We start from the raw sequence: 263,037 nt of genomic DNA, 5'->3' as shown, positions 1-263,037 counted from the left end.
TGTCATGGTCAGACCACTCATCCCTCCGGCTGGACTTCCCTGGCGCTATCCCCCACCGCGAGGAGGCGGAACCAGACCCTATAAACTGGTACCGCCCCAGGCACCTGATGGAATCTGATAGATTCCAGACGGAGCTTGGGCCAATTCCTGTAGCCTTGTCCCGCTCCCGCTCCGAGGACCTAGTGACCGCCTGGAATAGGGCGACGACTGGGGCCTTGGACCGGGTTGCGCCTTTGCGACCTCTCCTGCGGCATCGACCCACCCGGGCTCCTTGGTTTACTGAGGAGCTTAGGGTGATGAAGCGCCACAGGAGACGTCTAGAGAGCAGGTGGAGGTCCTCACGCTCCGAATCTGACCGAACACAGGTAAGAGCCTATTTGCGGACTTACCTTGTGGCAATAAGAGCGGCCAAACGTAGACATTGTGCTGCTCTTATTGCGTCCGCGGATAACCGCCCTGCCGCCCTGTTTAGGGTGACTCGCTCCCTTCTATCGCAGAGGGTGCGGGAGACACCCTTACAGGGTAGAGCAGAGGAGTTTGGGGAATATCTCCAGGACAAAATCGATCAGATCCGGAGCGGGTGGACCTCCGTCAGTGGACCAGACGAGCCGCCAACAGCGAGTCTTGAGAGACCACTCTGGGAGGAGTTTGACTCTGTTGCCCCCGAGGATTTGGACAGGTTGCGTGGACGGCTGCGACCCACCACTTGTTTAACGGACCCGTGCCCCTCCTGGCTGGTACTGGCAGCCTGGGAGGTGACACGAGGCTGGCTCCTGGGCCTGGTGAGCGCATCATTGGGTGAGGGTTACTTACCAACCGCCTTGAAAGAGGCGGTGGTGAGACCCTTGCTCAAGGGGCCTTCACTCGACCCAATGGAGCTAGCTAACTATCGTCCAGTCTCCAACCTTCCCTTCGTGGCGAAGGTTGTTGAGAATGTGGTGGCGCAGCAGCTCCCGCGACACCTAGACGAATCCGATTATCTAGACCCACGCCAGTCCGGCTTCCGACCCGGGCACAGCACCGAGACAGCCTTGGTCGCGTTGGTTGATGATCTCTGGAGGGCCAGAGATAGGGGTTGCTCCTCTATCCTGGTCCTATTAGACCTCTCGGCGGCTTTTGATACCATCGACCATGGTATCCTATTGCGCCGGTTGGAGGGGATGGGAGTCGGAGGCACCGTTTTGCGGTGGTTCGGCTCCTACCTCTCTGACCGGAAGCAATGTGTGTTGACAGGGGGACAGAGGTCGTCCCTGAGGCCACTCACTTGTGGGGTGCCACAGGGGTCGGTCCTCTCGCCTCTCCTGTTCAACGCATATGTGAAGCCGCTGGGGGAGATCATCCGTGGTTTTGGGGTTGAATACCACCTCTACGCTGATGATACTCAGCTGTATATTTCAACCCCAAACCACCCCAACGAGGCTGTCGAAGTGATGTCCCGGTGTTTGGAGGCCGTCGGGGTCTGGATGGGGGACAACAGACTCAAACTCAACCCCTCCAAGACCGAGTGGCTGTGGTTGCCGGCACCTCGGTTCAGCCAGCTGACTCCATCGCTGGCCATAGGGGGCGAACAGTTGTCCCCTGTGGAGCGGGCGCGCAATTTGGGTGTCCTCCTTGATGCCCGGCTGTCAATGGAGGACCATGTGACAGCCGTGGCAAGGGGGGCATTCCACCAGGTTCGCCTGGTGCGCCAATTGCGCCCCCTACTGGACCGGAGTGCCCTGCGCACGGTCACTCATGCGCTGGTGACGTCTCGCCTGGACTACTGCAATGCCCTCTACATGGGGCTTCCCTTGGGACGCATCCGGAGACTGCAGCTAGTTCAGAACGCAGCCGCGCGGGTTATTATGGGAAGTACTCGTTACTCCCACGTAACACCTCTCCTGCGCGAGCTGCACTGGCTACCTGTAGCCTTTCGGGTGCGTTTCAAGGTATTGATTACCATCTTTAAAGCGCTCCATGGCAGAGGACCTAGTTATCTGCAGGATCGCATCCTACCACACACGTCCCTGCGACCTATCCGCTCACACAGGGAGGGGCTCCTCCTGGTGCCGTCTGCTAGGCAATGCCAGCGGGCGACACCTAGGAGTAGATCCTTCTCTGTGATGGGCCCAACCCTCTGGAATGACCTCCCCCCAGACATTCGAACCACCACCGACCTCCGCTCCTTCCGGCAAAAGTTAAAGACTCACCTATTTCAATCAGCTGGCCTGGCACTGTCTTAGTTTTACCTCCCGGGATTTATTTATTTTAATTGGGTTTTAAGGGTTTTATAGGCTTTTAACGTATTATATTTATTATTCGATTACAGTCTCATAACCTCCTTCACCAGTATTAATTTAATTGTTTATGTATGTATTTTATAATGTATTTTAGTGACTGTACACCGCCCCGAGTCCTCTCCGGGAGAGGGGGCGGTCTATAAGTGTGAATAATAAATAAATAAAATAAATTGTTGGGAAGGATAGCAGCAGTAAAAATGAATGTTTTGCCTAAGTTTCTCTTTCTCTTTCAAATGATACCAATACTTTAAAAAGATGCAAATTTGGAAGAATGGCAGAAAGGTATTAATAACTTTGTCTGGGCGGGGAAGAAACCAAGAGTAAAACTTAAAATAATGCAAGATATATGGGAAAGAGGAGGTTTGAAAATGCCCAATTTAAAATTATACTATGAAGCAGTAGTTTTATCAACAATTAGTGTTTGGATTAATCTAACAGAGGATAGAATACTGAATATTGAGGGATATGATTTGGTATATGGTTGGCACGCTTATTTAATATATGATAAGAAGGTGGATAAGATTTTTAAAAGCCATATATTAAGGAATGCCCTATTGCGTGTCTGGAAAAAATACCAATATAATAAGATACCTTATCAATATATGATAAGATACCTATATGGGTTGTGAAGGAGGGAGAGTTCCCCCCTCCTGAATTAATGAGGTGTGAATCATCGGCTTTCCAAGTAGCATATTTCCAGATAAGCAGAAAATAAAACCTGAGAACATATTCTAATAAACAGCTTTTAATATGGAATAAAATAAAATACAAATCTTACTATCTAAATCTTACATTTTGGCAAGAGCTATATTGCCCACCTCCTTCGGCAGGCGAATGGAAGATCAGAAGAAAAGTAAAAGAATGTGTGATGTATTATGAGACATGCTCATTAATCATTGTCAGATAAGAAACAATCCATTCTACTGTATAACTCAGAATATAAGCTCAAATTGACAAACAAATTAATGCAGTGACATGGGTAGTACCCAGACACGCGATAGAGAATATAAGTATAGAACAAAAACAGGATGTAATTACATATAGAGAACTTCTTAATATAGAGAGGCGTGTACTACAGTTAAAGCCTTTGAACATATTAAGAGAAGAAAGGGTAATTCAAACCTGGTTCCAGTATGGACAGTTACAAGCTACATGGAAAAAAGATCAGACAATTGGTATCACGCAAAATGAGGATAGTTTGGTAAAACAAATTAGGGACCAGAGTCAAATGCATATAAAAAGGTTGTATAATATACTGATAGAAATAGATTCTGAAACGGAGTTAGTTAAAGACTGTATGATAAAATGGGCACAAAATTTTGAAGAGCCAATAATAATGGAAACATGGGAAAAGATTTGGGTAAGAAATGTAAAATTTACGCAAGCTCAGAATTTGAGAGAGAATTTTTATAAGATGTTGTATAGATGGCATTTAGATCCCAAAAAAATATCTTGTATGTATCCGAATTTACAACCTAAATGTTGGAGATGTGATTGTGCTGATGCTACCTATTACCATATATGGTGGACTTGCAAAAAAGTCAAAGCATTTTGGATAAAAATATGGTGGGTTATTCAAAATATACTTTAAAAAATGATAAAGTTCACCCCCCCCCCAGTTGTTTTTGTTAGGTATAATTACAGACTGTACAGCTATAGAGACAAATTTGAAGTTAATGATGGCAGCAAGATTGTTGGTGGCGCAGTACTGGAAGAGGAAAGAATTGCCTACTATTCAAGAATGGACGCTAAAAGTAGTAAATCTAGCAGAGATGGCCAAAATTACAGCATATTTGAAGGACCATTCGGATGAGAAATATAAGTTGGAATGGAGAAGATGGATTGACTATATTCAAAATAAATATCGGACTAAAAAATTTCAATTAGCTTATGAGTGAAGGCACAAAGAATGTTACAATTTACCTAAAGTTAGCTTAACAAAAGGGGAATTAAAGCACAAGAGGAGGTAGGATGTTAAAATCAGTTAGCTTATGTTAGCATATGATTGTTAAATGTTTTATACCCTGTATTTTGCTCTGGGAGGTTGGGGGGAGGGAGGGTCGGAGGGTGGGAAGGGGAAGGGGTAATATTTGTAAAATTTGTTAAAACCTTTAATAAAAAAAAGGAGGGCCTGGATCGCAAACTACTTCATGAATGCATCTATGGAGGAGTCCCTGATCGAATCCACGAGTGGTATTTGATGGCAGTGGCAATGGACCTTGAATTTAAATGGTAGAAGAAGCATGGAGCCACAGAGCAAAAGCCAAGAGAAGTACCAACTTGGCAGGTGACCAACTCCTGGACAAGCCGTAGACCCCTCTAGCGGAGCCTCGGGACTGCCCATCGTGCTTCCACTGTGGCCAGCAAGGGAATCAAATGGCCGAGTGTCTAGCCCAGGGGTCTGCAACCTTAAACATTCAAAGAGCCATTTGGACCGGTTTCCCACAGAAAAGAAAACACCAGGAGCCACAAAACCTGGGTGAGCATGGCCAACTTGACATCACTCACTCCCACCCAATCACACGATTCTCTCTCTCTCTCTCCCCCTGAAGTGCTGGGTGGTGGGAATCTGACATCCAAACATCGACGAGCCCAGGAGCAGCTCACCGCACACTGACATCCAGGAAGCAAGAGCGAGCCACCGCTGCTGCTCCGCATCGTAATGGGCTCCAGAAGGAGGGGACCTCATCTCCTCCATTGTGAAGTGCGCTAAATTTCACATGGTGCTGTGAGAGCAGCGGGCAGGCGATGGAGGCAGCAACAGCAAATGCATCGCGATGAAGCCAGAATGCTGTTTCAGCAAGAGCAGAGGTGCCGCATGGGGCTCTGGAGCCGCAGGTTGCTGGCACCCAGTCTAGCCTCAGCCCCCCAGACAAAGGGGAAACCACCAGAAACCGCCAAGTCGAAGAAGCCCCAACAAAAGGCAAGAGGGGGAAGCTCTCCAAGCCATTGAGGTCTCTCCTCCTCCTAATGAGGGAGAACTCTGCCCCGGGACACTCATCAGCCTGCTCCCTACAACAGCAAAGATGAGGCCGAGGATGACCCGATGGTAAGTTAGGTCATCTGCCACTTCACCATCCCCATGAGACTCATAGTGCCAAAATCCAGGGTCCAGGGGGCTTTGGATGCCTTAATAGACTCAGGCTGCACCCACTGCCTAATCAGTTTCCAGATGGTTCTGAAACTGGGCATCAGAGCTAAGGGGGCGCCCTTGCAGGGCAGAGCAGAGGAGTTTGGGGAATATCTGCAGGACAAAGTTGCTCAGATCCGGAGCGGATGGGCCCCCTTCAGTGGACCGGACAGGCCGTCAACAGTGAGTCTTGTGAGCCCACTCTGGGAGGAGTTTGATTCTGTTGCCCCCGAGGATTTGGACAGGTTGCGTGGACGGCTGCGACACACCACATGTTTAATGGACCCGTGTCCCTCCTGGTTGGTACTGGCATCTTGGGAGGTGACTCGAGGCTGGCTTCTGGGCCTGGTGAATGCCTCATTGGGTGAGGGATCCTTACCAACTGCCTTGAAGGAGGCGGTGGTGAGGCCCTTACTTAAGAGGCCTTCGCTCGACCCAACGGAGCTAGCTAGTTATCGTCCAGTCTCCAACCTTCCCTTTCTAGCGAAGGTTGTCGAGAATGTGGTGGCGCAGCAGTTTCCACGACACCTTGACGAATCCGATTATCTAGACTCACGCCAGTCCGGCTTCCGACCCGGGCACAGCACGGAGACAGCCTTGGTCGCGTTGGTCGATGATCTCTGGAGGGCCAGAGATAGAGGTAGTTCCTCTATCCTGGTCCTATTAGACCTCTCGGCGGCTTTTGATACCATCGACCATGGTATCCTATTGCACCGGTTGGAGGGGATAGGAGTCGGAGGTACCGTTTTGCGGTGGTTCGGCTCCTACCTCTCCGACCGGAAGCAATGTGTGTTGACAGGGGGGCAGAGGTCGACCCTGAGGCCACTCACTTGTGGGGTGCCACAGGGGTCGGTCCTCTCGCCTCTCCTGTTCAACACATATGTGAAGCCGCTGGGTGAGATCATCCGTGGTTTTGGGGTTGAGTACCACCTGTACGCTGATGATACTCAGCTGTACATTTCAACCCCAAACCACCCCAACGAGGCTGTCGAAGTGATGTCCCGGTGTTTGGAAGCCGTCGGGGTCTGGATGGGGGACAACAGACTCAAACTCAACCCCTCCAAGACTGAGTGGCTGTGGCTACCGGCACCTCGGTTCAGCCAGCTGACCCCATCGCTGGCCATAGGGGGCGAACAATTGCCCCCTGTGGAACGGGCGCGCAATTTGGGCGTCCTCCTTGATGCCCGGCTGTCAATGGATGACCATGTGGCAGCTGTGGCAAGGGGGGCGTTCCACCAGGTTCGCCTGGTGCGCCAATTGCACCCCCTACTGGACCGGGATGCCCTACGCATGGTCACTCATGCACTGGTGACGTCCCGCCTGGACTACTGCAACGCTCTCTACATGGGGCTGCCCTTGGGACGCGCCCGGAGACTGCAGTTAGTTCAGAACGCAGCCGCACGGGCTGTGATGGGGAGTACAAGGTACTCCCACGTAACACCTCTCCTGCGCGAGCTGCACTGGCTACCTGTGGTTTTTCGGGTGCGTTTCAAGGTCCTGATTACCATCTTTAAAGCGCTCCATGGCACAGGACCTAGTTACTTGCGGGATCGCATCCTCCCACACACATCCCTGCGGCCAATTCGCTCACACAGGGAGGGGCTTCTCCTGGTGCCGTCCACTAGGCAATGCCAGCGGGCGACACCAAGGAGTAGGGCCTTCTCTGTGATGGGCCCAACCCTCTGGAATGACCTCCCCCCCGACATCAGAACCACTACTGACCTCCGCTCCTTCCGGCAAAAATTGAAGACTCACCTGTTCCGATTAGCGGGCCTGGCATAATTACAACTGTTATCTCCTGATAGACGTACTATTAACTGGTTATTTTAGGGGTATTGTTTTTAATTTAATTTGTGTGTTTCTTAGGGGTTTTAAAATTATATTTATATATATTGGCTAACTGTACAGTTCCTTTTAACTCTATTTTAATTTCCTCCATATTTAACTGTACATATTTAATTTTTCTATTTATTGTATTCTGATGTGTTCTTTGCATGGACTGTACACCGCCCCGAGTCCCTTTTGGGAGAGGGGGCGGTCTAGAAGCACAAATAATAAATAAATAAATAAATAAATAAATAAATAAATAAAAGTTACCCTGGCCCATGAGGATTGAGCAGGTCAACAGATCACTGATAGGGGGAGTCCCTGCCATGCTCTGGCAAATCATCCATTTTGTAGTGGCACCAAAAATAGTGGAGGCCATAATTCTGGGACTGTCCTGTCTGGACAAATGGAGCCCCACCATCTAGTGGGAAGAGAAAGTTAAGGCTAGGAGAGGTCCCCTTCTTCCTCCCAGCAAACCTGAGGGGGGAGCTGTCCATTGGCTAAGAGACACTAAATGATGCAAGAAACTGAAGACTGTGTTGAAGCAGCTGCCAGGAGTCCTCCGGGAATGCTGGGACCTAGAAGTTTTCAGTGAGGTGGAATGCAATGCGCTACCCTCTCACCGGTCTATTGACTGCACAATCAAGATCCTGCCTGGCACCAAACTACCCAAGACAAAGTTATACTCTATGAACCCTAGAGATATGAAAGAAGTAAGGGAATACATTGATAAGAACTTGGCCAGAGGGTTCATACAGCCGGAGAAGTCACACGTAGCCACGCCAGTGTTATTTAAAGAGAAAGATGGGACAATGAGATTATGCATGGACTTTAGAGGGATTAATGCCGTATGTGCCGAAAATATGTACCCTCTCCCCTTAATGAAGGACATGCTGGCCCACTTGGCAAAGGAAAAAATATTTACCAAATTAGATCTGTGGGAGGCATACTACCAGGTGAGGATTAAAAAGGGGGACAAGCACAGGATTCACCCCATTCCAAATAACCACAGGGATGGAATTTGTCCCTATGCCTGAGTTTTCCCAGGAGCCACCCTCCTCGGTTGCTCTAGCTGAATGGATGGACTCCCTGAGAAAAGCCTGGGAGAACATGAAATGGGCCCTCCATAAATCACCCCCCAACCGCTGTTCCAAGTAGGGGACAAGGTTTACCTGTCCACCAAACACTCAAGATTGAAACTACCCTGCAAGAAGCAAGGACTGAAATTCCTAGGGCCTTTTCCCATTGTAAAAATCATTAATCCAGTTACAGTGGAGCTGAAACTTCCCCGCTTATTAGGGAAAGTGCATCCAGTCTTTCATAGCACTCTGCTGAAGCCAGTAATGAGATCCCAGCTGAAATCGGTAGGCCAGGTAGCCCCAAACCTGATCATGGTGCAGGGAGAGACCCATTACGGGGTGAAACAAATTTTAAACCCTGGATTATATAAAGGGAAGCTGCAGTGTTTAGTGCTATGGAAAGGATACCTGCTCTCAGAAGCTACCTGGGTGAAGAGCACAGATGTGAGGGCAGAGCATTAACTAAGAAATTCCATGACAAGTACCCACAAAAACCCAAGGAACCTCTGGGGGAGGGAAGGGTGGTTGAATAAGAGCTAATCTATTTCTGTTTGTCTTTCGAGGAACTTCTCTTCAAATAAGGGGGGAGGTCAACTCTGAATCTAACCTACCTGAAGCCATTTTGTGCTGCTTCATAGTTGCTACACAATATGGTGGAAGAATGAGGGGGAAATAGTATTGTAGATTTTGATTGGACAATGTGACATGTGACACCCAGAGAGGGAAACTTTTGCTGTTTTAATTACATGTTAACCACAGGAAACTTAGAATTGGTTTTCACTAGCTATGCCAATTTGATGTATCCAATAAACATGTTATCTGAGGAATGTTCCCACCTTGGAGTTCTGATTTCTTTGGATGCATTAATCGGAATGCTGACATTAAGCAAATAAATAAATCATATTATTTAGTGATCACAAAAGGGAATTTTGAAGTAGCTAACTTGAGTCCAAAATCCTGCGCCTGCCATTGATTGAGATTAATTTCCACATGATCTGCTAAATTGCGCATAGAACTGAAGCCTCCTCCTAAGTGTCCTACCTAGGCCAAGGGGCCTTAACATTTTTGTGCCATGGACTCAGAAAAATGTATTAAAATGTGTAGCATAAAATACATATAGATTGCCAGAAAAAGGAAACTACTTGTTCTTGAGCACATTTAAAGTCGAAATGATGTCCCAGTGTTTGGAAGCCGTCGGGGTCTGGATGGGGGACAACAGACTCAAGCTCAACCCCTCCAAGACGGAGTGGCTGTGGTTACTGGCACCTCGGTTCAACCAGTTGACACCATCACTGGCCATAGGGGGCGAGCAATTGCCCCCTGTGGAACGGGCACGCAATTTGGGCATCCTCCTAGATGCCCGGCTGTCGATGGACGACCATGTGGCAGCCGTGGCAAGGGGGGCGTTCCATCAGGTTCGCCTGGTGCACCAATTGCGCCCCCTACTGGACCAGGATGCCCTACGCACGGTCACTCATGCGCTGGTGACGTCTCGTCTGGACTGCTGCAATGCCCTCTACATGGGGCTTCCCCTGGGACGCGCCCGAAGACTATAGCTAGTTCAGAATGCAGCCGCGCGGGCCATCACGGGGAGTACCAGGTACTCCCACATTACACCCTTCCTGCGCGAGCTGCACTGGCTGCCTGTGGTTTTTCGGGTGTGTTTCAAGGTGTTGATCACCATCTTTAAAGCGCTCCATGGCACAGGACCTAGCTACCTGCGGGATCGCATCCTACCGCACACATCCCTGCGACCAATTCGCTCTCACAGGGAGGGACTCCTCCGGGTGCCGTCCACCAAGCAATGCCAACGGGCGGCGCCTAGGAGTAGAGCCTTCTCTGTGATGGGCCCAACCCTCTGGAATGACCTCCCCCCCGACATCAGAACTACCACCGACTTCCGCTCCTTCCGACAAAAACTAAAGACTCACCTGTTTCGATTAGCCGGCCTGGCCCACTCATAGTTTTATCTTACCTCCTGGCAGATATTTAATTGGGGAATTTCATGGGTAATTATTTTAAATTCAATTTTTGGGGGTATTTTTAGGGGTTGTTTTTAAATACTGCTTTTAATACTTTACTTGAAGGTACAGTTTTATATAGCCTCCTCCATTTATTTATGTATTTATGTATTTATGTATTTATTTATATGCATCCTATTTGTGTTTTAGCCTGACTGTACACCGCCCCGAGTCCCTTTTGGGAGAGGGGGCGGTCTAGAAATACGAAATAAAGTAAAGTAAGTAAAGTAAAGTGTCATTTTTGACTCCTAGTGACCACTGAGATTTTCTTCATGGTGATCTAAATTAATCAATTTAATTCATAGCAAGTAATAGCTTTTCTAGGTTATAATAATTTTAATTTATTATATCAGCCACCCAGAGTCCCTGTGATGAGGTGGGTCACACATAAATTTAATAAATAGATGAGAGATAGCTGGATGGATGGATGGATGGATAGATATGGAGGGAAGGAGGGATGGGATGGGAGAGATATGAGAGATGGTGAGAGGTGTACTGAAATTTACAAACAATTTAGAAATCCAGAGGACATAAACTACTTTGTTGCCTACATACATTATTGATCAGAAAGCTGCACTCATATTTGTCATTTTTTTTTCTCCCTAGGGAAATTCACCGATCTCCTGAAGTTCACCAGCTGCTGCTGGAGAAGAAGACATGTTGTGACCAGGAACATGGAAGCAAAAGAGGTTGCCCTTCAGCTGAGACGACAATGTATAAACCTGTCCATTAGTAAATCTAAATCTGCCAACTTCTAGACAAATCCTACCGTTGCCATTTCTCAGCTCAGCACTGGAATGCCTTGCAAAGGAGGCCAGGCGAGCCTCCATCCTGTGTAGGGGGGGGGGCAATGAAAAGGGTTGCCTCTCATCACCCCCACCCCCAAGACCTGGATGGCTCCTACACCCAAACACTGGCACTCAGCGAGGCCTGGCCCCCCGGGGGAGGGAGGGGGGAGGGGGGGAGGTCTGCCTAGTCTGAATTGTTCTCTTCTTGACTTTGTCTTTATTGAGCCGGCCTCCCGTGTTTAAGGCTTTATGCTGGATTGTAACTGCCCAGAGTTGTCCTGGAACTGGGTGGCTTATCATTTTTGCTTATCATGTTCCTGTGAAAGGGCCAACCTCCCTCCCTCCCTCCCTCCCTCCGCCTGCCCCAATCCCCCTACCCCTCATGTGGATTTCCATTGCTCATCTTTTCCACCCCCCACCCGCACCCCCTCTGGCTTCCTCCCCTTTCTTCCTGCAGGGGCGTCTTCCTTTCCCTGGGAATTCAGCCAGGCTCCGTGCTGAGGCGGGTGTGGCCGGTTCATGTGTGTGAGTGAAGCTGTGGGAGCCAAAGGCTGGTGCTCTCGGGAGGACCCGTCTCCTCGGAATCTTGTTGCAGGTCCCTCAGGTCAGGATAAGGGAGACAAGGCTCTCTAACCATCAGCCGGAGGAGCCTTTCTGCTTATCCTTCTCTCTGAGAGGAAAACATAACTCAGGTTGCAGGAAACGCTAATGACAGACACAATGGCTCTTATCAATGCCTAAATTTAGGACCCAGAAAACAGGCGGAATATCTTGGAAACTTTTCCTGTTTACCTGGCACTGCGCTGGGAAAGACAGGGCTGTCCCGGGCTGCTCATTCCAAAAAGAGTCAGGATTCTCTGGCCAGAAAGGGAAAAACACAAGGGCAACTTGCACATCTAACAGACCCTCTAGAGCTGCCAGCTGGCTGCTGAAGTGGGCACCACTTTCCACTTGGAGGACTTGGAAAGATACTTTGGAAGGGCCAAAGAATGAAAGACTTTTATGCCAGGGAGGGAGGGAGGGAGGGAGGGAGGGAGGGAGGGAGGAAGGAAGGAAGGAAGGAAGGAAGGAAGGAAGGAAGGAAGGAAGGAAGGAAGGAAGGAAGGAAGGAAGGAAGGAAGGAAGGGACTCACCTCCTGGTGGTGCAACAAAACCCTTCTCTCACTGTCATTACAAGCAGCTCCATTCCACTGATACAAATTCTGGCATGTCCCACTTTGCGATGGTGTTCTCACCCCCTTGCCACAGTCATCCAGAGAGCACATCAGTTCATCTCTGGACAGAGCACAGGCGACGGGAAAAATGCTCAGCGGCAGAGAAGATCTGCAACTCAAGGCTGAACTGTCAAGTTCTTGGTATTCTCGTATCCTTGTAAATGTTTTGCCAACAGGGTAGCCAAGGATGATGTGACCTACTTTGTTAGTGAAACACCTGCATGAAATTAAGAGAACACCAAGAAGGCACTAAAGCTACCGAGGGCCATAACCTCCTGTATGTTCTAGAGAAGGTGAAACTCTTCTCAGAATGCGAGGACGGGGCCTCTACTGAGGCCAACTGGAGGATCTGGAAGAGAGGAAGGGAAGCTTCACGTCGCATTTCGTGGCCATGTGAATTTGAAGGGCCCGAGGACTCTGAGCTCCTCAGTGGGGCAGCAGCTGCTAAAGCATTTTGGACCTCCTCTGCTTGAAGACTTCTAGTGAGCGTATTGATCCTGAGGAAGTGTGGTGATCCTGGGTGATCCTGGGAGCTCTGCTTCCTGTGGTCTAGATCCCTGTATGAACGGAACCTACCAACTCTTACTTGAGGAACTAACCTCTAATCCAGCTATATAGGACAAATATGACCTGCCGTATAATTTTGAAGATTGGAAGACTCCCAAGAGCTGGATTTCATGAGAGCTTAGACTAGCTTGCTCTCATCAGTGACTTAGGGTTACACAGAGTGTCATCGCCCAGCTGACACTGTTGGACCCCTGATCCCCTCGGTCCTTCCTGAGTGGCTGCTGCCTGTCCTGTGGGAGGGGGGAGAGGTTGTGCCCTCGGATTCTGCCCTCAGGGCATCCCACCCACCCAGGGCCCCACCACTTCCCTCCTTGGTCCCCCCCTCCCCATGAAGCTGCTGAGGAGTCTCAGTTGAGAGTTGCAGATCCCGCCCACTTTGGGGAAAGTAGGGCCGGAGTAATCACGGCAGTGCTTGGGATGGGCAGGGCACCCTCTGAGGAGGCCAACCAGGATTCTATCAAGCTCCTAGGGTTTCTTTTGACAATTTCAGAGTGTTGGAATGGAAAGCGGGCTAAAACCGGATTGAAACTACAGCTGCTCCGGGGTCTTCTCCAAGTATAAGGAGGGCTGGGTTTGTCATTGGGTTCAAAGTTTGAGCCAACAGCTCAGCTACCGCTGGCCTTCACGGGCGGAGAGCAACCAGCCAGGTGGAGCAGGGACCGGGCTACCTTTCTTCTTCTCCTCCGCCGCCCCTTCCCAGCGCGCCCCTTCTGGGGCCTGCCTATCTCTGCCTCGGCCAAGTGGGGAGGCACAGTGGCCATGGGTAGCGAGGTGGCCATGGGTAGCTGAAGCCCCAAGACCATTCAAGGCAGGCCGCCTGCCCCGGTCACCCACAGAAGCACTGGAGGCCAGGGGTGAAATACTACCGGTTCTGCCCAGTTCTCTGGAACCAGTAGATAACAAATGCTTCCGGTTCCCCGAACCAGTAGTAAAAAATGTTTTTAAAAAGTGAAAACAAAGGTTCCCACGGTCAAATGGCACAGCTGATTCTCACAGCTGATGAACTTTTTAAAAAGCATTTTTACTACCTAACCTTGCCCAACTGGTAGTAAAAAAATTGCTTTAAAAAGAAGAAGAAAATGGTTCATCAGCTGTGCTGGTGGATGTCTGAACTTTTTTTCTTTTTTCTTTTGCTTTTTAAAAGCATTTTTTGCTACCTATTAGCCCTAACCGTGACTCTGTGAGGTTCCTGCTTGTTACAGGAGTCCAGCTGCTTCTGCATTGTGTGTGATTCAGTTGTGTAGGAGTCAGTTTTGTAGCTCTTGTGTGTGAAATGTGAAAGTTGGTTTTTGAGCTCTTTGTTGCTGTGAGGTTTCTGCTTGTTGTAGGGGCCATTTTGTGTGAGGTCCAGCTGCTTTTGCATTGTGAGTCAGTTGTGTAGCTTTTGTGTTATTTTTGTGTAAAGTGTGATAGTTGGTTTTTGAGCTCACCCAGTCACATGACCAAGCCACACCCACAGAACCAGTAGGGAAAATTTTTAGATTTCACCACTGGCAGGGGGTCTCTGTGGGGGGGGGGGGGGATCCTGCTCCCTGTGGCCAGGTGACTGGGCCCGGGCCAAGCATGGGGGAAGATGTTCCCCCTCCCCTGGTCTTTTAGGTGAAGGTGGGCCCAAAATGGCAACATCTACCACAAACACGAGAAGGCCAAGGGCAGGGGGGGTACCTGGAGACGGGCTGGGCTGGAAGAAAGAGCCTTAAAGGTTCCGGGAGAAACCTAGCAGCAAGGCGCAGCCCAGCTCTCTCCGTTTTCTCCTTCAGGCGCCATCTGCTCTCTTGCTTTGAAATCTCTGCTTTACTTTCAGGCCGCATTTTACCAACCCGCGGCATCGGACAGAAATATCTCAATATATACCAAATAGTATCAAATAGCTATGACTGTTACCACATAACTACCTCGAGATGGGCGGCAAACCAATATAATAAATGTATTAGAAGTCCCGCCGGCCCCATAGTCAGAATTCAGTAATTTATGAAGTTCAGTCCGAACTTAGCATCGTCTCTTTGTTTGATGACAGCCAATGACCAGCAAGAGGAGATCAGTTACGCCCTGCTGCGCTCTCCCCCCCCCCCCCCCGTTAACAAACAGGGCACAAACCCCGCCCTCTCCCCCTCTTTCCGCACAGGGAGGAGATCAAAAGCTTTATGGATTTGCAAAACCACTTGAGCCAAAGAGGATTTTCAGCCACATGAATAACCCACTGGCCGAAATGCTGAATGAAGCTTGTTTAACCTGTACCAGTTGGGACTTCCTGGTTTTTCTTTTGAAGACTTTTCCCTTCTCATCCAAGAAGCTTCTTCAGCTCTGAGTAGATGGTGGGGAGTGGAAGTATTTATACTCCTTGCAGACAGCTGGTGATTTGCATCCTTTTTAGAGAGTCGTTGAGGCCACTTGGAGGTTTACCTGTGTCCTTGGGGTCGCCTGAGTGGTGCAAATGGGGGTGGAGCTTTCTTGGAACCGTTGAAAGGACTGTGTTGTAGACTGGTGGTAGATGTCGTCGTATGCCTCCCCGTTCTTGAGAGAAGGCAGCTCAATTTGAAGAAGACGAAGAAGCTTCTTGGATGAGAAGTGAAATGTCTTCAAAAGAAAAACCAGAAAGTCCAGTCGCCTCTTGAAAAAGCTGGGATTTTGGGATTCCCAAACAGAGGGGGCTCCTGGCCCAGGACCTCTTGGGGACCAATCACCCTCCTGATCCCCAGGAGCAATGCTTTTCAGGCTTTATTCCTATGGTGCCCAGTGAACATACATATTCATACGTGTTCAGTCACGCTCCTGGTGTACATGGCTACAGCTCTACCACTTTCTGCAGCAAGGGAACGTGCAAAGGGTCTGGCCAGGGGATAGACGACCCAAGTCCTCCCTGCCTCCCAGCTAGGAGCAAAAGGGGTTGTTGAGAGGATGGGGGTCTTGGAGCCCTCTTACATTCAATGGAGACTGTCATTTGGACAAGGGAGGGGAGGTCAAAAGCTGGCCCCTCCTTGCCAAGGGAAGTCTCCATCAGAGCATGCCCAGGCCTTAAGAGGGGCAGACCGGCCCCCTCACCTAGTGCCACATGGGGGGTGGGGGAGGTCAATCGGGGGGGGGGGTGAGGAAGGAGAGTCCATAGGTTGGACATCCACCCCAGAGTGGGGGGGGGAGCGTGCCACCTGTAATTTCTAGGTTTTCTGTGGAGACTGCCAATCGACTACCTCATTTCTTTGCCAACTGAGCTCCTCAAACACCATCAAGCGAGAGTCACCTCACAGGTGAAAAAGGCCGTGGAGATGAAGTCAGATAAAATCAGAGGGCACCCAACTGCAGAGTCTGAACCACCCCCAGGCGTGAGGGGGCCATTGGCGCTTTGTCCTGGGTCCTCCTATGCCTGGCAAAGGCTGCAGGGCATCCTCTGACTCTCCCCCATGAGGTGACTGAGGGGCAGGAAGGCCAGCCCTTTCCACTGGGGCTGCAGGTGGGTCTCCCCTCTGGGGCCTATAGACGACGGAGTGTATAACCTCCTGGGGGCTGCAAAGGATCAATAACGGGATGGATGAGGCTGCCCCACTCTCAGAGCTGGGGAGGGAATCATGGCTGGGTCCATCCTGGGGTGGTGGTGGTGGACTGGAGCAGCTTAGTCCAGCATCCCACCTTTGGCAATTTTCCTCAGAAGGCAAAAGTCCAGAAGGCAAAAGTCCAGAAGAGCCAAGTATGAAAGTTGAAACGATAGAAGCTTAAACTGTACATTAAACTCTAAAAACTGGGGGGGGGGGGGGAGAGAGACATGCACTAAACTCTTAAAAGCCGTGGGGGGAAGTGGTCCCAGGGCCAATTGCTAGAATCACAAGCGGGACCTTGCAAGAACCATCCTTCAAAGGGCTTAAAAGGGGAAGCAGCAGCCAGATTGTGGAGCAGAACATGAGATGGGTTTCTAGTTTGCTATTGTGCAAGATGTTGTGAGAATACAACCAAAAGCGCCCACTGAACGCAGGCATTTGTGCTCTGGACAGGCAACATACAGCAGCTAACCAGGCATCCAAACCACAAGCAGGTGGTTGCCTATTTACAGGTAAGAGCCTATTTACGGACCTACCTTGTGGCATTGAGAGCGGCCAAACGTAGACATTGTGCCGCTCTTATTGCGTCCGCGGATAACCGCCCTGCCGCCCTGTTTAGGGTGACCCGCTCTCTCCTGTCACAGGGGACGCGGGGGGCACCCTTGCAGGGTAGAGCAGAGGAGTTTGGGGAATATCTGCAGGACAAAGTCGCTCAGATCCGGAGCGGATGGGCCCCCTCCAGTGGGCCGGATGAGCCGTCAACAGTGAGTCTTGTGAGACCATTCTGGGAGGAGTTTGACTCTGTTGCCCCCGAGGATTTGGACAGATTGCGTGGACGGCTGCAACCCACCACATGTTTAATGGACCCGTGTCCCTCCTGGCTGGTACTGGCATCCTGGGAGGTGACACGAGGCTGGCTTCTGGGCCTGGTGAACGCCTCATTGGGTGAGGGATCCTTACCAACTGCCTTGAAAGAGGCGGTGGTGAGGCCCTTACTCAAGAGGCCTTCACTGGACCCAATGGAGCTGGCTAATTATCGTCCAGTCTCCAACCTTCCCTTTTTAGCGAAGGTTGTTGAGAATGTGGTGGCACAGCAATTTCCATGACACCTTGACGAATCCGAATATCTAGACCCACGCCAGTCCGGCTTCCGACCCGGGCACAGCACAGAGACAGCCTTGGTCGCGCTGGTTAATGATCTCTGGAGGGCCAGAGATAGAGGTTGTTCCTCTATCCTGGTCCTATTAGACCTCTCAGTGGCTTTTGATACCATCGACCATGGTATCCTATTGCGCCGGCTGGAGGGGATGGGAGTCGGAGGCACCGTTTTACGGTGGTTCGGCTCCTACCTCTCCGACCGGTCGCAATGTGTGTTGACAGGGGGGCAGAGGTCGACCCTGAGGTCACTCACTTGTGGGGTGCCGCAGGGGTCGGTCCTCTCACCCCTCCTGTTCAACGCATATGTGAAGCCACTGGGGGAGATCATCCATGGTTTTGGGGTTGAATACCATCTGTACGCTGATGATACTCAGCTGTACGTTTCAACCCCTAATCACCCCAGCGAGGCTGTCGAAGTGATGTCCCGGTGTTTGGAAGCCGTCGGGGTCTGGATGGGGGACAACAGACTCAAACTCAACCCCTCCAAGACTGAGTGGCTGTGGCTACCGGCACCTCGGTTCAGTCAGCTGACTCCAACGCTGGCCATAGGGGGCGAACAACTGCCCCCTGTGGAACGGGCGCGCAATTTGGGCGTCCTCCTAGATGCCCGGCTGTCAATGGACGACCATGTGGCAGCCGTGGCAAGGGGGGCGTTCCACCAGGTTCGCCTGGTGCGCCAATCGCGCCCCCTTCTGGACCGGGATGCCCTACGCACGGTCATTCATGCACTGGTGACGTCTCGCCTGGACTACTGTAATGCTCTCTACATGGGGCTTCCCTTGGGACGCGCACGAAGACTGCAGCTAGTCCAGAACGCAGCCATGCGGGCAGTCATGGGGAGTACTAGGTACTCCCACGTAACACCGCTCCTGCGCGAGCTGCACTGGCTACCTGTGGTCTTTCGGGTGCGTTTCAAGGTTTTGACCACCATCTTTAAAGCGCTCCATGGCATAGGGCCTAGTTACCTGCGGGTTCGCATCCTCCCACACACATCCCTGCGGCCAATTCGCTCTCACAGGGAGGGGCTTCTCCTGGTGCCGGCCACTAGGCAATGCCAACGGGTGACACCAAGGAGTAGGGCCTTCTCTGTGATGGGCCCAACCCTCTGGAATGACCTCCCCCCCGACATTAGAACCACCACTGACTTCCGCTCCTTCCGGCAGAAACTGAAGACACACCTGTTCCGACTGGCTGGCCTGGCATAATTTTTAACGTCTACCTCCTGGCATATATATTTCCTACTGGTTTTCTAGGGGACTTAATTTTATAGGACACTGGGGTTTTAAATTCTGTATATTTTAAATTATCTACTTAGCAATTACAGTTCTGTCTATTTTTATCCTCCTCTTATTTATATATTTATATATCTATCCACTTAATAATTTTAATTGTTTAAATTTTATAGTTATTTATGATGTTTTTGATATGGACTGTACACCACCCCGAGTCCCTTTTGGGAGAGGGGGCGGTCTATAAGCGCTAAGAAATAAATAAATAAATAATAAGCCCTCCAACCTGGCCTGAGCCTTCCAGCCTGGAGATCAGCTGCACCCATTTTTAACTGAGGGGGGGGGCTCTATGGAGGTGGTGCAGCCCCCACCCTCTCCTTGCCAGGGGCCTTATTGGGGGAAGGGGAAAAGATGGAGAACTGTACTGGTGGCACTATTTCCTACAACTCTTTGCTCTGGTTGCTATTTTGATTATTATGAATTCTGATTCTGTATTGCTTTTACTAGGCAAATTCTATACGCTGCCTAACAGTTCCAGTGGCAGACAAATTTCAAGAAGAAATGACAACTGTCCAGTTGTGAAGATGCAGAAGTGAAAAACGGACTTATTATAAAAAAACGTCTTGGAATACAATACAATACAATACAATAGTAGAGTTGGAAGGGACCTTGGAGGTCTTCTAGTCCAACCCCCTGCCTAGGCAGGAAACCCTATACCGTTTCAGACAAATAGCTATCCAACATCTTCTTAAAGACTTCCAGTGTTGGGGCATTCACAACTTCTGGAGGCAAGCTGTTCCACTGATTAATTGTTCTCACTGTCAGGAAATTCCTCCTCAGTTCTAAATTGCTTCTCTCCTTGATTAGTTTCCACCCATTGCTTCTTGTTCTACCCTCAGGTGCTTTGGAGAATAGTTTGACTCCCTCTTCTTTGTGGCAACCTCTGAGATATTGGAATAATGCTATCATGTCTCCCCTAGTCCTTCTTTCTCTTAAGCTAAACATACCCAGTTCCTGCAACCGTTCTTCATATGTTTTAGTCTCCAGTCCCCTAATCATCTTTGTTGCTCTTCTCTGCACTCTTTCTAGAGTCTCCACATCTTTTTTACATCGTGGCGACCAGAACTGAATGCAGTATTCCAAGTGTGGCCTTACCAAGGCATTATAAAGTGGTATTAACACTTCACGTGATCTTGATTCTATCCCTCTGTTGATGCAGCCTAGAACTGTGTTGGCTTTTTTGGCAGCTGCTGCACACTGCTGGCTCATATTTAAATGGTTGTCCACTAGGACTCCAAGATCCCTTTCACAGTTACTACTACTGAGTATGGTATCACCTATACTGTACCTGTGCATTCCGTTTTTGTTGCCTAAATGTAGAACCTTACTCTTTTCACCATTGAATTTCATTTTATTAGATAGTGCCCAATGTTCAAGTTTGTCAAGATCCTTCTGTATCTTAAGCCTATCTTCTGGAGTGTTGGCTATTCCTGCCAGCTTGGTATCATCTGCAAATTTGATGAGTTCCCCATTTATTCCCTCATCCAAATCATTGATGAAGATGTTGAAGAGTACTGGGCCTAAAACAGAGCCTTGGGGTACTCCACTGCATACTTCCCTCCATGTAGATGCAGTTCCATTGAGAACTACACGTTGAGTGCGGTTGGTCAGCCAGTTACCAATCCGTCTGGTGGTGATGCTGTCTAACCCACATTCTTCTACTTTATCTAGTAGTAGGTTATGGTCTACCTTATCAAAAGCCTTACTGAAGTCCAAGTAAACTATATCAACGGCATTCCTCTGGTCCACTAATTTTGTCACATTATCAAAGAATGCAATAAGATTAGTCTGGCATGATCTGTTTTTGACAAATCCATGTTGGCTTTTGGCTATTACTTTGTTTGCTTCTAGGTGTTCGCAAATTCGTTGCTTGATTATTTTTTCCAGAATCTTTCCTGGTATTGAGGTTAGGCTGATAGGTCTGTAGTTTCCTGGATCTAATTTTTTCCCTTTTTTGAAGATGGGAACCACATCAGCTCTTTTCCAGTCCTCTGGTAGTTCCCCGGTGTTCCAGGATCTCTGAAAGATATAATTCAGTGGTTCTGAGATCTCGTCTGCTAGTTCCTTCAGAACTCTGGGGTGTAATCCATCCGGTCCTGGTGATTTGAACTCATCTAGGGTAGACAGGTGCTCACTTACCATTTTCTTCCCTATTTCAATTTGTGTTCCTAATTTTGTGGTGCTGCTTTTGATAGGTTGGACTGTTTTATCCCTTTGTGTAAAGACAGATGCAAAACATGAGTTAAATAGTTCTGCTTTCTCCCTGTTGCTTGTCACCTTCTTGCCACTTTCTCCTAGCAATGGACCAATTGTTTCCTTAACTTTTTTCTTGTTTTTAACATGTTGGAAGAAGCTTTTTTTGTTAATTTTTACTTTTGTGGCAAGCCTTTCTTCATTGTGAGCCTTAGCTTTCCTCACTTCATCTTTACAGGCTCGGGCTATTTGCTGATATTCTGCCTTAGTTATGTCCCCCTCCTTCCACTTTTTATACTTACTTTTTTTGTCTTTCAGTTTGTCAGATAGTTGTTTATGCAGCCATGCTGGTTTCCTTTGGGAGCTGTTGTTTTTCTTCTTCATTGGTATTGTGTTAGACTGGGCTTTTCTAATCTCATTTTTCAAAATTTCCCAAGCTTCTTGAGTTGTTTTCCCCTCGAGGATTCTCATCCATGGAATTTTTCCCAAGCTCTCTCTAAGTTTATTGAAATTAGCTTTCTTAAAGTCCAAGACTCTAGTTTGACTTTGTTCTACTACTTGTGTTTGGATAATGTTGAATTCCAATATTGCATGGTCACTTGCCCCCAGGGTTCCTATGGCTTCAACACCTTCTATCATTTCCTCTCTGTTAGTGAGAATTAAGTCCAGTATGGCTGATCCCCTTGTTTCCTTCTCTACTTTTTGGAAAACAAAGTTGTCTGCTAGGTTTGTTAGGAACCTGTTGGATCTTCCACTTGGTGCAGAGTTTGTTTCCCAGTTGATGTCAGGGTAGTTAAAATCTCCCATTACTATTGTGGTGTGCTTCCTACATACCTTAGTTAGCTGACTAGCAAAAAGTTCATCTTCTTCCTCTGCTTGGTTGGGTGGCCTGTAGTATAGACCTATGGCAATGTCATTTCCCCCACAACCTTTAATATTGACCCAAATGCATTCAAGATAGTTCTCATTATTGTTGTGCTCTATTTCTGTAGAGACATAGTTATTTCTTATATATAGTGCAACTCCACCTCCTCTTTTATTTGGTCTATTTCTTTTAAATAATTTAAATCCTTCTAGCTGTATGTTCCATTTGTCAGTTTCATCCCACCAAGTTTCTGTAATGGCAATAATATCATATCTGCCCTCTTTTACTTGAATTTCTAATTCTCCCTGTTTATTCCTCATACTCTGTGCATTGGTATATAGACATTTGAGTCCATTTTGATTGACCTTGTGTTTACTGTCTACATAACCTGTATTATGCCTGACTGCCCCTATTTTCTTGCCACTTGTGTGATTCATGCACATGGTATGACAATCACTATTACATGCTTGGTTTTGCTTGACAGCAGGAGTGATAATCTTACCCACACACACATCTATGTTACATGCATTTATAACCCTATGAATTTTAGTTTGCTGGGGACAGAGATGTTCTGTATCTATTAATTCTCTGTCCCCGCTCTTCAGTTTAAATGTTTATCAAGAAAATCTGTGAATTTAATGCCAAGTAACTCAGTTCCTTTCTTGGATGGGTGCAACCCATCTCTTTTGTACAGTTTTTCATTGGACCAGCTACAGGCTTCATGACTAATAAAACCAAAGCCTTCCCTTTTACACCACTCCTTTAGCCAAACATTAAACTCTGCTACACGCTGGCCCTTCCCTTTTTGTTCCTTATATACAGGTAAAACCTCTGAAAAGATAAGCCTACAACCTATACTATTAAGTTCATACCCCAAGTTCTGGAATAGCAGGCAATTGCAAATTAAACAGTGTGAAGGGACTGCAAAAGGTGGGAAGGCCTCAATCAAGGGAAAGCTTCCAAACTTTGGGATGCAACACATTGTTGATGCCTCAGAAGACCCTTTCAAGGAGCGGGAGATTGCCAATCCCTCCCCCGCCCCCCAGGGGGGCCTGGGCTTCAGCGTGGGTGTGTGTGTGAGAGAGAGAGGAGCCACTTTCTTTGAGACATCATCACAGCCTCCTTGCTAGCACGGGTGTCAGATGACATGTCACGCATACTTCTTCCCGGAGAAGATCCACCCATCGGGGACACAGGTGCCAGGAACAGCAAGGCTGCATTATAGCAGGACATCGCCGATCATGATGGTGGGGGAATGGGAGCAGGTTGGCTATACAGAGCTTTAACTGTGAGAAGAAAACATTTGGATTCCTGGACCATGGTCTGTACTACCTCCAAGATGGGCTTTTGGCAAGGGATGGGTTGAACTAATATTGAGGGGGGAGGGTGACCAATCTTTAGGACCTCGAAGAAAGCAAGGCAAGAAATGAAGTAAGGAGGGATGGGAAGGAAGGCAAACTCAAACACCAAATAGAAGACATAGCAAGCAAACCCAGAGTCAGACATAAAGATCTCAAGTGCCTATATACAAATGTGTTGTGGCCCAGCCGGTGCCAGTGCCGCTGCCACCAGACTCCGACAGCGAGGTGTCCTCTGAGTCGGCTCAAGAGGAGGTGGGGGACCCTGGACAGGGTTCCGACGCTGAGCAGGGTGCAGAGAGGCTGGTTGGCCACCAGGGGGCGCCTGAGGCATGGAGCAGTGGTGAAAGCCAAAGGAAGGGGGCTCCTGATGTCATGCCTTGGAGCAGTGGGGAGGAGTCACAGGACAGTGAGTCAGACAGCAGTGAGCTATTAGATGCTCGTTACCGACGTGCTACCCGGCGTAAGGAGCAATTGAGCAATTACCGGAGGTAATGGCTCTCAGCTGCTGATCATTAGACTCCTCTCCAGACTATAAAGGGACTGCTTGTGGACACACCCTTTGCAGGAATCAACTGATCATTGGAGTTGGAGAAGCTCAGATCTGTGTCGTACTTTGGCAGGCTGGATTGCTGCTAAAGGTTTTACCTGGATTACTGTCAATCTGTTCCCTGGACCTTGGCTGCTAAGGTGATTATCTGGAGCTTGGTAGCTGGATTGCTGCCAAGGGGTGTCGCTGTAGCTGGATTGCTGCCCAGAGTGCTATCTTGACCTTGGCAGGCTGGATTGCTGCCAAGGTGGAACCTGTATGTCAATAAACATCTTTGAAGAGACTTTGTGTCGGAGTGTCTTGGTATACAAGAGGAGGGGGTCAGAACACAAATGTATATAGGGGAACAAACAGGGTGAACCTGAACTATTAATACACAAAGGTAGATACGACATAATTGGAATAACATGAACTTGGTGGAACAAAATCCATGACTGGAACATACTGATAGAAGGATACAAACTCTTCAAAAAAAAAACCAGACCCCATAAAAAAGGAGGTGGAATGCACTGTATGCAAAGGACCACTATATTGGTACAGAATTGCATAAAAGCAAAAACAAAAACCACCTAGAATGGATATGCGTCAACATAAAAGAAAAAAAGAATGACATGGCCATAGGTGTATACTGTAGGCAACCCAATCAAGCAGAAAAATAGATATCCTTTTTGCCAACCAACTAACAAACATACATAGGAAACACACTGTCACTGCGTTAATTGGTTTGCTTAGCTGTGCTGAAATTTATTGCGCGTGCTCCAGTTCTTATCTGCAAGTGATTTAATGCGCCTGCTCATTCACATTCCTTAACTTTCTCTTCTGATCTTCTGTTCGCCTGCGAAGGACGCAGGCACATAACTCTGCAGAGATGTAATTAATTTAGATAGCAAGTTTTGGTATTTTTATTTTCCTTTATATTAAAATGTTTTTATTAGATCTTGCTTCGGGTTTTATTTTTGCTTGTCTTCAGAAGTATGCTGCTAGGAGAAGCCACGGTCCACGCTTCTTTAATTAAGGGTGGCAACTCCCCCTTAACACCTACGCTCCAAGGATGCCAAGATGCTACATCTGCAACCGTATGGGACATGACACCCGGGATTGTCCCCAACGAGTTCCAGCTCCCGTCACATACCAGCCCAGAGGAACAGACTCCAGAGGCAGAGGTAGAGGCGGAAGACAAGGTCGTCGTGGTCCAAGGCGTGATCCACAAGCTCCACTTGCCACATTGGCCTTAACCAACAATCCACAACCTGATCCAGAGTACGACAGACATCTTTTGTGGACTTTGGACAGTGGAGCAGCTTTACACGGTACTTACAAGGAACTTTTCACAGAGATGTACGAGCCAGAATCTGAATTTCGAGAATTGTACTCCTTCTCCAACCACCCTTGTAAGGTCATGGGAAAAGGAACTGTTTACGTTGAAGAGCTCGATACATTCATCCCTGATGTTTATTACATACCTTCAGCAACCAGCAATTTGCTTAGTCAGTGTCACTTGTCTAGAGTGTTAAAGTTCCAGGTTCACCACCTCGAGAAAGCAAGTTGGAGATATTGTTGCTGAAACCATGCTGATTGGTGGTGTTTATTACTTAAAGCCAAGAGCACAGGCAAGTATGCAAACTCCAAAAAGGGAAAGCACAGGCCCAGAGAGAATTGGTTCAGAGAGAGATCCTGTTGCTACTCCAAAGGCTCCTAAAGCCAACAAACAGAAAATAAGGAAGCAGGTTGCTCAGAGCAAGCCTCAGGTTCCTCATAAAACTGTTAATATTGAAAATTCACTAACTGGTAAACCTTTGCATTCCAGGTGTATCCACAAGTGGCATAGAGGATTGGGGCACGCCAGTTTCCGTGTTCTTAGAAAAATGCCGGAGTTCGCAAAAGGTTTGGCTCTAAAGGGGTGTAAGGTGTTTTTGGATTGTGCAGTTTGCAGGAAAGCTAAATCCAAAGCAGCAGCCATTCCCAAACACACTACACGCCTGTCAACACGCATTTTTGATTTGCTACACACTGACATAGTGGGTCCTTTTCCACCAACAATTGGTGGTAAAAAGTATTTTCTAACAATTGTTGATAATCATTCTAGATATGGATTTGTAAATCCTATGAAAGAGAAATCTGAGACCTTTCAGATCTTTAAAGACTTTGCAGCTTTTGTTTCTACCCAATATCAAGTTCGCATCGCCAGAATCCAGAGTGACTGTGGTGCTGAATTCATGTCTCAGCGTTTCTAGGACTGGATGCGTAAGAATGGAATTCTTCATCAGACATCCGCTCCATATACACCGGCTCATAACGGAGTCGCAGAACGAAGACAACGGGGTCTACAAACCATGATGCGTCGTCTCCTAGAAGATGCCAATCTCAGTAACATATACTGGGGTGAAGCTATCAAATATGCAAATTACATTGTCAACCGTACTTGGAGCAGTGTAATAAATCAGACTCCTTTCTTCATGATGTATGGCTACAAGCCCGATCTCAAGAACCTCCACATTTTTGGTTCATACGCTATGGTGAACATTCCCTTAGTTCAAAGAAGAAAAGGAGGTACAGTAGCAAAGAGACTGAGATTTATGGGTATTGATGATAATTCAAAATGGAGCAAATTTATTGACCCTAAACATGTAATTGTGATTTCACAATCTGCTAATTTTGAGGAAGATATTGACTGGTCCAGGATTCATTCCAATGATCCTGGAGTTTATTTTCCTAGAGATGATGTTGCAGATGCCACACAGCCTGATGACCGAGATTCACAGGCAGATATTCCTTCTACCAGTTCTTCACAACCTGATGTTCCTTGTTTGCAAGCCGCAGATGCTGATGCTAGTGACGAAAGTGAGGACGAGGATGAAGAAGAAGAATGGACTGTTGTTCCGAGACGTTCCAAGAGGGTCACAAAAGGAATCCCTCCACAACGATATTCATGGCAACTGACAAAAACACCCTTGCCTTTGATTTGCAATGTTACACTTCCTCCTGATACATTCACACAAATCAAGCAGCTTCCTGATTCAGAGCAAGAGAAATGGTATGAACCAATGCAGGATGAAATGGACAGTTTAAAGAAACTTAATGTATTTACACCTGCAAAACCTCCAGCAAACAAAAAAATCATTGGCACTCGATGGGTCTACAGAATCAAGAAGAAACCGAGTGGTGAGTCATTGTACAAAGCCAGACTTGTAGCTCAGGGTTTTGCTCAACGTTATCCTGAGGACTACACAAACACCTACTCACCAACAGTCAGAACTGAGAGTGTAAAAATTACTTTAACCACTGCAACTATTCTTCTTATTATTATTATTATTTCTTGGATTTCTAAACCGCCCCCTCTCCCAAAAAGGGACTCGGGGTTTAGAAGTTTTCCAGTTTGATGTGGACACGGCTTATCTACATGCTGACCTAGATGAAGAGATCTACGTGAGAGGACCTCCAGGATTCCGACAGCAAGAAGGGGATACCTGGTTCCTAAACAAAAGTCTTTATGGTCTGAAACAGTCAGGTTTAATGTGGTAGTTATGTCTTACTGACAAACTAAATTCAATGGGCTTTATTAAGTCCGAAACTGATGAATGCGTGTTCACAAAAAGATCTAACAATGCATATGAGATAATTCTTGTTTATGTTGATGATATTGTTTATATTGGTCCAAATAAGAAAATGAGTGAGATTTTTGCTAAAAGTTTGCAGAGATACTTCACATTGAAATCTTTAGGTCATATTAGCACTTACTTAGGTGTTCAGATTGACAAAACACAGAAGGGGTTTAGTCTTTCAGAAGAGGAGAAAATTGACCACATTCTGCATCATTGCAACATGAAGGATGCAAACACAACAAAGACACCCATGCAAACAGATTTTCACAACTTAACACATGAACCAAGTCCTGAGTTCGAGGACCAAACACTTTATCGTTCAGTCATTGGGTCACTGTTGTACATTAGTAGTTGGACCAGACCCGACATTGCACTTAGTATTAATCTCTTATCACGACTCATAGGTAAGGCAACACAATTTCATTGGACATGCGTTAAGTTATTGAAATACCTGAAACACACTAAACACATGAAGTTATTGCTAGAACCAACACATACTGATTATGCAGAATTATGCTGTTATGCAGGTTCTGATTGGGCAAGTGATAAGAAATCACGCAAAAGTACTTCAAATTACATGATGTTCCTGAATGGATTTCCTGTTTACTGGCAAGTGAGAAAACAGAATTTTGTTTCGTGTTCATCTACTGAAGCTGAATATGCTTGTGTTTCGGATGCATGTAATTCTCTAACATGGTTTGATGCTTTGATCGCAGATATCTGGACATGTCCGATTCGACCAATCACCGTGATGGAAGATAATGAATCGGTGGTTTATATTTCTGAGTCACATTTCACAGGTTCTAGGTCCAGACACATTGACATTCGTTATCAAAACACAAAGCAATTAGTTAAACAAGGTTCAGCCACAGGCCCAGGGTAGGGGCGGTGGGGTAGCGATAATCATCCGGGAAGATTTGGCTCCAAGAGAATTCACTGTGTCGCAGGCATCTGGTTGTGAGTCTCTGGGCGTGAAATGGGGCCCAGGGAGTCAGTTGGGTCTGTTGATAGTATACCTGGCTCCCCGCCATACATCAACGGCCCTGCCCGGACTCCTCGAGCTGATCGCGGAGATGGCGGTTGAGACCCCCAAGTTATTAGTGATGGGGGATTTCAATCTGCCGTCGACGGAAGAGGCATCCGAGGCAGCCCGGGAATTCATGGCTTCCATGACAGCCATGGATCTGACTCAAGTAGTTCGGGACCCCACACACGAAAGAGGCCACATACTGGATCTTGTGTTTGTCTCCGACCAGTGGACGAGTGATCTGGGAAGAGGGAATTTAGTCATCACGCCCTTGTCATGGTCAGATCACTCACTTCTCCAACTGGACTTCCCTGGCGCTAACCCCCGCTGCGGGGAGGCGGAACCAGTTGGTCCCAGATGGTTCCGCCCCAGGCGTCTGATGGAACCAGATAGGTTCCAGGCGGAGCTTGGGCCACCTCCTGCAGACCTGTCCCGCTCCCGGGCAGAGGACCTGGTGGCCGCGTGGAACAGTGCGGCCGCCGGGGCCTTGGACCGGGTTGCGCCTTTGCGGCCTCTCCGATGGCAACGATAGACTCGGGCTCCCTGGTTTAACGGGGAGCTAAGGGCGATGAAACGCCACAGGAGACGCCTAGAGAACAAGTGGAGATCCTCCCGCTCCGAATCCGATCGAACACAGGTAAGAGCCTACTTAAGGACCTACCTTGTGGCAATAAGGGTGGCCAAACGTCAATATTGTGCCACCCTTATAGCGTCCGCAGAGAACCGCTCTGCCGCCCTGTTTCGGGTGACCCGCTCCCTGCTGTCGCAGGGACAACGGGACCCCCCATTGCAGGGCAGGGCAGAGGAGTTTGGGGAATACCTGCAGGATAAAATTGATCAGATCCGGAGGGGGTGGACCCACTCCAGTGCTCCAGGGGGGGCGTCCGAGGCTAGTCTTGAGATCCCACGCTGGGAGGAGTTTGACCCTGTTGTCACCGAAGATTTGGACGGGTTGCGCGGGCGACTGCGAGCCACCACATGTTTATTGGACCCGTGCCCCTCCTGGTTGGTACTGGCTTCCTGGGAGGGTTCACGTGGCTGGCTACTGGGACTGGTGAACGCTTCGTTGGGTGAGGGCCTTTTACCAACCGCCTTGAAAGAGGCGGTGGTGAGACCCCTGCTCAAGAAGCCTTCTCTGGACCCAATGGAGCTAGCAAATTATCGTCCTGTCTCCAACCTTCCTTTTTTAGCGAAGGTTGTTGAGAGTGTGGTGGCTCAGCAGTTCCCGCGTCACCTGGAGGAAGATGATTATCTAGACCCGCGCCAGTCCGGCTTCCGACCCGGTCACAGCCCGGAGACGGCCTTGGTCGCGTTGGTGGATGATCTCTGGAGGGCAAAGGATGGGGGTTGTTCCTCCATCCTTGTCCTATTAGACCTCTCGGCGGCTTTCGATACCATCGACCATGGTATCCTATTGCGCTGTCTGGAGGGGTTGGGGATCGGGGGCACCGTATTGCGGTGGTTCCGCTCCTACCTCTCTGGCGGACGCAATGTGTGTTGACAGGGGAGCAGAGGTCGACCCCGAGGCCCCTCACTTGTGGGGTCCCACAGGGGTCGATCCTCTCGCCTCTCCTGTTCAACACATATATGAAACCGCTGGGCGAGATCATCCGTGGTTTGGGGGTGAGATATCATCTGTACGCTGATGACACTCAGCTGTATTTTTCCACCCCAAACCACCCCAAGTGATGTCCCGTTGTCTGGAAGCCGTGCGGGTCTGGATGGGTGACAACAGGCTCAAGCTCAACCCCTCCAAGACAGAGTGGCTGTGGCTTCCGGCACCCCGGTACAACCAGCACATTCCATCGCTGGCCATCGGGGATGAACAATTAGCCCCGGTGGAACGGGCACGCAATTTGGGCGTCCTCCTTGATGCCCGGCTGGCTATGGAAGATCATGTGGCAGCCGTGGCGAGGGGGACATTCCACCAGGTTCGCCTGGTGCGCCAATTGCGACCCCTTTTGGACCAGGAGGCCCTGCACACAGTCACTCACGCGCTGGTGACGTCTCACCTGGACTACTGTAATGCTCTCTACATGGGGCTCCCCTTGAGGTGCACCCGGAGACTGCAGTTGGTCCAGAATGCAGCCGCGCGGGTAATTATGGGGAGCTCGAGGTTCTCCCATATAACACCGCTCCTGCGTGAGCTGCACTGGCTTCCTGTGGCCTACCGGGTGCGCTTCAAGGTGTTAGTTACCATCTTCAAAGCGCTCCATGGCACAGGGCCTAGTTACCTGCGGGATCGTGTCCTGTCCCATACATCCCTGCGACCCATTCGCTCACACAGAGAGGGTCTCCTCCGGGTGCCGTCCTCTAGAGATTGTCAGAGGGCGGTGCCCAGGAGTAGGTCCTTCTCTGTGGCGGGCCCTACCCTTTGGAACGACCTCCCCCCAGACATTAGAACAACAACTGATCTCCGCTCCTTCCGCAGTAAACTGAAGACCCACCTGTTTCGGCTAGCCGGCCTGGCATAATTCGACAACTTTTCCACCCCTAGGTCATTTTTAATTGTCAATTTTAGTTTTTAAACTATTAATGTTATTTATTGTAATTATTTATTTATTTTTACCTCCTCTGTATGACACTGTGCTAACTGTTGCTTGTGTACGTCGCCCCGAGTCCCTGTGGGGAGAGGGGGTGACTAATAAGTTTAAATAAATAAATAAATAAATAAATAAATAAATAAATAAATAAATAAATAAAGGTTTTGTTAAATTGCAATATGTATCTACACATGATCAAATTGCTGACATGCTCAACAAACCGCTTCCAGCAGCTCAACACGAGTATCTACGGAAGAAGATGTGCCTTATTTGATGACTTGATGACATCAGCCCAACTGACAAAAGAAGGGGTGTCACTGCATTTATTGGTTTGCCAGCTTGTGCTTATATTCTGAGTTATACAGCAGACTGAACTATTTCTTATCTGCAAATGATTTACTCCACATGTAAATTATGACATTATGTCACACATTCCTTCCTTTACTTTCTCTTCTGATCTTCCGTTCGCCTGCCAAGAAGGTGGTAGGCACACAGCTCTTGCCAAAATGTAATTAATTTAGATAGCAAGTTTTTGTATTTTTATTTTCTTTTATATTAAAATGTTTTTATTAGATCTTGCTTCGGGTTTTATTTTCGCTTATTTTCAAAAGTATGCTACCAGGAAAAGCCACGGTCCACGCTTCGTTAATTCAGGGTGGAACTCCCCCCCCCCCCGACACACACTACAATAGTAATAGGGGACTTCAATAACCTTGATATCAAGTGGAAAACTAATTCTGCACCAAGTGAGAAATCAAATAGGTTCCTAACCAACCTACCTGACAACTTTGTCATCCAAACGGAAGAGTAGGGAACTAGAGGGACAGCCATACTGGTCTTAAAATTCTTACAAACAGAGAATAAGTGATAGAGGGAATTGAAACTGTAGGAACCTTGGGAGAGTGACCACGTCATACTTGAATTCAACATAATGTAAACATAAGCAATAGGACATAATGATACCAGAGTCTTAGATTTTGAAAGAGCTGATTTTAATAAACTCAAGAGAACTTGGGAAAGATTCCTTGGATGAAAATCCTAAAGGGGAAAACAACTCAAGAACCTTGGAAAACTCTGAAAAATATGATCATAAAAGCCCAGACCAGCACAATACCAACGAGAAAGAAAAACAAGAAATCCAAGAAGACACCAGCATGGTTGCACAAAGATATCTCTGACAAATTGAAAGAGAAAAAGTACAAGTACAAAAAATGGAAAGAGGGACACATAACTAAGGCAGGATATTAGTAGATAGCCAGAATCTGCAAAGACGAAGTCAGGAAAGCAAGGGCTCAGAACGAACAAAGACTTGCAACAAAAGTCAAAGATAATAAAAAAAAAGTTTCTTTCAACATATAAACAAGAAGAAAAAAAAAATCAAGGAAACAGTTGGTCCACTAAAGAGAGAAGAAGGCAAGGAAGCAACAAGAGAGAAAGCAGAGCTGCTTAACTCATTATTTGCATCAGTCTTCACACAAAAAGAAACTACAGCCCAACCTACCAGAAACAACTGTAAAAAAAAAAACTGGAAATAAAAGTTAAAATAAGCAAAAAAACAGTAAGAGAACACCTGTTTGATCTTGATGAATACAAACCACCAGGACCTGATGGATTACATCCCAGAATTCTAAAGGAACTGGCAGATGTCATCTCAGAACCACTGCACCACATCTTTCAAAAAATCCTGGAACACCGGGGAACTACCAGAGGAATAGAAAAGAGCTGATGCGGTTCCCATCTTCAAAAAAGAGAAAAAAAGAGACCCAGGAAACTACAGACCAATCAGCCTAACATCAATACTGGAAATGACAATAAAAAAACAGATCTATCAACACCTAGAAACAAGTAAAGTAATAACTAGCAACCAGCATGGGTTTGTTAAAAACAGATCATGCCAAACCAATCATTTCATTCTTCAACAGTGACTAAATTAGTAGACCAGCGGAATACTGTGGACATAATATACTTAGACTTCAGTAAGGCATTCAATGAAGTGGGCCACAACCTACTTCTTCGTAAACTAGAAAATAGTGGGATAGATAGCATCACCATCAGATGGATTCACAACTGGCTGACAAACTGTACTCAATGAGTGGTCCTTAATGGGTCCAAGTCTACATGGAGAGAGAAGTGAGCAGTGGGGTAACACAAGGTTCCGCTTTAGGCCCAGTAATCTTCAATATCCTCATAAACAACTTAGATGAGGGAATAGGAGAGCAATTTACCAAATTTGCAGATGATACTAAGCTGGCAGGCATAGTTAACACCCTACAAAATGAAATTCAATGTAGAGAAAAGTAAAGTCCTACACTTAGGTAAGAAAAACCAAAAGTACACATATAAACTGGGTGAAACCAGGCTTTATAGCAGTGACTGTGGGAAGGATTTTTGAGTCTTAGTGGAGAACCAGCTAAAAGCCAATGCAATCCTAAATTGCATTAAGAGGGATACAATCAAGTTCAAGTGAGGTACTAATACCACTCTATAAAGCCCTAGTGAAATCATACTTAGAGTATGCATCCAGTTTTGGTCACCACACTATAGAAAAGATGTTGAGACTCTAGAAAAAGTGCAGAAAAGAGCAACTAGGATGATTAGGAGACTGGAGATTAAAACATATGAAGAAGGGTTACAGGAACTGGGCATGGCTAGTCTAGTGAAGAGAAGGATCAGGGGAGACATGATAGCATGTTCCAATATTTAAGGGACTGCCACATTGATGAGGGGGTCAAGCTATTCTCCAAAGCACTTGAAGGCCAGAGAAGGAATAATGGATGGAAACTGAACAAGGAGAGATTCAACCTAGAAATAAGGAGGAACTTTTTGACAGTGAGAACAATCAACCAATGGAGCAGAAGTTGCCTTCAGAAGTTGGGGGGGCTTCATCACTTGAGACTTTCAAGAAGAGATTGGACTGCCATTTGTCAGAAATGATGTAGGGTCTCCCGCTTGAGCAGGGGGTTGGACCAGATGACCTATATTAAGGTCCTTTCCAACTCTTTTAACCTGTTTAAAAAAATCTGTTAAAATCTGTTAAGATCTGTTTTACTTTACTTCAGTTTACTTTTACAGGGCTTGAAGGGCTTACCTTCCTCCCAGTTTTCTCACCTCCTGCTGAGGCAGCCACATTTACCAGCTTATTATTTGCCCCTCTCTACAATGGATGGGCCTGGGAGGGACTGGAAGCAAGGAGCTTCCTAAAGGAGTGTCTGTTTTTTTCTCCAGAAGGGAAGTAGCTTCCCCTGGCACCTTCCTTGCTGGTCAGGTTAATGCCATCCCTCCAGAGCAGGAGGCAAGACGGAAGGGGCCATCCAGGAAGGGATACCACCCCCCACCCCCACCCCGATTCGAAATAGTGCAGGGAAAACCAGTCCAGGATGCTTGGGAAACTCTTGAAGACGAGACTATAAAGCCCCAAACAGAAACAAGGGACACACCTGATGAGACCAGCATGGTTGCAGAAACAGCTCTCTGACCAAAAGGACAAATATAAAATTTGGAAAGAGGAGTTTCTAACCAGTTTGCAAAGACCAAGTCAGGAATGATAAGACTCCGAAAGAGCAACAAATGCCAAAAATAAGCTTTTTTTTTCAACGCATAAGCACCAAGAGGAAAGTCAATGAAATGATTGGTCCACCTGAAGATGGCCAGAAGATGACAGGTAACAAGAAAAAAAGAACTACTACTTAATTTCAGACTTTACATCTGTTTTTACACAAAAGGAAAAAAAGCAGTCCAATCTATCAAAAGCAGCACCATGCGAGACAGAAAAAGATAGGTGAGGATTTACCAAGAGAGTAGTCGTCTGCTTTTGGCAAGTATTTCCATTTCAGGTTTTTGAAGGAGCCGGCAGATGTGATTTCAGAACCACTGAACCGAATCTCTCAGAGCCCCAGAGGGGGCAGAGGGGAACCCCCAGTGGGCTGGAAAAGAGCTGATGTGGCTCCACCCTCCAAAAAGGGTAAAAAGGAGATCTAGGAAACTACAAGCCAAAAAGCTTGACATCAATACCTGGGAAAATCCTGGGAAACATATAGCAATCAAGCAGAGGGTTTGTGAGCACTCAGAAATGAATAAGGTGATTCCTGGAAGCCACCGTGTGTTTGTTAAAAGCAGCTTATACCAAATAAACATTACTGCTTTCTTTGATAAAGTGACTAAATTAGCAGATAGGTGAATGCTGTGAATATCACATACTTGGACTTCAGCAAGGCATTTGACAAAGTAGAATGCAGCCTACTTCTTGGTAAGATGGAACAACAGGGGACAGATGGCATCACCACCATGGTTTGGTCAGTGGCTGACCAACTGCACTCAGTGTGTTGTTCCCAGTGGAGCCGAGTCTACACGGAGGGAAGCGTGCAGTGGGGAACTGTCAGGCCAGTACTCTTCAATATCTTCATAAATGTTTCAGCTGAGGGGACAGGGGGGGAACTCATCAACTTTGCAGAAAACAGTAGGTGTGGGGGAATTGTTAACACTTTGGAAGAGGCTCAAAATTCAGAAGCCTCTTCACAGTCTTGAGCATTGGGCCCAATCCACTAAGACGCACATCAGGGGTGAGAAAAGGAAAAAGAAGATGCCCAGATAGAGGATAGGCAATTCCTGGCTCAACCGTGTTGAGTGCCTGTGAGAGAGATCTCGGTGTGTTACCATTTGAGCTGCAGCTCTCAAAAAAGCCCCAACTAAAAAAGCCCAAATGCCCATGAAGCCAGAGGCCTGCAGCAGGACGAGACCCACCTGCGCCTGGCTCCAAAGCCAAGATGCCCTAAGGTGCTGCTGGGTCGGGCTCTCCTGCCTGCACCCAGGCTTTGGAGGAAGGTGCGGGGTCCTGGGCCATTTCAAGACAAATGGTCAAAGAATAACAGCCTCTCCATTTTCTACAATAAAATGTATTTCAGTTCTAAAAGGTTTACAATTTCAGAAAAGTCCTACAATCCCAGGTTTCAAATAAGTGCCAGCAGCGACTCCTTAGCGTTGCAGTGAAGCGCACAGATCCTAAGAGGCACTTGGAAAACGGGGCAGCAACCGTCAGAAGGAAACCGGCGCCCCTGCTGGGAAACTGGCTCCGTCCCGGCTCTTTTGTGCCAAAGGGAGGCAGGGCCCTTCAGACGTGCGGCAAGCTGAGCCACGCTGCTCCAGAGGCCGAAGCTGGGGTGCATCACGATGCACATGGAGGTGCCGAAGGAGGCTCAGAAATCACAGGGCGGCCTCTCGCCAGGAAGGCGTTCTGCACTGCCGGCCCCAGACCAGACCTCCTGCTGCTCGGCTGACTTCGGGCTTGGCTGGACCTGGAAAGGGAGAGACGCCCGTTCGAACGCAATGCCCCCCACCACGCAGCCCAGAAAGAAGGAAAAGATGGAAGGTGCCCCCACAGGGTTCGGGTGGGGGGATTCCCCCTGTCATGGGGCTGAGAACTCTTGTAGAGTTAACCCAGGCCAGACCCTGAAGATGGTGGTGGGGAGCTGGGTTAGTTCTGTCTCTCGAGAAGAGCTTCTGGACAAGCCCCCACCCCCCCAAGCACAAGAGCCGTTTGCTGTGGCAGGAGTCTTCCGGCACCCCAGAGACAACCCTCCCCCTACTCCTTTCAGGAGCAGGGAGGATGAGGAAGGAGCAGGCCTCACCTGGACCAGCTGGCTAAGGCCCACAAGGGACCGCAGCGCGTTGCTGTAGTACCCCAGGAGGAATTCTCCCCCCGCTTTGGGGAGGCCCTCGGCCCCGAGATAAACCTGCAAGCAAGGAAGCCGCCATCAGCTTTCAGCGGGAGCAGAAAAGCAGCCAAGCAGAAGGAAGTCCCGGGAGCTGCCCTTCACCTGCTTGGCCCTGTCCTCGGAGGAAATTTCATTGTCCTGCACCCACACGTAGCTGACGTAGTCGTTCACATGTCGGAAGGACACCTGCCAGGAGAGAGGAAGAGCTGCACAGGCCCACCTGCCAGCACAGGTGGGGGGCTCCCAGTGGAAGGGAGCGCATGTCCAGACAAGCCATCCCTTCAGGAGGCTGAGTGAGAAGCAGCCGCCAGGGCCAGGCGAGCCCCACAAGGGACCGTTCTCCCCGGAGCCCATCATTGGGAAGAGGGTCTTTCCTGGCAGCCGGCTTCTTGCAAGACCAGGGTTTGTGTGTGTGTGTGTGTGTGTGTGTGTGTTGCAGCCTCTCTGGAGGCGGCTGGTAAAACAGCCTCTATCTGGCCTCAGAAGAGCCCTGATGCCTGGGCAGCAGAGCAGGGCCGGGCCTGAGCACCGGCCTAAGCAACCTCCCCTCCGCACCCCTTGTGCCAATTACCCTGTAGAGGCCAATCCAGTCCCAGGCGCTGCTGGCGAATTCTGGAGCGGTGACGTAGCTGACCGTGGCGTCCTGCTCAGCACTCCAGGTGCCCACCGGGCAGAGCACCACCAGGGGCTCCACCTGCAAGGGCTGCACCTGCAGGAACAAAGCCGCCCAACCCACGGTGAGAAAAACCAGGGAGCGCCCCCACCTGCACCCCGGACCCCAGCCGGGCTCTGTCCCTTCTCTTGAGGGGCAGCCCCCTTGGCACCCAGCCTGCTTCACACTCGGGGTCACGAAGGCCCTGCTGTCAGGCTAAGAGGCCCACCCTGGGATTTAATCTGGGTTTCAGCTTCCTAACAGGCTTCAGCTTCAGCATGGTTTGGGGGGGGGGGGGGCTACAATTCCTCTCTCCAACCAGAGGCTCGTCCAGAGGAGGGCCATCTTTGGCCAGTTGACACCAGCCCTCCTTACCTCCCCTTCCGTTCCATAGGGGAGCTGGATCTGGGGATTGTACTTACTCTGCTACGGCCAAGTTTTAGTGTCGGAGTTTTTTTTTTTCCTGTTGAAGGGGGCTGCTTCTCGATAAAGGTACGTAAGGAAGAATCTCCAGAGACAGGAATGTTGCCAACAACCCACCGAGGCCCTAGGGGACATACCTGCGGGGGAGGGGATTGACAGGCAGCCCTGGGGCCATTGTCAGGGCTTGCCCTCATGCAGGGTCTGTGCCCAAGCAAGGCTGGCTTACTCAAATTCAACCTGGTTAAGCAAGCCACAGCTTGGCCTGAAGTGCGCATGGAGCCCCCAGCTTGGACATGCAGGGTGCTGTTCCTAGCCGGAGGCTTCAACAGGTGCCCCTTGAAGACCCTGCAGCAATCAGAGAACCGGTGGCATCGGCCGAGTGAAGGGCAGGATGTCCTGCTTCACTTTAGAAGCCAGTGGCAGCAATGCCCAAAGCCGGTGGGAAGAGAGGGCTGCCTCGGGATGCCAGGCTTCTGCAGTGGGTGCCAAGGGGACAGACAGGCAGCCGGAATCACCATCTCTCCAGAGAGAAGCAGCTGCCCTCGGGGAGCCAGGATACTACCTTTAGCTCAAAGGTGCCAGTGACCGGCTTGTGATCACTGATGTTGTAGTCCATGTGGCTGGTGTAGCTGCCCAGGGACAGGGAGACCCCTCCCTCCCTGGGTGCCTCCTTCGGCTCAGAGCACGGAAGACATTTCACTCTCCAAAGGATCCGATCGGTCCAAGCGGGCTTCCGTCTCTTCTCACTGCAGAAACAAAAAAGGGGGAGGGGAGGGGAGGAGAGTGGTGGCAAGGATAGAGCCCAGCTGGCCTCCCCAAGGCAGCCCCAAGCGGCCATGCGCGCACGCACACACACACGCACACACGCACACCAAGCAGAAGGAGAAGTGGGCTGGAGGCCTCCAGCCACTTTGCCTTCAGAGCTGCATTCAGTGACTAAACCTGGGCAGCTTTTTATCCGAAGCCCCCTCACCCACCCCTGGGCAAGAGCGCTGCTGGTGCATAAAAAGCCCCCTCCTCCCCCAACAGCTCAGAAGCACTTTGGCCACAGTTGTGGCAATTCTGGATCCAGAAAAGGGCTCCTTCTGAAGGAAGCTGCTGCGTTTTTCCAGCCGGTCAGTGCTCAGGTGGCGGAACGCCTGGTTGAGTACCCTGGGCTGGATGTGCAGCCGTGTGAGCATGTGTGACCAAACACCTGCGTTAACTTTATAGCTGCTGCTGCTGCTGTTGCTACTTTAAATGCTTTCTGGGTCCTGCTTTTTGCAGTTGTTTTGGGCTCCTCCCGGCAGTTCTTTGTGGCCGCTGTCCCTGGGGATCTACCCCCGCAGCCCAAAGAGAGCGAGGGGAGGGCCGTGCTGTCCTGTATGCCTCAGGAGGCTCAGAAGCCAATTAACACGCCAGGACCATCACCCCAGCAACAAGCAAGTCAGAAGAGGCAACTGTGTGAAAGTCAGCAGACTCACACGGCCCAATGTGGGGAATTCCAAAATTCCCCACATTGGGGGTGTGGGTGTTTAGTTAGACCCAAGCAGCGCCTCCTCGGCTCTGCAAATAGAGAGAAGGGGAGAGGGGCAGCCAGGCTTTGCCAACCAAGACACCCACCCACACACCCACCACGTCCTGCTTCTGCTGGGCCACTGGGAAGCCCTGGTGATTTCTCTGGCTTATTTCTCTGCCTAGCCAAAGGCCAGAGTTACCTGGTGTCGTATTCATCCGAGTGCAGGTCAAACTTGTAGGTGGGTTTGAACTTCAGGGGACCTTCCGAGAACTCCTGGAGGAAGAACATCTTCTTCCTGGCCATGTTTAACTGGGGATGGGAAGCAAGAGCCGTTCGGTGCTGCAGGCCAAGCACAGGAGCCATGGCAAAGAGCCCCACCCCACCCCACCAGCGCCCTTCATTTCCCAGGACAGGGAGAAATCCTGGCAAGTAGCGGCTCCATCGGAAAAAGGAGAAGAAGGAAAAAAAGGGGGGGGGAGGGGGGGAATGATGATACCAGATGGGGACTGGCCAGAGAGGAAGTAAAACTAGCCGCTCCTCCCCACTCAGAGGTTGAGGGGGGCCCTGGGAATCCCGAGGGGAGTGGGGGCTACCTGATCCTTCTCCCAGAGGAGATTGAAGCGACTGCTGCTGATCGATTCTCGGATAAAGTGCAGCCCATAGTCCTCGATCCGGAAGTTCAGATCGCCAAACCAAAAGAGGAGCCTGAAAGGAGGCAGATAGATATAATAATAATATATTATTATTATTATTATTATAAATATATTATTATTATTATTATTATTAGATAGGAGCGGGGAAGGGAGGGCCCCTTCCACGCCCACCTTGGCTTTGGCCCCCAGCCTCTCCTTCCCTCCCCAGGGAATGATTTCACCTAAGCAGGCGGTCAGAGCGACAAGGCCCTTGGGCACCAGAACCCTTCCTTCCGAAAGGCTGGTGGCAGTCACCAAGGCGGATTTCAGAAGGGCATTAATCTCCCCTGGCAATTCCCCCTTTCGCTCAGGCAGGCAGCTCCCCCTTCATCCCATCGAGGGCAACACCCTCCTCTATAAAAAACTCGATTCTGCGCAGCAACGCCCCCCCCCCCTTCCCGCCGCGTGAGTGATTTCCAAGCCAGTAGACCAGGCCCTCCCAGTCAGGCCCCCAGCAATGCTATGGGCAGTCCTCAGATCTGGCCAGAACTATTTGGAAACCATTCTGAGTTGGCTTAGGGTGAAAATGCAGATAAAAAGCACCTGGAATAACAGGGATCACATCGTATAAAGCGAAATGTGAGGCCCACTTTGGAATCGTTCTGTTCGGTTTTTCAAAACTGTCCCTTTCTCTTAACCTCCGCAGCCGACGGCTACCTGAGGGCAGCTCTGGAGGGCAACCAAGTGACAGGGGATGTCCACCCTTTCTGGACCTCTTGGAAACACCTCTCCTTTCTAACTCTCACCCATTTCATTCCTGCTTTATCTGTGCCAGCTCTACCCTCTCCCCCGTCCCCTCTGCTGTTCCTTGGCATCCCCCCATGAGACCAAGGGGGCCGGGCACCATTCACAAGAAGAGCAGCTGAACAGCCATGGTGGGGGGGGGGCATGCTGGGCCAGGCAGCAGGACCCTCTGGGGAGGCCACTCACTCGTGGTCCAGGGCGGAGGGGAAGGTCTTCTCTTCAAAGTGCTGCATCTCCAGGATGTGCTCAAAGTCGTCCAGGCGCTGCTTGGCGTTCTCCTGGTGGGCTGGCAGGTGGCAGTTCAGGAAGCAGACCGAGTGGCCGTAGAGCGACAGGCGGATGGAGACCCCTCCCTTGTTGCCCTACGAGACAAGACGCTGCGGTTGCCTCTACACTCCCGGACTCCCTGGGGCACACGAGGGGCATGCTTTTGACATTCTGCCAGATTAAAGGCCTGCCTTCAGGATGGACAAACTCACAAAGAAATAAATTGCAAAATACAGGGAGTTCTCAACTTACAACCATTCATTTAATGACCTTCAAATTTTGCATTGAAAAAAGTGACTTGGGAGCAGTTATCATGCTTGTGACCATTGCAGCATCTCCATGTGAACAAATTTTGGGAGCTTGGCAACCTTGGCAACCAGCAGGTTCTTACGACAGTTGCAGCATCCCCCCCCCCCCAATTTCGTAAAATGTGGTGCAATTCATTTAACAACTGCCTTGTTTTGGCCTTTAGTTGTAAGTCAAGGACTACCTGTACATCAGAAGCAAGGACGCGACCACTAGATTGCTGTGGCGTTTCTTCATCCCTTTGTTGACAGCTGCCCAGTGGCCAATAATCTGGATTCACACGTCAGGTTGGGTCGCACCCCGTTCGCCGGAGGGTGGGTGTTCCGGGGGTTCCCCAGGAGGAGATGCTCCCCAACACCCACGGGTTCCAGCAGGAAGGGCTTTTACTGGCTGCCCAGTAGAGGCAAGCCTGGCCCGGTCTCTGAACCGGCCTGCCTCAGTGAATTTCAGAAGCTTCTGCTTTTAAATTTCACACCGTTTGTGTCAGTATGACTTGCTTTGGTGCCTTGAAGCAGGAAACATGTATTCTCAATCAATGAAACGTGGAACTCCCTACCTGAGGATCTCCATCGCTAGAGGTTTTACTGGGGCTTGAAAGCTGTCAGCGAGTTCTTTATTAGCCAGCTTTGTGGGTTTTCCTTTTGCAATTAGCGTTACAAATTAAATGCTGGTTATTGCGTGTTAGTTCTTATCACGGTGTGAAGTTTGTCATTTTGCCTGCCTCCATTAGAAAGATGGAAACGTGCAAAAAAAACATTCAGGCAAAAATCGAAGGTGTGCGTGTGTGCATGGAGGCTTGGCCACAGCAGAATTCGGCCTCTCTGCTTTTCCTGCATCTACTGTACCTGCGGTTTTAACCGACCGGAGGCCTGGCAAGGTCCCTGTGAAGCAGCTCACCCAGTAGCCGTGCAGGCCGGTGCGGGTAAACTGGCTCCGCACACCCCGGATGAAGGGCAGGTGGGCTTGCTTGGAGAAGAGGAGCAGGAGGATGCCCTGCATGCGGATGGAAGACACCTGAGAGCAGAAGGGAACGGTCCTGAGCCACGCAGGCAGGCGCTTCTTCCACTGACCACCGGCTGCCACACTCTGCTGCCAGCAAATGTCTAATTCTGGTGATGCCCAGATATTAAGCCCCTTCACCCTCCAGCTTTGTGGTAAAAGGAACCCACAGAAACCCACAGCACCCGCCTACGCTCCCAGGCACAAGGCTTCTCAGGCCTCCAGAGCAGGACGGGCTGTGGATTCAAAACCGCCATTTAGGGGCTACACAACCCCCCTCCACCCCACGGGAGCGTTTCAGACCGAGCCGCCTCAGGCCGAAGGGACCCTGGGGGCCCCTCCGGCTCTGCTCTCCAGCAGCCCCCCCCCCAGCCCCACTGGCGAAGCGGCGGCTCCTGTGCTTGGGGACGAGAGGCACCCGGGGGCCCTGTCGAAGCCTGGAAGGGGCCCCGCCGCTTACCCGGACGTAGCCCAGCGGGGCGAGCGCTGCCGTCAGGGAGGCCGTCCAGGGGTCCTCGAAAGCCAGGTCGGAGAGGAAGCTCAGGATCCGGCAGTTCACCTCCTGTAAGCTGAGCAGCGAAGGCGCCCGTCACGCGCCCGCCCCACGGCGACACCCCGAGCGCCGCCGCCGCCGCCACCCTACGGGGTGCGGGTGGGTGGGAAGCAGCACAGGAGGAGGCGGCTGAGCCCCCGGCCGAACCCCACCCCCACCCGCCCCCGCCGTTTCCCGGGACCGGGGAGCCGCCGTGGGGCTGCGCACCGACCCGATGGCGTAGAGGTCCACGGGCGGCTCCGGGGCGCCGAGGCCAAGTAGGGCGGCCACCTCCCCGGGGGGTTGCGCGGTGCCCACGTTCCAGGTGACCAGGTGCAGCCTGCGGGAGAGACAGACGGACGTCAGCCCGGTGGCGGCGGCGGGGCGGGCGGGGCGAGCGGGCGGGCGGGGAGCAGCTGCTCACCGGAGCCGCGGAGCCGCCTCCGCCGCTTCCATCTCCTCCGAGCGGGGGAAGCAGGATGAGAGCGGCGGGCAGCGCCGGCCCGGTTCCTCGCCCGCCTGCGACGTCACGCGCGCCGATTGGCTGCCGGGACGCAGGCGCAGATTTACGGCAGTCCCGCCTCCGCCCTCTCGCGCCCCGCCTGCCCCGGGAGCTTGGCGCCTGCGCATGGCGGCCGAGGGGGGGGAGGGCGGCCCCGGGAGTCCGGTTGGGGCGCCGGTTCCGCCTTTGGAGGGTCCTCGGTGGTGGCCCCTCGGGCAGGGAAGAGGCCGGGGGTCCACGGAAGGTGGGCCCCGAGGAGAGCCCGGACGACCGTGGGAGAGGGGTGGCCCGACGCCTCCTCCGCGCTTTCCCCGAGAGGGACCCGGTTTGGACCGACCACCCGGTCAGTCCGAGATCCGGCCTCCCTCCGCCTGTCCGGTGGCTCCGTGCGCGGCCCCACCCAAGGTGCACCGCGTGCCCAGCCAACCCGTCCTCGCTTACTGACCGTTCATCATCCAATGACCTGTGAACGCGGCCGCAGCGCCGTCCTTCCAGTCAGTGCCGGCTGTCCCATGTGCTTTGGAGGGCGGATCGGAGAGATGGCGAGGCTTTTCCACCACAGCGGCCTCCAACCGCCGGTTCGCCCGCCGGAACCGGCCCGTGCAAGCCAAGCTTCCTCTGTGCACGGGCGGGATCTGGGTTGGCCCCCACCCCGGGGCCAGAAAGGTGGGGGCAGTGGCGGATTAAGGCTCCCTGGTGCACTGGCAAGTCTTGGTGTACCTCCTGTACAAACGAAGCCAAGCTTCACTGGGTTTTTTCTTTCTTTCTCAAGTTTGTGGTGCCCCCTTTGGGCCCGTTGCCCTGAGCAGGGGCTTAGTCTGCTTAAGGGTTAATAGTACACTCCTGGGTGGGGGCGGGGGGGCACTGTCTGTGCGGTATCCATCAAGGGGGAGGGGGAGCCATGGGTGGCATTTAGCACCTTTGGACCCTTTGCCTCCAGCCCCTCTGCTCTGTTGGGACGGGGGAAGAGGGAGCAAACGTCTATTTGGTCACCACAATAGGAACAAACATGTTGAGACCCCAGAAAGAGCAAGATGATTAGGGGATGACTGGAGGCTAAAACGTATGAAGTGCTGTTGCAGGAATTGGGTCTGTCTAGTAGTTTAACAAAAAGGACTAGGGGGTGACAGGATAGCATCTTCCAGTATTTGAGCAGCTGCCACACAAAGGGGGAGGGGGGGCAACCTATTCTACAAAGTGCCTGAAGGCAGGACAGGAAGCAACAGATGGAAGTTAATCAAGAGAGAAGCAACATGGGACTAAGGAGACATTTGACAGTGAGAACCATTATTTAGTGGAACAAGTTGCCTCCAGTAGTTGTGAATGCTCCCAACGCTGGAGGCTTTTAAGAAGAGATTGGACAGCCATTTGTCTGAAACGGTATAGGTCTCCTGCTTGATCAGGGGATGGACTAGAAGGCCTCCAAGGTCCCTTCCAACTTGTTATTCGGATGTGTAAATGAATCAGCACCTCTCTTGAAATCTCTCCAGTGCCTCTGCTCTGCAGTGGAGAAGGGTCAGGAAAAGGAGAGATTGCCTGTAGAAATTACTTGCTCCCTGTTCTGCAAAACCGAGAATGGAGAGGAAGAGGTTTTAAGAGAATAAGCTGTGTGTGTGTGTAGCATTCCCACCAATCCCTCAAGCTGTGGCTTTCAGTATGAGCAAGCCGGCACTTGGGCGACCCAAAGGCGGGGTGGGGAGTAGCTAACAGGCTTTTACGTAAGTTGTGGAATTTATTTGTCTCCTCCCAGCAGGAAAGCACAGTTGCAGTCATCTGATTTCCCACTTAGTAGCTGCTTCAGTTAGTGGCAGAATTGCCACACTTAATTAGGATCATTAACTGAGGACTACCTACATGACTTCTCAGCTGTCACTGTAATTGATTAATGGAAATTAATCTAAGAAAGATGGCGTAAGGAAAAGATTGAATTTTCCATTTCCCAGAGTCACACGGAATAAAAGCTCAGCCAGGATGCTCTTCTATGATTTTATTAAGAGTTATTTCCAATAGGCCTGTATTGGAAGATTGGGAGACCAAAAAAGGCACAACTCACAGTAAAGGAACAATGGAGATCATCTAACCTATCCTACAGAGCGGATGCCGGAGAAACAAGTAGCACGGGGAACCCAGCTGGACCAGTCAGGGAGTCCTTGCAGGTTCGGCAGAAAAGAAACAGAAAATCGAGCATGCTGAAAGGGGGAGGGGGGCGTGTTTACCCACCGGAGCGTTGACCGTCACAACGCAAAGCAAGCGGAACCTGCTGTTTGTGTCTCTGCCCTTGGCTCGTAGCTCCTGCCACAAGCCCCCTTCAGGGCCGAGGAACCCACTGGAGCAGCTGCATTGCCCTCCATCACCACTTGCTCTCCTTGGCAGGAAACAAGGGGGGGGGGCAGTCATCACTGCCAATGGGGAACAGGGGGCTCTACAGGAGCCTCAGCTGCAGCTGGGGTGGGGCGCACTGGGTCAACTCCAATGTAGGGGGGGTTCCTGCACTTGTCTTGCTCTTGCTGCTAAGCAAGGAAGTTATGTTTTCATAAGAATTCTTGTCTTTTCCTACTAGAGTCGTTTTAATTCTCTCCCCCATCCTCAAAATGTCACCATCTGTTCCGAGATCCACTGCCACCCGCCAGAACGCCTCAGAGTTAAACCCAAATCTTTTAAGCAGGAGTGGGAACAGTACCGTGTTTGAGCAGATCCTCTTAGCCACACAATAATTCCCTGTGTTTTGGAGGAGAGAGGATTACTCGGCACCCATGTGCCTCAGAGGAGAGGGAGGACTAGTGGGACACAGCCGGATCCCAGAGGGCTTGGCCTGGGCGGCCGGGGACATTCCAGCCCCGCTTTAATTCTGCCTCCTGTGCCCAGGAACTGCCAACTTCCTGAAAAGCCCTCTCGGCTCAACACAAAGCCACGGGGGCCCTGCCCAAGGAGACCCTTTCGGCCACAGCAGAACAGGCTTGCTTATTGCACTTAAGGCAAGAAACGAAATTGGCTGGCAAGGAATGGGGGAGAGCCTCTGTCTTCTCCAAAGCCCACTCTAACCTCCCCACCTGCCCAACATTGCTGCAGAGGGGGAGGCAGAGATCCAGGGACGGAATCCCCCCACCCCCGTGGTGGGCATTCCCTCCTCCTTGCTCATGCGATTGCCTGAAGGGGGGGGGAGTCTAGCGCCAGGGCTCGGGAACCTCCTCCAGAAGCACAAGCCCCAATTCAGGCAACCCTGGAAAAGAGGAGCTGAATGCGGTTTGGTCAGATGAGTGAGACCCTCCCCACTCTCAGAGTGGAGAGGGGCTTCCACTGCTGTTCCTGAGCTCCAGGACGCACAGCCCCAAAGAAGCAGCGGCGGCGGCGGCGGCCTCAGGCCAGGGGTGGGGTAAGGAGAGGAGACCACAAGGTGATTGGGGAAACCGTGTGCCAGCAGCCACACCTGCGCCGAGGGGCCCAGAGATGCACCCAAGACAAGAATATTCTTTACATAGAAAAAAGGCTTCCGGATCCCAGCATTTGTGGCACTGAGCTCCCGTCTCCACAAGCGCAGCGGCATCCCAGGATTCGGAAGAGGGGGGAAAAAAAGACAGGGACCGAGGAACTCTTAAATCACCACATCACGAAACGACTTCAACAAAACCTGCCACTTGGAAATCAAAGAGTCACATGAGAACCGGTGCCTGCCCCTCCCTGGGGGGGGGGGGGGCAAAGGGGGTGGTCACAGAAGCAGCTGTCCTGAAGGGCCGCCTCTTCCCCGGGCACTGCCGCCCAGGACCAAAGGATTTGCTCACTAGGTTAAGGGCAACTAGAATTAGCAAGGGGGGCAGAAGTTGCCGGCCGATTGGAGGAAGAGGGCTTGAATGTCCGGAGACGGTCCGCTGGTCAAGAGGGTGGAGTTCCTGGGCCTTCGCGGAGACTCTCGTAAACTGGAGGAAGAGAGAAGGAATGAGAAGGGACCAGGGGCTGAAAGGCCGGCCGAGTGGCACCGCCAGGCAGCTGTGGGCTGCTGCTGCTGCTTGAAACCTCTTGGTCCCTGCCTGGTTCTGACTCCTTGCCAGCCCCCCACTCGGCCTTACGGCCTCTCTCCCTCCCCAGCAGCGGATCCCCCCTGTCAAGTTATTTTTCCAAATCTTGGGTCCGATTCGATGAGGGAGGCAGCTCTATTAGCCCCCCCCCCCCCCCCCCCAGGGGCAGCTCCTCTTTCCGAACCTGGGAGCAAGTGCAGGGCACCACTAGCCACATACCATGGGGTCAAGGAATCCATGCTACTCGTCTGCAGCTGACATGCCCTTCAGAGGGTCTCTCTCTCTCATCTGCAGCAGAGAAAAGGCCAGTCACCTCCAGGATTTGGAAAGGGGGTGAGAGAGAGAAAGAAAACCAGGCCCAGGCAGGAAGCGCTCACCTCATCCAGCTGCCTCTTCGTCTCGTCCTCCATCCGGCGAATGTCCTCCATTGTCAGGCCAACCCATCTGTCAAGCCAGCAGAAAAGCTGCCGGTGGAAATTCGTAAAAAGCCGCCTCTCTTGCTGCAAGAAAGTGGGAAAAACCCCTGAAGCTGGAAAGCCTGGCTGGAAGGAAGTCCCTGCACAGCCACACACAGCGGGGGCCGGGGGGGGGGGGCTCACTCCTCCCATAAACCGCTTCTTCCTCCCGAAGGGGCCCAGGCGCACTGCAGCCCCTGCACAAATGCCACTGGGGAACTGCCATTAGCTCCTGCCCTAAACTCTGCTCACCTTCTGGATAAAGTTCTCAATTTTGTTTTGCAGACCCCACCACTTGAACTTGACCGTGACCAGCTTGTAAGCACACATGTATGGGCATTCGGCCTGCTTGCCCAGCTCCTTCTGAAAAGACAAAAGAGGCCACTGGCCACCACTCAGGACGGCTGCCCTCCTCCTCCTCCTCCTCCCAAGATCTGCCCGGGCTGTCCGGAGGGCAGTCTTGGGGGGGGCCCTGGGCCCTCTCCCCTCCAGCTCTGCTCGGCCCCTGGCACTCTCCGAGTGGAGCCCCGGAGCCACCCCAGGCAAGCGAGAGGCGCTCCCTACCTTCCAGTTGGGGCCCAGAGGGCCACGGCCAGTCTTGACCGATTTAAATTTTGCTGGGTCTTCTTCTGGCTTGTAGTCCTGCGTGAGACGAGAGAGGAACAGGGAGGTTACGGAAAGGGAAGAGACCCACCCTCCTTCCCGGCACTTGCCTGGATGGACCTTCTCCACCCAGCCCTCCAGCCTGGTGGGGCTGCGGGCTCCATGCCAGTAAAGCCACTTGAACCAGGGCAGAGGCCTTCTAATCCACCCCCACCCCCCCGGCTCCACAGAAGGCCCACAACCACCTGGATTTCAAGCCAGCAGAGATGCCCCTCACAACTCCAGTCTTGCCACTGCGGACGAGTGGCTTCCAAGGGCACCTCAGAGACTCTAGGCTCCCAGGTGGCTCCTGGGTGGCCCCAACCCCCCCTAGACCTGTCTGCCCTCCTACCCTGGAAAGCACATGGCTCCGGTCCCCAATGTCTATGTAAACGGCCTCCACGTTCTTCCACTCCTCAGGATCCAGTTTATGGACCTGCAGGAAGAAGGAGGGGCAGGTTTCAGTCTACCTCTGAGGCCCTCCTCAGCTGCGGCTTTCAGGACAGCCTTGAAAGTGAATTTATGGGGTGGGGGGAGCAGTTGCAAAAGAATTCCTCTGGAAAATCATGCAAGAACAAATTGCTATGGAGGATGATACAGTCAACATTTCAAAAAGGTCAGTTATTAGAAAGAACAGGAAGCTCCTGTTCGTATTGTATTGTGTAAATGTGGTGTATGTGGTGTACGTCTAAGCTTTGTGTGTGTGTATTTTACATGTTTGTAAATAAAATTTAAAACTAAAAAAAAAAAAAAGTCAGCCGGGTGTCATCCGGCCCCTTTCCTCCTTGCAAAGCAAAAAGCAAAAAGAACAGGGAACTCATGAGGGCACTAGACAACCCGTCCCCCTCCTCCATCTCCTGTTCCTGCCAGAAAAGCCCCTGGGGAGGGTCCCTAGTGTAGTTGCAACCAAAAGACAGACCCACCCCCCGCCTCAAAGTCCCTGCCCAGAACACACTTACATTCTCCTGCATGCCCATATCGGCTTTGTGCCAGGTTTCAATTTTGATCAGGAAGTCATCCTTCATGTACTCATTCTAGTGAGGAGAGGAGAAAGTTGTCTCCGCTGGGAAGGAGAGGCCAGGCCTGCAACCGCCTCTAGATGCCCCGGATCTCCCCCTCCCTCCCTCCCTCCCTCCTTCCCTCCGTAGAGCGCTTCAGGAGGGGAGAAAGCACCTCTCTGGCTTGAGAGCAGGAATGGGGCACCGGACCCAGCTGCAGAAACCTTCCTCTAGAGGGAATCCCCCCCCCCCGCCCCCAGCAAAGAAGTGGCAAGAGCAGGGCTGCCAGGCAGGCACACCCAGTGGAGGGAGTGGGTGGGTGGGTCTCTTCCAGCTCTAAGAAGAGATGAGCTGGGGGCTGCAGCCGGCAGAGAGCTGGCAGGGTCCAAGGAGCCCCAGAGCCTGGAGGAAAGTGGGGAGCAGCGACAGGAAAGTCTTGGCCAATTCACGGAAGGAAATGAGGGTGAATCAAAGAAGCCGGCCTCACAGGCGGATCAAAAGGACCTTCCCCGGGAACTGCCCCTCGCCCCAGAGCACCCTGGATAGGCCCCCAAGAGTCCCCGCAGGTGGTGAGATGGGCTGGCTGATAAGAAGTCAGTAAACAACTTTAGTGGAAGCTCCCTCCAGACCCCAAAGGGAGACCCTGCCTCCCCCAGACCATGAAAGGGACCTGGCACCGCTGGCCCTGCCCCTGAGGCCAGCAGGTCCCTGGCAGTCCAGCCACTTACCCAGCAGGGCTGGAAGCTCTACTTACTGTTATAACTGCTCCAAACCCGAGACATGGAAAGAAAGACAGAGCTTTAATCAGGGATGCAGCCATGGCTCCTGGCTTGCCCCCCAATAGCCCCACTCATCAGTGGGAAGGGCCCGGCCTAGCCAGAGCCCCCGCCTCCTCCTCTTCCTGCAGCAGGGAGCTGTGCCACTTTCCTCCCCTCCCCCGCAGCTTGAGCACCCCATGGGATGGGGGACTGCCAGGGAGCGGCTCGCACAAGGATGCCTATTTTAAGGCCAGCCTCCACCAGCCCTACACAGGGTAGGCACAACTGAGGTGCTACCAATTGGTTGACAATGCACTATCCAATGCTGCCACACACACACACACACACACACACACACACACACACACACAAACTCAAAATCTGGGCATTTTCACTAGACATGCTGCGGTTGCTGCCTGGGAGCCCAGCCCCACAGCCCCCCCCTCCCCCCGTCGGGTTTAGATTCATTCCCCCTCCCCTCTTGAGAAAATAGGCAACGCCAGCAGGTAAGCAGTCCCCCCTACACACACACACACACACACACACACACAAACCGTGGAAAAGCCTGGCCCTCTCCATAGCCCTGGCCCTCCCTCCCTCCTTCCTAACTCCTGGGTAACTCAACCCAGGTAACCCAACCCACGACTGTGCAGTAACTGGACGCCCTGGTGCCAGGATCCATGATTGATGAGGGGAAGGTGGCAAGTCCTGTAACTGGCTGCCACCCCCTGCTTCTCGCAGGAGAGGACCCCAGTCGTACTAGCAGAAATACCCCCCCCCCTTTTCAGGGCTCAGACAAAGCAGCCACATAGGGGCCCTGCATCCCAGGAGGTGCAGGCAGCCTGGACCTCTCAAAGGCCCAGGACACCCTGCAAAGCAGGGTCGGAGGCCAAGAGTCCAGTGAGCAGCAGGGCAGCAGATTCCAAGCAGCCCTGGACACAGCCTCCATCCCCTGCAGCAGCTCCTGGTGAAAGGTGGCCTGTAGTTTGCTAATCCAGGAGGTCAGCCCTCCCAGACTCGACCTGCGCCCAAGACTCAGCTCTCACTATCCAGAACGTGTGACCTCAAGCAGCCCAAGCAAGCCAGGCAGCACAGAGGAAGAGGAAAGGCCAGGGCCAGGGCCCAGCCCCAACGGCAGGGAAGGCTCTGTGGGGAAGTGGGGCCACCGGCTCAGAAGGGCTGAGCTGAGGGGCTTCTGCAGGGCAGCCGGGCCCACACCCAGGAGCTGCTTCTGGGCTGCCCAGGAGGACAGAGGCCGGCAGCTGCTCCGGGGAGGGAACGGCCAGGCTTCCCTCTGAAATGGTGCCGTTCCCCTGGCGGAGGTTTTCCTCCCTCCCCAAGTGGGCAGAAGAGCAGCTGAGCCGTGGAAATTCTCTGAAGCAGCTCAGAGCATCGGGCAGACCCGCCTGGGGAACCTCCCTAACACCCGTCCCACCTCCCACCAAAGGAAAAGGGGGCCTGGCATCCCCAAGAGCCCCAGAAAAGCCCCCCAAAGTCCAGCAAGGCAGCCCCCCTGGCAGAACTCACCGGTCCGGCAGAAAGGGTAGGCGTTCCAGGCCTTCTCGTGAATGTCCAGGGCACCCTCAGGGGCCAGCATCCTGACGAAGGGAGGGACTTTGCTGCAGGACAAAGGAGAGGTCAGGGCGCAGGACCAGCAGGAGGTCCCGTCGACGGGACCCGCCCACTCTTCTTCCTGCTGCCGGCGACTGTGGTGGTGAGGGGTTCAAGACTAAGCAAGGTTTCTGGAAGCAGAGGGGTTTTTTTTCCCCAGCTCCTCCCCAACAGGCAGGCAACCTGGATGCCACCCATCACCCCTCTGCCTGTCCCAGTGTCACCGGACCAAAAGGGTTTCCTAGGGACAGAGCCCCAGCCCCTTCCCCCTTGACTATAAACCAGCAGGCCCTCTCCGTAGGAACCGGGAGAGAAGCTGGGACCCATCAGTGGCAGAGGTGGGCAGGCCTAGCGGTCACCGCTTGGGAGGTTTGCTGGAAGCAGAGGAAAGGCCTGGGGGAATCCCTCAGGACAAAGACTCCTCCTTCCAACAGGAGAAAGTATCTGCAGCTCAGGGCTGACCTGCACGGTCCTCTCTGAGCAGGTGGTTCGCTTGCAGCCGTTTCATTACCCAACTAGGGAACATCATCAATGCCCGGGGGGGGGGGGAGAAGGTGGGGGTGCCTGTGCTTGCTCTGCCAGGGTTGGTTTTGTTTTTTGCTTTTTTGAGATGGGTCAATTTCCTCCTTATTAATTCCTTGCTTTTTCCCTGACGGTTTGTCTGGTGTGGATTTTTGTTTCTCTGAATGCTGGAGCGGATGGTATTTTTAGTTCCTTCCTGTTTTTTTTTTGGGGGGGGGGTCTCTTTTGAATGTTAGGTAAATGGGGTTTATCCTCTGTGAGCATTGATGGCTGATTTGTTTAAATGCCAAGCAGCCAGGAATCTCCAGGCTTTTTTGGGGATTTGGCTCTTTTTGTACCCCTGGCCTTTTCCTGGGGGAGGGAGGGAGATCCTCCCGGGCCACCTACCTCTGCAAGTGGTATATCTTGTGCGTGAATTGCCCCCGCTCCCCGTCTCGCTCGTAGGGCTCGTTCACCAGCACTTCCACCCCTTCGCCCCCGCCAGTTTCATTCTTGCTGGCCTCAGCAACGGAGTACAGCTGCCCCACCTGGTACTGGAGGAGGAAAAACACAGCAGAGTTAGTGGCTTCCAAACAGGAGGGATGGGCACAGAGCGAGCCACCAAGCAGGCCGGGAACCCGACGCTCATATCCGAGGTGTGGGAGGAAGCAAAGCACAGGCGGGGCACCAGGGCAGGATCCTGCAGTTCTGGGCCTGCAAACGAATGCCACGCTGCTGGGGGCACTGGGAGGTCCGCCTGAGCTGATTCTGCACCCCCTTTGCAGAGCCTTGGCATCTTCAGCCTGCCAGCCCTGCCCGAGAGCCCCAAGGCCAGCCGGAGGGCATCGGGGCTTAAGGAAGAGCAGAGGTTTCCATGGGAACCGCCTGTCCAGCGCATCCCCTCCCCCTCCCCCTCCGCAAGGTACAATTCAGGCCTGAAGAGGACAGGCTGCTGATCACCCCCCCCACCCCCATTTGTTTTGGCCCCACCAGAACGAGGAGGAGCTCAGGGACCTCACGGCAACGCCTGACCCTCCGGGGGATCCCAAGTGCCGTTTCCAGGGGGAGAAGGAATTGCTGCCTCTGCTCTTTGGCCCGCGGTCCCAACAGACCAGCCCCCTTCCCTTCCTGCACGGAGGCCCCAGAGGGAGAGGCAAGTCCCTCTGGCAAAAGCCCCCTCCTCCCCTATCCATGCTATCCTCAGGAGGACACAGGAGCCCAGAGGGCAGCTGAGCAGACACCCCCACACACTGTGCCCAAACGGGGCCTAATTCAACGACCAGCCCAGCCAATCTCTCCCGCAGCCCCTTGCATGGTGCGCCCGAGAGGCACCTCCAGAAGGGCAGCCTCAACTCTGCATCTGTCAGGAATGCCAGAGCAGGAATGCTCTGCCCGTAAGGCTTTCCAGCCTGCCTGTAGTACTGCCCTGCTGATAGGGGCTTCGGAGGCAGGCCCCACCCTGGCACCCATCCGGACAGCCTCAAGCAGAGCAGAGGAGCCAGGGAGCCTCCTGCGACAGTGGCTTCCACACCCAGGGAGCCTTCCATTGGAGGGACGCTGGCGGACTTCCTCCAATGGCAGCCACGGATTATGGACACTGTAGTCAACACATATTTGAAGGCTGTGGTTGGGCACCTCAGGACACAATCTAGAGGAAGAATGGCAAGGTTTATGTGATGAGAAGCTTGATCCTAGGCGACTGCACAAACACGGAGGAGGAGGAGTGCAAAGGATGGCTAGACAAGAGCATAAGCGCAGCCCTACGGGATGAGGCCGGAGCCCAGCGTTTCGTTTCTCACATACACCGCTCACGGCGGCTCCCTTGGCATTGGGAGGCCTGCTGCTCCAGCCCGCAGTACGCAGCCAGACATGGGACAACTCTGTGGCGATGGCTGGGAGGGCACTGTCAATCAAAGGTTTACAACACAGAGTTGCAGGGTGGTCTGAGAGGGGACCCAAGAAGTGCAGGTGGAAAGACAGTCCATGTCTCCCCATCAGGGAGGCTCAATTAGGAACAACTGCAGGGCCAGGGCAGGCTAGTATGGATGGGATACAGAAGTGGACCCGCTGAAAAGCTACCTATAAAAGTTGGTTTATTCCTTTGTTTCTACGTTAACTGGCGTCCTAATTATGGTATCTCACCTGCATTCTGCCCAGCTTGGATGCCTGATAGACTTGAAGAGCCAAAATCAGAGAAAGGGGTTTTTTTTGGGAGGGGGGGGATGAGGCAGAACAAAATAACAGTAACAAAAAGACTTCCTCGAGGCGGGTGCATGGCCCGGTCCTCCAGGAATTATATAACCGCTTTTGTAGGCATTCCAGTGAGAGGTTATCCTCAGATCATGCGCTAATGAATTTCTTGAGTTTACTGGCCACTTTCTTTGACAATAGTGCTTGAGAAAAAGTAAGAGAGTCCCAAAAAGGAACAGTAATGCTTTTGCAGGAAACCAATTTTGATATGATAAGTGTGTTTCACACAAACTTTCTTGCAATCTTGTTCCTAACTATTAAAAAGTTCAAGAAAGTAAACAACCAACAGAAGGGGTTGTACAATTCTTGCAAAGTGACAGTAACATCACCATCACCCCAAATAAAAAATAAACTTGGGCAGAGAGTTGTCATGCATGAAAGCCGATCACACTTCTGAGCCCAAGAAGGGCTCACAGGCAAATGGAACTTGCCCTTTCTACAAGCGAATTAGGAATTGCTTGAAGAACTCACCCGCCCTCTCTCCTCATAGTTCCACTACTGCATCTAAGGCAGCCTTCCTTGCCCACAAAGACAGAAGCTGCCAGGGTTGATTTGCAAAAGGCAAGCCCCCAAATGTGGCTAGATGTCTTGGAAAGGGGGGGGGGAGGAAGGGGGGGAGGGAATATTAGTCTCCATATATTTTTCCTGAGCTTTAGCAATAGCCACAACTTTGACCAAGATGGAAAGAAGAAGCAGAGGAAGAAAAGGTTTTGTCAATGGGCTGAGGGCACTCCTCCCCCCCCCCCAAACCGACCAAGGGGTCCATCCCACTCCCACTGTGTTGCTGCTGCTGCTGGAGGGCTGGGTTCATGTTGTTGTTTTTTTAAGGTTGTTAAGCCCACCGCCCTCCCCTGTGCGAGAGTCGGGTGGCCACATACATTTCTTTAGAAAGTAAAAGGAAAGCAGAGGGAAGAAGCGGAAGGCAAGAAAGACCTACCTCCTCCACCGACACAGGCAAAACGACGCGGCTGCAAGAGAGCAGAAGAAACGCAGTTAGGCAGCAGCCTCGCTCGCCGCAAGAGGGGCAACCCGACACCGTCGGGAGCAACCCAGAGATCCGCAGCCGAGTTACCTTCGCCCGGCTCCCAACCCCGCCGACCCCCACCCCGCAACGGGAACGGGTGAATGGCGCAAGCCCCTCCAGGGCATCGGCTCAGGGATCCCACTAGCCCCCCCCCCCCAAGACTCCGCGGGGCTCGCCGGGGCACAGCGGCTGTGTGTGTGGAGTTTGGAGGGGGGAGCTGCACCGACCCACAAGGCCGCCAGCCAGGGAGGGAGGGAGGCAGGCAGGCGGGGGAGGAAGCTGCTCCAGGCCAGCCCGGTCGGCGCTGCCAACCTTCGGAGGAGCCCGAGGGAGGGACGCAAGCTGCACGGGCGAGCTCTTCGCGGAGACCTCGTTCCCCAGAGCCCCCCCAACCGGCAACATCCCCCTTCCCGGGACCCTCGTGCGCGCGCGACGGAGGATCCTTCTCCCCCCCCCACCTGCCCCACGGAGGTCACGCGGGGGAGCCGGGAGGGGAAGGCCAAGGAGGGAGCAGCTGGAACGGGAAGCCCCGGGTGCCCAAGACCGAGCGCCCCCCTGGCCAATCCCGCCCCGTCACGCAGGAGCCGGAGGGGCGCCGCGTCTCCCGGGAAGGCCGGGGAGGCGGCGGGACCTTCAGGGGTCCTTGGCCGGGGAGCCCCGCCCGCTTCCCGCTTCCTCTCTCGGCGCCCGGCTGCCGTCAGGCAGAGGGGGGGGGCGCCCCTGCGGGCCCGGAAAGGGAGCCGCCAGCCCCCCCCCCCGAACACCACCCCGCTCGCGCCCCCCCCCGAACTCCCCACTCGCCCGCCCGCTCGCTCACTATTCTTTGATGAGCACCATGGCGAGCGCTGCTCCGCTGGCTCCGGCGCGGCCCCGCCGCCCGCCCGCCCGCCCGCCCGCCCTCCGCTCGGCTGTCCGTCGCCCTGCGGTCCCTCCGTCCCCGGAGCCGCGCTCGGGGTTCCGGCGGGGAAGGGGAGGCGGGCGCACCGGGCGGCGTTCCTCGGCAACAGCCCTGCGTCACCGCGCGGCGTCCGACGCACGACGTCACGCGCGCGGAGGGGGCGGCGCAGTCCTGGCTCCCCTTGGCCGGCGGCGGGAGGCGAAAGAAAGGGCCGTGCGAGCGCCCCCACGCGGCCGGCTGTGGAAGCGACGCCCGTGGAACGGGAAGTGCCGCACTGCCGGGCGAGCGCCCTGCGAGGCCATCGGTGTGTCCGACGGCCCGGCTGGGATGCAAACTCTGTATTGCAACCCGATGAGGCGCCGAAGGAGAGCGCCAGGCGCAAGCGACACCCGGATGAAAACGCCACGGAACCGCCGCAGAGGGTGCCGGCGGGGGCGCCTGTCGAGGGTCCCTGGGGAGGACGGCCCCACTCCTGCAAGGGAGCGGGGGGAAGGGGCGGAGGCGCCCGAGAAAAGACCTTGCAGAGCTCCTTTGGCGTGGGGGGGGGGAAGGAAGGGGTTTGGGGAGGGCCACGTTGGCCGGTCTAAGGCCCGGACAGAAGCCGCTTTGAAGGTCAGAGTCCCGGGAAGGGAAAGTCTATGAAGAATGGACTCACGGCGGGGGAGGGGAGGAAGGCCGACCTGCAAGATCTCCCTGCGGAGCTCGGTGCTTTTGTCCCCCTCGCAAGACCACCGTCGTGATAGGTGTCTGGGAGTCCTTATTGACCACAAGGCGAATAGGAGCCAGCATTGCCACAACTGCTAAAAAGTTACCTTGAGCGGCAGTAACGGGAATGCAGAGTGCTGACCCCAGACCGAGCCCTCCCCTCCCCTCCCCCCTTGGGTTTTCTTAGAGGAGCCCTCCGTCCACTTGTGGGTGCTGACGTTCAAAAAGGTAGGCGTCCAGGGGGTAGCTTCAGGGTGGAACGGGTGCAGAGTACAGAATAACAGAGTGGCAAGGGACCTTGGAGTTCTTCTAGTCTAACCCTCTGCTCAAGCAGGAATCTCTATGCCATATAGCCATCCCACGTCTTCTTAAAATCCTCTAGTGATGGAGCATCCAACAGCAGTAACTGCAAGAAGGCCCTAGGAATCCTAGTGGACTACCACATGAGCCAGCATTATGCTGCAGCCGCCAAAAAAGCTAATACAGTCCTAGGCTGCAACAACAGAGGGAATAGTAGAGGCAGAGGGGGCTGCTGCCAAAGGGGCAGGGAAAGCTCCTCTGAGCCCGGAACACCCTCGGCCACCTTCCACCTACCTCAGCAACAGGGGTGCTGAGCAGAGACTGGGAGGATTGGACCCTGCAAAAAGACTATGGTAGGTGGGGGCCTGCTTTCTCCCCTCCTCCAGAAAGCCAGCCGGAGGGAACTGTCAGCTGAGCCTCTGTCCAGGGCTTAGACCTCAGGGCTTCATCTTGCCTGCCTCTCCTGGGGTCTGCTACAGAAGCTGCCCCAGAGGGCCAGCCCAGACCCACTCACTGCTCACACTTGTGCTTCTCAGGCCTTCGGTTTCACCTAAGTGAGCTGGCAGAGCACCGGGAGGCATCTAACCCCAGGTGGACAAGAGACGCAGCAGAGACCAGGTGGGCACAGAGCAGGTGCCAACTGCTGGGCTAGGCAGCGCAGGATGAGACAGCTGCCTGAACCTTCTTCTAGCATCCCTTGTCCCCTTTTGCTCCATCGAGGCCCTGGACAGAAGCTTGCAGAAGGGCTCTAACTATTGGGCCCTGAGGCTTCCCCTTTGTCTTAGTGCCTTCGGGTTGCATCCAGATTGCCACAAGTCACCTCCAATGTGGTTGGCCAGCAGCCCCTTTGGATCTGGCAAGAGCAGGGATCCCAGGGAGCTGCGTTCCCATCGCTTGCTCCTCCCAGCCATCAGCGTCAGGCACTCATGTGACAGCTGCAGCAATGGGTCAGCCAGAGCCCCCCGTAGCCATGCCGCCCAGCCTCCTGGCGCTCTTGGCTGAAGGCACCGGGAGCATCACCCAAATTTGGTGGCAGTGCCAGATTAAATGCTGCACCCTCTGGTTTTGTCGGCCCATTAGTGTGCCCCTATTAGAGCGAAATGCCGATGAGGGTGGCTGTTCACTTCCCTGTGGCCTCCTTTTCCTCTACCTGGCTACGGATTCCACACCTTCAGCCTCCCTCCTGGCCCAACCAGGGTTTGCTGCCTCACTGGCACTTGGCACAGGCTTCAAGGGCACTTGCTTGTCCTTGGCTCAGCCTTTGTGGGAGATGCGAGAAGAGATGTGGGATAATTGCTTTCTTCCACATGCCCTCTGTGAAGAACTAGCTGTGCCACGGCTTGACCTGGCAGCTGATCTGGAAGCTGCCAACCCCAGGACAGTGTTGGGCCAGTCCGTTCTTCCCTCTGCATGCAGAAGGCTGCAGTTGAGCCAAGAGGGAGCCGGCAGTTTCTTCCTCTTCCTTTCGGAGGGAAGTGGGGCAGACAAGCCCCAGGCCTCAGCTGGCACACAGAGGGCAGCCCTGGAAAGGGCCCGAGGAAGATGTGGGCCACCAGTCCTAGCTCCATGGCCAGCCCCAGAGCCATTCCAGCCAAAGGCAGCCCACTGGCCTCCGCGGGGAAGACGTTGACCAAACTCTCCACCAGGGCAGCCTCCTTTGCTGCTCAGAGGAAAAAAATATGAAGGCCAAGCAAAGCAGTGTTTTGGGTTGGTTTTTTTTTTTTTTTTTTTTGATGTTGAGAGACAAGACAGTGCAATCCGCCCGTGGCATCTTAGCCACCCCTCCCCTGCTCCAATGGCTGCTGCATTTGAACCAGTGCCCTGCCTGTGAGGATTCCTGCCACCAGAGGGCGGCAGTTGCTGCGCCAGGCACCAGGAGGCTGAACCTGCCTTTGGCAGAGCTAGACCTGGGCAGGGCAGGACCCAGTGCACCTCAGCCCAGCTCATGATTTCGGGTGCCTCCTTGCCTAAGTCTGCCAGGCCCCCTAATAGTTGAGGGTCAATTCCCGCTGTAGATGTCGGTGCGAGCCTGTGCAAAGCTGCCCCTCTTTGGTCATGCCCCCCAAAGTCCAAAGGGCGGGGGGGGGGAAGCAAGACACTGTGCAACCCCCAGATTTTGTCAAGCTAGTCCTCAATCCTGCAGAGAAGGTGGGGGCCACGTTCCCCCCAGAACAGGAGCAAAATGCAGGCAAACCGGATGCTCTCCTTGCTCCTCCTCCGCCAGCAGCTGCAGAAGCCAGAGGGACCAGCAGGGTCCTGCAAGGTGACCCTCAGGGGAGGGGCTGGAAGCCATCACCCGCGATGGGAGAGCAGGCAGATGGGGAGGGAGGCTGGAGTCTGTGTCCTGCACAGACACAAACCAAGCCGTTGTCTGGGTGAGTTTGTGCGTCATGCAGGTGTGTGCCACGAAGGGCTATGTCACCAGAACGGGGGTGGGGGGGTAGGGGAGCATTCCCTTTGCAAAGCAACCAAGACCCGTATGAAGTTAGGCGTCTCTGAGGCCAGCACCAGAGACTGTGGGCAGGGGAGGCCACAGCAGGGTGGTTGCCACAGCAGAGGCATGGTGGCGTGGCTTTTGAATCCAAAGCAAGACCCGGGAGAGGGGAGCTGTGCTGGGGGGCTTCTCTGGGGCCCCAGGGCGGGGGGGGAGCCCTCCCCCAGCCAGTCCAAATGCGTCTCTAGACAAAGGCCTCCTCGCTGGGCGTGCCGTTGATCTTGAGGAAGAGCTGGGCATCGTCGTGCTTCTGCTGCTTCTCCCGTTCCAGGCGCCGCCTGTAGCAGATGAGGTAGACCGGCAGGCAGAAGCCAAGCATGCTCACCCCCAGCAGCCCCACGTTCACCTGGCAGGAGAGACGGTGAGGGTGGTGAGGGCGGTTGGCGAGGGATGGCTCTCCACAGGGTGGCCTGGAGGGACGGCTCAGTCCGCAGCTGCCTCCTCTGCTTGAAGGGTCCCCCTGCCCTTCCCCCCCCCCCGCACCGAGTCCCTCAAGTACCCTGGAGCTCTGGCTCCTGTTGACCCAGAGTGCCAAGCACGCCACCTGTGGTGCCCAGGCCAGGCACAACTCTCTCCAGAGGGGGCAGCCACCCAGGACGAGAGGCCAGGGCCTTGGCTACGCTTGCTCAGTTTCAACAGCCCTTCGTTACCAGAGGGCCGAGCTCGTTGACTACACAGAGCCTGCGAATCCAGGAGGTCGGATGCTTTGGAGTGCCCCCACCAGGACACCCTCCTTTTCTGGACCTCTGTCCGAAGGGGAGAGGGGCACATTTGTGTTGCCCCCTTGAACTGACTACCGCCCCACCCTCAATGGGCAAGAAAACGAGCGGGCGATAGAGGCTGCCAGGTCAGATCTGCACCAAAGGGCCCTGAGATGTTTTGCCAAACAAAGACGGAGGCGGCTGCCAAGCGAGCCTGGAGCTGCCCTTCCCTCCCTCACGTGCCCAAGACAGACAGCGGCTGTGCGGCTCCATCCAGCCCTCCTCAGTGCACAAACAAAGCCCACGTGGTCACTGGGAGCCAGTCCAGGAGGCCTCTGACACCCAGACCGTGACCAGGCAGACTCTGGGGTTTGTGTGTGTGTGTGGCTGGCTGGCTTCCACCGCAAGGCCAAGAGGCTCCAGGTGTGGGGCAGAGGGTGCTGTTGGTGGGCTTCCTCCCCGGCACTGCCAGGCAACAGACGAGACCCTCCAGGGAGACTCCTTTTTGGGAGCCCAAACACCCGAAGTATCTCCCTCGGGGATGTGTGCTTTGGCGGGCTGGCACGTACTTTCCCCCCACCTCCAGGGGAAGCTCTAAGGCCCCAGACTGGGCCGCCTCGGCCCAGTGCCCACGTTCACCTCCTGGGCTCCTTAGCTGACGGACCAGCTCCCCAGAGACTAGGAAGCTTTGCCCCAGGGATGCACAGTCCTTTTGGGGTGCAGCCCCTCCTGAGCCCCAGGAGCCAGAACTGGCTGTGGAGGGAGACCCTGCCAGGCACGACTTGTTCCCCCTTCCCTTCTCGCGGGCACCAAGGCTGCCGGTCCAGGGCATCCTTGAACGGCCAGAACCCCCAGCCAAAGCAACACCACTTACCCAGAGAGGGTCTCCTTTCAGGGGGCCCATCATGGCCAGGAAAAGGGGCTGCTGCAGGAGGGCAAAGAGGGCGCTGACGAGAGATTGCAGCCCAGTCAAGCTGCCAAACTGGGTGGAAGGATACCTGGGGAGGGAAGGGGCAAGTGACCCACATTTCTTGGGGGGGTGGGAGGCCGGGCTGAATGACAGTGGAGGATCGGGTCTCTCTCTGCAAACAAGGAAGCGGCTGGGCCAAGGGACAGCTCCGGCCCTTCCTGGAGGAGGAACACCGACCCCCCCTCCCGAGTTATGAAGTGCTGAAGGCTGACGTAGAGCAGGAGCCTGGGAGGCAGATAAGCCCGTCTCGGCCTCTCCCGGTTGAGCAACCCTTGGAATTGCACCCAACGCCCTCTGTGACCCACGACCCGAAACGTCCCGTCCAAAACACCGGACGTCTGAGCAGGGCAAAAACATGTGAGTCAGCCCTGGCAAATGGATCTCGTGTGTGTGTGTGTGTGTGTGTGTGTGTGTGTGTGTGAGAGAGAGAGAGAGAGAGAGAGAGAGAGAGAGAGAGAGAGAGAGAGAGAGAGAGAGAGAGAGAGAGAGAGAGAGAGAGAGAGAGAGAGAGAGAGAGAGATAGATGAAGGAAGGAAGGAAAGGAAGAAAGCTGGTCAGGGCAGGGTGCAGATGGCCCCTGGGGGGCAGGGGCAGAGGGGCTCCCTCAGCATCTTTCAGCTGCCTTCCTTGGGGCACTGAGAGTTTGGGGCAGAGGACCAGCTGGGAATGAGGAAGTTGTTTTGCTCCCCAAGGAACGTAGCCTGGCCCCAGCTGACCTCGGCCTCCATCAGATACTCGGGAGGCATGTGGGGGCGGGCAACACCCACTCTGGAGCAACACCCAGAGGTGCCGGCCAATATCCAGAGGCAAAACCACGCAGCAGGGAACCCAAGGAGGAGGAAAACATGACCCAGAAATGGGGGTGACCCACTTTGCGATGGGCAGCCAAGGAGTGGGTGCTGGACTTACACAGCAGCATAGAGACCCCCGACCGCCGAGTGGATGAAGCCTCTGACGATGGTGTGCAGGATGAAGGAAAGGATCTGGAAGGGAGAGCGGGGAGGCTGCCTTCAGAGCCCAGAGACCCCCGCAGGACCCCTGCCCTCTAAGGCCTTGAGTGGAGCTGGGACACATCCCCCCGTGGAGGCGGAGGGGGGGGTGTCCCCCAGCACAGGGCCAAGCCAGCCCGCCTTTTCCCCCAGCAGGCCCAGCTGCCCCTTTGCCCACGTGCCCCTCCTTCACCTGCAAAGGCAAGTTGGGGATCAGGCAAGTGACCCCAAAGCCCACCAGCAACAGGTTGGTGAAAGCAAAAGCCCGGGTAGCGTTGCAGACCTTCTGGATCTGGCGGTCCCGAGGCCTCTTCTTCTTCTCCTCACCCCTGCAGGCGGGCGGGAGGAAGGGTCTCACAGGCTGCTGCCTCCCCTCGAGCCCCCTCCCCCAGGGCCCAGGAGGGCTCCGTCCCTGCCCTTTGCTCCGGTGCCTGCTGATCCTTTTCTTCCTTCCAAGGGCCGGAGGCCACCCGTCCGTGACAAACAAGGCCTCCCCATGACGACACTGCGGTTCCTGGCCCAGTGACCCAGTTGCCTCATGGCCTCCCCACCCAGGCAGGGCCCTTCCCTGCGGCAGGCAGCACTCCTGCTCCCCACGGCATGAGCTGCCAAGGGTGTGTGGGAAGCGGCACCCCTTTCCTAAGCTTCAGAGGGGGAAGGAATGCGGGTTGGGCACGCAGCTGGCAGGGAGAGACTCCGCAGCTGCCCCCACCCACTGGACCACATACGGGGGGCTGTCCTCTCCCTTGTCCGCCTCCTCAGGGCCGTCGTCGCACTCCTTCAGCTTCCAGTCCATGATGTAGCCGATCACTGGTGCCGTCATGAGGCAGAGCAGCTGCAGGACTCCAAAGATGGAACCGTAAAGCTCCACTGGAAGACAAGAGGGCAGGCCCCGTCAGGGAGGAGAACCCCCACACACACACACCCGAGCCCCCCTTGCAGGAGGCTGAGCACAGGGCACCGGACCCTGCCACAAACCCAACCTGTCCGGCCTCTGCTAGGTGCCCCTGGCCTTTGCCCCAGGGCAGAGCTGCGCAGGCCAATGGATGCGGCAAGAGAGGGCATTGCCCCCTACCTGGCTGTGGGTGACCCAAGCCAGATCTCTGGAGAAGCAGAGCCAGAGCCAGGAAGCAGGGAGGGCTGGGGCCGCCTCCCCAGATCACACTAGGCCCTGAGCCCACAGCCGGGCACCCCCGAGGCCTCCGAAGGCTCTGCCCCGTGAGGACCTGGGAGAGCCAGGCACCGGAGCAGGCCCTCCCTGGCCCAATACCACCGCTCTCTCCTCCCTCCTCCCCTCCGGGAAAGCTCCGGGGCCGATTCTTCTGCTTCAAGGGATTCCAGATTTAACAGGCCCAAACTGGCTGTCGCTACGCAAGAGGCGCGCATGGTTTCAGCCTGTTGTGCAAAAGACACGGTGGTGGTGGTGGTGGTGGAGCTGCTCCTCCTAGTGCAAACCTCTCCCTTCCTCCTGGCTTCCTGCCAGCAGCTATAAATAGGGGCCTGACACAGAGTCTGCGGCCTTCTCCCTCTCCCTGTTGTTGCTCTTCTGCTCTTCAGGGGGCAAACAGGCCCCCTTTGACCCACTGGCTGAGCTGCCCACCCACCCACCCACCCACCCCCGCCCTCGGCAGCAGACGGATTCCCCAGGGAGCAGACGAGCGTACCCAGGGCTGCAGGGCATGGCAACACGGCTGCAAGGAGCACAAGAGCCACAGCGCCTGCCTGCATGCCTGCCTGCCTCTGCCAAACAGCCTCTGCCATGGAGGGACGGGGGGCATCTGGTTCCCAGCAGCAGCGCAGGGCCATCTGAGCGAGAGGGACCCTCAGGGAATTCCCTGCCCACCTGGCTTTCTTTCAGGCGGAAGGGGGCACCAATGTGCTGTGGCTGCCTGGAGGCCTTCCGGGCCCTTCTGTTCTGCCTCCCTCGCCTTCTCTAACTGGGGCCCGCCAGGCAGCCAGGCTTCTGCATCCCCCACCAGGGTGGCCACCGGGATGTCTTGAGGAGTGAAGCCCAGGAAGGGCTCCGCTCAGGATTTGGGCCGTCAGCTGATTCAGGCCCAGCCTGGCTGGCTCAGAGAAGCACGTGGCTGGAGCTCTTAGCCGCCGCCGGTGGGTGCACGAAGGACCAGCAGCCAGAAAGCAAGCTTTGCGAGGTAGTCCAAATGGGAAGCAGACCCAGGTGAACGAATGCAGTGCCCCACTCCTGTTTGTCCTCCAGAAAACTAGGGAGCGTCCCCTTCTGACGCGCTCCCCCCCACCTTTGCAGAACGAGCTGCCTCTGATCAGACGTTGCCAGGGGGGGGGCTCTTCTGCTCTCCCACGGCCAGCCCCACAGATCCCTGGGGTCCCTGAGGCGGCCCCCCGAGTGCTGGGGGGGGGGTGTCAGCCAGATGGGAGCCAGGCTCCCCCAGGCCCTGACATGGGTCTCCTGTGGGCACGAGAGGGCCCCCACCTGTCTCCATCTTGCCCTCCACCAGGAACTCCAAGATGTTGTTCATGGCCCCCATGTAGAAGATGAGGCGGAGCTGCGTGACGCACATGGTGAGCAGGCTGAGGAGCAGGATGGGGCTGAAGACGCTGTTCATGAAGGACGGGGAAGCTGCGGGGCGGGGGGTGCGCGGGGAGAAAGAAGAAGATCCGTCAGGCTTTCCCCTGGCACATCTGCACAATCCAGAATCCCAACACCCGTTGGCCGGCTGGCCATTTCTCCTGGGCCCAGAGCGCCAGCACAGCCTCACTTTGGCCGGGCCCCAGGGCCACCCTGCAAGATGGCTGCCATGGGCCGGGGAGAGGCACCTCCACCCACTTCAGACAAGTTTTGGGCCGCGTACTTTCAGGGGCCCTTCGGGAAGGTAACCCCCCAGGTGTAGCGTTTTCAACCCAAAAGTCTGTTCCTGTGTAAAACCAGAAGGGAAAGGTCTCCTTGCAGCCCCTCCCTCCCTTCTAGGCCCACCGAGGGCAGGGAAAGTCTCCTGCACAGGAAAGGACCTCTTGCCCGTCCCAAGATGACCGTCTACCGGGGGGGGGGGGTAGTCAATGGAGGCCCCCCCCCCTCTGCAAAAGCCGTGCCGCAGCAGGGGCCTGCCAACCTGCCCATCCAACTGGCACGACAGCAGCTCCTGGCAGAGGGAGGGTCCGGCCATGCCCCCTCCTCCTCATGCTCCTTACCTGCGCTGTCTGCCTCACACTTCACCTCCAGGTCAACTGTGGAGAAGCAGAGCTTGCTGCTGTCCTGCATGGCCGTGGCCTCCTTGTTGCCCTTCATGGAGCTGCCCACACTCAGGCGCCGGCCGACCGTGGTCACCTGCTTGTAGAACTGCTTCCCGGTGATCTTGTGGTCAAAGCCCAGCCAGCTGAACTTGATCTTCACCCTGGGTAGCAGAGAGAGGAGCACGTCCTGCTCGCTCTCAGGTGGGCACATCTGGCCTTGCCAAGGAACCTCCCTCTTAAGGGGCATCCCCAGCTGTGGGACGCGAGGGAGGCCACAGCCTGGGGGAGGGGGGGAATCAACGACTGCAAAGAGACGCAGCCAGCTGGCCGGGAAACCAGGCCTGGCACCCGTTCCCCAGGAGGGCCCAGCCGGACCACCAGTTCCTGGGCAGTGGGGGAAAAGGAGGGGCCGCCTGGCACAGCCCCGCCCAAGGGCCCCTTCGACTCACGTGTAGTCCATGTCTTCAGGGCCTGGGAAGGGCTCCAGGGGCCAATTAAAGAAGCAGTTGAAGAAGACGAGGCCCGCACAGCCGGCCCAAACCAGCAGGATGAGGATGAAGGAGACGCCCAGGTCGTAGATCACCTGGGGAGTAGGGGAAGCAGGTGGGAAGAAGCGCCTGGCCCAGCCATTAGGGGTCAGCCCCAGGGGCCACTTCTCCAGGATAAGCCTAAGCTGGGCCCTCCCATTGAGACGGCCACGGCCTTTAAGTTAAGGACAGGCGTGCACGTAGGGGCCAGATGTGGCTTAAGCAGAGTCAGGGGGTCATTTTGGGGTGCCCAATTCCTCTGGCATCCAAAGGCCTCTCTGAGGAGCCCCTGGAGGGCTTCTGAAGCTCCCCCTGAAGCTCTTGAGGTGGGAGCGGAACGTGGCGACGTGCCTCGATCCCCCTCCTTGGATGGGCTCCGACTGCCAGCCCGAGCACTGCAACATGACCCCCGTGAAAACAAGGGGGCGGCCCTTCAGCCAGCCGTCCTCCGAGAGGCCCTGCAGACCAGCTGAAACCCATCCACCGAGCTGCCTTGCCTGTGCCAGGGGAGATCTGCCCAGCCAGCGCGTAAGGCAGGCTGAGGACCTCAGCTCAGAGCCAGCCATGGTCCCAAAACACCCCCGCACCCCCAATGCCCTTCCCAGCTCCTGGGGGCCTGAGCTGCTGCCTGGCCACTCCCCCAAAGGGTAAGAAAGGCCTTCCTTCTCCCCCCCTCCTTCTCCCATCACAAGGGGGGAGGGCCTGTGCCCAGGGCCAACTTTTCCTACACACAGCTTCCCTTTCCTGGACATACCACATGGCTTCCACAAAATAGGGCAGAAATGGGTTGCCATTCGCTACACAACTTTCAGTAAACATGCCAGAGGAGGAGTGTGTGTGTGTGTGTGTGTGTGTGCCTGTGTGCATGCTGGCAGGTGTGTGTTGGCCTGGCTCAACTTTGATCTAACCATATCGCTCCTGACGGGTTTTTAACTGGGTATTTTAATTATATTTAATTATCTAGGGGTTTTTAAATACTGTATTTTAATTGTTTTTATTTATCAGCCGACCTCCTCCTTGTGTGTGTCTCGGTATATGTCTCTGTTATATGTTTGTTTTGTCCACATATTTATTTCATATGTTTCATTGTACGCCGCCCCGAGTCCTTCGGGAGAGGGTGCGGCTAAGAAATAAATATATTATTATTATTGTTAAATTCCATCAGGCATTTGGCTTTCCCTTGTCCTTCCTGTGCTCCTTCCTGCCGCTTGACGGGGTGCAGATCTCGGGGGTGGGGTGGGGGGTGGGGGGTGGGGGAGGGCTAGATCTGGGCCCTTGCTGCCTCTGGCCTCAGGTGGGGCATCCATTCCACATCGGGGGAGGGGGACTCAGGGCTGCTACTGCTCAATGAGCAGATAGCAGCTGTGGCCAACTGTGCTTTGCACAGTTGCACCCGTTCCTAGATTGGGGGTGGGTGGGCTTTGGGGAGTCTTGTCCTGGTCGCCTGACTACTGCAATGGGTCCCACAGGGAGCTGCCTTGAGACTTGGTCCAGAAGAGCGGTGGGTGGGCATGCCTCGGCAGGTGAGCAGTTTGCTTCTGGGTAGGATTTAAGCAGCCGGTTATGACCTCAGGCAGAGAGCAGGGATGATGACGTCCACGGAGAGAGGCCGGGTCAAGCAGGGGGAAAACGGGAGGATGCCGTTAGAGCCCCCCCCCCTCGCGAAAGGCAGCTGCAGCCTTCCTGTGGAGCTGACTCTCCGTCTGGTCCCACTGGTGGGGCTGACGCGGGGCCTGGTTATTTGAGGTGCTGCCCATCTCCAGTGGCGCCTGCCTGGCCAACTCAGACCGAAGAGATGGACATGTTGTGGGATCCACCTTTGGGATGCCTTCTCTGGTGCAGGCCCTGCCCTCTGTAAAGCCCCCTCCCCCCTGAGACCCGGGCGGCTCCCACCCTGAGGGCACCCTGTAAATCCTTGCGTGGGGGGGGGGGGTTCCCTGGGTGGGTATCTGACCTGCTTTCCCCTTGGCCGCCCCGTTCCTCTTGTGGGCTCCTGGGTGGTCTTACCATTGTGCCAACTGGACTCTGGCACCATCTCAGTTGCATAAAGAAATGCATAAACTCCAGTCCCACAGGCGGTTTGTGACCCCTGGGGGGGGGGGATGTTTTCTACTCCCCCAAGGGGAAAGAGTGGAACTGGGTTCCCTTTCCCAGCCTGCACTGCCCCACTCCCTGCCACTTACCTTGATCCCAGGAAACGTCACTGCCGAGGAAGCGTAGGAGCCGATCATGAGGGCAATGAAGGTGGAGCGCAGATCCCCGAACATGTTGGGCAGCTGGGAAGGGAGGGAGGCAGGAGGGAAGGTGTAAGGGCAAAAGAACCAGCCTCTTTGTTCACCAGCAAGAGCAGGGGAAGCTGGTGGGGGGGGGGGCGGGGAGGGGGGGGCGGTGGAGAAGACTCTAGAGCCACAACTTGGGAAGGGGAGGGGTCACACCTTTGGCAAGGCTGGGCTGGAGGGCGTGCGGAGGGAAGGCTTGGGAAACGGCCCCCCAATGAGCTGAGGCACAACTAAGGAAAGAGTGAGGGAGTTCGCCCCAATGCCAGGCAAGGGGACCCTCCTGGCCCTCACTCAGCTCAGGCGGACGTGCACAGGGATTCCAAGAGCCCGGTCAAAGCTGCGTCCATCACAGCAGGCACTCCCCCCACTGTACGCATTCAGGAAGGGTTCCCATCTGGCAAAGGAGCCCCCTCCCCCAAACCCCCTCCAGGATGGGTGCTGAGGGGGCAGACACGAAACCAATCTGGGGCAAACCCGGTGCCCATGAAAGGTGGCGCAAGGGCTCGCCCTGTGCCCACCAGGGAAGTTGGCACTTACTGTGAGAGACGTAAAGGTCATGCACATCCCTCCAAAGCCGTTCAGCGATAGCGAGATGAAGATCAGCACCGACAGGGCTGGGGCAGAGGCAGAAAGCGCTCAAAGGCCGCCCTGCCAGTCCAGGAGCCCAGGATGGGTGCGCAGGAGGGACGGCTGGCATGGTGCCCTGCCCGTTCCCCAGCCCCCCACCGAGCAAGGCTCCCTGGCTCTCCCCCCCGAGAAGCCAGCCCCCCCCCCGCCCCACCTCTTCCCCAGAGCGCCCTCGGTGACACTCACAGTCCGGGTTGCTGGCCCCATAGGCGATCATCACACAGGAGACCGCAAAGCAGGCACTGCAAAGGCACACAGGGAGGCCCCTCAGTCCCCTGGATCGCATCCCCGGGCCCCTTGAACCCACGACGGGCCTCTCCCTCCCTGGCACGTGGATCAAGTGGCTCTCCCTCTCTGGTAAGAGAGGACCTGCCCGGAGACTGGGAGTGGAGGGAAGCTCTCCCGGGGGCAGAGGGCTGCAGACGGCTGTGCTTCGGCCCCGAGAGTCCCCTCTGGCTTACCTGCCCAGCAGCCTCAGCTTGCGTGGCCCGTACTTGTCCATGACAATGCCCAGGGGCAAGGTGATGGCGCTCAGCAGGAAGGAGCCCACGGTGAAGGCCAGGTTTAGCATCTCGTCCTGCTCCTTGCAGATCAGCCAGCCATTCATGCGGGGCATTTCCGGCTCTGGGGCTGCTGTCCCGTTCTCGGGCACCAAGGCCGCCCCTGTGGAATTCTCTGCAGGAAAAAGAAGGGCATTGCAAGAGGGCCACTCAGGAGGCTTGACTTCCCCCCAGCTCTGCCCCACACAGGAGGCCTCTCTTTGGCCTGAAGTCACCTCCTCATCAAGCAGACTTTTTGAAAACTTTTAAGATTATTTCAATTTTAACCAAGACAGACTAATATGTTTCAAAGCATCTTTATTTCAAAGGGACCCAAATGGGCCCAGAAGCTTTCCTGGAGTGGGGGCCCATTGCACCTCCAAGGCTCATGCCCAGAGAAAAGGCCTGGCTGAGCCGTGAGGGGAGATGCCAGTGCCAGTAGGTGTGCAAGCCCCCCCCCCCCGGGCTAGGCATGCAAGAGTTCCCCCTTCCCAACCTTGGGGTTCAAGAGCCTGGGGAGCCCTCGGGTGCCATGGAGGAAGAGGGCAAGGCCTCCCGAGTTTCCTGCTCTTTAATTATAATGCACTGTGTGGCCGCACACTCACAGCTGACCAAGCCACCCTTTTTTACAACATCAATTTGAACAATGCACCCATCGATTTAAGAAAGTAAAAACAGGCAGTAAATAATGATAAAACCATAAAACCCTGTTATCGGAACAGCCATCGTGTGTGAGTAATATAAAACCTCCATTAAGAAGGCCAATTGATAGAAATGGATGTCACGTTCAACACTGCAAAACTGGGTACATGTTGTCCTTGCAAACAGTGGAAAGTCCCTGCACTGGTACACCCCCACCCCCACCCCCAAAAAAGACGCGCCACCCCACCCCCACCCCCGATTTCAGCCAAGGTCCCTCCCTTCCGGGGGCACCTCCAAGAAGAGGCCTTGGGCAGAAGAGCAGAGTTGCCGGACAGCCAAGGTTCCCCCCAAACTCAAAGGGGCAGCAGCCTGCCCAAGAGACCCTGTCAGGCCCCAGGGGACAGGGCCACACCAGGGGAGACCAAATGGGCCTGTTTCTGCAGCCGGCCTTTGCATGCCGTGCCAGGAAGGCCTTTCAAGCCTTGGAGAGCCAAAGGTGCCAGCTGAGAGAGCCAGGGAGGCGCACGGGCTGCAGGGTTCGGGCCAGGGCCAGGGAGCTCGCCCTCTTCATGCAGGGAGGTCTACAACCCAGAGTGGGCCACAAGGATAGAAGGGCACAACTCCTTCCAAGGAAAGGACAAGGCCAAGGAGGAAGAGCACGGTCGCTCTGTGCGAAGGAGGCCCACATGAGTGCTGGGTCTAGATTCTGGCATGTGTGGGTCCTGTCCAAAGCCAACGTCCTGTCCTTCTGCCCTGCCTTTCTGCTAAGAGGCGGCCAGGTCAAGCCGAGGTCTCAATCTGGGCCAGATTTCAGCAGGTTCTGGGAAGGGGCTTGAAATTACTGGGCATCTGGCGGCACAACCGCTTCCTCTGGCTATGGCCCTTTCCCTTTCTAGGGACAAAGTCGCCCCAAGGGAGAGGAGAGTCCAGCCGTGGGGAATGGTGGCTGCAGAGGGAAACGCTGTGGGACGTTTGGGAGGAAGCGGGCATGCAGTCTTGGATTTTCAAGAGAGCCCCTCCGTAGCCGAGAGAGCATTCACACATGCCTATTCAGCCACCAGAGAGCCAGCCTCGAAAAAACAGCTGCTGGTGTCAGCAGAGCTGTGAGTACACAAGGGGCCCCTGACTGTGCCAAGAGCTGAAAGGGAAGGCAGGGATCAGGGCGAAGGGCCAAAGAGATCCATCACCAGGAGCCAATAACTGCAGAAAGCTGGTCAGAGGAACTCCCCCGCAGGGTGAGGCTGGCCTGCCAGGGCCACTGAGCGCCCACGGGGGCCCTGGAGGCTTCAGCAGCACCAGAGGGAGGGAGAGGGACAGGTGGGCATCTGCTGGCAGTGGGAGGCATCCAGGGGGCAAGTCAAGGCCAGAAGGCCAAGTCCTTGGCCACCCCTTGGCTTCCTCCCTGGAGGGGGCAGGCTCCAGACAGGCCAAGTGACTGAGGCAGCCAAGTGGGCACCTGGCCGATAGAGACTCTCCTCTCCAAAGCAAGGAAGGGGCACTTGGGGCTCCGCACCCCAGCTAGCCTGGCCTCCCAGGAGCGAAGGGCTGCGCAACCTTGGGCAGCCAATCCATCTGGCCAGCCGGCTCAGCCCTCAGTGGCTTCCATGGTCACCCCTCGCCTGCCCTCCACCAGAGGAGGGCTGAAGCCAGCTGCGGCTGGTTGATGCTGGATGGCCTCCCCACCCCCTACCCCCAACCGCGAGACCACTTCCACAGGTGGCTCTGGAGAAACATTAACTAACCTGCCATAGGCACACGGGCGAAGCAGGCAGGGCCATGGGGGTGGGGGAAGGGGAGGCCAGCAGGGAAGCCAAGCGAAGGGACGGTTGCAGTCGCTGAGCCCAGGAGTCTGTGGGAGAGGTGGACAGGCGGACAGCAGGAGGGCACACCTGTGCTGGGGTCTGGCAAGAGGGAGGCCTCCCACCACCTGCCAGGTTGCCCCCTCCCCGCCCAGTGTTTTAAACCCCAGCAACGGCTTTACCACAAACAAGGCTGTGTTTGTGGTGGAAACACCTTTGGGCTGGCAGGGACAGGAGTCTCTCTGGCTGCCCTTGAGGCACTTCGGCCTGCCAGCTGCCTTCCCTGGAGGGAAGGGCATAGATGGTGCCCTATCTATGCTGGAGACCCAGAGGGCCTTAGGCCAACATGGGGCCCACACCCATAGCCACCCCAGCCAGCCTCCAAAGTTGGCCTTAAGATCCCGGGGGAGGAGCCAGGTGGTTCTGTCTTCCTCCTTCCAAGGCACTGGGGAGTAGGGGGAGCCCCATTGCCCAGGGAGGGCTGGTTCTTCTCTCCCCAATGCAACCCCAAGAGAAAAGCCCCCACCCCAGTCACTAGGCTCTCCCCCCCCCGGGGGACCGGCATGATGTGAACCAACGTGGAAATGGCAGAAGGAATTCACAAGGAATTGCCTGGAATGGTTCACGGGCGGTGCCCTTGGCCCTGCCCGCCCTTTGGCCCAGCGCCCCTCCAGGGCCTGCGGAGCACAGCCTGCTCACACATGGGGGGCGGGGGGTGAGGGAGGGGGCGCAGCAAGGGCAGGTTCCAGGGCCTGAGCTGTGCAGAAAAGCCAAGAAAGGGCCTTAAGGTGCTTTGTGGAGACAGAGCAGGGGGCCAGGGGCACAAGGCACTGCCCGAGGGTCACCTGAGGAGGGAGGTTAAAACCAGGGGAAGCCCTGAGCCCAGCTTCTCCCTATCAGGCCCCGCCCCTTCCATTCTCCCTTCACCAACTGGTAGGTCCGTCCTGGATTCTCCGATGGGAGGGCAGCCAAATCCCACTGCCCCATTTCCGATTCCTCTTCGGGCAGAACCACCATTTCCTCCCAGGAGGAAGCAAGTCGGGCCACCCGCCATCCACATCATTGGTTGCTCAACGCCAGGGACCACCCTCCCCCATTGTGCGGTGGCACCAGAGTCGCAGGTAAAGCACGCCCTAGGGCTAAGCCCCAGCATGCCCCAACGGAGCTCCTTTGAGCCATGGCCATTCCCCTCCCCACCCCCTTACAAGATGGCTGCCCCGAGGTGAGGTCAGGTCAGCCGAGACCAGCAACACTGACTCGCTTTCGGCAGTCCAGGAAGGAAAGGGAGGGAGCAGGCAGGGCCCACAGCGGTTCTCCCCCCCCCCCTCCAGCCTTCAGCCGCTTGCCACCTCCAAGGGGAATGGCTGTCGTTGCCGGCAGCTGCAGGGACCCTGAGCGGATGCGGGGAGGCAACTCAGCACTTCAGCCGGAAAACGCCAGCTCAACAGGCAGGGCTGCTGAGTTGGAGTGGAGCAAAGTTGCCGCAAGGAGTCCCTGATCCGGCTGCAGCCGGCCACCGGGCACACCCTGATCTCCCTCTCTCCCCCTCCCTCTCCCTCTCACACACACACACACTGTGCCCCTCCTATGAGGAAGAGGAGGGTCACCAAAGTGTAGCGGAGAGGCAGAGCCCCCCCCCCACCAGTTGGGTCCCTGGCAGAGAGGGAGAAGCTGAGAAGGAGACGCTTCTTGCTAATCCCCACCCCACAAGATAGGGTGGGTGGGTGGGTGGGTGGAGGCTGTTTTGCTTGTCGGCAATAGAAGGAAGTCCTCTGATGGGAGGCTCAGGGCTGCTCCACGGAGAAAGGAAGAAGGGGGACAGCAGCCGAGGCCCTCCTCCTTCCCTTGCAAGGGAGAGCAGCCTAGCTTCCCGCTCCCTTCTGAAAACTCCGTTGCTCACTCTGGACAGGCTTGAGAAAAGAGTGGGGGGGGCTCTGCTTTGCTGCTTGGGTGGCCTTGATTGGGGGCTAAGCAGAGGCGTGGAGTCTGTGGAGTTTCCCTGGGTTGCACTCTGGGTTAAACTGTGGTACACGGGAATACGCAATGACCCAGGCATGGCTGCGGAAAGGGCACGGCGGCCTTAGCTGGTACTGAGGGCAGCTGCCTTTGGCTCTCACCTGTGGGTCTTCCTCCCTCCCCGCCCCCAGCCCCAATGCTGCCAGGGACCCAGCTCATTCCCCATCAGTCCAGGGAACAAGTCCCCAACTGCCCTCTCCTGCCAGCCTAGAATCAGCTGGTTCTGCAGGATCTTATCGCCTTCCCTCTTGGATGAAATCTCTGCCACGACAGCTTCTTATCAAGGCCTCAGCTTGTTCAGACCCTGTAAAAGATTGACGGGGTCCAAAGGGCAAGGCTGATCGGGGAGGGGTGGGCAAGGAGGAATGGAGACAGAGGCAAGATCTTCCCCCCCTCCCCAACTCTGCCAGGTGTGGCTGATATCTTTGGAACAGATGGCCAAGACTTCCAAGAAGGAAAAGGATTTATGGGGAGGGTCCAAAGGCTGTCCTGGCCCTTCCCAGTCCAAAAGCCAAGTGCCCGGGATCACCTAGAAGCAGCCAAGACCATGGCGGGCAGGAAGAAGAGACGGGCTCCAGGCCCCCCTCCTGAAAAAGCAGACCCCTCCCATCATGATTGCAAGAGATGCCCCTCCTCAGAGCCCCTTCCCCATTAAGCGGCTAGAGATGGCACAGATAGGCCAGATTGCGGCCAGGAGGGGTTGGCTTGACCAGGAGACCACCCGTGGAGCCCCTGTAGCCAAGGCCTGGTGCTCAGGAGGGCTGGGCCAAGGTGCTTCTTACCTGGGAGGGGACACAGGTAGGAGTAGAAGCCCTCCGACTTGAGCATGATCAGGAGGGATCCCCAGCCCAAGAGGACGGCGGAGAAGAAGAGGTTCTCTACGACGGCCGTGCAGGCCATCCACCAGCGACGCCGGTGGGCCGTGGCGAGAGTGGGAGCCATGATGGTGGGCAGCAACAGGCGGGGGGCTCTTCTTTACCAGGAGGGTCTTCCAATCTGTTGGCATACAAGGCGCTTTCGTGAGCCCCTTTTTCCTTCGCGGGCTCCCTTCTTCTCCAGTCACTGCTGCCTCCTCCCGTAGCTCCAGCAATCCCCCCTGGCCACCCCCCTGAACATTCTAGAAGACGCAGCTTAAAAAAACATAATATGCCCCAGGGCAGAAAAGGAACTCAGAGATCACCTAGTCGCTCCTACAAATCCCCCAGCAGGTGGTCTTCCAGTCTCTGCTTAAATGCTCCCAGCAAAGCAAAGTCCCGCCTCCCCCAAGCAACCAGGCCAGTTCTTGGACCCCTCTGCTAGGAAATTCATCCTGGCATCCACCGAGTCCTACTGCCCTGCTGCCTAACTCCCATTTACAATACAATGCAATAGTAGAGTTGGAAGGGACCTTGGAGGTCTTCTAGTCCAACCCCCTGCCTAGGCAGGAAACCCTGCACCATTTCAGACAAATGGCTATCCAACATCTTCTTAAAGACTTCCAGTGTTGGGGCATTCACAACTTCTGGAGGCAAGCTGTTCCACTGATTAATTGTTCTAACTGTCAGGAAATTTCTCCTCAGTTCTAAGTTGCTTCTCTCCTTGATTAGTTTCCACCCATTGCTTCTTGTTCTACCCATTGCTTCTTGTTCCACCCATTGCTTCTATCTATTTCTTCTCCAAGAGCCCCAAAATGTTTGTGCTCAGAGGCCATTGATGAGGGAAGAGATCCAGTCAGCTCTCTGCCAGCAGAGGGTCCCTGCAAAGGGATCTCTGAAGGGCCCAGCGGGTGCTGGGAGGAGGTAATCTCATCTGGCAGAGATTGGATCAAGCAGCAGCAAGATAAGGGCCCAAACTCTTGATTCATTTTGTCCGAACTTCTCCAAAGCACTGGATAAACTTATCAGCCTTGGGATAAGAGGATGAGGTCAGCATGACAGGTCAGTAACGTGGCTCAAGCAGAGGAAGGGGGGGCCAAGGGCCTGGACAATGGAGGGAAATCTGAATGATACAGAGGCAGCCAATGGCCGGGCGGGCGGGGTGGGTGGTGGGGAGGCTTAGTGGTGCCAAAGCATTCAAGAGAGCAAAAGAAAAGATGGCCAGACTGTCTCAGGGGACAAAGAGGGAAGCCCCTGGGAAGAACAACCCCAAAGTGATCTGCTCCGGGGGTGGGGGTGGGGGTGAGAAATTCCCCAATGGGCTGGCCTGCTCTTCACAGCTAGCAGCAGCTTTGGCGGAGAGGGGGAAGAATGAAATAGGGAGGGGTTGTCTGGGAATGGGTGAAGCACCCCTCAAATAGCTGCCTGGCTGGCCTACTTAGAAGAAAAGCAGAAGTGGGGGAGTCCCAGAGGGACCCGAAACAGGGAAGCAGGAAAGGAACCGAGACTTAACTGACCCGAACCTCCTGCTAGAGGCCTCTGGGCAGCTTGAGCTGGAAATTGCAAAGGCCCCTCGCCCTGCAACTGCCCCACAAGGAGTGGGGTACCAAAGCTGGGAGAATGGCAGCATAAGAGGGGCTCCAGGGGGGGGGGGCACTAGGAGAAGGGCAGAAGGGGAATGACGGGCTCCATCATAGGACTGCTTGGACACAATCCATCAACCGACCCTCCCGATTTAGAGGTCTTGTTCCTAAATACCCAAGGCCTGGAAACCTTGGGGTGGGGGCTCAGGGGGGCTCCATAAGACAACTTAGGATGGAAGTGGGCTAGCAAGGACCTCGCCGCTCTCCAGCGGCTGACCTCGCACTGGAGGGGGCTGGGAAACCGCACAGAGCCCCTCGCCAAAGATCAGGCCAGTTGGGGCAGGAGGGGGGCTCTGTAAACCAACACATTCGGGGGTGGGAGTTCACCCGCTTTAGATCTCTGCTTGCCCCCGGGATGGGGTGTGTGTAGAGAATAAGAGCGCGAAGTTCGAGGGGTTCCCTCCGAGCCTCCCAGGCGAGCGCAAGGAGAAGGCGGCGACGGCAACCGGGGCAACGGGAGTCCCGGAGGCCGGCTAGGATAGGCGTGGGGAGCAGAGGCCCTACAGAGATTCGCCTTCCCCGCGTAGGGAAGCCAAGCAACTCCCTCCCGAACTCGCCCCACAGCAGGGCCGGCGGGCGCCCCGTACGCTCACCTGGCTGCCCGGCTGGATCCGGCCGGCGCTGCACGGCTGCGAACGCGGTGGCGACGCTTCTCTTGCTCCGTGCCCGGCGCAGCGCCGCCTCTTTTATACCTCGAAGCTGAGAGGGGGAGCGAGGCGGCGCTGATTGGCCCTGGCGCCTTGCCAGCCCGCCGCGTCTCGGCCAATCGGGCAGCGCGCCGCCAAGCTAAGGTGGCGAGGTGGGCAAGAGGGCGTCGAGCGGGGGTCTCCCGCCGAGGGGCGCGCGCGGTGAGGGGGCCCGAGGCGGCGCTCCTTCCCGCTGGAGCCCGCGGAACGGCTGGCCACGCGGAGCTCCCTCGGCGATCCTCAACAGGCCGGCGTCGCTTCTTTTCTCCCGGCGTAACTCTTGAGTCCCAGCCTTCATACCCGCTCCGGATCGTGGCCGGCGCCGGGCGCGTATGCGGCCTTCGCCCGGGAGGCCACTGCTTTGGAGGCCGCCAGTGAACTGAAGCTCCGCGGAGCCGCTGAGCCAGAATCGCATCGGGCGCCAGACGGTTCCGACCGAGTCCCGAGCGTCGTCTTTGGTCCCCGCCCGGCGTCGCGGAGCTCCCATTCCCGGAAGAAGGGCAAGAAGCCCCCGTGGGGGGCAAGGAAAGAGCTTCTCCCGGGCGCCCCTTTCCGCGCCCACCGGCGTCCCCCAGGACGACCCTTTCCCCGCAGTTGCCGCCGCCTGAAAGAGACGGGCCGAGGGTAGAAGGGCGTCGGGCGTCCCTTGGAGGAAGAGGCTCCCGCGGTCGCCTGTCTATCCATGGAGGCTACCGGGGCTTTGCCGCTGCTCCTTCAGGGGTCTCTGAGCAAAGGTCTCCATCCGGACGGGGCTTGTGGCCTCCGGCCCGCAAGGAGAGCTGCCCTCAGATCCGCCCCTCGCTGCCCCACTCTTACGGGCGATCGCGGTAAACAAAGAGCTCCTCTTTCCCGGCTGGGCTGAGGAACAAGGCCAGCCGGTCCATCCCTTCGCAGGGAATCTTCGGCTCAGCCATGTTCTCAGCCCGAGCGGCTGGTTCCAGGAGGTCACCACTCTGCCCCGGGCTTGGCCACTTGGTTGCCTCGCCCGCCTGTGCTTCAGTCTGACAGGGGGACCAACCAAGTCGTCCCCCCACCCAATGCTCACAGTCCCACCAGACTCCGAGGTAACGGCCCTTGGGAGGGGGGGGGGGTTCCGTAGGGCAGGCCTGGCCCAACTGCCCCATCTGACCCCCACGGTCCCTTTGATTCAGTTGGACCGTGGGGGCATTACTTCTCACACTGACCCCCTGCCCGTGGGGTAGTTGCCATTGCAAAGCCAGGCAACAAATCACAACTCCCCTCTGGTGTGTTCATTCAAACCCCCTTGAAAGATTACAGGACCCACCTGAAGCTGTGATAACACCCAGAGGCAAAACCACCACCACCCCTTTGGAGAACCCAGCAGGGGTGAGGACCTTTCCGCCAAAGAGGGGAGGTGGGCCGGGGTGCAAAGGCTGGTCTGAACAAAGCTCAGATCTGGCTTTTCAATCAGGGACCCTCCTGACCCCCAAGTGCTGGGGGGGGGGGGGGCTGAAACGCAGGTCTTAGGCGGGCATCCCGATACGTTCATTTGTGCTTTGGCAGAAGTAACTGGCCTGCTTCATGCCAGTCGGGGTTCAGTGTGTCTTATGGCCCAGAAGACTGCACAAAGTAATCCAAGGTTTAGTGAACCATAACCCACTGCCGGTTGCCACAGTCCAACAAGGGAACAGGCCAGGAAGAAGCAACTGGGGTTTAGTAAAGCTAGAATCATTTTAATCCCAATCCAGATTGAGTCCATACAGTGAATACAGTCTTAACTCCCGTTCATTCTTTTGATGAATGTTTCGTTGAGGTTCCGCTGGCTCTTCCGGGTCTCCGCTTGCCAAGGGAGGTTTCGGTGCCCCTTCAGCCTCTACAGATACAGCTTCTGCCCAAGACCGCCCCCTGCTGCTCACCACTGGCAGCTCCCCAGACCCTTTCAAGGCTGGGTATCCACAAGAAAAAGAGCCCAACTGTCGGCAGCAGGGGTGGCAGGTGCCCGCAATTCCAGGCTAATTGTCTTATCAGGGCAATGCAGCGACTGAGAGATACCCAAAGCAGCACCTATCCAGATGCCAGACTGTTGCCACAGACTTTTCTGAGCAGAAGGGCTCCGTGGGGCATCAGGCAACCACAGGGAAGCCTCCAAAAGGACTGAAGGTTAGGGGCCCAATCCCTTCTAGGGCACGGCAGGATTGGCCTCCTCCACGCGGGATCCCTTGAAGCTTCGCTTCCCCTCCCTTGTTTCTGGGAGGGTGCTGGACACAACTAGGCTCCTGGGGCAAACCCAGGGGCAGGGGGGCGTTTGCTTCCCTGAGTGTGCCCCTACAGGAGGGGGTCACGGCTCCAGGCTGCCACTGCTCCCTCCACCCTCCACCTGCTTGTCAGGAGCCAGCGGGCCTTGAGCTTCAGCCATGCTGGGCTCCTTCTCTGGGACCAGCTTCCTCGAGGTGCCCTTCCCAGCATCCAGCGCCTTCTTCCAAGGCAGCTTCTGCAGACTTCTTGGCCATGCAGCCTCCTCCTGCCCATTCCCCTGATGCCATTGGGCAACTGGAGGGGGGTCTTCGCTGCCACTTCTGGCTTGGCCCGTGGTCACATAAATGGTGGTGATGCTGGGCTCATGGACACCAGCTTCTGCAGCGGCTGCCCCCTGGGGCTCCACGCTCTGCACCAGGTGCTGGGAGCCGTCAGCCCAGCTCCTGTGGCTGCTGGAATGGTGGCCTCCAGGGGGGCGGCCACTATCGTCCCAGGGAGGTAGTGCCACTTCCTCGTAGCAGCTTCTGCCCAGGGTGTGGCATGAGGCCCCCGTGGGGTGGTCAACCTCCAGAGGAGGAGCTCCTTGGACTGAGCTCTCAGAGGCTGTTGGCTTCCGGGCAGGGCTGAGGTTGTCTCGGGGGGCCCTGGGGCTCTGAGGGCCAAAGTGGGTTCCTTCTGCAAAGGAGACGGAGGGCCGCTTGCCCTTGGCGATGCTGGAGGTGCGAGGGATGGTGAAGGGTGAGGGGTACAACGTTGCTGTCCTGGGGAGAAGGCTGCCCTCTGGCAAGGCTGAAAGGGCAGAGAAGGGGGTTTAAAAAAAAGAAGACTGGGCTGGGTTCACCTTACCAGGACACTAACACAATACAGTCTCTGCACCCCAAGCAGGTGTGATGGGACAAGGGGTACAGTGGAGCAGGCCCCCTGGGGGCCTCCTCCCACCATACCAGGAGGTCATGGCACCAGCTGAGTCTCACCTGCGCATTACGTGCAAGCAGCGCCTTCCCTTCAGGGCTAAGCCAAGGCAATAGCAGCCCTTCCCCTCCACTACCCACCACCAGGAGGAAGAAGGGGGCTGATTTCCACCTATGCTCCACAACACCAGGAGGCAGGACGAGAAGCAACAGATGGAAACTAACCAAGGAGAGAACCAGGAGGAATTTCCTGACTGCGAGAACAATGAACCAGTGGAACTGCTTCCCTCCAGAAGTTGTGGGTGCCCCAACAACTTCTCCAACATGGAGGCTTTTAAGAAAAGACTGGACAGCCATTTGTCTGAAATGGTATAGGGCCTCCTGCTTGTGCAGGGGGTTGGGCTAGAAGGCCTCCAAGGTCCCTTCCAACTCTGTCATTCTGTTCGCAGGCTCCCTTCCACCCAAGGGGTCAGCAGAAAAATCTGAGTGGGACACTCGCTGATTGCTAAAACTGCTTTCCTCTAGTTTGGCACTACGATCTTTTGGCACTCTGGGGAAGCGGTGATGGCAATATTGATGTAGGCTTACTGGGGAGGGGACCCTGCCTCTCCCCCCACTCACACTCCTACCTTCACTGGGAGGGAGAGCAGACTGAGGCCCTTGGCGGCCCCCTGTTTCTTCATTGACTCCCTCGGAGGAGGAACCAAAGGAGGTGTCCGAGGGCCAGGCAGCAGATGTTTGTTCGATGAAACTGGGGTTGAAGGGGACCTCTGGGTCTCGATGGGCGACTGGGGGAGGACAAGCATCAGAGCACGGCTATCAGGCCCAGCCCTTCCCACCACAGGCACTGCCCCTCAGCTGCTGGGACAGAAGGCAAGCAGGGGCAGGGGGCACAGAAAGGCAGGCCCCTTTGTGTTGGCGCTCCTTGGGGGTAGATCCTCACCTATCACCCGTGGAAGCTTTGAGCCCCCTGGTGAGAAGCAGGGCAAGCTGGAAGGGAGGCTGGGCCACCTGGCCATTAGGCGGTGCTTCGCTGGAAGGAAGAGATCCTGCTCGGCCCCTGGTGCCCTAGGAAAGAGGGGGAGCTCAGACCGGGAAGACCCCCTTTTTCCCTCTCTGGGCCTTCTCTGGCTGGTCAGGTCTGCTCAAACCATCTGGATGGACCCAGCCAAAGGGAGTCGGTTCTGGCTGGGGGGTGGGGGTGGGGGGCGGCTCTCACCTGACCACAGAGGCTGCCGCACGGCAGTGATGGTGGTGGCAACAGCAGCAGCAGCAGCAGAGGCCCAGCAGGAGCAGAAGGGGGCCCAGGATGCCTGCGAGGAGGGCCTCCTGGCCTTGGACCTCTGGGAGAGGGAGGAAGGAGTCAGCGAGGAAAGCCCCCTCCCGGGGGGCACCTCAGGCCAGGGAAGGCAGACTCACCCCACGGGCAGTCTCCGGAGACAGGGTGGCACCGTCCCCCTGCACAGGGGCAGGCCGCAGAGCAGTTGGGGCCATGGAAGGTTTCCGGGCAGGTCTGGTTGCAGCTGCAAAGGAGGCAGAGAGAAAATGGGACGGGACTGGGGAAAACAGGGCATCACTGCAGCCATCCCACCTCCTTACCTGCTTCCCCAGTAGCCAGGCTGGCAGAGGCAGGTCCCAGAGGCAGGATCACAGCTCCCGTGGAAACAGTCGGGGCAAGAGGACTGGCAGCTCTCCCCGAAGAAGCCGGGGGGGCAGGGGGCCTCACACCTGCATCAAAGCCATGGAGGGCTTGAGGGGCAGAAGCGAGAATAGGACGTGGCCCCCTCTGGGGCAGGAGAGGATTCCCCACTGGCCGCCTCCCTCCCACAGCTCTGCAAAGCTGCCCTTGCTTGCTTCCCTCCCTGTTTCTGGCAGCCGGAAAGACCCCAGCTGCTGCTGGTGCAGAGGGCCTGAGCTCAAGAGCCCCACCTGGCCCCCATGAATCCTGCCTCGCAGTTCCGGCATCGTCCTGTCTGCGGATGGCAAGCCTCTCCTTGGAAACAGTGGTGGGGGCACAGCTGGGTGCAGTTCTCTCCATACAGCCCCGAAGGGCACGGCTGCCTGCAGTGGGTCCCGTTCCAGCCGGGGTCACAGGCCCGGCAGGCCCCCTCCGTGGGGGAGCAGGGCTCTCGGTTCCTGCAGTGGCCGCAGCTGCAGTGGCAGGAGAGAAAGGGCGCAGGCGAGTGGGCACCCTGGCAGTCCAGCACTCAGCTTCTCGGCTCTTCCCTTGGCCTCTCAGTGGGCAAAGGGCACTCCCAGAGTCACAGGCTCCTCACCTATGAGCACACTGGGGTCCATAGGTCCCCTCAGGGCAGGGCTCTGTGCAGGTGGGGCCCCTGAAGCCAGCATCACAGGTGCAGCGTCCATCCTGAGGGGTGCACAGGCCATGCACACACTGGCAAAAGTGTTGGCAGGCCGCCCCCCACCATCCTGCCATACATTCGCATCGGCCAGACTCCTGGGCGCAAGGCGATCCGTTGCAGCTGCAGAGAGAGGCGCATCGCCTGCCCCACCAGCCCCGATGGCAGAGGCAGCGGCCGGTGGCCGGGTCACAGTGGGAGCCCAAGAGATTGCACTGGCACTGCCTTCGACAGTCAGGGGCCCACCAGCCTGGATCACACCGGCAGCTGCCTGTGACGGGGTCGCAGTGGCCTCGCTGCCCACACAGGCAGGCCAACTGGCAGAGCGGCCCCCACCAGCCCTGGTGGCAGCTGCACTCTCCACTGGATGGATGGCACCTGCCATAGGGGTGGCAGCGGCAATTCTGCTTGCAGTCTGGACCCCAGAACTGCTCCGGACACCCTGAAAGAGAAGCACAGGTCATCTCAAAGCCTGGACCACACCCTTTCGCCCACTGCAGGACTGGCCAGAAACAGGGTCTGCACCAGGAGCCCAGTGTTCAGGGACCCCAGTGCCCTTCCAGGTGCCAACCTTGGGAGCGCTTTGCTGCTCAGGCAGGCAGAGGGGATCAGGAGGGAAGCCAGCTCACGGCCAGGGCGGGGAAGGCAGGGCTCCTTCGGGATGGTGTCAGGAGTCCCTGTTTTTTTTATTCTTTTTATTTTTTATTTTATTCTTAATTTTTTAAATAAAAATTTAAAAAAAACAAGAAAAAGGAGTCCCTGGTGGTCCCAGCACGGAGCTGGTGGGAGAGGGGTTCTCCAACTGGCCGGGAAAGACACGGAAAAACTGGTGAATCCGGGGTCGCCTAACGGCCCCCTCAGAATTGGGGGAACGGTTTCTTGGCTACCCCAACTGGGCGGTACTCACGGGCGCTGCAGTTGGCCCCGAAGAAGCCCGGCCGGCAGCGGCAGACAGCCGGGCGAACGCAGATCTCCCGCTCCTGGCAGGCGTCGGCGCCCAAGCAGAGGGCTGTGAGGAAAGCGGGGGGAGGGGACCGAAGGGGGCGCAAAGCATCAGCACAGCCGCCGCCGTTGTCAGTCCGCAGGGGCCCATCCTGCAGCTCTGCCCCGCCTTCGGCGTTCCCCGGGGCAGAAGGAACCGCGTCCGGCCTGGGCCCCTGCCTGGCCCTTGCCCTCCGTCCCAGTCCTGGCGGTGGGTGTGCAAGCAGGAGGCCCCTCGCACGGAGAGCCACTCACCCAGGGGGCACTCGGGCCCCACTTGCTTCCATCCCGGGCAGCAGACGAGGGTGGGCGGCAGACTGGCGGGAGAGAGACCGCCCTTAGCCAGAGCGAGCGGGAATCCAACCTTGCTCACAGCTGCTCCCGGACCCCCACACGCTCCCGGACCGGGCCGTCCTCGGCGGAGCCACCCGCCTCCTCCCTTCAGATGCTGCGGAACCCTTCCGAGTCACCCGGAGCCAAGCGCTGCCGGGCCCGCGAGCCGAGCAGGATCGTGCAGGGCGCTCCTAGGCGAAGAGGCACTCCGGGACTCTTGGCCGGAAAGTTAACGAGGCTCAAACGGCCCCAACAAGCACCGGGAGGCCACCGCCGTGCTGCCGCCTAAAGTCCCAGCTTTCCCGGCCGGTCCGAGCACGGGAAGTCTGCTGGGGCCTCGGGCGAAGAATGGGCGGAAAGGGAAAGCGCGGCCGAGGGCCGGGAGAGAGTCGCAGACGGCAGACGAAGGCCCAAAGGAGGCCCCTCCAGAAGCCCCTCCGGGCCCTGGAGCGAGCGGAAGCCCCCGACCCCGTCGGAGCTGTCCTGCCCGGCAGAGCGAAGCACACAGGCGACCGGCGGAGAGAAGCGGGGCAGGGCGGCTCTCTCCCCCTCTTACCTATCTTCCGCCGCGCACACGTGCCTTCCCCCGAGCTCCAGCTCCGGGGAGCCGCGTCCGGGCTCCGGCAGGCCGAGCAGCAGCAGCAGGAGCAGCGCCGGAGGCGGCGGCGGCGGCGGCGGCGGAGGAGGAACCCAGCGGCGCTCCATCGTCCCGGGGGCCCGGCTGGGAGAAGTAAGCGGCCGCGACCCTCAGCGCAGAAGCGCCTCCCGCCCATTTCCTGCGGCTCTTCCTGAGGAAGCCGGCCGGGCAGAGGAGGAAGGGGGCCAAGGAGCATCGTCGCCGGAGAGGTTTGGCAGTATCTCGGCCCCCAGCCTCTCGGGCCCCTCCCGGACTCTCGGGCGGCTGGAGAGACCCGCAGGGAAGCTCTCGGAGGCCCCTGCACAAGGCAACCTCCCGCCCAGCCGAGCGGGTGTGTGTGTGTGTGGGTACTTTTTTGTCTCATGGCAGAACTGCCGGCTGGGACCGTCCCCCTCCCAGCATTCACAGTCCCCAAAGGCTTTAAGCCACAGTGTCCAGGGATGCCGAGACACCCCCCCACTGAACCCAGATTGGCCGGATAGGCTGGAGTCCAAGGGAGCAGGGGCAGCAACTGTCAAAAACCCAGAAGAGAACTTGATTTGGTTTCAAGCTAAAGAACTTTGTGTGCTTGTTCTTCAGATGCCCCCTTCCACGGCTCCCCCCCCCCCAGGGAAAGGGGAGGGAGGGGCACCAGGAGTTGGGTCTCGAGTAGGTGTTCCTGGGGGCTCTCAGCTTGTCCCCACTACCTTTCCCCCCAGAAGGAAGGGGTGCTTTATCCATGGTTAAGATTTGCATGAAAGGCTAGTTTTGAGTGGCATATGGAAATTGGTGGGAGGGTGGCATCTTGGTGGGGTAGGACATCCTGCCCTGCCGCCTACCTCTGCTTCAGAAATGGGGGGGGCAGATTTCTGCTTCCTCCCAAGGAGGCTCTTCATTTCCACTTGCACGTTTTCCATTTTATTGTCCTTGTTGTTTTGGTGTTAAATGTTAAGGTTGCACACTAGCTGGCCATCCTGGAAGACTGCAGGCACAGGACAGGGTACAACTCTTGCTCCAGGCAGTTCCAAGAAGGCGCAACCTTGTGTGGAGGGGGGGCCAGGTAGCAGGTGCCCAGGACGGAGGTCAGGCAGCCAGTTCTGGGCACAGTGCTCGCAGGGCAGGTTCTGGCTGCCCTCTGCACAGGGAGCAACCTCATTGGAGGGGGCAAGGGGTCTGGGAGGGCAAGGCCCCAGGCTTCTGGCAAAGCCGGGTCAGCGATTCCCCAAAGCATCTCTCCTGGGGCCCAGAAGGGCAGAGCTGCCAGTCCAGCAGAGTGTCCCGGCTCAAGTAAATGGGGAAGTTGGGCCTGGGGAAGAGGCGCTGCCGGGGGGGCTTTCTTCCCTCTGCTCTTCTCCTGGGCCCACATCTTCTGCGTTGATGATCTCCCAGGTTCCAGGCCTGCTTTCCTGGGGGCTGGGCTGGGAGGTTCTGCGATACCACTGGTTGAAACTGGGAGGGGAGAGACACATAGGAGACGCCTGAGGACAGAAAGCAAGAACATTTCTCTGGCCATTGCTCTGCCCACTGGTGCCCCTGCGGTTCTCGGCAGAAGAGCTGCTGGAGCAGGGATTGGCTTTGCTGTGGGGAAAGCTACACACTGAGCAGAGATACGGTCAACACCCCCACCCCCCTCCCCAGGCTCCTTGGCGTCCCAAGCAACTTAGGAAGCCTTGTCTAGTGGGAAAGTTGCTGGCAGGAGATGGTGAGTTCCAGTCCCTCCTGAGGCACAAAAGGCAGCTGGGTGATGGGGCCAGTCACCCTCTCTCAGCCCAGCCTGCCTCACAGTGTGGTTGTTTGGGAGGGGGGGGAATAAGAGGAGGAAGGGGTGCAGAATTCACCACTTTGAGTTACTCATAAACAAACATAAATGCAAAAGGGTGGCACTCTCACTGGGGAACTCAGAGCTCCTTTGATCTCAATCCAGAGCTCCTGAGGCTGGGAGGAGATAAAAGGAGCCTGGCATTTATTGGGGGGTCATGCAGAATTTAGGGAGTTCACCAAGGGCCAAAATGCTCCCCTCCCCAGAGTCTGGCTAATGAGAGGAGGTTAACCTTGAAACTCCCCCCCCCCGGGCCTTTAGGCTGGACTGGAAAAGAAACACCACCCAACTTCCCTGCTTCGGCCATACGCCAAAAGCTGCAACTTCCCTGGGAGGGGTTCCCAGAAAGGCCCCCCAGGGGCGGTGGTCTGCTTACTTCCCCTTGTCCCCAGAGAGATGTCTCAGGACCTCGGCAGGATTCCCTCCCAACCCAGCAACTGTCCCCCTTCTGTCCAGCCAGACTCACAAGCTCTTGATCCTGGACTCGGGCAGGCGGCTATCGGTGCAGTCAGGGCCAGGAGAGCCTATTGGCCACCCCTCCCCTTCCTCCTCCTCCTCCTCCGCCTCTTCCTCTTCCTCTTCCTCCCTGAAATAGAGCAGAACAGAGCAGGCATTGCAGACACCTCCTCCGTGAGTTAGTGTGAGTGTGAGTGCGGGTGTGCATGAACAGAAACTGAAATGCCCCGGGGGGGGAGGGGGGGTTTCCCTTGGAGTGCTGCCACTGCTAGAACTTCTGGACCCTCTGATTAGATGAACGGCTACAGTTCGCATCTTTCTCCCTTTAGTTTTGCACCCTCGTTAATGAATCTCTTCCTAAAACTTCCTAAGCTGCTTTTCTTCTATTTCCCTTCCTGAACCGCAGGAAAAGAAATTATGGCACTTACAAACTACTGAAGGATGCACACATCTGACGAAGCAGCCTCTTTCCATGGAAGTGTGTTACCACGCCAGGTTACTTCTAAGTGCCGTAAGAACCAAGTTGGAGAAACTATCTGAGTAGACCCACTTCTGCTTAGTTTAATCCGATTGGCTGCCTCCGCCCTCCCTACGCTCTTTTGGAGGACCTGCCTTGGGTGGCTGCAGAACAAACACGGCCCCACCTTCCCCTCAATGCAGGGAGCTACAGAACAACAGCCTCACCTCTGTACCTGCCAAGGGTTTGGAGCCGGTCATAAAGAGATGGTTTATAAAGGTGAGTCAGCCCAAGGGCCAAACGTCAGGGGCAGCCATTCTTCCTTCTTTCTCAGGCCAAATGCCCTCTCTTCAGCCTGAGTGGGGGCGGGGGGGATTAATAAATCCCCTTTCCACTCCCCAGGTGTACAAGAGACCAGGTCCTATTTGCTTCTGATCTGTCCAGGCCAAAGGGAGCTGGACTGCCAGATTCTTTGTGGCTAGTGGGTTGTTGGAGACCACACATTTGCCAGAGAGGAAGGGAGTGAGAAAGAGAGGGAGATGAATGATGCCTGGGAAGGACAAATCTGGCCTGAGGCTGACAAGAGACCCACCTGCCCGCTGACGACTCCTCTGTGCCCAGCATCTTGGCCCAGATCTTCTTGCGCTGCTTCTTGATGGCAGATTTCACTGCATGCAGGAGGAGGGCAGGGACTCGCTCCCCATTAAGCAGCTCCCTGTAGGCAGATGCAGCAGCTCAGACTCAGGAGTGGTAAGGGGGGGGGAGGGAGAAGGAAATAACTGCGAGGGGATCCAGGTGTCCTAGTGGACAACCATTTCAATATGAGCCAGCCGTGTGCGACAGCTGCCCCAAAAGGCCAACGGAGTCCTAGACGGCATCAACCGGGGATGGAATCACGTGAAGCCTTGATCCTGCTTTGTAAGGAGGCCTTGGCAGGGCTACACCTGGGATATTGCATCCCATTTTGGTCACAGGATAAACATGAGCCGAGAACGTGAAGCAGCGGCAAAAGGAGCCGCTGCTCTCCTCTCCCTTCTGCACTGGTCAGCTTGCACGTATAATACGCCGAACAGATCTGGGCACCATATTTTAGGGAGCTGGGTAGAAAAAGACAACGAACAGTAGCAGAATAACAGATTTGGATGGGACCTTGGAGATCTTCTAATCCAACCCCTCTCAAGCAGGAAACCCTAGACCCGTGATGGCAAACCTATGGCACGCATACCACAGGTGGCACTTGGAGCCATTTGTCAAGGCACGCGAGCCTTGCCCTGTCAGCACATGCGTGCTGGCCAGCTGACTTCGGCCTTCTTTTGAGGCCATTTTTCACCCTCCAGAGGCTTCAGGAGCTTCACTGAAGCCTCCGGAGCACGGAAAGCTGGCCCTACGGGCAAACCGCTTCTCTGAAGGCTCCGGAGGGCAAAAAATGACACTATGAGCAAACCGGAAGTGACTTCCTGAATTTCCGGTTTGCCCGTAGGGCTGGTTTTTCGCGTTCTGGAGACTTCATGGAATATCCTGAAGCCTCGGAGGGGGGGGGAGGCTGTTTTCACCCTCACCAGGCTCCTATAAAGCCTCTGGAGCCTGGGGAGGGTGAAAAAAGCAGTCCAAATATGGGGGGGAGCGCATGCGCACTGGGGTCGTGTGCAAAGCATTATGGGTGTGGCATGCCTGCGCATGACCCCCCTGCACTCCCCCTGCTTTTGGCATGTGAGCCAGAAAAGGTTTGCCATCACTGCCCTAGACAATTTCAGACAAGTGGGTGTCCAGTCTCTTCCTTAAAGCCTCCAGCAAACCGGATGGGCTTGACTAGAGAGGCAGTTGGGGACCCCTGGAAGGACAGATTTATTGAGATTTATTTATTTCAATAAATACCCAACTCCATGGTGTCCAAGACTGACTGACTATATAAAAAAAACAAAAAACAAATACAAATGCAGTAAGATAAATACAAACACAAGAAGGGAAGTTACAAAATGGCAACCTGAACAAGCGACATCAGAAGGTGTGTACACAGTGTGGTCACTAAGAGTCAACGCAACCATGAGGTCAGATCACCAGTCAAATGAATCGAACAGCCAAGTCCCCAAGCCAGAAGGCTAGAAGTCCCCAGGGGGAAACCCTGGGTGCGAAATAGGCAGCCTGTGTGGTCCCTCGTAGATGATGGTGGATGATAGATGCTGGTTTACTGCACTTTGAGCAATGTCAGATGGTGGTTTTTTTAATACTGTTTTTATACAATAGGGGGTACATATTTAGTTCTTTTTATATTTTAATTACTGTGAGTCATATATTTTATTTTTCAATTCATTTATTAAATTTATCTCCCCTCCCCCCAATCTCACCAGTAAGGTGACACTGGGTGACTATTTCAGATGGATGGCTACATAAACTGAATAATTTAAGTATATAACAAAGCAAGCAAATGAAGAGGGCTGAAATATTCCTTAGGTCCTGGAAAGCAAGATACTATTCAAAGCGACCCAGGCAAATTTTCCCCTGAGACATAAGAAGGAGCAGCGATTAAGCTCAATCGGCTTAATTGCAAAAACTCTCTTATCATAGTCTTATCTCTGTGAAGTAGAGCTCCAGTTTTCCTGGGAAGTTTGTTTCCTAGTTTGGCTTACCCCAAACTCCCCCCCCCCCAGAAGCCTCTGGGTCTACTAACATCCTGGTGCTGCTCCAGATCTGTGGAGTTCCTTGGTTCATTTCTCATGCCATTAATAGACAGCAACAGAGAGCAAGTGTCACCTCTGCAAAGACACTAAAGAAGCAGTGGATCACCTGGTTAGCTGCTGCCAGAAGATCACACAGACTATAAGCAACAGCATGGCAAAGTGGCAACATTGAGGCATTGGAAGATCTGCAAAAAATACCACTCGCTTGCAAGCAAGAACCAGTGTGAGCACAAAATAGAGAAAGTCATAGAACATGAAGAAACTAAAGTGCTCTGGGATTTTAGTATTCAAACAGACAGGCACCTGCCACATAACACTCCAAACTTAACAACTGTTGGTAAGAAAAACAAAAACTTTGGTTATTGGACGTTGCAGTACCTGGAGACAGCAGAAGAGAAGAGGAAGAACTAGAGAAGATACAAAACACAAAGACCTGCAAATTGAAGTAAAACGACTGAAAGGCTTCCGGTGGCACCATCGGATTTGGAGGACGCTCCCTAGGGAATGCCAGCCCCGTGACTGAGTATAAGCTGCTAGAACAGCGTAAATCAGCTGACTGGTGACTTGAAAACTCCCCCCTCGGGAAAAGAGGGTGAGGTGAGCAGCCGGGCAAGGGTAGAGCTCCCCGGGATCCCCAGGAGCAATTCTGGGGCGTGAAGGGTGAGAGCTCCCCAGAAGCCCGACAGAGCTCCTCATCCGGGACGCTTCTGCCTTCGCAGAAACGAAACGTCACGACCACCCCTGCTGTCAATGTTTCAATCTACATTTGAATGATATGCAGGCAGAGCAAAACAGGAGTGAATATAACCGCAAGTACAAACCTTAATTCCGATGTAATATACTTCCTTCTGTGAAGATAAAGGGACCTAAAAGGAAGATGCGCCTGAATAACAAAGGGTGTGATGAAAGTGAAACTTAAAAAGGACAGCACTTGTTAAGTGCCTGCTAATGTTGTTAAAAGACTCAAGAGCTTAAGATCAAAGAAAACAGTATTAGTTAACAAATCTGGGGGAATAGGTGGAGTTTTTGGATTTAATAAACTGGCTGTTGAAAAGATTGATTGAATATTTGGAAATGGCTTCAAAACAAACAAAACTAAGCATTTCCAAGAGCGCTGGAAGCTCCCCAGCCCAGACACAGAAATTGCAATCTTTATTACCCCCAGTAGAAACACAAACTCTGACACTTGAGGCTCTTCAAAATGCATTAAAGGACCAAGCCATTGTTTTGGAAGGAAACATTTCAAATGCTTTTAAAGACGTGTCTGATGAAATGTCTGGAATTAAGGATTTAATCCAAACCCATAATCAACAGATAAGAGAGGACATAGTAGATGCATTTAAGGGCTTACTTGGTTATGTAACATCTCTGGATGAGAAGGTGGAAGAAATCAATCAGTCTAATATCAAGTTGGAGAATAAAGTTGAGGAGGCACAAAGTAAAATCGATAAGTCAGAGGCAGAGGTTACAATGATACAATACAGAACGATGGAATTTGCTCTAAGAATAAGAGGTATGAAAGAACATAACCAAGAAGATCTGAGAGATATTTTTGCAGAAGCTTTTGCTCAATTAACTGGTGAACCAAAGGTAGAATGTGCTTGGCAAATTGACAAAATTTACCATGTTAATTCATGGATTGCTAGACAGAGACAACTACCAAGAGATATTGTAATTTATTTTGTCACCAGGAAAATTAGGAAAGGAATATTGCAATCAATTTACAAAAATAAGTTACAAGTGGCAGGTCAAGATGTGATAGTATTGAAGGAAATTCCCCCAAAAATGTTGAGTTCCAGGAAGGATTACGCATTTCTAGTGGACGAACTTAGAAATCGCCAGATACAGTATTGAGGGGAGGCGCCAGCCGGATTGGTGGTGAACTACCTAGGAGAAAGATATTGTCTTAACTCAGTTTGAAAGGCAAGAGATTTTTATAGCAATGTATTAAAGGCTGGATACCCTCCATCTCCAGGATCTAGAGGAAGAAAAGAAGCAGGGGAGACCAAACAGCAAGATATTCAGGCACAAGCGGGAGCTGCTCAAGCTCTGGACTTACCTGAGGAGACAGAAGAAATTATGGAACAAAGACAAACTCGAGCGGCCACTAAACGCAAAGAGCAAGAATTAAAGATGCAGCAAGCCCAGACAATAATCCAAGAAATTACAAATACAAACACAGAAGCTGTGGGGGGAGCAAGACCAAAGGTGAAATCCCAGCAAGATTTCCAGGTAGCTCTTAGAAAGCTTCAGGGAGCTGAAGATGACAATTAAATTTCTAACCTGGAATGTTAATGGTTTAAATTCACCACAAAAAAGGAAAAAAAATATTTCACTATCTGAAACAATTTAAAAATAATGTAATTTGTCTGCAAGAAACACATATTAGAACACAGGATCAGAAATACTTGATGAACGCAAGATTGGGATTATACTTTGTGGCATCTGCTCCAGAGAAGAAAAATGATATAGTTATATACTTAAGAAAAGATTTAAAGGCTGAATTAATTGAAGCAGATCCTCAAGGAAGATATATTGCAATGGAACTACTAATAGAAGGAAAGAAAACACTCTTAACAGGAGTATATGCTCCCAATCAACAACAAGAAAATTTTTACAAGTTGCTTCATACTAAATTAACACAATGGGTTTATAGATCGTTGCTTTGACACCATCAAAGACAAGAAGAAATACTCAAACACGAACAAGATTGCCTAAATGCCTAAATCCTTTTTCGATCTGATGGATGATATGGAACTGAGAGATATCTGGAGAGAACGGAATGTTAAAGAATGGGACTTTACATTTTTTTTCCCGATAGGCATCAATCCTTTTCCAGAATTGACTTCATACTAATTACAAATGATTTCCTTTCTAGGGTGAAGAAGTATTGGTATCATTCTTTCAAATGATACCAATACTTAAAAAAGACGCAAATCTGGAAGAATGGCAGAAAGGTATTAACAACTTTATTTGGGCAGGAAAGAAACCGAGAATAAAACTTAAAATAATGCAAGATATACGCGAAAGAGGAGGCTTAAAAATGCCCAACTTAAAATTATACTATGAAGCAGCAGTTTTAACAACAATTAGCGATTGGATTATTAACCTAACAGAGGATAGAATATTGAATATTGAAGGTTATGATCTGATATATGGCTGGCATGCTTATCTAATATATGAACCTAACGACGGCAGCAAGATTGTTGGTGGCGCAATATTGGAAGAAGGAAGAGTTGCCCACTATCTAAGAATAGACGTTAAAAGTAGTAAACTTAGCAGAGATAGCCAAAATTTCAGCATATCTGAAGGACCACTCAGATGAGAAGTACAAGCTGGACTGGAGAAGATGGATTGACTATATTCAAAACAAATACCGGACTAAAAAATTTCAGTTAGCTTATGAATGAAGGCATAAGGAATGCTACAATTTATTCAAAGCTAGTTTAATAAAGGGGGAGTTAAAGCACAAGAATAGTAACATGTTAAAATTAGTTAGTTTATGTTAGCGTATGGTTGTTAAATGTTTATACCCTGTATTTTGCTCTGGGAGGTCGGGGGGAGGGAGGGAAGTGGGGTAGGGATGGGGGAAGAGGGAAGGGTAAGGGGGGTAATAATTGTAAAACTTATTAAAAATTTTAAGAATAAAAAAAAAAAAGAATGGACGCTAAAAGTAGTAAATCTAGCAGAGATGGCCAAAATCACAGCATATTTGGACCATTCAGATGAGAAATATAAGTTGGAATGGAGAAGATGGATTGACTATATTCAAAATAAATATCAGATTAAAAATTTTCAATTAGCTTATGAGTGAAGGCACAAGGAATGTTACAATTTATCTAAAGTTAGTTCAACAAAAGGGGAATTAAAGCACAAGAGGAGGTAGGATGTTAAAGTCAGTTAGTTTATGTTAGCGTATGATTGTTAAATGTTTATACCCTGTATTTTGCTCTGGGAGGTTGGTGGGAGGGAGGGTTGGAGTGGGGGGTAGGGTTGGGGGTGGAGGGAGGGAAGGGGGAGGGGAAACATTTGGAAAATTATTAAAACTTTTAATTAAAAAAAAAGAAGTAAAACGACTGTGGCAAAAGAAAGCAAAGGTGGCACCAATAGTGGTAGGCGCCTTGGGTGCAATCTGAAAACATCTGGAGCACCACGTGATCACCATCGGCATGGAAAAAATCCCCATTGGTCAATTGCAAAAGGCAGATTTCCTGGGAACAGCTCACTTCCTGCGACAATACCTTTAAGACCATCAAACAACCACACCTGCCCATTCCAGGTCCTGGAGAAGGATTGGATAGGTGGATAAAAATGCCAGACCCAGCAGTGGACTGTGCGACCAACAATAATTTAAATAATGCAACCTCTTGACTGCAGAGGATGAAGTCAAGCAATTAGAAGTTTCAGCTGTCCTTGGGAGATAGAACATCAATAAATAAAATCAAACTTTTTTAAAAAGAGAAATTCAATAACTCTTTTTATGTTAGGTATTAAAATGTAAAAATTCCCAGTTGGAAGAAAGAGTTAGGATTAGGGTAACCCGATCATAATAACACAATGTTTCTGTATAAGATTTTTTTAAAATGATGCAATGATTTAATTAGCTCAGATGCAATGAGCTCAGAAATGAAACTGCTTGTAAATTATATTTTAGCTCAAAAGAAGTTAATGAAAGTAGTTTTATGGGATGCAAAAAGTTAGGAATTGTAAAAAAAAGTTGATTACATAGAATTTCCTACCTGTAGAGCCAATGTTCAAAATTCAAGTGCAGTTTTCTGGCTAAATATTTTAAGCCCATTTTTAAAGAAAATTAGATTCCTGAAGCAAATGTCATTTGCTTGTTTCCTAAGCTTTTTAAAAGCTTCTTATATTGGAGGCTCAGGGGAACTATGTTAATTATTTCCCCTCGCCCAGGGGCATAGCTTCTTTCACTCTTTCCTCTAACTTCAAACCAACTTGGTTTTTTGGAGACTACCTAAACTAGGGGTGACATGATAGCAATATTCCAATGTCAAAGGGCTGCCACAAAGAAGAGGGGGGTCCACCTATTCGCCAAAGCACTAGAAGACAGGACAAGAAGAGGCTGTCGAAGTGATGTCCCGATGTTTGGAAGCCGTCGGGGTCTGGATGGGGGACAACAGACTCAAACTCAACCCCTCCAAGACCGAGTGGCTGTGGCTACCGGCACCTCGGTTCAGCCAGCTGATTCCATCACTGGCCATAGGGGGCGAACAACTGCCCCCTGTGGAACGGGCGCGCAATTTGGGCGTCCTCCTAGATGCCCGGCTGTCAATGGATGATCATGTGGCAGCCGTGGCAAGGGGGGCGTTCCACCAGGTTCGCCTGGTGCGCCAATTGCGCCCCCTTCTGGACCGTGATGCCCTACGCACAGTCACTCATGCACTGGTGACGTCTCGCCTGGACTACTGTAACGCTCTCTACATGGGGCTTCCCTTGGGACGCGCCCGAAGACTGCAGCTAGTCCAGAACGCAGCCGCGCGGGTAGTCATGGGGAGTACTAGGTACTCCCACGTAACACCTCTCCTGCGCGAGCTGCACTGGCTGCCTGTAGTCTTTCGGGTGCGTTTCAAGGTTCTGATTACCATCTTTAAAGCGCTCCATGGCATAGGGCCTAGTTACCTGCGGGATCGCATCCTCCCACATACATCCCTGCGGCCAATTCGCTCTCACAGGGAGGGCCTTCTCCTGGTGCCGTCCATGAGGCAATGCCAACGGGCGACACCGAGGAGTAGGGCCTTCTCTGTGATGGGCCCAACCCTCTGGAATGACCTCCCCCCCGACATTAGAACCACTACTGACCTCCGCTCCTTCCGACAGAAATTGAAGACACACCTGTTCCGACTGGCTGGTCTGGCATAATTTATAACGTCTACCTCCTGGCATACACATTCTTACTGGTTTTTAGAGGGATAGTTTTTTAAATTTAACCTGATATGACATTGGGATTTTAAATTTTGTACATTTCGATTTATTTATTTAGCTGTACAGTTTGGCATATTTTATCCTCCTCTCATATACGTATTTATGTAATTATTACTATGTTTTAATTTGTTGTATTTTGATACGGACTGTACACCGCCCCGAGTCCCTTTCGGGAGAGGGGGCGGTATATAAACGCTAATAAATAATAATAATAATAATAATAATAATAATAATAATAATAAATAAATAAATAAAGAAGCAACAGATGGAAACTAATCAAGGAGAGAAGCAACCAGAAACTAAGGAGGTGCTCCAACACTGGAGGCTTTTAAGAAGAGACTGGACGGCCACTTGTCTGAAATGATATAGAGTATCATGCTTAAGCAGGAGATTGGACTAGAAGAAGTAACTGTGAGAGGGATCTTGGAGTTCTAGTGGACAACCATTTAAATATGAGCCAGCAGTGTGCAGCAGCTGCCAAAAAAGCCAACACAGTCCTAGGCTGCATCAACAGAGGGATAGAATCAAGATCACGTGAAGGGTTAATACCACTTTATAATGCCTTGGTAAGGCCACACTTGGAATCCTGCATTCAGTTCTGGTCGCCACGATGTAAAAAAGATGTGGAGACTCTAGAAAGAGTGCAGAGAAGAGCAACGAAGATGATTAGGGGACTGGAGACTAAAACATATGAAGAACGGTTGCAGGAACTAGGTATGTCTAGCTTAAAAGAAAGAAGGACTAGGGGAGACATGATAGCAGTGTTCCAATATCTCAGGGGTTGCCACAAAGAAGAGGGAGTCAAACTATTCTCCAAGGCACCTGAGGGTAGAACAAGAAGCAATGGGTGGAAACTAATCAAGGAGAGAAGCAACTTAGAACTGAGGAGAAACTTCCTGACAGTTAGAACAATTAATCAGTGGAACAGCTTGCCTCCAGAAGTTGTGAATGCCCCAACACTGGAAGTCTTTAAGAAGATGTTGGATAGCCATTTGTCTGGAACGGTATAGGGTTTCCTGCCTAGGCAGGGGGTTGGACTAGAAGATCTCCAAGGACCCTTCCAACTCTACTATTGTATTGTATCTCCCAGGTCCCTTCCAACTGTTTTATTCTGTTATTCTGTCTCCAGGTGAGTCGGTAGTCTTGGCCTCCGGCTCCCTGGGCAGGTGAGCAAGGCCAAACCTCATGGGGAAGGAGCCAAGGGGCCGTGCCTGGGACCAGCTCCAGACACCACAGAAGGAGCCTGGCAAACTGGAGAAACTTCCTGGGGAAAAGAAAACCATGAGGAGACATGGCAGCCACCTTCAAGCACCAAAGGGCCACCAGGTAGATGACCAGGTGGAATTTTCCAGGCTGGTTGCAGAAGGCAAGGAAGAAATTAGGGTTTAAATTAGGAGTGTTTTGGTGGGAAGGGCTTCCGAACACTAAGTGCTCTTTAAACAGCTTGGGGGCTGGAGGTGTTTAAAGAGAGGCTGCACAGGTGTCCCTTGGGGAGGGGCAATGGAGGACTCCTGCACTGGAAGAGACCACCACCCGCTTCCTTTGGGTGGGCTGGGGGCTCGGTCATCCTAAGGAAGGCAAAAAACCTTTTCCAATGGGGGAAAAGTAAAAGAAAAGGACAGCAGCACTGCAGGATAAGGCGAAGAACCACGGATTTTGTGGTCTTCAGAAGAACTTATTCTTTCTTTTATTTCAACAGCCACCCATCCCAACCATCCGCTCTCCAGGGCCAGAAGCTTTCTGACGGGGACAAGCTGACTCTTGGCAGGAGGAGACTCCGAAGAAGAGGGACAGTCCTGGGGTTGGTAGCACCCTGTATTTTCTGCAGGGCTGGACACACACACACACACACGGCCCATAGAGAGACCCCTGCAGCAGCTACTCTGTCAGAAAGCGAACTTGGGCCTCCCTGCCAAAATCAGTCCAGCTCTCCTGCAGCAAAGGCAGTTGTGGGGCTGCCATCGGTCCATCAGGAGAGAAGTTCCCCCCACCTCATACCCAGGGAGACCGACTGACCGCTGGTAGTAGGCCAACTCCTCCTCCACCAAGAAGAGGCTGGTCTTGAGCTCGTTGCGTTCTTGAAGGATCTGTTCCAGCTCTTCCTTCGAGAAGCTGCGCTGGCCTGGGGGGTGTTCTGGGGAGACTGTAGCCCCTCCCACACACCCCTCCTCCCGTTCCTAAGGAAAGATGGGGGACGTTTACATTGCCTTGCTCTGTGAGCCACCTAGGTCAGTCCGAAGTCATGCCTAAAATAATGAATAAAAGGAAGCTGGTGGATGGCCACCTGCTTGTGGGCACCACCTCCCCCTTTCGCCTGGAAAGTGCCCAGGCTGGACTCGGGGTGCCATCAGCCTCATGCTCCTCAGTGGGATGCCCCTCCAGCGCTTCCCCCCCCCATCCCAAGACTACTTGGAGCCCAGCTTAGAAGGACAAAAGGTGCTGCAGGGAGGCACTGCGATGACCTTGGAGAAGCCATCCAGAAGGCCTCAAGTGGGGCAGAAGCTCAACAAGGCCAGGCAGGCAGGCAGGCAGGCAGCCTTAGAAAAAGGCTCAACTGGCCCTCCCTGACTCCCTGGAGTCTTCCTGTGGAGTCGGTTTCTAATCTGGTCTACCTCATAAGGTTGGCAGCACCCACTGTAGTAGTCCACAGGGCTCTTGTTCATCCAGAGGGAGGAGGGGTCGAGGAGGCCACGGCCCCTCCAGGTTGCCCTGGCCCGGAGCCCTCTTTGCCTTCCCTCCATGCTCTTGCTCTGTCCCTCTCACCGTGGGGGTGCCAGTCCTGGTGGGCTCTGCTGCTCTGCCACACCTTTCTGCTTCCCAGAGGGCCTCCGCCTCCGCCTTCCTCTCCAGGGCGCTCCTGAGCTGGACCTGCACCACAGCCAGCTTCCGGCGCAGGTTCTCATTCATGGTCATGAAGCGGTTGAGCTGCTCCTGCAGCTGCGGAGACAGACCCACAACGGCCCTCAGCAACTGGGGGAGGTGGGAGGCCCCCCACCCTTGGTTTCCCCTCCAGCCGGACCCACTGGCACTCACAGCCTCTGTGTCGGAGGCCTTCCGCTGGATCTCGTGGTCCTGGGCACGGATCTTGTCCCGCTGACGGTCCACCACCTTCTTCAGCTGTAGCATCAGCTCCCGCTCTTGGCGCCCAGGGCCATCTGGGGTAGGACAGAAACCGGCTTCGTGGCATCCCTTTGGCTTTGCCATCGCTTGGCTGAGCTTTGGGCCGAAGGAACCTTGCAAGGCTGATGCCCACTGGCAGCACCCAAGGGCAGAAGCCGCCACGCATGCAGGAAGTAAGCAGCAAAGGGAGACCTTGAAGGAGGTGCCTCCTCGCCTCCCCCACTCAACCCAGCTGCAACAGGCAGAATGCCCACGGACATCGGATGCCCTGGCAGCATCTCCTGCTCCTCTGGCACAAGGGGGCTCCGAGGGACAATGCCAGGGACCCACCCCACTCTTCAGCTACTTTTCCAATCAAGTTACCCTACAGCATTCATGGGTGCATTTACATTTGTCTGTCTGTCTGCTTCTTTATGTCCTTCAGACCTGTAAGCTCCCAATGACGCTGTGTAGCTCACACAAACCAAACAGAGAAATTGTAATAAAACCAATTAAACAGAAGATGGAAGACAAAAGATGGCAAGGACTAATAAAACCAACTGATCAGGTCTGCACAGAAAGCCAAATGGTAAATCTGCAGTTGGAATTCACATCACCTGCTAAATCCAAACCAAGCAAAGCACTTGACAGTCTCTGAGCTTCAGCCATTGAGCTGGCTGAGGCGAGTTTAACCCCTCCCTTGGGAAGAGTCAGCCAAAGAAGGAGGCCCCTCTCCTCCCACCCTGCCAGGGAGTGGCATCCTGAAAGGCAGCAGCGCCAGTCTGTGTTGGGCACCCAACCAAGGTCACGCCTGCCTTTCCTCTCCGGATGCCCAGATTTCACTACTGGCTGAGCTGCAACTCATGATGCATAGCTGGAGATTTCGGGTGATGAAGGAAGCCTCCCTCTGCTTCTCTCCAGTCCAGCCTTGCTCTGGATTCTCTCCTGGCCCATCTAGCCACAGAGCCCGGAGCAGGAACGCACAAGGGAGACCAGGAGGCTGCCGCCCTACCCAGGCAGGACACCCCTGGGCTAATGACTTAAGCAATCAGGCTAGATTTGCGGAACACCCTGCCCCCTCCAGAGAAAGCCTGTTGTGTAAATGCAACTGCTCTCTCCCCTTCACAAGCACACCCTCCCGGGGAATCGCTCACTGCAGCCTTCCAAGCTAAGTGAGGCCTGTTAAAGGGCACCCCATGCCCACCCCGCCGCACCCTGGCCGGCGCTTCACAGCACCAAAACAAGGAAGTCAACCAACCGGCCGCTGGAGTTCCCGCAGCTCAAAGTTCAAGCGAGGGGGAAGCAGCAGGTGGATGCGCAGAGACTCTGGCAGAATCGACAAGGCAGCGGTCAGCGCTTGGCTTTCCAGCAAAGCCCCCCCCCGCCTTACCTTCCTGGGCTTGGCCCCCCGCAAGGCGGCTCAAGGCGCGCTGCTGCTCCTCTTCCAGCTGGGCCAGCCGGCTCTGGAGGCGCCGCTCCCGCTGCAGGGCTTCGGCCAGCCGCTGCTCCGCCACCTGCCAAGGGAAGAAGCGCACCGCTCGCTTCGACCTGCGCCAAGCGCTCCGCGGCCGGCGGCGCAGGGGAGGCGCGGGCCAGCCGGGGTGGGAACGCACTCTCGGCCCCCCCTATCTCCCGCCCCCCCTCCGCCCAAGCCGCCACCGGGGAGGTGCCCGGCCGCGGGGAAACGCCGGAGCCTTCCCGGCCGGGGAGCGCGCTGGCCTTCGCACCTGCTGCGAACCCTCTACGGCGGCACCGGGCGCTTCCTCGTCCGACGGCGCTCCCAGCAGCAGTTCGGGAGCCCCGGCGAGCCCGCCTGCCGCCAGCGTCTCCAGGAGCTCCAGGAGCCGCACCACTTGCGGGACCAGCCCGGCCAGGGCGGCCGTCCCGAAGTCCTCCGACAGCCGCTGCAGTTCTGAGCCCAGCGCGGCCGCCAGGCGGTACACGTAGGCCGCCTCCATCCGTCCCGCCGCCGCGCTCCGGCCCCGGCGGCGCTACCCAGCGCTCCCCAACGCCGACTGCGCTCGGGCGGCAGAAGAGGCGGCGCCGCTCCGCCTTCCACCTCCTCGCTCGCCCCGCCTCGCTCGCTCGGGCCGGAGAGAAGGCGCCCCTGGCAGGACTCGGCCGTTCTGCGCGGGATGTCCCGAAGCTGCCTCCAGCCGCTGTCCTGGCGCGCGGAAGGCGGGTGGCGCTGAAGGCGATTTCCCGCGCCAGAAGCAGCGCAAGGGTCTCGGAAGTGGCGGGCGGGATGGCCGGCCTGCGTGTGTCGCCGCTTTCCCTTTCGAGAGGAAGCGAAAGTGGTCGTTTTCTTCAGGGAGGGGCTCCAGCCAGATATCCCCCCCCCCAACAGTCCTCGCGCAGGCTGGTTGGGCTCAGTATCGTTCCCATGCCCTGCCAGCCTCATGGTGGGGAGACTCACCCTGGTTCTCTCCCCCCACCCTTCCTGCCCTCCCCCAGAACTGAGCGGAGTCTTTTTACAGTATACAAATTTTTATTAAACAACTGAAAGTTCAGGTGGACACTATACAGAAACACTTCTTCTTCTTCTTCACACAAGCCCAATGGGGGGAGGGGGGAGGGCAGCTGCCAGTCTAGGCATAGAGATCCTCCCGGTCCGCTGAGTAGACCTCCCCCTCCTGCAGGAGGGCAAAGTTGAGGAAGTGGGAGGGGCGATGGACCTCGTGGTAGAACTCCTTCGGGTTGGCCAGCTGCAGCTCGTACTTCATGTTGGGGTCATGCCGGACGCCTGCAAGGGAAGAGTCCTGCTCCAGACCCCGAAACAGCCAGGGACCCTCGTGGGGGGGGGGGGAGCAGAGGGGGCAACGGAAGCAGTGCTCCCCCCACTCCTTACCCTGCTTCTGCCATTCCTTGGCCCCCATCAAGGGCAACAGGCTGGCTGTGACCCGCAGGACCAGTGGAGGTGGGGGGGGGGGGAGGTCTCTGCCGCTCACCCATGAAGTTGTAGTTCCAGGAGCTCTGGGCCGGCACCATGAAGAAGCCCAGGAAGCGGTCCGAGAGCAGCATCTGCACCCGCTCGTAGTGGGAGGGCAGGTAGCCCTTGGGGTTGTTGCCCTTATCCGTGTTCTGCCGGCCCCACTCGTAGCCACTGGGGGTCAGTTTGTAGGCCGTCAAGGTGCAGGAGCCCGGAGTGAAGCTGTGGGAGGAGGGGCCGGTCAGCGAAGGGGGCCCACCGGCTCCTCCCCCAGCCGACGAGCGAGCGAGCGCCCGGACTGACCTGCAGGTGATGATGATGGTCTTCTCCCCGTCCCAGGAGGGGTTCTCGGCCATGACTTTGGCATGGGTGGTCACATCTTGTGGGGAGAGCTGGGGAGACTCGTTGGGTTGGGTGTGAATCCACCCCAGGGGCTCCATTTCCTACGTTGGGGGGAGAAGCCGGGGGTGGGGGTGGTGTCAAGCAGGGTTAACCGCAGGGAGGCCCCGCCCACCTCCCTCCCCAGGGGGTTTGCCGCAAGACAGCACCCCAAAAGGATGACTCACCTTCAGGTACTCGTGCTGGGGCAGCTGGCCGGGGAGGTGAACGGTCTGATGGGTTCCCCACTGGGGCACCATCACAATACACCGGATCTCCTTCACCTGGGGGTTGTCTGGGGGACTCACCCCATAGAGGTATCCTGCAATCTGGGGGAACAGAGGCCGGGTCACCCGGGCACTGGCAGCCGAGGCTCTGGGCAAAGGCAAGCGGGGCCACGAGGAGCACTCAGCTGAAACTCCTGGGACGTGAAGGGAAGGGACAAAGATATCCGGGGGTGGGTGGGGGGCGCTCTTTGTGGCCCCCTCAGAGAGGCCCTGGGGCCAAGGTCAGAGGCCTTTTTGGCTTCCTCCTCTCTTCTCAAGACCCCACTCAAGTCCACAACGTGATGCAGAAACAGAGAGGAGGGAGACTCTGAACCAAGAGGGGTCCCTGGTGGGCAACCCCAGAAGGCAAGCAGGGGGCAGGGGCCACACCTGAGCTCGCAGGTCGGAGATGCAGATGAATTTCTTCAGGACGTTCTTGGGCAGGATGTAGGTGTAGCCGGTCTCTTTGATATCATCCGAGGAGACGTAGATGTGGTTGGTGCGCAGGTGCAGGTTGGCAGCAGAGATGGCCCTGGGGGAGGAAGCAAAGGGTGTGACCGCCTGAGCCAAGCGGCACCTGAGCAGGGGGAGGAGGGCAGGGAGCCCCTCCCTCCCTCCCACCCTCCCTCCGGGCTTCCGCCACCCACCTGACCCGCCACTCGGTCTTGGAGGAGAAGGTCTGGGTCTCGTAGTTGCTGGTGGTGGATGTGATGATCTCGTCGCCGTGTTTGTTGACCGTCCGCGTCTGGGTGGCCGTCAGCTGGCTCTGCTCCTTGGTCTGCTTCTCGATCTCCGCAATCTGCTGCCGCTGCTGGGAAGGGGCTGAGATCTCCATGCCGAGGATGATGTCCCGGATCTCGGACTGGGTCAAGGAAGCCACGTTCACACTGGCAAAGAGCGAGGAGGACAGGGCGGGTTGGCAGACTGAAGCCTTCAGAGCCCTGAAGCCCTGGTAGAGCCACGTTCACACTGGCAAAGATCCCCCCGGCCTCAACCTCGGCCCTCCTCCACACCAAGGGAGGTCAAGGGGGCCACCTACTTGTTCTTCTTGCCATAGTCGGCCAAGATCAGGTCCTTCAGCTGCACCTCTACTTTGATCCACTCCTCATCGGTCAAGGTGGGCCAGATGTGGTGAGGCTCGGTGATGGTGGTCTTGTCCGGCTTCAGGATGACTTTGGCCCGATCATTGTTCACATGCAGCGCTCGCAGAATGAGGATCAGGCGGGAAAAGGCCTGGGAGGGTAGGGAAAGGTGATTGACATCCCGCACCCACCTGGGGGAGGGGCGGAGGCCGCTTGGTGTCCGTCCAGGCGCAGCCGGCCCTTCGAGTGAGCCCCTGTGGGAACGGCAGGGGGCTCACCGTGTAGGAAGAGATGGTCTTCAGCCAGTCATCGTAAAGATTGAAGAGGACCATCTGGGGTTCGGTCGCCTTCAAGATGAGGTCCCCAAACTTCTCCACCTTCAGGCAGGCCTGGAAGGGAAGCTGCAGCTCCGAGCCCTTGATCACAATGTTGGGGAAGTCCAGGAGGTGCACCTGTTGGGGGAGATGAGGGGTCCCACCGGTCATTGTCCAGAGTTCTAGGCTACGGCCACAGAGGGAGTAGGAGATGCCTCCCTCCCTCCCTCCCTCCCTCCCTCTCCTCTCCTGCCCCGGCTCAGCCTACCTCCAAAGGATCCAACATGCCCTTGCGGGTGACGATGATCTGCTTGGGCTGCTCCTCCACAGGTAGGGACCGGATCAGAGCTGCCACCTCTTCCGCCGTCTTCCACTTGGCCAGCTGGCAAGAGAGGGGGCAGCAGGGGCATGAGAGGGGCTTCCCTCCCTCCCTCCCTCCCTCCCCCAAGCGAAGAGGCCCAGGGGGCCAGGGCCATGACTTCACCTGGCCCAAACGCTTTTGCCCAGCCCAGACGGAAGTGTGGATGATCTTCAAGAAGAGCTGCCCGGTCCGAGGGTTGAAGATGAAGATGGCCCCGTTGATGGGCTTCGTGGTCAGGTTCCCCTCGAAGGTCTGGAAGAAGCGGCTGCTGATCAGGAGGCGCTCAGCCTCTCCCCCTCCCCCAGCCTGCCAGGGAGGGGCAGCCCAGAGCTCCTCACCTTGTGGATGGTGACCCTGTAGACGTTGGTGTCGTCCACAAACCAGATGATCTGGTTGGAGAAGAGCTCCCCGTAGTTCTGCGAGGACAGGTAGGGCTCGGTGGGCTCCGAGGAGTAAAGCTGCAGCCCCTTGCGGATCCGCTCCCTCAGCACATACAAAGCCGGGTTGGCCTTCATGATCTTGGCCATGGCCTGCTGGATCAGGGGCTTGCTCCCGGGGAACCAGTTCCCGTAAGCGCTGGGAGGAGGGCGGAGAAGAGCGTCAGTCTCTGAGGGCCAGAACTCTGTCCGTCCCCCCCATCCCCACTCAAGAGAGCCTGGCTCGTCCGGATGTGGCCCAAAAGTTCGGCCATGTCCCTTGGCCCTGCTTTCTGCGGCTGATCCAACACCCGGCGTGCCAGGTCCCTGCCCCCCTCCTCACCTGTGCAGGTTGTAGGCCAGGTCAATGGCAATGAGGACCCCGGTGGGGGAGGGGTAGATGCTCATGTTGTCCGTAGTGTAGTCCAGGAACTTTGCCCGGGCGTAACGCTCAATGTCATGTGAATCATAGTCTCCCCAACGCAGCTGGATGTCGATCCAGTACTTCTGGGTGGTGGTGCTGTCCATCACGTCCCTGAGCAGCAGCGGAAGAGGAGGAGGAAGGGCAGGAGGCCATCAGCAAGGGGAAAGCAAGCGAGAGGGGGCAGCTGGGGAAGAGCCCCCATCTCCCACCTCCAACCCCAGGGGACTTACTTGGAGTCTGCTAGCAGGGAGGGCCGGGAGACGTTCCACTTGTAGGAGGCGAAGAGGAGGATGTCCGCGCAGGAGGAGTTCATCTTGTAGGACTTCCTTGGGTGGATGGTCTCCTTCTGTACTGTCTCAATCTCCAAGGCGTCCAGCTCCTGGTCAAACACCTGGAACCGGCCGAGAGGAAGGGAGGGAGAGAGGTTGGGAGCGAGTGGGGAGGGCCCCCCAAGCCCCCCTGGCTTGGAGGCTGCCTGTTAGGGGAGGAGCCAAAGGAGTCTCACCTGGCAGAGGTCCATGACGATGCTTTCGTGGATCTTCTGCCACAAGTGAGCCCGGAAGATCTGGATCAGGGAGATCTTCAGCGTAGGGATTTTGCCATGCATGAAGATGCCAGTCAGATCCAGCTGCACCTGGAAGCCCACGTAGACCTGCCAGGGGGGAGGGGAGGGGGCGAGGGGTGAGGCCTCATTGAGCCCTAGCCCAGGGGCTTCCTTCACCCTCACCCCCACAGCCCTGCCGGCCCAATCCCCAAGGGTACCCCCGTGGCACCGGAGGCAGCGTGACTCACGTTGGCCCTGTTGATGGTGGGAGACCACCAGAGGGTGAACCTCCGGTTGGGGATCTGATTGAGACCCGAACGCTGGGCATTGGTCAGCTTCTTCCACTTCATGGACTCCTCGAAGCCACTGGCTTTTTCCCTGGACGGGCGGGAGAGCAGGAGGCGTCACGCCAGGAGGTGCCCGCAGCCCCCCCCCCTACAATCCCCAAAGGCTCTGACACAGAGAGATCCTCACCAGAAGAGCCCCTCCCAGGTGGGAAAGTAGGTGCCCTTGAAGAGCGTGTGCTCCAGGATGCCCTCCACCCCGCCCAGAGCCTGGATCATGTCCGTGCGGTAGTTGTTCAGGTTCCAGAGCTTCCCGTCGTGGCGCTGGTGGGTCCACCAGAAGGGGTTCTGCTTCAGCACCTGGAAGGGTGGTGGTGGTGAGAGAACGGAGCCTCAGGATCGTCCACAGCACCCGCTACCAGGAGGGGGGGGACACGCTGGGGGGCACGGGGGGGAGGGGGCAAACCTGGTACTGCTTGAAATCCGTCCTGACCCTCCAGCCCTTGTCGTAGGCCAGCGTGTGCCGGTCCTTCTGGAAGAGGGTGTTGATGCGTGGGATGCCTCTGTCCCACGAGTCCTCCAGGTCCTCCAGGGTCAGCCGCCTGCCACAGGGAGAAGGGGCTGAATGCTGGCTGGGCCAAGGGCCGCCTCAGCAGGCCCAGGGAGGACCCGGTGGCTGAAATTCACGCTAATACGCTAAGTCCGGTCCCTTTTGAACCTGGCCTAGCTGGTTCTGGGCCTGGCACCATCTACGGAACCAGCCCATTCGGTTTGCTTCTGGTTGCTGTGCTGACCCAGCAGACGGATGAATCCGAGGGCTCCTTTAAAGGCAGCATGCAAATCCGGCCTTAGCGTTGGGGTGAGGAGGCCAGAAGAGCCACTCCAGGGATGATCCCCCAGCCGGAACTCGCCCTGCGCTGGGCTCCTTTCTCCTCCTCCTCCTCCTCCTCCTCCTCACAAGCCTGGCCAAGGGTCCGCCTTCCCCCCTCCCAGCAACCCACCTGTTCTGAGCAATGGCTTCCTGCCGCTTGAGGGCGTATTCGGCCCAAACCCGCTGGGAGTCGATGAATTCACTCTCCCACGGCTGGATGTACCGGTACAGGTTGGGGATCAGCTGGTCCTCCTCGTGGCTCATTCCGGACCGGAAGTGAGTGATGCCCACATCCGTCTGCTTGGACCACCTAAGGAGCAGACCCGACTTGCTCAACCCAGGGGGCGGAGATCAACCGGCCCTCCCCAGGAGACCACTCAACCGCCTCCTCACCTGAGGTCAGACTGAGGGATCAGGACGTGGCCCATGGAGAGCATGCCCAGCCCCCCAAGCTCCTTGGGGGTGTAGAAGACCACGGGCGGGAAGCGGCTGGGCATCTTGGAGTTCAGGCCAATCTTGATCCGAGTCTGGATCTTGTTCTCGCACTTCACCAGCAAGTCCAGCAGCTCCTGGGTGTTCACCACGGCCTCCCGGAAGTAGGTCATTAAGCCGATCAGGGCCGTGTTCCACTTATTCACGATCTACCAGCAGGAGAGGAGAAGGGACAGGAGCTTAGGTGCCCCTCTTGCCGGTGCCGCCTCAATTGAGACCTCTTGCCTCCTCCCGGCCTCCCTACCTTAGTGAAGGTGGTGGAGCCGGAGGCCATCAGGATCTGCCTGACCCGGTTGTGGAACCGCTGCATGGACTCATCGTCCACTCGCAAGAAGCACTGGGCGGTGCGTTCCTTGGTCACCTGCGAGAGCAGAGAGCAATGAGCGTGGGGGATGGCACTTTGTCAGCCTCCACCTGCCCCCGCCCCCCCCCCCCCGGAAGCAAAGCCCCCTCCCCGGAAGCCACCCACCTCATTCTGCAAGTTCCACACGCCATCCTTGTGGGTGAACTCTTCGTAGCTTGTCCGGCACTTGGGCAGGATGCGACACTCGAAGCCGCACATGTTGAAGAGCAGGTTGGGGTTGTCCTTGCTGTACACAGACACAAAGCTGTTCTCCCACTGCACCGTGGTGACGGAGCGCGGCAGCCGGTTCTTGATGTCCCAGAAGACGGCACGGCCCCTGCCAGGGAGAAGCGCCAAGTTAATGGGTTGCCCCTCCAGCCTCTGCCCCTCTGGCAGGGCGGCCACCCTGCAGGCCTCACACTCACAGGTTAACGTCATGCTTCATGAGGCGCATGCGAGCATCACGAGGCCAGCACTTCTTGTTGTTGTAGCCCACGATGTTCTCGTTGTTTGGATCCGGATGCTCAGTCAGGTAGCGCTGGATCAGGTCCCTGGCCTCATCCGCTGTGAACCTGCAGAACGGCAGCCCAGAGGCGTCAAGCCTCTCCACGCGCTGTCCCTGGAGATGGGGTGGGGCCCAGGACAGGTGTACTGCCAGCCGTCTGCGAGACCCCCCAGGCTGACCAAATAACCCAGTCCAGCCTTGGGACTATAAGCAGGCTGCTCCCAGCTTGCTGGACAGGCAAAGCAGCTGCTGAGAATCAAGGAGGACAGACCAAGATCACGACATTTCTTTTGAGTCCATGATTCCTGGTCCCTGCCAGGGCACAGCTCCCTCCCCCGAGGGCCCCACACACCCAACTGGTGGGAAAAGGGCAATGTGTTGGTTGAGGTCTCAAATCACAGCAGCGCTGTCGCTGCCAGGCATGCCAAGTGCCCCCCCACCCAAACTGGTACCTGAAGAAGATGTGGATGCGGTCGATGTATCTGCAGAACAAGCGTATCGGGTGGGCCACCTCTGTGGCCAAGTCTTGAAAGCTGAGGAAGTCGTTGGGCATCTGCGGGGGGCCGGCCATCTCACTGGCCCGGTGCAGGCCGAGCACCAGCAGATCCATCACCAGCCCGTAGTACTGGACAATGAAGGAGGCAAACTGCAGGCCCCGGATGATACCGTAGGAGTTGGTGTGGTTCATGTCCTGGGGGGGGGGGGGGGAGGTGGAGGAGGAGAAGAGGGTGAAGGGCGCCTCCAGGGTCACGCCTGCAACAGGAGCCCAGCTGCCAGCTCAGCCAACCTTGTAGTTGATGACCACATTGTTCTTGGCTGTCATGTAGTCGGCGATGTTGTGGTCAACGATGAGACGCAGCAGCCTGTTAAGCAGCGTCAAGTCGATCTTCTCGTACATCTTCTCAAAGCGGGACTCCAGCATGACGTTGCACTCCCCTTCGCTGGTCTCCCACACGTCCTGCAGGTTGTTGATGCCTGGAAGCCGCCAAAAACACGTGGGAAGATTGCAAGGGAGGAAGGGCCCCCTTTGCACCCTGCACCGGTCGGGACCATAGGCCGGTCTGGCCAGTCACGTCCTTCTCAGCTGTCCTGGAAGAACGACAGATGCCCCCCTCCCCCCCATTCCTGCTCTTTCCTCCCTCCAGAACAACTCATCACTGCCTCTCAATTCAGGCCACCCCGGTCTTAGGGAGGAAGGGGTGGCTTCACTGGGGAGACCCTACGCCCAGACTCACCCTGGCACCACTTGTATACCAGTAGCGGAGGGGGCTCCGTGTCAGCTGGTTTGATCCACGGAGGGAAGAGACGTCTCTTGTCTGCCTCGTACCACAGGTATTGGTCCAGGTAGGCATCTGTGATCTTCTCCAGGGGCTCCACGTCATAGACAGGGACCAGGTGGCTGTAGAGGTCCATAAACTCGATGCCCACCTGACCAAGGAACACGCTGATCAGGGCAGCCGTGCGTCAGGCCCTCGTACGCAACAGCCACTGGTGTGAAACGCTTGATCAAGGCTGCCCTCCCCTCCTGCCGAGGCTCACCTCCTTGAAGGCTCGCTGGGTCAGCAGATGTCGCTTGATGCGTGAAAGGGCCTCGTGAGGGTTGTCGTAGGCCTGCTCGATCAGTCCCAGCTCCTCTCGCTGGGACTGGTTCAGACGAGACTTCACACTGGGGGAAGGAAGTGCGGTTTGGGAGAGCAGCTCAGACCCTTTCAGAGAGAGCTCCAGGAAGCAAGTCAGGTAAGCAAGGAGGCAGGTCAAGCCAATGGGATCTCCACATAAAAGAATGCACTCGTGGCCCAATAAGCTCAGCGTGGGAGAGAGTTGGGTTAAAAACAAGGAAGGCCCTTTCACAAAAGAGGGCTTGGGTTCTGCGCTGTGGGATGCTGAGCACCTCCCCCTCAGCGTTGCCCATTCTCCTCCCTCCCACCTTTAGCCCCTCCCTCCTCAGGGTACCTGTAAGCCTCTTTCAGCCTCTCCAGGGCCAGGATCAGGAGCTTGGTGTCGTGCTTGTAGGAGAGGGGAGGGAAAGGGATGGGGGAGAAGCGCCGGCTCTCCAGCCAGTGCACCGTGGTGGTATAAACGGCCACAGCCTCCTCCGCGGTGATGTACGGCCCGTCCTGCAGACGAACCACAGCAGCAGGGTCAAAGCTATGCCGCCCGCAGCAGGCCGGCCTGCCTCCCCCGGCGAGAGGCACAAGGGGCTGCCTACCTTCAGGTAGTTGTGCTGCCTCTCCTGCTCGGCCTTCAGGTAGAGGCGAGTCAGGCGGCCCAGGTTCTTCTTGCAGACCGTCTTGTCCACAGTGGCCCCACGGCGGATGCGCTCCCGGTTGTAATGTGCTGTGTTGGTCCACCAGTCCGCTTTGGCCTTCACGTACCGCAAGATCATGTTCTCGATGGGAGTTGGCAGCCCCGGGACCTGTGGTGGGACAGGAGGGAAAGAAAAAGCTGGCCCACCTGAACGGCAGAGGGAGGGAGGGAGGGGGGGAGGGAGAGGGGGAGCCAGGGGGACTCGCCTTCCAAGGGATATTGGCCTTCCAGCACCGCCAGGCTTCACTCAGGTGCTGCAGGATGGTCCGGGCCTTGTTCTGCTTGATCCCCTCAGGCATCATGTCCAGGATGTCGTGCATCACTGCCGCCCGCAGCTCCAGGTCGAAGTGGGACTCCACCCGCTGCTTGGTGACAGTCTTGGCCACCCCCTTTGAATGGCGGCCTGGAAGGAAGGGTGAGAAAGAGATTCCCTGGATGGTCGCTCCCTGGATCTGCCCAGGACAACAGGGGAGCTCTCAGCTTTTCTAGCATTCAAGGTTGATTCGAAAGGACTTTGGCTTTTAGAGAAAAAGTGATCAACCACGGCACAGAAGGAGCAGGGGAAACGGGTGAGAATTACGACGACTTACCCAGCCGTGACAGAATCTTTTTTGGCCTGGAGCCGCAGAGCGTCCTGGGTGAAATTTATTCAGCCAGGATTGACACCCTGTTACCTTGGCTGCTCTGATGGCTTCAAGCGTCACCAACTCTGCTACCCACCTGGGCCAGCAGTGAAGGGAGGGGAGAGGTCAAGCCCAGGGATCCCCACTAGGAAATGCCAAATGATTTGGCCCTCTCTCTCCTGTTGCTGAGCGCCATGGTAACCACTAAGGTAGACCACCGCCTACCTTGGGGTGAAGCTACTCAGTTATAAATCTCTACACCAGGCAGGAGAGCCAGTGGAGCACGGGACCTAGTGCCCGGGAGCTTTTAGGATCCGGATGAGCAGGAGGAGGAGGAGGAGGAGGCCAAGTGCTTCCTAGCCTAAGGGGTTCCTGTGGCACTTCTGAAGAATGAATAAAACTTCAGGAAACCTTTCCAGGAAAAAGAAACCCACAGGATCACAAATGACCCGAGGAGGAGTCACAAGCGGGACTAAGCCCAGCCAGAAGAGAGGCTCTGCTTACCCTCAAACTGCCTGGCCAGGAGGTTCCCCAGCCACCGCTCCAGCAGAGGCGTAATCCCTCTCATGAAGAAGAGCCACACGCGCCAGCCAGGAGCCCAGAAACCACAGCCGGGGCCTTTCCCCACCGGCCCCTGGACAAGGGAAGGAAACACCGAGTCGGCTTCACGGCCTGGCACCCAGGGACCCTCCTCAGCTGCCCAAAATGAAATGGGCCCACTTGACCTGTGACAAGCCTCTTCCCTCTCTTGGGCATGGCAGCCGAGGCTGAACCTCCCCAGCGGCTGAGCTGCACTCACTGTGTTGAAGCGGTAGTAAATGAGGTGCTTGAGGTCTTTGCACATCCGGATCTGCCTCATCAGCTTGTATTTGTACCGGTACATCCCAGTCAGCTGCCCCACGTGAGCGAAGATGTACTGGAGGCCGTCTGCCAGCTGTGGGGAGAAGCAGCGGGGCTGAGAGGAGGGTTCAGCTGGGGCTGGGGGGTGTCCTGGGCCAGGTTGGGGGGGGGGGTTTGCAGTGTGCCACAGGGCCTCCCACGGCCCCGGCGTTCAACAGGATGGTGCCACCTACCTGGAAGGCATCCACGTTTCCTAGCCTGTACTGGACATGGCTGTCCACCACCAGCTTGGTCAGACGCAGCACCTCCCGGCACAGGTGGAAGGCGTTGCCAAAGCGAGACTTCTTCCTTTCCTACCGAGCGAGAGGAGAGACCCTGAGCAGCGTATGGAGGGGAGTTCGGGGGGGACAGACGGACGGACGACTAGGGAATCCCAAGGAAGAGGGGAGGGCAATCCAGCAGAGACAGTCCCAGCAGGCTCCTTTGCTCCTCCCTCCCTCCCTCCCTCCCGGGCGCAGTTTCCTGAAAGCAGCACCCCTGAGGGCCTCACCGCTCCCTGCTAGAGGGGAAGGAAAGGGGGAGGCACCTTGGTGGTGAGGGTCTTGACGGGCTTCAGGTTGAAGTTGTAGTCCAGGTGGAGATAGTTGAGGTTCTTGCGGTGGATCAGAAGGTTGAGCATGTTGTAGCCCTGGCGGCAAACCTGCAGCCCCACTTCCACCCAGTCCAGCTTGGTGGACTGGAAGAACTTGGTGGCCTTGAAGGAGCGGAAGAGGTACCTGGGGGCAGCAGACAAGGGGGGAGGCTCTGGGCGGGCACGCTGGGCCGGCCCCTGCTCTCCCCTCTACCCACCAGCCAGTCTGAGCTGCCACCTCCTTCCAAGGGGCAGGAGATCCCAAGAATGAGCCGAAAGGGGGCTGGGGGAGGGGTTCTTTTCCAGAGCCCCCTACTCACCTCTTCTTCTGGGCCTTGGGGGGCCTGTGCTTGAGCGCGTTGAGGACGTAGTACTTCAGGAGCTTCTGGTAAGAGACCCGCACCTTCACAGGCTGCCCGGCGGGGCAATGCTCTCGGTACCTGACAGCCGGGGAGGGGAGAGCTGCGAGTTCTCAGCCTGCCCAGAATCAGAGCAGAGCCCCAGAGGAGAGCAGCCGTAAGGGGCATCCAGAGGGAATGGGGACAAATCGGGCCACTTCAGCTAGCTTACCAGTTCTTGACCAGAGGGATATCCAGGGCTCGCCGGGTGCGGCCAGAGCGCAGGTTAAAGGGCCGCGGTGCCCAGAGTAGGGCGATGCCGTTGGCCGTGTTGTCCGTGTAAAGAGGGGTCTCCTTGAGGAAGGGCTCCACAAACTCTGGCAGCTCAAACTCCTCGTCGTCATCAGGGAGTGGCTCCTGGCTCTGGGAGGATCAGAGGCGGTCAGGGAGGCCCGAAGGGAGCCCCCCTCGGCTAGGAAGGGGGCTGGGTGGAGGAGCCGAGGAACAAGAACCACCTCCCCCTTCAGAGGCTCCTCCGGATGGCCAAGCAAAAGCCGCAGACGGGGCAGAAGGTTCCCTGCACGCCCTCTCCTCTCGGCAGCCCTTGCTTTAGTCCCTCACTGGGGGGGGGGGGGGTGTTGTGTTGTGTTTCCCTGTATGTTGTGTTTTCGTTCCTGCTTGAAAGACCCTCTGGGCTCCTTCCGGAGACGGAAGTGGGCAGAAACAGAAAGGGCAGGCTTTTGCACACACACCCCTCACCCCATCCCCCCACGTTCTCACCTTAACTGAATGTCTGTGTGAAATGGGGTTAATGAGAGGATCAAAATAGAAAGCTGGCAGGTCTGGATCCTCCGTTTTGATGAAGACCACGTTGGGGGTGTGATACCTGCGGAGGACGAGGTGCTCTTAGCACAAGGAGACCCTCCCCGTCCCCCAAGAGCTTCTCCGGGTGCTGCCATCGCCTGAACTGGATTTAATGCCAACTGAACCTCCTGGCCAGCGTCCAGCCTGCCAACGGTCAGCCTAGCCCACCTCTCCGCTCCCTCCGCTCTTCCCACCCCCAACCAGCCCCAGCAGCTCCGCTCAGCCGGTCTCACCAGGTGAGGTGGACGTGGTGGGGAAGGTTGTTGTAGAGGTAGGGGAAGGCGATCTTGTACTCGGTCCGGATCGGCTGCCGGATGATTATCTTGTTGATGTCATTAAATTCATTCCAGTCCTCGTCCCTTTGAAGCCGGAAGAGAAAGAGCTGCCTTGGGAGGGGGCCACTCAGAGAGGCCCCCAGGCAAGGCCCCCCACCCCATCCTAGCAGAGGTCAAGGGATCCTCCTCTCTCCCTCCCTCCCTCCCTCTCTCTCACACACACACACCCTTGTGTGTGAACCCTTCAGGCTCTTTTCCCCAAATCAATCCACCCAACTGACCATGCCCCATTCTGATCATCACTCGGAGGCAACGCAGGGAGGTCCCACAAGCAAGCCCCGCCCACAGACTGCCCCCCAGGCAAAGTCTCTTGCCACTCACTGCAGGTTGATGTCCCGAACCAGGGGCTCAAACTTGGGCCCCCCTGGAATGGCCATGTTGAGGGCCTTGGAGGTGAAGAAGGCCTTCAGATCGAAGAGGTAGAAGTAGTTGTCGTCCACCAGGTCTGTGAGGAGCTGGTTGGCCAGGCGGTAGAGGGTAGACATCATGGGGAGGGTGAACTGCCATCGCTGGTAGGTGGAGCCGTTGACGTACCTGCAGGCCCAGAAGAGAGAGAGGTCCGGGGGGGGGGGGCGCTTTAGCAACTGCCCCTCCCACAAAGCCTTCGTTCCGCCTGTGAGAGCTGAGGGGGCCTCTGGGGGAGGGGCTATTTCCACAGCTCTCCTGGACCTTCTGGCACGAGGTCAGAGCATGAACTGCAGAGACAGAAGGAAGCAGGAGGCGCCCGGGGCCCTTTCGCTGTCCTAGCAAAGGATATGCCCACCCTGCTCCGGGTTCAAGCCCGCCCCCGAATCTGGGACCTGGAACCCCATCAGTTCTCCGGCTGGGGAGGGGGGGATACTTGGCACTATTTCTTATTCCTCCCCCAGAAGGGAATGAGTAGGGGTACACACTTGCGGCTGTCCTTCAGGGGCTGGTGGTCGTAGAACCAGTCCAAGACGGGAGCATCTTCCTCCGGGTCCAGCTCCAGCTGGATGGCCTCTAGGGGCTCCACGTCCAGGATGTTGTCCGCGTAGTCGAGGGGGGGCTCTTCATCATCAAAGGGCGGGAAGCGCATTCGCTTGAAATGCCGCCGGTCCCTCTTCTCCCGCCTCATCATGATCCACATGGACCTTGGGACACATCCGATGCCAGGAATCAGCCACCACGCAAGGCCGATGGCAGCCAACCTGCCTGCCCCTCCCCCACCCCCAAGTACCAGACTGGGAGGCTCCCTTACCCCCACTGGGCGATGTACACCGGCTCAATCACCCACGGGATCTCGTTCACAAAGGAAATGGCCCCGGTTATATGGTAGAGGACAGGCACGTCCCGGATCTGCTCCCAGGGCATCGGCATGTTCTCCAGGAGCTTCAGAACTGCGTGGGGCATGTACTTCAGGGCCCTGGGAGGGGGGGGGGAGGGGAGAAGCACATGGTATCCACTGCTGGATTCCGGTTGGCCAGCACAACCTGCACAGCAATGCAGGGGAAGATTGGCAGGAAAAGACTGCTCAGCTACTGGAGTGCAATTCTCCAAATATGCAGGAATCTCACTGCATTCCAAGGTTCTGCTATTCTAGCCTACAATAATACAGCACATTCCTAGAGTGTCTCTGCTGCTTCCGCTTCTTGTCCGACCTCCATCGCGACGCCCCGTCTGCAGAGGTGAAGGCAAAGTACCGGTAGCCCTTGCAGCAGGAGATTCCCGGGAGCCAGGGCTCCAAAAGAATCCTTAGGATTCTCACACTTGCGCCCTGCTGAGACTCTGCCCAGGGGGCCACCCGCAGCCCCCTCAGGCTCCGCACCCTGAGAAGAAGCTGAAGCGGTGTGACTAGCTCGCCCTCTCCTCTTCCTCTTCTAGAGCTGCCAAGGCCGCATCAAACTCAGCACCTTTTAAGAGACTTAGCAAAATGTCCAAGACAGGAAATGCAGGGCAATTCCTGGGGTTCAAACTGCTGCGAGATGAACCACAGCACTCAACCCGACCACCCACAGCATCTACTGGGCAGCGTCAAGCATCCTCTTCCCACAACACTCTTTGCCCAAAGATCTCCTCAATGAAAACACCTGCGCTGGAGATGCGTACAGCTGAGCCAAGCCTGGCTCTTACTTGGTGCAATTGCCCAACGTCCTGGCCCAAGCAAGCCATGGTGTTTTCCCCAAGTCTCACCCCAAATACACCCGCTTGTCGTGACGGAATTTCCTGTTGGTCATGTCTCCGTGATCACGGATGATCTTCCTCACGTGCTCAGGCGGCATGTCCTCCTTCTGGGCATCCACAAAGCCAAATTTCCTCTTCTCGGCATAGCGCTTTGCCTGCAGCTGCTGCCATTTTCGGGCTAAAAAGAGAGAGGACCCCCACCCCCCAGCATGAAAGCCTCTTCACTCAGCCCCTGGTATTCCACCCGAGCCACCCGCCAGCATGGGAGCAGTGAGGACAAAGCCTTGTCCCGTGACCGTACCTTTTTCCTGCAATTTCTCCTCCGACATGTAGTCGGGCAACGGAGTCAAGGGCGTGGGCATTGGGGGGCATGGGCCCCGGAAAGGGAAGACTCCTGCCATGGTGAGCAACGCAACCTGGGAAAAGAGCAGAGACAATCTCTGACTGAGGACAAGGCACAGGCAACTCTGGGGAGAAGCAGAAGCAGCACAGGCCAGTCAGTCTGAACTGCAGAGAAGACACAGCGGCAACAGGGCCTTGGGGGCTTCATCCAGAAAATGTCTGTAGGGGGATAAATAAGATTCTGCAAAAGCGCAGAACAACCCCGAAGACCAGAGACCGCCAGTCACCCCTTAGTCCCAACGGAGGGTCCCCTTCAGAGAAGGCACGCAGTGGCTTCTTCACAGCTGGCCCCCTCCTCTTTCTGCCCCAGATCAGAGCTCCAGGCGGTTCCCACCAAGGGATCTTATCAGAAGCACGGGGGTGGATTTCCAGCAAGGGTTTGCATGGGGGACAAAGGATCATGACCATGGAAACTTCCAGGACAGCTGCAAGGCACAAGGCAAGTGGCCCTGGGGAAGCGAGAATTTGCTGCAGGCCCTTGACCTGCTTTCTCCCCTCCCCCCCTCTCTCTCTCTGCGGAGGAAGGATTCCAAAAGGGCTTCCAGGGGCATCTCCAGGCAGCCTGAGGGGGCGACCAAAGCAGCAGCGGCCTCCTTGCTAGGACTAGACGTGGGGGGTTGGAGGGAGGTTTCTGGCCCAGCCCACCTGCCGGGGCCCCCAGAGTCCCCCCCCCACCTTCGGCTGCCGCCCACCGAGGCCCAAAAGCAGCCTGGCGAGGAAGGTCTTGGGCTCCACGGGAAGCCGAGGAGGTCGGGACGGCGGGACGCAGAGCAGCCCTGGGATCAGCTGCGGCACGGAGGGGCCCCAAAGGGAGGAGGGGCAGGGCTGCTCCCAGGGGCCCCGCTCGCCGCCCCCTACCCCATCGGCACGCCAGGAACCGCCATCGGGGGGCGGGGGGGGCGCAGCCGCAGAGACGCCTCCTATCCATGGGGGGCGGGGGGGGGCGGAAAGGGCCACTGACCGAGGGAAGGCTAGGCAGTGTGTCTGGGGGGGGGGAAGGGAGACCGTCGGGGCCCCGCACAGAGCAGGCGGAGAGACGGGCCGGGCGGCCCTTCCAGCCTTGATGGCGCGCGCGCACACACACTCGAACACACCGGCTGAGCGGGGGAGGGGTGGAAGGCGGGGCCTGGGAAGGGGAGCTCCGTACCTGCCTTCCCCTCGCGAGGGCTCCGGGCCCGGCAGCCCCGACGGCTACGATCAGGGACTCCCTTCGCTCCTCCGCGCCAAACTCCGGTAATGGCGGCGGCGGCGAGCACCGCTTTGCACGCTCCCCGCCGAGAGTGCGCAGGCGCAGGCCTCCGGAACCGGATGTGAAGGCGGGTCCATGACTGCCTCTGACCAATCAGCGCCGGCTCCGAAGGACAGTTTTTCTTCGTTCGCCTCGGAAACGTTCGGAGCTTTTCCGGTGTCCGCTGGGGGTTGGGGGAGGTCCATGGATCCGTTAGACACCCCCCCGCCTCCCGGAGCTCCACGAGCGGCGATGGAGCAGCGGAGCCCCCGCGAGGCCCTGGAAGCCGCAGGAGCTCGTGAAAAGCAGACCAGGCCCAGCTGGCCTCCGTTCCATTCTTTGGCGAAGGGATCGAATTAAGGGTCCAGCCGAATAGGGGACGTTGCGAGCTTAAGACTTCGCGCAAAGTGGGCCGCCACCTGCTTCTTGGCCAGGAAGAGGAAGGCGGGCATCGTCAACCGCCAGGCGGATTCGCAGCTGCCTGAGAAACCGCCCACAACGAGGAGTCCCTCGGGAGCTCTGCGTGCCTACGGGGGGGAGGGAAGCCATTTGAGGCCCCAGGAGGCTCCGTCTTAGGCCCAGGACTCTTCAGGGTAGATGAGGGATCAGAAAGGGAACTTACCAAATTTGCGATGAAAATAAGGTGGCAGGAATAGCTAAAGCCCTAGAAGATAGGCTCAAGATCCAGATGGATCTGGACAGACCTGAACACTGGGCCCTATCCAACAAAATGAATTTTAATGTGGAGACAAGCAAAGTTTTATATTTAGGTAGGAAAAATCAAGGGTGTAAGTACCGATTAGGCAAGACCTGGCTCAAAAACAGTGACTGCGAGGTACCATGGTCTCCTAATGGACAATCACTTAAACGTGAGCCAGCTGTGTGGAGCAGCTGCCAAAAAGGCTAATACGATCCTGGGTTGCATAAACAGAGGCATAGAATCAATATCAGGTAAAGTATTAGTGCCACTTTATCGAGCCTTAGTAAGGCCACGCCTGGAATCCTGTATCCAGTTTGGTCACATTACAAAAAATGTGGTGGTGTCTCAAATGTTGAGACTGAAAAAAGTTCAGAGAAAAGCAACTTAAGATGATCAAAACATATGAAGAACCGTTGCAGGATTTGGGTTTGTCCAGAAGAACTAGGGGAGACATGATAGCAGTATTCCAAAATTTGAAGGGCTGCCATAAAGAAGAGGGGGTCAAATTATTCTCCAAAGCACCAGAGGGCAGGACAAGAAACAAAGAGTGAGAACAATTAACCAGTGGAACCCCTCGCTTTCAGAAGTAAGTGCATCGTCACTGGAGGTTTTTAAGAGGAGACTGGACAGCAATTCATCTGAAATAGTATAGGTTCTCCTCTTGAGCAGGTGGCCTTGGAGAAGACATTCTATGTTCTATTCTATATTCATTCTAATTCTAATTTATATTAACTCCTATTCTCCGCCTCTTGCTTCCAGTTGGCTGGATCTGCATACTGCCCAGGGATAGCATGGCAACTGGCTCAGAGCATTTATTTATTTATTTTTAATTAAAATTTTCAATAAGTTTTACAATTATCACCCCTTCCCTCTTCCCGCCCTCCCTCCCTCCGACCTCCCAGAGCAAAATACAGGGTATAAACATTTAACAACCATACGCCTATTACTATACTTGTGCTTTAACTCCCTCTTTATTAAACTAGTTTTAAATAAATTGTAATGTCCTTTATGCCTTCATTCATACGCTAACTGAAATTTTTTAGTCCGGTATTTATTTTGAATGTAGTCAATCCATCTTATCCAATCCAGCTTGTACTTCTCATCCGAGTGATCTTTCAAATACGCTGAAATTTTGGCCATCTCAGCTAAGTTTGCTACTTTTAATGTCCATTCTTGGATGGTAGGCAACTCTTCCTTCTTCCAGTATTGCGCCACCAACAATCTTGCTGCCGTCGTTAGGTTCAAAATCAGGTTAGTCTCTATAACAGTACAGTCTGAAACTATGCCTAACAAGAACAACTGATCTGGTTGTTACCCTTTCACATCCTTTGAAATCAATTTGCCGATGATCTGGTTGTTACCCTTTCACATCCTTTGAAATCAATAATCCAGATGAAAACTATCATAATAGAATTTGGCATGGTGTCTGGGTTTAGACTAAATCAAAACAAAACGAAAATGATGGTTAAAAACATGACAGAGACTCAAAGAAAGAGACTTGTAAGTTTAGCAGGTTTTGAAATAGTTTCTAAAGTTAAATATTTAGGAATACAAATTTCAGAATCAAACACAAAACTTTTCTCAAATAACTATGAAGTGTTGTGGCAAAAGATACAGAAAGATCTTGAAGCGTGGAAAAAGTTACAATTGTCTTTGCTTGGAAGGATCTCAGCAATTAAAATGAACATTCTACCTAGATTTATCTTTCTATTCCAGATGATTCCGGTGCTCAAGTCAGATAAAACCTTGTTAAATTGGCAAACAACATTAAATAAATTTGTTTGGAAGGAGAAAAAACCGAGAGTAAAGATGAAGATTATGCAAGATACACGTGAAAGAGGCGGCCTTAGACTCCCAAACCTTCGATTGTATTATGAAGCTGCGGTATTAACGCATGTAGCAGATTGGTTCGGGAAAACAAAAATGGAATTGCTCAATATAGAAGGCCATGATCTTGTTCTGGGATGGCATGCATATCTTTTTTATGAAGACAGGGTGGATAAAGTGTTCAACAACCATGTTCTCCGTAGTGCCTTGATGAGAATATGGAAGAAGCACCGGCCCAATTGGGATTATAAAATACCGCTTTGGTTGGATCTTGCAGACACCATGGGGATTATGAATATTAAGTCACTCGGGGGGTGTTTATATAAAGATGTGCTTATTGCTGATGGGGGCGAATGGAAGTTAAAAACTTTGGAACAGCTGTTGGAAGAAGGAATTACTTTAAATTGGTTACATTACATACAGCTTCAGAAGAGATGGGAAGAAGATCGCAGGGTCGGCTTTATGGATAAAGAAGTGGAACTGATTAAGCAGATAAAAGAGACTGGTCCAAAACAAGTTAAAAGAATATATAATGTACTGTTAGAAAGAGACTCAGAAAGTGAATTGGTTAAGGATTGTATGATTAAATGGGCTCAGAATTTTGGTGAAGTGGTTATGTTGGAAACGTGGGAAAAAATATGGGTTCAGAATGTTAAATTTACACAGTCACAGAATTTAAGGGAGAATTTTTATAAAATGTTTTACAGATGGTATTTAGATCCTAAAAAATTATCATGCATGTACCCAAATGTTCAACCAAAATGTTGGAGATGCGGGTGTCTAGATGCTACCTTTTTTCATGTATGGTGGACTTGTAACAAGGTTAAAGCTTTTTGGATAAAAATATGGTGGGTTATGCAGAATGTATTTAAGAAAAGAATACAATTCACTCCACAAATGTTTTTATTGGGTATAGTTAAGGATTTTACCAAAGGGGAAACAAAATTGGCCTTGTATATGGTTACAGCAGCTAGGTTGTTGATTGCGCAACATTGGAAAAAAGATTTTTTGCCGACAATTGATCAATGGATTCAGAAGGTGGCGGGGTTCGCTGAAATGGCAAAAATTTCAGCTTTCTTAAAAGCTCAGAAACAGGAGGATTACACACAGGAATGGGCAAAATGGATTGATTATATACAGAATAAATACCAGACTAGGAGTTATTACCTAGCCTTTAGGTAAGAATGTTTAGACCGATAGATGATCTGAGTAAATAGTATATGGGATGTTTGGAATTGTTAGAGTGGTACAGCGGAAGTCAGGGGGGTGGGTTTGTGGGGGAGGGTTAGGGTGGAGGGTGGGGCAATATATATGTATGAATAAATTAGAAGATGGGACTAATGAAACATTGTTAGGCTAGGAGAAATTTATATTAAGAGTTATAGATGTTAAATTAGCTTAGAAAATGATCAATGTGTTATTATTAATTTAAGAGTAATTTATATAGTTTTTGTTGGGAGGAGAGGGGTTATGAGTAATCTATTTTAAGATGGGGGGAGAGGAGGGGGTAAAGTGTTTGGTATAACATCTGAATGTGAATTTTTGCGGGGGGGTTGGGGGGGTATAGCATTTGTATGAGATTTATATTGTGTGGAGGGGGGGTGAAAAGGGGGAAAATTTGTTTGTACAAAACTCTTTTAATAAAAAAAAAAAAAAAGAACAACTGGGGTGTAAACTTTATCCTCTTTTTCAACATATTTTGAATAACCCACCATATTTTTATCCAAAATGCTTTAACTTTTTTACAAGTCCACCATATATGGTAGTGCGTGGCATTAACATAATCACATCTCCAACATTTAGATTGTAAGTTCGGATACATGCAGGCTAGCCTTTTTGGATCCAGATGCCATCTGTACAACATCTTATAGAAATTTTCTCTCGTTCTGGGCTTGTGTAAATTTTACATTTCTTACCCAAATCTCCTCCCATGTTTCCATCATTATTGGTTCCTCAAAATTTTGTGCCCATTTTATCATACAATCTTTAACTAGTTCTGTTTCTGAATCTATTTCTATCAATACATTATACAACCTTTTTATATGCATTGGGCCCTGATCCCTAATTTGTTTTATCAAGTTATCCTCACTTTGGATAATACCAAGTTTCTGGTCTTTTTTCCATCTAGCCTGTAACTGACCATACTGGAACCAAGTTTGAATTATCCTTTTGTCTCTTAATACATTCAGAGATTTCAGCTGTGGCACACCTCTGTCCATACTAAGGAGTTCTGCATATGTAGTTAGATCTTGTTTTTGTTCTATACTTATATTCTCTATAGCATGTCTAGGCACTCCCCACATAGGTATTTTGTTGTTTAACCTATATTGATATTTTTTCCAAACACGCAATAAGGCATTCCTTAAAATATGACTTTTAAAGATCTTATCAACCTTCTTGTCATATATTAAGTAGGCATGCCAGCCATATATCAAATCATAACCCTCAATATTCAATATTCTATCCTCTGTTAGGTTGATCCAATCGCTGATTGTTGCTAAAACTGCTGCTTCATAGTATAATTTTAAATTGGGCATTTTTAGGCCTCCTCTTTCACGTATATCTTGCATTATTTTAAGTTTTACTCTCGGTTTCTTTCCAGCCCAGATAAAACTGTTAATGCCTTTTTGCCATTCTTCCAAATTTGTGTCTTTTTTAAGTATTGGTATCATTTGAAAAAGAAATAGAAACTTGGGCAAGACATTCATTTTAACTGCTGCTATCCTTCCCAGCAAAGACAATTGTAGTTTTTTCCATTTACTCAATTCTCCCTGTATTTTATGCCATAATAGTTCATAGTTATACTTATATAGTTTCCCATTTGAAGTTGTAATACAAATTCCTAAGTATTTAACCTTTTTTACTATCTCACATCCTGTTACTCTTTCTAATTCTTTTTTTGTTTTCGTAGTCATATTTTTAGCTATCATCTTTGTCTTTCCTAGATTTACTTTAAACCCAGATACTTGACCATATTGGTTAATTATATTCATTAGACCTATAAATGATTCCCCGGGCTGAGTTAAAGTTACAACCAAGTCATCCGCAAATGCTCTCACTCTATATTCGTAGTTCCTAATCTTAATTCCTTGTAGTTCATCAGACCCACGTATTCTATTCAATAACAATTCCAGAGTTAAAATAAACAATAATGGAGATAGGGGACACCCCTGTCTTGTACCTTTTTCAATCTTAAAAGATTCTGTTAAGCTTCCATTAACTATAATTTGTGCTGTCTGTTTCTGATATATTGCTTTGATAGACTGCATGAAATACTCTCTCAGAGCATTTATTGACCCAGACAAATGCTCAAGGCTCAGAAAGCGCTGTTATTGAGGCTGAAATGCTTTATGCTTTGCTATCCCTTCAGCCCTCCTGAACGCATTGACTGGCCCGTTTCTGGGATGGGGACCTTTTCCACCCCATCCCCTGCCAGAGACATCGGACCCAAAGAGGCTGAGATGGAGGTCCTTCCCATCCGTCGGCCAGAAAACCATCAACAGTTTCTTTGTAAAATGTATCTGGACACGGTTGCAGAAAGCAATTCCAATAAAGGAGAATATTTGTAGCTCTGTTGTTGGACTCTGCAATCCTTAGTGCCCTTAAGTTCAAGTATCGCTTGCAGACATAACATTGTCCGCATGAATGAATGTGTGGTCTGGTCGCTGTGTATATACAGTAGCTGGCCCTGCCATTCTTGGAGGAGGTTTGTTTTTTTCCTGGCAGAACGTACTTCTACCACCTCTCCTTTGGGCATCCCCACGTCTGTTCGTATGGATGGTGCAAACTCTGTATGTTCCCTCCCTGGGCAGCTGCTTTGCCATCAGACTCCTTGCTTTTAATATCAAAGACTTCCCCTCCGCCAACCTCAGAGGCTCTGTCTGCCTGACAAGCAGGGCCAAAAAATTAGTATTCACTAAAGTTTATTAGTGTGTACACACGCATCATCTAACATCTTGTTACACAAAGAAAAAAATCAGGTAGCTGTTTTGTAATCCTAGGTTTAGAGATAATTACTGGGCACTTAGTGGGCAAAAGGCACTGGCAGTTGGCATCAGGGTGGCAGTTCCAGGGACGGGCCTGGGAATCTAGCCTTTGGCTCCGTTGGAGTAGCCGGAAGTTGACAGAGGCTGAGAGCAGCAAACATGCCTGAGTAGCCTTGAATGCTGCCTTCCTCGGCTCAAAGGGAAGGAAGGGCTGCAGGGCCTGCTTGTAACTCTTGGGAGGGAAGAGAGGAGGAATGGCTGTTGACAGGGATGCTTCCAGCAAACCCCCCGAGGCTGTGATCTGTCCTTGCTCTTTTTTCATTCCCACGATTCCCAAGGCCCGGGTCTGTTCCGGTCCCTTTTGTACCAGCACTAGTGAAATTTACCTACAGAGCGTTAGCAATCAAAACCCCGAACGGAAGGGGTAGCAACTCCCAGGGAGGCTCCTTACGAAATGCTATTCTCCAGAGACTCCGCCATGGGCATCAGGGAGGGGACGGTGAGACAGTCTCTCTGCCACACCCTTCCACGGCCTGGCAGCATCTCGGGTATTGCCATGGGGCAGGGGTGGAAGGGAAGGGGTGAGGCGAAGAGCACCTGTTCCCAGGAGGCTCACCTTGTTCAGGAAACCAGGTACCGGAAGTAAAGGTCAGAACACAGATGCACAGGGCAAAGTCATTTCAATAAGCCCCCTCCCTCACGGAAGGCAAAGCAGAACGCACCTTGCTGTGTCGTCATCGCTCCCAGCCTTCCCGCCAAACAGCACAACGACACTGTTCCACAGGGCTCTCCGGGAAGGCTGGCCCTGCTCCCATCTGCATCGCTCAGCAGCAAAGGGGCTCTCGAGGCACTGGGGGAAACCCCCTCCCCCTGCCTGCTTGGGCCCTCTGCCTCGTTCAGGCTGGCTCTCCTTCCTGCTGGTGGCGAGCTGTTACTTCTTGTGAGATGGGAGGAAGTCGCTGCGTAGCAGGCGGTAGAAGAGGACAATGTTGATGGGCAGCATGATGGCCATGCCCACTGTGCCCATGGCATAGGGGACTGCCGGGACGTTCTCCCGGTTAAGGGCCAGCCAGCGGCTCATCCAGGCCAAGATCAGGATACGGAACACCAGGTAGGTGCCAAGGTTGACGAGGCTGGCGAGGCGGAAGAAGGCAGTGTTGGCCAAGCCGGCCATCCTCAGGATCGTCCGCAGGTGCAGAAAGACAGAGTTGATCTCCACCAGCAGAGCCACCATTGCAAAACCCACAAAGCGACGAACCAGGAAAGCAAAGCCAAAGCAAGCAATCACCTGGAAGACAGCAGGCTGAGCTGGCTCTTTGCCCGGGAGCGTCCAGCCCTCGACCCTCCTGGCGGAAGCGGCAGGAATCCGGCTGCCACAGATCATCACTGCTGAAGCAGTCGGCAGCTCTCCAGCTGTTCCTACAGGGAAGATCACGGCCTGACCCGCCTCCTGATCCATGGACCAGGCCAGCCCCCACAAACCTCAGAAAAGGGGCTCCGTGGCAGAGGGCAGGACAGATAAGGCTGTACTCAATGCCTACAGCCCTCCTACCCTCAGCCAGAGTTTTAAAAATTAGTTCTAAGCCTTAACAGCGGAAGCCTCTCAAACAGCACCTCCCCCCTCCTCTTCAGCCATGACCCCCATCCACTTTCTGTGGTTGATGGAAAGCACATACAGGTTCCCCTATGCATTCCCACCTCTTAGCCCCCAGCTACTTACAGGAGTGGGCAGGGAAGCCAATTCAAAGCATCCATTGCTGAGGACTGGGCTCTCCTTGAACGGCTTCTGCAGAACAAGCCTGTTTCCCCTCCCCCTGCCACCCTGCAAGATGTGCTTAAGGAGGATTGTAAGGAGTTTAGGTGTTTAAGTTGGAAGCCAGTCTGGGCCTCTGCTAAATTTAATTCTGACGTGGGCCATCCAGAGATCAGGAGAGATGGCAGTTCCCCACTGAAGCTGGGGATTCAAAAGCACACCGGCTCCCTTCCTGCAGGAGTCCCAGGTGGCCCTTGACCAGGTGCCACAAAGGCACCCTCTGCACAGGCTCAGAGACCCTCCTGCCTTCGTGTCTCCTCTCCTGCAATGAGGCCAAGCGCTGGCACCCCAACCGACACGAACTATGGCAGAATGAAGGGGATTCCTTCCTCCTTGCTATGGCCCAGCCTGCCTGGTAAGATGGCCAGTGGGCAGCAGGTGGGCACAGTTGCAGCAGTCATTTGGGCTAAACAGGTTGGACCCCTGTGGCCTAGGAAAGGGCCTGGCAGCAAACAGCAAAAGGCCTCCTGCCCTTTCGGCTAGGAGACCAAGTCAGGGCCAGGCGGTATTAGAGACCCCTGCAGGGACATCCTTGCTACGGCCATGTGCCCTGAGTCCCATGCTCCTTCTTCAGCCAAGAGGAGAAAACTGTCTCCTTCCCCAGGAGGAGCCCAGCCCAAGCCCCAAGAGGCCTCTCTGCCAGCTCACCCGGCCACAGGCGTCCTGCACCCTCAAGAGCTTGGCTGCTCCTCTCAACTCACCCCTTGCCCGGAATAGTCACGTCTTCTTAACATGAGAGACAGTAACTCACCACAAAGTGATGGAAGAGCAGCTCCCAACATTTCTGAAGCTTCTGATTACATACCATGTCCAAGAAGTCCTGCACAAAATACCCTGTGAGAGAAGAAGAGACATCCCATCAACAAGCAGCCGGTTCTCTCTGCCGCAGATTCACAAGTCCTGGCTCAGAACCTGGTTCTCCTTCCAGGGTTACTTTCCAGACCAGCTGGGTGACCAGGAAGGTCAAGCAGAATCGGGCCACCCCCAGAATTGGGAGTGGGGAAAGCAGAGGAGCTGGGCCATCTTCGTTCCTGGTTCATCTTTAGGGCTGGATGCTGGGATGAAGTCCAGATTGGCTCTTCCCCCCTTCCCCATTCCACCCTCACTGTCTGCCAAATCTCTCAGGAAGCATCATCAGAAGGGGAGGCTGCCCAAATGGCCTTGTCCTCTCTGGCCCAGAAAGTGGACTCCCAGCTATGGTCTCACTTCATCCCGCTCTTTTGCCAGGAAGTTGCTGCTTTAAATCTTCTGTTGAATCAAACTCACCTGTTTCGATTAGCTGGCCTGGCATAATTAGAATTGTTACAACTGTTACCTCCTGGAAATATATTCTCAACTGGTTTTTTAAGGGTATTGTTTTAAATCTAATTGATTTTAGGGCTTTTAGAGCCATATTCATATTCTTCTGTACAGTTCTTTTAATTTTTTAACCTCCTCCATATGTATATTTATATCTATATTTATATTTGTATTTATTATCTGTTATTTGCTGTGTGGACTGTACACCGCCCTGAGTCCTCTTTGGGAGAGGGGGCGGTCTAGAAGTGCGAAGAATAAATAAATAAATAAATAAAGATTTAAAAGCTGAGATGTCTTTAAACTTTATGCTTTCGCTTTACTTTAAAAGACCTTTGTTTTTACTCCAATTTAAATGGAACAAACGGATGAGAATTGTAACTTCTTAGGGTGCTCAGACAGGCTGTAGGTTTTGCACACTGTGCTTATTCAAGTTGACTAAAGAGCTTGTGGGTGTCTTCACACACCATGCCAACCTTTCACCAAATCATCACAACGTGATGAAACTGACCATGAGATTCAGCTGCCCAGCCTGCTCTTAAAAACTTCCCAAGTTAGCAAATTGAGATTTTCAGTAGACAAATCTTCCATATGTTTTTCCTAATATTTCAGCAAAACCTAGGAAACTGCAACCCCCTACACCCCCACCAACTATAGCCATGGACGAGAGATCCTGACCCTCTTCTCTACGGGACTCTTCTATGCCCCCAAACACAGCTATCCAGTTTCTCCCTCGCCTTTCTGTGGTCCAAATCGAACACCGAATCAAGCTCTTGGAAAGGGTGCTGGACGCCTTCCCTTCCCAAGCCCCGGCCCAGAGCAAACAAACGGCAGCAGCCTGGTCGTTGCCTGAGAACAATTCCAGGAGGCCAGCTGGTCATTGCTTCAGAGCACTCGAAGTCAGGAGATTCCTGCTGGTTTCAAGGTTGGATCTCTGTAAAGCTTCAACCCATTGGCTTTCAGCCTTCCCTTGGAGAGTGTGCAGAGTAAAAGCAGGGGATCCTCCCATTGTGGCCATTCAAGTGGGGTCTGTTGTGTCTCCATTCTTCCTAAGCATAAAAACAGCTTCTCCATGGGATTTGGCCGCCCATTCACTCTTTCCATTGCCCAGCGCCCTTCTTGTAGCATTTGGGCAAACAAAAGGAGACCCGGCATCCAGATACAGTCCAAGCACTGCAGCCACAGAAGACCACGACAGTTGTATCACTTCCCATGTTCTTCTTCCATGTTCCTCTGTTGGGGCAACCCAAGATTGCATTGGCTCCTTTGGCAGCTTCAGCAGACTGCCAGCTCATGCTTCATCGTGCCCCCACCCCCCGGGAACACCCGGATCCTTCTGCTTGTTCCACAAGGCCAGCCCCAGCAGCTACTCCTCACAGGGCCTGTCCCAAGGGGACATTCTCTGAACCAGCTTCAACCCATCTGGATCCTTCTAGGAATGAAGGTACAAAGTCACACGTGTCCTGGGTTGAAATGCCTAGCTGAAGACATTCCTAATGGCGAGAGCAATTGACTAATGGAAGAGCTTCCCTCCAGAACTGTGGGTACCACAACACTGCAGGTTTTAAAGAAGAAATTGGACAGCCACTTGTCTTAAATTGTCCCCTGCTTGTTGGACTGGAAGAACTCCGAGGTCCCTTCCAGCGTTATTCTTCTATGCTCTAAGGAAAATGGCTGGGCCTGGCTTAAGGCCACACCTTCCCTTTTAAGGAAGGCAGATGACTTAGCACAAGACAACGGGCACCCAGGCCAAGAGGGGGAAATGCCAGAGGCATCTGGAGGGTGGCATTATAGGTCTTGGATACAGAATACAAAAAGTGGCAGGAAAAGCAGAGAAGGGAGAGGCACGATGGAGCCTGGACGATGCTGCACTCTGTGCTGGAGGTGGCTGACAGGTAAGAGAGGAGATGGGAGCTGCCAGAAGGGACTTCCCAGGAAGGGGAGCAGAAGGGAGCCTGCAACTTTTCTGGAACCAGCGGCTAGATTGGCAGGGGAGCAAGGGCTGAGAGCAAAGATGAAAAGCAGTGGAGACGGTTGCTCTGGAGTGGCTCCCGCAGGTTCTGAGTGTGAGGGCAACATCTGGACTCTGGGAAGGAGCCCATGGAGGATTAATCAGCAGCTCACAAGCAAAGAGGTTGCCTGCGAAGGAAGTGCAAAAAAGAGCCTAGTTCACCCAAAGGAAATCTAAGCAATGAGAAGAGCCTCTGGGGGAAGAGCCCTTGGGCTCACCTTTGCTCAGCCAGTAGAGGAGTGGGGCAGTGACGTGCAGTTAGGGGAGGCAGGGGAGGCACAGCCTCACCACTGTCATCATGAAAAGGAAAAAAGATGTAAAAGGAAAAAGGCGAGTGCTGAAGTGAGGATAGCTAGCTGCTGCCTCACCGTGAATGACTGCCTAACTGTTTAAAAAAGCCTCTAAAAAGCGCCCTCTACTATGAGGCAGGAGAACTGTGTGCCTCACTTAGTCTAATCTGACTTCGAAGGCATTTTATGATCGCTCGAGCAGAGTTAAGTGAGGGTTAAAAGCCTAAAAAATCCTGAGGTAGGAGAGGCACACATTTTTTCTGCCTCCAACTCTCTCCTGAAGTCAAGAAAGACTGTCCAGAGACTCATGACGCTGCAGAAGGGAGAATTCCCATTGGTCCTCTGGGGCTTCATTGGTTCCTGGGAAAATGTGATTCGCTGATTGTAGCCTGCATTTCTCTGCACATCCGGCGTTTCTCAGGCATTGCTTCGACTTCTCCCTTCCCTTTGTGGAGAGAGGGAAGCAGCGTGGAATTAGGCTGCCTGAGCCAAAGTGGTCAACAAGATCTTGAGACTTGATTTTTGAGCAGTACCAATCCATTCCACTCTTTCCTTTCCCTTTCTCCTTCTTCTTCCTTTCTCTTTTCCTTCCCTTTCTCCTTTCCTTTCTTTCCTTTCCTTCTTTCCTTTCCCTTCTTTTTTCTTTTCCCTTCTCTTCCCTTCCCCTCCTTTCTTCATCCTTTCCTTTTTTCTTTGCCATTTTCTTTCCTTTTTCCTTTCCTTTCTCTTTTCCTTTCCTTTCTCCTTTCCTTTCTTTTCCTTTCCTTTCCTTATTTCCTTTCCCTTCTTTTTTTTCTTTTCCCTTCCCTTCCCTTTCCCTTTCTTCATCCTTTCCTTTCTTCTTTGCCATTTCCTTTCTCCTTTCCTTTCTCTTTTCCTTTCCTTTCTCTTTTCCTTTCTTTTCCTTTCCTTTTCTTATTTCCTTTCCCTTCTTTTTTCTTTTCCCTTCCCTTTCCTTTCCCTCCCTTCTTCATCCTTTCCTTTCTTCTTTCCTTCTTTCCTATTTCCTTTTTCCTTTCCTTTCCTTTTTCTTCTTTCCCATTTCCTTTCCTTTCCCTCCCCCCTTCCCTTCTTTCCTTCCTGGGGGTCTGATGGAGAGGGAGTGGACCCTTTTCCTCCTTGCCCTCCTCCCCAACATCTGCTCTGATGGCAAATGTGCTTTTTTGTGTGCTACAGTATGTGTAAAGAATGCTGATATGAGACCTTAAACATAACCCTTTAACTGCTGCCAATCAAATATTGGATAAGATAATTTGTAGGATTTTAATGTTTGTAAATCTGATTGTGATGAGATCAGTGCCTCACCAGCCATAAACCTCACCGCACATCACTGGAGTGGGGGGAGGGGAGTTGAAGGCCCTCCAGTGAGAAGTGCACCTAGAGTAGGCAAGGAGTATCTTACAAGCGCTTTTGAAACCACGGGGAAGGTCCCCGTGGGGAAGGCCAAGGCAAGCATACAGCACTTTGGGCTGTGATAAAACAGCTGCCCCACGGCTGGCCCTCACTGACTCGTCCCAGGAAGCTGGGCTGCTGGAAAAGAGGTCCTAGGGCCAGCAGAAGGAGAAGCCCCCTTCTCACACCAGGACAGGCTCAGCATAGAAAAGAGAGATGAATACAGATGGTTGGAAACTAGGAAGTTTTCTTGAAAAAGGCAGTATTGGATAGAGGCTGGTTAGAGCAAGCCGTTGCTCCACAGAGGTTTAAGAGCTGCTGGCACAGGGTAGAGAAGCTGGGCACATGGGCGGCGGCAGCAGCAGAGTGTTTGGCAGACCCTGGGACAGGTGTGATTGGCAGGAATGACAATGGAGGGAGGAAAAGGTCCAGTCTGGAGAGCCAGTGGCCTGGACCAAGCGAGCAGATGGAGAGGTTCCTGTGGTCCTTTCTCCAGAGAGATCTCTGGCTAAAGCAACCTAAGGCACCCTTTCTCCATCTTGGCTACTTTAAGTTATTTAAAAATGGTTAAGGCAGCATATAAATAAAGCAATGGTGCAAATCCCACGGGGGTGCAGGCATCAATCACTGGTCTGGCTCTCTGTGCACAGCAGCCCCTCCCTCCTGAGGCTGGAGCCCCCAGGTCAGGATGGCCACCACACAGGACACCTTGAATCAAATCCCGTCAGAAAAGGGGCAACAACCGTAAGCACGCAATTGGCCTAAACCTATCCCTAATTCTATATGGATCCAAGCCAGTGGTGGGATTCCATTTTTTTTACTACTGGTTCTGTGGGTGTGGCTCGGTGGGCGTGGCTTGGTTGGCATGGCAGAGGAAGTTTATTGCAAAATCCCCATTCCCTCCCCACTCCACTAACCTGCTTTCCAGCTCTATTCTTCTGTTCAGGACAACAAAAGAAGTGGGGGCAGAGCCAGCCTATTTGCCAGTTCTCTGAACTACTCAAAATTTCCACTACCGGTTCTCCAGAACCTGTCAGAACTGGCTGAATTCCACTCGGATTCAAACCAGAACTGAAGGAGTGATGAACTGAACTCTAAGCTCCACTGAACTGGGGAAGCAAACCCTATTTTGTGCATTGTGTAATAAATAATAGCCTAAGGATGCCTTTAAATTTTGTGGAATTTTAAAATCAGCACGTTGAATTGAGGAAAAGAAGCCCCTGAAATGTAGCAACAGCCTGCATTTCCGGCCTTTTCTACAAGATTTTATTTCTATGCATTTGAAATCATTCCTCCAAGGGTGGGGGGAGATGGACGGATGGACGAATGGACGGGGGGGGGGGACTTTTTAAAACCCTAGCAGCTTTAGAGGGATTAACTTAATCCTAACCCCAAACTTAATCCTATAGGGATTCAAATTCCTTTTGTAACAGTTAACATGCAAATGTTAACCTGAAAATAGACACAGAAGTTTGCATTAGCACAAATACACATTGGTGTGTTTGTAAACATTTTGAAGCATCACCTTAATAGTTTTATTCCTAATAAAGTAATAAAAAGTTTTAACTTGGAAAAACTAAAGTTTTATTCCACCTGGCTCCAGCAAAAGCCAGGAAAATTTAGCTAGGAACCAAATACGCACAAACAGCCACCAACCAGGCCTCTAGTTGACCACTAGAAATGTCCATTAGTAGGTGGTCATTTTGTCTGCTTAAAGGACCCGATGGTGTTGTCATTGAAGAGCCTGGGCTGCCCCTAATTCTGTCAATTTGTCTAAGGAAAGGGACGTGTGGGAAAGACTGCAGGGAAAACTTTTAAAGAGGGAAAGTATTTTAAGCTTGGCCGCCATGTCGGGGTATCCAGCCTGAAAGGGAAAAGGGGCTCTCAGCAAACCTCCAGGAATGAATCGTCTCTGCTTGAACTGCTGGAAACCCGGCTCTTCAGCTGACCTCCCCACTCTCCCAGCACCCTTGAGCGAATGTCTGGCTCAGCTCAGCTGATTGGTGTGTGCGTGTGTGTGTGTGTGTGTACGGTGAAGTGCAAGGGACAGGGTGGGGCTCTCAGTGCAACTCTTCCCACGCTGGTCAGTTGTCCTTTCAAGCAGGGCCTTCAGGCTCTCCCAGAACAGCAACAAGTGGGGACCAGCGGAGGCTGAGCTAACAGTTGGGGCTCCCTAGGAATCCCCATCCCCGTGCTGAGGGATCAGTTTGCAACACCAGAGACAGGTACGGCAGACGGCAGACTTAAGTCACCGGAAGTCACCACTCTGACTATATCCATCCCCACTCACCCCATTGCCCAGACCCAGACCTAGACCCAGACCCAGCCTCCAACCGGGAAGAGCAATTGGTGATTTAGCCCCAGCACACCCCTACCTGCTGTTCTGGAGGAGTGGGGGAATGTCTTTCCCCATCACGCCCCTCCAGATGTTGTCTAGAGTTCCTGGGAACCGCAATCCAACCCACTTGGAGGAGTAAACTTTACAGAAAATCCTTTCTGTCGTTCCTTTGTTGCAGTTAAGTGGGGCGGGGGGGGGGCAGACCAAGTTGTAAGCTTCCCTCAAGGGCAGCCTCAGGCAGCAACGGCTGCCACGGAGCAGGAAAATGGAGCGATTGTGCGCCCCCGCGGTCACATGCAAGGAAGGGAACAGCGAGGGGCTCGCCTGGCACCAGTGCCCTCCTCCGCCAGATGCCAGCACAGAAGCGTGGAGGAGGCTGCACTCCAGGGCCGCCAACGTGCAGCTGGGTTGCCCCCCCCCCGCCATCAAGCGAGAGAAAAGAGGGGTGCGGCTGGCGACAGAGTTGGGGGCTTCTCTGCTTCACCTCTATCCCTGCGCCGCAGGAGCCTCTTCAAGCACCCCGAAGCTAACAGGCGGCAGCGGCGCTTTCCTTTCTTGCCTCCGCCCTGCTCTGCTCTTCGAGGGCCGGGGCGGCTGGTCGGGGAAAGGTCTGGGCGAGAGAGGCACTTACCGATGGAGATGCCCAGCAAGCAGTGCGCGGAGGGCGAGAATTGGTCGATGAGATCCTCGCCCATCGGGGGGTAGAAGTAGAACCTGCAGGGGAGAAAGCGGGGCTCTGTGAGTGCTGGCCCGGCGCGGCTCCACCTGCCCACCCCGACCGCGACCCCCCACCCACCCGAGAAGGGCCCAGGAGCCGCTCAGCAAGCTGTGGGCAAGCGACGTCCAAATATTGCGCCACTTCCAGCGGAGGGGCTGTGCCCGGGAGGGCGGCGGCACCAGGCGCTCCAAGACGGTGTTGAGCAGCCGAAAGGCGCCCACCGAGCCCCCCAGCAGCAGCACTAAATCCATGGCGGGGCTGCCGGAGCCCTGAGCCAGCCGGCCCCGCCACTCGCCGTCGCCCGGAGCGGAGCGCAGCAAGCCCGAGGGCAGCCGGGAGCCAAGAGCGCGGAGGGTCCGGCGGGAAAGGGGCAATCGCGGAGCGGGAGGAGCCGCGGGGTGTGACGGCGGACAAACCGTCCCCCGGCCCCGGCCGCCATTGGCTCCGCGGCCGCCCCGTCTCCATGGCGACGCACTCCCCCCTCGGACAGAGAGCCACGGCCCGGCACTGGTGCCCCGAGAGCTTTGCCCACAGCGCCCCCGAGCAGCTTCAGCAGCCGCCAAACCCCCAAAGGCCGACGGCGGCGGGTTGGACCTCCGCGGCCGTTGCGAGAGCCCGACCCGGCCTTGGGGAGCGCCCCGCCGCTCGGCAACCCTCGTGGCTTCTGCAGGGTGGCCAGTGCCGGGCCTGCGGGCTGGGCGGGCAGCCTTGGGAGCACGGAGACTCGGAGCAGGGGACGGGACTGAGCCGCGGCGACCGCCTCTATTTCAAGCGCAACTTTCGGCGTTCCAGGAGGGAGGAGAGTTTTGCGCTGCCGGGAATCCGCCTGGTTAGCGGGGGCTCAACCGACAAGGTTGGCAGGGTCTGCAGGCGGCGACTCACCCCAAAGCGAGCTGGTGCTGTGGCATCCCGTGATCTCCGGGGACTCGCTGGCCAGCCCGCTGAAGTCAGCCGTGCCACCGGCTGCCTTTGCCCAGGACCGCCGAGCCCTGAGCGCCGTCCCAGTCCGCCCGACTCAGCTCCGCGGCCGCCCGACGCCTTTCGGCTGCCGCTTGGAGTTAGGTAGAGAGAGCTTCACTTGTTGGCATCAGTGCCGGTTTCGTTTTACCCGCTCGGGGGCTCGTGCGAGTCTGGCCGGCGGGAAGCCCAGAAAAGAGGGCAGCGCTGGCCCGAAGAGGCCTGGCACGGCTGCCCCGAAACAGGTGGTAGTGCCCGGACGGGGACCCTCAGGCGCAGCGCCAGGTGGTCTCCTCGCCCGCTTCTGCGGTGCAGTCCCTGCAGCCCCCAGTTCGCTGAAATGGGCAGGGTCCCAACGCTGCCCTACCCCCTCCCCTCGGCTGGGAGTCGCCAGGATTCTCGCCGACGGAGTCGGGCGGCTTATAAATGCCTACATTAATGCACGCCGCCCACTTTGGGCAAGTTCGGAGGCGGCGCCAGGATGGATGGGCGATGGGGGGACGGGCCGCTTGTAGGCGCGTCCCGTCCCCTCTTTTGTTCCGAGACGCCGCCGCCGCCGCCGCCGCCCTGTGTCCTACCCCGATGGCAGCACCGCCAAGCCTCGGTGAGTCTGGGTTCCTTGGGGGCAGCTGCTCCGAGGATGGAGCGGGGGCCTTGGCTGCCGCCTCTCCGGGTGTGCCTCGACGTGGGAGCAGAAGCCCTCGCCGTTCGAGGCTGAAGGCCCCCCCCCCGGGGGTTTCACCGAGGCAGCTGCGTGACTTGGCGCTGGTCTTTTATCTTCCTTGGGCGCCAAAGGGGCCGAGTTCCCCTCCCCCGTGAGGAACGGCCAGCTGGAACGTTGGGGGGGGGGGGTTTTCCAGTCCCGGAAGGCTTTTCGCCTGATCCCTCCAGGGCTTTGGGAGCTGAAAGGGGTCACAGCGCGGAGCGGAGATCGCTTGCCGTCTGCTCTGTCGCTCGGGTCCAACAACTGGGGCAGCCATTAACCCTGTACGAGGGGACGCCCTAGGTGCACCCACCAAGCCATTCAACCGCCCTGCCTTTAGCGAGAGAAAGCAGCAACTCTCCTTCGGCTCCGTCCTGCCGGATGCTGACTTGCAAAGGCGTCTCGTCCCGTCCCGTCCTCCCCAGCTCTGCTCCATTGTGACACCCCACCCCCGAATTCCCAGCTTGGAAAACCTGTCTGGCTGGGAATTACGGCAAGGACGCATCAGGCTTACAAAGGCTGCTCCCGATCTTATTGCATTTGTTTGAAGTGAGGTGGATAATTCTTCCTGAGGGGGCGACCGGGGGGGGGGGTTGTAGCGATTAAAGAGGCAACCAGAGGGGAGAGGCTGTCGACTTGGGAGCGGCTGGGAAAATGAGGCTACTTTACTTTTTTTTTTTTAAACTTTATTGCCTTAGCAGTTTGATTTCAGTTAATGTTTCCCATAACAGACCGTCTTATCACCACAGAGAGCCAGTCTGGTGCGATGATTAAGGCACCAGGCCAGAAATTAGGAGGCTGTGAATTCTAGTCTCAGGAAGCCAGACTTGGGCCAGTCCTTCTCTCTCATCCCTGGGAAAGGGCGGGGGGGGGGACCAAAAGACAAGCCAAATCTCCAAGCTCTTCCCTCATTTTTCAAAGTGGGGGTGGGAGGGGGCGTGAGCTATTCCTGATAGGAATTCAAGCAGTGGTGGGGTGCGTGGGCAGGTGGGGGTCTGCCTCTGGCAGGGCTTAACTAAGAGGTGTGGTTGAAAGATTTTGCCTGGCAAAGATTTGCCCAGACATTAACTCTCTCTGCCTCTTGCTGTGCTTGCAAAGGCAGTTCCTGCAGCTGCCCCCCAAGAAAAGCCAGCCTCCTCCCTTGACAGCCGCCAAGGCTCCCAGCTGAGAAGCTCTCGTCCAGAGCGGGGGAATCTTTGCGGCTGCCCCACTGCCCAATGGCTGCTTATGGACCTTTTGGTGCCAGCCGCAGTGACAGAAAGGGTGGGTGGGTTTTCTGAGGAGCCCTTCCTTGGCCAGGAGCCTCTACAGTCCTTTCAATGCACCATGCAGGTGACCTGCAGCTGCTGCAGAGGGTCCCCTGGGAGGGGAGGGGGGATGCGAGAGGATCTCCCCAACTTCCTCCTCCTCCTCCTTCCTCTCTCTTTCCAGCCTCAACCCAGAAGAAGGATGGGGCAAACAGCCTGGTCACCCAGCGGGTCTGCCGTGAAGATCAGCTCCAGGATGGCGAGTGAGTCAGCATCCCTGGGGTCAGGACAGGGCTGACCCCTCTGCTTAGGGGCCTTCTTGTGCACAAGCTGAGCCGGCATGCATGTGGCTGCTGGCACCCGGGTCAGCCTTCTGACCGGTTGAGGGGAGCCCCTCCGGGGTCAGAGAGAGGCTCCTGTTGAGGGGGAGAGGGCCAGGCTGCCCTTAGGGGTCCACCCTTTCCCTGCCCTGATATCCGGCCCTCCTGCTTCTTGGGTGGGTTGGTGGGTCTGGCTGGTAGGGCCTCCAAAGGATAGAAGGGCTTTGCTGCTGGGACTGCAGCCAAGGCCTCTCTCAGCCCCTGTCCTCTCAAGTGGTGACTAAATGCTCCATTGGGAGCTCGTAGGGGACTTCCCTCCCTCCCACCCACCCATCCTGGTGCAGCTGACCACAGTTTCTGAATGGATGATCTGGGCCGGCCCCAGAACTGCTGAGTCTCTTCTGCAACCTCTGAGCCCAAAGGCAGCCCTTGTGGGGGGGAGTGGGGTCTCATCCAGGGCTTCCTTTTGGTTAAGGTGGGGGGGGGAGGACCACTATTTCCTGGCCATGTGTGAAATGCATCTCCTTTGGCCCATTCCAAGAGGCCAATTCCAGGCTTTTACAGGGAGGTTGCGGGGGGCTTCCAACTGGGTGCAGGGGGACCTGTTACCACCAGCACTTCCTCTAATCCCAATCCATTTGGGGGGGGGCTCCTAGCCTAGCTTACTGCGCATGCCCAAGATGGTGTTCTGTCACGTTTGAGGAGAGCTTCGGGGAGATGATTGTCCTTCTTGGGGCTTGCAGGGGATACCCTATCCCATCGTTGGTTCCAGGTCCAGCTATGAGAACTTCCTGGGACCTCGGGGGATACCCTTGAGCTGCGATGTCCTGCCTTGTAGCCGGAACATCATGTGTGAAATGGGGCGGTTGGTGGTGAAAGGAGAATGGAGAGTGTCGGCGGCTGCCAGGTGTGGGTGTGGTCAGTCAGCAGCTGTGGCGGGACGCCCGGCCTGGGGTCTCTGCGACTGCTGCTCCCCACGCCATGGTGTTATCCCCGTTGCTCCCCCCCCTCCACCTTGCTTATGGACATGATAAATTGGATCAGTGGGGAGTGGCTGAGGCAGCTGGCATGGATATTAACGCCAGCGGAAGATGGCTTCGGTAGTTGGAGTGGGGCGGTTGGAGTGGAGGGGGGTGTCCTTCATTGTGCCCCCCCCAGTATCACCGCCGTTGCCTGGGCCACCGTACTGTGCCATTTGGCCATTTGGCCCCTCCTCCTGTGATATTATGGACTGGGTCAACGGAGTGTGGCCCTGGCGATGGATATGAGTGCGGCTGGCGTGGGCGGAGCTTAGCTGTTGGAGTCGGAGTTGGAGCAGCCGCCGCTGCCGCCGCTGTCTTCATTGCCGCCATCACTGGCCGCTTCACCACCTCGCAAGTTAGCATCTGCTGCGATTTTGGATAGCTGGCCGTTACCCTTACATATTGTCCTCAACACCGACTATTTTTATGATGGACATAAGCTTCCCGCTACCCTCTTGAACACTGCCGGCTGCCCCCCTCCCCCCCCGTGGACATGTCATCTCCTCGTTCCATCTCCCCATGATGTCATCCTGTTTGGTTGATGCCACACTCTCCTCTGGCATGCATTACGAAGACCTGGTTGGGCCATGAGGGGGGTGTTCCCCTTAGCGAACTATGCCCACCAGGCTTCCGGGCGTTTCACCAGCCAAGAGCCCAGGGCAGGGGTGGGGGGGGGTAGCGGTGGTTATCAGGGAAAGTCTCAGACCTCATGAGGTCACTGTGCCTCAGATAGGCGGGTGTGAGTCCCTTTTTGTGAAGTGGGGCCTTGGAGCTCAGGTGGGCCTTTTTGTTAGGTACCTGTCTCCCTGCTACGTTTCATCGGCCCTGCCGGAGCTGCTGGATGTCTTAGCTGGATTGGCGGTTGATTTCCCCAGGCTCATGGTCCTGGGGGATTTCAATCTGCCTTCCATTGGCGAGACATCCGAGTCAGCTCGGGAGTTCATGGCTTCCATGACAGCTATGGACCTAACTCAGTTAATTCAAGACCCCACCCATAATGGGGGACACACGCTCGACCTGATTTTTGTCTCTGGGCAGTGGATGAATGATCTAGATTTAGGGGATATTTCTATTCAACCCTTGTCATGGTCTGATCATTTCCTCATCAGGCTTGACTTCCATACCGCTACCCCTCGCCGCAGAGAGGCGGAACCAACTAGATGGTTCTGCCCCAGGCGCCTGATGGACCCTGAAAGGTTCCTGATGGAGCTTGGGACTTTTCCTGAATCCCTTGCTCACAACTCGACCAAAGCCCTAGTGGAAGCCTGGGATAGGGCGGCCACTGGGGCCTTGGATCGCGTTGTGCCTTTACGGCCTCTGACCCGGTGTCGATCCCGGATGGCTCCCTGGTTTACCGAGGAGCTCCGGGAGATGAAACGCCGGAAAAGACGCATAGAGAGTGTCTGGAGGGCCAGCCGGTCCGAATCTGATCGAACACTAGTAAGAATTCATATTAAATCCTACTTAGTGGCGATAAAAGCGGCAAAACGGCAACATTTTTCCACTCTTATCGCGTCCGCAGATAACTGCCCAGCCACCCTGTTTAGAGTGACCCACTCCTTATTTAACCAAGGAACTGGGGAAGACCCCTTGCAGGGTAGGGCTGAAGAATTTGTTCAGTATCTGCAGGATAAAATCGCTCAGATCCGGACAGGCTTGGACTCTGACTGGGTACATTCGGGCGAGCCAACGGGGATGAATCTTGTGGAGACAATCTGGGATGAGTTTGACCCTGTGACCCCCGAGGGCATGGACAGGATTATGGGGAGACTCAGTGCTGCCACTTGTGTGCTGGACCCGTGTCCCTCTTGGTTAGTTTCGGCTTCCTGGGAGGTGACATGAGGCTGGCTCCAGGCGATTACCAACGCTTCATTGAGAGAGAGGTTCTTTCCCACCACCTTGAAGGTGGCGGTGGTGAGGCCCCTCCTTAAGAAGCCTTCCCTGGACCCAGCTTCTTTAGCCAACTATCGTCCAGTCTCGAACCTTCGCTTTGTAGCAAAGGTTGTCGAGAGTGTGGTAGCACGTCAGCTTCCCCAGTACCTGGATGAAGCTGTCTACCTGGATCCGTTCCAGTCGGGTTTCAGGCCCGGGTACAGCACGGAGACGGCATTGGTCGATGATCTCTGGCGGGCCCGGGACAGGGGCTGTTCCTCTGTCCTGGTCCTCTTAGACCTCTCGGCGGCTTTCAATACCATCGACCATTGTATCCTACTGCGATGACTCGGGGGGGTTGGGAGTGGGGGGGGGCACTGTTTTACGGTGGTTCTCCTCCTACCTGTCAGATCGGTCACAGTTTGTGTTGACTGGAGGGCAGGGAATGACCCCCAGGCGCGTCACTTGTGGGGTGCCCCAGGGGTCGGTTCTCTCACCCCTCCTGTTCAACATATACATGAAACCGCTGGGCGAGATCATCCATGGTTTTGGGGTACGGTATCATCAATATGCTGATGATACCCAACTTTTCAACTCTATCCGAAACCTCCCAAACGATGCCCTCGACGTGATGTCCCGATGCCTGGAGGCTGTGCGGATCTGGATGGGGAGGAACAGGCTCAAGCTCAATCCCTCCAAGACTGAGTGGCTGTGGTTTCCGTCATCCCGATTTGTGCATCTTGTTCCATCTTTGATGATAGGGGGAGAAATTTTCGCCCCCTCAGAGAGGGCCCGCAATCTGGGAGCCCTCCTGGATACGCGGCTTAGTTTAGAAGAACACCTGATGGCTGTGACCAGGGGGGCCTTTTATCAGGTTCGCCTGGTACGTCAGTTGCGCCCCTTCCTGGATCGGGATGCTCTGTGCACAGTCATTCATGCCCTCGTCCTTTCTCGCCTGGACTACTGCAACGCTCTCTACATGGGGCTGCCCTTGAAGAGCACTCGGAGGTTTCAGCTGGTCCAGAATGCAGCCGCACGGGTTATCCTGGGGGTACCTAGGTACTCCCATGTTACACCCCTTTTAGGTGGCCTGCACTGGTTGCCGGTTGTTTTCCGCGTGCGATTCAAGGTATTAATTATGACCTTTAAAGTGCTCCATGGCTTAGGCCCAGGGTACCTGCGAGACCACCTACTGCCACCAGTAGCCTCCCACCGTCCAGTACGATCCCACAGAGTTGGCCTCCTCAGGGTGCCCTCGGCCAGACAGTGTCAGCTGGTGACCCCCAGGGGGAGAGCCTTCTCTGTGGGAGAGCCTTCCCTCTGGAATGAGCTGCCCCCGGAGCTTCGCATAATTCCTGACCTCCGGTCCTTCCGACGCGCCCTAAAAAGTTGGCTTTTCCAGCAAGCCGGCCTGGCCTGTTAATTTTATCTAATTTTTAAAATGTTATTGTCATATTAATTGGGTTTGTCTTTTTGGATATTTATCTAATTTCCTTTTAACTTTTGTGATATGTGTTTTTTAATGTTGTACGCTGCCCTGAGTCCTTTGGGAGAAGGGCGGCATATAAATCCAATAAAACAAACAAACAAACAAACTAGCAATGGCTTCTTGAGCCATGGCTCTTCTGCCCCCCTTTGGTGCAGGATGCGGGAGGTCGAAGTGGCCGGATACCCTGTGCTGCTGTTGAGGGAAGGCCTGGTCATCCGAGCGCTGGGCGGCCGATGCCCTCATGCCGGAGCTGCCCTCTGCAAAGGTGAACCCCTCACCACCACTGTGAAGCCTCCTCTGAACTAGGAAGGGTCTGGGTGGGGCCCTTGTCATACTGAGCAAAGGCCTGGCTTTCGGGTGCTCTGGACCCCAAAGAGGCCTTGGACCTCAAGAGTACCCCCACCCCCTTGAAGCCTCGCTGCCAAGGGCTGGTGCCCGCAGCTGCTTCTTTTTCAGCTGCCTCTAGGGGCATTTTGTGCTCCGGTTTCTCAGAGGACACTGCCTCTCCCTCCCACCCCCCGTGGGTCATCTCTTTTTCTGGGTTTCAGGCTACTTAGCAAAGGGCCGGGTGCGCTGCCCCTGGCATGGCGCCTGCTTCAGCACTGAGACCGGTGACATTGAGGAGTATCCCACCCTGGACTGTCTGCCAGTTTTCCAAGTACGTTTGAACTCTGCCTGCCCCCTCCTCCCCCCCAAGGCCAGGTGCATGTATGGTCCCAGCTCCCAGAGGCTTTCATACACTGTTCTGGGGGAGGGGGGGCATCTTCTCCAGCCGCCTCCCAAAGTCTCTTTTTATTGGGGGCAACGGATGATTCTGGAACCCTTAAGGGGGGCAAGGAGCCCCCTGGTTGTCCACTGCTGAACTCTTAGGATCTGAGCAGCAGTGCAGCTCCTGCCGGAGCCCCCTGGGGCATCCTGGCCTCTCCTGCCGGGCCAAGAGGGGCCTCGTTGGACAGCTGCAAGTGGTGGACTGCTGCTTTGTCCGTTCCCCCCCGCCTAGGCCCACTGGGCTTGTATGCCATCCCATCTGGGTGCATCAGACTGAGGTTGGCCCTCTTCCCACCCTCTGGGGCAACCCCACTGCTTTCATCCCTTTGGCACAGCAGCCCCAGCTGGCATCCGCTCTGCAACCTGGGCAGGATAAAAAGACCCTCCTGAGGATGTAGGCAGATTTTATTTATTTATATCCCACCTTTATAATAACTCAGGAGTAGAGGTTACTTATTTACATCCCACATTTATTATTTTTACAAATAGCCCCACGTAGAAACCAGATCCAGTGCTCCTCCCTCCTCCGGTTTTCCCCACAGCAACAACCTTGTGAGGTGGGTTTGGCCGGAGGGAGGGAGGGAGGGAGGGGCTGCTCCAAAGCCACCCAGCCAGCTTTCAAGCCCAAGGCAGGACTAGAACTCACCGTCTCCCTCTTTCCAACCTGAGGCTTTAACCGCTAGACAGAACTGGTTAGCCGAGCCAGGCATTAGCCAAGCTGGTGGGTGAAGTGGTGCCAGAGATAACCCCACCCATCGCGGGAGAGGGCTGTGTCACGGGGAAGGCTCAGGGCTGGCCAGGTGCAGCGAGGCAGCTCAATTAGGTGGGGGACTTAGGCAGTTGGGGGACAAATGGATCGTCTGCCTTCCTGTCCTGGGCATCAGGAAGAGCACTCTTGGGCTCCCGGTTACTGCTTGTTGGGGGGGGGGTGAGGCCTCAGAAGGGCCGCTCCTTCCAGACTGCCAAGGGAAGGGGAAGACTCCCCTGACAGTCTGGCACGGTCTGGCCCCCGATCTCTCAGGAAAAGCCCTTTCTTGTTGCAGGTAATCGTGGAGGAGGGGCAGGTGTATATTTCAGCCAGGATGAAGGTAGGTGTCCCCCGTGCCTGATCTATAGTGGCCTGCAGGGCATCTCCCTGCTCCCCTCCCCAGCCTGCTTTCCTCCCCTTCCTTCCTTCCCTGACAGGATCTTGAAAGCAGCCGCAGAGTGAAGCCCATGGCCAGAGAGTGCCAGATGGACCCCCACATGTTTCTGCTGCTAGGAGCAGGTGGGCCTGTGGTCAAGGCGGGGTGGTGGTGGTGGTGGACAGAGCCAGGCTGAGGTCCAGGGACAGGGCAGAGCTGGACCGGATCTCTTCCTCCTCTCCCTGCCAGGCCCAGCAGCCCTGACCTGCGCTGAGACGCTTCGGCAAGAGGGCTTCACCGGCAGGATCGTCATGGCCACCTGGGAGGATCACCTTCCCTATGACAGGACAAAGTTGACCCAGGTTTGGGCTGGGGAGGGGTTTGGCTTGGCATGTGGGGGGGTGGGAGTGAGTTGTGTGCAGAGGGGGAGGGCGGCTGCTGCTGCTGCTGCTGTGCAGAGGGGGAGGGGGTCACCCCCCATTCTTGTGGTCAGGCATGAGACTTTGGGCTTTGAAAGCTGGAGAGGAAGGAAGCACATTGGGGTCCAGAAGTGGGACACCTCCCCTCACAAGAGGAAAAGGGGGATGCTTCAGATTCCTATCCCCCCCTCCCCTTGGATGCTCCCGATTGCTGAAAGGGCCCCCAGGCTCTCCCTGCCTGGGCATCGAGAAGCCCCCAGCTCTTCAGTCTTGCTTCTCCTCCGGCCTCCTAGGACTTGGGGGCCCCAGCCGACAGCCTGTATCTCCGAAGCCAGAGTTTCTTGGATGCCCACGACATTGAAGTCTGGAAGCAGAGCGAGGTGGGTAGGGATGGTTTGGCACGCTTCAAGAGGGGGGGGCACGATTCACCCCCCCCCCCTTGGGGCTTCTTGTCTGGTCCCCATCCGGTGAGCGGGTGGCTCAGCCTGCCATGTCCCGAAGCTCAGAGGAGGAAACGGCTCCACTGAGAAAGGCTCACTCCTGCACAGGGAAAGAAATTAACCTCTGCCCAGCTGGGCTCCCCCATCACAGCTTCCGTGCCAGCAGCCACCGCAGGAAGGTCCCTCTGCTGGAGTCTGGGCCTCCTTTGAGTCTGCTGCTGGCTTGGGGTCAGCCTGGATGGGGGGAGGGGGCTTCACCTGGGCTTTCTGCCCAACCCCTCTGCATCTAGCGTGACTTTCACACGGCTGCAGGTGGTGTCTCTGGATCCTGCAGGCAAAATGGCCCACTTCCGGGACGGGACATCCCAGGCGTATAGCAGCCTGCTGATTGCCACAGGCAGCAGGTAAATGATGCCACTGGGGGAGGGGAGCAGAGGGGGCAGCCCAGGTGGGTACCAGGCAAGGACTCTGATGGGCTTCTCTGTCCTCTGCCCAGCCCCCGGAAGCTCCAATGCCCAGGTTGTAGCCTGGATAATGTCCGCATGCTCCTCACCCCTGAAGATGCCAACCGGATCCTGGCCTTGGCCCTTGGCAAGAACGTCGTGATCGTAGGAGCCTCTTTCATTGGTATGGGGACTCTGGACTCATTTCCACCCATAGCTATGAGCCGGAAGGAATAGGGGCTGCCCACCCCTCCGACTTCCCATGCCTGCCTCCTCTGAGCTCCTGGCTTCCTCCCTCACAGGGATGGAGGTGGCAGCCAGCTTGGTTGGCAAGGCAGCCCAGCTACAGGTGGTGGAGAGAGAAGAGCTGCCCTACCTGCTGACCCTGGGAGGTCAGGTGGGCACCGTAGCCATGAAGGTAGGGAAGGGCAAGCGATTCCACAGCAAGGAGGGGGGGGTTCCCAGGGGCACCTCCACATAGGCCGATCCTTGCAGCCACGTTTAGGCAGCAATTCTTGGGTGTTTGGCTGGAAAAACATCTACAGCTTGCTTTCTTTTATTGTAGCCACCACCGGAAGACGGTGCGTCGCAGGGAAAGTTCCTGAGCAATGCAAAAAAAATTTTCTTTGGTGGGCACAAGTCCCCACTTGGCTCAAGGACTTCCAAGGCTCAGCAAAGCCCCTTCTAGGTTCCCCCCCCTGCATGGCCTGCGAACTAGAGCTGCTTCTTGGAGCAGCCCTGGAGGGGAGGTGACCGGATGAGGGCAATGCAGCAAGGAGAATAATCCTTCTTTCCTCTATTTTCTCTTCCTTCCAGATGCTCCAAGCCCAGGGAGTTCGGTTCCACATGAAGACAGATGTGGCCCAGATGCAGGGAGAAGATGGGAAGGTATGGGACCCCCTGCTGCCCCAGAAGCTGGCAGGTCAGGACTTCAAGAAGGGGAAGGGCTGCTGCATCTCTGCCTCATTTTCCTTCCCAGGTCACCAGTGTTGTTCTTAGCAACGGTTCGGTTCTCCCTGCGGACTTGGTGGTGGTGGGCATCGGTGAGTTGCAAGTGCTCTGGAACCGTTTTCACACTAAGAGGAGGGGAGGGCAGGGCTGCCTTCTGCTACGCTTCCTATTTCCAATGGTCTGTGATCAGGATGGAACAGGGCCAGCATTTCCTCCTCTGCCCACCAGGGGGAACAGCAAAGGCTGAGGAACAGAGGGCTCTGCTCCTGCCCACCAGCTGGGGGCATCAGGGCTGCAGCTGGCCACATCTGGAGGGGCAGGCTTTTCTTGCAGCTGCCTTATTAGCAAGGATGTCCCCACGTCCCTGGAGGGAGTGGGGCTGCCCCCCCCCGAGACCGTACTGGCCTGACCGGAGGCTCCACTTCCCCTCCACAGGCGTCACTCCAAATACCAGTTTTGTCCAGGGAAGCTCCATCCGGCTTGACCGCAGCGGTGCCATCCTGGTGGACCTGGTAAGCAGGGGTGGGTCACCCTGAGGGAGTGCCTCCCCCCTCCATCCACTGATCAGTCTCTCTGCTCCCTTCCAGTTCATGCAGACCAGCGTCCCCTCTATCTTTGCTGCTGGGGATGTGGCCTCCTTCCCCGTGGCTCTGTTTGGTGGGAAGTCCGCGTCCATCTATCACTGGCAGATTGCCCAAGCCCACGGTACCCGCTTCTTTCGAGCTACACTTTGGCTATAGGCCAGGAGGGGGCACAATTGTCAGTAGCCAGTCCCATCCCAGGGTGAAGAGGGTGGCAGAGCAGAAGCCAGGTCTGGCTGGGCCCTGAATCAGCCCCAGCCCCAGGAGAAGTCCCGGGTGCATCCTGGCCCAGGCTGGAGGAAGCTCCTAGGAGGGGGAGTTGTCTGAATGTGGCACTCGGCCTGCATCAACCCTCTCGTGGGCAACCTTGGCTCAAGTGCAGGGGAGCCTTTTAGCCCCTGCATTCCCAGAGAAAAGCTGGGCTGGGTCTCCTTGGAGGTGCTGGCTCCCCCCTCCCCCCCCCCGTGTTGGGCAGGGTGAGGCCAGGGCTGTGCTCCATTTCCAGACCGTTCGCATGGGCCCAACTGGGTCCCTGCCCCCAGAGCCCTTGAGATAGCCAGCTTCCTCGTCTCGCAAGGGGGGCAGACGGCCTGTCTCTTTCCTGCCCAGGACATGTGGCAGCCCTGAACATGTTGCGCAGGCAGCAGCCGCTCCACACGGTGCCCTTCTTCTGGACCAAGCTGCAGTCGAAGAGCATCCGCTATGCAGGTAGAGGCTGGGGGGTGGGGTGGGGGTCGTCCGGGTTGGGTAGCGAGACGTATAAGGTGGAAGCTCCGGGGTCCGGGAAGGCTTCCAGGGCTGCTTGGCCGGAGCCGAACCTCTCCCTGCTCTTTCTCAGGCTACGGGAAGGGCCACACGGAGACTGTGCCGAAAGGTGAACTGGGCCAGGAGAGGTTCCTCCTTTTCTACCTCAGGTGAGGAGCAGCCAGAGAGGCAAACCACCTACCTGGCTTTCAGGAGCAAGGCGAGCAGTTCCATGCAAGGAGGGAGCCGGAGAAATCCTCCTTCCTACTGCGATAATGGCCACCTCACCTCCATTAACATCTGTTCCCCATAGTTGTGCCCCACCCAAATGCCAATGGGGGCAGAGGGGGAAGTCTGCTTAGCGGTGACCCAGTCTTCGCAGTCAGGAACAAGGGGAGAGGTTGGGGAGGAAGCAACTGCCTCTCTGACAACTTTTGAGGCACTCTGCACCAGTGGTGAAATTCAATTTTTTTTACTACCAGTTCGGTGGGCGTGGCAGGGGAAGGATACTGCAAAATCCCCATTCCCACCCCACTCGGGGGCCGGCCAGAGGTGGCATTTGCCAGTTCTCCCAACTACTCAAAATTTCCATTTCACCCCTGCTCTGCACCCCTCCCCCTCCCCAGGGAGATGGCTCCCCCTCTGATCACTCTCCTCCCCCAGGGATGGCTGGGTGACTGCAGTGGCCAGCCTGGACTTTGACCCCCTGGTGGCCATGGTGGCCGAGAGCCTGTACTCCGGGAAACGCATCTCCAAGCAGGAGGCAGAGTAAGTCCCTCTCCCCAATTGCCAGCCCCTTGGCTCTTTGTCCTGAGCCCCCCTGAGCCAAGTGGCCTCTTTGCAGGTCCATGATGGAGGCGAAGGAGATGCTGAATAAAGAGCCGCCCCAATAGTCTGCCTCACCGCTTGGGGGTCACAGGCAGAAGCACCCTTTCATCCAGCTGAAATAAACCGAGAACAAGAAAATGGTGACTTTGGTCCCTTTCTTCTGAAACTTGAGCTGGGGGCCACTGAGCACCAGCAGGCTTTCGGCTTTGCTCCAGCCTCGGGATGCTAAGACAGCGCTTCCCAGCCTGGCAACTTTAAGTTATGTGGACTTTAATTCCCAGGATCCCCCAGCCAGCCACGTTGGTCCATGCATCTTCAAGGCTGGGAGACACTGCTCTTGGGGGTGGGGTGGTCAGACCCATGGCCCATTCAAGGTCGCCTCCAACTCCCTCCGGCTGGAACAGGTCGCTTCTCAAGTCCTTTCTCTGTTAAAGAAGAGACTAAAAGCAATGAAGAAGAGTTGACTTCTGGGGTCCTCAATTATTTATAGCTGCAGTCCTGGGGGTGGGGGTGTAATCCCACTGCAGGGCGAACTGGACCAGGAGCAACAGAGTCCCAAAAGGGGGGGGGGAGGGGAAGGTTATGAAAGCTGTTCCTGCCCATCCATGCAATGTTCCTTCCTAGCTTAGAATGAAGGAAGCAGCCCATCTCCCCCCCCCCCAAATTCCAAGGCAGAAGCAGAATCCCCCCAACCACCGCAGCCCTCTCAGGGTTCTCCCTTGGACCGCCAGCTTCCACAGCCCAGCAGTTCCACACTCAGCCAGCAGATGGAGTAGCCGTCCTGGCATCAATCCGCAAGGCTGGAGGGCACCAACTCCTGAATGTCAGGGAAGCCTATCCTGTGCCCTCCCTGCCCCCCCCCAAAAAAAAAGGTTGTCTGGGGACAGGACAAGGCAGAGGGCTGGGCCAGGGCAGCTTCTGTCTCCTCAACTCAGCTGGCAGGCTTCCACCTAGGTCCTGCCCCCCACCCACTGCTGGGCCAAGGGGTAAAGAGGATCCCACACGCCCCTTTCCGCTCAGCCCCGCCTGCCTCTTCCTGTCACATCCTGGGAACTGGACTGAACACCAGGCCACCCAGCACCCGGGGGGGGGGTAACAAGGGACCCACTGGCCAAGTCCACCGAGCTTCCAGTCAGCAGGAGGCGGCAGCTGCCACCCCAGGTGGTGCTGCTGCTGCGATGAGGGGCAAAGGGGCTCAGAGGGTCCCACCACCCCTGCTCCAGGTGTGTGTGTGTGTGTGTGTGTCGGGGTGGGGAAACAGGTTCACTGGAAGCCCAAGGCCTCCGCCCAGCAATGGTGACGGGAACCAAAGAACGCAGAGGGAAAGCAGGAGAGCTGGGACCTCCTCTGGCCAAGGGAGCAGCCAGACATCCCCCATACGAGTCCACAGAACCCAGCCAAGGCAGCAGGCCAAGGCCCGACTGGGCGGGGCGGGACAAAGCAGCAATCCACCACTTGCAGCTGTCCAACGAGGCCCCTCTTGGCCCGGCAGGAGAGGCCAGGATGTCCCAGGGGGCTCCGGAGAAGGACGGGCTAGCAGGCTGACTTACCTGTCAAGGACCCTGTGCAGCTGCCGGCCGGGCTGTATCCATCCGTCCGTCCGTAGGCCGGCCCTGGGCGAGTGCAGCTACGGCCAACAGTTCTTCAACTGGCAGCTTTAGTTGCCGGAGGGGACGTAAAGCGTGCCACTGAAGAACTGCTGCGGGTAGCCAAAGGGGCCGGAGCGCCAGGCTGGGGAGGGGGAGAGAGGGGCGCCGTTAGAGCGGAGGGAAGAGCCGACACTCGCCTCCCCACCCAGGAGAAAGGCCAGAGCCGCTTCCGCCCCAGGCGCCGCCCGTCGCCTGAGTCATCGCAGCCCCGTCTCGGGGCTCCTCCGCAACCCTGGACCTGGCACCCGGCAAGACCCGCCGCCGGCGTGGAACATGGAGGGGAGCCTCGGCGGGGCCACGCTAAGTCCGACGCGCATTCCCCGCGGGCCTGCTCCGGATGCTCCGCATTCCAGCCGTCTGACGGCCCCTCCGACGCCGCTGAACTTCGGCCCAAGGACGGGCAAGCGCTCCGCCCCGCCCCGCCCCGCCCGCCGCCGGCTGCGAGGCATGAATCAGCAGCAGGGGCGTCCCGGCCGCGGCCACCGAGGCACGCGACGGCGGTTGCCCAGTCTCTGGCCCGGCGGGGCGCGGCAGAAAAGTTTCTTCGGGGCGGCGAGCGGCGCGCTCCTTACCCTCCGACAAGGGCCCGGTCGGTCTCCCCGCCCCCACACGGTCCCCTTCAAGCGGGAGCCCCGCGGCCGCCGCCCTCTCCCGGGGCCCCCGTAGGACAGAGGCTCCGCTGCGTCGCCCACCAGGAGAGGCGGATGGTGACCCGACTGCGGCCGCCACCCCTTCGATGCCCAGAACCGGCCCCGGGTCGCCCCCGAGTGCCGCCGCCCGGTCCCCTGCCCTCCGTCGGAGGAGACTCCGGCCGGCCGGCCGCTCCTTCGGCCGCCGCCTGCCCTGCCCTGCCGCCGCCACGCTCGCTCACCGGCTGCCGCTGCCTCTGATCAGCTGGCCGCCTCGCCCGCCACCCAATCGCCGCCCGGCCGCTCCGCCCTCGGATTGGCGGGCGGATCGACCAATGGCCCGAGGCGGAGGTGGTTCCGTCCAGCCCCCCTCGCGAAAGCGGCCAATGCGCGAATGCGGCCGCGCTGATCGACGTGCCGGCCGCCGGGCGGGGGCTTGGCAAGAGCCGCCGGCCCGACCCGCGGCAAGGAGCCCTTTCCTTTCCCTGCCACGGCGCGGAGGAGGCTGCCGGGAAATGTAGTTTCGTCTCCGCCTGCGCCCTCCCGTCATGCCCAGCGCCACAGTGAGTTGGCATTTTCTTCCATTCGGGAGAGGGCCTTAAAGGGGCGAGATCCCTCCCCCCGGTCCTCGCAGAGGCCTCCTGACCCGCAGAGCGCAGCCGTGGCCTCCTGAGACGCGCGGCGCGGCCCAGAGAACCAAGCGAGGCGCGACCACACCCCCTGGAGGCCGCCCCTCCTGCGCCAGGAAGAATCCCCGGGGTGCCCCCGCGCCGCCCCCCTTCGCGCGCACTGCAGCTTTAAGAATTCCACTTCGGTGACGTAGGCAAGATTCCGAGAAGTTGTTGCAAAGTGCGGGACCCAATCGGAAGTGGAACTGTCCTCGGCCGCAGGCCAATCAGGACCCCCGAGGGGCGTGGCCGGGAGAACTGAGTTGAACCCGGTGACTTGGCAATCCTGGCGGTGCGGACGATGACTGCGCAGGTTGCTTAAAGGGCCAGCGCCGCCCTTGCGCCCGATCCCGCGTGCTGAGCCCCCGCCCCCCGCCCCTCGGGCAAGAGCGAGCCGCTCGGTTCGGAAAGGAGCGTCCAGGACCCCCTCCCCCGACCGGGTGGACGAAGCAGCTGTGCGGCGTCCGGCTGGAGCGGAGCTCTCATCAGTTAATCCGATGAGCCTGGAGCGGTTCTGGCCCGGCCCATCTGGGCCTTCGCAAGAAACGCGGAGTGCCTAGCGGACTACTTGGGTGCGATGCGATCCGATCGCCTCCTCCTCTCCCGCCAGGAACGCGTACCCCGAGAGGAGGGGCAGAGCGGACCGTAAAGGCAGGCGAGCGAGGAGGCGACACGCGTGGCAAGGTCGCAACAAACCCGCGGCTGCCTCTGAAGTGTAGCAGAATCCTGGGGTTGGAAGGGACCTCCGAGGTCTTCTAGTCCTGCCAGGGCAGGAATCTTCCATTCCGCAACTTTATTAATAGAGAGATGGAGCTGGGCGATTGAGATATAAACAAATCTCATGAATAACCCGGGAGGGAGGGGCAGGAAACTAAGAAAAGATCTGGGTGAAAGGAGCAGGATTGTGTGCAAGGAAACAAATGTGATGCTTTTCTGTTGAGTCACAAAACCAGGCGGAGTATCTTGGTCACTAATAAAAACGATCTTGGTGTAAGCATGATACATGAAAGGGTTGACAAAGAAAACAAATACACTTTATTTATTTGTAACATTTATATAACTGTCCATTCTTATGCCAAACTCTGGGGGGCTCCCAACTTTCAGGCCTCATCAATAGATATTCAAAAGATGGGAAGTCAGAATGTTTCTCAACCTGGGCCACTCTGCTAGCTGGGGAATTCTGGGAGTTGAAGTCCACACATCTTAAAGTGGCAGAGATTGAGTAGAACTGATCATCTCCATTTCTGAGTCTCCAACCTGAAATGCATTTATTTCTTATATTTGTACACGGACTTGCCCAAGGCCTGGGTGAACAGCAGGGTCTTTAAGGCTCTCTGAAATGCCAGCAGGGGAGGGCATGGGGGGGAGCCTTTTCCAGCTACCCTGGACAATGGGCATCCCATCTGAAGGAACAGGAGGTGGTGAGGGTGGCTGGAGAAGGAGCCAAGATCCTGGCTTGAGCTCAGGGAAAGCTTGGTGTTTGCCGAGGCCAAAGATTCTGCATCAGAGCTATGCTTGGCAACACACACACACACACATTCCCATAGCAGTAGCCAAAGTTGGCCACAGGTCCGCAGCAACCAGGCTTCCTTCCCACTGGGCCCGAGCATCGGGAGAGAGCCCTACCCATGTGGTTCTGGGGCTGAGGCCAAACGCTCTGGGAAAGGGCAGGCTGACTTTGGCACCCTTCTTGCCCACCTCTTCCGTTCTCCCTGGACAGCCATTCCAAGATGAGCCACGGCAGGAGAATGCCACCTACTTGCTGTCTCCCTCCCTGAGTGGGTGGCCAGACGCAGAGGCCAGTTGGACTCCATGAAGGGTTTTGCCCTAGAGGTTGGCATGGGAAGGAGAACAGCGTTCAGCTGGTCAAAGCCCTGGGCAGCCGCTCTGACCAGTCCAGAGAGGAAGGGGCCTTTTCCAAGTTGGAACAGCTTGTTCCCTGCCCCATCTTCCCTTCCCCCATGGTGTCTTCCAAATTGGGGTAGGTGGGCAGTGGGCCAGACAAAGCCGTCCTTGGCCAGCAGCAAATCCCCTTTCCGCCAGACATTCCTGGGTGAGTCACGGGAGGCACCGCAGCCCAGTTTCCAGGCAGAGCTGCCGCCGCCTGCCCATCTCCCCATCACCTAATGGCCAGGCCGACCAACGCATTAGAAATTCGACACATACGTGAATCATCGGAAGCCCTTTCCCTTCAGAAGCTGTGGGTGTACTGGGGGAGGGGGCTAAGGAAGCATGGGAGGAGGGCCTTTCAGGCAGTGGGATCCTGGACCCCGAGTCTGGGCACCTGCAAGCCTCTGCCAGGCAGCTCTCTGGCCCAACAGAGCAGAGGCGCGGCCTCCTTGAGCTTTGGCGGAGTGCAGCCCCCCCCTCCCTTCAGAAGACAGCCCGCCCCTCGCTCCGGCTCCTCTACTAAGGGACCTCTCAGGCAGCGGCGCACTGCCCTTCGCTGGGGAGGCCTGGCAAAGCGGGCCCGCAAGGCGCGGCTCTTTCAGATGCTGGCTGTGGCTGGTCTATCGCACCCCGCCCCGCTCGTTTCCCTGCGAAGCTCCGCATTCCGCCGGCTGCGCGTGGGGGAGGGGCGCTCGGCCAGGCTGCTCAGGAAGTTCACGAAGGCGGCGGCCTTCTTCCAGAAACTGTGTCCGGAATCCCCCCTGTGCGCCCACTCCTCAGGCGCAGCCTGCCCAGAATGAGCCTCCGCAGGCTGAAGCGAAGGACGTCAGCGGGACTCTCAAAGCAAGCTGGGGGCCGTGCGGTTTTTCCCTTCTACATGAGCGCTTCGAATTGTAGCAGCCCAAGTTGAGCTCTCTGACACCCCCTCCCCTGCAACGGACTCGGGGCCGCTAGAGGCTTCTTGCAAAGGCGGCGGAAGGGCCGGATGGGGGATGAACTGGAGTCGGCCCAGGCGCTTTCTCCTCGGCGGGTGCTGTCGCGACAGGCAGAGCGATGCCGCTCAGCTTCCGGGTTTGGGCGCCAAGCGGCCCAACAGGCTCCCCGATTGCTGACTCTCCCCTCCCGACGGGGCTGCACCGGACGCCTCTCAGTCAGCCGCCGCTATAGAAACCGAACAAAGGCAAAAGCGCCCATCGCCGCCCACTTCCCGGGTTGCCCTCCTACGGCAAGGACCGGCCGAGTCCGCTGTCGGCGCCCCCTGCTGGACGCCGCGCCCTGTGGCCGGGCCTCTTGGGACCGTCGAGCGCCCAGGTCGGGAGCCCGAGGAGTCGCTGGGGCCGCACCAGCCCCCCACCCCGAGGCCTGGGGTCTCCGAAAGGCGGCCCGCACGTGCAGGAGGCGGAGAACACGCTGCCGGTGAGCCCCGGGTGCCCGTCCGGGAGGCGAGCCCGGTCTCCGCCCGCTTGGTCCGCAAGGGAGGGAAGGGCTGTCTCTTCGGAAAAACCCCCAAAGCTGCTGCTGGGGGCGTGGGGGGGGGGAGCCCCGACGCGGCGGCCACGTGGACTTTGTGTCTTTCCGGAGCAGCGGCGTCACGTGACCCTCTCGTGCATCAGCTGATCCAAGAGGGCGGCAGGCGGGGCTGCTGGTGCTCCGGGTGAGTCCCAGCTCCGGCGGGAGGGCCCCCCCCGCGCCCCCAGCTGCAGGCCATCCGCGCTAGCCTCGCCTCTCTGGCCTACTGAGGTGTCCGGCCGGCGCCTTCGCCTCGTGCGCTCCGGAGAGTCCGCGGCCAGGCCGGACGCCCCTTCAGGTAGCCCGCTCGTAGGCGGTTACGGCGGGACCCGGCCGCAAGAACGGGGTTCCCGGGACTCCAGGTTTGGAGGCAGCTGAGCCCGGTAGGAGGCCGGGAGCGGAGGCCGCCAGGTTGCGGGGCAGGGGTGCCCCCCTTGCAGACTTCGGGCGGGGGCAGAGGAGGGCAAATGCGGGGGGGGGGGGAGACCGAAGTTTGGCTCGGGGGGGGGGGCTGCCAAACTGCGACTGTCAGCCAAGGGGGGCAGGGGGCGAGTAGGAACTGGCGCTGCTTTGCCCTCTTCTCCTTCCCTGAGTTGGTTCCTGGTGGGCGCATGTGACCCCGGGTCTTTGCCTCTGCAGGGAACGGTGAGGAGCTGCAATGGATCCCCTCCTGGCACAGGTGGAGAAAGACTTGGGCATCGCCTGCAGTCAGCTGCTGCTCAGGGGCTCCCACGTTGTTGCTCTCGTGCCCCTAAAATGGCTGGCGAGCCTAAAGGAGCAGGGGGTGCTGCCTGTCTTGTGCCCACAGCCGGAAGGCCTCAGCGAGCTGGAGATCCACGCCTGTCTCCAGCACTCAGTACAGAAGCTGCCCACAGGCTGGACCCGAGTGGAACTCCACGGACTGCAGAAACTTTGGCTGCGCTACCAGCTGACCACAAGTGCCAACGCACAGAAAGAGCCCACAGGAACCGCAGAGACCCTTCACGGGTTCATGCGCAGGGTGGCTTCCCAGAACTGTAGGAATCTATGGAACCAAGCCCACCGCTCGTACGTCCAGCGCTACTACCCAGCCCCGGCCCCAGCCTCTGTCCAGGCCCTGGAGGGGCTCCGGGCAGCCCTGCAGAAGCTCTACTGCTGCCCGCTGGTACATGTGGGGAAGACCCTCTCTGGCTCCTCTACCGCTAAAGAGGATGACGCCCCTTGCCACGCCCCCCCACGCTTCTCCAGTGTCCTGCAGGCGGATGTCCTGGTGGAATCCTCGGAGATGCTCTTCCTGGTTTTCCCATACGTCTGGTACTCCCTGCGTGACCTCATCACCTTCAGCCCCGCCAAGCTGACAAACAGCCATGCCAAATTGCTCTTCATCCTCTTCCAGGTCTTGCTGGCCATGCAGGCCTGCCATGAGGCAGGCCTGGCATGTGGCATCTTCTCACTAGAGGACGTGGCTGTGGACGAGAAGCTGTGTGCCCGGCTCAGGGTCCCACTTCAAGGGTACGAGCAGCCGGGCAGAGAGAAGGCCGGGGAGGTAGGAACCGCGGCAGGAACTTCTACCACTCCAGACCAAGTGTCAGCAGAGGGCCAGGGGACCAGGGGTCCCACTGCTGAAGAAGGGGCTGGGTCCCTGCTAGACCTCGGGGATCTGGTGCTGGACTGGGTGAATGGCCGCCTCAGCAACTTTGACTACCTCATGCACCTGAACCGATTGGTGGGGCGGCGCCCGAGGGACCCCAACTATCATCCGGTGCTCCCTTGGGTAATGGATTTCACCACCCAAGGAGGCCAATTCCGGGACCTGCGGAAGTCCAAGTTCCGCCTGAACAAGGGGGACAAGCAGTTGGACTTCACCTATGAAATGACCAAGCAGGCCTTTGTGGTGGGGGGAAGCGGCCTGAGTGGGGAGCAGCCTCACGTTCCTCATCACATCTCGGACGTCCTCTCCGACATCACCTATTACGTCTACACAGCCCGGCGGACACCCAAGGCGGTGCTGTGCGCCCACGTCCGGTCCCAGTGGGAGCCCAATGAATACCCAGCCAACCTGGAGCGCATGCAGGCTTGGACCCCTGACGAGTGCATCCCCGAGTTCTACTCGGACCCCACCATCTTCAAATCCATCCACCCTGACATGCCGGATCTGGAGGTGCCTCCCTGGTACGGCTCCTGCGAAGAGTTTGTTGCTGCCCACCGTACCCTACTAGAGAGCCCAGAGGTCTCTCGGGACCTGCACCACTGGATCGACCTCACCTTTGGCTACAAGCTGCTGGGTAAGGAGGCAGTCAAGGAGAAGAACGTCTGCCTGCATCTGGTGGACAACCACACCCACCTCACCAGCTACGGAGTTGTGCAACTCTTTGATCAGCCCCACCCCCGGCGGCTGGTGGGGGCCACCCTTCTGCCTACGGAGGCCCCTCTCTTCACCCGACCCCTCATCCCTGCAGTCCAGGAGACACGAGTGCTGGAGACCCCCAAGTGGAGACAGGCGACTGCTGGGCTGGTCATTGATGCAGCTGCCTGCGAAAGCCAGTTTGGGCTGACCCTGGGAGAGGAGGTGGAGCAGGGGGCGGAGGCCCTGGAATCTACCCCAGTGCCCGGCAGAGGCTCGGAGCTGCCCGGTCCTTCCGCCCAAGGTCCCGGCTTCCCTGTAGACAGCAGGCCTCTCGGCTGGAGGACCAAGGCCGCTGCCCCCCACCTCCAGGGGGAAGGGGTGGAGGAGAAGCTAGTCCTCCCAGAGGGCCACAAGCTACTCCAGGCTTTGGAGGAGCTGGAGAAGCTGGATGCTTTCCTGCTGAAGGCTGCGCACGGGGCGGTGGGGCGGCTGGAGCAACCCCCCTTGTGGCTCCCAGTGGCTCTCTCGGACCTTTTCCAGAGGGACATGCAGGTGCTGGGGGTGCTAGTGGGTGAGATCCTCTTTGCCCCCAAGCTGCGCACTTCCAAGGCGACGGCCTCGCTGCAGGAGCGCTTCCAGACTGTCCGGAGGCTCTGCTGGCTTCACCCCAAGGAGGTCCCCCCTCCACTGCAGCATCTGCTGGAGGTGCTGCTGCGGCTGAATGTCCCTGACTCCCAGCTTCTTGGAGAGGAGCAGAGCAGCAGTGGCCCCCGGCTCTTCGCCTACAAGCCCGTCTGGCAAGGCTTGCCCCCGCCGTGCCCCTCGCAGCTGCTGAGCCCCTACAGCGGGGTCCTGCCCTTCCCGGCGTACTTCCCCGCCTTGCACAGGTTCATCCTGACCTACCTCTCCCAAGAGGCCGGGGACGAGGGGCAGGGCCGGGAGCTGGTCTTCCAGCTGTGGCAGCAGCTGGACGGGGTGCTGAGCGGCATCACTCCCGAAGGCCTGGAGATCCTGCTGCCCTTCGTCCTAGCTCTACTGTCTGAGCAGAGGACGGCTGTCCACGCCGCCTGGTATCTCTTTGAGCCCATCGCCAGAGCCCTGGGCCCCAAGAACACCAACAAGTACCTGCTCAAGCTCCTGATCGGTGCCTACGAGAGCCCCCGCGGCCTCCACGGCCGCTTCTACCTCTACACGGACTGCTTCGTGGCCCAGCTGATGGCCCGGCTGGGGCTGCAGCCCTTTCTCACCCACCTGCTGCCTCACATCCTGCAGGTGCTGGGGGGTGCAGAGGGCTCCTTCCAGGAGGAGAACAAGGCTTTGCTGCTGAGCGCGGCGGAGGAGGACGGTGAGGAGAGCGGCAGGAGCAGCCCGGCCTCTCGGTCCTTTGGGGAGGAGGCCAAGGGGGACGCCAGCCTGGAGCTGGTGAACTACATGTCCGGCATCAGCCTACACGACCAGGCCTACCTTCCAGAGAGTGAGGAGCTTCCAAACGGCCTCTACCTGGCCGAGGCCCTGAGCCTGGGCCAGCTGAGCGACAAGGATGATGCCGGCGAGGGACTGCTGGCAGAGGACCTACAAGATAAAGCTACTGGCCTCTCGTGCCTGGACAGCAGCCATGACCTGAAGCACAGCGAGGAGGAGGAGGAAGAGGAAGAGGACGGGGAAGAAGGCCGCAAGGAGGCTGCTTTGGCCACAGAAGAGCCAGCCCTCTCAGGAGCTGCTGGCCACTCTGCAGAGCCCACTCTGGCTGAGGAAGATGGACAGGCAGAGGCTCGGGAAAGCCGGCAAGATCTGCTGGACCAGGATGTGGACAAAGAGCAGTGTATCCTGCTAGGTGAGTTGCCCGCTCAACGTGACTGAGAGGCACCCTGTAGAGAGTTCGGGGGGGGGGGGGTTGAGCTTGCTGGGCATTGATCTACAGAGCAGGTCATTGCAGCTTAGGGTTGCCCGGGGGAGGGGGTGCCCCAAGGCCCCAACAAAGTAGCTGGAGGCTCTGTCTGTCCTGGCGTGTCCCAGGGAGCAGAAGAACCAGCACGGCTGGGAGCTTTGGGTGTGACGGAGCTGCAGTTTATCTGCCCTCTTCTCTGCAGACACAGCCTGCAAGATGGTGCGGTGGCTGTCGGCCAAGCTGGGCCCCACCACCGCCTGCCGGTACGTCGCCAGGAACCTCCTCCGGCTGCTGGCCTCCTGCTATCTGGGTAGGCTTCTCTGTTGAGATGGGAGTGGGGGTGGCAATGTGGTATGGCTGGCAAGACTCGGGATGCGTCCCTCCCATCTCCCAGGCAACACTCCTGCTCCCCCCAGGTGCAAGCAGGCAGCAGTTCGTGGCTGGGGCCGAAGAGGGTGGCCCTCCGAATGCTGGGAACCTGGAGCAGAGGCGGCCCGTGGCAGGCGACATGGTCTCCGAGCCGGTGCTCACCTGCCTGGTCCACATAGCACACCTTTACGGGGAGCCGGTCCTCACCTACCTCTACCTGCCTTACATCAGCTACCTGGTCAGTCTTCGGCCTTCTGCCCCGGCCCTCCTAACTTCCATTGCACCACCCAGGCAGACTTGGCCGTATTGGGCACTCCTGCAGGTGTTAGCAGTGGGAGATCCGTAGCCCCCTTTGGTTAAATCCCTCCCCGAGTTTGGTGCCTAGGCTGCAAGGAGAGACTGAGGGGTAGATGTGGACGTCAGGCAGCTGGACGGGCAGGGGGCATTTCTTGGAGGGTTTCTACCCTCCAAGCCGAAGGACGGTGGGCTGGCCATCCATCAGCACCCAAAAGTTGCCTTTAGCCAGTCTGGGTTTTCTTGCACTGCAGCCTGTGTCCTGGTGAAGGGTTCCTGCAGGCCAGAGACTGACACCCCCCCCCCTTCCCATATTGTGCACAGCTTCCTCCAAGGGAAGGGCCCATCTTCTCAGCCAAAGCGCCCTGGACTGAGCCATTTTGCAAAGGAAGCCTGTTAGGGGCCCTTCTGCTTTTGCTTCCATCAGGCAGTTCCTCATTTTTATTTCAGCTCTTCCATCCGAGGCAGAGGCAGGACACCTCCCCCCTCCATTGTGGGAGGGGCCACTCCCTGGGCAAGTCTTACCCGAGTGTTTCCTCCCCCGCCCCAGAGACACTCTTCCTGTTTCAGGAAGGCGGCACAACGAGGGGGCCGGCTGTGGAAACATCACGCAGCCACTTAATTTATGCCCTATAGCAGGGATAGCTAACCTTTTTTTAGTAGTGTAATCTTTTAACCTTTTCCCAATTTAATAACAAGGCCTCCCTTATATAATGTCTTCTAAAATAACCATGTGCTTTAGTTCCCTTATACCATAAAAAAGCATGCCATCCCAACAGTAAATCATGACCCTCTACATTCAATAATCTGGAATTTTTTAGTGTTACCCACTCCTTAATCCACATCAGGTTTGTTGCTTGATAATATAACTCCCAATCAGGTAAGCCCAATCCTCCTCTTGTTCTAGCATCATGTAACAATTTAAGTTTTATTCTTGCTTTTTTCCCTTGCCAAATAAACTTCAAGACTATTTTATTTAGATCTTCAAAAAAGTCCTTGCCCAATCTAATTGGAATTGTCTGGAACAGGTATAAAATTCTGGGTAAAATGTTCATTTTAATTGTAGAGATTCTTCCTATCATTGATAGTTGCAGGTTTTCCTATTTCATCAAGTCAGTCACAATTTGTTGTTTTAGTCTAGTATAATTATCCTCCTTGAGAGTGCTACATCTAGCTGATACATATATCCCCAAATATTTAACCGTACTTGTGATTTGAATCTGCAAAGCTTCCGCCAACTCTTCCTTTCGTCTTGATGGTATGTTCTTTGTTAAAACCTTTGTTTTGTCTTTATTTATTTTCAAGCCTGCTACTTTTCCATACTCCTTTATTCTTTCTAACAATTTGGGTGCTGTCTCTAGTGGGCCTTTAAGAATAAATACCAAATCATCTGCAAATGCTTGTAGCTTGTATTCTTCTTTTTTTAATTTTCATTCCTTTTATTTCTTCTTATTCTCTAATCTTTCTATTTAAGACTTCTAATGTTAAGACAAAAAGTAATGGTGATAATGGGCAACCTTGTCTCGTACCTTTCTTTATTTCAATAGAATCTGTCAATTCTCCATTTACCATTAACTCTGCGATTTGTTTATGGTATACCATTTGTATGGTTTGGATAAATTTCTTACCAAAATTCATCTGTTCCAATTGTAAAAACATGAATTGCCAATTCACGTTGTCAAAAGCCTTCTGTGTGTCAAGAAACATCAAAGCCATTTGTTTTTCAGGATGGGCCTCATAGTATTCCAAAGTATTCAAAATCATTCTCATATTGTCTTTAATTTGTCTCTTTGGTAAAAAAAAAAACCATTTTGATCAGAGTGGATAAAGCTATTTAGATACTTTTTGAGTCTCTCTGCTAATATAGATGCAAATAACTTGTAATCTGAATTTAATAAAGATATTGGTCTTTAGTTCTTGGTTTGTGTTAGATCTGTCTTCTCTTTGGGTAGCAATACAATATATGCTTCTGACCATGATTTAGGTATTCTGCTCTCTGATATCACTTCATTCATAACTTCTAAAAGTGGGAGAGACAAGGTTTCTTCAAATGTTTTGTAGAATTCCACTGGTAATCCATCTGGACCTGGGGCTTTTCCATTATTTTGTTTTTTACGTGCTTCCGTTATTTTACTTTCCAATGTTATTCTAGTTTCATCTGATATCGGGAAAATTAGCATCCTGTAAATATTTTTAACTCCCCCCTCTTCCATTTTCTCTTGTTGATACAGCTTAGCATAGTAGTCTTGTATAATTTTCTTTTTCTCAGCATTTCCATAATGAATTTGTCCTTGCTCGTCTCTTAATTGGAATATTTTCTTTGCTTCTCTCTCTTTTTTCAATTTATATGCCAACCATCTGCCTGGTTTATTTGCATTTTCAAAATAATTCTGTTTAGTGCCTCTAATTTTTTGTGCCAGTTCTTCCTTTTCCAGTAGATCCATTTTATGTTTGATTGTATCCATTTTTATTTTAACATCTTTTTTTTTGTGGCGATCTCTGTAACTCTTTTTCAAGTTTTTTATAGTCATTGTCTAGGGCTCTATGCGTTTTGTCTTTTCTTTAAGTTTCTCTTTCTTGTATAGTCTATTATCAGACCTCTAATAACAGCCTTCATTGTGTCCCAAAGATTCTGCATTGATGTATCATCTTTTCTATTTTCTTTAAAGAAAAAAGGCAATTCTTTTTCCATTTTCTGTATAAAATATTTTTCTTTCAATATGATATTATTTAATGTCCATCTAGGTCTTGTCCTTTGGCCTTTCCATTTAGTTGTAATTGGATTATGATCCACCCATGTGCTTGCTTCAATCTCAATTTCTTGTACATTACAAATCAATTCTGTTGAAGCCCGTATCATATCAATTCTGGAAAATGATGAATGTCTATTTGAATAAAAAGTATGTTGTTCTTTTGTAGTATTTCTTTCTCACCATATGTCTTTTAAGTTTGTTTCATCTATCATCCTAAAGAAGGATTTCGGAAGCAGTTTTCTATTTAACTTTGTCGTTTTGTGTGTATTATAGTCCATGTTCTCGTTTACAATGCCATTAAAGTCTCCCATCATACAAATATCAACATAGTCCAAGTCCAAGATTTTTTTGTGCAGTTTTTTATAAAATTCATCTTGCTTTTCATTAGGAGCATAGATTCCAATTAAGAGGTTTTTTTAATATTATCCATAATTTCCACCATCAAAATTCTTCCCTCTTCATCTGCATAGATTAATTTCGCTGGAATGTTATCTTTAATATAGAAGATCACTCCTCTTTTCTTGCAATTCGCCAGTGTAGTAAATATTTTCCCAAGCTTTGGTTGTGTTAGTAGGTGTTCATGTCTCTTTTGAATATGCACTTCTTGTAGGCAGATTAAGTCGAATTTTAGTTTTTCTAATTTTTGAAATATTTTCCTTCTTTTAGTTGCTGAGTTAAGTCCATTTATATTGATTGTAATCATGTTTTCCTCCATATTTATACTTTATATACAGGATTTATAGCTCTAGTTGATCTGGGTTCTCGCTGTTCTCCGAGATTTGCCCCGTTCACCGCACCTTCTTCTTTATCCGCGAGGAGGCGGGACCAGACGGTCCACACTGGTACTGCCCCAAGCACCTGATGGAGCCGGAAAGGTTCCAGACGGAGCTTGGGCCATTACCTGTAGCCCTGACCCGCGCTCGGTCGGAGGACCTAGTGGCCGCCTGGAATAGGGTGGCGGCTGGGGCCTTGGACCGGGTTGCGCCTTTGCGACCTCTCCTGCGGCAGCGACCCACCCGGGCTCCTTGGTATACCGAGGAGCTGAGGGTGATGAAGCGCCACAGGAGACGTCTAGAGAGCAGGTGGAGGTCCTCACGCTCCGAATCTGATCGAACACAGGTAAGATCCTATTTGCGGACCTACCTTGTGGCATTAAGGGCGGCCAAACGTAGATATTGTGCCACCCTTATTGCGTCCGCGGATAACCGCCCTGCCGCCCTGTTTAGGGTGACCCGCTCCCTCGTGTCACAGGGGGCACCCTTACAGGGCAGAGCAGAGGAATTTGGGGAATATCTGCAGGACAAAGTCGCTCAGATCCGGAGCGGATGGGCCCCACTCAGTGGACCAGACGGGCCGCCAACAGCGAGTCTTGTGAGACCATCCTGGGAGGAGTTTGATTCTGTTGCCCCCGAGGATTTAGATAGGTTGCGTGGACGGCTGCGACCCACCACATGTTTAATGGACCCGTGTCCCTTCTGGTTGGTACTGGCATCTTGGGAGGTGACTCGAGGCTGGCTTCTGGGTCTGGTGAATGCCTCATTGGGTGAGGGATCCTTACCAACCGCCTTGAAAGAGGCGGTGGTGAGGCCCTTACTTAAGAGGCCTTCACTCGACCCAATGGAGCTAGCTAATTATCGTCCAGTCTCCAACCTTCTGTTTTTAGCGAAGGTTGTTGAGAATGTGGTGGCGCAGCAGTTTCCACGACACCTTGACGAATCCGAGTATCTAGACTCACGCCAGTCCGGCTTCCGACCCGGGCACAGCACAGAGACAGCCTTGGTCGCGTTGGTTGATGATCTCTGGAGGGCCAGAGATAGAGGTTGTTCCTCTATCCTGGTCCTATTAGACCTCTCAGCGGCTTTTGATACCATCGACCATGGTATCCTATTGCGCCGGTTGGAGGGGATGGGAGTCGGAGGCACCGTTTTACGGTGGTTCGGCTCCTACCTCTCCGACCGGAGGCAATGTGTGTTGACAGGGGGACAGAGGCCGACCCCGAGGCCACTCACTTGTGGAGTGCCACAGGGGTCGGTCCTCTCGCCTCTCCTGTTCAACACATATGTGAAGCCGCTGGGTGAGATCATCCGTGGTTTTGGGGTTGAGTATCACCTCTACGCTGATGATACTCAGCTGTATATTTCAACTCCAAACCACCCCAACGAGGCTGTCGAAGTGATGTCCCGGTGTTTGGAGGCCGTCGGGGTCTGGATGGGGGACAACAGACTTAAACTCAACCCCTCCAAGACTGAGTGGCTGTGGCTACCAGCACCTCGGTTCAGCCAGCTGATCCCATCGCTGGCCATAGGGGGCGAACAATTGCCCCCTGTGGAATGGGCGCGCAATTTGGGCGTCCTCCTTGATGCCCGGCTTTCAATGGATGACCATGTGGCAGCCGTGGCAAGGGGGGCGTTCCACCAGGTTCGCCTGGTGCGCCAATTGCGCCCCCTACTGGACCGGGATGCCCTACGCACGGTCACTCATGCGCTGGTGACGTCCCGCCTGGATTACTGCAACGCTCTCTACATGGGGCTGCCCTTGGGACGCGCCCGGAGACTGCAGTTAGTTCAGAACGCAGCCGCGCGGGCTGTGATGGGGAGTACGAGGTACTCCCACGTAACACCTCTCCTGCGCGAGCTGCACTGGCTGCCTGTGGTTTTCCGGGTGCGTTTCAAGGTGCTGATTACCATCTTTAAAGCGCTCCATGGCACGGGACCTAGTTACTTGCGGGATCGCATCCTCCCACATACATCCCTGCGGCCAATACGCTCACACAGGGAGGGGCTTCTCCTGGTGCCGTCCACCAGGCAATGCCAGCGGGCGACACCGAGGAGTAGGGCCTTCTCTGTGATGGGCCCAACCCTCTGGAATGACCTCCCCCCCCGACATTAGAACCACTTCTGACCTCCGCTCCTTCCGGCAAAAACTGAAGACCCACCTGTTCCGATTAGCAGGCCTGGCATAATTCAACTGTCCCTCCTGGCAAATGTATTATATCTGGTTATTTTAGGGTTTTTTTAATTTACTGTATTTGTTTTTAGGGGTTTGAATTTATTTTATATCTGCTTTGTACAGTTCTTTTAACTGCTTTTTAACCTCCTCCATAACTGTACATATTTAATTTTATTGTATCTTGTTATATTTTGTATGAACTGTACACCGCCCCGAGTCCCTTTCGGGAGAGGGGGCGGTCTAGAAGCATTAAATATTATGATGATGATGATGATGATGATGATGATGATGATGATGATCAATTCCGCCTACGGCTCCTTCTACTTTTTCAATCTCAATTATGGGTGTCTCCAGTAGTTGTAACACTAGTTCATCTTTTCCATTTTTCTCAGCCATTTTCTCTGAAATGTTTTGCATAGAAAGCTTCTGTCTTATCAATTGTATCTATTCTATATCTTTTTCCTTGCCATGTAAATAATAAACCTTCCGGTATGAGCCATCTGTAATTAATGCCTTTTTTAATCAGAATCTTAGTCAAGAATTAATATTCTTTTCTCTTCCCTCTCACTCTTCTCAGAATTTGTTTCCGAAATACAACCTCCTTGCCTTTATATTCTAATTTTCTATCTCTCATTTTCTGTAGTATTTGTAGTTTGATTGCTTTCTTGATAAATCTTACATGGACTTCCCTTGGAAGAGCATTTCTCATTGTGTATCTTGTATATACTCGAAATGTTTCATCTATGCCATCCATCATCTTCTCTTGGGATATCTCTAAAACGTTTATCAATATCTCAGATATTATCTGTACTAAGTTCTCTCCTGTTTTTTCTTCTATGTTTTGAAATCTTAAAAATAATTCAGACCTATCCATCTCCCATCCTAATATTCCACTGCTCTCCCTTTCCACGTCGCTCACTCTGCTGTCTAACTCCTCAAACTTCTTCTCTTCTTGTTGAACTTTTTCTTCAATTTTTTGGATTCTATCTTCATATTTCATCATCCAGCCGGGATATCAACTATTGAAGCATTTTCATATCCAATAATATATAAAAAGAAACAAACAGATATGTTGAAATATTGAATACAGAGGGTGAACTCAAATCTATTCAAGAGTTGAAACAAGAAGGAATAGAAATGAATTGGTATTCATATCTACAGATACAATCTAGATATAATGAAGATAGAAAATCAAAAGGTCTTTACAATGAAATGACTGAGTTAGATAAAATTTTAACAGGTACTGATGAAAAAGTAATTTAAAAACTATATGGATATTTATTAGAGACTAAATTACAAGAGAAACAAGTTAAAGAAACTGATAGCTTTTTTTGTCATCACGTACCGAAAGCCCATGCGTGCCCGCACCCATAATGCAATGCATGTGCGACACCCCTGCCTTCCACCACCCCCACCTGCACATGCATATGTGACTGCCCCCAGGGCCCCGTTTTGGGCCTAGCAGGCCTCCATGCATCCTGGAACCAAAAGCCGCACCCCCCACGCATGAGAGCACATCTCCCGCGTGCACCTACCCCTGCATATGCATGGCCAAGACCCGAAAATTAGCTGGGCAGCAGGAGGGGTATGCACACGTGTGGTGGCGCTGAGCTGGAGCGGCGGCTTGTGTGTCTGTAAAGAGGTCTCTGCATGCCACCTGTGGCCTGCTTGTCATAGATTGACCACTCTGGCCCTATAGAACACTAGCTGCTCCCCCTCCCGTTTCATGTCGCCTTCATCTTTGGTCAGTAGCTCTTCCCTGCCATCATCCGAGTCACAAACGCGCCTGTTTGAAACAGGACCCCCAGCTGACAGTTCTGCCCCGTTCTGCCCCTTCCCATTTAATTGTCTTGCCATTCAGCTTCCCCCCCCCCCCCTTACTTGACTCCTCTGCCTGTCCGGAGAGAGTTCTCATTTCCCACCACCTGTTAAGGAAAAGGTCAGCCTGTCCAGCGCTTGAAGTCTCCCCCTTTCTGACCCCTGGCAGGTGCCTGAGAAAATCTGTTCCTGGAGAAAAGGGGTGCTGAGCTCCTGCCCTTCCCTGTCATGGGCTGGATTGTGGCCCCCTCCCCAAACCCTTCGCATCCCCACTAGGGATCCCTCTTTCACTTGGTAGGAAATGCTGTTGTGGTTGACCGAGAGGGGCCTTCTGCTCGGCAGTTGTGGGGGGCCCTGCAGGGGGGGCTCCTATGCCTGCCCATCACCAGCCTTTCCCTCCAGGTTGCTCCTGGCAGTGGGACGGCAACCAGCCGCCTGAACAGCCGCAAGGAAGCTGGGCTCTTGGCAGCCGTGGCGCTCGGCCAGAAGATCGTGGTCTACCTGTCGGACAGCACCCTGATGGACATCCTGCCCAGGATTGGCCAGGAGGTCCTGCTTCCCCTTCTGGGCTTCCTCACCTCACCCACCCTCAGGTGTGCCTGGCTGGGAGGGGGCCCGAGTGGCTACGCCCAAATCACCGCCAGCCTCTCCCTTCAGCACCCGTGTGCAGCACGGGCTCCCCTCGGAGGGGCGGCTGAAAGAAGCACAGCTGCCACCAGCACCACCCCTTAAACGATGCCTGCGTTTGGCGGGGGGAGGAGGTAGGCTGGGCAGAGCGGTGGGTGCTGAGGGTCTCTTCCCTCCAGTTTCCCCAGTGGCGTCCAGGGCCGCGTCGTCTTGTGCCTCAAAACCATCCGCCTGATGGTGCTGGTTTGCTTACGGATCGGACCCGAGATGGCTCAGCAGCACCTGCGTGACACCCTCCGGGGCTTCTTCCAGAGCTTCTCCTCTCTGTCCTCGGAGTCCGTGAGTCTGTGCCCCTGGAGAGCGGAGGGTCCCTGATGGGGGAGGCCACATCTGGGGGGGGGGGGTGCAGGGATGCTCAGTGCCCACCCTCCAATTTGCCTCTGGGATCCTGCTGGGGTGGGCAAAGGGGCTCCTGGCAGCTGTCCAGTCTAGATGGCGTGGCTGGACAGCAGCTGCTCTAGGAATGAGCCGGGACCCTTCCATGCCAGGAAAGTCTCCCGCAAGGGCTCCTGCTCTAAGGGGGGGGGGGGGCTTTCCTTCTCTTTCAGCCGCTCTGCAGGTGTGACAAAGCAGGTCCTCTTTTGGCAGGGCCAGCCACCGTCTCCGGACCCCTCGGCTCTTCTGGAGCTCCAGAAAGTTTTCAGCCCAGAAATGGCCTACGTTGCCTTTGTGCCCTTCTCTTGTCTGCTGGGTGAGACCCCTGCTCCTCCCTCCTCCCCGTTCCTGCTCCTCTCCTGCACCTTGCAAGAGAGGAGGGGAGGCTGGGCTTCTCCATTGGTCAGGGGGCAGGAAGCTTCTCAGGGGGTTTTGCGATAATTCCCCCCTCCCCCCATGTGGGGCTCCTTTGCTCTGGGTGCAAAACTCTCCTCTTTCTCCGTTGTTTCCTCCCCTACCGGCAGGTGACGCCTTCCACGCGATCGTGCCCAACCACGCCTCGGTCAGGCAGCTGGCCAGCCTTCACTTGGAGCAGGCTAGTCCCTTGTCCGAAAGGCAGGCAGCCGCTGGGCCAGGCCAGGCCCCCACGGAGCAGGAGGTGCTGGGAGCCAAACCCTCCTCCGAGGACCCGCGATCAGGCACCTTCGGGGGCGTGCTGGTGGGCAACCGCATCCAGGTGCCCTCCGAAGGCCAGCAGGAGCTCTCGAGCGGGGCCAGGGGCGGCCTATTCCCCAAGCTGGGGGGCCAGGAGGGGGAGACGCTGAAGCAGGAGCTGCGGTCCAGTGCCCGCCTCCTCTTGGGCAACTGGCTGGCTTACTGGCAGTACGAGATCGGGGTTGGGCAGCACGACACCCCCTTCCACTTCCACCAGATCAAGCTGCAGAGCTTTGTGGGCCATGGGGGGGCTGTCAAGTGCCTGGCCCCCTTGAGCGGGGAGGACTTCTTCCTGAGCGGCAGCAAGGACAAGACTGTGCGCCTCTGGCCTCTCTACAACCAGGGGGACGGCACCCACGAGACCGAGCCCCGGCTGACCTACGACCGGCACAAGAAGTCCGTCTTCTATGTCGGCTTGCTGGAGGCCCCGCAGCATGTGGTCAGCTGCGACGGCACCATCCACATCTGGGACGCCCCCACTGGTAGGTGTCCCCCCTTAGTCTCCGGCCACCTCCCTCACCCCGAGCAAATGGCGTGGACGGACCCCGAGGTGCTTGGGCCAGGGACCTGGGGGCGTGGGGGGCACATCCGCGGGCGCCTTTCCGTGGCCATGGTGGGCAGTCCCTGGCAGAGGGTCTCCCTGAAGCTCAATGCTGTGGTGTCTGCCTCCCCCCTGGGGCCCAAGACTGATGCATTAACTCCTCCTTGAGTGGAGAGGCCCCCTCCTCACCTCAGCTGGAGGAAAGGAGACCCCAGTGGGGCAGTTCCCGCCCCTCTAAAGGCCCTGGACAGAAAAAGAGTATCCCACATGGGTTTTTTTTTGGGGGGGGGGTTCCTGCAAAGTATACGGACAAAGTTGCACGGACTGCAGGTCTTCCTTGGGCTTCCCTCCTCCAGAGTCCGTGGCAGGGTCACCTGTGGCACTGAACCACGCAAGCCAAGCCTCAGGTTGCTTTAAGCACATGGATGCAGGGGACGGGCTGGGGGGGGGGGTCCATTGGCAGAATGCCAGAATATGCTTCCATGTTCAGAGCGAGACCCCAAAGGCTTTTTTTTAGAGAAACACAATTTGGAAGTAACTCGGAGACTCTGCTTGACATCCCTGTGCCCCAGAGCTCCCCTTCGGTGTGGGTCGGCATTGGGGAGGGTCTCTGCAATCTCCTCGGGTGCTTCCTGGGCATGGCCCCTTCCCCTGTGCAGCCCCTTCCCTCTTGGAGGGTGCAGCTCAGCTGGGTCTCTTCTGCAGGCAAAGGGGTGCGTAGCTTTGAAGCGCTGGACTCCAAGGCCCCCATCACGGCCCTCTGCCCCATGCCCCCTCCCTACGGCAGCATCAGCATCGCCAGCGCAGACTCGGTGCTTCGCTTCATCGACCACCGGAAGCCAGGGTGGCAGGTAGCGCCTGGGAGCATGGAGGGGGGTGGGGAGTGGCGGGCGGGCGGGGGGGGCAAGGGTCTTGCTCTGCTTTCCCTAGGTGGGGAAGTGATCTTCGTGTAGGCGATGACCCATCATCCCCTGACATCTCTTCACTCTGGGCTCTGTAGCAGGAATTCCGGCTGGCCAGCGGACCCAACGCCGGACTCATCCGCTGCCTGGCTGTCAGTCCTAGCGGGCGCAGCGTGGCAGCAGGCTTCTCCTCTGGCTTCATGGTCCTTCTGGACACCCGAACGGGCCTGATCCAGAAGGCTTGGTCAGCCCACGAGGGAGACATCCTGCAGGTCAAGGTGAGCGGCTGGGCAAAGACCGCAGCGGCCCCAGGGGGACTTCCAGGCCTGTCCTGGTTCCTGCTCCTGCGCTGTGCCCAACAGCTGCAAGGGCCTCATCAGCCTGCCCGATTCTGGGGTTGCCCAGCTTCCAGGCTGCGTGGGGAGTGAGGAGGCTGCCTGGCCTGGTGGTGGGCTTGGGTGGAAGCAGAGCCTTTGGGAGCCCTGGAAGTGCTGGTGGCCCTTCACGCTGGAGCTTGTGAAGCCGGCCGCACCCTTTTTCCCTGGCATCACTTGGCAAAGGTGCTGGCAGCCTCCCCTGGACTGAGCAGGTGGGGTTTACCCCCTGGGTTGAATAGCAGGGGCCCCAAGGAGCCCGCATCCCCCTCTCGTCTCAGCCCTGGGCAGTTGGGTGCGGGCACTGCCCACTAGCGGGCTCCCAACCTCGCTTCCATTCTGGGGAGGGGCAAAGGAGGGTGGTGGACGAGGGCTGCTGCAGCGCTCCCAGGCCCTACCAGCGCTGGGTCAAGGCTTACTTGCTGATTTCCTCTCCTTGGTAGGCCACGGAGGGCAACATGCTGGTCAGCTCCTCCTCTGACCACTCGCTGACCGTCTGGAAAGACCTGGAGCCGAAGCCCCTGCAGGTGTACAAGTCGTCCTCTGAGCCCATCCACACCTTCGACCTCTACGGCAATGAGGTGGTGGCCGGCACGGTGGCCAACAAGATCAGCGTCTACGCCTTCCAGGGCCCCTCAGCCCCCGGTGCCACCAAGCTGAGCTCCGAGAACTTCCGAGGGACCCTCACCAGCTTGGCTCTCCTTCCCACCAAATGCCAGCTGCTGCTGGGTTCGGACAATGGCACTGTCCGGCTGCTGGCCTAGCCCCTGCTTCTGAAGCGGACGGGGACAGTTGTGGCTGGCCAGAAGCCCTGTGGGGGGACGGGGGGAACGGGACCGGAAGGTCGGGGGCGACCCTCCCATAGTCCTGCTGCAGGGCAGCCCAAGAAACGCCAAGCGTCCCCATCACCTTATGTGCCTGATGCTCCCTGGGGACTGGCAAAGATCTCCCCGGATGCCTGGGGGGCGGGGGGGGGTGCCACGCCCTTCTCCCCTAATGTGGGGGCTAGCAGGAGGGAGGGAATAGCAGCAGATTCCACGGCCTTTGGGTGGGTGGGTGGGGGGGCAGGCTGTGCTTCTCCCTTCACTGGTTTCTCTCCCCTGATTCACCCAGTCCAGCACTTTCCCTCTCTCCCCTGGAACTGGGGATGTGCGAGGAGACATGGGGGGGGGGAGGTGTTCTCACTGTTGATTGAACAATTTGCAAGAAATAAACATCCTGAGAAGCTGAGATTCTCAATGACATTTTGCTGAGGAGGCAGGGAAGCTCCCTCCCCCACAATCTCAGGGGAGGAGGCATCCTCCCTGCCCTCCAAAGGGCAAGCATAAGGCAGATGCGGTAGCGGCCTCTTCCTTCCCCCCCCCCCGACTGGGAATCGGATTCGAGAATGCGCTGGTCTGGCTGACAGACTGGAGACCCTGTGGAAAGGGGCCCGCTGTGGGTCTGGCGTGGGGGAGGTCTGCCTGGCCTTGATTCCAGCCCGGGGACTGAAGTTAGGAGGGATCTGAGGAGAGTGACGCCACAGCAGCGCCCCCCCCCCCCCCCGTCCCCAGTCTCCTGGTCAGAGTCCGGTCACTTCAGCAGTCGGTGGGTCCAGCAGCTCTGCGGCGCCTGAGCTCACGCGGTCACTCGGTTTGCGATAAAGTCAGTGATGAACCTGGATCCGTTTCATGACCGCACAATTCGTTTGTAGCAGCTGCTGTGATTCGCTTAAGAGCCTGGCAAAAAAGGTGGTAAAATAGGCACGACTCACTTAACAACTGCCTTAACTGCGGGAACTCTGTTCCCAATGACTAAGTCAAGAACTGCCTGTACACGGAAGTGGGCTAATCCCACCAAGCAGGAGGAGGAGGAGCCCCTGGTTACGTGCTGGACACAAGAGGCCAACAGGGAAATTGGGGGGGGGCTCCTCCCCTCCCCTCCCCTGGGGGTTGGAGTGGCTGGCTTTTAAGGGACATTTTACCCCCAAGTGAGCCCGATCCTGCCTTCTCTACCTCCCTCCCCCTCCCGAAACCCTCCCCCTTCCGCTCTTGGCAAAGCATGGCGGAGGGGTTGCGCAATGGCTGCCTGGGGTGGGGAGGGAGAGTGGGGGCCGTTGGGCGGAGGGGGGCTTTCTCCCCCCTTCTTCAGAGGAGCTCATGGGGGTGCTAAACTGCCAAGAGCAGGTGGGGCGTCTGGGCCACCTTCCCCTCCCCAGAGAGGCTGCTTCCTCTAGGGCCCAGGGCTGAGGCCTGTCTCCCTCCACCCCCTCCGGTCAAACTGGGAGGGGGCTGCATTGCTCCCTGGACCTGAGATTCTGAACAAATATTTAACTGGAGACCAAGAGTCAATATTTGTCTGCCAGGGGGAAGAATTTGTGGCGCAGGCGTTGCTGCTGGTTCCTGGTTAGGCTGGGGCTTTCTGCCCCCTTTCAGGGCCAGAGCAGGGCAGCGGCGGAGCTGTGGGGAGAAGCTGCTCAAGGAAGGAGATGAAGTAGGGGCAGAAAGAGGGTGAACTGAGGAGTGGGGGGGCAGGAATTCTGCCATCCTTGGGCTGGACAATCGGTTCCCTTTTTTGGCAGTGTGGAAGTCACTCTGTTTCCTGGGTTTTTCTGACGGATCTGGGTGTGGGGAGGTGCTTCCTCCCCCCCCCAGGAAATGTAGCACTTTCTCCACAGAGGGGGAGAAAGGGCCGAAAAAGAAGCCCCTTCCCCAACCAGGCTAGTTGCAGCCAGTGCCCCTTGGTGCCAGGGCTGACCCCGTGGGTCCTGAGGGGAAGGGAAAGGGGGGGGGGTGGAACAGGAACCTCAGTTTTCCCCGCTGGGACCCCGAAGAGCACCAGGTCAGCACAGCCTCTTCCCTCCCGCAGCCCCCTCCTCCGCTTCCCGATGGCTCTGCTGCTCTGGCCACTGCTGGCCGCCTGCCTGCCTGCTCCGTGTGCTGGGCAAGACCAGGTGAGTTGCAGCTGCTCCCCTCAGGTGATCCTTCCGTGGGGCGGAGGTGCCATAAGGAAGAAGGCCCCCGCCCGAGGTCTGGAATCGAATCCCGGCCCCTCCTGGACAGAAGGCCTCTGTGGCTACTGTAGCTGAGCCTGTCGCCCCACTGAGGATCCCCTGTGATCTCCCTCCCAAAGGCTGCCGGGGTCGGGCCGGTGACTGAGGGGGACGTGGGCAGCATTCTTCCGTTGGCCACATTGGTGTGCCCCCTGCCACGAGAGAGAGAGCCCCCCCCCGAAAACGGCTTTGCCACTCTCCGTATCCCGTGCTTTGAGGCAAGAAGCCGTGGCTCACTGTGGGCTTTCCTTCCAGGCCACTTTCGTTCACGACATGGGCTGGGATGAAGGTGCCCAGAGGAACATACTACTGGTAAGGAGGGAGGCCGTTCTGCAGGAGTGGGGGGGGGTGGCGGCGCCTGGGTGTCTGTCTGTGCGCAGCTGATGGAGCAGCTTCAAATCCTGCTTCCCCAACCTGAAAGGGCGCACTGAGGTCAGCCAGGGGCCACTGAGGGCCAGGAAGTTGGGGAGCTTTGCTCGGCCCTGCCTGGCAGGCATGCGTGAGGGTCTGGGCAGCTCTTAGTACAAAGAAGGGGCAGAGGCAGGAAAAAGCAGGCTGGGCGCAGAAGACGGAGTGAAACTCCTCCCAAGGGCAGGAGAGCGCCCCCTGCGAACGCCTGCCCACAGTGCAAAGGGCAACTGGGAGAGGAAATGGGGAGGGGGGCTTCCACACTGCCTGGTGGGCAAGGAGGGGGTCCCTCTGTAGGCCAAGACCAGGCCGTGGACCTCCTCCTTCAGCTGGCCATTCCCAAAGTCTGCGGCTGCTGGTCCAGGGCAACGGGGGGAGGATCTTGGCAGCAGGCTGGGGTGAAGGCATGCAGCCGTGGAGAAGGGATCAAGGAAGAGCAGCGAGGAGGGTTAAAGGCCTGGAGACTAAAACATAGGAAGAGCGGTTGAAAGAATTGGGAGAATTGAGAAAAGAAGGACTAGGGGGGACATGACAGCATCTTCCAGGGGCTTCCCTGAAGAAGAGGAGGCTATTCTCTATTCTTCAAAGCCCCAGAAGGCCAGACAGGAAGCAGCGGATGGAAGCTTGTCAAGGAGAGAGAGAAGCAGGCAGGAACTCAGGAGAAACGTCCTAATAGAGAGGACAAGTGACCAGTGGAAGGGCTGGACACACCAGGCGTTGTGGGGGCTCTGTCACTGCAGGTTCTTAAGAGGAGACTGGGCAGCCTTTGGGGTGAAATGATACAGGGCAGGGGTGTCAAACTTGGGTGGTCACAGCGGCATCATGTGATGTATCGTGATTTTTTTCCCCTTCGCTAAACCGGGCGTGGCCAGCGCGTGACACATCTGACCTGCTGTGGGCTGCAGGTTTGACACCCACTGTCTAGGGTCTCCTGTTTGAGCCGAGGGGTTGGACTAGAGGACCTCCAGGGTCCCTTCCAGTTCTATTCCCATTTATCTGGTCCGATCCCCTCCACGGTGCGGAGTCCATTTGTGTATCTCCTTTGAGGCCGGCTGTCCGGAGCGCTGCTTCGGACAGGTCTTCCCCTTGAAGGGTGTTGAGCGCTACTGAAGGATCTGCCCATCCAGATGAGCCACGATCAGCACAAAGAGTAATCCTGACCAGCAATCAAGGAGTAAACAATTCCCCAGTCACGGAGCTGCCAACTCAAAGGATCAAACTTAACTTGAACAACCGCCCAAAACACAACCACCAACACTGACGCTTGTATAGCAACACAGAGCAAACCACACCTCCTTCCAGCCCTGATGAGGCTACCTAGTTGGGTAACGAAACGTCTGCCAGAAAGCAACCCAACTCGGAGAGTCCGACTTCCTTGCCTCCAGGGTCCCTCTGGGAAGAGGCGATTGGGGGTCTCCAGGGCAGGGAGCCTGCCACTGGAGCTGCTCTGAACCCAGGGCTCCTGGCAGGAGGTTCCTCTCTCTCTCTCCCCCTCCCCGCCTTGCAGGTCCCTGCGGTGGAAGTCCCGTCCGAAGACGATCGGCTGCCACAGACGGGAACAGAACCCCAAGGGGCCCTTCAAGACCCCACAAACTCTCCCCACTTTCCAGATGGAGCTGCCAGCCCAGGGGAGGTGGTTCCGGATGGGTTGAAAGAGTTGGGGGGCCTCCCCAATTATCTCGAGGAGGAGGAGGAGGAGGAAGGCTGCCAGGACCGGGCCCTTTCCAGAAGCGTGGAGCAGATCGCTTCAGCCATGAGGGCCCTGGGGGTGGACCTCCTGCGGGAGATGGAAGTGGAGGACAGCACGGGCAACACCATCCTCTCTCCCCTCAGCATCAGCCTGGCCCTCGCCCACCTGGCTCTAGGTAACACCGCCCAGGAGACGACCCTTCTTGGGGGGAGGCTGAGAACTCCCCTGCCCAGGCTTCTGGGAAGCACCCCCCAGGGAAGAGCATCCTGCTGAGGGGCAGCGGGCCTCCCCCCTCCACTATTCCCAGCTCTCCCCTTTGTCCTGCTGAGCTCCGGTTGCCACCAAAGCAGAGATAGCCCTGTTGGAGCCAAAGGAGGAGAGCGAAAGGCCTCGATCCAGGAATGAATGGGTGGAGGGAGACCCCCCCTCTGGTCCAAGGGCGGGTGGGCTCCTAAGGGCTGCTCCCCCACCCCCAGGCTCCTTCAGCCACTGCTTCCCTGGCCCAAAGTGAGCCTGGCTTCTTTCAGGGGCCGCCAACCAGACCCAGAAGCGCCTCCTGGAGGTCCTGCACATGGAGTCCGTGCCCTGCCTCCACCAGGCGCTATGGGGGATCACCCAGCACCTTCACCGGACGGCCATCAGCGTAGCCGGACGCCTCTTCCTGGAGAAAGGTGAGCCCCCCCCCCCCGGTGGGCAGCCACTTCTCCCCTCCCCCAGTGTGTGTGTGAGAGAGAGGGGGAGCCAGGATGCCCCCCTCCCTTTGGAGGCTTTTCCCCAGGGGAGAGGGGGGGGGCTCTGAGGAGAGGAAGCTCTACAATCCTTTCCCTTGCAATGTTTGCCCTAGGACAGGGGTGGGGAACCATGGCTCTTTTGCGACTTGTGGACTTCAACTCCCAGAATTCCTCAGCCAGCAAAGCTTGGAGGTTTGCTGGAGGGTGGAGGTCCCTGCTCTATAGCAGAGGTGGGAAACAATGGCCCCTTTATGACTAGGGGACTTCAACTCCCAGAATTCCTGAGGCAGCCATGTTGGTTCTGGAATTCTGGGAGTTGAAGTCCACAAGTCGCAAAAGAGCCATGGTTCCCCACCCCTGCCCTAGGAGGAGAGCTGGGAGGGGGGGAGGCAGGGGAGGTGATGCCGCTGGGCTTTGGCAAGATGGCCTCAGGGGGCAGCGAGAGATCCCGAGGCATACACACCTCCTTTTGCCCATCTGCCCAGGGTGCCAGCGCTGACTGCCAGAGGCCTCTTTTGGTGCCAGGCTTCCTCGGCTGGCATTCTTGCCCTTCAGGCTTTTTGCAAGAAATTGCACTTGGTCTGCCTGGCCACTTCTATTGCCATATGTAGTTGCTATAAATTTAAATGGTGGGGGGGGAGAGAGGAGCCCACCTAAGTCTCAGGAGGCAAAAGAACATCTTTCCCTCCTCGGGGGATCATCAGTCCTTTTCTGTGACCCCGGGATTTCCTCTAGATTTTGAAGGCTTTTGACAGTCTTTGAACTCCTCCATTTCACCCTCAGGTTTAGGTTATAATGAGGGTATCAAAATGGGTGGGTGGGTGGGTCTTGATGTGGCCAGGATCCCAGGAATGCAGTTTTCTTAGGAGAAGCCATTGTCTTTCTCTTTCAAAAAGGATTTCTTTCTGCTTAAGAAGGAACGTTATTTGACGTAGAAGCAAAGTTTATTTATACACAAATAAATGCTACTCGGGCACAACAACCGCCCCCTCCCCCTCCCCTCAGGGTGAGGCACAGCCCTCAGTCCATTCGGGCCCAGGGAACCGGGCATCGCAGCCCCCTCTCCAGGAGGTGGAGGCGGTGAGACGAACCCTCCCTCCCCCCCCTTTCTGGGCCTGACTCCCGTGCCTCCTCCTCCCTCCCAGGCTTCCCGGTCAAAGAGAAGTTCCTGGAGGCATCCCAGAGATTCTACGGGGCAAAGCCGGCCCTGCTTTCTGGGGACAACCAGGCTGACCTGGAGACCATCAACAGGTGGGTGGAAGAAGCCACCAATGGGCAGATCCCCACCATGCTCACCCAGCTGCCTCCCAACATCGTGATGGTCCTTCTCAATGCGGTCTACTTCCGAGGTGAGTCTCCTGCCCGGCTGGGGGATTTAGGAAGCTACCCTGGGTGATTTCTCCCAAGTGGGACTGGAAGCCAAAGTCCTTCAGCTCTGAGGCTGAAAAGACCAGCTTGGTGGAGGGAAAGTTCACCGGCCTTTTGGCCCCTGATGCCCTCTCTGTTGTGGACCAGGGTTCTGGAAGACCAAATTCAACCCACTCCTGACGGAGCCCAGCCTGTTCCACCTGGACGAGGACTCCGCGGTCTCTGTGGAGATGATGAAGGAACGGGACTTCCCCCTCAGCTGGTTCAGAACGGAGTCCTGGGAGGCTGAGGTAGGGTGGGCGAGGAGGGGGAGAGGAGTCCCCAGATGGCCACTGCCCCAAATTGGTCAGTTAGCAAAGAAAGACTCCTGGCCCACAATTAGCCAGAAGGAGACTTTACTATAAAGCCAAAGTGGTTACTGAAGAAGCAAGGCTGAATCCGAAATTTTCACGGGCAAAAGATAGCAGTTAACTTTCCCTGGTTCCCAGCCAATCCCCTAGTTATCAGTCAATGTCCAATTAGGTGTTAGAAAATGGTTTTGTTTAGAGTTACCTTGAGACATGCTTCCCACTGGATGCTCTGCTTGGTTTCGCTTCCCCTCCCTCTCCCCCACTGCCGTCCCCCCCCCCCCCGTTACTGATGTCAGAAGGGCAGCCATGATACCGGGTAGTGTTTACTTGCCCTGCCGGGTGTGTGGCTGCTGCAAGAAGGGAAGAGACCACTCCCACAGGCTCCCATGATGGTGCCCAGCCTCACAGTCGAGGGTCTTGCCCTTCACGGATCCTCCTGCGCTCTTTCCTCCAGGTTGCCAAGTTTCCCTTTAAGGGCAACACCTCCTTCGTGGCCATCGTCCCCAGGCTCCACCTGCGGAAGAACTGCTCTCAGCTTCTGTCTGAGGTCCTCCAGCTCGATCTGAAGGCGTCGTTCCCCACGGAGAGGTCCACCCTGGTGAAGATGCCGAAGATGCACTTAGAGGACCACGTGGACCTCAACGGGGCCTTGACTCGCTTAGGTGAGGCGGTGGGCGGAAGAGGGTCTCCTCCTTGCTCCAAGCCCTCTGTCCAATAGAAGAAAACGGGCGGGCAGGCTCTGCAGGTGAAGCCCCATTTGGGTCCCTCCAAGCACCTCCAGCTTGGAGAAGCTGCAAGAGGCTGGGGAAGTTCTCCCGACAGGCCGCCCAGCCCAGGCGCAGAGCCTGAGGGGCAAAACCCCCATTCCTTACCTTTACCTTTATTTCGATTTTTATACCGCCCCCTCTCCCCAAAGGGACTCGGGGCGGTGTACAGTCAAATAAAACAGATAAAGTGGAATACAAACATACAAACATAAAAACATAGAAGAGGAGGCAATACGACACTGTACAAAGTAAAGTAGATAAAAACAATATTTCAACAATCCTAAAAATACCCAATTAAAATTACCCAGTTAAAATATATCTGCCAGGAGGTATAATAAGGTTATGAATGGTCCAGGCCGGCTAAACGGAACAGGTGAGTCTTCAGTTTTCGTCGAAAGGAGGGGAAGTCGGTGGTGGTTCTGATATCGGGTGGGAGGTCATTCCAGAGGGTTGGGCCCATCACAGAGAAGGCTCTACTCCTAGGTGCCGCCCGTTGGCATTGCTTAGTGGACGGCACCCGGAGGAGTCCTTCCCTGTGAGAGCGAATCGGTCGCAGGAAAGTGTGTGGTAGGATGCGATCCCGCAAGTACCTAGGTCCTGAGCCATGGAGCGCTTTAAAGATGGTAATTAACACCTTGAAACGCACCCGAAAGACCACAGGCAGCCAGTGCAGCTCGCGCAGGAGCAGTGTTACGTGGGAGTACCTAGTACTCCCGAAGATAGCCCGCGCGGCTGCGTTCTGGACTAGCTGCAGTCTTCGAGCGCGTTCCAAGGGAAGCCCCATGTAGAGGGCATTGCAGTAGTCCAGCCGAGACGTCACCAGTGCATGAGTGACCGTGCGTAGGGCATCCCGGTCCAGTAGGGGGCGCAATTGGCACACCAGGCGAACCTGGTGGAACGCCCCCCCCTTGCCACAGCTGCCACATGGTCATCCATTGACAGCCGGGCATCTAGGAGGATGCCCAAATTGCGCGCCCGTTCCACAGGGGGCAATTGCTCACTCCCTATGGTCAGCGATGGAATCAACTGACTGAACCGGGGTGCCGGTAGCCACAGCCACTCAGTCTTGGAGGGGTTGAGCTTGAGTCTGTTGTCCCCCATCCAGACCCCGACGGCTTCCAAGCACCGGGTCATCACCTCGACAGCCTCGTTGGGGTGGTCTGGGGTGGAAATGTACAGCTGCGTATCGTCAGCGTACAGATGATACTCCACCCCAAAACCACGGATGATCTCCCCCACGGACGATAATTAGCTAGCTCCATCGGGTCAAGGGAATGCCTCTTGAGTAAGGGCCTCACCACCGCCTCTTTCAAGGCGGCAGGTAAGGACCCCTCGCTCAAAGAGGCGTTCACCAAGCCCAGTAGCCAGCCTCGTGTCACTTCCCAGGATGCCAGTACCAACCAGGAGGGACACGGGTCCATTAAACATGTGGTCGGTCGCAGCCGTCCACGCAACCTATCTAAATCCTCGGGGGCAACAGACGCAAACTCCTCCCAGAGTGGTCTCACAAGACTCACTGTTGGCGGCTCCTCTGGTCCACTGAAGGGAGCCCATCCGCTCCGGATCTGAGCGATTTTGTCCTGCAGATATTCCCCAAACTCCTCTGCTCTGCCCTTTAAAGGGGCTTCCCGCGTCCTCTGTGATAAGAGAGAGCGGGTCACCCGAAAAGGGCGGCAGGGCGGTTATCGGCGGACGCAATAAGAGTGGCACAATATCTGCGTTTGGCCACTCTTAATGCCACAAGGTAAGTCCGTAAATAGGCTCTTACTTGTGTTCGGTCAGATTCGGAGCGTGAGGACCTCCACCTGCCCTCTAGGCGTCTCCTATGGCGCTTCATCACCCTCAGGTCCTCGGTAAACCAAGGAGCCCGGGTGGGTCATCACCGCAGGAGAGGCCGCAAAGGCGCAACTCGGTCCAGGGCCCCAGCGGCCGCCCTATTCCAGGCGGCCACTAGGTTCTCGGAGTGAGAGCGGGTCAGGGCTACAGGGAATGGCCCAAGCTCTGTCTGGAACCTATCCGGTTCCATCAGGCGCCTGGGGCGGTACGAACTTGGACAGTTTGGTTCCGCCTTCTCGCGGTGGGGGGTAGCGCCAGGGAAGTCCAGCCGGAGACATGAGTGATCTGACCATGACAGGGGAGCTATGGGAAAGCGGCTGCTACCACTACAGTCACGGCTTCCTCTCTCCCCTCCAGGTCTCGGAGAGCTCTTTTCTGCCCCAGACCTCCACCACATTGCCGAAGGGCCCCTGGTGGTCTCCAGCATCCAGCACCGAGCTGCCCTGGAGCTGGCCGAGGCTGGAGTGCAGGCGGCAGCAGCCACCAGCGTGATCGCTCTCCGCTCCTTCTCGGCCTTCTCCCTCGACCAGCCCTTCCTCTTCATGATCACGGAGGACGTCACGGGCATCCCCCTCTTCCTGGGCACCGTCCGGAATCCCAGCCCTGGGGCTCCCCGGGAGAAGATGGGCCAAGACCCCCTCGGGGAGAAGGAAGGGCTGCCTGTTGATCACAAGCTTCACCCCTGGAAGCCCTGAAGGGCCACAGGGCTCCCCCCCCACATTCCAGACAATCCGGCCTCCCAGAAGACCCTCCCAATGGCTGCCCACCCTCCCAGTTGGTGTCTCAGGAAGGGGGTGGGATCCCATTCCAATCTTGAAACTGAGGTGGTGGGAGGGCCTCCCTCAGCCACTGGTGGGTCTGGCAGTTGGGATGCGGGGCACCCGATCTGGCCTGGCAGCCCCCCCCCCCATTGATTTATCTCTTCCCCCCCTCAGTGGTTTCCTTGGCATCAGGCTGGATGCCTCCCCCCCATTCGGAATTCGTTTCAGACTCAAAAAGGATAGGATGGCCCCGTGAGGTTGGAACAGAGGCTGTCAACCGGGCTGCCTTAAGAGCGTCCGAGACCCTCCCCCCATTCGGAATTCTCCTCTCTTCACGCTTCCAAAATCACAAGAGCAGAGAAGATGCACCGACCACACAGCTGAAGCTGAGACAAAGCGAGGAAGATTTCAGCACTGGGAATTGTAAAGAAAATAATGCAAAATAAAAGTGCAAATATCGTATCCTTCCTTCTCTGTCATCAAAGCCAGGCCGACTTCTCAAACAAGGGGCCAAGTGAGGGGAGAACAGGCGGTCCTCGACTTACAACAACCGAGCCCAACGTTTCCATTGCTAAGCAAGACAGTTGTTAAGTGACGTTTGCACCATTTCATGAACCTTTCTGGCCACCGTCGTTAAGTGAATCCCTGAAGTTAGTCACACTGTTCTTAAGTGAATCTGGCTTCCCCATTGATTTTGCTTGCCAGAAGGTCGCAAAAGGGGATCAGATGACGCTGCGACCGTCATAAATGTGAGTCAGTTGCCAAGAGTGTGGATTTTTATCCCCGTGACCATGTGATCGGTGACTGTCTTCAATGCCGTTGTAACTTTGAAGGGTCACTAAACGGTTGTAAGCGGAGGATTGCTTGCAGTCAGCTGGAGGGGGCGATGGGCAGAGGGCCCGCTTTCCACAGGGCACGAGAGCCAGAAGGGCAAGGGGACTGGTGGTCTTCCAGCCCAGGAGACCCCCTGGTAGCTGCCAAGTCAACTTCAGCTCCCTTTCAGCGTCTCCTCTGGGGACCAGCAGCTCAGAGGGATCTTCAGAGGAACTCGGGAGCAGGAAGAGGAGAGGGGAAAATCTTCCACCACCTGCAGGGTCTTCATCACCTCTGGATTGAATCCAGCACCCAGGCCAGGGGTCTCCAATCCTGGCAACTGTAGGCCTTGTGGGACTCAACTCCCAGAATTCCCCAGCCGGCTGTGTTCTGGATCAAGGTTCTGGGAGTGATGGTCCTCTTCCCTTCCCAGAGTGGGGAGGAAGGCAGCCGCGGCCCAACACCCACTGGGGTGTCCGAAGGCCTGGACAGGGCGCTGGCCTTCTCAGGGGGGGGGGTCAAGGGAGGCTGTGGCCTCAGCTGGCTTTGCCTGAGATGTTGGAACCGGCGGGGGGAGGGGGGCTTTACGGAGGGCCTGCAGTCTCCTCCGTTGGAGGCATCCCCCTCTCACCCAGCAAAAGCCCCCTCGCTGCTTGGAGAGGAGGAGGAGGAGGAGGAGGAGGCTCCCCTTCCCACCCACCCCCCGCCCTCCGAAGAAGAGGGGCCGGAATGGCCTCCAAGCGTTTGGATCGCCTGTGTGGCTCTGTCCCCAGAGGAAGGCCTGAATCTGTGGAGGAGGTTGGGGGAGCTCCATCCCCCCCCACTTCCAGGCCCCCGAGGGGCTCCAGGGCTGCTTCCACCTGTCCTGGGCTCTCCAGCTACCCTGCCTGCGTGCAGCCTCAGGAGGGAGCAGCAAAGCAGTGGAGACAGGGGGGAAGGCCGGGGGCGAAAGGCTTCCTTTGTGGGTTCAAGGCCATTAGGGTTAACCAACCATCAGAGCCTTCCCCCCCCCCCCAATGGATCTTTGCTCTTCTTCCCCAAAGGAAGTGCAGGGAACCCTCAACAGAAGGTCACAATGGAGGGAAGCATTTGTGAAGTGAGCTTTGCCCCATTTTATGACCTTTCTTGCCACAGTTGTGAAGTGAATCCCTGAAGTTAGTAACAGGGTTGTTAAGTGAATCTGGCTTCCCCACTGACTCCGCTTGTCAAAAAGATGATCACGTGACACCCCCACCCCCCACCGGTTGCAAGAACAGGCCAGTTGCCAAACATCTCTGACTTTTGACCACGTGATCACGAGGCGGCCTCTGTGGGCGTCAAAAGTGCCAAGTGTCACTTTTTTCAATTGGTCACTAAATAAACTGTTGTAAGTCAAGGACTGCCTGCAACTCTGCTTGCCCCTCGCCAGAGGCAGCGGCTCCTCTGCAGGGTTGCCAGAGGCCCTGGAGGCTGTTTTCCATGGGGAAATGGATGCACCTGCTGCCCCCCAGCCAGAAGCCCTCCTCCCCCTCTAGAGGGCCAGCAGGCTCCTTCTGTGCAGGGGCCCAGCTCTCCAGAGGCAGCCAGGAAGCCCCAGCTCACAGCAGGAGAGTCCAGGCAGACTCTCCTCTCCCAGAGCCCCTGAAGCAACCGGCCTTCACCCCCGGGGTGGCCCATCTCGCCCCCACGCCCACCCTGGACTGCCCTACCTGGGAGGTTTGAAGGCACCCCGTGTCCTGACCTGACCGTGGCCTCCTCCGTTGCAGAAAGTCTCTTTGGAGCCCAGCTCAGAAGCAACCCCCCCCCTTCCCAAGCCCTGGGACTGGGGGGGGCTCAGGCGGCAGTCCAACAGGGGGCGCCATTTCCTTCAGTCTTGTGTCGGCTCAGAAGCCGATTTCTCACTTAACCAGGTTTACCGTTTTTTGCAAACCCTGACTGAAATGCCCCAAGGCCCAGTTCCAACTTTTTTAAACCGGCCGTTTTCCAACGGAAACCATTTGGAGCGCATAAGAGGGCTGCGTCTTCTGGCTCCCCAACACACACACACCCCTTGCTTGGCTGACGGAGGGCCGGCCTGGAAAGAGGAGGCGGCTGCTTTAAGAGGGACCCCACAAAGCTGTAACCTGAAGCCTCTTGCCGTCCCTGTGCCTGTTATAAGCGCCAGGCTCCCCCTGCCCTGCGCACACCGCCCTGTGGGCCGGCTGGAGAGGAAGCTGCTGGTGAAGGTAAGGAACGGCTCTGCCTCCCTCAGGCCAGAGTCCAGGCGTGTGCAGGCGTGTGCGTAGGAGAGGGAGGGAGAGCTGGCACTAAGGAACGCTGGGAGTGTGGGCAAGAAGCCGTCCGTCTCAGGCCCTCAGAGCCAGGCGGGTGGGGAGCCAGCCCATCTCTGCCATGTGCCTGGGCAAACCCTCTTGTGCCCAGCTGGCATACTGGGCAAGGGGCAGGTGCCTCCGCCCTGCAGCTGAACAGTCCACCTTGGGGAAGAGACCGCCTTTCCAACCTCCCTGCCCTCCTTGGCCCCGGCTGAGAACTTCAGGTTCCCCAGGTCTTTTTAACAGTAGAAGGGGCCTTGGAGGTCTTCTAGTCCAACCCCCTGCTCAAGCAGGAGGCCCTATACCATTTCGGACAGATGGCTGTCCAATCGCTTCTTGGAAACCTCTGGTGTTGGGGCATTCACAGCTGCTGGAGGGAAGCCGTTCCACTGGTTAACTGACCTCACTGTTGGGAAATTTCTCCTCGATGGGTTCCTACCCGTTTCTTCTTGTTCTGCCCTCAGGTGCTTTGGAGAATAGGGTGACCCCCCCCCCACTTCTTCCCTTCAAATATGTTTTGGGACCCCAACATTTTCAACCCGCAGCCGAGGCTTTCTTCTGGAGAGGCAGTGTGGAGGAACAGCCGAGTCTGGCTGGCTTTCCTTGGGCTGCCTGCCGACATCTGGGCTAATTGAGCCCAGATGTTGAGGCTCACTCAACAAACCCAGTGGGACTCCAGAGGAAAAATCTGGAAACTCTGGCCTGGTGATGGCAACGGGGGCCAAACCAAGCCTCCACGGAGCAACCCGATCTGCCACAAGGGCCTATTTTGGGCCTCGTCTCCCCCCCCTCCCCTCCCCCAGCATTTCGAGGCAGCTCCTTCTCCTGTTGTTGGGAGACGAAGGAACCAGAGTTAATTGGAAGCTTGTGCAGATCGGCTGCCCCAGGACCGACTCCCGTAATTGCAGGCTTCTGCTATTTCCACATAGCTCTGGTGGCGCCAGCCTGGAGCGCTTTGGCTACGGTTTACCCTTTGGACACCGGGAGGCCTGGTGCCAGTTCATCCCTGGCAGCCAGAAATCGGGCAACCTGCTCCCTGGTCCAGAAAAGCCCCCGACAGACGGAAAACGGGGCCTGTGTGTGTCCCCCCCACACACACACACAATGCCTGACCTAGGAGGCAGCCCAGAAGCCAGAGACAGATTAGGCCCACTTGCCTACAGCCACTGGACAAGAGGTCCAGGTCTCAAGGTCAGGACTTCCCAGGCAATTCCTACGCAGAGCTCCAATCCAGCAAACGTAGAATTCACCCACCCAATTTAACCCCCGTAAATGTTCCTGTCAGAAAAGCCCTTTGCAAACTGCTTTTCCCACACCCGGCTGCTTGGAGTGGAGAGCCCTGCGCCCTGCGCATATAGTAGATTCCAGTCTGGAGAAAGCACACAACTAGGTAGGGGGTTCTGAGGGGGCCCCTAGGGTCAAGGCTGAGGCCTTTAAGGGCAACCGGGTGGAATGAAGCTCCAGGGGCATCGGCCGTGGTCAGGGCTGAAGGGAGGCAGAGGTGGGGCACTCCTGCCTCAAGAAAGGCTGGCAAGACGAAGGAAAAACTGAATTCTGAAATCCTCCCGTTGGTTTATTTTGTTACTTGCTGCTGCTTAGAGGGAGAGAAAGAGGCTTAAGCAGCCGACAGGAAGAGCACAGAGGCAAGGAACAAACGTAAAGCACAAGACCTGCTCAGTCACTGAAACAAAACTGAATGCGGTTCCACTAAGTTTAAAGATTTATTTACAACTTAACAGCATTAAAATCAAAGGGATAAATAAGAGCAGGAGCCCTGGAGGCCCCCATGAAAGAAAAGCAGCAGCCTCCTCCCTCTCTCTGCTCCCTGGGGCTCCCAGGGACCCAACGTCGGTCTCTCTTGGGCCCACAGGCGCTGAGGGCGAAGGGGGCACTTTCCAAAGCAGAAAAACACGCGGTTGACCGTTACTGTGGGCAGGATACTCCCACCACGTCTATTCTGGGCTGGCTTCCCACGAGGAAGGGGAAAGCTTGGGGTTCACCCCCACCTCTCATCCAGGAGGAAGAGCCAAGCTTTGGGCTGCTTGCAAGAACCGCCGAGAGGCCAGTGTGCGAAACTCTGCCAGGCCGGGAGGCGGGAGCAGCTTAAACGCCAGGCTTGCTCCCTAAGGGGAAGCGTGGAAGTGCCAGGCAGGCACGGGCCGTGGGGTCAGGGGAATCTGGGGAAAGGGGCAGAGCCTGGCCCAAAGGGGGTCCTTCCAAAGGGCAACTGGACTTTCTGGGTTTTTCTTCTTGGAAAGCGTTTCGCTTCTCATGCCAGAAGACGGAGGGAGAACTGAAGAAGCTTCTTGGATGAGAAGCGAAATGTTTTCAAGGAGAATAGAACCCAAGAAAGTCCAGCTGCTTTTCGGAAAGGCCCCCTTGGGACAAGTGTGGCCTGGAGGGCGAACACCCTTGCCAGACAGGGGCAGGCCTCAGTCAGGGCCATCGAGAACTTCCTGGCCGCTCCTCTCGCCTTGCAGGAACTGTCTGTCTGTCTGTCTGTCCGTCCCTCTTCCTCCTCCTGCCCCCCACAGGTCCCGCCATGAAAGCCCTGGTGGTCCTCCTGGGGCTGGCCGCCCTGGCCGTCTCTTGCCAAAGCCAAGACGTGAGCCCTGCAAGCAGCCCCCAGGTGAGTTGGGGGCCTCCCAAACTGCAGGGAGCGGCTTTCGCTTCAGGATGGCTGGGTGGCCTTGAGGGATTCCCCCTTGCCAGGCACCCAGGGGTGGGCCACTTCACAGGTTGCCCAGCAGAAAGAAAGGCCCCCGGGGCTGCTGTGATGGGGCCACCCTAAGCGAGCGCCCCGCCTCTCTCTTAAAGGAGCCAGAGCCCCCCCGGGAAGCTGGGCAGGAGGAGGAAGAGGAAGAGCCCTTCTACAGGAGCCCCGTCAACAAACTGGCTGCCGCTGTCTCGAACTTTGGCTACGCCCTCTTTCGCCAGCAGTCCGGCCAGAGCCCCTCGGCCAACGTCCTGCTCTCCCCCTTCAGCCTAGCCACAGCCCTCTCGGCCCTCTCGCTGGGTGAGCTGCCCTCCGGTGCTGCCTGGGGCCAAGATCGTCCCCTGAGGGGACCCTAACAGGCTGCCCCCCCCTCTCTCTCTGTGGCCGGCAGGTGCGGGCGAGCGGACGGAGGACGTGATCTCGCGGGCCCTTTTCTACGACACGCTGGACAAGGCCAACCTGCACAGCACCTACAAGGGGCTCCTGGGCAGCATCGGTGCCCCCAGCAAGGGTCTGAAGAGCGTCTCCCGCCTGGTCATGGAGAGAAGTAAAGCTCCTGGGCCTTCGGGGGTGGGGGAGCAGGGGTGCCACATCTCAGCCCCTGGCAGAAGAGCCCGCCCTACGCCCGGGGCCCCTGAGGGCTCAACCGGGCGCTCTCTCCCCGCTCAGAGCTGAGAATGAGAATGGCCTTTGTGAACGAGCTGGAGAAATCCTACGGCTTCCGGCCCCGGGTGCTCAGCGGAAACGCCCGAGCGGATCTGCAGGAGATCAATCAGTGGGTGCAGCAGCGGACGGGGGGGAAAGTGGTCCGATTCCTGGGGGAGATCCCCGTTGGGCTCAGCGTCCTCCTGCTGGGGGCCGCCTCTTTCAAAGGTACGTCTGCCCGCCTGGGGAAGGCCGGAGGGGAAGGGGAAGGAGGCGTCATCCTCCACTCGGCCTTTCCTTCCCCTCCGGCCACAGGGCAGTGGGCCACCAGGTTTGACCCCAAGCTGACTAAGCTTCAGGATTTCCACCTGGACGAAGGGCGCAGCGCTCGGGTGCCCATGATGTCGGCCCCCAGAGCCATCCTGAAATACGGCTTTGACTCTGAGCTCAGCTGCAAGGTCAGCGGCCAGGAGGAGTGGGGGGGGGGGATGGGACGCGACCTGGGAAACACGGCTGCCTGGGGGCTTCATTGGCCACTTTGCAACCCTGGGACAGGGGGGGAAGAAGCCGCTCCTCCTCCTCAGCCCAGGAAACAGCTGCATTTGGGGCAGCCACCTGCTCCGGTGACATCTGGAGCTTAGGCACCCCCTGCAGTGCAGCCCCTCCCTCAGTGGGGAGCCCCTCCCAACCGAGAGGGGCCGGAACCCTCTCCTTCCCCTCCTGGGGGTACCAAGCCGGCTCCTCCCCCGCCCACTCCCCCTTCCGGTTGTAGATCGCTCAGCTGCCCCTGGCCGGAGGGCTCAGCATCATGTTCTTCCTGCCCGAGACCCTCACCCAGAACTTCACCCTCATCGAGGAGAGCCTGACTGCCGAGTTTGTCCATGACATCGACAAGCAGCTCAAGACCGTCCAGGCCGCGCTGAGTGTGCCGCGGCTGAGGCTGGTGACCGAGACGAGGCTGGGGGAGGCACTTAAGGAAATGCGTATGTGTCCGTGGGGGTCCTTTGGCTGGGGGGGTTTCCTCCGTGGGGGTCTGCGAATGGCTGCTCTTCACCACAGGAGCCACAGCAATGGTTGAGAGCCATTCGTCCCGGAGGTGTGTGTGTGTGTGGGGGGGAGACTGAACAGAGGCTCCCTCCTGGCCGTGGCAGGGAACGTCAGTCTGCCTCTGGGCCTTGGGAGGGGCCGGGGGGGGGGGGAGGCAGCAACCGGGTGGTAACGCCCCTTCCTGGCCCACAGGGCTCCAGGCTCTCTTCTCCACGCCGAACCTGGGCAAGATCTCCGCCAAGGCCCTCCGGCTCTCCCACGCGCACCACAAGGTGGCCCTGGAGCTGGGGGAAGATGGGGCCAGTGCTGTGTTTACCTCGGAGACGGAGGCCGCTCGGCTGAACTTCCCCATCGTCTACACCCTGGAGAGGCCCTTCCTTTTTGTCCTCTACGACAACGACACCGGCACCCTCCTCTTCATCGGGAAGATCCTCGACCCTCAGCAGGCCTAGAGCGCTCCCGGGACCCCCCAGGCGCAGGAGCAAAGGGCGGAGGGGGGGGGGTCCTCGACTGTGTCCCGCAGCTGGTTTTGCTTCCATGGTCCAATAAAGGAGCTTCTGCCTTAAAGAGCCTCCCAAGCAGCTTCTTCAACCTCTGGCCGATGGGGGGCGGGGGGGGGAGGCAAAGCAGGGAGAGAAGAGCGGAAAGGCTCTTCCCATCACCCATCAAGGCCCCTTCAGCCGAGTCAACAACCGCAGCAACCGCTTTTCCTTCCGGCCAGTGGTGCCCTTAGTCTGGCACAGATCCAGGCGTCCTGGCAAGGCTTCACGGGTGGTGAGGCCGATGGATCCCCAGGTGATCTTGGTCCCTCCCAGGTCTGTCAGCAAGCCCAAGCCCACAGCGGCCACTCTCTGCACACGGTCTGGCGAGTTTTTGCTTCGGCCCCTTAAAGGGCGTCGGGAGGGGGGTTTCCAAGGACCACCGGAGCATCCTCTCACGGCAGCTGGGCTGCTGCTGCGGGGTCTGTTGGGAGCAGCCCCTCCAGGCAGGTCCTCATCTCTCGCAGCTCCTGCAGCTGATCACTGTCTGTGCCCAGGTGCACCCACAAAACTGCCTCGGCCCTCTGGACGGCCTGCAGGGCTTCGGAGGCCAAGCGCCTGGCAGCCCCCCCAGGCGGAGAGGGAAAAGGTTAACAGAGCCAAACCCCCGGAGCCCCCTCTCCCCTGCACCCGATGCCCCCCCCCCCCCGGCACCAGGGCCCCCACCACCACCAGGCCCCAACCAGGGCTGCACCTGGCCGGTGGGGGCTGATTTCACATTTGGGAGGGGGGATGGAGCATCACAGCCAGGACCCAATCCTCAGGTGGCCAAATTCCCCTTTGGACCCTTTGCAATGTAAACAGCCGCTTCCCGGGAAGAGGAGAGCTCTCGGGTTTCAAGGAGGGAGGGAGGGAGGCCAGCTCAGCCCCCCACCACCACCACCACAAGGCAGGAGCCAGGAAGGGAGGGAGGGAGGGAGGGAAGGAGGGAGGCCAGCTCAGCCCCCCCACCACCACCACCACAAGGCAGGAGCCAGGGAGGGAGGGAGGGAGGGAGGGAGGGAGGCCAGCTCATCCCCCCCACCACCACCACAAGGCAGGAGCCAGGAAGGGAGGGAGGGAGGGAGGGAGGGGGGAGGAAATGGGCCAGGGGCCTTCCCGAGCTGACCTGTCTTCCCAAACACCCCCATGTAAACCTGCCCCCACAGCCCCAGAAGCCAGCCAGGGGGAGCCCCTCCCCAAAGGCTGGGGAGGGGGCAGCGTGCTCACCCATTGAAGAGGACCTGGGCCAGTTTGAAGACTTCCTGGCCGGCTTCCATGCTGGCATGGCCGAAATGGGCCTCCACGGCCTGGATGCTCCTGCGCAGGTGCCCGGCCGCCTCCTGCCACCTGCCTGGGCCAAAGGAACGGGAGGGAGGGTCTTACTTCCTTACTCCAAAGGGTTGGTGACACAGGCAACAAAAGGGAATCCGACCCCCAGGGAGTCCTGGACCTACCACCGCTCATTTAGCCCAACCATTTGAAGCTACGGTGACATTGGAAAAAGTGACTTCCAATCAATCCTCACACTTACGACCGTCACAGCATCCTTAGTCATATGATGAAAGTTTGGGCACTGGGCAACAGGCGGGCATTTACGATGCTTGCAGCATCTCCCGGGATCGTGTGGCTGCCATTTGCCCCCTTCCTAAATTGGCTTCCCGCAAGCAAGTTAATGGGGCAAGTGGGACTCGCTTAATGACCCACCATTCACTTAACAGCTGAAAACATCCACGGCAAAAACGTTCGTAAAATCTGGCGGCCCATTTGAGCAGCCGCCTTGTTTAGCCACCAAAATACTCACCCCGCTGGTGGTGGCAAGTGAAGGACCCCCTTCCGGCAGCCTCAGGGAGGAGCGGAGGGAGCCAAGGGGACTGGCCTCGTACCTGTTGCCGCGTGCACCTGGGCCAAGCGGTCCTCGATCTCGCCCCTCCTCAGGTGCGCTGGAGACAGGAAGCTCTCAGCATCCAGCCGGCATTTCTGCAGCAGCTGCAGGGCCTGACCTGGGCATTCGGAAAGGGAGCAGGGCCTGAGTGGCCGTCTTGGCCAGCGGTCATCGCGAGAGGCTGCCAGCCAGGGATGTCCCAATCTGGGCTCAGCAGTAGGAAGGGCTCCCCAGCCTCCACGGGGCAGTCGGACGGGCCCGGGGCAAAAGGTCTGCGTTTTGCCAAATGCCTTGAGTCAACAGGGGGGGGGGGAGACGCACCCCTCTCCTTTCCTTCCTTCGGCCCTTCTATGACATCAGTTGAGGGGGGGTTGTCCCCCACCTTCCCCCCCTCTTCTGGCCATCCCTCACTGCCACCCAGCCTTCCCGCGTGGCTGGCGTGGAAAGCTGAAGCTCTTCTGGTGCCGCTGTTCAGCGTTGCAAACACCCCTGGCACAGAGATGGGCATGCAGGGAATAAAACTCACCCTGGGCAGAATTGAAACTGGGGATGGGGCGACCCTGGAAGGCAGAGCAGAAGCTCCGTGGCTGAAGACTGCTCCCCTTACGGCTCTTGGGAGAGGAGGGGCACGGAGCCATTCTCAGGGCAAGGCAGGGAGGTCCGGGGGCCACCCAGGGCGTGTGTGTGAGGGGTGTGCTGTCCCATGATCTTCCCAGTACAATAACTCCGGCCTTCCCGCCTGTTTGGGGAAAGCACCCCCACCCCAGAGAGCGAAAGGGCTGCGAGGCCCTCCTGCTGCCGCCCGCCTTCCTTTAACAGCTCTGAAAACAGACTCCCCCCCCCCCTCCTCCCTAGGAGACGCCACGGGTGGGGGGCTGGGGAGGGAGCTCCAGGCCAGGCTTCCCGGTTGGGCGAGAGGTGAAGGGTACCCTGGCAGACTCTGCAGGATGCAGGACGTTGCGAGGGGCCCGGAGGCTGAAGGCAAGGAGCTGCCCCTGCAGAGGCCCCAGGCGACCCCCCCCCCCGGCCAGGCAGAGGGAAGCAAAGGGGGGGGGGCGGCTCTGAAGGAAAAATGTTCTCTACCCCCACCCCTCCCTGCAAGGTGAGTGGCTGCTGCTGTGTGCAGAAACTCTGGCAAAGGAAGCCGGCCCTCAGGAGGGTAACGTGGTACCTGGGGCAGCAGGTGCAACCCAGGCGGTTCCCTTGGAAGCAGCTATCTGGGCACGCTGGCACACGGGCACACCTGCCCACCAATAAGAGCCCTGGCTCAGCTGGCCACTGCACAGGCACGGCAGGCCTCGGCCCCTCTGGACGCTGCACCCTCCCAGGTATTCTGAACCCCAAGAGGCAATCAGCACATGCCCAGAGAGCCCCCCCCCCTATACCTCATGCCTGGCCTTCCACCCCCCCCCTATACCTCATGCCTGGCCTTCCACCCCCCCCCCCTATACCTCATGCCTGGCCTTCCACCCCCCCCCCCATACCTCATGCCTGGCCTTCGTTGGAGGTGGGGGGAGGAGTCCCCTTGCTTGAGAGACTGCAGGCAGCCGGAGGGAGGCTCCCCAGGCGGTGGGGTTTCTGCTTCTCTAATGGATTCAGGGCTTGGGCTTTTTAAAAAATATTGGCTGCCTCTTGCCACAGACTGGCAGGGAGAGGGGTACTCTGAAAGGCCCACCACCGCTCCCTGGCCCAGAGGGGGTGTCCTCCCTTTGGCCTCCTGCAGCCTGGAGTGGGGCTGAGCGGACTTTGGGGAGGCAAAGGTTGGGCTTCCCTTCTCAGATGAAGCTTTGGGGCTTTTTAAAAAAGCACTGAAGAAAAAAGTCCACTGCAGCCCCGTTACTTGCTTACGCAAATAATTCACATAAATATTTAATAAAACGAAGTAAATAAAATTTACTTATGACTGGCTGGTGGTGAAGGCAGCAGGCTAGATAGCTGGAAATCAGGAGTTCCTGCCCGGCTTAGCTGGCAGAAGAGAACATTTCTGGCTCAGGGTGGAACTGAGGCATCCTTGGTGCTCTCTGAGCTTGGTAGAAGTTTTGGAGACGTTTCATGACCCAACTAGGTAACAACATCAGTGCACTGAAGAGGTTACCCACTTTGAAACGCCTGCAAGAAAACCACCCAGGAGAGAGAGCGAGAGCACCAAGGCCCCACAGTTCACCTGAGGCAGGAAAGACGGCGGGACGACCCTCTCTCTTAGCCCAACCAACCTCACAGGGCTGTTGTGGTGGGGGAGGTGAGAGAAGGAAGGAGCATTAGGTACGTTTGCTGCCTCGAGTAACTTATAAAGAGACACACGAGGCCACGTTCTCCTGGGCGCCCTGGAGCCTCTCGCGGGAATCTCTTCTGAAGGGCACTGGGACACAGAGGGGGGGGAGGGGGGGGGCCTCACCCGTCTTGCCGTGCTCCAGGAGCTCCTCGGCCGACTGGGTCAGGCGCTGAAGACAGAGCAGCCGGCGGTGGAAGTCCTCCTCGGGGACCAGGCGGTCGCAGGTCTCACCTGAGCAGCGGAGGGTACCCCTCCCCTAGAAAGACCAGAGACACGTCGGGGACAGGCGGGCTCCCTGGCCAGGCACTTCCGACGGCCAGGTGGCTGGGCAGAGTGCGCTTGGCACCCAACACGGCTGGGCTCACAGGTGGTGGGCGGGAGGGGCTTTGCAGAGCTCGGCCTTCTCACCTGCAGCTGCGTCAGGGCAGACTTACCTGCATGGGGCTCTGGCAGGCCGGGCAGCAGAAGAGGGCGGCCTCGGGGGCCTCGCTGGGCTGCAGATCCTCCAAGCAGGCCTGACAGCGGCACTCAAAGAAGTACTGAGCCAGGAGCCGCCTGCGCCTGTCGGCAGCCCCCATCCGGCACCTGTGGGGCCCTGCAGGAAGCGGGGGGGGGGGGAGAAGGGGATTCGGCTGAGCTATTTTCTGGTGAAAAGCTCCTCCTCCATGCCGGCTCCCTCCCTGCGGAGCTGACCCTGCCCCCCCCCCCCGTGACGCTTTCAAAAAGGCCCTGAACAGTAGGGGTGGGGGTGGGGGGTTCTGGCGATGAGCCTGGGGGCCCCTGGAGGATACGGAGCCCACCAAGCAGCTGCCCTGGTGGTTGTCACCGGTGTGTGTGTGTGTGATGAGGGATCACTGGGGTCTTTATTGGTGTTTCTGTAAGCTGCCCAGAGTCGCCATGAATGGAGGAATTGGGCAGCCATGTAAGTTTTTCTCATAGATACACTAATAAATGAATGAAAGCAGGGAATAATGCCAGGAATTCCAATATTCCAATTTTAGGGCCAAAGTCACCCACAATTTACCCTTAAAAATAATCAGTACCTGCCTCCTAACTCCTCCCCCCCTAGGGAAAAAGAAATCCTATCCATTGGCCAGGTAGGGAAACCGCTCCACAGGTGGGGGGGGGCAGCTGCAGCCTTATATCCATTGGGACGAGAGGCAGCTTTTACCACCAACTGGGGGGCCCAATTTCAACTGGAGAGGCAGAGCAGAGGGCGGCCAACCCACATCTGGAGAACGGCCGTTCCTAACGGCCGGCACAATATACATCTGTCGCCCCACAGGCTGCTTTGTGTGAGCTGGGAAATCCGCCCTGCCCCTTTTTGTTTGGGGGGGGGGACGCGCAGAATTGCTATTCTGATACCCATTTAAACAAAAACATCTATCTCTTGCCGATGGCTTTGTTGAGTTCTCGAATTTGCTCTCAAAATTAATGGAAAAGAGAATCATAAAATCACAGTCTGGATAATAATGTTGATGCCCTAAGATTAGATTTTAAGTTGCTGCAGTCTGATATTCCAGGGGGGGTTCCAACAACCTTCGAAGAACAAACAACCCCTCCCCCCCAGGCTTTCCAGGTGCAGCGGGTGACGGGGGAGGGGGGAGGAAAAGGGAAGGCGAACAGGGGCCCAGGCGGGGTCTCCAGGCTGCCTTCAGCTGGTGCTAAAGGCAACTCTCTGTGCCCCAAGAACTGCCCTCATTATTCCTCTGGGCCCCTGTCCGGTGCTGGCTCTGACCTTGAAAGCCCCACCTGCTACAGGACCTCTGCCCGATTGCCCTACTTCTCCTGTCACTCGGGGGGGGGGGCACAGGGCATGGAGCCCCACTGGGCTTCTCCAACACTGCTGGCACTCTGGGCCCCAAAGACTGCTTTTGCCATCGGGACTGGGGGTCCCCTGGAAGTGGGGAGCCTGTTAAATGGCTGCATTGGGTCTAACTGTATATTATTATTATTATTATTATTATTATTATATATACTTTATTCATTCAACATGAAACTCAGCCAACTGAACACTCAAAAATGCATTACAAATACCAGTGACTGGTGCTAATGGTTGATACGTCTTTGCTGCCAGGGTCCTAGGGATCAACCAGGTACCTTCTTAAAATATAAGATGTTCCGAGTAGCACAGTTTTTTGCAGTTCCGCTGGTGTTATTGCAGGAAGCTGCAATTTGTTGGTGTATCTTGTAAAATTCTTGAACATGATACCAAGTGCCCCGATGACAATGGGTATCACTGTACATGCTTCATCCGTAGCCGTGTAGTTTCGATGGCCAGGTCGCGATATTTCATGATTTTCTCTAGTTCTTTTTATTCGACTCTGGCATCTCCAGGAACAGCGATATCAATAAAATGCACACTTTGGCCCTCTACAACCGTGATCTCTGGCGTGTTGTGCTCCAAATGACGATCCGTTTGTATTCGAAAATCCCGCAAGATCTTCACCTTCTCATTTTCGATAACTTTTTCCACTTCATGTTCCCATGACTTTCTGGATACAAGTAAATCACATTTTTTACATAATGACCTGTGGATTAATTTAGCAACTCAGTCATGTCTAGATTTGCAATCAGTTTGTGCGCTTTTGCTGCATTCACATATTAAATGTGAAACATTTTCGACTTCGTTATTGCAAAGTTGGCAGTTTGGGTTGTCAGTGGATTTTTGTATCTTCGCTTTCATGGCCTTAGTTTGTAATACTTGTTCTTGAGCAGCCAGTATTAAACCTTCCGTTTCTTTCTTGATGGTTCCCATCTTAAGCCATGTCCATGTCAAGTTGTCATCACATTTTCCTTCAATGTTTTTCAAGTGCTGTCCATGCAAAGCTTTGGTTTTCCATCGATTTAATCTGTCATCCAGCTGTTTTTCCTTTTATTCTGTCTTTGTTTCTGTTGTTTTTATGCTGTTCTCCGTTTTCACAGCCTGCTATCATTTTTCTGTAATTTGTGGTTGTTGCTGTTGTTGTTTCTATTATTATTATTATTTTTTATTGAAAAAGTTTTATACAAACAAATTTTCCCCCTTTTAACCCCCCCACCATACAATGTAAATCTCATACAGATGCTATGCCCCCTCCCCCCCCCCAACCCCCCCAAAAATTTCTCATTCAAATATTATACTAAATACTTTACCCCCTCCCCTATCTTAAAATACCGTATTTTTCGCCCTATAAGACGCACTATTTTACTCCAAAAAAGAGGGTGAAAATCTGAGTGCATCTTATAAGCCGAATGTAGCCACCTGGGTCCACTGTTCCCTCTAAGGTGCGTGGCAACAAAACACCGTGCAGCAGTTTCCAACTGCCGCGCGGTGTTTTGTACTGTCACAGGCGCCGGAGGCTGGGGAGGTCCTTTGCAGACGGCTAGAACTGGCCGCCCGCAAAAGACCTCCCCGGACTTGTTTTGGTGAGCGCGGGGTGACTGACTCTAGTTCAGCAAAGCAAGCCCGGGGAGGTCCTTTGTGGGCGGCCAATCCTAGCTGCTTGCGCCCGGCGCTGCGGCTAAAATAAACCCTCAAAGCCCCTGCCGCTACTGGAATATCTGCTGCCGCCTCCTTCTCCTCTAACAGCACCACATTTGCTGCCCGACGCTGCGGCAGATTTCCTGACAGTGAGAAGTGAAGCCACCAAAGCTCCCGCCAAAGCTCCTGCACATTTGGAGTGAAGCCACCAAAGCTCCCGCTGGCACCCCCGCCCATGGCAGCAGCGGCGGCGCGTCCCCCTCCACTCGGAGCATCTGAGCTGGGCAGCGCGTTACCCTGCTGCCCCCTCCTCCTCCGCCGTGCTTTTGAGAAGCCATGAGGCTTTTTTTCCCCCTGCTGCCCTCCGCCGCCTTCCTACTGGCTCCCGCGGCTCATGGCTCGTCAAAAGAACAGTAGAGGAGGTGGGGGCAGGGGTAACGGGGCTCAGCTCAGATGCTCTGAACAGAGGGGGAGGCGCCGCCGCCGCTGCCACGGGCGGGAGCCAGTAGGAAGGCGGAGGAGGGCAGCAGGGGGAAAAAAGCCTCATGGGGGACGCGCCGCCGCCGCTGCCATGGGCGGGGGCGCCAGCGGGAGCTTTGGCGGCTTCACTCCAAGTGTGGTGGTGCTGTTGGAAGAGGAAGAGGAGGCAGCTGTTATTCTGGTGGCGGCAAGGGCTCGCCGTCGGCATCTTCAGCACCAGCCCTGCCCCCTGTGAAAAAAACCGAAGATGGAGCAGATCCACGCAGATGACGTCGCCGCAACATGACTGGAGGAGGAATTCTGGGAGTTGAAGTCCACAAGTCTTCAAGCTGTCAGGTTTGAAGACCCTGGGTTTTTTCTTTAAGGGTTAAGGGTGCAAGGGTCTTGCAACTTGACAGCTTTAAGACTTGCATGCTTCAATGCCAGAGTTCCTGAGCCAACATGACTGGAGGAGGAATTCTGGGAGTTGAAGTCCACAAGTCTTCAAGCTGTCAGGTTTGAAGACCCTGGGTTTTTTCTTTAAGGGTTAAGGGTGCAAGGGTCTTGCAACTTGACAGCTTTAAGACTTGCATGCTTCAATGCCAGAGTTCCTGAGCCAACATGACTGGAGGAGGAATTCTGGGAGTTGAAGTCCACAAGTCTTAAAGCTGTCAAGTTTGAAGACCCCTTGGGGTTTTTTTCCCTAAAGGGTTAGGGATGCAAGGATCTTGTAACTTGACAGCTTTAAGACTTGCATGTTTCAATGCCAGAGTTCCTGAGCCAACATGACTGGAAGAGGAACTCTGGGAGTTGAAGTCCACAAGTCTTCAAGCTGTCAGGTTTGAAGACCCTGGGTTGTTTTTTTTCCTAAAGGGTTAAGGGTGCAAGGGTCTTGTAACTTGACAGCTTTAAGACTTGCATGCTTCAATGCCAGAGTTCCTGAGCCAACATGATTGGAGGAGGAATTCTGGGAGTTGAAGTCCACAAGTCTTAAAGCTGTCAAGTTTGAAGACCCCTTGGGGTTTTTTTTCCTAAAGGGTTAGGGATGCAAGGATCTTGTAACTTGACAGCTTTAAGACTTGCATGCTTCAATGCCAGAGTTCCTGACCCAACATTTTGGTTATTAGCAGGAGCGTTGTTAAGTGATACTATATAACACTTTTAATTAAGTGGGTACCTTGAATAAACCTAACTTTGAGTTTCAAATAATACTGATTTTGTTGTTGTCTTAGGTGACACCTGTGAAAAAAATTCAGGTGCTGCTCAGGCATAAAAATGTGCCACTCAAATACTATACTTTTCTGCTCACACTGAAAAAAAATTAGAGGGAACATTGCCTGGGTCATCTAAAAATGGGGGACATAAAATTGTTCTTAAACTGCAGTTAACTTTATACAGTTGATATAAAATATTTTACTACAGTATTTGGTTCAGAATCTTTTTTTTCTAGATTTTCCTCCTTTAAAATTGGGTGCGTCTTATATTCCGGAGCGTCTTATAGGGCGAAAAATACGGTAGATTACTCATTCACATATTATACCCCCTCACCTCCCAACAAACATAATATAAGTTTCTCTTAAAGTAATAATAGCCCATTAATCCCATCTTCTAAGTTAATTAAACATATATAAATCATAATATAAATTTCTCTTAAAATAACAATATTTCATTAATCCCATCTTCTAGTTTAATTATGCATATATATTACCCCACCCTTTACTTTATTTACTTTATTCGCGCTTATAGACCGCCCCCTCTCCCAAAAGGGACTCGGGGCGGTGTACAGTCCATACATAAAAATACATAACATGAATAAATTAAATAATTAAATAGTTAAATAATTAAATAGTTAATTTAACCCTAACCCACCCCCACCTCCCACTCAACCCCCCCCCCCCCCGGCTTCCACTATACACCACTCTAACAATTCCAAGCAGCCCATGTATTATTTACTCTGATCATCTATCAGTCTAAACATTCTTACCTAAAGGCTACATAATACCTCCTAATCTGGTATTTATTCTGTATGTAATCAATCCATTTTACTATTATTATTATTATTATTAGCATTGACTTTTAAAAAGGTTTTCGTTGGCTTCAACCACTGTCCAGCTTGTGTTTCAATTACGGACACTGCCCAAAGCCACCCGCAGGGGAGAGGACAGCCGTCTGACCCAATCGAAATGACTGAAGGACGGCCAGGGGGCCCTTCAGCCAAGAGCTTAATGGAAGCCTCAGACCAGCCCCTCCCTCCCTGGGTCACTCCCCCCCACCCCACCCAAGATAAAGGAGGAAGAGGAGGCCTTTCAGAGTCTCCCCACCAGGGTGGTCGTCCTGAGCCACCACGGGGTCTCGGTTCCTCCCTCGGGGGATGCTCACTCACCGTAGCAGTGGAGCAGCTCCTGCCCACGAAGAATGGGGCGCAGGGCCCTGACCTCTGCCGTGCAGCCGGTGAAGGACACGCTGGTGTTGGGGTCGCAGGAGTGGTTCAGCAGGCTGAGGGCTGGGAAGAAGCCCGTGGCCAAGCGCACCTGCCCACTGCCGGCCACCAGCCCGTCTTCGGGCCCTGGGAAGAAAAGAGCAAAACTGGAGGTCTCCCCTTGACCCCCGCAGTCCTGGCTTCCCCTAGGAGAGACTACAACGCCGCCTCCACTGACCTGATGGGCGCAGAGTGGTCACAGCCTGGCCGTTGCACTGCAGCTGCAGGACGTGACGCAGCATGGCCTCCCCCAAGACCTCCAGCGCGGTGGGGGAGCTCCCCTCCTCCTCCTCCTCCTCCGCAGCCCCCAGCTCTTCCTTCGTGGCCCCCACCGCAATCCAGGCTTCCAGGCCAGCGTCCTCCAGCGCCTTGCACAACGCTGCCACGCTCAACCCGCAGAGGAACCTGAGGCCGGGGCTGTGGCGCTCCGTGTGCGGCAGAAGGCTGAAGATGGCCCGGTAGGAGCCGCTGTACCGTCCGTCAGCCTCACAGCCAGGGATGGGCTGGGCGTCCTTCTCTGTGGCTGCTGACACGGCCAGGGGGTCCCCCTCCTGAGACTGGGTGACCAAGGCCTTCACTTGGGCGAAGCCGGCCACCAGCACGGTCCGGAAGGCCACGTGGCAGAAGACGCCCAGTGCCAGCAGCAGCCCCCCGAGGGCACATTCCGCCCAGTGATAGCCACTCCACGCCAGCTGAGCACAGGCAGGGCTGCAGTACCTGCTGTAGCTGCACCCCCGGCAGGGCACGGAGGCCAGCAGCGGGCGCAAGCAGTGGTGGCAGTGGAGGTCGGGGTTGGCCAGCCGGCCGTCCTGCAGGGCCTGGACGGTCCCTTCCAGCAAGAGGCTCTGCCCAGGACAGAGGACGCTGGCGAAGGGCGCTTCCCTCACTAACAGCTTCCCAGGAGGAAGATCCTCGGCAGCAACTAAATGGCGGCCTTTGCAGCTGGAAAAGCCCAGGCTCACAGCCACCGAGGTGCCAGAGACATGGCTGCTCTCCTCCCAGGGCTCCGGGTCTGGTGGAGCCTGGGCAGGCCTAGCAGCCGGGCAAAGGGAGGCCCCACTCCCCTCCCCAGCTCCGCCCCGCAGCTGATCCAGCCGGTCCAGCAGCACCCGTTGACGGGCAGCCTCTGGCCTCTGGTCCGCGGAGAGGCTCTCCTGCAGGCTGTGGAGGGCGCCTGCCGCTTCCTGCAAGCGGCCCAAAGTCAGCAGGCACTCTGCCCTGCGCAGCTGGATCTTGGGCAGCAGCTTCTCCGGGCAGCTCCCCACCTGCTGCGCCCGTCCGATGTCCTCCAGGCAGACCTGCAGAGAGGAAGTCAGGTGTGCTGTTTCCCAGAGAGGGGCCTGTTGGAGTCACCCCAGATCCCCCCCCCCCAGCTTGGCCATGGTGTGTGTGTGTGTGTGTGGAATGCCTGGCTTCCTCCTCTAGCCCCCCCCCCCTGTTGGAGGGAGGAAAGGGCCTGGAGGGGGGAGGGAGCAACAGCTGGCGGGCAGGGCAAGGCCTGGGCGGCTTCTGCTGGGCTTGTCTCCTTTTCCCTACTGACAGGCATAAGTTCTCGGCTTAAAACCACTTGTTGAGCGACTCCCATTGGCACCAAACAAAAGGGACAATCAGGGCTCACACAACTGTTGGGATCCCCCTCCCCCCACCAGCCACATGACTTCTGGCAAGCAAAGTCAGCGGGGGCAGCTGGATTTATTTAATGATGTGTGATTCACTTAACAACTGTGGCAAAAAGTTTGCAAAGATGGGTGCAATTTACTTAACAACTGCCTTGCTTAGCAAAGATAATTCTGGTCCCAGCTGGGGGCCTGTAATTTCCTTCACTTCCCTCTCCCCCCCCCCCCAGGCCCAGTGGACCGGATATGAGCTCCCACCCCCACCTTCCCCAAAGGGGGTGGGGGGGCTGCTCAGCTCCCCTCCCGGGTCTGTCTGCAGAGGATCCGTGCTGGCTCCACCCAGTGAACTCCCCGTGGCCTGGCTGCCCGAGGCACTCTGGGAGTTGAAGTCCACCTATCTTCATGTGGCTAAGTTGGGGAAAGCCTGCCGTGTGAGCATCCTCTCAGGGCTATGAAAAACGAAAGGCCTGAGGCCTGCCGCAGCCTCAGCCTCTGGTGAAGACCCAGCCTCCACTCCACTGGGTGGGAAAGGCATAACTGACGGAAAGCCAAGTCAATTACAGGAGTGCAGGGGGCCCCAATCCCCGGGCTGCAGCCCACTACCAGGCCAGGAGCTCTTCAGAACCAGGCTGCCCAAAGCGGCGGATGAGAATGCACGCGTGTCCCCCACTTGTGTGAGCAGTGAGAACACACACACACACACACACACTTGCCTGCTACTTGTGCAAAATCACACACACACACACACACTCGGCCGTCCACCGGGCCAGGAAGGTTGGGGAACTCTGCAGCAGTGCACAGCCAGAACAGAAGATCTGGGGGGCCCAAATCCCCCAAGCCTAATTTTCCTCTCGCTTAGTTGCCCCCCCCCCAAAAAAATCCAATCAGGTTCAAGCAAGGGTAGGTTTGGCACTGCAGCAGCTGCCCCTCTGTTCCCGGCCGGTGCCCTTGGAGCTCTTCTCCCCTGAGAGTTGCAGTGACCTTTCCTCTGAGCATCCCCCCCACTCCCATCTCCCCCACCCCCCCACCGGTTCATGGCACCCGGTACTGACTGACTGCGAAGAGCCCGTGGCTGAGGGGGCGGCTGACGTGGCTTGGGAACGCTCCTTCCTGCAGCCGCCTGGCAGAGGCGGCAGCCCCTTGGAAGCAGAAAGACTGGGGGGAACCTCTCGTGCTCCTGGGAGGGAAGCCCCTCCCAACTCTGAGCAAAAGCAACTTATTAAACTCACCTCAAACTGACCAAGGTGGAAAAGGGCCGCAGAGCGATTGGCGTAACAGACGGCCATTTCTGGGCTCCCAGCCTCCGCGTGGGACAAGGCCTGCAAGAACCAAAGGCAGAGGGGCAGGTGGCAAAGGCGGCATCAGCGTCTCACAGCTCAGATTGGTCACACAGGGGGGTGGGATGCAGTCTGGATTCCCAGAGGGAGGGGCTGCATTCCTCCCCCCTGCGCTTCCCGCTCCCCCTCCGACCATCTTTTAATTCGTATTATTGTACTTGTATTCTTTCTTTTTATTGTCTCATTATTTATTATTATTATTATTATTATTATTATTATTATTCATATTTATAGACCGCCCCCTCTCCCGGAAGGGACTCGGGGCGGTGTACAGTCACTAAAATACGTTATAAAATACATACAAAACAGTTAAATAATTAAATACGTAGGTGGAGGAGGTTGCAAGACTGTACATAGAATAATAAATATTAAATATAGTATATAGTATATTAAAAACTTTTTAAAACCCCAAACCCAATTAAAATGAATAAATCCCCGGGAGGTAAAACTAAGAAAGTGCCAGGCCAGCTGATTGAAATAGGTGAGTCTTTAACTTTTGCCGGAAGGAACGGAGGTCGGTGGTAGTTCGAATGTCAGGGGGGAGGTCATTCCAGAGGGTTGGGCCCATCACAGAGAAGGATCTACTCCTAGGTGTCGCCCGCTGGCATTGACTAGCAGACGGCACCAGGAGGAGCCCCTCTCTGTGTGAGCGGATAGGTCGCAGGGACGTGTGTGGTAGGATGCGATCCTGCAGGTAACTAGGTCCACTGCCATGGAGCGCTTTAAAGATGGTGATCAATACCTTGAAACGCACCCGAAAGGCCACAGGTAGCCAGTGCAGCTCGCGCAGGAGAGGTGTTACGTGGGAGTAACGTGTACTTCCCATAATAACCCGCGCGGCTGCGTTCTGAACTAGCTGCAGTCTCCGGATGCGTCCCAAGGGAAGCCCCATGTAGAGAGCATTGCAGTAGTCCAGGCGAGACGTCACCAGCGCATGAGTGACCGTGCGCAGGGCACTCCGGTCCAGTAGGGGGCGCAATTGGCGCACCAGGCGAACCTGGTGGAATGCCCCCCTTGCCACGGCTGCCACATGGTCCTCCATTGACAGCCGGGCATCAAGGAGGACGCCCAAATTGCGCGCCCGCTCCACAGGGGACAATTGTTCGCCCCCTATGGCCAGCGATGGAGTCAGCTGGCTGAACCGAGGCGCCGGTAACCACAGCCACTCGGTCTTGGAGGGGTTGAGTTTAAGTCTGTTGTCCCCCATCCAGACCCCGACGGCTTCCAAACACCGGGACATCACTTCGACAGCCTCGTTGGGGTGGTTTGGGGTTGAAATATACAGCTGAGTATCATCAGCGTAAAGATGGTACTCAACCCCAAAACCACGGATGATCTCACCCAGCGGCTTCACATATGCGTTGAACAGGAGAGGCGAGAGGACCGACCCCTGTGGCACCCCACAAGTGAGTGGCCTCAGGGACGATCTCTGCCCCCCTGTCAACACACATTGCTTCCGGTCGGAGAGGTAGGAGCCGAACCACCGCAAAACGGTGCCTCCGACTCCCATCCCCTCCAACCGGCGCAATAGGATACCATGGTCGATGGTATCAAAAGCCGCCGAGAGATCTAATAGGACCAGGATAGAGGAGCAACCCCTATCTCTGGCCCTCCAGAGATCATCGACCAACGCGACCAAGGCTGTCTCAGTGCTGTGCCCGGGTCGGAAGCCGGACTGGCGTGGGTCTAGATAGTCGGATTCGTCTAGGTGTCGCGGGAGCTGCTGCGCCACCACATTCTCGACAACCTTCGCCAGAAAGGGGAGGTTGGAGACTGGACGATTGTTAGCTAGCTCCATTGGGTCGAGCGCGGGCCTCTTGAGCAAGGGTCTCACCACCGCCTCTTTCAAGGCGGTTGGTAAGTATCCCTCACTCAGTGAGGCGCTCACCAGGCCCAGGAGCCAGCCTCGTGTCACCTCCCAGGCTGCCAGTACCAGCCAGGAGGGGCACGGGTCCGTTAAACAAGTGGTGGGTCGCAGCCGTCCACGCAGCCTGTCCAAATCCTCGGGGGCAACAGAGTCAAACTCCTCCCAGAATGGTCCCTCAAGACTCGCTGTTGGCGGCTCGTCTGGTCCACTGACGGAGGTCCACCCGCTCCGGATCTGATCGATTTTGTCCTGAAGATATTCCCCAAACTCCTCTGCTCTACCCTGTAAGGGTGTCTCCCGCGCCCCCTGCGATAAGAGGGAGCGAGTCACCCTAAACAGGGCGGCAGGGCGGTTATCCGCGGACGCAATAAGAGCAGCACAATGTCTACGTTTGGCCGCTCTTATTGCCACAAGGTAAGTCCGCAAATAGGCTCTTACCTGTGTTCGGTCAGATTCGGAGCGCGAGGATCTCCACCTGCTCTCTAGACGTCTCCTGTGGCGCTTCATCACCCTGAGCTCCTCAGTGAACCAAGGAGCCCAGGTGGGTCGATGCCGCAGGAGAGGTCGCAACGGCGCAACCCGGTCCAAGGCCCCAGTCGTCGCCCTATTCCAGGCAGTCACTAGGTCCTCGGAACGGGAGCGGGACAAGGCTACAGGTATTGGCCCAAGCTCCGTCAGGAATCTATCAGATTCCATCAGGTGCCTGGGGCGGTGCCAGTTTATAGAGTCTGGTTCCGCCTCCTCGCGGTGGGGGATAGCGCCAGGGAAGTCCAGCCGGAGGGATGAGTGGTCTGACCATGACAGGGGCGTGATAACTAAATCCCCTATTCCCAGATCACTCGTCCACTGTTCAGATACAAAAATGAGGTCCAGTGTGTGGCCCCCTTCGTGAGTGGGGCCCTGCACTAATTGGGTCAGGTCCATGGCCGTCATGGAAGCCATGAACTCCCGAGCCACCTCGGAAGCCGCTCCCGTTGACGGCAAGTTGAAGTCCCCCATGACCAGAAGTCTGGGAGTCTCAACTGCCGTCGCTGAGATTAGCTCGAGGAGCTCGGGCAGGGCTGCTGATGCATAGCGAGGAGCCAAGTATACAATCAGCAAGCCCCACTGCCTCCCTGGGCCCCAACTCACACCAAGGGACTCACACCCGGGTATCTGAGGAACAGTGAACTCCCTTGGCTCTAAACATTCCCGCATAACCACCGCCACCCCACCACCCTTACCCAGGGCCCGAGGCTGATGGAATGCTCGAAAACCCGGTGGGCACATTTCCACGAGGGGTAAACCACCCTCGTGGCCCAACCAGGTCTCCGTTATCCCTGCAAGGTCTAGCTCCCCCTCTGAGATCAACTCATTAATGAGGGGGGCCTTGTTGATGACAGACCTTGCGTTGCAAAGCATCAGCCGCAGGCCCTGGCTCTGTAGCACCTGTCCACCTAGGCTGCAGGGGTTGGTACAGGCGACCGGGCATAACCAGCAGCCACGGTCTCCCAACCGACCTTGGGATCTTATCCTGTCCTCGCATCCCCTCCTCCCCGCGACCGTTGTAATAGGACAACCCTCTGCTATCGTGACCTTTATATTCCCCCCCTCCACCGCATCCCCGTCCTTCCTGGACTCACCCGTCTGTCCGGCTCTGGCCGTCCTCCCGGTCTGATTAACCCTCCCCCCCACCCTGGGACCCCCTAAAAACAGTATAAAACATTTTACTAAAAAGCCCCTCAGCTTCCTCTTCTTCCACCTCTCGGGGTTCACGAACCCGTCATCAAGGCTGGCCCTTGAGAGAGCCAAGGGCCATACCTGCGAGAGAGGGGCCTCCCGCAGGCGAAACAGGTCTGTCCTCGAGTAAATTGGTAGGTTGTTGACCATCCCGATAAGGTAGGGGTGCAGATGATATAAAAGTTAATAGTTGAAAACCAGTGGGCTAGAGTCTCAATGGAGGGCAGAAGGTTTTTTCCAATGTCCAGATGGTACTCAGAACTTGGAGAGAAAGGGGGGGGAGAGCAAGCCATGATTAGATGTCCCAGATGGTAGGGGGAAAGGCGAAGATGGTAAATGGTAAATGGTGGTAAAGGATAGATGATAGTTCCATTCATCTGTTCCATGGTGGATGTGGCCCCCCCCGATGGAAGGGGGGGGGATTCTTGGCCCAGCTGCTTGGCTCTCAATGTTAGTCTGCTCGAGCCAGCAGGGGCCCGGGAGGGGGGGGAGAGGGAGTAGCCAGAGACAAACAGCCAGGAATAACAAGATGACAAAATATCCCAGGGGGTTCTCTGGCTGCAACTTCCTCCATTCAGCCATCGTCGCAGCCATCTCCCCTTGTCTCTTCCAACAGTCTCCGTCCACCTCCCAGTCCTTCTCACCTATCAGATGTTTCCTGCTTCTCTCCCTCAAGTTCTTCGATGTTTCAAGGATCTCTCCGGTGCCTCCAATGCTTCCAATGCCTCCGGAGCCTCTCACCCCCTTCCTCTCACTCTCCTTCAACTTTTCCGGCTCTTTTCCAGCTCTTTTGAGGTTTTTCGGTGTTTCTCCTCTATTCCCTCTATTCCTGGTGTTTCTCAGCGTTTCTGGTGTTTCTCAGCGTTTCTCGGCGCCAGCGCAGCCGCACCACGCCGTCACGCCGTCGCCATTGCTTTTTCCTTGCCGGTGACCGTTTACAGCCGTTTACAGCCCTCCAGTCCTCTCCTCCCTCCGGTCTTCACCGACCACCCTGGCGGGCCAAAACAAGCCCAAAACATGCCTGGGTGGTCGGGCTATCAAACTCTCGGCTCCCTCAGATGATACGGGAGCCGGCAGCAACCCTTAAACGGGCGGGAGCTCCATGATGTTCTTGGAGCTCAAGGGACGCCCGCCATCATCATTGGAAGCTCCTCCTCCGTGATCATTGCTTTGCTAACGTTAGCTTCACCTTTTTAATCGTTCCCCCCTCCCCCCCCGTTTTCCTATCGTAAGCTACCCAGAGCTGCCCCATGGCAAGATGGGCAGCCACTACATTAAAGCCGTGTTTCTCGCCCTTGGCATGTTGAAGGTGGCTGGACTTCAACTCCCAGGATGCTGGCTGGAGAATTCTGGGAGTCAAACACACCTTCAACCTGGCCAGGTGGTGGAACAGCGCACTGAAGAAACAAATAACCTGAATTCCAGAAAAACTCAGGTCTTAGATAGTCTGATGGGGGGAAAGAGAGTTAAAGGCAGCTCCTCCTCCCTAGCAATTCCCAGCGATGCAACCACAGGAGTTACCTTGGTACCCAACAGCTTTGAAAATCATCAGGTTTGGTGCTCAACACATTCGGATGGGAAAATTCGGTCCCAGTACTCAACGCACAAGCTGAAACGCGTTGGTGTCAGTTGCCTTGTGAGCCACTATTATCCCCGATGGGAAAAAATTTGTTTGGTACTCATCATTTTGGGTAATTGTCCCAGAACCAATTAATGACAAAGACCGAGGGTACCAATTAGTAGTTGCTTCAGTCTAGCAAGATTCTGTCTACGGGTAAGGAGCAACAAAGGAAAACTTCTGCCCAGAAGTTACAATGTGTGTCTTTCTTGATTCTTGGGGGGGCCTGACCCACACTGACCCCCTCCCCCACCCTACAGGAATGGCAGAGCTTCCTTTGGGTTTGTCATGGCTGTGGCCCTACACACAATTGGGGCGGGGTCTAGAGCAGGGCGGTCAAACTCCCAGCCCCCACATGGGCCAGATGTGGCACGCACTGCCCCCCACCCCCCGTTTTAGTGAAGGGGGAGGGGTTCTGATACGTCATGTGAGGCCGCCATGAGTTTGACCCCCCCCCGGGACTCTAGAGTAAGATCCATGCCTAGATCTTGGCAGAGGTCAGGCGAGGAGGCCCACTGCACGGGGTTTGCCCTTCGCCTTGGGACCGAGGCTCCACAATAATAATAATAATAATGTTCTTTATGGCCCAGCAATCAAATAGTTACTTATGGGTGATTTTATTTCACAGAACCCAAAACCGCATGAAGCTGCTGCAGGAGTCTGGTATCGGTAGTCCTCGACTTACGACCACAATTGAGCCCAACATCTCTGTTGCTAAGTGAGACAATTAACTGAATTTGTCTCATATTACGATTTTTCTTGCCGGTGGTTCAGCGCATCACTGCAGTTAAGTTAATACAGCCATTCAGTGAATCTGCTTTCCCCATTGACTTTGGTTATAAGGAGGTCACAAAGGGGGATCAAGTGGCGCTAGAACTTTGCAACCGTCATAAATAGGAGTCAGTTGCCAAGCGTCTGAATTTTGATCACACAACGGCGGGGGAGGCAGCGAGGGGGGTGAAAAACGGCCCTCTTTTCTCAGCGCGGAGGGTAACTGTTAACGACCACTGAGTGAACTGTTGTAAGTCGAGGACCACCAGCACAGGCATCCCATGACTCACGACCGCCAGATGGACCAGGATTTCCATTCGTCAGGCCAGGAGGTCCTTCTTCGTCACGGTCGCTAAGCGAACCCCGGTGCTCCCCCTCCTGCAGACCCGGCCCCGCTTACCCTGGAGTAGAGGGCGGCGGCCGCCCGGTGCTCCCCTTCCCGGAACCGCCGGTTGCCCTCCTGCCTGCAGGGCTCGGCCAACCGGGGCTCCTTCCGCACCGAGAGGCGGCGGGCCAGGCGGCGCAGGCAGTCCTCCTCCTCCTCCTCCTCCAAGGGGGTCCTGGGGGGGGAGAGGGGCAAGAGAGAGTCAGGGGGGGGCAAGGCAGAGAGGGGGGGAGGAGAGGGGGGCGAGGGGGGGCGGGGCTCACCGGAGGAGGGGGGCGGCCAGGCGGAGCGTCTCCCGGGGCGACCGTGCGCGGCTCAGCTCCTCCCTCCGCGGCGCCCCCAGAGATTCCCACAGGCGCCCCGCCCGCGCCCGCCACGGCTCCGCCGGCAGCAGCTCCATCCTCCCGGCATGCCCCGCGCGAAGAGAAATGGGCGGGGCGCCCCTCGCCCCTTTCGGCCAACCGGGGCCGCCGGCGGGGCCACGTGGTGGCGGCGGCGGCGGCGGGCAGAGGGGGCGGGGCCTGGCTGAGCGCGCGCGCGAGCGGGAAGAGGAGGCGGGAGACGGAGGCGGGATGGCGGCGGCGAGGCTGAGCGAGGGCTCCATCGCGGTGAGCGAGGCCGGCCCCGTCCCGAGGGGAGGGGGGGTCCCGGGCTCCGCCCCCCCTCCGCTTCCCCCGCCGACTCTCTCTCTTTCTGTCCCCCATTTCCCCCCCCCCCCATTGCAGGCCATGCTGCTGCAGGCGGAGCCGGTGGAGCGGCCGGTGCTGCAGCTGATCGTGAGTAGCCCCCCCCTTCCCTCCCGAAGGCGCCTGCGACCGCTGTTCACACTCAGCGACCCTTACAGCCTCCCCCCCCACGGTCACGTGATCAGAGTTCGGCCCCTGGGCAGCCGGCCTGAACTTAGGAGGGTTTCAGCGTCTGGGGCGTCACGTGGTTCCCTTTTGCGACCATGGGGGTGCCTCGTTCACTTAACAACCGTGTCACTAGGCAACCCTGACAAGAAAGGTCGTAAAATGAGGGAAAACTCGCTTAACTGTCTCACTTAACAATGGAAATTTTGTGGCCATAAGTCAAGGACTGGCCATGTATTGGGAGCGCTGGGCCTGGTTTTCGTCCGTACAGTTGATTCTGGCCAGAGGGACGAGGAGACGCCTTCCCTGCCACCAAAGGCAGCCCTGAGGTTGGGAAGAGGCAGCCGGGCTCTTCTTTGCTGGGAAGGAGCCTCCCTGGCTGAGCCGCCTGCGTTTCTCCCCCCCAGAACATCCGCCCCATCTCCACTGGGAACGGCCCCCCTCGCTACCGGATGCTGATGAGCGACGGCGTCAACACCCTTTCCTGTAAGCACCCAGGCGCCTCGAGGGGCTTCAGAGTGAGAACAGGGGGTCCTGAGGGATCAGCACCTGCTTGTGACCCACGCACGCACGCGGGGGTGGGGGTGGAAGAGCAGGACCAAGCACAAGACTTTCCATGAAGTTCAGAGGGATCAGAATCCTTCCGTCGTTTTCTCAAAGCCCCTCGGATGGGAGGGCTGGTGGTTGCCTGAGGCCCTGGTGGGAGCTGCTGCTGCTGCTGCAGGGGGCCTATAAATTTAAGAAGGAGCTGGTGAGGGCAAATGCTCCAGGAAGAGGAGCCGTTTGCCTCAGCCGGAGGCCAAGACCTGTTCAACAGGGCAGCCCTGGTCAGCACCCCGAGGCCTCTCACCCAGGGCAGCCCAGCGCTCCTCGGGACCCCCTTCTTGCTCTGGGTCTGCTTCTGAGGGGGGGCTCTGGGCATGGGCGAGGAGGAGGGGAGGCTCAGCCAGGGAAGAGCAGGAGGGGTTCAGTGCATAGAGGCTTCAGCGCAAGGCCCCGCAATTTAAAAACCGGTGGCCCTTGCGATGATTGGGACCCTGCAGCAATGCCATGGATTGTATCAAATGCGGCTTGCCAAAGGAAAGGCTGATTTGCCTCTGGGCCCCGTCTATTCATCGGACGATGAGCGAAAGGTAGCCGAGCTTTTACGCTTCCCTGTGTCGGGGGGAGCCGTTCCAGCCTTCCGGCTGCCGATGTCCTCACACCTGCCTCTTCCCTTTGCAGCTTTCATGCTGGCCACCCAGCTGAACCCTCTGGTGGATGACCAGAGCTTGACCGCCAATGCCATTTGCCAGATTAACCGCTTCATTGTGAACACTCTGAAGGATGGAAGGTAACGGCTGAATCCGGAAGGAAGGATTGAGGTGGGGGTCCCCTGAGGGCGCCTGTGGGGAGGGAGAATGGTTCCCCATTTCCTCAGGGGCTCTTCGGACACATCTGAAATGACAAATGTGCCCATTTTCATCCGCCCACGCAAATCACTGAATCTATCCTGGCGCACAAAGGGTGAGAAAAGAGTGGAGAACGGGGGGGGGGGGCGGAGGGAGCTCTGCCCTGCTTTAGAGGAGATGCGACTTTGTTGTGTTATCACAGAATAACAAGCCAGAATTGCCAGTAATTTTGCCACCAAAGCCCCCCAACGAGTGTAGGTGAGAAGGCCTGAAGACAGAAGCCGAAAGAAAGGGGGCTTAGGCTCAGGCACCCGGCTGCAGATCTTAACAAGCTGGCTACAAACCTGGGTTCAAACTAACTTTGGGTGTAGGAGAGACGGGCAGGGTCTGGATCCAGGGCAACACAAAGGATGCCTTTGGTGGGAGGAAGGTACAAAAATGCCAACCCCTGCGAGGTCCTTGGTACTCTCTGAGCTTCTTTGCTTCCTTGAAGACATTTCATTATCAAAGGAGGGTGCGGATGATCTAACAGACTAACAAGAGTTGGAAGGGACCTTGGAGGTCATCTAGTCCAACTGCCCAAGCAGGTGACCCTAGCGGCACCATGTCTGACAGACGGCTGTCCAGTCTCTTCTTGAAAGCCTCCAGGGATGAAGCTCCCACAACTTCCGAAGGCAACTTCTGTTCCATGGGTTGATTGTTCTCCCTGTCAGGAAATCCCTCCTTATTTCCAGGTTGAGTCTCTCTCCTTGCTCAGTTTCCATCCATTGTTTCTGGCCTTTGGGTGCTTTGGAGAATAGCTTGACCCCTTTCTCCTCTCTGTGGCAGCCCCTCAAGTATTGGAAGCCTGCTCTCCTGTCTCCCCTGGTCCTTCATCGTGTGTTTGAGCCTCCAGTCCCCTCATCCATCCTGGTTGCTCTTCTCTGCACTCTTTCTAGAGTCTCAGCCTCTTTTTTTTTATAGTGTGGTGACCAAAACTCTTCCCTAGTTGGGGCAGGGGGTGGAACGCCTGCAAGAAAACAGCCAGGCTCAGACAGCCCCAAGGACTCGCAGCTCAGCCCCGAGTACAAATATTCTCTTCTTGTCACCCCAACCTATCTTTGAATGGCATCTGAGTGGGCAGGAGCTGGCCAAGAAAGGAATCGTAGTAGGCAGCGCCCTGGAAAATGCCACTCCGGTGTGCAGCTGCTCCAAAAAACTGCCCGGCTCAAGACGTTAGCAAAAGAAAGAGGGAGCCCAATATCCTTACAGCCTTCTGCAAATTCGGTGGTGAAACACGCTTGGATGGGGCCTGGTCCCTCCCCTTCAGAAGGATGCTTCAGGGGCACCAAAGGGACCCCAAGATCATTGCAGGCAGCTCCCTTACAGCTGGGGAGGGGGAGGCTCTTTGGTGTGGAGATCAGGAGGGGGGGGCACCAAATCACGCAAGGCACAGGGCAGGCGGAGGGAGGGAGGGAAGACCAGCTGTGGTGCCAAATGCAGGGCCACTGAGGGCCCCCCCCCGCCCCCAGCCCATCGCTGAATGGGGAAAGGGGGGCTGGGCAGGTTCTTAGTGGAGGGCTGGGTCCCGTGGCCCTCAGGGTGGGTGAGGATGTGCTTGTGGACTGTTCTTGGCCGCCGTGCAGGGTCTCCCCACTGGTGACTGTGGGCCGAGGCAGGACCACTGCGTCCTCACAGGAACTGGGGCGGAGCTCGGGCAGGGGGCCGGGCGCCAGTCAGGTGTTGCATGAAGGCGCCTGTCCTCTTGTGGGAGAGCAAGACAATCCCGTGTGCACAGCTGGCTCTTCCCCTCCAGCCCCTTGCGGGAGCCTGGAAGGTTGGGTCATAAGCCCAGCTCGGAGGGATGGAAGCGAAGCCGATGTGACTTCCCGCTTGGCGTCTCTCCTGGCACAAGGCAGGTCTTGGAGGGGGTGGGGGAAAGAACTGCTCCGGGAGTTGCAAAATAAGGAGGACGAGGTCACCTTCAAGTGGGCAACTCAGGCACCGAGAGGGAAGGGGCTCCGCAGCCCTTGAGAGCCTCTGCCAGACAGATCCTCCCCCCCCAGTGGCAGAGAGAAGGTTTTTTTTGGGGGGAGGGGGAGATCCAGGCTCTGAGTTCAGCCTGGCTCTCCCTCCAATGAGGCTCTGCGTTTCAGGTGTTTGTGGTTGCCAATCTGACCGCCTCAACCCTTACTGACCCTCCATGCCACTTTTGCTGGGCAGCCCCCCTGCCTGCTTGCCCTGCTGGGATATGCCTGGGGTCCCCCCTGGTCATCGGGGCCTTTCGGATGGGCTGAGGGTCCTGGGCTCCCTCCGCCTGGCCTCCTTTTGAGCTCTCGATAAGCACCTTCCTTTTTAGTCCTAAAGAAGCAGAGAGGCCAGGATCCCCGGTTAAGAGAGGAGGCCCCGGAAGCCCTTTCTGGCTAATGGGGAGAGTCCGGGGGGAGGCTGGGCCTTCCTCAGCCAGTGGACCCCCCCTCCGGCAGCCCCTTTTTGTCCTTGCAGGCGAGTGGTGGTCCTGATGGAAATGGAGGTTCTGCGGCCGGGTCATGCAGTCCCCGCCAAGATTGGGAATCCGGTGCCGTACACCGAAGGTAAGCCACCTTTCCTGGCTGGCCCTTGGCAGCTGCCTTTTGCCCCAGAGCCTTTGAACCGGGCTTAATCGTGGCTGCTTTTCTGCCTTTCCTCTCGGTGCCCTTGGGTGACCTTCATTGGGGTAGGTATGTGAGGGAGGGGGGCGGGGATCGGCATGGAATCACAAAGCCCAGCAGGAGCCGCTGCAGGTGGCATTCGTGGGCTTGGAGCAGCAGGGCACAGGGCCACTTCAAGAACTCTGTGACCGACCGTGATTTGTGGCTGAGCCACGGGGGAGCCTGATGGGTACATGAACACTGCCTCGGAGCGAAGAGATCGGGTGCTCTGGATTCCCCGTGGTCTCTCTGCCCAGGGAGGGGCGCCTGGCAGGGGCACCAGCTCAGCCCTTCCCAGAGGTTGCCCACCCCGTCCCCAGGGGCTGTGAAGAGCCTGCGGGGCGCATGGGAGTTGGGCCCGGCTTCTTTTAACTCTGGCGCTTTAAACCCTTGCCAGCTGTTTCCTAAAACGGAGCGGCCTAGGAGAGGAGGGAAGGAGTGAAGTGGGGGGCTCCTAGAATCCCAGGAACCCCCCCCCCACACACTCTGGGGACGGGAGCGGAGTGCAGCTCTCCCGGCTGCGTTCTTTTATTCAGCTCTCCTCATTGCCTGTCCTGGGTTTGGGTCCAGCTGCATTGGGGCATCGCCTGTTGCCTGGACCCATTGCAGGACAGGGGCAGCCCAAGGAGCTCTTTCTGCTGGCCTCTCCGTCCAGGGGTCAGAGCGGGTCAGCCTTGGGGATCCCTTGAGCCGAAGCCCTTCTGGAATCCCTGAGCCCAGTGGTTGCCTGGGCCTTGGGGGCCCAACTCCCCACATTCCCCTTTCCCTGATTCCCAAGGGGGGGGAGGGAGGCAAGTAGTTTGTCCTGCTGGCCGACTGTCTCCAGCTCAGGCTGGCAGAGAGGCCACTAAGCAGAGCCCACCCTGGACTGCTCAGCTGAGGTCGCCTCTCACCTTTGGGGCTTTGGCAAAGTCACCCCCGCCGGCCTGGAAACCGGAGGCGGAGCTGCCTGCGTGAAGCAAGCCGGGCCCCTCCCTCCCGCCTGGAGCCCTGGCAGGCGGCTCTCCATGCCTCTCGCTCTGCTTGATGTAGGAGGGAGCCCCACAAGGCAGCTCAGTGGCCTCTGTGGCTCCGTGGAATCCATTCCCCTTCCTCCTCACTTCTCGGGGTGAACTACTTTTGTTCCGAAACGGCCCTGTGGAGCCCCCCCCCCTTCAAATGCCTCTCTCTGATTATAACTCCCCACCAGTTGAGCTGATTCCCTTTGGGCCGCCAAGCGCTCTGAAGGTGCCCCCCCCTTCCCATTGGCATGCCAGAAAAGTGGGATCCCTCCCCCGCTCTTCTGCCAAGGGGGTGTATCTGAGAGGGCCTGGAGCCGTTTATGTGGGTCTCCCTGGGAATGGGGCTGGAGAGCAGTTGGCAAACACCCCTCCCGTATGAATGCACAGGGCGTGTGGTCATGCGTGTCTAAGAGAGGCTTACCTGTGGGGGCCTCGGGAGAGGCTTTCCACTCGGGGGGGGGCCCAGAGGGAGGGACGGGGGCTGCGCTTGCCCCCCACTCTCAGGAAGAGCCCCGGGGAGAAAGGTCTGCTGCAGAAATGGCTCCGCTTATGTCATCTTACACCTTTAGTGCTGCACCGTCTCCTGTTGGAGCAGGAATTAATTCGCCTGCTTCGCATCCTTGTTAGGTGCCTGAAGTGCCACCTCTGCAAGGGTGGGAGGTAAATTCCCAGAATAATAAGGGACACGGGGGGGGGGCACGAGACGGCGGCTCTGGCAGGGCTGGAAGAGGAGCCTCCCGAGGGCTGCAGAGGGGCTCTTCCGCATTGACCCTGGGGGGGGGCAGCAGTGGGGGGCAGTCTGGGTTTGCTGCAGGGTTTGGCTCTCTTGGGGGGCCCCCATGGGGTGCTCAGAGCAGCTCCGGCCCTCTGCCAAGGATGGGGAGTGTCGCTTGCTCAAGCCCCCCCCCCCCCCCCGGTGACGCCTTTCCGCAGGGAGCATCGGGGGCCTCTGTCCGGGAAAGGGAAAGCCTTGGGGTCAACCAGCCGATTTCCCGTCAGCCGTCCTGGGGGAGGCAGGCCGTGTGCCTGGCGAGAGAAGCTCAGCGTGGCAGCAGCAGCTGCTTAAGGATCATCGGGAGGCCGGTGTGCTTGGGTGGGGCTTTGAGTGGAGCCCCCCTGCCTGCCCTGCCCTAGTTGCCCAAACTGGGAGTGGCAGCCCCTCCTTCCTGCTCAGCCCCTGCTAGCCCTGCCCATCGCGGCTTCGGCTGGAGACACCTTAGGCGAGCGGGAGAAGCAGGCGAAGGGGCTGGGATTCGAGTCAAGGGGCCGCTGGAAAGGCTTCAGGTGTTTTCCAGGCAATCCCCCAAAGGGGCGGCTGTGTCAGTCCCTGCAGCCCCCAGGCGGCCTGCCCCCTCCTCCCGCTTTCCTAGGGGTGGCCGGGGGTGGGGTGGGGTGTTGGGATACTTCAAAGGAGCCTCTCTGGCTAAATAGGGGATGATTTAGAAAACGAAGCCCCCCGCCCTCAGCTTTGGGGCTTCCCCTGTTTCTCCCTGCCTCTCCCTGGACCCCGGGGCCCAGCCTGAAAGCCCCTGCCTGGGACTGGTTCCCTCCCCCACTCCCCTTTCGGATGCCTCCCCCAGATCGGTGCTCCCTCCCCTCTGGCCACCCCTGGCAAGGAAGGCCCTGGCTGTCAGCCGAAGGAGCCACAGCCGCTCTGGGTTGGGGCCTCCGTCTCTTCCCTCTGGCAGACTGAAATGCCCCAAACCTCAACGGGTGAGAGAGGATCCCTTGCACGGGCCACGCTTCCTTAACAAGGCCCAGGTTTTCTGCCCCTCGAGCCCCAAAGGATCCCACCCCATCAGCCTGGAGGCGCAGCGATTCCAGGCCACTGAAATGTCCTGAGTGGGGGCCACAGATTTCCTCCCCCCCCAGACATTGGCTCACCCCCTTGTTCTGCCCGAGTTGATACCCCTTTGCTCTGAGGGGGGGCAGAGGGGGAAGCAGTGGGGGTCCCCGGTGGGGGTGGATTCAGACACAGTGGGGCCTCCTCCCGGCCTGTGTGGGTATTCGCAGGGAGAGTGCTGGGCCACTCCGCCCCACAAACCTCTCCTCTCCCCCAAACAGGAGCTGGGCAAGCAGGGAGGCAGCCAGTGGCCACCGGCCCAGCAACCAGCCCTTTCCAAGGGAAGCCAGCGGGGCTCCAGAGTGGCGCTCCGGATGCAGGTGAGGGGCGGAAGGGCCTTTCGGGGGGGGGGGTGTCCGGTGATGTCAGAGCAGAGTTGCTTCTCCTTCAGCTCTGCTTCTCTGGAAGCATCAGCCGAGCGTCCGGCCCCAGCCTCTTCTCTGGCCCCCACAGAAGCCCCCCTCCGGGAGGGAGGGGCACTGTCCCCAAAGCCAGTCTCCCCCCCCCCCTGCCCCATGGAATGAGTGGCTGTGGTGGGGAGGGGCCCTGCTGGAAAAGCTGCACACACACACACACACACACACACACACCAGAAACAGGCCTCTGTTTCTATCTCTGGGCCCCCAAAGGGAAGCCCCCAGCCAGCCAGAGGGCCTGGGGCCCACGATAGGGTCCCCTAGCTTCTCCCGCTGCCCTGATGGGCCCCAGGCCCTGAGCTGGCTGGTGTCCGAGTGGCCAGGAGCTTTTCCCGGGGGTCTTTTGTTACAGGCGGGGGAAGGGGAGCTGGCACAGAACTGAAGCCGCAAAAACCGTTTCTCGGCCTCCTGTCAGGTCACAGCAGAGCTTAATTAATAGTAATGAGGGGTCCATCGTCTGCAGAGCCTGCAGATAATAATTATTGCAGGCGGGGATGTTAATTGCTGCTCCAGGAGCAGAGCCTGCCCAGCCTTGGCAGGTACCAGGCAGCTTCATCCTCTCCAGGGAGACCCTTCCTCCTCCTCCCCAAGTGGCCTGCAGGGGGGCAAATGGAAGGGGAGGCTCTGGAGCAGGAACCAACGTTTTGTGCCATTTGCGCAGGGACGGGCTCCAGCCAGGCCCTGGGAGCAGAGTCCCCGGAGGGCCTGGGGCCCTTTGTAGGCCAGGGCCGCTCCCCTCCATGCCTGGGCTTCTGGGGGAAGGGGGGGTTAGTTCCCCGTGGGAGCAATGAAGCGGGGAGGGGTCCATCCTAGGCCAGAAATATGGAGGCCTGTTTCCCGAGGACGCCGTCCTTAGTTGCGCAGGGGGGGGGCAGCCTTGGCTCTCCCCCGGTGCCAGGGCCTGCAGGGGCGCGGGGGGGGCAGGGCGTTGCTGGCCACTGAAGGGCCCCTTTCTCCAGGGGGCAGAGTCGGTCCTTGGGCGGCCCAGGGCAGCTGCTTGAGGCGTTGGCAGCAGCCCAGGTGCCAGCCGTGACGTGGGAAACTTTGCTTTATCCCAGGATCTTCCAAACTGCTGGGGAAGGCAGGGAGCACCGGCCTCCTGAGCACCCCGGGGGGCTCTCAGGTCAAAGTGGTGCCCATCGCCAGCCTGAACCCTTACCAGTCCAAGTAAGTGGGAGGCTGCCCTGGCCGCCAGCCCTCCCGGCGCCCCCTTCCTTTGTGCGGCCCGGCAGCGGTGGCGGGACCGTGCCCTGCAGTGGGGTGGGGATTAATTTTGGAGTAGTGGGCTGCGGAGCCCCCATCTCAGTTGTGGTGTGGCAAAGGGCCTGGCGAGCCCCATAGCCGCTTTCCGGGCTTTGAGTTGTGGGCCCTTCCAGCACCCGGGGGCTCCCCAGCGGCTGAGTCTGCCGGGCCTTCCTCCCCTGAGGCTCCCTGGGCTTTCCTGATGGGGGAGGAGGCCGGAGTGAGGGACGGGAGCCCACCTTCCTCCCAGTGCCCCCCACCCCTTGGGACTCTGGGGCCGCCTGGGCCTTCCCTCTGGGGAGCGGAAGGAAGGGGGCGCAGGGCGGAACCCAGAAATGCAAGCGTTACAAGAATTTCAACCAAAACCACCAGTAACATAGGAGCCGCGGAAGGGAAGGATGAGGGCAGGGCTGACTTGCCTGGGGGGCCACGTTGCCATGGGGAGGGTGGGCTCCCGCTTGGGGTCTGTCCTGCCAGAGGAGCCGGTTCAGCTCCTGCGTCTGTCTCTCCAGGTGGACCATTTGCGCCCGGGTGACCCAGAAGGGCCAGATCCGTACCTGGAGCAACTCCCGGGGGGAAGGGAAGCTCTTCTCCATAGAGATGGTGGACGAGAGCGTGAGTGCCGGGCTGCCTTTGGGGGGGGGGCCTGGGGGCCGTTCCGGGAAGGCGGAGCATCACGGGCCGGACGGCTGTTGGCAGGACGGGCTGCCGACCCCTCAAGCCTTTCCCCCCACCCTGGAAGCGGGCACTTCTGCCGAGGGGGCCTGGGCTGACGTGCCTCCTGCTTCCCTCGGCTTCCTCTGACTCCCCTTTACTCCCCCCCCCCCCCGGGCTGGGTCAGGCGTTTTCCTATAAATTTTGGTTCATTTCTGAGCAGGCTCCTCTGCAGCAGAATCCCCGTCCCCCCCCCCGGGCCCTTTTCCTGCTTTGTGGACTGACAGGGGCAGAGGGGATGGTTCCTCGCAAGTGGCACGAGTGCCTGCAGGAGGAGAGAGGCAAGGATGGGGGCAGGCCGGAAGGGGCCACTCCCAACTCCTGGCCCATTTGCTCAGCTGCTCCCTTCCTTCTGACTGGGGGCCTTTATTGCGCTTTTTTTTTAAAAAAAAAATTGAAAAAGTTTTATACAAACATATTTCCCCCTTTTAACCCCCCCCCACCATACAGTGCAAATCCCATACAGATACTATACCCCCTCCCCTCCCCCCAGCCCCCCCTAAAAAGAGGAAATTCAAGTCAATTCAAACGTCTCAGCTGCCGGTGCTCCAGCTCCACTTTCCAGGGTCACTCCAGGACGGGGTGCGCTCTTCCCAGTGGGGCTGCAGAGGCCTGGGAGGGGCCTTGAATTTGGGGAACAATCCCACCAAATCGTGATTTGACAAAGAAGCCCCTCCCACCTGAAGAGAAGATGTTAATTCTTTCATTCTCTCTGGGGTTTTGAGACTCTCCGCTTGCCCACAGCCAAGGCGCTGTCTCCTGGGGGTGGGGGTGGGGGGCTGCTGGCGTCTCGTGGCCTCCATCCCACTTTGGTGGAGGGCCGCTTTTACCCGCTAGATCTTCTCCCGCGTGCTTCGCTGCCGGCAGCCTGTCCAGAACGGGCAATCCCGACGGATATGGGCCCCCTGGCAGAGTTGGTCAGAGGGCTGCCCTGAGGCCCCCCCTGGAGTGAGCTGCCTTCCTGAGCCGCCTCCTTCTTCTCCAGGGGGAGATCCGAGCAACGGCCTTTAACGACCAAGTGGACAAGTTTTTCCCTCTCCTGGAGTTGAACAAGGTGCGTGGGTGGGTGGGTACGGGTGTGGGTGTCTTCCCGGCTCAGCAGAGCAGTGGGCTCTGTCCGTGGGGCGTCAGGAGCTGCGTGCGGCTGGTCCTCATTTAACAACCCCCTGCTTAGCTGCCCCTCAAGGCTCCATCTCTCCGCCTCAGGTCTACTACTTCTCCAAGGGCAACCTGAAGACGGCCAACAAGCAGTACACCTCCGTGAAGAACGACTACGAGATCACCTTCTCCAACGAGACCTCCGTCGTTCCCTGCGAGGACGCCGAGCACCTGCCCTCGGTGCAGTTTGACTTTGTGGCCATCGGGGACTTGGAGAGCGCCAGCAAGGACTCCCTCGTGGGTGAGTTGGTACCGGGCCCACTGGCCGGGCCCCGTTGCCATGAGTGCGACCGCGGGGGGGGGGGGCATTCACACTCTCGAGTGGGACTGCGGGGAGGCTGCGAAGCTCCTGCTGGCATCATAGCTCCGGCTTTGGCGAAAAGCCCCCCCCCAGCCGTTAACACCCGCTGAGGCACGAGCACCCCCCACCCCACCGCCACCTCCGAGCTCTGTTGGCTCCAGCCAGAGAAGCTGCTCTTTGGGGGGCCAGATGCCCAGGGAGGCTGCGTCCAAGGGCCCTGCAAGGGCGCTGACCCTCCCACCCGGCCTGCTCTTGGGCAGGGGGGGCCGCCCTCTTTGTGGGCCAGGCAGCTCTTGGGGGGGGGGGGCTTGATGCTGAAGCAGAGATTCTCTGTTGGGGGAGGGGGCATCTGAGAAGGGCAGAGGATGGGCTCCTTCCTTGGGGGGGAGGGGGTTCAGCCTGGCCCTCTTTCCCAGACGTCATTGGGGTCTGCAAGAGCTACGAGGGGACTCAGAAGGTCACCATCAAGTCTTCCAACCGGGAGGTCTGCAAGAGGGAGATGCACCTGGTGGACATGTCGGGCAAGACCGTGACCGTCACTCTCTGGGGCGTGGACGTAAGTGGTGGGGCTGCCGGGGCTGGCCTTAGGACTGCTGGGGCCCAGGGCAGGAGGGCCGAGAGGAGGAAGCTTTCCATAGGGGCCGGAGGGGGGGGAGGAGGGGGACAACATCCACAACTCTTTTTGGCCCTTCAAGGCTCTTCCTGGCTCCAGCCCCCCCCCCCCTCCTCCTCCTCCCCCCCTCCCCCCCCAAGGCTGCCCTGACGGCCTCTGCCCCTTCCCGGCTCTCTGCAGGCGGAGACGTTTGATGGCTCCCGGCAGCCGGTGGTAGCCATCCGGGGAGCCCGAGTCTCGGACTTTGGGGGACGGAGCCTCTCTGTGGTTTCCTCCAGCACCCTCCTGCTGAACCCCGACTGCCCACAGTCCTTCAAGCTGCGGGGCTGGTAAGTTTGCTCTGCATCCCTGGGCTGGTCGGACGGTCGGTGGGGCCGGCCGGGTTCCCAGCACAGGCGGAGAGGCCGAGCAGGCAGGGCGTGCGGTGCCAATCCAGCCATCCTGTGGTTCAGGAGAGACCGAAGGGACGCCCGGTCCTCTCCCCCCCCCCCCCCCCCAATCCAGATTGAGCTGCTGAGGCCTCCAGGGGGCAGCCCACCCCAAGCCTGTGCAGAGAATGGGGGTCAGGTTCCCCAGAGGGGGGGGTGGGGGGGCTGAAAGACCAGAGTGGGGACGGGACTGCTGCCTGTGCCCAGAGGGGGAGATGAGCCCATGGAGGGTCTTGGGCAGGCCGAATCAGCTGCCCCACAGCGGGCTTTTTCCTTCGGGGAGGGGGGGGGCTGCCTTCCGGGTGGCCACAGCCTGTCTGCCTGGGAGGAAGCCGTGAGGGCAGCCGGCCTTGGGCTCAGGCCAGGAAGCTGCCGTTTGGGAGCGCCCGTCTTCCTTCCCCAACTGGCCACAGGAGCCCCGAGAGAGTGATGCAGTGATGCAGAGGGTGGTGGGGTAGGAGCGCCAGGGGCCGAAGGCACCTCTCCCTCTTCAAACCCAACTGCCGCCCCCCCTGCGCCCCCCCCCCCGCAGGGCTGAGGCTCCCAGGGACCCTGTGCGCAGCCCCCTGCCCCCGTCAGCAGCTCCTGCCGGCTGTGGCTGAGCTGCGGCCTCACCCTGTCACGGAGGCCCCTCTGCCGCCTGGGCCAGGCAGGGCACCCCAGCTGCTCCTGGCTTGGGCCGGGCTGCTGCTTCCCAGGTGTTCTGGGTCGAGGGTCCTCCTGGCTCCCCTCCCCTCCGGGGAGCAGCTGCAGTGCAGAGACAGGCCAGGCCAGGCGGCTCTTGGCTTCCCCGGGTTAAAGACCACGAAAGGCACGGATGAGAAGGGAGCCTTTGGGGTGACTCTTCTGTGCCGGCCCCTGCAATTGTTTCCAGTGAGGCTCATGGGTCAACACCCCTCCCCCCCCCCCCCCTCACGCTGCCCCTGAAAATAAGGGCCCCTTTTCCTCCAGGTTTGATTCGGAAGGGCAGCACCAGGAGTGCGTCTCCATCTCTTCGGGGCGGGGGGGGCTGGCGCCCGGGGGCAGCTCCAACTGGAAGACCCTGAGCGAGGCCAAGGCGGAGAACCTGGGCCAAGGAGACAAGGTGAGACCGGGGGGTGGGGTGGGGGGGGAGCCTTCCCTTCTCTGCTCACTTGCCTCTCTCTCTCTTTTCAATACCTTACAATCAACGGGAGAGGAGGCCCACCTGCACTTATGGCCACAGTGGAGCCAATGCTTCTGTTGTTGCTAAGTGAAGCAGTTATTAAGTGACCCATTCGTTTTTTGCCCCGGTTGGTAAGCGAATCCTGGCCAAGCAGGGGGTTGGGCTGAAGACCTCCGAGGCCCCTCCCACCCAACTGGGGCTTCTGTTCGGTTCTGCTGGGATCGCGTGAGGCAGGCAGGGCTGGCGGCTGCCGTAATTGCAGGCCGCTTGGCCCAGCACCCAGAGGGAGGAAACTGGTCGCCAGGCCCTTTCCTTCCGTTGCTCTTGTCACTTTGAATGGCTGCCTACGTTCTGGGGTCGGTTCTTCATGCCACGGGGTGGCCGGCAACGGGGGATTCTGTGGAGCGGAGCCGTGGCCTTCTGGGCAGCTCAGGGCAGAGGGACCGCAGGGCGTGGTGGGTGGAGGGCAGGGCCCGGCGTGGCCTCTGGGCCTCCCCACTAGCCCACCCCACCCACCCTCCCTTCCCTTGCCAGGCCGACTACTTCAGCTGCGTGGGCACAGTGGTGTACCTGCGCAAGGAGAATTGCATGTACCAGGCCTGCCCCACCCAAGACTGCAACAAGAAGGTGATTGACGAGCAGAACGGCCTCTACCGCTGCGAGAAGTGTGACCGGGAGTTCCCCAACTTCAAGTACCGAATGATCCTGTCGGTGAGTCCGGAGCTTTCCCAGGAGGGCAGCTAGAAGGGCTGGCGAGTGGCACCTGGGGAAGGGACCTGCTCCAGGGCAGAGGCGTCCTTGGTTCAGTCTTGCGGTGCAACAGCCCCCCCTCCCCTCCCCGGGTGTAGGCTGGGAGGAGCTGGGTGCCCCCTCTGCCCACCAGCCCTGGGGGTCCCTCTCCGAGGTCTCTTTATGCTCCCCGGCCCCCCATCCAAGGTCTTTGGGGTGAAAGGCAAAAATGCCCCAGGCCTGGCATGAAAGCATCCAGGGTTCAAAGTCCCTCCCTTGGGAGACCCCAAATCAAACGGGGGGGGGCTGGGTTTGTAGTGGCGCTTCTGGGGAGCCAGGGGGGCTCCTGTGCCCAGGCGGAGGAAGAAGGCTGGCCCTGATGGGAGCCTTTGGCCTTCTGGCTCAGCTCTTCACGGCCTCTGCCCGGCTGCTGGGCCCCCTCCTCCACAGCTCCTCTGGACAGCCCGGGGGGGGGGGAGGGAGGGAAGCCCCCGTGGGGGGGGAGACAGTTTGTCCTGCCTTGCCCCCTATCGTGTCCGGGTCCTGGGTGCCAGGCCTTCTGGCATCCTCCTTCCCTCCCCTGGGGACAGTGTTGGGCGCCCCCATGTCCTGGCTGAGCTCTGGGCAGCTCCTTGCCCGGCTTCACGGTTTGGGGGCAGAAGGTTGCATCCCGAAGGAGTCTGGGCCACCCACCCCCTCCTCCCCAGGGGACCCACAACTGGACCTCCGGAGGAGGAGGAGGAGGAGGAGGAGGCTGGGCATGGAGACAAGTCTCTCCTTCCTTCCTTCCTCGCCAGGCGAACATTGCAGACTTCCAGGACAACCAGTGGCTGACCTGCTTCCAGGAGTCTGCGGAGGCCATCCTCGGGCAGAACACGGCTTACCTGGGGGAACTGAAGGAGAAGGTCAGGAGGCCCCCAGGGGCTGCCCCTCTTCTGGCACCAGGAGGAAATTTGGCCCCCTGGCAGCCTCCCACTGCCCACCCCCACACACCCCATGCTCTTTCCCAGAAGGAAGAGGCCTCCCTCTCAGACCAATGGGGGGGGGTGTCTGTTTCCATCCTGCCGTTGTGGGTGGGGGACTGAGCCATGGCAAGCTGGGGAGTAGGGGCTGGCCTCACTGCGATGCCCCTGGAGGCCAAAGCGCCCGACAGCCTCGTCCTGAGGGCACAGAAGGCTCTGACCGGCTGGGAGGGCTGACGAGGGGGGGACTTCTCTCCCTCCTGCCCAGAACGAGCACGCCTTCGACGAGGTTATCCAGAACGCCAACTTTACCTCCCACGAATTCCGCATCCGAGTCAAGCTGGAGACATTCAATGTAAGAGGATTGGGGACGGGGGGAGGGGGGGCAGGCATCCAGGGGGGGCTGGGCTGGAGAGGTCTGCATCGTTGTGCAGCTATAATGTGCTTGCAACCCCCCCGCCCCCTCAGGAGCGCTTGCAGGGTTCAGGGGAGGCCCTCCCCAGATGGGTCAGGATCCCACCAGGCAGGGCTCTCCTGCTCCAGGCCAGGGCTGGGGGGGCGGGACAGGGTTGAGACAGCAGAAGGTCCCTTTTTGAGGCATTCCCAGAGACTGCAGTGGGGTGAGCTGTGGGGCTGCTGGGTTTCTGGGCCAGGTGGGCAGCGTACCTTCAGCCTCCCTGAAGGGAGGGGGCCATGGGGGAGGGGGGGGTTGCTATGATGAAGGCCAGGCTGCCGGAGCCTCCCGCTTCTCAGCACAAGGGTCAGGTGTCTCTTGAATGCCCAGGGCTCCAAAGCCCATGGGGCAGCAGTGCCCAGCCCGGCCGCTGAGCTGCCTTCTCTCTCTGCAAGGATGAGTCACGCCTAAAGGCCACAGCCGTAGAGGTGAAGCCCATCAACTTCAATGATTACTGCCAGAGGCTGATCCTCAACATCCGCAGGAACGCCACCCGGCTCGGCTGAGCCCCACAGAGCACAGCAGGAGGTCGGCGTGGCCCGCCGGACCCTCTCCCCTTCCACCACCACCCCCATCGCTCCGCAGCAAAGACCCCTCTGCCCTGGAGAAGCCTCCACGAGCCCCTGGCCCAGAAGGGCCCGGCTGGGGTGGCGCAGCACAGGCGGCCTCCCTTCCTCCTCCACCCCCGCCCTGGGCAGTTTTTGGGGGGCTCTTAAGTGGAATTGTTAATGCAGGGTGGATCTCTTCCACCTTTGCCATTGAATGGGCTGCAAAGTCAGATCCGGACCGAGGGTCCCTGCTGAGGGGCCGATAAGCACTGAGTCTCCTCCCGGAAGTCTTGCCTCCCCCACACAGAGAAGCCCCTTCAGCTTTTCACTTCCGTTCGTACCCATTTTTTTGGGCTACAGACTGCAGTGTCTCCCCTCCTTACTCCTCCCCCCCCCCTTTGCTATTTTTATGCAGAGAAAATTATGGTATTTTTCCTGACAGGAAGAAATGGGGGAGGGGAGGCCGCAGGTGCCCCCTTCCTTTCCTAATAAAGAGTGTTTTAAGTGTTGGTGTTTTCCAAGTTCTCTTGATTCAAATGCCAGTTGTTTCTCATTACTGGAAAGCAATTAATTAGTTTCCATAATGGATTCTCACTTGGGGGGGACCTTCCCTCGCTGTGCCCAAGCTGCTGAGTGGGGGTGGCTCAGCCCCCCCCCCCCGCCAAGATGAAGCTGCATTTTGAGGGTGATGGGGGGGGGGGAATTGGCCCAGCTCAGTCTGCAGCTTCCTGATGCTGCAGGGGAGGGGGAAATATGAAGATTATCCTGAGGGGGGGGGGCTTCTCTGGATGACCCTTGCCCTGGCCATTGAGCCCACTGGCTCTCTGAGGGCTGGCCAGAAACTTCCAAGGCTGACCAGGCTTGGGGGTTTCTGTCTCATGCCGTATGTGGGGGTCCTGAGCTGACTTGAAGGTGGAGGTAGGGAAGGCAGTCTTTTGTAGGGGGGGGGGGCATTTTCTTCTAGCCCCAATCCGCTTTGGGGCTCATGCAAAACCACCAGCCCTCTTCCGACAGGGAGCTTTTCCCCCTCCCTCTGAGTGGTGTGGGTGGAGACCCCCCCCCCGTTTCCACCTTCCATTCCCAATAGGAGGCCCTGGGGTGGGGTCAGGGCTGGTGCTGCCTTCCTTGAAGGCCCCAGGTCCCCATCCCCCGCGGCCAAAGTCGCCCTGCAGCTCCCTGTCCCTGTTTCGAACCGTCTGGATAATATAAATATTATTGATCCATGTATTTAATACACTAATGAAACAGACAGATATCGACAATGTAATTAATACACTCCAGAAAAGGCGCTTGCAGGAGAAAGCTGTATTGACCGCCGGGGGGGGGGGCATGGCACGCTGCCCAACCCAGTGGCAGCCTCTGCAAGGGGGGCCTTCCGCACGAGCTCCGACTGCTGGGTGGGGAGGGGGCTTCCCTGCTCCAAGGGGCCTGGGTCTTTTGGGAGCCTCGTCCCTTGTTGCCTCCGCCTTTTGTGCTCCAGGCTCGGCCCCGCTTTGGGCTGGGCGGGAGGGGGAGGGGCTGCTGCGCCTCCCCCGAGGTGGCCGGCCGAGGGGAGCAACGGCCAGAGCCCTTCCGTCGCCCCGAAGGGGGAGGCCGCTTCCCCACCGCTGCTCAGGCGGATCCAGCGAGGGGAGCGGCTTTCCTCCTCGGCCCCGAGCCAGAGGGCGCCTGGGCGGGGAGGGAGAGCTGCCATGGCGACGGCGGAAACTTCCGCAGCCACCGAGGCACGGCCCGAACTCCGCAAAGGGGGGAGAGAGCGGGGTGGGGGGGGAAGGATGCAGCTCCGCTTTCCACGGCGCCCCTGCAGCCTTCTGGCCGAGCCTCGCAAGGCCGCAGCTCCGCCGCAGGACCCCGGCCGAAGCGGAGCCCTAAGCGGGGCTGGAGCGCAGGGAGGCACCGCGGGCACAGCACGAGCGGCCGTCCGAGCACCCGCCCTGGCAGGCCACCCCCTCGGGCTCAGCCGCCGCTTCAACCCGCCGAGTGTTTCCCAAGGCGGGCGCGGCTCTTACCGGGCCCGAGGGCGGAGGAGCTTTCCCGAGCCTCCCGCGGGGCCGAATATCTTGGCGGGCGGAGCCGGGAGGGGGGGCCCGTTCCTCGCCCGCCGGGTGGCTAATGAGCCCATCCGTCTCTCTAAAGCTTCCCATTAAAAGATGCCGCCAATATTTCCCTAATAAAATGTATCCATTTTTAACGCGTTGCGTTAGGCCGTATTTTACAGCATCCTATTAAAATGATAAACAGCCCCGGGAAAGGAAGGGGATTTATCGCCTGGCGCGGGAGGCCGCCGACACTGCATCCCGACCGGGGGCGCCACTGGCCGCCATGCGCTCCTCCCCACCCCGGGTTCCTCTGAGCCCCGTTGCAGCCCGCGACGTCGGAGGCTCTCCGCTCTCCGGCCCGGAAAAGGCGCCTGGCGGGCGGCTGGGGGAGGAGAGGCAGGGACTCGCCGGCGGCGGCCTTGACCCCGAGAGGCGGAGGTTTCCAGCGGGAGTCCGGCGAGAACGACGCCAGCGGCTCTCCCGACTACCTGCGGCAACCGCTCGGTCGGGTCGCGCGGGGCACAAGACGAGGCCCCGCTGTGCTGCCCGCCTCCCCGGCCGCCTCTAGTTGGGAAATGGGGCCTCTTTAAGTCTAGAATGAGGGACGCCGCCCCAAATTACACAGACCCCACTCTGACCGCCCCCCAGTCAGGCAAGCGGACAGCCCAGCCCCGCCGCCCGACCCCACGGGGCCTCGGCGCGCCCTCCGCTGCTGCCTGGCCGAGGGAAGCGGCGGCGGCGGCCAACGAGCGCTGCGGGACAAAGAGCGGCCGCCTCGCCTGTGACTCATCCGTCCGCGGGGCCCAATGAGAAGGAGGCAGCCCTGCGGCGAAGGAGCCAGAGCACTGTTGATGTTGCCTAGTATGGTAATGAAAGGTCTTCAAGAAAACCACCAAACTCCGGGAGCAGCCAGGACCCCATAGCTTTATCCGACCTAGAGCCCCTGCAGCCCCACAGGACCGCCCTGCTTGGACAGAGCCCCCTCCCTCCCTCCCTTGACTGGGCATCTCTTCCATCCCACCCAGCCAGGGTCAACAGCTGGAAGAGACACCTGCAACAATAGAAAAAGAAAGTAAGAGAGGAGGAGAGGAAATGAGATGAAAAGGAGGGAAGGAAGAGAGAGGTGAGGAGAGGAAGATGGAAGGGAGGAGAGAGGGTAGGAAGGGGAAGGGGTAGAAAGAAGTGTGGGAGAGGAAGGGAAGTAGGAAGGGAAAGGAGACGAGGAAAGAGGCTCTCGGTGGCCTTCCTGCTCTTTGGCGCAGAGGCCCTGATGCATCAGCAGGTGGGGGGGCACCTCTGGACTGTCAGTTCAGGCGGCTGGTTGCTGCAAGGCCAGGCCAGCCCCTCCCAGGCAGACCAGCCTGGCTTCCTGCAGGAAAGGCGCCCTCCTGGCAGATTCTCCTCCTCCTGCCCAGGGGGAATGGGCGGGCAGGGCAAAGGCTGCAGCCCAGTAGGCCAGACTGGGAGAGTTGTTCCAAGCATGGCCTCCCCAGGTGAGTCGGTGCTGAAGCCTGTCCAGTGAATGAGCCTCCCGATTTCTCCACGGGGAAAGGAGAGGGGAGGGTTGGGGTTGACGGAAATCAGAAGTATGACTTGCTGCCATTTGTTTTGTTTTGTTTTTAATGTATTTTTTATTGTTTTAATAAGACTTTTCTCCTTTTGATTGGGAGGTGCCAGATTTAGGCAACTGGATAAACAAAGGAACGCTTGGGGGCTGCCGGAAACCTCCGGAGGAGAGCGGGGGCTTTACCAGAGCAGCCAAGTAGTGACCTGACTCAGAGGAATCAGGGACTGAATTGTCACCCCAGGTAACCGTGTTACACAAACAGACACTTGTGGGCCATGCCCGTCCTCCAAGGCAACGAGACAGAGGGGTAGAGGGGCCGAAACACGAGAGGCCAGGAGAAAACAGGAAAGATCCTCTTTGGGCTGAAGCCTTTTGGGGCTATCCAGAGTCCCTCGCTTTTATTCATTTCACATTCACCAAGCAGCCTTTCTTTTTATTCATTTTTCCTTTTCTTTGACAAGGCGTCTTATGTTTTCCCATTTCTCGGGCATTGTTTAAAAAGCACCCATTTGCGGCCCATTCTCTGGGCCAAGAGAGGGAGGGTAAAACTCCCCGCGCCTGGCAGGAAAACCTGAGAATCCCAGGATGAAGGCCACCTGGGTGGCGAAAGAGATGCGGGAGTCCTGGTCAGTCTAACCAGAGCCAGCAATGGGACGAAGCTGCTAAAAAGGCCAAAACCAAGAGCAGAATCCAGAGAACAGAAGTCCCCATATCCCTAAATTCTTAGAGGAATAAGGAAAGGACCCAAGGGTACCTTTAGCCTGCAAAGGCCCAGGGGAGACACCGTAGCAGTCTTTCGAGGGCTGTCCTCCAGGGAAGGGAGTGGGCTTATTGGGGGTTGCTTCAGAGGGGGTGAAGCCCACAAGGCTGGATCCTAGTCTAAGAGGACCTTCTGGACTGCAGGAGCTGCGGACAAGGCAACCATAGGGGGGTGGGTGGGGGGGCAGAGTGTGTATGGATTCCTTTCACAATAAGATTGCAAATAGGAATTCCAAGGGCTTTAGCAGATCCTACTCTGAGCAGGATCTCTCGATCGGGGTCTTCAAACTTGGCAAACTGTGGACTTCAATTCCCAGGATTCCCCAGCCAGTCATGAATGATGAAGTTGGAAGGGCCCAGAAGGATCCCCTTGTCCCGTGTCTCTTAACCTGGTCAACTTGTGGACTTCAACTCCCATGGCTGGCTGGGGATTTCTCCAGACGTTTGGAGATCCCGGCCTGGTCTAGATAAAGTCCCTTCTAAACCTATGATTCTGGGACAAGCCATCATAACTACAGGTTCTGCCTAACTGCTCTGAACCAGCCACAGTTCAGCAGAACCCGCACCTACAGGGAGACAAGAGTGAGTTTGCAGGATAAAGAGACCAAAGCTGGGGACCTACACACACACCCCAGGCACAGCCTGCCCCTCCCTCCCTCCCTCCCCAGATCCACAAATATCCTTTTCCACAACCAGACATCCAACCTGCTTTTCTCTGCAGACCAAATACTCAGAATGCTGATTTCAGGTGAGACTCCAGAATCCAGTCATGGGTGGCGTGCATGGAATACCTCTCAGGTCAGCAGAGGAGTCCCCCTCCTTCTCCCCATGGATAGAGTGGGGATAATAAGCACCCTCCTCAACGCAGCCTTTTTCACACGTTGACCAGGATTAATTCCTCATAGCAGACCAGATATTTGTAGTGGGAAAAAATAAACCTAAATAAACAAACTGCAAACTCCGCAACTCACATGCACACAAGGCACACACAGGGTCTTCGGGATACGGCCAAGGCCCACTGGGTTCCTCTTTTTGCCTAATCCCTTCAGACCCCAATCGACCCTCCTGACCCCCGACAAAGACCCCCGGCCATCCTGTCTAGCCCAAGGAAAAGCAGCCCGCCCCATGGGCCACCTGACAGTCCCAGTCTAGGGAAGCCCCACTTCCCAGACTCTTCCCTCCCCCCAGGGGCTTCAGAGCTTTGTTGCCCCCCTGAAAGACCCATGGGGTTAAGGATAAAAACCAGAAATAATGGCAAGGGAGGGAGAGGACAAGGACCTGCCCAGCCAGGTGGATCCAGAGGCATTTCCTGCCTCGCGGCCCCCAAATTCTACAAGCATCTTCACTTTCCCATTTGGGGGGGCTCCTTTCTTGTAAGGCAGGTACCCCAGGATCATTGTGATAAACAGAGTCCCCCAAAGAAGTATTCCTTCCTAACCATTAGAAGGTTGGGGTCCCCAAGCGTTTTTCTTTGCAGTTTCCTCTGCTCACTTCCTACTGCCTTTCTAGTGTTCCAGTTATGTGGCTGGCCGCCCCCCTGCGTGATCATGCTCCCTCCCTCCCTCCCTCCCTCTTTGTCCCCACCTTCAGGTGTGGAAACAGGTGGGCTAAAGCTGCTGGAAGGGGGAGAGCCCTGTCTCCTCAGGAGTGCAGGATGGGGAGCTTCCCCCCACCAGGCAGAAGCCACGGCTATTCCAGGCAGATGCTTTACTCCCTCTTGTGGCGAGAGTCCCTTTTGCCAGGGGGGGGGGGGCTTGGGAAGCATCCAGTGCTAAGAGAAAGGATGGGAGGGTCTCAGAGGAGGTGTGCCAAGCAAGCCCGACCACTCCCTAAAATTGGATCTGGCATGGCTTGACCTGTTTCTTGGTGCTCCTGTGCAGCTGCCTGCAATTGAAAGGCCTTCTGCCCCCCACCCATCCCCCTTTATTTCACCACCCAAGAAGGGTCCCCAGACCAGCATTCCTAATGGCCTCCAACCACTCTCAGGCAGGCCCAGCCCTCGCCGCCCCCCCTGCAGGAGCTCAAGACCCTCCTCTTCCTCCTCCCAGAATACAGGTGGTGAATAATTCCAGACCTCCCCAAGGGGTCCCTTCCTCCCCTCCCCCCCCCCCGCCATTTGTCTCCAAGTGACAGTCAAGCGCTCCTTGCACAGGGAGGCAGAAGCACAGAGGCCATTTTGTGCTGGGGGGGCTCCAAGCCCCAATCCGGAGGTTTCCCGCCTCTCCTCCCCCAGCCTACTTAGTCAGAGGAAGAGCCAGGGGCTGAAGCAGGTCTCCCCCACCACCACCACCACCATTTCTGCCTCCTGCCTGTCCTGAGCTCCCGGCTTCATCCCTGCTGTCCCAGTGCATTATGCAAGACACGTTGGCCAAGGAGGGAAGAAGGGATCCTGTGCACCGGTTTTACTTTATGCATGAACACAGAGGTTACAAAAGAACGGACACACCTTTCGCTCAAGAGTTTCTGCAAGTCCCCCCTCGGCGCAGCCAGCCAGCCCGCCTGGCTCTCTGTGGGCTGGGAGGGTCTGACTGGTGGCTGGTCTTTCCTGCCAGGGCTGAAGATGCGTCCTGAGCAAGGGGGAGATGGGGGTCCTACTGGGGCCGAAAGAGCAGCTGGCGTCCTTCCGGCTGGTCCAGAGGGGAGGCTGGGCAGGGTCTCCTCTGGGTCCCCTCAGGCCGAGACTGGACAGGCGAGGGAGGGGCAGAGCCTGCCGCCCTGCTCAGGATGGGCCCATCCAGTCTGGCTGGGGAGGGGCAGGGATGTCCTTGCCTTTTGTGGGAGCTCAGTTGGGGCACCAGGAGGGGCCTGGCAGGGCTCCTAACCCCTCACGCCACCCGTACCCAGGGCGCAGGGCAGCCCCAACCGAGCAATCCCACGCCTGGTTAGCTATGGACCGCGGCCGGTTAGCCATGGACAGCGACCCGCGGCCAAACCCTCCTCGGAGGGAAAAAGAGTACGCCCTGGTGCTCAGGAGCAGAGAGTCAGCGTGGCTCCAGGCGGCACCGGTCAGCGGAAGATCACCACCCAGGCCAGGGTCCAGACGAGAACGGCAGCACGGAGGGTCAGCGTGGCCCCGCCCCCTGAGCTCCGGCCCCCTCCCGCAGCCTGCTGGACTCCGCTGGGGGGCGGCACGGGGGCCCGGTGGCACTTGCCCTTCGGCTTCGGCAGCAGGCCCAGGTTGGGCTGATGCTTCAGGTCCTGCGCCTCCTCGGCGCTCTTCCAGGGCCCCAGGGAGGCCGGCCGGCTGCTCCGGTTGCGGCTCTTGGTGCAGTTCTTCAGGGGCTTCCGGGATCCGGGGTGCTGCCCAGACTGGATGCCGTGCCCCCCCGGTGTGCCCTCCCCCTGCTCCGTGGAAGAGAGGAGGGGCGGGTGGTCCCTGGGGGGCAGCCGGGGCCCGTGGGTCTGGTGCAGGGACTCCGAGGCTGAGCAGCCCCGGAAGGCATCGGCCGGCAGCACCTTCAGGTCCCGGCCGTGGAAGTGCTGGGGAGTCTCGCAGGGGACGGAGGAGCTGGAGCCCCGAAAGCGGCGCAGCCAGTCCCAGAGCGAGCGGGCTCGGCAGTCGCAGAGCCAGGGGTTCCCGTTCAGGCGCAGGTACTCCAGGGCGGCCAGGGGCTTCAGGGCCTCCCCCTGCAGTTCGGAGAGGCTGTTGTTGAAGAGGAAGAGCAGGGTCAGCTGGCGCAGGTCGTGGAAGGCCAGACGGTGGACGCTCTGCAGCCGGTTCTGGTGCAGCAGCAGCCGGTCCAGGCCCAGCAGACCCCGGAAGGAGTGGGGCTGGAGGCTGCGCAGCTGGTTGCCGTGCAGGAAGAGGTGGCTCAGGTTGGCCAGGTCCACAAAGAGGTCCTCCTGCAGGTAGCCCAGGTGGTTGTCCTGCAGGTAGAGGTACTGCAGGTTGTGCAGGCCCCGGAAGAGCCCGCTGGGCAGGGCGCTCAGGCCGCACTTGTACAGGTGCAACGCGTGGAGGTGGACCAGCCCCTGGAAGGTCTCGGCCGACAGCTCCCGCAGGTGCCGGTTGTCACCCAGGTCCAGCTCCTCCAGGCGGCCGAAGCCGCGGAAGGCTTCGGGGTCGATGAAGGTCAGGTTGTTGGAGTAGATCCAGAGGGTGACCATGGAGGGGCTGAAGTGGCCGCGCAGCAGCAACGAGATCTGGTTGTTCTGCAGGAAGATGCGTTCGCTGTCCGCCGGGATCCCCTCTGGGATGGTCAGGAAGTTGTGCGACTGGCAGCTGACCGTCATGGGCGAGGGGTAGCAGACGCAGTCGCTGGGGCAGCCCTCAAAGGCCGGGATCGCCAAGCCCAGCAGGAACAGGCAGAGCTCCAGGCATCGCCCTGCAAGGGGGAGAAGGGCCAGAGAGTGAGCAGAGCCCAGGGGGACACGGGTGGACCCACCCCACCACCACCACCACCACCCCAGGCCCTGCCGGCCCCCTCCCTGTCCTGAAAGGGGTCCCTTGCCCAGGGCCACTGGCCTCTCCTGTGCCCTAAAGCCAGACAGAACCCCTCCCGATCCCAGGGTGGATCAAGGCCTGATCCTGGTAACCCTCACCAGGGTCCCGTGTGTGTGTGTGTGTTTCTTTCTCGCTGGCCATCAGTAAGGGACTTGTACTAGCCCCGCCCCCTGCTCTTTTGGCCTCCTGGGCATTCATTCCTGAGCCCAGCAGAGAGGGCATCATGCCCCCATTAGCCAGCCCTGGTGCCCCCACTCCTCCCTCGGTCTCACACCAGCTGCCGCCCTCCCAGGCAGCCTCCCAGCCATCCTATTCCCAAATTCTGCGGAAGAAAAGCAGGATCAAGGCTAGTCATTTCTCCCCCCCCCCCCCCATAATCTATTATTTATTCTCTGAAATATTAATGCCCTGCCCTTTGCCAAGTGGCACCAAGGTTGCTATAGCATCCGACTGCAAAAGACCTTTAATTGCCATTTGGTTTTTAATCTCCCCATTAAATATTCACTTATGTTGGGAGCACAAGGAAGCTGGGGGGCAGGTGGGATACCCTCGGCCTCCTCCGCTGCCCCCTAAGGCCAGCCTCCTCTTGATCGTCTGGGGTGGGAAGGAAAGTGTGCAGCGAACCGATCAGGAAACCCCCAGGTGTCTCCTGCTCTTGTCCCAAGGCTGGGACTACAATGCCCAGAAGGCCAGGCTCTCTGACTGCTTGGTCCCAACACAATGCAGAGCAGAATTGTTCAAATATTATTTGGGGGGGTGGGGGAATGTATCCTTGCTTTGGGTTGCGTTTAACACGAATCCCCCCGTCTCTCAACCCTGCAGATTCTGCACCGCCGGACTGGTCCTTGCAAACCACCTGCGGGTCTCCCTCCCACCCCTCCTCCTCCCTTGACAGGCTGCATGGGGGGCTGGGGGGGCCCTCCCTGCGCTGCCTCTTCCCTGAACTGCCTCAGGCTGCACTCGGACACCAGTCACCTCGCTGCTCCCAGCACTGAGGTCCGCAAGGGAGGGTCAACCCCGCAGCACCTCCATCTTTTAGCCGAGCATCAACGCAGGTGGACAGCGCAGCAGCAGTGAGGGGGCCCGGCTCGTACGAAGGCAGACACGCCCTCCCGGGAATTTGGGGGGGCACCTGCCTGGAGGGCGTTGTCATCTCAGCTAGCCACCACCCGAAAAGCGGCTCGCGTGGCTCCCCCAGGCACTCTGGCGGCCCCTCCAGGTGGGCACTGAGTAGTCCTGGCCACGTGGCTCCTGCCTTGCTGGACTTACTGGCCTGCCATGGGGAGCGCTTCCCTGGGCAGCTGGGTGAGGGCAGGGGCTGCCCTCGGAGCTTCCTGAATTGAGCCCGCCAGGAGCCCCTTCAGCCCGGCCGTCCACCCGGGAAGAATCTTCACGAGTCGGTCGCCAGAGTCCTGCAGGCTTGGTTACTGCCCTCCACGCGGCAGCCGTGTGTTCATTGCCGCCTCCCACAAGGCAGCCTTTCCCAGAAGGGGCTGTGCCCCCCTCCCCCCCTCCCCCGAGATTGGCAGAACATAAATTAACAACCGACTCGCCCGACACCGAAAGTGTGAGCACGCACCATCCACACATGCCACCCGGAGGTTGCAACTACCAGTTCACCCAAACCGGTTTGAACTGGCAACAGCCCAGTACTCCCTCCCCCCCCCCCAGTTCTCCTTCAGGGACTCTAAGTCAAAGGACGGGGAGTGAGAGGTTGGGATGCCCTTGGGGTGCCCCTTTCACAGCCCTTTCCCAAGCAGTTCCAGACAGAAGATGAACGGGGAGGGGGGCAGATGGAGCTATGGGGGCCACCGATGAACTAGAGAGGGCCCTGTCTAGGGGGGGGGTTGGCTGGGGGGGGATGTGCACACAAAAGCATGAACAGGACTAGCCCTTTCAGACCAAGCCCCCCCCCCATACACACACACGGGGGGTGGGGTTCTCTCTATGGGGTTGAACCTGTTTCCGAGTGAAGAAGGCTAAACTCCCACAGATGCCTTGACTGGAAGTGGTTGGGATAAAACGTTTGGGGAATAAGGCAGTTCTAAGGTTGCTGGCGGGGGAGGGGGCTGGAAGGCAGACTTTCCCCCCACCCCACCTCTCAGGAAAGCAGGCCAGGCAGCTCCATTAAGGCCTGCAGCTCCTTTACACCACCATCCCCTGCCTGAGTGGGCTTTCCTGCTCAGCTTTGGGGCCCGGGGCTGGCGGAGAGGGAGGGACTGGCTGTATAACCACCCAGCCAGCCTGGCCATACAGGGAGAGCCAGCAGGCCAGCTGTTTGGAATTAGGCTTTCTGATGGACCGACAGCTGTTCCCCATCCTCTGGTAATCACCCAGCCAGTCTGGAGCATAGAAATCATGACTAATTTGGTCTTTGCCCAATTTGGCCAGGCAAGCTGTGGCTTAATAACCCTCCTGACCTCCAAGATGGCACTGGGCAGCCCTTCGCCACTTGCACTGCCTCCCCTCGGGAACCCAGAGACCTTGGTGGGAGGGAAGGGGGCTCCCCTTTGCCAGATTGGGTAGCTGCCCTTCCCCTCCTCGTCAGCAGGGGAGGGTGCCCGCTTGCAGGTGGGTGTGAGCGGAGGGAGGCCAGCCGAGGGCCACCACTGGGGAGCCCTTGAGGGGCCTCGGAGGGTCTCTGCTCAGGCCTCAGACCTCGAGGTCAGGAGACCCCTTGGCTCATCCCCACTTCAAGGGGAGCCAGGAAACGGGGATTGCAAATCGCAGTTTGGCACGGATGGTCATGCAAGGCCCCCTCCTGCCCAAACTGGCCTCTGGGCTCCCTGGGGGTTTGCAGCAGGGGTATGACGGGCACCCCGAGAACCTGGTTTTAGGGGTCCTGGCTTATGGAAGTTAGGATCCGGGCTGTGGTTTTATTCTCCTTGCTGCTGTGGGTGTTTTTAATTTAAATGCCTCCTTGTTTTCTTGCTCTGAACGCCTGTAAGCTGCCAGGAGTCTCTTTCGGCCACGCTGGGCATAAATTCCGTATACACATAAAGGAAGAGATGAAGGAAGGAACCGGCCTGTTCGTCCCGGCAGCCCCCAAGGAGAGCGTTGACTGAGGAAGGGGCTGCAGGGGAGAGAATGCAGACCGCTCTTCTTGCCTGGGGAGGGGGGAAGGTAAAGGAGGGGGTCTTCCCGCCCCTGCTCTGTGTGTGTCCAGCCCCTCCTAGCAAGTGGAAGGGGTGGGAACGCCATTGTCAAGGACAAAAGGGAGCAAACCCCCCCTCCCTGCTCGCCCACCTCTCAGCTCGCCACTTATTGCAATTTTAAAGCCGGCCATAAATCTGAAGTGTAATAATAGGGAAAATCAATACTGGACAGGCTGAATATTGCAGGCCGCCCAGCCCAGGGGCTCCCCAGGGTCCTTTCCCTAAGCCAGGCAGATGAGTGCCAGGGGAGCCACTCCAGGTACCCGGCCTGCAGGGGAGGGGGAGAGAGGCCTTCTCACCCAGCCTCCGATTCCTCCTTTTCCTGGCAGGAAGCCCACTCCCCCCTCCTTGCCTGGGCAACAGAATAGCCTGTGGGGCTGCGGAGGATGGGCTTTCTTTTTTCAGGACCCACCCCACCCCCGGTCCAAGGAATGGGCACTCTCTGGCTGGGGGAGGCTGAGGGGGGAGGCTGGGAATGGTTAGGATGACCAATCCTTGTCTGGGCACTGCAGCCCAATGGCTTGGGGTCACACAAAGTCAGATCTTCCCTGAGTGAGGGTCTCTTGGGCCAGCAAGGCCAGAGCCCACCTAGGGGGCAGCCCCTGGTGCCTTCAGGGCCAGGACCCAAGTAAGGTGGAGGTGAGATGGAAGGAGCCACTCTGGCCTCTGCAGAAGCTGCTCAGGGTGAGTACTTGGGGTCCGGCTTCTCTTTCTGGACCACCCAAAGAGCTAACTCACCTTCCTGACGGCTTCCCTGGAAAAGGAAGGGGGAGAATGGACCCAACTATCCAGGATTCTTTGGGTCGAGCAACGGCTTCTCCAGGAGGCCATGAATCGCTACAAGTCAGGCAAAAATGTCCCCCCTCCAGCAAAGCAGCCACTGCGGCATGGAGCTACCCAGACCCCCACCCCTCAGGCCTCTCCACAAGTCAGGAGCGAGTGGGGGTCTCTAAAGGTTGCCAGGTTATAGTCCTGCCCACTTCCTCAAAGCCAGCCCACCCAGATCCCGGCTCCATCGAGCAGCTCCATCTGCCAGGTGCCGGGCACACTCCTCCCCCTGCCTCTGGCACTCCCCCTCCTCAGTAACAGCCGGCTGGTCACCTTGAAAGGGGCCACCGGGTGACCCTCAGGCAACACAGCAGCATCAGAAAGAATGAAACAGCTGATCGCCCATTCATTCTAACGTTCAGTGTACTCTAGGCATCTCCTGAAGGGTCTTGGGAAACTAGGGGACACTTTGGTCCGATGCCCAGGGAGAGGCTGCAGGGTAGGGCAATTCCAGGCACTGGCAAAATCTCTGTCAGGCGCCCCCAGAGCCTGGAGGGCACCCCAAACTCCTTCTGGAGCCCATCCAGGTCCACCTGGGGTGCCTCTGAGTGCGGAAGGGAGAAAGCACCAGCCAGTCCCAAAGCCACCAGAGAGCAATCTGCCCCTGGTACCGACAGCAGTGCCCTCTGCTCCCCGATGGAATCGCAACGGCCCTGAGACAAACAGGTGCGGCGGGTGACACCTGGCATGTGCCAGGCCCTGGATGACTTGGGGCAGGCCCAAGGTTGCCATGGTGGCCCTGCAAACGTGAGTTGGTGCTGCTGCTGCTGCTGCTGCTCCCGATTCTTTGCCATCCTTGTTTACCTGCCAAGGCAGGTGGCCTCTCGCTGCAGGAGAGGCCCCGGCAGAAACGAGCAAGCGAGCGCCAACCTGCCTCTCCTGAGAGAACAGCGGCCAGGAGGGACCAGCCTCGGCAGGCAAGCTGGCTCTGTGCCAAGGCTCACCTAGGCAGGTGCCTCAGGAAAGAGGCCAGGGCCAGAGCCTCCAGCAACTGCTCCTCTGTCCTGGGGGTCAGCTGAGGAGGAGGGGGAGGTGCAACAGCTGCAGCTGTTTTGTAGTGCAAATGTCCTTAAAGCCCCCCCCCCCAATGCATAAAGCCCTGTGCTCAAGCATCTGGACGGAGCTGCATTTCAGCTGGGTGACCCCCCTTTCCCCACCCATGGCCTGGGGGGGAGGGGTTGCTGCCTGAAGAAGCCCCTTCAACACCATCCCCTCCCCCAAAGCTCCTTCTGTCCCACCTTTGGGAGGGAAGGGCCTGCTGTCACTCAAAAGCTTAGAAGTGGGAGCTGGCACCTGGGTCTCCCACCCACCCTCCAAGGAGCAGTGGGGTTGGCACCCATCAGCCCCTTGGGAGCCTCGGCCTTCTTCCTTCCGTTGTGTGGAGGGCCTTCTTTCCTCCCCACTCCCAATATGGGGGCCCAGCATCTGGCACCCTGGGAGGGCATTCCTGCTCTACCCCTTTCTCTGCCAGATTGGCACCACTGGCTCCCCTCAGCTTCCCAGCCTTGAGTGGACCACGTGAGACCTGCTCCCCCCCCCCCCCCCAGAAGCCCCTCCTGCCTCAGAAGAGCCCTTCCCAGCCAGGAGAGGCTCCTGCAGGAACAACTGCAGCCCCAACTGGCTGGGTTGCTGTGGTGGTCTCCCTCCCCCTCTCCGAAGCCCTGCCCCCATTGGTGGCTGCGCAAGGGGGTCTTGATGGAAATGCCAACAAGCCCCCACCCCACCCCCCCGTCTGTTACCAAACCCTGAGGCAGAGGCCAGCTTTGTCTGCGCTCGCTCTCTCTTTGCCCTAATCCTCGTGCTGCTTCGCTCAGCTCCAGCGGACGGAGAGGCGAGCGGGGAAAGCGAGGCAGGGGCTCCGGGGCTCATTAGAAGCCCAACGACTCGGGCCCCCCGGCCGGGCTCCAAAGGCGCCGCAGCCTTTGAAGCGCTGTGCTGACGGCCCTCTCTTCCCACCCGAGGCGGTGGCGGAGGGCCAAGCAGAGGCGCCTGGAGGTGGGGGAGGCTGCTCCTGCTGCTCGCTGCCTGCCTGATGGCCGCTGATATCCTTGATCCCCCGCGCAACGTCTGCAGCTCCCCGGCTCTTCCCTTGAAGTGCGCGGCTCCTTTGTGCTCGGCCCTTCGCGGGCGCTTTGCGGCGACTCATTTATGCAAACGCGGCCTTAAGCCGGCATTAGCTGGGGAGGCTGCCCAAGGCGCCGGCTCCCTCGCCTTGCTCTGGGCCGCTCCTCCTCACGTGGCAGCAGCCGCAGGCCCCCGAGGGGCTCGGCGGGCGGCTGGGGCTTTGGCCAATGGAGAAGGCGACAGTGAGGCTGTGAAGCCTCCTCAGCAGGGGCACTGGGGCAAGGGCTGTGGGCACAGGTGGGTGCAACGCCACATCCAGGGCGGCGGTTTGGGGCGTGTTAATAGAAGCCCCTCCCGGAACGCATCCTGGCTTCACATCTGGCTGGAACAGAACCTGCCCCCCCTCCTACCCCCTGGCAAACACTGACTGATGCGGGGCAACCTGGTCCCAGCCCAGCTACCAAAGTTGCTCCAGGGGCAAATAAATTTAATTAATAAACAAAAGAAAGAAAAAGTACTACCAGCTTGGGCTTCTCCCTCCAATCCCATCCTCCTGGGAAACAAACACGACATCTGCTGGAAACCCTTCCTGGCACAGACGTGGGGCATCCCTGGTTCCCCGGCCAAGGAAGCCCTTCGCCATTTTCCCCCTCCTGGGTTGGTGCCGGGATGGGCCGCTCTGTGTCCAAGAGGCCTCCAGTTCCCCACTCGGGCATCCTAGAGATCCCGCCAGCCCTTGAGAGCTCCCCCCTCCCTCCTTTGGCCAACACAAGTACAGCCTGCCCGCTGGCCCTGGCAGCCCCCCTCAGCCCGGCCACAGCCAGCCACAGCAGCCATTAGGAGTATCTAATCCAATGACCCAGGCTGGCCAGCGAGAATCACAGGCAGCCGATCAATTCGCTCCATTCAGACAGTCTGATTCACACGTAATGGAGCCGAGCACCGAGAGACCCTGCATTAGCCTCCGCCCTGGGAGCAGGGGAGGGGGGCTGTTGTCCCCTGGAAGGGCAAAGGAAAGGGGGAGACAGGGACCCTCTTCCACCATGGGTCAGTGGGTGGCAGCATGATCAGGTCATCCTGGGGGGAGATAGGACCTGGGAGGGTTTAGCACCCTTTGAGTCCCACAACAAAACTCTGCCTGGGGCAGTTGTTGCCAAGGGGCAGCAGAGGCCAGGGGGCAACCTGTGAGAAAGAGAGAGAGAGAGGCTCCTGGGGAGGGGCAGAATTGGACACAGGAAGAGCCTTGGGCAAGAGCCAGATCTTAATGGTCCATTAGGGGCCTGGGAAGAGGTCAGTCCAATAGTCTTGCTCTCTGCTGGGGAGGGAAGGGAGGGAAGGTTACAGAACCTCTGTCTGGAGTCACCAGAAAGTGTTTTCTTCACAGACCTCAAGATCCAACATCTCCTCCTCCCAAGACAAAAGACAAAAGCTCCTCGCGTGGCCCTGTTGCTCCCTGTGTGTCAAAGCCCCCCACCTAACCTGACCCAGGCGCCCACATGGCTGCACAATGGCCATGAACCTCCACACCGCCTCTGAGGCTGCCCCCAGAAGGGCAGGATGAAGTACCCAGACTGTCCGTTTGGGGGGGGGGACTCCACTGCCAACTGAGATGACCTCAAGCAAATGGGCACGAAAGCTGGCACAACTGCAGAATCCCCCCCTCCCCACTCCTTCAGCCTCAGCCCCACCCCAGTTCCTGGAGGAGAGTCTCACCTTGGTTACTTGTTGGGCAGCACCCCGGGGGGCTTCCCCCTCTTTGCTCAGCCAGCTGTGCTGCCTGAGGAATTCTGGGAGTTGAAGTCCATGGGTGCTAAAATTGGATAGTGCCAAGATTGGATACCCCTGCTTTAGGGTGATGCCATTTGTTGTTAAAAAATGAAATGAAAAGCTGTAGTTAATGCCGTTACAAGACTTTTGGTATTGTAAGAAAGTAGATTAAAGTAGAATTTCCTTTTCCCCCACTTGTACTCTCCGCCTTTTTTCATATCTAATTTGTTAATGTGTATTATTTATTTTATTACATAGGCAGTCAGTTTGAGTTGCTAGTTTTGCATGTTTCTAATGACTATTATTTAAGAAAATAAATAAAAATGCTATAAAAAATTAATCAGTTTTCGTTCATTTACAACATCCATTAAAACACTGTAAAAATTATAAGAAAGCAAATAATAAAATAACAGAAAGCAAAGGAAGCAATTAAAAGTTTGAAAACAAGGGCAGCTCTGATTAAAAATGTTGATCTGTTTCTATCATTGATTGAATTATCTGATTTTATTTTATTTGTATGTCTGCCTCTCCCCCAATTGTTGTATAGCTGGGCAGCCAGCAACCAGTTAAAACAATATAAATGGCCAAGACCCAGCCGTCCTCCCCATCCAAAGGACCCCTCCCAAAGGGCTCACTTAACTTCTAGCCTAACACACAGGAAGGCAGGGAAATGGGTATTTAAGATTCAGGCTGTCTGGCTAGGGGGAGGGGGGGCTGCTGCCAAGAGGGCCAGCCTCCTGGGGTCCCTTAGATGGAGGGACCCAGAGCAGTCCAAAGTGGGTGGCATCTCTTGGGATAGGCAGACACAAGCCCCCCCCCCCCCGAGGATCCTGGGGATAACTGGGCCTCCCAGAACTGCCCATGGGAAGAGGCTGGGGTAGCGGTGCAGAGTGGGTGCCCACCCACGGCCTTTAGAGTCATTAACTTAAGAAAAACTCCACAAATTCTGTTCACTGTAGAGGGAGGGAGGGAGGGAAGGAAATGAAGGGGGGGCAGGAAGGCTGAACAATCCCAACCTGGGAAATCTGTATAAATCTGAGTGGGACTTCCCCCACCTGCCCCTCAAGCTGGCTCTGGCCACAAGCCGACTGCCAGGAGTACCCCAGGCCCACAGCAAAGAGAAGCTGCTTCCCAACTCCCAGCACAGGGTCCCCTGGGGGACCTTCCCAGGGCCAGCTTCAAAGCTGCTGCCACTTGCTGCTGCCCCCCACCCCCACCAGGCCCTAGGGGCTCTGTCCACAGGCTCCACCTGGAGGGCGCCAAGTGCCTGTGCAGGCACAGCAGCGGGCAAGGGCTGTGCCAGGGGGAGATGCTGCAGTGCTCGGACCACCGTCCAGGCCTCTTTCCCTGGGATCCGCCCAGCACTCAGCCTGAAGGGTCCAGCTCTGCTTTGACTAGCCAGGCTGCTTGGGGCCTCTCTCTCTGGGCAGCCCCTCCCTGCTCTGCGGGCCTTCCTCCTCAGGGTCTCCATCAGGCCCACCTGTCAGGCAGCCTGACCCAGGCCTAGAACCTCGGGGGGGGGATGGGCTGCCTCCTCCTCCTGGCGTCCGGTGTTGTTGGCAGCCTTGGTATAACCCACTTGGGCCTGGCGCTTCTGGGGAAGGCTCAGGTGACTCCAGGCCTCGCCTGCTGCAACAGCTGGAGGGAGGGGGGGATGGAAGAGCTCCTTCCCTTCAGAAACCATTGAAAGGAGCTGCCCTGCTGCAAAGGCCCAGCCCTCTGCGGGGGGGGGGGAGAGCAGGGGACCAGATACCACCTTCTGACTGGCATCTGCTGGCATCTGCCTTGGGGCACCAGGATCTTGAACTGTCAGGGGAACAGCTGCTCCCACCCATCTTTGGGTGTGTGTGTGGGGGGGGTGTTAAGTAGCAGCAGATGAAATCCAGCTCTTGCCCACTGCATCCCTATTTGGCCAGCTCTTTAAAAAGGGAGAGCATAAATGTCCCCCCACCCAATCAACATTCACCCAGGATCTTATTTTTATGCCATGTAGCCCCAATCTGTCGGCTCATCCAAATGGGGTTCCCACTGGAGGGCCCCACGGAGCCCCTAGGCAGTCCAGCTTGGCTGATTTACTGCATGCCGAGGGGAGCCCAGAAAGCCTCAGCAGGGCTTTCATGCAGAGGCCACTCAGGAAAGCAGACTTCGGAAGGTCCAGGCTGACCCACCAAGGAGCCTGGGAGAGGGAGGGGTCAGTGAGTGTCCAGTGTGCCTTTGAACTCCAGGCACAGCCACCGTGCCCCACAAAGGAGCCTGGGAGGGGTGGGGTCACTACTGAATGGGAAACAGCCGCTGCAGACACAGGACCCTTCTTGTCACCCCATTTTCTCTTGGGGCACTCTTGGGTCCCCTGGCATTTCCCAGCCTGGTTATCCGGATGGAGCAAAGGGGATCCAGCGGTGGAGAAGCGTTTTCTCAGGAAGAGGAAGACGGCACAGGAGTCACTTGCCCCCCCCCCAGGGCCAGAAGTGGCTACATTTCAGTAACTGCCCTAGGAGGAGGGGGGCATGGGGGAGGGGAATAGAATCATCCATTGTTCCTCCAAAGTCCAGCAATGCACTTTGGGCTTTGTAGCACCTCAAACCTGGGGGGGGGGGGGAAGGGAGCAGTGAAGACCTGCGTGGCCCTCAGGGGGTGGGAGATCCAGCTGGGCACTTTCAGCCCCACTCACCAGCTGCCTCCTCCTCCTCCTCCTCTTTCCTCGAACACCAGGCGCCGTTCAGCCAGGAAATCCCTCCCTCGCCCGACTCCCTTCCGCACGCCCTCTCTCCTTACTATTAAACCAACAGGCAGTTTTGACCCCCTCAGCCCCCCCCCAGCAGCTCGCCCTTTGCAGCGCGTGCGGGGGGGGGCGTGTTATTGGAGAGAAAGCAGCTGGTTACAATCTTCAAAGGCCACCGAGGAGAGCGAGGAGGAATCGAAGCAGCGGCCGGCCCAAAAGCGCAATTAGGGCCGTGCAGCCTCTCCGCTCCTCCGTCCCTGCAGAGAGCGGGGCTGCCAGGCAATCTCCACGCCCGCCGAGTCTCGCTCCGGAGGCTTTTTAAGCAGAACGCAGGATCTGCTCTGCCTCTTGGGGCGGGGGGAGGGAGCCGCTCTGGAGCCGGAGAAAGGCCGGCAGGCGCCGCTCACTTGGCCGGCGGGGGGAGCTGGGCTGCCAGGGAGGGGGGGAGGGGGAGGGCAGAGCAGCCGCTGCCGGTCGTGTCCGGGGGCCGCGGGGGAGGGGGGCTGGCCCGCCGGGGTGCGGCCTGGGGCACCTGGGGCTGCTGCTTTGCCGACGGAAGGAGCGGCGGGGGCAGCGGAGCCTCCGGACTCTCTTCCCGTCTTCGAACTCGCTGAATTAGCGGCAGACCCGAAAGCAGCGGGAGCTTCTCCCTCTTGTTGATGTTTTGCACAAACACGTTTGCGGCTTGGAAAACAACTTCTGGTGCCCAAGCCAGGCCTGCCTGTGGTGGCAGCTGCAAGTTGCGCCTGGCATCCTTTCGCTTCTTCCGCAGATGCGGGGGGGGGGGTAAAACGGGTGGCGGGGGCCTTCCAAGGGGAGCCGAGTGCCAAGGGAGCTGGCGGGGGCAAGGAGCCTCCAAGTTAACGCCTAAAAACACCTCCCCCCCTTTTGCAGAAGAGAGATGGCAACCCCCACGCGAGGGACCGCAGGAGGCCTGCAAGCGGCCATGGTCTCCGGCAGTGGCTGAGCTGTTGGGTCTCCCAGCAAGAAGGCATGGCAGCGGCCATCGCTTCCTTCCCGAAGTCAGGTGGCGGCCCCGTGGCCGCCTGGGAAAGGGACACCAGCGCCGGGACGGAGGCGGAGCTGCAGTTCCTGGGGAAGGTCTGCTCTGCAAGCTGGGGGGGGGGGGCTCCTCCTGTGCCCACAGCAGCTCACCCCCCCCCCGCTGGCCCCGATCTTGGTCTGCTCATAGCTGATCCGGCTTCCCAGGCGGCCTCCCTGCCCTTGGTCCCTCCAGGCAGCTGTGGAGCCAGCTGGCGCTCCTCCTCCCTGAGCTCTGCTAGGGGGATGCGGGCTGGGGTGGGGGGCTTCACAATCTGCCCCACAATCTGGGGGTGCCAGAGGCCAGCTTTGGCCAGGAGGGAAAGTCCAGCTCGGTGGGGACACCCACTGTCCAGCCTTATCCCCTGCCCTGCTGGGTCTGCCTCCCCCTCCTCAGAAGCCGGATTAATGGCCCTGCGCTGGTTCTGTCACATGCGGAGAGATGGATTCTCTCCGGAATTTACAAGTGGCTCCATCGGAGGAATAAACAGCCCAGATAAAAATTACCTTGTCACAGCGCAGGTGTGATAGATGTACCAGACACACTGTGGCATCATTTGCCTGGCGGAGATTATCTGCACGGGAGCCCTGGCCAGCAGGAACAAGGGCCGGCTGACGAGGAGGGGGGCATGCAGCCCCTACATATCCCCCCTGTCCTCCACTCTGGCTCACCTGCAGGGGGGAGGCTCAAGGAGGAGGGGGCCACAGGACCACCCCGGGGATAGCACCCAGTGCAGGAGTTCTTTGGCTGAGCAGCTGCTTTGAGGTCTGCTGGGGGCGGGCATTTTTATTAAACTGCTGACCATCTGAAATTCTTTCCTTTTATTCAGTGGGGAAAAGTTTGGGTGTGTACACACACACACACATACATGGCACACACACATGTAGCGGTACGTTGGAGGGGTGTCTCCAGTCCTGCAGTTGCATGAAGCATAGCTAGGTGCATTGCCCCTTGAAAAGCCTAATCTATCCGTTAATATCTCCTAGCAGAGAGTTCCACAGGAGAAGCAAGTTTCACAAGTTGCAAATATCTACCTGCTTTACCGCGATACTTGTACAGTCGCTTGACTGTGAGATGCAGAGCCAGATGAATTTAATACATAAATAAATTATTTTTGTACGTAGTTCTGTATTATTCTAGCTGTGAGAATGATGACGATGGTGAGAACCTTTTAACCCTGGCTGCTGCATCAGATGAATTTGTCTGTCATCTGATGGGTCATTCTCCTGCAGCCTTTTGTCCACCCTGTCCAGCCACAGGGGCAGCACCCAGCTGGTGGCATTTGGCAAGCCTTTGGATTTCCCCCCTTTTTAATTCTCCCTATTTTATTTGTGTTTCCCTCTAAGATTTTGGGGGGACTAAGCGGCATCTAAGTGCCAGAAAAAGAGAGAGGGAGAGAGAAAATGGCCCCTTTGCAGGGGGCGGAAGCAGGAGTCTTGTAGCATCAGTGGAGAAGGGAAAACTGGGCATCTCCAGCCAAGCAAGTGGGGGAAGGGCTGGTGGGAAGGGCTCCCCGACTGTGGGGATGGGTAGCCTGAATTTCTGTGCAGCTGGACCAGGCATCTCACCAGGGTGGATGGTAGCAGCACAGAAACACAGCCTGCCCGATCCTGCATGCCTACACTAGGCCAGGGTCAGACTGGATGACCTCTGAGCTCCCTTTCATTTCGTCTGCTGCCCAGCCGCATCTGCTGTTTTGTCCCCCAAACTATCCCTGCCAGCCTGCCCTCCTCTCCTGCATCTCCCCCGGGCAGACCCCCATGCCTCCCCCAGAGGGCTGTGGGCCTGCCCCTCTTCGCCCCTGCAGCGCTTCGGCCCGCTAATCAGCCAGGCCAGCCGGCCTTCTGCCCGTATTTCACCAGGGCTGCCAAGAGAAGGTGTAAAAGCAGATTGAGATGCAGGTCTGTTTGCTGTTTTCCCCCATGAAAAGGCTCTGGGTAAACAGCAGACGCTCCCGGAGGAATCCCAGCAGGCTTAAACAATAAACCCGGTTACAAACTCAATCTAGTGAAGATATCAGATCAGAAATTGCTTCAAAAACATGTCAACAGCCGCCCTCCCCAGCAGCAGTGGGAAGACTTCCACAAGGCCAGCTGGCCACCCTGGTGCCCTTCTCCGGCCCCTCCAGCAGCCAGAGCCCACTCTCGCCCAGGGCGTCCCTTGCCCTTCCCCTGGAGGCCTCCAGAGACTCGTGGGGAGGGGGAAGCACTCACTTGACAGGACCCCAGGAACAACGAGGGGCAGGAAGCTGAGTGGAGACCCGAGGAGGTCAGGCTGCAAAGGCTGCTCCCCCAGCAGAGAGGGCCCTCAGATTGGCTCCTGCCATGGCTGCTGGCCAGAGACCCTTCCTGGAATGGGGACGGCCAAGGACCCCCTAGGCCCCTGCTTGATGGGGGGGGGCTTTGCGAGGATGACATGCGAGTTCTCTTGAGCTGCTTGGCTGAGGGACGGGGTGCCCCTCGCTCCTTGGAGGAGCTGCCTGCCCCCCAGTTGTGGCAGCTCCCCTTGGCACAGGGGCCATCCTGACTTTGCCCCCTCCCAATCTGGACTCTGCTGCTTCTCCCATCCCCCCAGGCCATGGGGCAAAGAACCCACACACTGACAGCCAAGGTAGCAGGTGCAGCTGTGGGAGGGGGGGCTACTGGGAGGGGCCAGGGGTCAGGCTGCCTAGAGCCAAGTGGGAGTAAGAGGCAGGGGGGCCTGGCTAGTTCCGAGGGAGAGTTGGGGAGGGGGCTGCAGGCAGGCAGGCAGGCAGCAGAGGAGCGAGGCTGGGGTCCTGACGGATCAATGTCCTTGTGCAGCTGCTGTTGCTGCGAGGGGGAGGCAGGCAGGCGGGAGGGGGGGAGGAGAAGCTCTCCCTGGATCCCATGAAATATTCACCTTGTTTTGATGTGCTGCTTCCCCACTCTATATCGATCAGAGGCCAGAGGCGAGAGCGGCTGCCAGCAAGGAGAGAGGCCGAATGGCAGCTGGGGGGGGTTGGCCCTGGGGGGGGGTTGCCCCTGTCCCTGCATGGAGGGGTGCTCTGCACTGCAGAGCTGCCCTTTGCTTCCCTCCGCCTGCCCTGCCCTGCCCAGCGGTGGGGGGGGTGTCCCAACATCTGTTCTTCAGCCTGCAGCCCAGGTGTGCAATGGGGGGGGGCTGCTGTCAGTCTCTGCCAGAGGGTGCACAACCGGGGAGCTGTTGGGGAGTCCCTGCCCCCCACTGGCCCAACATGGATCCTGCTTCCTATCTCATAAGGTTGCCTCATAAGGGGGGAGGGGGCGGAGGAGGTGCTGGATTGCATCGGGACCCGACCCAGCTGATCCTCCAGGGCTGTGGTGGCAATGGAGGGGCTCAGTCACCTTCAACAACTCCCTGCCAGCTGAGACCCCCTGCAGAAGCTGCAGCTCTCCTATGGCAGGGCAAGCAAGCCCCTAATTGTGCCGACTCCAGGGACGCCAGCAGAGTCCCAGGGCACCCGGGAGAGTCAAGCTAATCCCTGCAGCCTCCAGGGGCTTCCTAATGGCCTCCCAGCATGCCAGCACAAGCCCCATCTTGCTCAGGTCAACTGGATTCTGACAGCCCCTCAGACCTGACAGCTGGCGATGTGCAAACATGTCATACCAAATGATGAATTTTGGGGGGAGAAAGTGGCTTTGTGGGTACATGCAGCCGGTGATAAAGAGGCTCCTTGGCCAAATGGGAAGGTGTGGCAGGCGTCTTTTGGCTGCTCCAACGGAAGAGGTCCCAGGCGATCTGGGTCACCGGGTGACCCCTAAAGACCCCTGGCGAGGACACAGGCGAGGACACGGGGCTGCAGGCTGGACGTGGGCAAGCCAGGCCAAGGATCTGGGCAGCGGCAGGGAGAGGCAGCCCAGGGCCGGAAAACAGCCTGCAGGAGCCGGACCTCCACCTTGGCCCATCTGACCCTCGCCAGAAGCCCCCCCCCCTGCACTCGGCTGGGTTATTTATAAGCCGTTCCTGGGCCAAATGGCCCCACCAGCTCAGCGCTTGGGAGGAGGCGCCTTCATCAAACATTTAAGCCTAAAAGCAGCCCTGGAAACCCAGCCAGGCAAATGGATCCAAACAGCCATTGGGGAGAGGGGGGGGCTGGATCTCTTGCACGTCAGCCCCCCAGGATCTGCACCCCCAGCCCCCCAGGTATGGCGAACGGTGGTCCGGCATCTCCAGAGGGGCTGCCTGTCCAGCGGCAGCCATTAGCAGAGGGGGAAGAGGGTGAGGATCTTCCTCAGAACGCAGCCCCCCCCCCCCCCAAGAAAGCCTTGGCTCAATCAATCCTGTTTTAATCCACCGTGGAGCTTTGCAGGATGTGCTCTGACCCCCGAGACCCCCGCGAGGCTCTTCGGCAACCGCTGGCACGCCAAGCCCACCTCCTCTGCTCTCCGCAGCCATTTTCCTTCTCCCTCCCCGACCCTGCACCAGCCTGTGCAGGGACCCTGCTGAGGGAGGGCAGCAGTCGCTGCCCCCACCCCAGGGCCAGGCCTGACCCAGCAGGCCCAAGAGCGGGGATGGGACGGGGGGGGCTGGCCTGGAAGGGGGGGCTCCACCACAAGGGGGTCGGGGGGGGGCTCTGTTCCTGGCTGGGCCAGCCCCCTCCACCCATGGAAGGTAGCTCCCTGCAGGAAAGGAGGAAGGGAGGAAGGAAGGAAGCAGCGTCTTCGCCAGAGACCTACTTTCAGGTTTAATCCTGGTGCTTAAGGGATTTTTTTCACTCGGAGGGGAAGAGGCTGGGTGTGATCAGAGGAGAACTGCAGCAGGATGACAGGCTGCCGGGGAGGGAGGAAGAGAAGGAAAAGGGTGGGGGGACAGAGTCCTCACCCTCCCAGGTTTCAGAAAGGGGAAGCAGGCAAGGCCGTTCCTGGGGGAGACTCCCTTGGCAGCCCAGACATTTCTCCTCAATTTCCCTTCTGCGTGTGTGTGTGTGTGTGTGTGCGTCTGGTGTGTGTGCAGGGGGATGAGTGCCTGCTGGGGTTCTGGCCTCTGCCCCCCTGCCCACAGTCTACTGGCCCCCAGGGGCTTTCCCAAACAGCCTGCAAACACCCCCCCCCATGGCACAGCTGGGCAGAAGAAGCTCAGGGCCCTGCCTCAACCCCTTCCTCGGCTTCCAAGCTGCTCTTGGTGATGTGGGGGAGAAGCCAGAGGGCCTCATAGGAGCAGGAAGCCCCATGTCCTCCTCCCCTGAATTGCAGGGCACCGGCCCCATCTAAGGGGGGGGGGGGGAGAAATGCAGCAGGAATGTGACCTGCTGGGGGTGGGGGGTACACGAAGCTGTGCAGACCCAGCACCGACCTTTGTCAGCTGCCCCCACTGCTGCCATGTTCCCCTCAAAGGGAAAGAAGACGGGCTGCTCTTTCAGAAGCTCCCCAGGAAACTGGCTGAAGCCGGGGTGCCTGCTAGGACGGCGTCCTTTGCCCTCCTGCGCATGGCAGCTGCCAGTGTGGGCCAGGAAAGGAGAGCCCTGAGCAAAGAGATGGGGCAGGCAGGCAAGCCCTCCTCACTAAGCCTGCTTTGCTAGCAAGAGGCGAGGCAAGCGGTGGGCCAGGCCTGTTGCCCCATCACGTGTCTGCCAGGGCTCCAGGGACTCTGGCGAGGGCAGCACCAGGAGCACAGGCCCTCCCAGCTGCCCCCAAAAGGCCCTTTGCCCAAAGGGCCTACAGGGGCTCCCTGGCAAGGCCACCCACTGGCAGCTCCGTTCCCATGCTCCTAAAGCCCAGGGCCTGGCTGGGAAGTGCCTGAGGTTGTCTGGCTTATGTTGGTGCAACCGGCCATGGGGATCATGTGTGGACCCTGGCATGGGCCGAGCTGCTTAGCAGGAGGAAGGAGGGGCCACCTGCCACTCTCTGCCAGCCCTCAGAAACCCCCCCCCCTGCGCTCCAGTCCCTCCAGGACACCACAGGCAGCCACTTTTCTGCCCATCTGGGAGGGGGAAGATGGGGAGGACTCCTGGTCACCCCCCCCCGAGGGTCAGCCAAGCAGGGCTGCCCAATCCCCCCTGGCCTCTCCTTGAGCCAAAGGGCAGCTAACAGCTGTGCTGCTCCATGCAGGAGTCATGGGCCAGGACCCCCAACTCAAGGCTCCCTCCCAAGTGGGCTGCAGCACCCCAAAGGACCAGGGGGAGGAAGCCACGTCCTTCTGAGGACCCCAAAACCAAAGCTTTGCCTTAAGCCAAAAAGGGGCTTCTCATCAGGACAGCCTTGCTGCTTCCTGCAGCCCCCCCCCACCCCCCCACCCCCCACCCCCGGCTGACTGTAATTTTTCCTAAAATAATGCTTCTGTTTTCTATAATGAGCCTCACATAGCAAAATATTATGCTGGCTCTTTGCATACATGGCTTTCCTCCCCTCATCTTTATTCTACCCTGAAATTACGCTAAACCAAGCTAAATCTCAAAAATAATAACACAACCGTTGCTATATCCTGATGAAATTAAACACTCCCCAAATTAACAAATAAATCCTAGTTTCCTGGCTGTGGCATCTAACGGCGTCGGCTCTTGCTGGGGAAACTTCAAATCACCATGGAGAAAGCAGCTGCTTTAAGTGCTTGGCACGCCAGCCTTCCTCTGCCAGGAACATAGTAGACAACCCCCACCATTCCCCCCCCCAGGAACCTTGTGCCTGTTAGCCACCAGGGCCAAGAGGCCGGCTGTGCCAGCCAGGGGACCCCTGCCACCACAATTCCCTCTTGCTGGCCATGGGGAGAGTTGCCAGTTCTTGGCACCCCGAGAGGCCCAGGAGCCAAGTTGAAGGTGGCCCTGAACTCATGACATATAAATCTCATGCCCCCTCAGAAGCCTCCCTTGCGCCCCATCGAGCTCCCCTCCGTGGCCACTTTAGCCCAGAAGGCCCCCTTCCTCTTTCCCCCTGTGGCTGGCAGGCTGCTGAGGAGGCTATGCCCGTCCCTCTGGGTGGCCTGGGGGCTGCCAATGGGCTGGAGCTGCCTCTGCCCCCTGCCCTTGCTGTCTCTCGGCTGCTGGAGCAGAAGGCCTGCCATGTGGTGCCTGGTCTGTGCTCAAGAACATACTGCCCGTCCCGGCTGTCTTTGGACCCACCGCCTGTCACTGCAGGCCCTGTTCAGTCCAGGGGATGGGAAGCCAGCTCAGAGCAGAGGCTCAGCCCTCCAACCTCTCTCAGCTGGGACCTGGAGGGGCCAGAGGGAGGAGGCCCCTTCATGGGTGCCCCTTGATGGCCAGGACCTTCTTTGGGAAGATTCAGACAGGGGAGCCAAACCCCTCCCCGGGTGGAGCCTGAGGCCAGCTGGCCAAGACTGACCAAAGTGGGCCAAGGCCACCTCCCAGGTTTTGTCAGGTCTGCCTGGACATCTGCGCAGAAGGCCGGGCCGAGTCACACGAGGCTCCTCTCACCTGCCCCGAAGGAAGACAGGTGCCCCTGCCCTGCCTCAGCCAGTCCCTGGGCAAGAGAGACGATGGCTGACGGTTTAATCCATTTATAAGCTCTTCACGGCCGGATGACAAATAGCTGTATGATGAATGTGGTTGAGAACAATTACAAAGACACAAAAACTAGCTAAGAATTCTCACTGGGGGAAGCATCCCCAAATTGCACCGGCTACCACCTCAGTTTATTGCAGTCCCTAGACAAAGCGGGGTCAGTGGGCTTTGGGGGACGGGAAGGCAGAGAGAAGGCCCTCCCTGCAGGGTGGGTCCCTCTGCAATGGAATGGCTGTGGTGAGGAAGAGCAATTAAGGTGATTAAGGTCCTGGAGGCAAAAAAACAACGAAGTACAGTTGTAGGGATTGGGTTTAGCCGGTCTAGGGCAAAGAAGGACTAGGGGTGACTTGACGGATTGCCCCAAAGAAAAAGGGACAACCTGTTCTCCAAAGCCCTTGAAGGCAGAGGGGGAAGAAGCAACGGGTGGAAATTAACCAAGGAGAGGAAGCAACCTGGAACTAAGGAGATTTTTCCTGACAGTGAGAACAATTAACTGGTGGAACCACGCCTCCAGAAGTGAGATGACTCCTCCAACACTGGAGGTTTTTAAGAAGAGACTGGACAGCCCCTTGTCTGAAATGGTATAGTAGTCTCCTGCTTGAGCAGGGGGCTGGACTAGATGACCTCCAATATCCTTTCCAGTTCTATTGTGATTGATGTCCAAATTGATGTCCTAGGCAATAGATGGGCCTAGGACAGTATTTCTCAAAACCTTAGCAACTTTTAAGAAGTGTGGACTTCAATTCCCAGAATTCCCCAGCCAGCTGACTAGGGAATTCTGGGAGTTGAAGTCCCCATGTCTTAATGTTCCGAGGTTGAAAAATTCTAGGTCGAAGACCACCCCTTGCATTCTGATTCAATGGGGCTGCTTATTGGATGTGAATGCGCCAGGTTCCCCCAAAGTATCCCAGAGACAGCTTTGGAAACATCTCCTGGTCTTCAGGAAGGCATTTCCCTTTCGGGAAGGTAAGGCCAGATGTGTTGCTGGAACTGAACAGGCACTCGGCTGCAAAGGTGAGCAGAGGCTGTCCGACCCTTCCCGGGACAGAGGGGTTGAGGAGAGGATGGGGATGGGGGGGGGCGGGAGAGGTGGTGGTGGTGGTCCTGTTTTGCTTTCCCAAGGCCTGCAACAAGGGAGTCAACCAACCAATCAATCAATCAGAATAGAGGTGGAAGGGTCCTTGGAGGCCTTCTAGTCCAACCCCCTGCTCAAGCAGGAGACCCTGTACCTATGATGGTGAACACGCCCAGTGGCAGACGGAGCCATTTTGTCTGGCATGCGTGGCATCGCCCGTCCCTCTTCTGGGTTTGTGGCACGCATGCATGCGCAACAATGAGCTGGCCTTCATGTGTGTGGCAGTGCTGGGAACCAGCAGCATGTGAACCGGCCAGCTGATCATCACAAATGCATGCGCACCAGTGACTGGAGGACTAGGTGGCTGGTTCACTTCCCGCATGTGCACACAGGCCCCCTTTGCAGCTCCTATTCTAGGTTGTGTGGGTGAGCGGTTCGCCATCACTATCCTATACCATTTCAGACAGATGACCGTCCAGTTCCTCGTTAAAGACCTCCAGTGATGGAGCACCCACAACTTCTGGTGGCAAGTTTTCCACTAGTTAATTGTCCTTACTATTAGAAAGTTTCTCCTTAATTCCAGGTTGCTTCTCTCCTTGTTTAGTTTCCACCCATTGTTTCATGTCTTGCCTTCAGGGGCTTTGGAGAATTGGTGGACCCCCCCTCTTTTGGGGGGCAGCCCCTCAACTACTTGGAACACCGCTATCAAGTCACCCCTAGACCTTCTTTTCTCTACTGGCCAAACCCAATTCTTGCAACCGTTTTTCATGTATTTTAGTTTCCATGCCTTAAATTGTCTTAGTTGCTCTTCTTTGCACCTTTCCCCCCCAAAAATCTCAACATCTTTTTTGTAATCAACAGAGGTCCACAGGAAGAACTGCAGAAGTGACCCAGAGACTGGCAGGCACAGCTGTGGTTGCAAAGGAGGAGGGCCCGATCCCAGGGATAGCCATCCATGCAAACTAAAAAGCCGGAAGCCCTCTTTGAGTGGCAGCAAGCAGGAGGACAGAAGAAAAAGGCAGGGGGGGGGGAGCACTGCAGGATGGCTTTGCCTGACCATGGAGCGGGGGGAGGCCTCTCTGCGTGAGGCACACCCTCCGGCACACCATCTCCAGGGGCCTGGCTGCTCTGGGCCCGAGAGCCTTGTTTCCCCCGGGGAATCCGGCAGCCTTGTTGCTCCGCAGAGCTGCACAGAAAACAAGGGCGGAGGCTCCGCGGATGGCCGGCCCTGAATCACGGCGGCGGGGAAGGAACGCCTCTCCCCCTCTCCCGGCAGGGGCACAGCCAGAGCTTGTGGGATTCCTGCTCTCTGCCCCCCTTTGCAAAGGGACCCCCAAGCACAGAGCTTGGATGGGAAAGCAGCCTTGGTGGCCCACTTGCTCCCCTTCCAAGGGATGGCATCTCCTGCATGGCCTGGAAACACATGACCATTTCCCCTCTAGAAACAGCTACATTGGGATAAGGGCGTCTTCTAGGCCTCCTCTCCCTCCACATGGGAGCCTGCCAGCTGCCCTTCTCTTCCCTGCACCCTGGCTGGCCCTGGCAGCATCCCTTGGCCCACCGGGGCTCCTTCCTCTTCCCCTCCAGCCAACCTGGTTCCCACTGGGGCCGCGGCTTCCCTTTGCCTCGGAGCGGTGTTTGCAACACCTGCAGGCCGCCCTGCTCCTTCCCCCCCTTCCCCCCAACCTCTTGGCATCCCGCCGTCCAGGCCCCTCTCCCACCAGCCTCCAAGAGGCCCTTTCGGCTTCTCTCGGGGCTCCTTGCCCCCGAAAGCTGCACAGAGGGGGGTTGCCGAGCGTTGGTGCCCGGGGGTCTGGAGCGCTTCTGCCCGCTGCCCCTCCAGCGCCTGCCCTCCCTCCCTCCCTGCCTGCCTCCCAGCCCCAGGGAGAGGCCGGCGCTTCAGCCCAGCTCCGCCTTTCAGCACAGCATCAGCGCTGCCGCCGACCTCAGCACGGGAAAGTAGCTCCCGACCATCCCGGCGGAAGCAAAGGTGCCCCCGGGGCACACGCAGAGCGCTTCTCGTCCGTCGTCCGCTTGCCACCAGGCAGCAGAGCAGCAGAGCCGGGGCTCCCGCAGTTGAGCCGAAGCCTCCCTCCCGGCCGCCGCTTCCGGCCCTGCTTTCGGCCGCGTTTCCGCGGAGGGAGGGCCGAGTGCGGAACCCCAACAAGCGCCCCTCCGCCCGCATCGCCCAGGCCGCCGGGAAAAACAGCCCCGCGGAGAAGCCCAGGCAGGTGGAGAAGGGGCGCCTCTCCGGTCCGGCGGGAGCGGAGCAACTTTGACCTTGAACCACCTTCCCTCTCCGGGAGCGCCGCCGCCGCTTCCCCGCCGCTTCTGCCCGCGGCGAGATGGCTGGGAAGCAGCTCACCCTCCCCCCCCACCCCAGCGGCGCCTCAGCACAGCCGCCCCTCGCGAAGGCCGCGGACAGAAGGGCCGCTTCGCCGCTACCCCGGGAAGTTCCCCTGGGTTAACGGGAGGACCCTTTGGCCTCGCCACTCCGGCGTCCGCACCTCGCTTGGATCCGGTTTGAAATCGGCCCCCGACAAATAGCGGGGGTTGCTCAGGGGGCGTTTGCCATCCAGGTCAAAGGGGCGAAACCGAAAAGCCACAGGTCCAAAAGGAAGACAGTGAGAGCCAGGGTGGGGGGTCGCGCCACCCATCACTCTGTTTACAAAGCGGAGCCCCTTTTGATGGAGCTGAATGGGGGGGGGAACTTCCTAGTCCGGGACCCCCCCTTCTGCCCCCTAGCTGGATCAAAGGGAGTCCTGCTCAAAGGCCCAGCCCTTCAGGCGCTGCTCAGGGGGAAGCCAGCTCAGGCCAGTAGGGTGCCCTTCCTTCTCTCCCTCCCCCCACCCCCACTGTGGCCTTCAAGCATAACTGATCCTCCCATCCATGGGATTCCCCCACCACCACCTTTGGGAGACAAATTTCAGCTGATGGCAAGATCCCTGCACCCTCAGAGCTTGGATGCCCTTTGTCAATCCCCCCCCCAATTCCCTCCCCCCTGCTTTTGGCTGTGAGTTTGGCTTCCAAGCCATTTGAACCATGAGCAGAATTAGACTGAACTGTAATCTTCACACACAGGTTTAGCCCCAAGCAGGAACCAGTGGGGGGAGGGTTGTTCCTCCTCCCCCCCCCCCCATTCTAAAGGGCTGCCCCCTGCCTAAAGAGCTTGCCCTGCCTGGTGTGTGCAGCACAAGAGCCTCCTTTCTCCCACCTCCCTCCGCTGCCTGGACTGTTATGCTCCCCACTGAGGATCCCACTTTACAGATGGGGCAAGACCCCCCCCTCCGCTGCTCCATGGGAGAACCCCAGGATCTGAGCCCCCCTTCCCCAGCCTCCCCCAGCCTTTAAGGCCCTTTCCTTAAGGCTCTCCTTGCAGGGCGCTCTCATGCCCCTGGCCCAGCGCTGGGGCTCCTTTTGGGGGGGAGCAGAGCAGAGGGGATCTTGCTTGGCCATCCAGAAGCCAGATTGGAGGAATCCACTAGGGCACAGCCCAGACTCTCCAGCCCTGGCCAGGCTCCCACCACAGTGGCAACACGGCCAAGACCTGCTGGAGGGGAGGTCCTGGTGGGTTTTCTCAACCTTTCCCTCTTATATTTTCCTTTTACCTCCTAATCTAAATATTTATTCCCACAAAGCTCCAGCCGTCTTGTGATTTATTGTGACTCTGTCTGCAGAGAGGCTTTTTCCTCTCTGCAGTGTTTCAGCTTCAGAATTTACTTCTCTTCTAGTTCCCCCCAAGCGTTGGCATCGAAATAGGTTGGACTCCTCTGCCCCACCTCTCAGGCCTCACCCTAGCAGGCCCAGAAGGGCAGGAGTTTGCGGGGAGGCAGCCCTGAGCTTGCCAGGCCAAGGCCCTGAATTCAGCCTCCTGCCTCTCACCAAGGCCACCCAGCCACCCCCAGGAAGTCCTCAATGGGAAGTCCCAACCCAGCACTTTCCCCCAGCAGCTGGGATGTGGGGCTGGGGTCTGGCACGGGGAGGAGAGACCAGCAGCCTCTGGCAGCCCAGCCAGATCCTTCGAAAACCATGAAATCGCTGGGCAATCCACACAGAGGCCTCCCACTGCACCAAGCTGCCCTGCAGGGAGGGCACCTTCTCCTTGCCAGGGGCCTCAAACTCTGATGCCACCCAGCAGGCAGTAGTGGCTCCTCTGGATTTCTTGGGCCAAAACAGCCCTGGCTTCTGGGCGGGGAGGATTTTTTTTTTTTTTTGGCTTTCAGCCGCCCATCAGTTGCTCCCCTTTCCCACCCCCCACCTCCCCCCCGTTTCTGGGACATCTGCCCAGGGAACAGGGCAGCCTCTGATCGGTCACTGGGGGTGCGACGGAAGCAGCTTTGTCTGCATGACTGTTATTAGTATTGTTAGCACCGCTCAGCTCAAGTTCTCCAAAGCTCGCTGGAGCCGGCAGAGCAGCCGGGCAGCCCCAAGACTTTCCGAAGAGCCTCTTCAGCGGACAGGCCCCTTTCCGAAGAAGGACGGCCCGCCCGTCGCGCCTTGCTCGCCTGTCTTTTGGAAACGAGTCGCCGCCCTTCTGCCCGCGCTCAGGGGGTCGTTCTCTGAGGGGAAAGGGGATGCCCAGAAACTTCGCCCCTACCTTCCTGCGTCTCCACCCCTCCTCGCCCTCGCTTGTCTTCAGCCCTTCAGGCTGCTGCTTCATCCGGTCGAAGCTCCGAGCGACTGAAGAGAGGAAAAATCGCCGGATGGCTGCTCCCGAGATCCCCGGGCGGTTGTTGCGAGGAGAAAAGCCGAAGGGATCTGAGCAGAACACCCGCCTTCCACGATCCTCGGGACTGCGTTTCGGTCCACCCACGCCCGCATCCCGAACTGGCCAGCCCGATTCTCCGTCCCCCCCCCGCCGCCCCTTCTTCAGACGCACAAAGAGTCGCTGCGCTCGCGCACATACACGCCGGCCCCGTTTCCCCCCCCCCAACAAAAAAGCAGGCTACCGCGGAGTCGCAAGAACCCAGAAAACCCCTGGCCCGCTCGCCCCCTTCGTCCTCTAGCCCCGCGCCTTATATCCAAGAACACCCACCCCCAGAGGACCCTTTCTGGGGTTGCCCTCCCGATTAACAGCGGCCCGAGCGGCTGCCGAGATCGCGGCCGGGCGTCGCCCCTCAGCCCACTCCCGCTGGAGAAGCTGGGTACGAAGCGCTTTGGGGCGATGCGAAGCGCCGGATTCCCTCCGGGGTCCCGGGGAGCAGGCAAGGGACCGACTAGGAGGAAGGGCGCGGGAAGAGGACTCTCCTCTGACAGCCCCCCGCCCTGCAGACCAGCCCGACTCGCGCCGGCGGCACGACTAATTCCGCGCTCCGGACTGTCCAGGCTAGACCGGCCGCCCCCCTCGGGAGCGACTGCAGTTTCGCGCCGGCCCCTCGAAGGAGGCGCTGCTCGACCCGACCCTCTGGGAATTACATCACTTGCCCCGCTGCTTTCCGTGGGTCCGGCCGCCGAAGGCAGGGGCCTTCCTCCCGTGGCAGGCGCCGCATCCGAGGCCGGCGCTGCGCGGATCAGAGCCCTCGAAGATGCGGGCGCTCTGGCGCCGCCAGGAAAACTGAGGCCGCTGAGCCCGCCGCGCTCGCTAGGCCCCCACTCGCCAGGCCCGGAAAGTTTCCCGGGCCGGTCTCGCCCACTTCCCCCCGCGGCCGCAGCCCCTGGCAAAGTTTGGCGGCCGCAGGCAGCCCGCCGCCCTCCCGGACGCGGCTCGGCGGACTAACCTTCGCGAAGCATCTTGGAGGCGCAGAGGCGGCGCGGCCGGTCCCGGGGCGGCGCTCACAGCAGGGGGCGGCGGCGGCGGCGGGGACTGCTGCTAATCCGGCCGCGGGTCGCCGGCGCTCCGGGCAGCGGCATTTCGCGGCCGCAGCTTCTTCGCCAGTGGCGGCGGCGACTCCTCGGCTCCACTTGGCTAAGCGCCTGGCTGCTCGGTGCCGGCTTCGCTCGGCGGCGCTTTTAGGGGGGAATCCGCCCCCTTGGGCGGCTGGCGCTGCCTCCCGGCTGCCCCCTTGCGAAGGGCGTCTTCCCGCGCCCCCGGCCCTCGGCTCGCCTCTCCCCGCAGCAGCAGCGAGCGGCGGCGGCTGGGTAGGGCTGGGCTGGGCTGGGCAGGGCTGGGCTGAGTTCGGCCTCCCCTCCCTCGCAACAACAGCGCGCCGCCTCCGCCGCTTCGCCTCCGCCTCCTCGCCCGCCCTCCCTGCTGCCCATCGAAAATTTATGAAAGTCTTTCGGAGCGCCGCGCGGCGCCACTTCCCGGAGCTCCCGCGGCTGAGCCAGGCGCAAGAGCGGGCATGGCTGGGCTCCCACTCCGGACGCCGTGCTGGGGCTGCGCAAGCGGGTTTGGGGGCCAGTGGCCGCGGGGCGGCAGCGGAGGTTGACCCGGCTCCCTGCAAGGGACCGCCGTCCACGCGCGCGCCTTCCGTGGGACGCGAGCTGCCTGGGAACAGGAGGAGGGCGAGGGCTCCCCGCTTTTCTCTTGGAGACTATTGGGATGGGTGCGGAACGAGAACGGCGTGGCGAAAGCTTTGATTGACAGCCACGGTCGGCATGGCAACGCGGCGGCGAGACCCTCTCCCTTATTGCTATGGAAACCAACCTGAGCCGTCGGACCGCTCCCTCCGCCACACCTTTCCCCGCTGCCGTCACGCGGCCGCCTCCCGCGCTGCCATGTGGGGGGGGGGTGTCAGGACCAGGAGGGGCGCCCCATTACTTGAGGGGTAGAATGCAGTGCCCAGAGACCCCTGACTGTCACCTCTCTCATTCTGACCTGTGCTGCAGAGGTCCAGCTTGTGGGTGCTGTTGGAAGTGAACGGGGCCTCTTGGTGATGAGGGTCCCGACAGCTGTGAGCTTTAAGCCCACCACATACTTGCCAAGCACCCCCCCCCCAAAAAAAATCTGTGCTATGTAGTATCCTTATTTCAGTTGATCAAAGTGACATGGTAATTTTGGATCAGGGCCTTACCTTACTGGAGAGAAGCCCCAGGCTTTCTCCCCCCTCCCTCCATAACCTCTGGCCTGGAAACTCCACCTCAAGTGTCTGAAGTTCCACAGGCCTAGCTGTCTGGCACAGAAGGACCAGTGCAGGCAGATCTACACAGCGCCTGCTTCTCCTTCTCTAGCCTCCATCAGGTCTGCATAAGGCATCCTAGGCAGATCTGGTTTCTGCAGAGGACAGTTGGGGTGGGTTGCAAGCTCCCTTCTCCTCCCCTTCCCACCCGCAGCCCCTCCTCAGCTCTTCCAGCCTTTGCACCCCTCATCTCCAGCCCTGCAACTTTCACTTTGGGGAATGGGGCGAAGTGGGGGGGGGGCTGGTTTGGGAAGGGGGTTCAAACAGGGGAGGCGAACACAAGGAATTACAGGGCCTCTCTCCCACAGCCTTCCTGCTTGGGTAAACTCTTTCCCCCAGCCCCCCCACCCCCACCCCTCCAGCCTGGGCTGGGCCTGACAAGGGCCACCGCATCTTGGCCCTGGAAGGGAGGTCAACCAGCCGGGACTCAGGGAGCCCCTCCCCACAGTCCATCTAAATGGAAAAAAGCAGGAAGTGGATATTCGTATAGTAGCCCATGGCAGAATTCCCAGGGCCACCCCCAGCCCCACCCTGAGTGGCTGCTTTGAGGGGGGCTTGGCTCACTTGCTCTGCTCCAGATTCATATGTGCAGAGACCCCTTACAATGTGTTCGATGTATACCCAACTCAGATTCCTTCAGGAACTGGGAGATGTGAGAATGCAGCCAGGATTCATCCCAGGAGTCGCCACTTGAGCTCCTCACCCCTTGGGGTGGCCATGGGAATGAACAGGGGAGGGGGTTTGCTTTGGGGAGCAGGGAGGGCAGTGCTGAACGGGCCTATGTAGCCCAGAATCCCCTCCCACCAGGGCCAGGCAGCCCCTTGGCCAGCTGGATGCCTGCGTGTGGTAGCCTATGCCACCACCTGCCACGTAAAGG

At 56.7% G+C, this 263,037-nt stretch overlaps 15 protein-coding genes and 1 long non-coding RNA gene across 30 annotated transcripts; 6 read left to right on the top strand and 10 right to left on the bottom strand.

Moving 5' to 3' along the window:
• The first annotated feature begins 27,785 nt into the window (after window positions 1-27,785).
• Window positions 27,786-31,594, top strand: LOC309386276. Its single transcript, XR_014174383.1, has 2 exons — window positions 27,786-28,310; window positions 31,182-31,594. It is a non-coding gene; the product is annotated as an uncharacterized lncRNA (long non-coding RNA).
• Window positions 31,595-35,892: 4,298 nt separating this feature from the next.
• Window positions 35,893-43,685, bottom strand: INPP5K (inositol polyphosphate-5-phosphatase K). Its single transcript, XM_081941451.1, has 12 exons — window positions 43,269-43,685; window positions 43,077-43,184; window positions 42,773-42,881; window positions 42,211-42,327; window positions 40,927-41,102; window positions 39,898-40,009; window positions 39,504-39,613; window positions 38,369-38,552; window positions 37,303-37,440; window positions 36,834-36,917; window positions 36,645-36,749; window positions 35,893-36,311 (listed from the first exon to the last, which is right to left on the bottom strand). The coding sequence occupies exons 1-12, from the start codon at window positions 43,472-43,474 to the stop codon at window positions 36,213-36,215; spliced, it is 1,548 nt and encodes a 515-aa protein (XP_081797577.1). The 5' UTR covers window positions 43,475-43,685; the 3' UTR covers window positions 35,893-36,212.
• Window positions 43,686-45,318: 1,633 nt separating this feature from the next.
• PITPNA (phosphatidylinositol transfer protein alpha) lies at window positions 45,319-56,721 on the bottom strand. The gene is made up of 12 exons (XM_081941454.1): window positions 56,416-56,721; window positions 55,512-55,542; window positions 52,733-52,878; window positions 51,740-51,831; window positions 50,209-50,252; window positions 49,416-49,490; window positions 48,809-48,892; window positions 48,379-48,456; window positions 48,067-48,177; window positions 47,737-47,859; window positions 47,579-47,647; window positions 45,319-47,260 (listed from the first exon to the last, which is right to left on the bottom strand). The coding sequence occupies exons 1-11, from the start codon at window positions 56,433-56,435 to the stop codon at window positions 47,600-47,602; spliced, it is 852 nt and encodes a 283-aa protein (XP_081797580.1). The 5' UTR covers window positions 56,436-56,721; the 3' UTR covers window positions 45,319-47,260; window positions 47,579-47,599.
• Window positions 56,722-57,361: 640 nt separating this feature from the next.
• Window positions 57,362-77,460, bottom strand: SLC43A2 (solute carrier family 43 member 2). 2 transcript variants are annotated; one of them, XM_081941450.1, is made up of 14 exons: window positions 77,385-77,460; window positions 75,077-75,290; window positions 69,760-69,973; window positions 69,485-69,540; window positions 69,209-69,285; window positions 68,576-68,668; window positions 66,315-66,448; window positions 65,824-66,026; window positions 65,108-65,254; window positions 63,380-63,525; window positions 62,849-62,977; window positions 62,576-62,649; window positions 61,571-61,694; window positions 57,362-60,341 (listed from the first exon to the last, which is right to left on the bottom strand). In XM_081941450.1, the coding sequence occupies exons 2-14, from the start codon at window positions 75,234-75,236 to the stop codon at window positions 60,180-60,182; spliced, it is 1,719 nt and encodes a 572-aa protein (XP_081797576.1). In that variant the 5' UTR covers window positions 75,237-75,290; window positions 77,385-77,460; the 3' UTR covers window positions 57,362-60,179. The 2 variants fall into 2 exon arrangements, with proteins under 2 accessions (XP_081797576.1, XP_081797575.1); XM_081941449.1 differs by having other exon boundaries at window positions 57,363-60,341; window positions 62,849-62,984; window positions 63,384-63,525.
• A 1,690-nt stretch (window positions 77,461-79,150) lies between these two features.
• SCARF1 (scavenger receptor class F member 1) lies at window positions 79,151-86,126 on the bottom strand (the record flags this gene model as incomplete). The annotated part of the gene is made up of 13 exons (XM_081943955.1): window positions 79,151-80,483; window positions 81,235-81,393; window positions 81,549-81,673; window positions 81,825-81,948; window positions 82,025-82,128; window positions 82,205-82,333; window positions 82,535-82,756; window positions 82,882-83,407; window positions 83,873-83,974; window positions 84,202-84,404; window positions 84,540-84,723; window positions 84,970-85,180; window positions 85,935-86,126. 13 exons carry the CDS (start codon window positions 86,124-86,126, stop codon window positions 79,777-79,779), a joined length of 2,988 nt encoding a protein of 995 aa, XP_081800081.1. The 3' UTR covers window positions 79,151-79,776.
• Window positions 84,999-101,404, bottom strand: RILP (Rab interacting lysosomal protein). Of its 2 annotated transcripts, none has more exons than XM_081940399.1 (8): window positions 101,075-101,404; window positions 100,738-100,861; window positions 99,282-99,403; window positions 99,012-99,185; window positions 98,265-98,425; window positions 88,216-88,342; window positions 87,181-87,290; window positions 84,999-86,344 (listed from the first exon to the last, which is right to left on the bottom strand). In XM_081940399.1, the coding sequence occupies exons 1-8, from the start codon at window positions 101,303-101,305 to the stop codon at window positions 86,179-86,181; spliced, it is 1,215 nt and encodes a 404-aa protein (XP_081796525.1). In that variant the 5' UTR covers window positions 101,306-101,404; the 3' UTR covers window positions 84,999-86,178. The 2 variants fall into 2 exon arrangements, with proteins under 2 accessions (XP_081796525.1, XP_081796524.1); XM_081940398.1 differs by having other exon boundaries at window positions 87,181-87,300; window positions 88,220-88,342.
• Window positions 101,405-101,815: 411 nt separating this feature from the next.
• Window positions 101,816-118,314, bottom strand: PRPF8 (pre-mRNA processing factor 8). The gene is made up of 43 exons (XM_081944799.1): window positions 118,186-118,314; window positions 116,938-117,052; window positions 116,646-116,814; window positions 115,714-115,878; window positions 115,388-115,606; window positions 114,816-115,028; window positions 114,393-114,518; window positions 114,076-114,181; window positions 113,528-113,718; window positions 113,278-113,397; window positions 112,913-113,102; window positions 112,560-112,679; window positions 112,286-112,420; window positions 111,991-112,120; window positions 111,070-111,266; window positions 110,766-110,972; window positions 110,510-110,673; window positions 110,096-110,222; window positions 109,792-109,984; window positions 109,344-109,531; window positions 109,009-109,247; window positions 108,477-108,623; window positions 108,178-108,388; window positions 107,953-108,069; window positions 107,610-107,857; window positions 107,347-107,526; window positions 106,812-106,947; window positions 106,536-106,705; window positions 106,310-106,439; window positions 106,023-106,169; window positions 105,748-105,908; window positions 105,437-105,628; window positions 105,016-105,253; window positions 104,801-104,929; window positions 104,585-104,698; window positions 104,281-104,454; window positions 103,960-104,153; window positions 103,568-103,807; window positions 103,311-103,452; window positions 102,843-102,983; window positions 102,580-102,719; window positions 102,296-102,498; window positions 101,816-102,090 (listed from the first exon to the last, which is right to left on the bottom strand). Exons 2-43 carry the CDS (start codon window positions 117,035-117,037, stop codon window positions 101,936-101,938), a joined length of 7,008 nt encoding a protein of 2,335 aa, XP_081800925.1. The 5' UTR covers window positions 117,038-117,052; window positions 118,186-118,314; the 3' UTR covers window positions 101,816-101,935.
• Window positions 118,315-119,790: 1,476 nt separating this feature from the next.
• TLCD2 (TLC domain containing 2) lies at window positions 119,791-134,932 on the bottom strand. Of its 2 annotated transcripts, XR_014174681.1 has the most exons (5): window positions 134,716-134,932; window positions 134,551-134,633; window positions 127,344-127,426; window positions 125,502-126,067; window positions 119,791-120,403 (listed from the first exon to the last, which is right to left on the bottom strand). XR_014174681.1 is itself a non-coding variant. In XM_081944801.1 (4 exons), the coding sequence occupies exons 1-4, from the start codon at window positions 134,886-134,888 to the stop codon at window positions 125,711-125,713; spliced, it is 696 nt and encodes a 231-aa protein (XP_081800927.1). In that variant the 5' UTR covers window positions 134,889-134,932; the 3' UTR covers window positions 122,395-125,710. The 2 variants fall into 2 exon arrangements, 1 of the variants encoding a protein (XP_081800927.1); XM_081944801.1 differs by lacking the exon at window positions 119,791-120,403 and having other exon boundaries at window positions 122,395-126,067.
• A 1,090-nt stretch (window positions 134,933-136,022) lies between these two features.
• On the top strand, window positions 136,023-148,683 carry LOC309387881 (apoptosis-inducing factor 3-like). Of its 2 annotated transcripts, none has more exons than XR_014174680.1 (19): window positions 136,023-136,198; window positions 137,729-137,807; window positions 142,403-142,512; window positions 142,796-142,905; window positions 144,059-144,103; window positions 144,201-144,282; window positions 144,389-144,501; window positions 144,852-144,938; window positions 145,311-145,402; window positions 145,495-145,625; window positions 145,744-145,859; window positions 146,258-146,329; window positions 146,421-146,484; window positions 146,828-146,904; window positions 146,980-147,097; window positions 147,583-147,681; window positions 147,812-147,887; window positions 148,031-148,172; window positions 148,381-148,485. XR_014174680.1 is itself a non-coding variant. In XM_081944800.1 (19 exons), exons 1-19 carry the CDS (start codon window positions 136,087-136,089, stop codon window positions 148,608-148,610), a joined length of 1,737 nt encoding a protein of 578 aa, XP_081800926.1. In that variant the 5' UTR covers window positions 136,035-136,086; the 3' UTR covers window positions 148,611-148,683. The 2 variants fall into 2 exon arrangements, 1 of the variants encoding a protein (XP_081800926.1); XM_081944800.1 differs by lacking the exon at window positions 148,031-148,172 and adding an exon at window positions 148,562-148,683 and having other exon boundaries at window positions 136,035-136,198.
• A 150-nt stretch (window positions 148,684-148,833) lies between these two features.
• Window positions 148,834-153,205, bottom strand: LOC309387884 (uncharacterized protein). 2 transcript variants are annotated; one of them, XR_014174683.1, is made up of 3 exons: window positions 150,887-151,027; window positions 150,096-150,276; window positions 148,834-148,970 (listed from the first exon to the last, which is right to left on the bottom strand). XR_014174683.1 is itself a non-coding variant. In XM_081944802.1 (3 exons), the coding sequence occupies exons 1-2, from the start codon at window positions 151,371-151,373 to the stop codon at window positions 150,099-150,101; spliced, it is 486 nt and encodes a 161-aa protein (XP_081800928.1). In that variant the 5' UTR covers window positions 151,374-153,205; the 3' UTR covers window positions 148,834-148,970; window positions 150,096-150,098. The 2 variants fall into 2 exon arrangements, 1 of the variants encoding a protein (XP_081800928.1); XM_081944802.1 differs by lacking the exon at window positions 150,887-151,027 and adding an exon at window positions 151,066-153,205.
• A 1,449-nt stretch (window positions 153,206-154,654) lies between these two features.
• WDR81 (WD repeat domain 81) lies at window positions 154,655-173,101 on the top strand. Of its 4 annotated transcripts, none has more exons than XM_081942462.1 (12): window positions 154,715-154,797; window positions 154,966-155,035; window positions 155,530-159,050; window positions 159,307-159,414; window positions 159,521-159,711; window positions 167,690-167,880; window positions 168,094-168,253; window positions 168,563-168,665; window positions 168,874-169,545; window positions 170,310-170,455; window positions 170,608-170,784; window positions 171,324-173,101. In XM_081942462.1, exons 3-12 carry the CDS (start codon window positions 155,549-155,551, stop codon window positions 171,642-171,644), a joined length of 5,571 nt encoding a protein of 1,856 aa, XP_081798588.1. In that variant the 5' UTR covers window positions 154,715-154,797; window positions 154,966-155,035; window positions 155,530-155,548; the 3' UTR covers window positions 171,645-173,101. The 4 variants fall into 4 exon arrangements, with proteins under 4 accessions (XP_081798586.1, XP_081798588.1, XP_081798585.1 ...); XM_081942459.1 differs by having other exon boundaries at window positions 170,605-170,784; XM_081942460.1 differs by lacking the exon at window positions 154,966-155,035 and having other exon boundaries at window positions 154,655-154,797; window positions 170,605-170,784.
• Window positions 173,102-173,241: 140 nt separating this feature from the next.
• On the top strand, window positions 173,242-182,284 carry SERPINF2 (serpin family F member 2). Its single transcript, XM_081942463.1, has 9 exons — window positions 173,242-173,352; window positions 173,728-173,812; window positions 174,167-174,223; window positions 175,827-176,184; window positions 176,537-176,680; window positions 177,886-178,089; window positions 178,256-178,398; window positions 178,913-179,120; window positions 181,419-182,284. Exons 1-9 carry the CDS (start codon window positions 173,348-173,350, stop codon window positions 181,754-181,756), a joined length of 1,542 nt encoding a protein of 513 aa, XP_081798589.1. The 5' UTR covers window positions 173,242-173,347; the 3' UTR covers window positions 181,757-182,284.
• Window positions 182,285-184,497: 2,213 nt separating this feature from the next.
• SERPINF1 (serpin family F member 1) lies at window positions 184,498-189,901 on the top strand. Of its 2 annotated transcripts, XM_081940742.1 has the most exons (8): window positions 184,498-184,839; window positions 187,461-187,555; window positions 187,744-187,942; window positions 188,034-188,189; window positions 188,312-188,515; window positions 188,603-188,745; window positions 189,060-189,270; window positions 189,527-189,901. In XM_081940742.1, the coding sequence occupies exons 2-8, from the start codon at window positions 187,469-187,471 to the stop codon at window positions 189,784-189,786; spliced, it is 1,260 nt and encodes a 419-aa protein (XP_081796868.1). In that variant the 5' UTR covers window positions 184,498-184,839; window positions 187,461-187,468; the 3' UTR covers window positions 189,787-189,901. The 2 variants fall into 2 exon arrangements, with proteins under 2 accessions (XP_081796868.1, XP_081796869.1); XM_081940743.1 differs by lacking the exon at window positions 184,498-184,839 and having other exon boundaries at window positions 186,408-187,555.
• A 156-nt stretch (window positions 189,902-190,057) lies between these two features.
• On the bottom strand, window positions 190,058-210,164 carry SMYD4 (SET and MYND domain containing 4). Of its 6 annotated transcripts, XM_081940733.1 has the most exons (11): window positions 209,987-210,164; window positions 209,739-209,898; window positions 208,187-208,363; window positions 203,256-203,345; window positions 200,589-201,708; window positions 200,315-200,497; window positions 194,444-194,604; window positions 194,133-194,265; window positions 191,739-191,855; window positions 191,083-191,206; window positions 190,058-190,431 (listed from the first exon to the last, which is right to left on the bottom strand). In XM_081940733.1, the coding sequence occupies exons 1-11, from the start codon at window positions 210,121-210,123 to the stop codon at window positions 190,269-190,271; spliced, it is 2,565 nt and encodes an 854-aa protein (XP_081796859.1). In that variant the 5' UTR covers window positions 210,124-210,164; the 3' UTR covers window positions 190,058-190,268. The 6 variants fall into 6 exon arrangements, with proteins under 6 accessions (XP_081796859.1, XP_081796860.1, XP_081796861.1 ...); XM_081940734.1 differs by lacking the exon at window positions 208,187-208,363 and having other exon boundaries at window positions 209,987-210,163; XM_081940735.1 differs by lacking the exons at window positions 208,187-208,363; window positions 209,987-210,164 and having other exon boundaries at window positions 209,629-209,743.
• RPA1 (replication protein A1) lies at window positions 210,137-226,696 on the top strand. Its single transcript, XM_081940739.1, has 17 exons — window positions 210,137-210,331; window positions 210,449-210,499; window positions 210,982-211,060; window positions 211,799-211,907; window positions 214,450-214,538; window positions 217,700-217,798; window positions 218,953-219,061; window positions 219,649-219,751; window positions 220,836-220,904; window positions 221,057-221,249; window positions 221,726-221,865; window positions 222,103-222,251; window positions 223,302-223,434; window positions 224,029-224,205; window positions 225,021-225,128; window positions 225,454-225,540; window positions 226,035-226,696. The coding sequence occupies exons 1-17, from the start codon at window positions 210,152-210,154 to the stop codon at window positions 226,143-226,145; spliced, it is 1,986 nt and encodes a 661-aa protein (XP_081796865.1). The 5' UTR covers window positions 210,137-210,151; the 3' UTR covers window positions 226,146-226,696.
• A 6,243-nt stretch (window positions 226,697-232,939) lies between these two features.
• Window positions 232,940-261,174, bottom strand: RTN4RL1 (reticulon 4 receptor like 1). Its single transcript, XM_081945526.1, has 2 exons — window positions 260,820-261,174; window positions 232,940-234,877 (listed from the first exon to the last, which is right to left on the bottom strand). Exons 1-2 carry the CDS (start codon window positions 260,830-260,832, stop codon window positions 233,559-233,561), a joined length of 1,332 nt encoding a protein of 443 aa, XP_081801652.1. The 5' UTR covers window positions 260,833-261,174; the 3' UTR covers window positions 232,940-233,558.
• Window positions 261,175-263,037: the final 1,863 nt, after the last annotated feature.

Source organism: Natrix helvetica (assembly GCF_964273705.1).
Source record: "Natrix helvetica genome assembly, chromosome: 2".
Classification (NCBI taxonomy): domain Eukaryota; kingdom Metazoa; phylum Chordata; class Lepidosauria; order Squamata; family Natricidae; genus Natrix; species Natrix helvetica.
Note: the sequence above shows the minus strand (reverse complement) of the source record. Positions and strands in the feature narration are given on the sequence as shown.

Excerpts from the sequence above, each read along its gene's own strand:
- INPP5K (XM_081941451.1), bottom strand. The coding sequence starts at position 43,474 with ATGCGCAGGCGCCAAGCTCCCGGGGCAGGCGGGGCGCGAGAGGGCGGA. Across the intron at positions 40,010-40,926 it reads CCCTCCGCCCTGGACCACGA|GCTCCTCTTTTGGTTTGGCG; the intron begins GTGAGTGGCCTC and ends GCCTCCTTTCAG. Across the intron at positions 38,553-39,503 it reads TCGGATGAATACGACACCAG|TGAGAAGAGACGGAAGCCCG; the intron begins GTAACTCTGGCC and ends TTGTTTCTGCAG.
- PITPNA (XM_081941454.1), bottom strand. The coding sequence starts at position 56,435 with ATGGTGCTCATCAAAGAATA. Across the intron at positions 50,253-51,739 it reads CTACCCTTTCTGCCGGACCG|CTCTGTCTTTCTTTCCATGT; the intron begins GTGAGTTCTGCC and ends CCCTGATTAAAG. Across the intron at positions 48,457-48,808 it reads GGAGCCATGTGCTTTCCAGG|GACTACAAGCCAGAAGAAGA; the intron begins GTAGGAGGGCAG and ends CGTCTCACGCAG.
- SLC43A2 (XM_081941449.1), bottom strand. The coding sequence starts at position 75,236 with ATGGCTCCCACTCTCGCCACGGCCCACCGGCGTCGCTGGTGGATGGCC. Across the intron at positions 69,974-75,076 it reads CTACCTGTGTCCCCTCCCAG|AGAATTCCACAGGGGCGGCC; the intron begins GTAAGAAGCACC and ends TTTTTCCTGCAG. Across the intron at positions 69,286-69,484 it reads TGGGGCCAGCAACCCGGACT|CCCTGTCGGTGCTGATCTTC; the intron begins GTGAGTGTCACC and ends CCTCTGCCCCAG.
- RILP (XM_081940398.1), bottom strand. The coding sequence starts at position 101,305 with ATGGAGGCGGCCTACGTGTACCGCCTGGCGGCCGCGCTGGGCTCAGAA. Across the intron at positions 100,862-101,074 it reads CCGTAGAGGGTTCGCAGCAG|GTGGCGGAGCAGCGGCTGGC; the intron begins GTGCGAAGGCCA and ends TTCCCTTGGCAG. Across the intron at positions 86,345-87,180 it reads GAGTCCAGGATCAAGAGCTT|TTTCAACCAGTGGTATCGCA; the intron begins GTGAGTCTGGCT and ends CTCCCCTCCCAG.
- PRPF8 (XM_081944799.1), bottom strand. The coding sequence starts at position 117,037 with ATGGCAGGAGTCTTCCCTTTCCGGGGCCCATGCCCCCCAATGCCCACG. Across the intron at positions 114,519-114,815 it reads GTTCGGGACATCAACCTGCA|GGACGAGGACTGGAATGAAT; the intron begins GTGAGTGGCAAG and ends CCGGCTTCAAAG. Across the intron at positions 106,948-107,346 it reads GAAGCCATTGCTCAGAACAG|GCGGCTGACCCTGGAGGACC; the intron begins GTGGGTTGCTGG and ends TCCCTGTGGCAG.
- TLCD2 (XM_081944801.1), bottom strand. The coding sequence starts at position 134,888 with ATGGATTTAGTGCTGCTGCTGGGGGGCTCGGTGGGCGCCTTTCGGCTG. Across the intron at positions 134,634-134,715 it reads GGCTCCTGGGCCCTTCTCGG|GTTCTACTTCTACCCCCCGA; the intron begins GTGGGTGGGGGG and ends TCTCCCCTGCAG. Across the intron at positions 127,427-134,550 it reads CTTGCTGGGCATCTCCATCG|GGTATTTTGTGCAGGACTTC; the intron begins GTAAGTGCCTCT and ends CTTCTCTCACAG.
- LOC309387881 (XM_081944800.1), top strand. The coding sequence starts at position 136,087 with ATGGGGGGACGGGCCGCTTGTAGGCGCGTCCCGTCCCCTCTTTTGTTC. Across the intron at positions 144,502-144,851 it reads ACAGGACAAAGTTGACCCAG|GACTTGGGGGCCCCAGCCGA; the intron begins GTTTGGGCTGGG and ends CCGGCCTCCTAG. Across the intron at positions 145,626-145,743 it reads CGTAGGAGCCTCTTTCATTG|GGATGGAGGTGGCAGCCAGC; the intron begins GTATGGGGACTC and ends CCTCCCTCACAG.
- LOC309387884 (XM_081944802.1), bottom strand. The coding sequence starts at position 151,373 with ATGACGGGAGGGCGCAGGCGGAGACGAAACTACATTTCCCGGCAGCCT. Across the intron at positions 150,277-151,065 it reads ATCAGAGGCAGCGGCAGCCG|CCTGGCGCTCCGGCCCCTTT; the intron begins GTGAGCGAGCGT and ends CCCCCTCCCCAG.
- WDR81 (XM_081942460.1), top strand. The coding sequence starts at position 155,549 with ATGGATCCCCTCCTGGCACAGGTGGAGAAAGACTTGGGCATCGCCTGC. Across the intron at positions 170,456-170,604 it reads ACCGGAAGCCAGGGTGGCAG|CAGGAATTCCGGCTGGCCAG; the intron begins GTAGCGCCTGGG and ends TGGGCTCTGTAG. Across the intron at positions 170,785-171,323 it reads GAGACATCCTGCAGGTCAAG|GCCACGGAGGGCAACATGCT; the intron begins GTGAGCGGCTGG and ends TCTCCTTGGTAG.
- SERPINF2 (XM_081942463.1), top strand. Across the intron at positions 173,813-174,166 it reads CGTGTGCTGGGCAAGACCAG|GCCACTTTCGTTCACGACAT; the intron begins GTGAGTTGCAGC and ends CTTTCCTTCCAG. Across the intron at positions 179,121-181,418 it reads CGGGGCCTTGACTCGCTTAG|GTCTCGGAGAGCTCTTTTCT; the intron begins GTGAGGCGGTGG and ends TCTCCCCTCCAG.
- SERPINF1 (XM_081940742.1), top strand. The coding sequence starts at position 187,469 with ATGAAAGCCCTGGTGGTCCTCCTGGGGCTGGCCGCCCTGGCCGTCTCT. Across the intron at positions 188,746-189,059 it reads ACTCTGAGCTCAGCTGCAAG|ATCGCTCAGCTGCCCCTGGC; the intron begins GTCAGCGGCCAG and ends TTCCGGTTGTAG. Across the intron at positions 189,271-189,526 it reads GGAGGCACTTAAGGAAATGC|GGCTCCAGGCTCTCTTCTCC; the intron begins GTATGTGTCCGT and ends CCTGGCCCACAG.
- SMYD4 (XM_081940733.1), bottom strand. The coding sequence starts at position 210,123 with ATGGAGCTGCTGCCGGCGGAGCCGTGGCGGGCGCGGGCGGGGCGCCTG. Across the intron at positions 203,346-208,186 it reads TTGCCATGGGGCAGCTCTGG|GCCTTGTCCCACGCGGAGGC; the intron begins GTAGCTTACGAT and ends TGGTTCTTGCAG. Across the intron at positions 190,432-191,082 it reads GCCCAGGTCCTCTTCAATGG|GCGCTTGGCCTCCGAAGCCC; the intron begins GTGAGCACGCTG and ends GGGGGCTGCCAG.
- RPA1 (XM_081940739.1), top strand. The coding sequence starts at position 210,152 with ATGGGCGGGGCGCCCCTCGCCCCTTTCGGCCAACCGGGGCCGCCGGCG. Across the intron at positions 210,500-210,981 it reads GGCCGGTGCTGCAGCTGATC|AACATCCGCCCCATCTCCAC; the intron begins GTGAGTAGCCCC and ends TCTCCCCCCCAG. Across the intron at positions 217,799-218,952 it reads GAGTGGCGCTCCGGATGCAG|GATCTTCCAAACTGCTGGGG; the intron begins GTGAGGGGCGGA and ends GCTTTATCCCAG.